General features: G+C 41.6%; 5 protein-coding genes and 1 non-coding gene across 6 annotated transcripts in view; 3 read left to right on the plus strand and 3 right to left on the minus strand.

The window, feature by feature from the left end:
* Window positions 1-62,612: 62,612 nt before the first annotated feature.
* TRNAA-CGC (transfer RNA alanine (anticodon CGC)) lies at window positions 62,613-62,684 on the minus strand. The gene has a single exon. It is a non-coding gene; the product is annotated as a tRNA-Ala (tRNA).
* Window positions 62,685-81,100: 18,416 nt separating this feature from the next.
* On the plus strand, window positions 81,101-104,883 carry LAP3 (leucine aminopeptidase 3). The gene is made up of 13 exons (XM_068975208.1): window positions 81,101-81,204; window positions 83,595-83,710; window positions 85,000-85,054; window positions 85,515-85,620; window positions 86,775-86,934; window positions 88,316-88,480; window positions 90,998-91,156; window positions 95,574-95,698; window positions 96,850-96,938; window positions 97,785-97,887; window positions 101,935-102,014; window positions 103,774-103,883; window positions 104,329-104,883. Exons 1-13 carry the CDS (start codon window positions 81,103-81,105, stop codon window positions 104,516-104,518), a joined length of 1,560 nt encoding a protein of 519 aa, XP_068831309.1. The 5' UTR covers window positions 81,101-81,102; the 3' UTR covers window positions 104,519-104,883.
* A 3,101-nt stretch (window positions 104,884-107,984) lies between these two features.
* On the plus strand, window positions 107,985-120,049 carry MED28 (mediator complex subunit 28). The gene is made up of 4 exons (XM_068974896.1): window positions 107,985-108,143; window positions 111,454-111,520; window positions 112,247-112,359; window positions 113,642-120,049. Exons 1-4 carry the CDS (start codon window positions 107,985-107,987, stop codon window positions 113,837-113,839), a joined length of 537 nt encoding a protein of 178 aa, XP_068830997.1. The 3' UTR covers window positions 113,840-120,049.
* On the minus strand, window positions 119,195-239,788 carry FAM184B (family with sequence similarity 184 member B). Its single transcript, XM_068974895.1, has 18 exons — window positions 239,642-239,788; window positions 176,837-177,592; window positions 175,734-175,869; window positions 174,327-174,466; window positions 173,570-173,776; window positions 161,918-162,028; window positions 160,012-160,119; window positions 152,740-152,846; window positions 140,779-140,908; window positions 139,768-139,980; window positions 135,284-135,437; window positions 132,094-132,257; window positions 129,100-129,278; window positions 127,253-127,399; window positions 125,030-125,147; window positions 123,298-123,402; window positions 122,323-122,522; window positions 119,195-120,328 (listed from the first exon to the last, which is right to left on the minus strand). Exons 1-18 carry the CDS (start codon window positions 239,786-239,788, stop codon window positions 120,235-120,237), a joined length of 3,216 nt encoding a protein of 1,071 aa, XP_068830996.1. The 3' UTR covers window positions 119,195-120,234.
* A 20,749-nt stretch (window positions 239,789-260,537) lies between these two features.
* On the minus strand, window positions 260,538-261,291 carry DCAF16 (DDB1 and CUL4 associated factor 16). Its single transcript, XM_068974782.1, has one exon. It carries the CDS (start codon window positions 261,289-261,291, stop codon window positions 260,641-260,643), a length of 651 nt encoding a protein of 216 aa, XP_068830883.1. The 3' UTR covers window positions 260,538-260,640.
* A 9,794-nt stretch (window positions 261,292-271,085) lies between these two features.
* Window positions 271,086-288,358, plus strand: part of NCAPG (non-SMC condensin I complex subunit G) — a 44,990-nt gene continuing 27,717 nt past the window's right edge. Inside the window, exons 1-11 of the mRNA XM_068975371.1 lie at window positions 271,086-271,196; window positions 272,322-272,525; window positions 272,942-273,170; window positions 275,103-275,248; window positions 275,531-275,615; window positions 276,598-276,790; window positions 277,270-277,419; window positions 282,281-282,421; window positions 282,978-283,101; window positions 285,078-285,167; window positions 285,474-285,653. Coding sequence (XP_068831472.1) covers window positions 271,086-271,196; window positions 272,322-272,525; window positions 272,942-273,170; window positions 275,103-275,248; window positions 275,531-275,615; window positions 276,598-276,790; window positions 277,270-277,419; window positions 282,281-282,421; window positions 282,978-283,101; window positions 285,078-285,167; window positions 285,474-285,653 — 1,653 coding nt within the window. The remainder of the gene's footprint in view (window positions 271,197-272,321; window positions 272,526-272,941; window positions 273,171-275,102; window positions 275,249-275,530; window positions 275,616-276,597; window positions 276,791-277,269; window positions 277,420-282,280; window positions 282,422-282,977; window positions 283,102-285,077; window positions 285,168-285,473; window positions 285,654-288,358) is intronic.

The raw sequence follows: 288,358 nt of genomic DNA on the forward strand, positions 1-288,358 counted from the left end.
CTACTTCTAAATTGGTAGTACAATAATTTTGACTAAGAAAGTAACTAACTGTTCAGTTCTCAATGGAAAAAAGTTAATTTTGTAACTTGTTATGATGATAGATAGTAACTAGACTAATTATGTTGATCATTTTGCAATGTATACAGATGTTGAATCATTGTGTTGTAGCCCTGTAATTAACATGATTTTATATATTAATTGAATTTCAATAAAAAACTCTATAACATGTGAAAACAGTGATGCCACACAATTAGATATAAACTACCTTCTTTTAAGTAATTACACAGAAAAGTCAAATGTTCAAAGATTAAATTGCAGGAAAAAAAATCAAAACTACAACACATTGGAGAGCTAGGAGAAGATGGTGGAATTGGAAAACCCAGAACTCACCTCTTCTCATAGGCAAACAAAAAGTACGAATATTTGCAGAATAATCATGACAAAGACCTGGAACCTATCAGAAAAGGCCTTCTAAAACTAAAGATATAAAGAAGGATTGATGAGATGTGTGGTAAGGATGGAGTTGTGATATAGTCAGGTCCATACCGCTACACTGACAACTCCCAAATGGGCAAAAAATTAAAATTGCAGAGGTTCTCTCAACGGACGGCGAGAGATTCAAGCCCCACGGTGGGCTCCCCAGCCTTGAGGTTCTGCACTGGGAAAACAAGCCCTCAGAGAATTTGGCTTTGAAGGCCAGTGAGACTCTATTTCAGGAGTCCCAAAGGGGAGGGGGAAAGAGAGACTTCACTCTTGATGGGCACACACAAAAGTCTTACATACTCTGGGACAGGGAAGAAGTAGTATATGATGGGAGCCTGGGTCAGACCTACCTGATGACCTTGGAGAGTCTCCTAGAAAGGCAGGAGGCAACTGCAGCTCACCCTGGGGACTTAGACACTGGTGGCAGCCATTTTTAGATGTTCTTTCTAACACAGTGCTGGCAAATGCTATTTTGGAATCCTCCTTCCAGCTTATACACCCAATACCCAGCCTTACCCAGAACAAACGGCCTACAAGTGCCAGTGCTGGGACACTTCTGGACAAGCTAACTCAACAAGGACACAGCTCATCCACTGGCAGAAAGACTGCCTTAAGACCCTGGGAACCCATAACCACAGGGCAATGCAAGTGACCACCAATCAACCAAGGCATAAAGGGAGGTGAAATATATCAGAATATACAAACAGAATACACTCATTTTTCAAGTGCACATGGAAATTTCTCCAGGATAGATCACATGAGAGGTTTCAAAAGAGTCCTCAGTGAATTTAAGAAAATTGAAATCATATCGAGTATTTGTTTTCCAAACACAATGCTCTGAGACTACAAATTGACTATAAGAATATAACTGCAAAAAACACAAACATGAGGAGTCTAAACATGTTACTAAACAACCAAAGGATCACTGAAGAAATCAAAGAGGAAATAGATACCTAGAGACAAATGAAAATAAAAATTCAAACCTCTGAGAGAGAGCAAAACTGGTTCTAAAAGGGAAGTTTACAGTGTGATACATGCTTACCAGAGCAAGCAAGAAATATTTCAAATGTGCAACCTAACCTTATACTCAAAGGAGCAAGAATAAGAACAAAATTCAAAGTTAGTAAAATTTTTAAAAACCAAAGAGATTAGAGCAGAAATAAGAGTGAAAATCAATAGAAAAGATTAATGACATTGAGAGCTGGTTCTTTGAAAAGTTAAACAAAATTTAGCCAGACTGATTAAGAAAAAAAAGAAAAAGACCAGGCCGAAATCAACCAAATCAGATATGAAAAAGGGGATGGTACAACTGACACAACAGAAATACTAACAAGCACGAGACTACTATGAAGAATCATGTGCTAATGAATTGGACAATCAATCTAGAAGAAACGGACAATTCCTAGAAACGTACAATCACCCAAGACTGAACGAGGAAGAAAAAGGAAATATTATTAAATGAATCACCTGTAATAAAATTGAATCACTTATTTAAAAAAAAACTTCCAGCAAACAAAAGTCTGGGAGAAGATGCCTTCACAAGTGAATTCTACCAAACATTTAAAGAAGAGTTAACACCTATTCTTCTCAACCTGCTTCAAAAAACTGCAGAGTCAGGAATTATGGGGTTGGGGAAAAGAGTACAAGATCATGAAGATACTAAGGACACTTGATAATTGATGACTGAATATTTGAGAGCATTAAACATAACAGGAAATGAGCAATGGGCTGAAGTCATTAGAATGAGAGGAGGATAGAGAGCAGGGAGAAGGAGGATATGAAGTGTCAAAGGTTTGGAAGCAGAAGGGGAGGAGGGCTGGGTTGAGAGCTCTGGAATCCGGGGCTAGAGGGTCCATGGGGATGGATGTCTAACATGCACAGGATGGAAGTGGGAGAGCAGTAAAGGAGCCAGGAAGGGAGGAATTAGTTCTGGAGATATCCCGAGGTCACAGGGGCAGATTATTGAGGTCACAAAGAGCAATAGAGAACGATGGCGTAGGGGGATGGAGGAGGGGTGATGGCAGATGCAGCGGGTGGACTGAGGGTCACTACTTGTTGCTTCTCCTCACTAATCCCACGACTTGCATTCAAATCATAGTCTAACTGTGAAAAGCTTCTAGTTTGAGACCTTGAAGTAATATCCTCACTTATATAAAATACTTGTGATGATCCCTTCAACCGAATACACAGTAAACAATTAGAGAAATGAATGAATAAGCCATAACTCATATTTCTTCTCTCCTTTAGGGACACCCAATGCCAAGGGAGGGTTCACATGGAAACAAACCACAGGAATGAAATGGATTCTGCCTAGTACCTGAATGGTCCTGTAAGTCGATTTCCCCTCCCATTGTGGTCTTAAAGGATCACATGTTTGGCTGCGACTTTAAAGTTTACAGAGGCTAATAAAGGTTGTAGCATCTGAGTTAAGTCTCTTTGGAAAATGACAAGTATATAGTCGTTAGTGCAATGACTGCTGAGCGTCCACCATGTGTCTATAAGTAGGTTACAGCACACTGTTTTGCAAACCTCACAGCTGTTCAGTTCAGTTGCTCAGTCGTGTCTGAGTCTGCGACCTCATGAACCGAAGTTAATATTCATAACACCCTGGGATTTTGGCACTAGGAGTTTCATAATAACCAAAAGAATGCAGATACTGGGACCTACCTTTCCCTCTCTTCTTCTGTTTCCCTGTCCTTGATTTTTAAAGAAATGTTTGTATATGATAGGAACTAACTATACATGTAGTGTGGAAGAACACAGAAAGCAAGGGTATCTTAGAAGTTCAGATACATTCAGAGAGTTTTCAGTGTTTATGTATACTTAAGAAGTCAGATGACAGATATTGTAAGTAGCTTGAATGTGCTTTATTGTTCCACATTATGCATACTTATTTACATTTTTGGAAGTTGAACAAATACTGGACCTGTGGGGATGGTAAGCAGGGTACTGGAGGGGATGGCTCGTGAAGCACAAGATTTAATGAGACTCCAAGCAGAACAGGACACTGTAAACTCAATTATATTCCATAAAAAGGGCTCCAAAATATATAGGTCTTTGTTCCCACACGTTTGCTTTAGGTTCAGCCAACTGTGAGCACAAGCCACTGAGACGTGGGAGGAACAGCCAACGAAGCGCTGTAACCTGTGCAGCGAGCGGAGGGTCCGGGGGCGGGGGGGGGGGGGGGGACAGGCCTGCACACAGCCCAGTGGGGGGCTCTGGGCAGGGCTGGGAAGGAGCTGCTCTGCACGGCTCTGCCCGTCTGCGGGGCACTTCCCTCACTGCCTCTCCGGAGCCTGCCCAACAGTTCCTGTTATTTTATTCAGTCACTTTCCTGACTAGTTTATAAAATAAAAGTGCTATAACATAAGCACAACTTTCTGGGACAATTATACTAGAAACTGTTTTATTCTTTAAAATTTCAAAGAAATGCAAGTCACTGTCATCATCAATATCATCATAACCACCCCAGCCACTTGATGACCCTTCACGGGGTGACACCAGCAGTCTCACAACAGACAAAGGGAACTGGCCCAGATGGAGCCAAGGTCCTCGACAAGGCGCTCCTCTGTGCACCGACCGACAATCCTCAACTCAAACGTCTAACTGTTTGCAATGTTCTTTGGGTCAGGCTCTGTGAAAGGGTTCAGGTAACTTCAGCCACTCACAGAAATCTTCTCACGTGTCTGCCTGTGCTACACAGAACATGTGTTTCCTTACAGGGGCCATGTGCTATGGCCAGTGATATGCAGAGAGAAGGGCAAGTGAGGATAACACACCCCAGATGAAGAAGGAGGGGCTTCAAGTCAAAACCGCCAAGTCCGGTCAGACTCACACATCCTCCTTGCTGCATGGCACATGGTTTATGCTCGACAGTGGGATGCCCATACTGAAACTACGAGAGGATAAAAACATGTGCGCAGTGACTGCATGTGACAAAGCCAGAGAGAAGAAGTCAAAGAAGAAAGAACTTTATAGTCTTCATAACCATTTTATCAGCCTGAGCATCCTCCTAGTCGCTGTGCAAACAGCAGCAAACACACACCTGCTTTTCCATGCAGATGCTTTAGCCACTCTTAGTACAGCCGAAAACAAACTACCAGCTATAGAAAATGACATCGTCTCTCGTTCATACCAATGTTAAATGTGAGCATAACCCGCTACCCAATTCCATGGCATCAGTTACCACCACCGAAACAAAACCCTCCTTCCACCCGTCAAGATGGATAAAAAGACAACACGGGCTTGTGAAAAAGTGAGAACTTCTAGCCTAGAAACAAAATAAACTGTTTAAAAAACAAATGCTCACTGCCTCTGACAGGTGGACTTCTCACACAACTAAGTGACGCATGCTCTGGAACCCAGAACTTTGACAAGAGCATCACTCTTTTAAGAGGATGTGAGGAAGGTCCCTGCCACAGGTGGGTCAACTTTCCTGGAAGGTCGCTCATTTACAGGCGGTATTTTAAAAAAACTATTTATTTATACAGGCTGCACTGGGTCTGGCGGGATCTAGATCCCTGATGAGGGACTGAACTTGGGCGCCCCCACCCCCCACCCCACCCCCACCCCACCCCCGCCGCACTGGGCACAGAGGCTTACCTGCTGGACCACCAGTGAGGTCCCTAAAGGATGTGTAATTTATGTTACAGCTTTATATCTAGCATCCTGTTTTCTGTGAAACCACAGCACATGCCTTGCTGACCTGCTACTATCATGTCCAAAATGCTTTTTCATCTCCAACATCTAGTTCAGCATGTGATATTTTAAAGCTATATTCACAAAGTTGGTTTCAATCAACACCAACTGTCCATCAAATTGCCACTGATCTAAGTCTGGGGAGATGTAAACATCTCTCTATATAACAGCATCAAGTCTTCAGGACTTCCCAGAAATTTGTTTACATCACAAGGGCAGACTCTAATGTCCCAGATTCTCAGAACCCCAGCACATTTGCCCAGTCTCCAATATCATCATTTGCACATCAGAATACACCACCACTAGGACCTTGGAGTGATTAAAGGGAGCTTCCTTGCAGTTTTCTCCCTCCATTTCGAAAGAACTCTCTACATTTACTTTCAACAAGTCTTCAGTTCACCTGCTCTGTCGTGTCTGATTCTGCAACCCCATGGACGGCAGCACTCCAGGCCTCCCTGTCCATCACCATCTCCCGGAGTTTACTCAGATTCATGTCCATCGAGCTGGTGATGCCATACAATCATCTCATCCTCTGTTGTCCCCTTCTCCTCCCACCTTCAATCTTTCCCAGCATCAGGGTCTTTTACAATGACTCAGCTCTTCGCATCATGTGGCCAAAGTACTGGAGTTTCAGCTTCAACATCAGTCCTTCCAATGAATATTCAGGACTGATTTCCTTTAGTATGGACTGGTTGGATGTCCTTGCAGTCCAAGGGACTCTCAAGAGTCTTCTCCAACACCTCAGTTCAAAAGCATCAATTCTTTGGGGCTCAGCTTTCTTTATAGTCCAACTCTCACATCCATAAATGACTACTTGGAAAACCATGAAAGGCAAAATGGTTGTCTGAGGAGACTTACAAATAGCTATGATAAAGCTAGACAGCATATTAAAAAGCAGAGATATTATTTTACTGACAAAGGTCCATACAGTCAAAGCTAAAGTTTTTCCAGTAGTCATCTTTGGATATGAGAGTTGTTCCATAAAGAAGGCTGAGCACTGAAGAACTCATGCTGTTGAATGTAGTGTTGGAGAAGACGCTTGAGAGTCCCTTGGAGTGCAAGGAGATCAAACCAGTCAATCCTAAAGGAGATCAGTCCTGAATATTCACTGGAAAGACTGATGCTGAAGCTAAAGCTCCAATACTTTGACCATCTGATGTGAAGAACTGACTCATTGGAAGAGACCCTAATTGAAGGCAGGAGGAGAAGGGGACGACAGAGGATGAGATGGTTGGATGGCATCACTGACTCAATGGACATAAGTTTGAGTAAACTCATGTGAAGAAGGCTGAGGGCCAAAGAATTGATGCTTTTGAACTGTGGTGCTGGACAGACTCTTGAGAGTCCCTTGGACTGCAAGGAGATCCAACCAGTCCATTCTGAAGGAGATCAGCCCTGGGATTTCTTTGGAAGGAATGATGCTGAAGCTGAAACTCCAGTACTTTGGCCACCTCATGTGAAGAGTTGACTTATTGGAAAAGACTCTGATGCTGGGATGTCCAACTCTCACATCCATACATGACCACAGGAAAAATCATAGCCCTGACTAGACAGACCTTAGTCGGCAAAGTAACGTCTTTGCTTTTGAATATGCTATCTAGGTTGGTCATAACTTTTCTTCCAAGGAGTAAGCGTCTTTTAATTTCATGGCTGCAGTCACCATCTGTGGTGATTTTGGAGCCCCCACCAAAAGAAAGTCTGACACAGTTTCCACTGTTTCCCCATCTATTTCCCATGAAGTGATGGGACCAGATGCCATGATCTTCGTTTTCTGAATGTTGAGCTTTAAGCCAACTTTACCACTCTCCACTTTCACTTTCATCAAGAGGGTTTTTAGTTCCTCTTCACTTTCTGCCATAAGGGTGGTGTCATCTGCATATCTGAGGCTATTGATATTTCTCCTGGCAATCTTGACTCCAGCTTGTGCTTCTTCCAGTCCAGCATTTCTCATGATGTACTCTGCATAGAAGGTAAATAAGCTGGGTGACAATATACAGACTTGACGTACTCCTTTTCCTGTTTGGAACCAGTCTGTTGTTCCATGTCCAGTTCTAACTGTTGCTTCCTGACCTGCATACAGATTTCTCAAGAGGCAGGTCAGGTGGTCTGGTATTCCCATCTCTTTCAGAATTTTCCACAGTTGATTGTGATCCACACAGTCAAAGGCTTTGGCATAGTCAATAAAGCAGAAATAGATGTTTTTCTGGACCTCTCTTGCTTTTTCCATGATCCAGCAGATGTTGGCAATTTGATCTCTGGTTCCTCTGACTATTCTAAATCCATCTTGAACATAAGGAAGTTCAGGGTTCACTTATTGCTGAAGCCTGGCTTGGAGAATTTTGAGCATTACTTTACTGGCATGTGAGATGAGTGCAATTGTGTGATAGTTTGAGCATTCTTTGGCATTGCCTTTCTTTGAGACTAGAATGAAAACTGACCTTTTCTAGTCCTGTGGGCACTGATGAGTTTTCCAAATTTGCTGGCATATTGAGTGCAGCACTTTCACAGCATCATCTTTCAGGATTTGAAATAGCTCAACTGGAATGCCATCACCTCCACTAGCTTTGTTCATAGTGATGCTTTCTAAGGCCCACTTTACTTCATATTCCAGGATGTCTGGCTCTAGATGACTGATCACACCATCGTGATTATCTGGGTCATGAAGATCTTTTTTGTACAATTCTTCTGTGTATTCTTGCCATGTCTTCTTAATATCTTCTGCTTCTGTTAGGTCCATACCATTTCTGTCCTTTATTAAGCCCATCTTTGCATGAAATGTTCCCTTGGTATCTCTAATTTTCTTGAAGAGATCTCTAGTCTATCCTATTCTGTTCTTTTCCTCTATTTCTTTGCATTGATTGCTGAGGAAGTCTTTCTTATCTCTTCTTGCTATTCTTTGGAACTCTGCATTCAGATGCTTGTATCTTTCCTTTTCTCCTTTGCTTTTCACCTCTCTTCTTTTCACAGCTATTTGTAAGGCCTCCCCAGACAGCCATTTTGCTTTTTTGCATTTCTTTTCCATGGGGATGGGCTTGATCCCTGTCTCCTGTACAATGTCACGAACTTCATTCCATAGTTCATCAGGCACTCTATCAGATCTAGGCCCTTAAATCTATTTCTCAGTTCCACTGTATAATCATAAGGGATTTGATTTAGGTCATACCTGAATTGTCTAGCGGTTTTCCCTACTTTCTTCAATTTCAGTCTGAATTTGGCAATAAGGAGCTCATGATCTGAGCCACAGTCAGCTCCTGGTCTTGTTTTTGTTGACTGTATAGAGCTTCTACATCTTTGGCTGCATAGAATATAATCAATCTGATTTCGGTGTTGACCATCTGGTGATGTCCATGTGTAGAGTCTTCTCTTGTGTTGTTGGAAGAGGGTGTTTGCTATGACCAGTGCATTTTCTTGGCAAAACTCTATTAGTCTTTGCCCTGCTTCATTCCACATTCCAAGGCCAAATTTGCCTGTTTCTTGACTTCCTACTTTTGCATTCCAGTCCCCTATAATGAAAAGGACATCTTTTTTGGGTGTTAGTTCTAAAAGGTCTTGTAGGTCTTCATAGAACCGTTCAACTTCAGCTTCTTCAGCGTTACTGGTTGGGGCATAGACTTGGATTACTGTGATATTGAATGGTTTGCCTCGGAGACGAACAGAGATCATTCTGTCGTTTTTGGGATTGCACCCAAGTACTGCATTTCAGACTCTTTTGTTGACCATGATGGCTACTCCATTTCTTCTGAGGGATTCCTGCCCGCAGTAGTAGATATAATGGTCATCTGAGTTAAATTCACCCATTCCAGTCCATTTTAGTTCACTGATTCCTAGAATGTCGACGTTCACCCTTGCCATCTCTTGTTTGACCACTTCCAGTATGCCTTGATTCATGGACCTGGCATTTCAGGTTCCTATGCAATACTGCTCTTTACAGCATCAGACCTTGCTTCTATCACCAGTCACATCCACAGCTGGGTATTGTTTTTGCTTTGGCTCCATCCTTTCGTTCTTTCTGGAGTTATTTCTCCACTGATCTCCAGTAGCATATTGGGCACCTACTGACCTGGGGAGTTCCTCTTTCAGTATCCTATTATTTTGCCTTTTCATACTGTTCATGGGGTTCTCAAGGCAAGAATACTGAAGTGGTTTGCCATTCCCTTCTCCAGTGGACCAGGCTTTGTCAGACCTCTCCACCACGACCCGCCCGTCTTGGGTTGCCCTGTGGGCATGGCTTAGTTTCATTGAGTTAGACAAGGCTGTGGTCCTAGTGTGATTAGACTGACTAGTTTTCTGTGAGTATGGTTTCAGTGTGTCTGCCCTCTGATGCTCTCTTGCAACACCTACCATCTTACTTGGGTTTCTCTTACCTTGGGCATGGGGTATCTCTTCACGGCTGCTCCAGCAAAGCGCAGCCACTGCTCCTTACCTTAGACGAGGGGTGTCTCCTCGCTGCTGCCCTTCCTGACCTCCTCATATTTCAAAAGCACTAAAATCCTTCATGGTGACGATTGTTTCTTGAGACTAGCAGAAATTTGACAAGACCAGCAGAAACTTTCTACAGAAAATAGTGCTTGATTGCTTGCATTCCCCACCGCCCGTTTACCAAAACCATATACATACCATCCTTCCCCCTTACTTCTTCGAACAGTTTCTCGAAGCTATCTGAACTGTTGTCTCCTGGTCTGCAGTTCTCATATTGCCCCAAATAAAACTTAACAGCTTGTGAATTTTTTTTCAGTCAACATCTTTGTGCATAACGAAGTCAAAGTAAGAAAATGGCTGGGATTCATAGGTAGCAGATATGACAATGAGGTCACATAGAAGAGCTGGAAATAGTTAGGAAATGAAACAAGTAGATTTTTCTCCTAAATTCAGTGTGTCAGTTTGCAACCAGAAAACAGGTATTCTCTCAGGCAGAATTTCTGCATCCAAAGCCAGTGGATGTTTACATGTCAGACAATGAAGCTGGACCCTCACATAACACCACATACAAATTTTAACTCAAAAGGGATAGACGATTTTATAGACAAACCTATAAATGCAAACCTCCTGGAAGAGAAGACAGGAAGGAACTTTGATGACATTTCATGTAACAATGACTTCTTGGATATGAAACCAAAAGCTCAGTCAACAAAAGCAAATGAAGTCAAATAGGATTATATCATATGTAAAAGAAAAAGTGTCACCTTAGAGGAAACAATGAGGTGAAAAGGCTACCTGTGGGATGAGAGGAAATTTTTGCAAAGCACGCATCTGATAGGGAGCTAAGGTCCAGGGTAAATAAAGAGCTCAGACAACAGAACAACATCATAAAACACTAGCACAGTGCATGAGCAAAGGAACTCACGGACATTAGTCCATGTAAGGCGTACAAATGGACGAAAAATGGGGAAGGCGCTCAAAATCAGTAACGATGAAAAACCAGTGAGGGATCACTTCACAACCATTCAGATGGCCACGAGAGAGAGATCTCAAATATCCATTCAGATGGCCACGAGAGAGAGAGATCTCAAATATCCATTCAGATGGCCACGAGAGAGAGATCTCAAATGTCCATTCAGATGGCCACGAGAGAGAGATCTCAAATGTCCATTCAGATGGCCACGAGAGAGAGAGAGATCTCAAATATCCATTCAGATGGCCACGAGAGAGAGAGAGATCTCAAATGATGGTAAGGCTGTAGAGAAGTTGGAATCTTTATGTGGTGTTAAAGGAAATATACAGTGGTGCAACCACTATGGAGGTTTCTCAAAAATTAAAAGTAAAATTATGATACTGTTGCAGTGAAAAGGAAGAAAGAGGAATGAGTTTTTCTTTCCCTTTACTGAGAACAAAGAAGATAAAGAGAAGAGTGTGCAGGTCTGATCATTCCTAGATTTTACTTTGACTTTTCCTAATCTGAAGTCTGTAATTAAGATTGCTTTTCTCAAAACTAACCAGACACCATGTAATTTAAATCCTGTAATATTGCCCTCTAACTCTGCATAAGCTATATTCTGCACCTTAAACTCTATGCTAATTACATCCTGTACCAGGTGCTTGCCTTTACTGCAGACCACCCCTTGTAGTTTTCTTTCCTTTTGCATTTCAGAAAGAAGTTCAGTTAAGTCACTCCGTTGTGTCTGACTTTTTGTGACCCCATGGACTGCAGCACACCAGGCTGCCCTGTCCATCACCAACTTGTGGACTTTACTCAAACTCATGTCCATTGAGTCAGTGATGCTATCCAACCGTCTCATCCTCTGTCATCCTCTTCTCCTCCTGCCTTCAATCTTTCCCAGTATCAGGGTCTTTTCAAATGAGTCACTTCTTTGCATTAGGTAGCCAAAGTATTGGAGTTTCAGCTTCAGCATCAGTCCTTCCAATGAATATTCAGGGTTGATTTCCCTTAAGATGTACTGGTTGGATTCCATATTTCAGAAAAAAGGCTGCATTACAATAAACCAGGAGAGACAAACAGACTCAAATGCCTGTATACTTGACTCCAGCTATGACTTTTGAAACAAAGCAACAAGAAGATGCAAGACCTTCATTAATACAAAATTATGTAGCGTTCGCAGCCCAGACTCTTTCTGTATATCTTTTTGTATACAAAAGGTCTCAGGTGATTTACATTATCTTCTGGCCAAGAGGCTTGTTAACACTTTTTGGCTATCTTCCTTAATGAATGTTAATTTCGTTTCCCCTGAAGTGTTTTCCTTTAATCTGCATCTCCTTAAAGCGCTCAAGTTACATCTCTATAAAACAAAGGCGCAGTGGGTTATAACAAAGAAGGTACTTAACTCAAAGATCTAATGTTGCTAATACCAGGTCTACTACTTGTTTTTCTATGTACCAACTATATCTAAAAATAAAGGATATGAAAATTTGGCAGCAAGTATTGGCTCAACAAATGAAACTTTTAATCAGTCCTATTCTAAAGATTTTGACTCTTCGGAAGCCCCTACATTCCTAGGATGTTTTAAGCTTCCTGTGCATCCAGCGGTCAGGAGGCCTCAAACAATCACATACGCAGCTGTACGAGTCCTGCAGGCAGGCTAGAAAGCCATCAGAGGGGTTTTTGGATTGAAACACTCTTTCAAATGCAGAAGACTAAAGCCCTGAATTGACTTTTTTCCAGAGAATGTCAGAAGAGTGGAAAAGCAGGCAGATTCTTCTTTTTTGAGGGGGTGGATGCTCAGGAAATTCCAGGGGGAAAACCTGAGGTCTGATTAGCCTTGCCATCAGAGCTCTTGCCACATGACCTTGTCACGGGTGGAATTCCTCACGCTGGCTCCCGGCAAAGGGCAATGCCAAAGAACGTTCAAATTAGGGCACAATTGTGCTCATTTCACATGCGAGCAAGGCAGTGCTCAAAATCCTTCAGGCCAGGCTTCAACAGTACATGAACTGATAACTTCCAGATGTTCAAGCTGGATTTAGGAAAGGCAGAGGAATCAGAGATCACACTGCCAACGTCTGTTGGATCATAGAACAAACAAGGGAATTCCAGGAAAACATCTACTTCTATTTCATTGACTGTGTTAAAACCTTTGACTGTGTGGATCACAACAAAGTGTGGAAAATTCTTAAAGAGATGGGAATACCTGACCACCTTACCTGCCTCCTGAGAAACCCATTTGCAGGTCAAGAAGCAACAGTTAGAACTGGACACGGATCAACAGACTGGTTCCAAAGTGGGAAAGGAGTATGTCAAAGTTGTAACCCTGAGTATTTAACTTCCATGCAGAGTACATCATGCAAAATGCAGGGTTGAATGACTCATAATCTGGAATCAAGATTTCTGGGAGAAATATCAACAACCTAAGATATGCTGATGATACCACTCTAATAGCAGAAAGTGACCAGGAACTAAAGGGCCTCTGGGTGAAGGTGAAAGAAGAGAGTGAAAAAACTGGCCCTAAAACCCAACATTCAAAAACTAAGATCATGACACCCAATCCCATCACTTCATGGCAAACAGATGGGAAAATGTTGTAACAGTGACAGACTATTTTCTTGGGCTCCAAAATCTCTGTGGATGGTAACTGCAACCACACAATTAAAAGATGCTTGCTCCCTGGAAGAAAAGCTATGACAAACCTAGATAGTGTATTAAAAAGCAGAAACATCATATGTAGACAAAGACCCTGATGCTGGGAAAGACTGAAGGCAGGAGGAGAGGGCGCAACAGAGGATGAGATGGTTGGATGGCATCACCGACTCAGTGGACATGAGTTTGAGCAAACTCAGGGCGATAGTGAAGGACAGGGAAGCCTGCTGTGCTGCGGCCCACGGGCTCGCAAAGAGTCAGTCATGACTCAGCAATTGAACAAGAACAAAGGCATAAAGAAAATGTAGTATATACACATGAGGGATTATTATTCAGCTTTGAAAATGCTGAATCTTGTCACATGGCACAAAACGAATAAACCGTGAAAACATCATGTTACGGAATACATGCGCCCTTAGTCGCTTCAGTCGTGCCTGACTCTGTGCGACCCTATGGACTGTAACCTGCCAGGATCCTCCATCCATGGGACTCTCCAGGCAAGAATACTGGAGTGGGTTGCCGTGCACTCCTCCAGGGGATACTCCCAGCCCAGGGATCGAACCCGTGTGTCTTTTGTCTCCTGCATTGGCAGATGCGTTCTTTACCACTGGCGCCACCTGGGAAGCCCCAGTAGAATACAAGAATCACCAAGTAAAAGGCGTTATATTGTAACTGAGCGGGAGCTTATGGGCTCTTCCCCCATATTCTCTGCTTCAGCTGCTCTCTGAAGTACCTAGATAACAGTATCTGAAGCACATTCCTGAGTTGTTTTCCAGATGTGAAGACCCCTCACCAAGTGGGAGATGTTAACTACTTGATGACCATGAGCACACAGCCCCCAGGCCTCCTGGAGCCTAAGGACTATAATGTTAACCCCTAAAGGTCACCACCGAGATCAACACCTAATGTTGTTCTCATCCCGTGCCTAGGGTCCTACTGATGATAAATTTGCTATCAAGATGGCCCAGGGCCATGGGAGCAACCCATGCAGAAAAGATTGAAAATAGTAGGTCTCAGACTGCGATCCTTAGAAAGGCTGCTTGCTAGGTTGGTCTCTGGTTGTCATCTGGGAACCTGGAATTCAGGAGGATTCCCACAACTCTAAGTGATAAGAGTGCTTAAACTGTGTGTACAAACATAGTTTATGCCAAATACCTGCTTTCCTTCCAGGAGTCTGGAATGTTGGTCTGTTCCAGGCAGAGGGGACACTTTATGAGCAGCCCCCAAGGAAAACATCCTCCTGACGGGTGATGTTTCCCATGCATTGTCACAGCTAAGGGCTGGAGGAGTTGAGCACCTCCTGCGTGACTCCCCTGGAAGAGGCCCTTGGAGCTGGCGCCTGATTTCCCAGGGACTCCACTCCGTGTGCTTTCCCCTTGGCTGACTTTTCTTTGCATCCTTTCATCACAGTAAATCGCAGCCATGAGAACAAGCACATGCCCTCTGGTGTCCCTGTAGCCACCCAAGGCTGCCACCACCAGTGCCAGCAGGCCCTCCTGGACACTCATCTCACAGTTCCACTCACGGGAGCTGGAGCCTCAGCAGAACACATACTGGTTGGTAAGGGTTTTGGACAGCACCCATCCTATAGAGATCCAGCACCGCATCACACCGAGAAAGTAAAATAAACTGTTGTCCTGGGACTTCCCTAGTGGTCCAGGGGCTTAGATTCCATTCTCCTACTGTATGAGGCCTGGGTTCGATCCCTGGTCAGGGAACTAGATCCCATGTGCTTCAATTTCAAAAAAGATCCATATGCCACAACTAAGACTGGGTGCAGCCCAATAAATAATTATTTTAAAAAATAAACAATTGTCCATTACTCATAACAAGTTTTGGGCACAAGTGCCAATCCTCTTTGAAGAGGTTCACTCTCAGCCAAGGTTTTATAGGATTCCCATGTGTGTCGGTTGCTCAGCCGTGTCTGACTCTTGTGATCCCATGGACTGTAACAAACCAGGCTCCTCCGTCCATGGAATTCTCCAGGCAAGAATACTGGATCAGGTAGCCATTCCCTTCTCCAGGGGATCTTCCCAACCCAGGGATTGAACCCAGGTCTCCTGCACTGCAGGCAGATTCTTTACCACCTGAGCCACCAGGGAGCTCGAGCTAACAGGCCAAAATTTTAAAACATGAGAAAACACTGCACTATTTCAGCAGAAACTATAAGTAGTCTCCAAGAAATCAGACAATACAATACACAGACTGTAAAATAATATATTGACTATAATATATAATATATAGGCTGTCAACTGAAAAAATTCACAGCCTGAAAGTTGAGAATTATGTTTTATTCAGGGCATTCTTGAGGACTATAGTCCAGGAACCAGCCTCTCAGGCAGCTCTGAGGAACTGCTCCTAAGAGGTAAGGGAGGAGCCAGGATATATGGGACTTTTTGCTGGAAAACAACAACAAACAGCAACCGCCAGCACCATGTGGTTGAACAACAACAGATGATTGCTAATCATATAAACAAGCCTCTCAAGTTAATAACTCAGTGCTCTTCTATGTATAGGACTATAGAAGAGTCTGGCCTTACTGAAATTATTCCGTTGATATACACCTTAACCACCTAGGGTCAACCACTTGTTCTTCTTCAGCCTGAATTCCCCTCAGGGTGCACCATGAGAGGGAAGGCCACAGAGGCTGACGGTTTGATGGCCACAACATCCTTGGTTTACTGCTATGAGAGGCTACATTCTTTGTCCCCAAGACCATGAAATAACCAAGTCAGTTATTTGACTTGTAACATAAAAGACTAGTAACATAAGAGAAGAAATAGAACAGATGGAAAAGGAATAAAAAAGTGTTAAGATAGATAGGTTTTAAATAACTACAGAAATAAAATATGGGTCTTGAAATTCAAGAAACTCAATGAACAGGTTAAGTAGAATACGCACATAATTGAAAGAGAATTAGTGAAGATTGGAAGCAAATAATGATAATGTAGTCTAGAGAAATAGGAAATTAAATATGAAAGAGCAGTTGAGAGATATGGAGGCTGGGATGAGAAAGTCCAAAATACACAGGATAAGAGTTCAATAAATGGAATTCACTGATGGTCCAGTGGTTAAGACTCCACCTTGCAAGGGACAGAGGTTTAGCCCCCTGTTGGGGAACTAAGATCCCACACGCTGTGGAGCAACTAAGCCCGTGCATTCCAGAACCCCTGTGTCACAGCTAGATAGCCTGCATGCCACAGCTAATGACGTCTGCGTGTTCTGCAGCTGGTGCGCTGCAACTACGGAGCCCAGGCAGCACCACTGGAGAGTCCACACACCGTAATGAATGATCCCGTGTGATCACGCAACGAAGATCCCACGCGCCACAGCTGAAACCGGATGCAGTCAAATAAAGAAACAAGAGTTCTATAAGGAGTGGCTTAAGGATGGGGGAGCAGCTGCAAAGTGGTAATGACAGAATTTCCTGACTAGAATCCAACACTGAACCTTATTTTAGGAACCATAAAGAATTCCAAACAGGACAGAAAGTGAGAAATGCCCACTGCAAAAGAAAAATATCTGTCCCTTCCCAGACCTCCAGATCCTGTCTCCGTAAGCAAGCGCTATGAAGTGTCTATGTTTCCAGTTTTCTCTGCCATAAAAAAATACTTGTTTACTCAAGTGTGAGCTTTCTCAACATACCTTACTGTATCTTACTTTTTTTTTTCCTCTCTCTCTAAAATCTATCTTGGAATTTATTTCCTAACCACCTTAGTAAATCTCATTCTTTTTGGTAGCTACTATTGCCTCTGGGTGGACATTTAGATGGTTTCAACTTTTCATGTATGCTATAATTTCCTTGGAATGTGTCACACTTACATGTGACAATATTTCTAACAAATCTTCCAAAGTGGAATCCTGTGTCCTGAGACATGCACATTTTTAATTTCAGTAAATGTTGCCAAAGAGCCTTCCAGAGATTCCATCAGTGACACTCCCATAAAAAGATGGGAAGATGCCTTAAAAAACCCTAATGTTTCCTACTAAACCTTTTAATCTTGGCCAATTTTAAGGGTGAAAAAAAAAAAAAAGAAATCTCATTGCTGTTTCAATTTATTAATAGTTTCATGACTACCCTCATTACTAGTCAGGTTGAGTACCTTTTCATATGATACTTTGAAGTATCTAATATTTTTTCTTTGAAATGCTGGTCATTTAACTTTTGAAATGTTGGTCATTTTAAAAATGGATCTATAAGAGCTCTTTTTACACTACAGAATAGCTTTCGCTCACTGCAAGTACTGACAGTACTTTTCACAGCTGCATTACCTTCTGACTGACTCTGTGAGCTATGCCACATGTACGTTTCAGCTTCTATGTTGTTGTCCAGTTGCTCAGTCATGTCCTACACGTTGTGACCCCATGGACTATGGCATGCCAGGCTTCCTTGTCCTTTATCATCATCTGGAGGTTGCTCAACTCATGTCCATTGAGTTGGTGATGCCATTCCCTTCTCCCCTCGCCTTCAATCTTCTATGTAGTCAGTTTTATTTATCTCTTCCTTTCTTTTTCTACATTTGCTATTCCCTGTGAAACATCCTTACTCCAAGATAATTTTTCATATTACCTTCATTTTCTACTTCTTTTACTGCCTCATTTTTTACATTTCTGGAATTTACTGTGGTGTAAGGCACAAGGTTATGACCAACCTAGATAGCATATTCAAAAGCAGAGACATTACTTTGCCAACAAAGGTCCGTCTAGTCAAGGCTATGATTTTTCCTGTGGTCATGTATGGATATGAGAGTTGGACTGTGAAGAAGGCTGAGTGCTGAAGAATTGATGCTTTTGAACTGTGGCATTGGAGAAGACTCTTGAGAGTCCCTTGGACTGCAAGGAGATCCAACCAGTCCATTCTGAAGGAGATCAGCCCTGGGATTTCTTTGGAAGGAATGATGCTAAAGCTGAAACTCCAGTACTTTGGCCACCTCATGTGAAGAGTTGACTCATTGGAAAAGACTCTGATGCTGGGAGGGATTGGGGGCAGGAGGAGAAGGGGACGACAGAGGATGAGATGGCTGGATGGCATCATGGACTCAACGGACGTGAGTTTGAGTGAACTCCAGGAGATGGTGATGGACAGGGAGGCCTGGCATGCTGCAATTCATGGGGTCACAAAGAGTCGGACACGACTGAGCGACTGAACTGAAGGCACAAGGTTGCAATCGAGCTTTATTTTTTCTCTAAATACTAGCCAATTGTCCTAACATCATGAACTGTACAATCTCTCTTTTGTGAGATGCAACTAAACAACAAGAAACCTTTATCCCTGACCAACCACCATTTATCTTCTAGGTCCCTGGAATGTCCTGACCTCCCAGAGCTCTTAGAAGAACAAATCAAATGTTCTTCATGAAAACACTGTAAGTATCAGAACCCACAGCCTCTGCATGGAGAACTGTAATCACTACATGTGAAAGACCAGCAGAAAGGATGTCTCAAGAAGCATCAGACCCTTCCACCAACACCCCAACACTGAGGTACAGGCTACTGTCTTTCATCATTTTGACTTTGAGTGTAAAGTCCAAGTATACCCGGTGAGAGGGGGAATGCGAGGCAGCTTTAAGTGAACCCAGGTCTGCCACTCACAGCTGGGTCTTCAGGCAAGTCCTCCACCCTCCTTGAAAAGCAAGTTCCCCCTGACAGTGACCATATGCCCAGGGAATACCACTGTTCTTTCAAGGAGTCCTCAGCAATCTACGAAGCACTTTCACAGATTTGATGTTTTACATCTAAACCAAGTTGAGTGCACCCAAAGGATGGTGGATACTCTGGGCTACAAAAGCTTTGAAAAGTTGCCTGGTCTCCAAACCTCCTAGTGGTGGGTTCCTACCTCCGGCCTCCTTTCTTTACGTTGCCTCAGCTACAGAATACAGCATCCTCAGCCCAACAGTTTTGCAGATACAGGCATTTGTCGAGACAGGGGGAGGAGGTGATGGGTAAGGAGGAAGAAATAATGACAAAAGAAGTCCTTGGGTGCTTGTTCTGAGACATTCAACTCCAATTTATAAACCAGCAACACCACCATTGACGAAGGGAGGCTCTAGTTGCCAGAGTAACCGGATTGGGGCATGAGGAAAACCTGCCACCTTGTGGCCATTTCCTGGAAGAACAACTTTAAAACCCGTTGGAGTCCAGTCCCCGCAGTCGAACCAGGCCTGGATCCCAAGGCTGAAGTAAGGTGGGATTTAGGGAGGAGAGGAGGTGGTTCTTGGAGAAAGCAATGGCACCCCACTCCAGTACTCTGGCTTGGAAAATCCCATGGACGGAGGAGCCTGGTAGGCTGCAGTCCATGGGGTCACTAGGAGTCAGACACGACCGAGTTTCACTTTAATGCACTGGAGAAGGAAATGGCAACCCACTCCAGTGTTCTTGCCTGGAGAATCCCAGGGATGGGGAGCCTGGTGGGCTGCCATCTATGGGGTCGCACAGAGTCGGACATGACTGAAGCGACTTAGCAGCAGCAGCAGAAATGGTTCCAGCATTTGAGCCCTCTTTCGGGCCTGTATTTCTTGTTCCCTTCTGGGTCAGTTCAGTTCAGTCACTCAGTCGTGTCCAACTCTTTGCAACCCCATGAATTGCAGCACGCCAACACATTTTCCTATGCAGATGGGCCAGCCAGGAGCCAACCCAATTTTAGTGGACCCACGTCATGGTGGTGGCCCCCCCGGTGGCCAGAGGTTAAAGCGTCTGCCTGCAATGCGGGAGACGTGGGTTCGATCCCTGGGTCGGAACGATCCCCTGGAGAAAGAAATGGCAACCCACTCCAGTATTCTTGCCTGGATAATCCCATGGATGGAGGAGCCTGGTGGGCTACAGTCAACGGGGTCGCAAAAGGTCGGACACGACTGAGCAACCTCACTTTCACTTTCATGTCATGGTGGTACCCGTGGACCCAAGAACTTGGAAAACCCAGCTGCTGTCCAGGTCTGCAGGTGATGCCTATCCTTTACTCCAACTTCTTGTGTCAAAGGCCTACCCTAGGAAGGACGACACTAAAAAAAAATCAAGATATCAGAGGATCGGGCAATTCTATGCCTGGATAGGCAGAGCCAATCTTAATCCCCAAAGAGGCAAGCACTGCAACCTTAACTGCAGTGCTCAGTATTCAAGCACACAAGTCAAGGAAGCGGGGAACAGATCCAGGGAGAGAGAAAACTATGGGAAAAACGTGTCCAGAGAGAGAATGCAATCTTATTAGGCTATACGGAAGAATAAACTAATAGCCACCTCAGTAACAGGGATTGACCCATATATGAAACTATGAAATAAAATAAATGAGACCAAGACAGATATCCTGTGTTACTGCTTTGTAGTCAAATGGAAAACTCAGCTAAATGAACCAGAGTACAAAAGAGAAATTGACTTATTTAAGTTAACTTACAGCTCAACAAAGAGAAAAGGTAGGGGAAAAGTTAGAAATTTGAAGGTGTGAATAATCTACACACACTAATGCACATGAAAAAGACAACATCAACTAAATGTAATTGAGAGTAAAAGGAAGGCTGGGCATAATGCCCTCAGAACCTGCATCAGAGCGAGAGCTCCAAAAACATGGCGTGTGTAGAGGTATCGATGAATTGCCTGTCTGCACACACACAACAAACAACACACTGTACATCAATGATATTTTTACAACTTTTAAAATGGAACAGAGAAGAAACAAAAAAAAAAAAAGAGAGAGAGAGAACTGCACTCTCTACTGCTCTTTAAAGGCCTTTAGCCTGGATGCCCGTCACGTCCCTGTGGCCTCAGCAGGCTGGGATCCTAAGGCTGAAATATGGTGGGATTCAGGGAGGAAGAGAGGGTATGCCAGCATTTGAGCCCCTTTCAGACCCATATTCCTTGCTTCTCTCTGCATGGGAACACAAATTTCCCGATGCAGATAGACCAGCCAGGACCCAACCCAATCTGAGTGCACCCAAATACTGATGGAGCCCTTGGGCAGAAGGAGTTTGGAAAACCCAGCTGCTCGCCTCCTCTCCAGGTGATAGAGATCCTTAAAGCAGCTTCCTTGTTTCAAGGGCCTCCCCTAGGCAGGACCACACCCTCCAGGGAAACTTGGAGCAGGCCTTCAGACTTGTTCCTGCAGTGAGGGCTGAGAAGGAAGCCCTAGGAAGACAGACGCCCTCAGGTGTACTCACAATGCCAATCCTGGAAGCCCAGATACGCTAGGGTTCGGCTTTCCCCAGCAACCGGTTGGGCATGAAAAAGTGCTGCCACCTTGTGGATGTTTTTTAAACTGCTACTGTCAGTCTCCAGCTCCTGGGGTCTGAATATTCACAAGCCTGCTTGGTGGAAAAGTCACTGGCTCTCAAGAGATATTCAATGGGTAACATTCATGGGAAAAATAATGCAAATCAGGACAGCTTTCCTGAAGCCAATCTCAACATATAAATATAACTCACACTATTTAAAAGTAACAAGTTTAAAGAAGCATAGAAAGACTTGAATAAAATTATCTCCTTCAATAAAAGTTAAGAAGTAATTGAACAGTGCAACAGGATATCATTTCCTTCCAGTCAGAGTAATCATCATTTTAACGTTTATAAACAACAAATGCTTGAAAAATTGCTGGGGAACAGTACTCCTACACTCTCAGATAAAATCCAAAGTGTATAGAGCTGAAACAGGAACACTATGGATGTTCCTTAGGAGACTAGAAATATAGCTGTCAGTTGATCAGGTATTTCTAAACTTGGAATACAGCTGGAGAAAACTTTCATTCCAAAAGATGTAGGTACGCCAACGTTCAACAAAGCACTCACTATTTACAATAGCCAAGGCATCGAAGTTATCAAAATGTCCTTGGGAAGATGAAAGGAATAGTAGGAAGTGGTACAGGGAGAAATGAAACTTGTTCAACCCTAAAGAGAAATGAAATATTGTTCTCCTCAGCAACATCAATTTTCCTAGAGATGACCATACTAACTAAAATAAATTAGACAAAGACAAATATCACTGATATCATTTAGAGGTGCGATCAAAACACTCACAGCAATGAGCTACTTTAGCAAAGAGATTCAGAAACTTAAAACAGAAACTTACACTTACCAAAGGGAAACAGAGGAAAAAGTAAATTTGCAGGTGGGAGGAAACTTATACTCACTAATATATACATAAAATGAATCATCAACAAAATCCTAATCTGTAACGATGAATTCTTCTCAACATGCTTTAATAACCTGTATGGGTCAGAAGCTCTGAAAAATTCCATGTGTAGATGTATCAATGAATCCCTTTACTGTAGACCTAAAACAAATAAAACATGAATCAAGGATACTACTATAAAAGATTAAAAGTAACAGAAAAGATAACTGCACTCTCTACTCCTCTCTAACCTTGCTTTTCCTCACTGGTGCCATGTTCCTTCAGCCTGAGCAGGTTTGGAGCCCAAGGCTGCAATGTCCTGGGCTTCAGGGAGGAGAGGAGGATGTGCCAGCACATGAAACCCCTTTCAGGCCTGTATGCTTTTTCCCCTCTGTGTGGGAACAATTTCAGATGCAATTGGGCCTTCCAAGAGACAAACCAAGCTTATGCATCCAAAGCCTGGTGGAGCCCCTGGGCTCTAAGAGCTTTGAAAAGCTAGCTGTTCTCCAGGTCTCCCGGAGGTGTAGATCCCTACTACAGATTCCTTCTTTTAAAAGCCTCTTCGATTTAGGACAGTGGGCTTCCCAGGTGGCTCAGTGGAAAAGAATCCACCGGCCAAACAAGATGCAGTTTCGATCCCTGGGTTGGGAAGATGCCCTAGAGAAGGGAATGGCTACCCACTCTAGATTTTGCCTGGGAAATCTCATGCATAGAGGATCCTGGTGGGCTACAGCCCATGCAGTCGCAACAAGCCTGATGCAACCTAGCAGCTAAACCACTACCACCCTTTAAGACAACAATCTCAAGCCAGCAGTTTTCCAGGTGTTCAGATTTGTCCCAGAGGTAAAGGGTTAGGGGGAAGAAATTAAAAGACAAAAGCCCTTGAGCCTTTTTCTGGCAAAAGACATTCCAAATGAAAACCCAGGAAGCACAGTTTCACTAAGTCTCTGGTTGTCCTGTTGGCCAAAGTTGGGCATGAAAAAGTGCTGCCTCCTTGTCGATGCTTCCCATAATAGCAACTCTAAAACCATTGCTTCTGGGTCCTGAATAGTCAGGAGTCCTACATGGCTGTAAATGACATTGTCCTTCATGAAATATCCTGGGTGAGGTATGGAAAAAGAATTCATCAGGACAACATTCCAGAGGTTAATTTCAAAGGGTAAATTTAACTAACAGGGTTGAGATTTTAAAAACCACTGCGAAAGATGCTCAACACCGCTAATTATTAGAGATAGGCAAATCAAAAGTACAAGCAAGTATTCTAACTCAGTTAGAATAACCATGACTAAAAAGTATACAAACAGTAAATGCTGGAGAAGGCAAAGATAAAAGAGAACCCTCCTTTTCTGTTGCTGTGAGTGTAAACTGGTAACAACCACCTTGGTTTACTGTGGTGAGCCATATAGAGGTTTCTAAAGAAACCAAAACTAGATCTACCAAATCATCTAGCAATCCCACCTTTGGTCTACGGCTGGTGAAAGCCAGAATTTGAAAATGCATACACATTCAACATTCGGTGCAGTTCTACTTACAATATCTAAATCATGGAGACAGCAAAAATATCCATCAACAGATGAAGGGATGAAGAAGTTGTACATACAGACAATGGAATAAAAATATGAAATAATGCCTTTTGCAGGAACATGGATGGAATTGGAGATGATTATACTTAATGGAGAAAGATAAAGACACATATATGATATCGCTTACAATCTAAACATTGATACCCCTGAACTCATGTGTATGGGACAAACAGACTCAAATACTAAGAAATTAACTGATAGTTACTGAGGGGGAAAAGTAAGGGGAAAAAAAGATGTGGGTATTTATAGATACACACTGCTGCTGCTGCTGCTGCTAAGTCACTTCAGTCTTGTCCGACTCTGTGCGATCCCATAAATGGCAGCCCACAAGGCTGCCCATCAGGCTCCAGGCAAGAACACTGGAGGTGCCGGGGTCCAGCCCCGGTGGATCCAGGGAAATTCGAAGCGGGGACAGCGTTGGCGAGGAGAACTTATTTATTAGTGTAGAAATATAAGATTAGATTATGAAGAAATAGTGTAGTAGGAAAATTAAGTGGAGAAAGAAGGCTGAATAACTTGGTTTACATGGGAAGCCAATAAAGTTCCAGACAAGGAGCTTGCACCATCTACATTAGGCCACCGGTGTCCTCTTAAATATCGGGGGGTGCCCCGCCTTGGGCTCCCCCTCACGTGATCTTAAAAGCTGGGACAAGTAAGTATACATGGTGAGCCTCCACGCCCCAGATGGGAATTCAGCCAGAAATTAGAGAGGAGACATGGGGAAAACCAGTCCAGCGACTGGCCCCGGCCTCTATTGTCTAGAAAGGCCTTCTATACCTTTTTGATTGTACATAGAGATCAATGGGTAATACAGAATTATGCAGTGTTAGCAGCCCAGACTCTTATCAAAACCAAGCTTTTCTCTCTGCATACCTAGTTGTATACACAAGTCTTAGGTGATTTACATCATCTTCTGGCCAAAAAGGGCCAATTAACATTTTACAGCCTTTTTTCTGATAAGGGTTTGTTAACTAGAAGACTTATTTGTGTTGATCTTCCCAAAGTCTGGTGCCCCTCTCAGAAAGCACTAAATAAAGTTACATTCTTACATAGCAAGGACACAAGAGGAGTACAGTGATATATAACAAAGAGAAAAGTAATTAACTCAAAAGTCTAGAGTTGCTAACATCAAAACTATTATATATCTTTTTCCATATCCCATTTACAATGATTAACATCCTCCCAGGTGCCTAAAAGATAAAGAATATGGAGGTCTGGCAGCAATCATTGAGTCAACAGTGAAATCCTGTCACCAATATGATTTTTAGCTCTTTAGAAAAGGCTCTGTATCTTTAAGATGCTTCTAAGCTTCGTGCCTCTTGCAGAGAGCTATCAGAGGGGTTTTAACTGAAACATCCCTTTCAAATGCAGAAGACTAAAGCCCTGATTTGACTTTTTCCAGAGAATATTAGAAGAGTGCAAAAGCAGGCAGATTCTTGTTTTGGGGGGGCGGGGGTGGATGCTCAGGAAATTCCAGCGGGAAAACCTGAGGTCTGATTAGCCTTGCCATCAGAGCTCTGCCGCATGACCTTGTCACGGGTGGAATTCCTTACGCTGGCTCCCGGCAGAGTGGGTTGCCATTTCCTTCTCCAGTGCATGAAAGTGAAAAGTGAAAGTGAAGTTGCTCAGTTGTGTCCAACTCTTAGCGACCCCATGGACTGCAGCCCACCAGGCTCCTCCATCCATGGGATTTTCCAGGCAAGAGTACTGGAGAGGGGATACACACTAGCACATATAAAATACGTAATCAACGAGGACCTACTATTTAGCACAGGAAGCTCTACTCAGCACTCTGTAATAACCTATATGAGAACAAAATCTGAAATAGAATACATATATGTTCCTGAAGCAGCTTCTGTATACCTACAACAAAATTAACTGTAAATCAAATTTACTACAATAAGAGAGATGTATGGAGAGAGTAACATAGACATTTACAATACCATATGTAAAATAGATAGCCAATGGGAATTTGCTGTATGACTCAGGGAACTCAAACAGGGGTGCTGTGACAAGCTGAAAGGTGGGATGGGGAGGGAGATGGGAGGGAGGTCCAGGAGGGAGGGGACATGGGTGTACCTATGGCTGATTCTTGTTGATGTGTGACAGAAAACCACAAAATTGTGTAAAGCAATTATCCTTCAATTAAAATTGTTTTTTAATTTGCTACAATAAAAACTAAAAATTAAACTGAAAAGAAAGCAAAATGTTATGAGACACACATTGTCCTCTAATTTAAACCCAGGGATGCGATTTCCACTATAGCTGTGTTTTTCCAGTAAGCACAGGTAGGGATGAAGAAATCCCGCTGCCCTGTAAACCCTGCTGTTTATGAAGCTGCAGATTTAAAATCAGTTCTTTTGGGCTCTTCATATGCACAAGGCCCACAAGGCTGTAAATGACACCTACCCTCAAGTAATATCCTGGGGTTGGTAATTTGAAAAAAAGTTCAAAACAGAGAAGATTTTCAAAAAGCCAGCTTCAAGAGGTAAATTTTATTTACAGTGTATAAAACAAAAAACCATCTGAAAAGATGCTCAACGTTGCTAATTATTAGAGACATGCAAATCACAACTAAAACAAGGTATCACCTCACACCGGATAGAATAGTACAGTTAAAATGTCTATAAACAATAAATGCTGGAGAAGGTGAAGAAAAAAGGGAATCCTGCTATGCTCTTGGTGGAAATATAAACTGGTATCAGCCACTATGGTAAGCCATGGTGAACAATATGGAAATCTTAAAAAAAACTAAAACTAGAGCCACCATATGATCTGGCAGTCCCACTCCTGGGCCTGTATCCAGTGAAATCTAGAATTGGAAAAGACACGTGCAGTTCTATTTCCAATAGCCAAAACATGGAAACAAAATGTCCATTGACAGATGAATGGTTAAAGAAGTCATACATATGAAAAATGGAATATTACTCAGCCACAAAAATATGAAAGAATGCCTTCTGCAGCAACATGGATGGAACTATAAGTTGATTGTGCTTAATGAAGATAAAGACTCATATCATATGATATCACTTATAGTTCGAATTTATAAATTGATACCCCTGAACTAATGTACAAAAGGGAAACATACTCACAGACTTAGAAGACAAACCACGGGTGACCAAGGGGGAAAAGTGAAGGGGAATGATAAAACAAGAGGTGGGGATTAACAGATACACACTAGCACATTTAAAATAGATAATCCAGAAGGACCTTCTGTATAGCACATGGAACTCCACTCAACACTCTGATAATCTATATGGGAACAGAATCTGAAAAAGAATACATATATGTATAAGCACAACTGAACAAGTTCCGGTACACCTACAACAAAGCACTGTAAATCAACTTCACACCAATAAATACTAAAAATTAACTCAAATAAAAAATAAACAAGTCATAAGACACAAGCTTTTGCCTATTTGTTCTGGCACATTCCGCTGTATAACCCAGAACACGGCTTCCACTCTGGCTCTTGTGGCCCAAGCATCCAGAGTTGGGCAGGAAGAAATCCTGCTGCCTTCTCACAGTTTCTGTAACACCAAGTTTAACACCCGTGCTTTGGGGCATTTACTAGTCACAAGGACTTCAGAGCTGGAAATAATACCTACCATCCAGAAATATCCTGCAATAGGTAATAGCAAGAGAAGTCCAAACAGGGGAGACTTTCAATAAGCCAGTTACAAGAGGCAAATGTTACTCATTCTGTGAAAACACACACACACACAAAATGTTGATCAACATCGCTAATTATTAGAGACATTCAAATCAAGACTACAATGAGGTATCACCTTGCCACAGTCAGAATGGTCATCATTAAAAAACCTACAAACAATTAATGCTGGAGAGGGCATGGAGAAAAGGGAATCTTCCTTTATTGTTCGTGGGAATGTAAACTGATAGCAACCACTAGGGAGAACAGTATGGAAGTTCTTTAAGAAGCTAAAATTAGAGCTATTAAATGATTCAAGAGTCCCATTCCTGGTTGTGTGTCTGGAGAAAATCATATTTAAAAAAAAAAAAAAACCAACTTTCACTGCAGTTCTATTTACAATAGCCAAGACATGGAAGCAATCAAAATGTTCATCAACAGATGAACAGATAAAGAAATGGTATATAGAGAGAATGAAATTTTACTCAGCCATAAAAAAGAATGAAATAATGCCATTTGCAGCAATGTGGGTGAACCTAGAGATGATCATGCTTAGAGAAGTAAGCCAGATAAAGAAAGACCAATATCATATGGTATCACTTACATGTGGAATCTAAAGATTTATACCCCGGAACTGTACAGAGTGAAACATGCTCACATACTGAGAAAACAAACTTATAGCTACCACAGCAGAAAGGTGGGTGGAAAGGATGAATTAAGAAGTTGGGATTAACAGGTACACACTAGGACTTATAAAATATATAGTCCACAAGGACCTATGATACAGCATAGGGAACCCTACCCAACACTGTGATAACCTATATGAGGACAGAATCTAAGAAGCACTTCCCTGGTGGCTCAGATGGTAAAGAATCTGCCTGCAATGTGGGAGACCTGGGTTCAGTCCTTGAGTCAGGAAGATCCCCTGGAGAAGTGAATGACAGCCCACTCTAGTATTCTTGCCTTGGGAATTCCATGAACAAAGGGGCCTGGCAGGCTACAGGGGACTTGTCTCTAACGCATGCATGTCTCTAATAATCAGCAATGTTTTGCATCTTTTCAAGTACTCTTTTTTTTTTAAGCTGTGTGAGTAAAATTTACCTCTTGAAACTGGCATCTTGAAAGTCTGCCCTGTTTTGAATTCTTCGATTATCTACCCCAGGGCATTTCTTGAGGGCAAATGTCGTTTACAGTCTTGCAAGCTTGTGAATATTAAGTGCTTATAAGAGACATGCAAGGGGTTTCTCCAATGGCTCAGATGGTAAAGAATCTGCCTGCAACACCAGGCAGACTGAATTGAATTGAAGACCCAGGTTCAATCCTTGGGTTAGGAAGATCCCCTGGCGAAGGGAATGGCTATTTGATCCATATTCTTGCCTGGAGAATTCCATGGGCAGAGGAGCCCCGAGGGCTACAGTCCATGGGGTTGCAAAGAGTTGGATGTGCCTGAGCAACTAATGTACATATAGAGACAAGCAAATCAAAACTACAATGAGGTATCGCCTTGCACCTGTCAGAATGGTTGTTATTAAAGTCTGCCAACAATAAATGCTAGAGAGGATGAGGAGAAAAGGGAGGCCTGCTATGCCATTGGTGGGATGTAAACTGTTAACAGCTACTATAGAAAACAGTATGGAAGGGTCCATCAACAGATCAATGTATGAAGAAGATGTAGTGTGTAGACTATTACTCAGTCATTGCCAATTCTGCCACTTGCAACATGACTGGGCCTAGAGTGTATTATACCTGCTGAAATAAGCTAGTGAAAGCTCTATGTTCTCAATTATACGTGAAATCTAAAAAAATGCAAGAAAGGAATGTATATATTAATAACAAAATACTAGTAGAGTTACAGAGAAAAAATTAGTGGTTACTGGTCGGAACTGTGAAGCAGGGGGGTAAGACAGTCTTTTCTCTTAATTCAATGTAGAAAATAAAGAGGGATATATATTGTACAAAACAGGGAAATAGAGCCATCATTTTGTAATAACTTTAAGTAGAGCATAATCTATATATGTTGTACTGCCGAGACTAATGTAAAATTGCAAATCAACTATACTTCAATTTTAAAAATCCATAGTGTGACTGAATGGATTTAAAAAAATTTATATTGTATACAAGAGACCGTGAATCTTAAGGCCATATATAGTGATAAAGTTGAATAATTGGGGAAAAAAAAGATATTTCACGCAAATGATATTTACCTGACTTGTCTACTATCAGGCAAAAAATATTTTAAGTCAAACCTCTCAAAGAAACAAAGGCTATATAATGATATAGGGATTAATTCATCAAGAAATTATGACAATTATAAATATGTATGCATTCAGCACTGGAGTCACTAAACATATTATATAAAGAAAATGTTAACAGCCATGAAGGGGAAATATGCAGAAATAAAATAATGGTAAGAAATATCAATATGCAGCTGTCACCACTGTATAGATCATCCAGAGAGAATATCAAAAAGGAAACATTGGATTTGAATGCACATTTGATAGCAAGAGAACCAGGCAGGCATATACGTACATTCCACTCAACAGCACCAAAATTTCTATTCTTTTGAAGTATACATATTAATAGAACATTTCCTAGCATAGAGCAAATGCCTAGCCACAAAACAAATCTTCAGAAACCCAAGAAAACTGAAATCATATCAAATATCTTTTCCAACAACAATGGTATGAAAATGAAATTCAGTATTAAGAGGAATAATGGAAAATTCAAGAACACATAGAAATTGAACAACAAGCTCCTGAACAACCAATGCATACAAAATAAATCAAAAGGGAAATTTTAAAAATCTTGAAAAAAACTGGAAACCTGAAGTACCTAAACTTATGGAATACTACAAAAACAATTCAATTTGAAGAGTTATGTTTACAGTGATAAATGCGTATATTTTTTAAAAAGTTCGTAGAGGGGATCAAGATGATAGAGCTCACCTCCTCCCATGGACACACACAAGTTACAACTTACAGAGAAATTATCTCTGAGAATGACCTGAAGATTAGCAGAGAAAATTTTCCACAACTAAAGATATGAAGGAGAAACCCCAAGGTGAGTAGGAGGGCTGGAAACAGTCTAGTTAGAACCTGCAGCTCCAGAACAGTGACTCACAGCTGGAAGATATCACAATTGCATAGGTCCTCCACAGGGAGGGCTTTGAAAACCCACCGGGCTTACTTTTAGGAGATCTGGAGGCTGCAAGAAATAGACCCTGCCCTCCTAGGACACACACAAAATCTCTCATGTTCTCAGTCCCTGTGCAGAGTCAGTGGTTTGAAAGACACCTGGGTCAGACCTACTTGTGCATCTCAGAGAGCTTCTTAGAAAAGCAAGAGGCAGCTGGGACTCCAGCTAGGGATGGACACTGGCAGGCCACACTTAGAGTCTTCCCTGTAGCTGATGAGTGTCAAGGGCCTGCCCCACCATGCCTCCAGCACTCCTGCACCACAAGGCCCCCCAACCAGACACACTGGGGGCCTACCCTGCCCGCCTGTGCCCCTGGAGCGCCACACAGCCACCCATCATGGAGAGCTACCTTGCCTCCAGCACACCCATCACAGTCACATAATGCAGGGCCTCACATCAATTTAGACCAGCATCCAACACAGCCTTCTAACTAGTCTACAGCTGTTGGCCCTGTTATGGCAGAAAGGGGCTTGCAGCCCACAGAGGGGACACCCCTGGAGCATCTGGCTCTGCTGGCCAGAGGGGAGGTGTGCTGGGCCCTATGGGCCATCTCCTATATAAAGCCATGTGTGTAAGGCCAGGAAATGTAATGAACTGAACCTAGTGAATAGAAATGCACAGAGAAATAGGAAACATAAGGAAACAGATGAATATGTTACAAATGAAGTAACAAGACACATCAGAAAAAAACTAGATAAAACAGAAATAAGCATTGTACCTGGGAAAAAAAGCGTTCAAAGTAATGATGATAAGGATGCTCACCCATGTCAGGAGAACAGACAAACATGAGAACTTCAACAAAGAGGAAAAAATATGTTAAAAAATAAATAAATAAAAGAGCCAAACAGCTGAAAAATACAGTATACAATAACTGAGATTAAAAAGAGGGCCCGGGACTTCCCAAGTGGTCCAGTGGGTAAGGCTCTGTGCTCCCAGTGAAGGGGGCAGAGGCTCGATCCCGGATTTGGGAACTAAGATCCCACACGGCCTGATGAAAAAAATGAAAAAGAAGAAGTAAAAAGAGAGAGCCCAAATATATCAGAAATGAAAGAGATGGAATTAGACACCACAGAAATACAAAGTATCGTAAGAGTTCACTATTTATACAATTAATTATATACCAACAAATTAGATTATCTAAAAGTAGATACATTTCTAGAAATATAAATCTTCCAAGATTGAATTAGGAATAAATTTAAAAATCTAAACAGATTACTAGAAATAAAATTGAATCAGTAATAATAAAAAAAAAATTCCCAATAAACAAAAGTCCAGGGACAGGTGGCTTCAATGATAAGTTCTACCAGACATTTAGAGGAAAGTTATTAATGACATCTATCCTTTCCAAACTACAACTAAAAAATTGAAGAAAGACTGTTTGCAAACATTCTGAGGCCAGCATCACCCATATATGAAAACCAGGTAAAGACATTAGCAAAAAAGGTAAATTACAGGCCTATATTTGTGATGTGAAGAGCTGACTCATTTGAAAAGACCCTGATGCTGGGAAAGATTGAAGGAAGGAGGAGAAGGGGACGACCGAGGATGAGATGGTTGGATGGCAACACCGACTCAATGGACATGAGTTTGGGCAAACTCCAGGAGTTGGTGATGGACAGGGAGACCTGGTGTGCTGCAGTTCACAGGGTCACAAAGAGTCGGACACAACTGAGCAACTGAACTGAACTGGACAGGCCAATATTTCTGATGCAAAAATCCTCAGCCAGATGTTACTAAACTGAATTCAATGATACATTAAAAGAATCATATACCATGATCAAATGGGATTTATCTCAGCAATACAGGAATGATTCCATATATGCAAATCAATTAAATGACATACCAGATTAGCACAACAAAGGAAAAAATCATATGATCATTTTCATACCTCAAGCAAAACATTTGGCAAAATTCAACAAAATTCTAAATTTGATTTATTACAAAAACTCTCAACAAAATTAATATAGAGACAACATACCTTTTTTTCATAATAAAGGGAATGAACTCCCCAGATGGTTAAGTGGTTGGGAAACTGTGATTCCCCTGCAGGCGGTGTTGTTTCAATCCCTGCTCTGAGAACTAGGATCCTGCATACTGTGCAGTGAGGCAATAAATAGATAAATAAATAAAAGGGCATATATAACAAAATCAGAGTTAACATCATACTTAATGGTGAAAAGCTGAAAGCATTTCCTCTAAGAGCAGGAGCAAGGATTCCTACTGTCACCACTTTTATTCAACACAGTATTAATTATTTTAGCTACCGCAAAAAGATAAGAGCAGAAGTAAAAAATGGGATTTGTGAAGGAAGTAAAACTGTCACCATTTGCAAATGACATAATATATAGAAAAAACCCTAAAGATTTCACCAACAAATTATCATAAATTCAATAAACTTGAAGTATACACAATATACAGAAATTTGTTATTTTTCTCTGCACAAATAATAAACTATCAGAGAAATTAAGAAATAAAACATTTAGGATTATACCAAAATTAATAAAATGCCTAGGAATAAGTTTAACCACAGAGGTGAAAGATTTAAAGCAATCCCTGTCAAAATACCCATAACATTTTTCACAGAACTAGAGCAAACAATTCTAAAATAAACATAGAACCACAGAACACTCACATTGCAAAGCAATTCTAAGAAAAATAGACCAAAGCTGGAGATAGCATGCTCCGTGACTATAAAGCTATAATAATCACAAAAGCAGACATATAGATCAATGGAATATAGACCCCAAAAAGGAATGCACATAGTTATGGTAAATAAATCTACTACAAAGGAGGCAAGAATATACAAAGGAGAAAAGACACGTAAAATAATGAAATGAGAGCATTTCCTTACACCATGCTGCTGCTGCTGCTGCTGCTAAGTCGCTTCAGTCATGTCCAACTCTGTGCGACCCCATAGACGGCAGCCCACAAGGCTGCCCACCAGGCCTCTGTCCCTGGGATTCTCCAGGCAAGAACACTGAAGTGGGTTGCCATTTCCTTCTCCAATGCATGAAAGTGAAAAGTGAAAGTGAAGTCACTCAGTCATATCCAACTCCTAGCGACCCATGGACTGCAGCCTTCCAGGCTCCACCATCCATGGGATTTTCCAGGCAAGAGTACTGGAGTGGGTTGCCATTGCCTTCTCCATCCTCACACCATACACAAGTATAAATTCAACATGGTTTAAGGACTTAAATGTCGCACACCAAACCATAAAGTTCCTAGAAGGGAACATAGGCAGAAAACTCTGACATAAATTGTAGCAATTTTGTTTTGATCTGGTCTCTAAGGCAAAAGAAATAAAAACAAAAATAAATAAATGGGACCTAAATAAACTTAAGAACTTTTTCACAGCAATAAAAACCATCAACAAAAAAATTCAAAATGCAAAATGGAAGAACATATTTGCAAATGACATGACTGATAAAGGGTTAATATCCAAGATATATAAGCAGCTCATACAAGTCAATGTCACACACACACAAAAAGAACAAACAACACAGTCAATAATGGTCAGGAGACATGAGTAGACATTTTTCTAATATAGACATACAGATGGCTAAAACACTCATGAAAAGTTGCTCAACATCACTAGTTATTAGAGAAGTTCAATTCAAAACAATGATATGTCAACCTCACACTTGTCAAAATAATCATCATCAAAATGTCTACCTATAACAAATTTTAGAGAGGATGTGGAGAAAAGCAAAACCCTGTACACTGTTGGTAGGATTGAAAATTATTGCAGGCACTACGGGAAATAGGATGAAAGTGCCTCAAAAAACTAAAAATAGAACTACCATATGATCCATCAATAATTCTCCTGGGTACACATCCAGGAAAAAAGAAAAACATTAATTCAAAAAGTTGCATAAACCTCAATATTCCTAGCAGCACTATTGAAAATGGCCAAGATATAAAAGCAATCCAAATGCCCATGAACTGACAAATGGCCAAAGAAGATATGGCATGTATGTCCAGTGGAATATTATACAGCCACAGAAAGAGTAACATTCTCCCATTTGCAGAAATGTGGATGGGCCTCGAGAATCTTATTCTTAATGAAGTCAGAGAAAGACAAAAACAGTGTGACATCATTTATATATGGAATCTAAAAATAATACAAATGTATATGCAAAGAGAAACAGACTCACATATAGATAAACAAACTAGTGGTGCTCAACAGGGGCAGGTAAGTGGGGAAGGGTAAGTTAGGGGTATAGGATTAAGAGGTACAAACTACTATCTATAAAATATTAATAGATAAGCAACAAAGAAATACTGTATAGAACAGGGAATTACAGCCATTATCTTATAATAACTTTTAATCATCAAGTGTAACCTGTAAAAATTACTGGATCACTATGCTGTATATATGAAACTAATATTGTAAATAGACTAATTTTTAAGAAATAAATAATAATTGGGTAGAGGAGTCCAATAAACATTTTGCCAAAAAAAAAAAATACACATGGCTAAAAGGACCATGGAAACATGCTCAACATCAATAATCATCAAAGAAGTGTAAATGAAAAAACGACACAAAGATATCACCTTACAGTTGTCAGAATGGCTATCATCAAAATGACAACACTTAAAAAGGGTTGCCTAGGATGTAGAGAAGAGAGAACTCACCTGTGCTGTTGCTAAGAACATAATTCAGTGCAGCCACTATTGAAAACATTACAGAGTGTTCTGAAAACATAAAAAAATAAAAACATATGATTTAACAATTCCAGTTTGGTTATTTATCCAAAGAGATATATGCACACCCCTTATGTTCATTGCAACATAACTTACAATACTCAACACATGGTCGGAAGCTAAATGTTCACAATAGATAAATGGATAAAAACTGATTTTATATATATATATACACACACATATATATACAAAAACACATATGAAAATACACATAAACACATTATACATACATATACACATATAGATACACACATAAATACATATATACCATAGATACATATACATGCAAATAGATACATAAATATATAGAGGTCTGTTTATACATATAATTATAAATATTACTCAGCCATAAAATGATGAACTCTTGTCATTTTTGATGACTTGGATGGACCTAGAGTATGATGCTAAGTGAAGTCATAGAAAAAGATAAATACTACATGATCTCACTTATATGTGTAATCTAAAAACAAACTAAATACAACAAAAACAGTCTTCAGACACAGTGATCAAATTGGTGATTGCAAGAGGGGAGGTGAGTGGGTACTGAACAAGATAGTTGAAGGGACATAAGAATGACAAAATTCTAGTTATAAAATAAAAATTGACAAGAACTTAATATAAAGAATATGGTTCATGATATTGAAATAACTGTGGATGGGAACAAATGGTTACTAGATTTATGGTGATCATTTTGTAATATCTATGTGTGTGCTAAGTCGCTTCAGTTGTGCCTGATTCTTTGAGACCCTGTGGACCATAGCCCACCAGGCTCCTCTGTCCATGGGATTCTCCAGGTGAAAATACTGGAGTGGGTTGCCATTTGCTCCTCCAGGGGATCTTCCTGAATGCTGAATGATTATGTTGTACATCTGAAACTAACATAATACTGTATGTCAACTATTCTTCAATTTAAAAAAAAAGAATGCCTGCCCTGACAGCATTTCACCTGAGCCGTTTCTTAGGGGTATGTCTCTAATGAACAGCCTTGAGAAATGAGGTAATGTCTCTCCCTCAAACAGGAAGCTTGCTAACCTCTCATTTTAAAGGTAGTGGGGTCCTCAAACCCAGTGTTCCTCCACATAACATAACTGAGTACATGCATAGCATCCAACTGGATCCCTCTGCGTCATCCCAGTGGGAACTAATGGGAAGGGAATATCAGTACAATACTATGCTCATGCTTGTTGTGCTATAAGCAATAAAAATCTTTTATCTCTGAAAAAAAAAACCCGAATTAAAGAACCTAATTTCACAATTAAAGGAGCTAGAAAAAGAGCAGACTTAGCCCAATGTTTGCAGAATGAAATAAATAACAAGGTTAGAGCAGTTATAAAATAGAAGGACCTGCGCTAAAGCACAGGGAACTCTACTCAATAGTCTGTAACGACCTATACGGGAAAACAGTCTAAAACACAGTGGCTATATGCATAACAGACTCACTTTGCTGTACACATGAAACAACATTATACATCAACTATACACCATAAAAGTAAAGTAATAAAGATTATAAAAATAGTAGAAAGAGAAATAATATTGAGGAGTTTGGCTTGAAAAAAACAAAATCAACAAACTGTTAACTAGTATAACTAAGAAAAAGAGAACATGTATATATGTACATATATGTATGTGTGCATATATATACACATACACACATACATATAAAGGCATTACAATGATACAAATTACAAAAATACAGAGGAAATCAGAGATTATTAATAATCAGATGCAAACAAGTTGGATTATTTAAACAGACAAATTCCTAGAAACATACAAACTACCAAACCTAAATAGTTAATAGAATACCTGAACAGACCAGTAGCGGGTAGAGAGAATGAAACAGTATTGAAAAATCTCTCAATAAATAACATTTCAATAAATAAAATTCAAACGGTTTTACTGGTGAATTATAACAAATGTTTGAAGAGAAATTAAAGCCAAGAATTCCAAAAAGAGGAATGAACACTTTCAAACCACCTTCTGAGGCATTCATCACCCCACTATCAAAATCAGATGAGGGCACTGTGAGAAAAGTACAGATCAGTCTCCCTAAAAACATAGATGACACACACCCAAAATACTGGCAAACCAAACTCGACAGCACATTAAAGAGATCAGTCACCACGATCAAGTGGGATTTATGCCTGGATGCAAGGATGGCTCAACATATGCAAATCAATAAATGTGACGCATTACACTGAGAATAAAGTGGAAACATGATCTACTAATCATTAATCTACTAATAGTAGATTAGTAATGATCTACTAATCATTACTAATAGAGACAGAAAAATCTGACAAAATTTGACATCTTTCAATTTCCTTTCATGATAAAGACTCAAGAAAGTTATAGAAGGAATACACCTCAACACATTAAAAGTCATACAACAAGCCCAAAGCTAACAGCATATTGAATCATGAATCCACAAAACATTTCTTCTGAGGTTTGGACCAAGACAAGCTTACCTCTTCTTGCCTCTTTGATACAACAGAGTACTGAAACTCCTAACCAGAGCAAGTAAGCAAGAAAAATAAATCCAAATCATAAAGATAAAGCTAGATTTTCTCTGCAGATGACATTTTTCTATATCTAACAAAACCCTAAACATATCACCTCTCAAACACTATTCAACCTAATAAATTGAGTAAGCTGCAGGATACGAAACCAGCATATAAAAATCATTCGCGATTTTACACTCTAACGACAGAAATGATCAGAAAAGGTTTAAAAGGTCCTATTTACAATAGCACCAAAAAGAAAATACAGTTAACAAGAATATGAAAGACTGAACCTAAGACTTGATACCATAAAAGTTTTAAAAGAAAATGTAAGAAACTCCTCCACATTGGTTTTGATGGTTATTTTTCTGGATACAAGACTAAAAGCAAAAAAAACAAAAGCAAAAATTAACAACCAAAATTAAATCAAACTTAAGCTTTTCTACAACAAAATGAAAAGTCAACATACCAAATGGGGAAAAAATGCAAACATACAATCAATAGAGGGTATACAATCAAAATACATTTTTTAAAAACTCATAAAATGCCACAAGAAACCAAACAATCCAGTATGGATAGGTAAGTGAGTGAGTGAGTGAGAGTCGCTCAGTTGTGTCCAACTCTTTGCAATCCCATGGACTATAGCCCACCAGGCTCCTCTGTCCATGGAATTCTCCAGGCAAGAATACTGGAGTGGGTTACCATGCCTTTCTCCAATGGAGAGGTAAAGAAAATAGATTTTTTTCCCCCAAAACACATACAGGTGGTCAATAGGCATATGAAAATGTGCTTGACATGACTCATCATCAGTGCCATCCAAATCAAAACCACAATCAGATACTATCTCACACCTCTTAGAATGGCTATCATCAAAAAGAGGATATTTTCAACTCACTGTCTTCTTGAGGACGTAGATGAAAGGGAATATGTGAACTGTTAGTGGGGATACAAATTTTGCAGCTGCTATGGAAAACAATACTCAAAAAATAAAAATAGGTCCATTGTATGATTCATCATTTCCACTTTTGAGTATTTATCCAAAGAAAATAAAAGCACTAACTTGAAAAGATATATGTACCCCTATAGTTACTGCAGCACTATCCACAACAACCCAGATATGGATGCAAACTAAGTTCTTTTCAACAAACAAATGGGTAAGAAAGATATGACATCTGCATCTATATTGATATATACCCCCTTCAAGGATCACTGCCTTATCATGGCAAAGGGGCTTGTGTAACTCAATGAAGCTATGAACAACGCCATGCAGGGCCACCCAAGACAGACAGTCATAGTAGAGAGTTCTGACAAAATGTGATCCACTGGAGGAGGGAATGGCAAACCACCCAGGATCCTTGCCATGAGAACCTCATGAACTGCACAAAAGGCCAAAAAGATATGACACCAAAAGATGAGTCCTCCAGGTCTGAAGGGTTCAATATGTTTCTTGGGAAGAGCAGAGGAGAATTACCAACAGACCCAGAATGAATGAAGCAGCTAGGCCAAAGCAGATACAACGCTCAGTTATGGATGTGTCTGGTGATGAAAGTAAAATCCGATGCTGCAAAGAACAGTATTGTATAGGAACCTGGAATGTTAGGTCCATGAATCAAAGAAAATTGGATGTGGTCAAGCAGGAGATGGTAAGAATAAACACTGACATCTTGGGAATCAATGAACTAAAATGGACGGGAACGAGCAAATTTAATTCAGAAAACCATTATATCTACTACTGTGGGCAAGAATCTCATAGAGGAAATGGAGTGGGCCTCAAAATCAACAAAAGAGTCCAAAATACAGTACTTGGGTACAACCTCAAAAATGACAGAATGATCTCAGTTCATCTCCAAGGAAGGACATTTAAGACCATAGAATCCAAGTGTATGCCCCTACCACCAATGCTGAAGAAGGTGAAGTTGATCAGTTCCAGAAAGATCTAGAAGGCCTCCTGGAACTAACACCTAAAAAAGATGTTCTATTCATTATCTGGGACTTACATTTTATAAATACACTTGGGGAGACATGCACACAATTATATAAAATAAATTAGAGCTATTGGTTCTGAATCTTTGATGTATTTGAAAGTGTTTATCATTTGAGTTGAGCTATATTTCAGAAACTTAACTAAGCATACATTAATAATATGATTCTTGTAAACTTTTTTTTTTTGAAACTACAAAGAAATGATCAAGGAGAGTATGTCCATTGCATGAAGTCTGGAGTATGATGGAAAGTTACAAGAGCAAGCCTTAACTGATTACAATCTCCATTTTAAAAGCTAGTATCTTTAATAAACAAAGGTGACCATGTTCATTTTCCAAAGCAACTACAAGCAAAGGAAAACTAAGATTGGAGTTTCCGGATTTACCATAATGGTTTATGCACATTTCTCAGCTAATCACACCAAAATCTTACTAAAGATAAACTATACAAACTTCATAGCAGAGGAATCTTGCAGAAAGCACCAGAACCAGTAAACCTTAGGTGTAACAGAACAATTGATAATCACAGGACTGAAAGACACAAGACACATAATCACTGATGTAGTATTCTGGGTCGAAATACATAAGATAATCATAGTCTGAAACTACCATGAAAAAAATGTCATTTAATGCAAATTTCAGTCCCATGTTCTCTGACTTGAATACTGTATTTAAATAGTCTTTCTTATCAATATACAGATCGAAACCCTCCTAATTACTTTTCTTCCCCAGAACTTTTATTTAAATGGACCACTAATGCCATCCCAATTAAAAACGTGTTTTCTTAATCCTGTTGTGATAAGTTGATGTTACATTCAGGTGCAGAGTAACCATTCCACTTTCCCCTTCACTAGTATCTCAACATCTGAAATTATCGCATAGGGAATTTCGGATATTAATGCCTTCCCATGTTGCTCTTTCACAGAAGGGATAATTTTAATAACTGCAGGTCATTAATTCATGCTGAGAGTCTTCCATGTTTTGTGGGGAGCCTGGATGCAGACAATGGGCAAAGACTCTGGAACACGGGAGAAGCAAAGAGCTGACTTTGACTATCTACCAAGAAAGAAAAAGAAGTGGAAAACAGCCTCACTAGACAGGAACATCAGAAGTAGAAAATGAAAGGCTTACAGGTTCTCAATCCATGACATTTCAGGAGGAAAGAAGACACAGCCTCTGACCCAGGACAGGACATTTACCTGAGAAGCTGCCATTTTCTCCTTTTCTTCCCGCTCTGTGTTGTTTTCTCATCAATGTCATGCTGAGAACCACATCAGTATCTTGAGAATGACTTCAAGGGCATCCGCACAGCTCCTGCATCTGTTCCTACCGCACCCATAGGCAAAAGAACCCAGAAACACTGACCTTTTGAAAAAGAGAGATTCAGAACAACGAGCTCCTGCATGGAGCCCATTTCTGGAGGTTTTTTCTCACAGGAAAAAACTGTGAGGTTTTTCTTTCCTGTCTCCATGTGCTCTCCCCTCACACAGATGCCCCCAGACTCTGCTACAGCATAGAGTAAGTGGGCTACACCGCCCAGCCCGTCTCATCCCATGTAGAGCAAACATCAATGCCTCCCTAAACGGAAAAGGACTGAAGACTGGAACAATTCTCACCCATGTACCCCGCAGGCCTCGTACTTAAACCGGGCCTAACGTAGAATCACCTGGTGTTGAAACAACGCAGATGCTCCCACCACGATCAATAGACTCTGTGGGGAGGGCACAGGTGTTATTGCTAAACCCTCATCATGGAATACTAACGTGAAACTGCGTGGGAACCACACAGCAAACATTTCTTCCCAAGTTTTAAAGTGCACACAAATTTGGGGGGAATGAGGGTCCCAGTCTAACTATGATTCTCCTGTGGGGTTCATGAAATGGCATCTTTAACAAGCTTTTTGTCGGTGCTGATGTGATGCCCTCAGACCTGTATTCAGTAGCACTGAGCCAGAGCTGTCAGGCATGGCCCACCTGGGACCAGTGAGTAGCTTGAAGGTTTGGGCTAAGAACTTCCAGAAGTGCAGGTTCTCTGAGCCTGATTCCTAGGGGCTGAGCCCCTCCTGGAATACATGTGGCCTTGTTGTTGCCCAGGGGGGATGCTGCCAGGTTGGTGGAAATCACATGGTGGGTTTAGGGTATGTGAGGGGTTGCCCATAGAAATCTACTCCAAAGTACCCTTAGTCCTTACATTCTTCAGCCCCCTGTCCTCTCAGGGCCCACTTGACCCAAAGGACTACTGGAAATTGAGGCATGACCACATGTCCTCGGGTGAGCTGAGACTCCATAACCCCAAAGATCCAGGGCATGAGTTGTTTGCATCACAGATTTATTTGAAAATAAACCAAAAGCATTAATGGAGAATTAACATTTTGTGCTGGGAATGGTCAGAAGTCTTTGAAAATGATGCCATGAATGCATATTTGATGATTCACAAAGGAAATTGTGATCCATGTTAATAAAGCACATTACAACTGAACCAACAGGTCAGAACTTTTTGTTTATTGTGTGTCTATGTGTTTGTGTTATAAATTGTGGTGCCACAGTTTGTTCTCCCTAACCCCCTTAAGTATTTATACTTCCTCACATCTTTAAAGTGCATTCATTAAGGTAAAAATTAGAGAAAAGCATATCCACTTTTTCAAATATTCTTTGAGAATCTAGCATCTTCTATATATTTCAATTTTTAATGCAATTTTAAAGGTTACTTTCCATTTACAATTATCATAAAATATTGGCTATTTTCCTCATGTTGTACAATATATCCTTGAGCCTATATGACACTCAGTGGTTTGTGCCTCCCACTCCCCAGCCCCTATATTGCCTCTCCCACCTCCCCACTGGTAACACTAATTTGTTCCCTGTATCTGTCAGTTTGTTTCTTTTTTGTTATATTCACTCATTTCTTATATTTTTTAGATTCTACATATAAGTGATATCATACAGTATTTGCCTTTCTCTGTGTGACATTTCATTGTGCATAATGCCTTCCAAATATATCCATGTTGGTGCAAATAGCAAATTTGCAAGTGGTAGTATATATGCATTGCATATATGTACTACATCTTCCTGATCCATTTATCTGTGGATGGACATTTAGGTTGCTCCTGTATTTTGACAATTGTAAACAATGCTGCTATGAACATTAGGGTGCATGTATCATTTTGAATCTTTTAGTATATCCCAATAAGTGTTTCATGCTCCACATACTAGTGTATTTAAAATTTTAAGTGATTTTTTAAAACAGTATTTTTTGTTTGTTTTGCTGAGAAGCTTGTAGGATTTTAGTTCCCCACAACCAGAGATTGAACCCAGGTCATGGCAGTGAAAGCACCGAATCCTAACCACTGGACTGCCAGGGAACTCCCAGACAAATTAGACTTTAAAATAAGGACTGTTAAAAGAGAAAAAGAAGGCCAATACACCATGATCAAGGGATTACACCAAGAAGAACTAACAAACGTAAGTATCTATGCACCCAACAAGGAGCACCTAAATACATAAAGCAAATATAACTGACTTAAAGGGAGAAATTGACAGTAACAGTAAAAGCAAGGAAATTTAAAGCCCCACTTAAGACAATGAACATGTCATCCAGACAGAAAATCAATAAGGAAACACTGACCTTAAATGACACATTAAACCAGATGGATACATATACAAATATATATACACATACATAGTACATCCATCCAAAAGCAACAGAATACACTTCCTTTTCAGGTGCATATGGAACTTTCTCCAGGATAGGTCACTTGCAGGGCCTCAAAATGACAATCAGTAAATTTAAAATTGAAATTACATAAAGCATTTTTTCCCAAACACAATGATATGAAATGCACAATGAAAGAAAATAACTGCAAAAAACACAAACACGTGGAGGTTAAACAATATGCTACTAAACAGCCAATGGATCACTGAAGAAATCAAAGAGGAAAAAAACAAACCAACCTAGAAACAAATGAAAACAAAAAACCAGTCCAAATCTATGGGACACAGCAAAAGCGATTCTAAAAGCAAAGTTTACAGTAATATCTTCCCGATTCTGGGATTGAACCTGCACTGCCTGCATCTCCTGCATTACAAGCAGATTCTTTATCCACTGAGCCACCTGGGAAGCCCAAGCTTATAGAACACAAGAAATATCTTAAATGTACAACCAAACCTTACACCCAAAGGAATGAGGAGTCATTGGAATGAGAGGAGGACAAAAGGACAGGGAGAATGAGGATATGAATGATCAAAGGTTTGGAAGCAGTAGAAGGGGAGGAGGGCTGGGTTGAGAGCTCTGGAATCCAGGAGCTAGAGGGCCCATAGGGATGGACATCTAAAATGCACAGGATGGAAGTGGGAAGTGGGAGAGCAATAAAGTCTAGAAGGGCAAGAATTAGTTCTGGAGATATCCAGAGGTCACAGGGGCAGAGATATTGAGGTCAGAGATATGGAGAATGATGGAGTAGAGGGATGGAGGAGGGGTGATGCTAGATGCAGCGGGTAGATTGAGGGTCACTAACTTTTCCTCTACTCACTAATTCCATGACTTGCATTCAAATCATAAGCTAATTGTCAATAGTTTCTGATTTGAGACCTTGAGGCAATAACCTCACTTACATAAAATACTTGTGATGATCCCTTCAACTGAACACACAGTAAAGGTTTAGAGAAGCAAATGAGTAAACAATGACACAATCATTCTTCTCTCCTTTAGGGTCACTGGGTGCAAGGTGTGATCATGGAAACCACCAGAATGAAATGGAGTCTGCCTAGCACCTGAATAGTCCTAAAGCAGATTCTCCCAGGGAAGCAGCAAATAAGAACCTATGCCTCATGACACCCTGATTTCTGACCTTGTAAGACCCTAACCAGAAAACCCGGCCAAGGCCACTGGCTTTCTAACTTATGAACTGTAGAATGTTTTTTAAACTGCTAAATGTGAGGTCATACATTATGGCAGTGAAAAAAAAAAAAAAAACAACTATGAAGTATAGGAACAAATTTAATTGTAAAATATGAGATTATAAAATATTTAAACAATAAATCCAAGTAAAGGGAATTCCTTGCTGGTTAAGTGGTTAGGACTCTGCCGTCTCAATGCCAAGGGCCTGAGTTTGATTCCTGATCAGGTAACTAAGATCCAGCAAGCTGCATGAGCAAAAGAGAAAGTATAATATCTCACCTATGGCATTTCCAATGTTGAAGTAATTAAACAAAGAGACCATTAGGCTGAGGTGACTCTCATTCTTAAGCAAACAAAACTTAATGCAATCAGGACATTTTAAATCTGAGAAGATAAATTAAAAATAACCAATCACACACAGCCAACTAGGTTTTCCAAGACCAAGGTGACTGGTTAAGATACAGTCAAATATTATCCTTGCTTTGATTTGGTATCTTCTCTACAAAAACCTTTCCCTAGTTCTGCAGATAAAGCGCTCCTAATCATCTTTGCTTTGAGGCTGTTAGAAAGGAATACAGGTAGGCCCAAATTAGCTCTTTAAAATTTTAATATGCATAAATTAATATTTTAACACACAGTGCCATATTTCATTTTGAACACTCTCCTCGTCTAGTCCCTAAAGACCCCATTCAGCTGCGGCCTCGCCCCACATCTCCCTGCCCCTGTTCACTCATGCCAACAATACACCAGCAAAGCTACATCCTCAGCTGACCAGACATCACCCTTGATGGCAACACCATACTGCCCTCACTATCAGAGTCTCCCACTACATGCTGAGCAGTGCACAGAGGAATTCTAGAACACACCAGCCCCTCCCAGGGCCCAAACATCCAGTCATATGCTCCTCCATTCACCATCCTGGCACTCAAGATCGCCAGTCTTGAATCCCATTTTAATGAAGCCCACACACCTGAATTCACAGTTCAAGCAAGTTGGTACCACAATCTGTAGCACAGACCAGTTTCCTTCTCACCTGTGTTGTTATTCCTAGGGGTTTTGACAATTTCTCCATTTTTTCCCTTTTCTTTAGCCCAGAGCTTCACACAGGCACACACAAAGATTATGGGTGAAACTCCTGAGGACTTGAATCTAGTACCACTAACAATGCACGCAATGCATACCACCAACAATGCATACAACACATACCACCAACAATGCACATGGACCTAACAGAAGCAGAAGATATGAAGACGAGGTGGCAAGAATATACAGAAGAACTCTACAAAAAAGATCTTCATGACCCAGATAATCACGATGGTGTGATCACCAACCTAGAGCCAGACATCCTCGAATATGAAGTCAAGTGGGCCTTAGGAAGCATCCCTATGAACAAAGCTAGTGGAGGTGATGGAATTCCAGCTGAGCTTTTTCAAATCCTGAAAGATGATGCTCTGAAAGTGCTGCACTCAATATGCCGGCAAATTTGGAAAACTCATCAGTGGCCACAGGACTGGAAAATGTCAGTTTTCATTCCAATCCCAAATAAAGGCAATGCCAAAGAATGCTCAAACTACCACACAATTGCACTCATCTCACACACTAGTAAAAGTAATGCTCAAAATTCTCCAAACCAGGCTTCAGCAATACATGAACCATGAATTTCCAGATGTTCAAGCTGGATTTCGCAAAAGCAGAGGAACCAGAGATCAAATGGCCAACATCCGCTGGATCATTGAAAAAGAAAGAGAATTCCAGAAAAACATCTATTTCTGCTTTATTGACTATGCTAAAGCCTTTGACTGTGTGGATCACAATAACTGTGGAAAATTCTGAGAGAGATGGGAATACCAGACCACCTGACCTGCCTCTTGAGAAATCTGTATGCAGGTCAGGAAGCAGCAGTTAGAACTGGACATGGAACAACAGACTGGTTCCCAATAGGAAAAGGAGTACGTCAAGGCTGTATATTGTCACCCTGCTTATTTAACTTCTATGCAGAGTACATCATGAGAAACGCTGGGCTGGAAGAAGCACAAGCTGAAATCAAGATTGCTGGGAGAAATATCAATAACCTCAGACATGTAGATAACACCACCCTTATGGTAGAAAGTGAAGAACTAAAGAGCCTCTTGGTGAAAGTGAAAGTGGAGAGTGGTAAAGTTGGCTTAAAACTCAACATTCAGAAAACGAAGATCATGGCATCTGGTCCCATCACTTCATGGGAAATAGTTGGGGAAACAGTGGAAACAGTAGCTGACTTTATTTTTGGGGGCTCCAAAATCACTGCAGATGGTAACTGCAGCCATGAAATTAAAAGATGCTTACTCCTTGGAAGGAAAGTTATGACCAACCTAGACAGTGTATTAAAAAGCAGTGACATTATTTTGTCAATAAAGGTCCATCTAGTCAATGCTATGGTTTTTCCAGTGGTCATGTACGGATGTGAGAGTTGGACTATAAAGAAAGCTGAGCACTGAAGAATTGATGCTTTTGAACTTTGGTGTTGGAGAAGACTCTTGAGAGTCCCTTGGATTGCAAGGAGATCCAACCAGTCCATCCTAAAGGAGATCATTCCTAGGTGTTCATTGGAAGGACTGATGTTGAAGCTGAAATTCCAATACTTTGGCCACCTCATGCGAAGATCTGACTCACTGGAAAAGACCCTGATGCTGGGAAAGACTGAGGGCAGGAGAGGGGGATGACAGAGGATGAGATGGTTGGGTGGCATCACTGACTCAATGGACATGGGTTTGGGTGAACTCCGGGAGTTGATGATGGACAGGAAGCCCTGGCGTGCTGCGGTTCACAGGGTCACAAAGAGTCGGACACAAATGAGCGACTGACCTGAACAATGCATACAAGTCAAGAACAGACTGGAATCAGGACTAGCCATCCAGATTCACCCTGAATAATATAAATGCATAAGACACTGGTCAATCCCACCTCTAGTGCAGTCCATCAGATGCCACAGATTTCTGTTTCATACTTTAGGATTAACATTGCAGGAGCAGCTCTGTTGCTCTAGAATTTCCACCCAGAATATAGTCCCTCTTCCAAAATCAGACTTGCAGAGTCTAATTGGGAATGTCAGTTCAGATTATTTTTTGAATGACCACTTACACAACCAAAAAAAGAAGTCTTACCATGGCTCTGCTCCCATTTCTCAGTCATTGTTCTCAGAGTAGCTCAGAGACCAGAGTTCCTGCAAACGCTGCCACCTTTGTGAATGGATATGGCATTCACAATTTCTGATGCTCTGACTCGGGAAAAGGAGAGCAAAGGATATGAAATTTGTGGGTGGATTTTATCTTTACCATCAGTGATAAGCAAAGAGAAGGGACAAAGATAATCTCTACTCCCAGGAAGGTAAGCCAGACATCTAAATCCCCCTGGGAAAGATAAACATAAAAACACCTAATTCCCAACATAGAATACCCAGCAGATTAGGACAATCACCTCTGAGGATCTTAGCACAGTGTCTTGCACGCAGTGCGTCCTCACCTACCTGTGAGAATGTAGTAGATCCTAATGAAACATCCTTTCATGAATGATTAAATGTTTCCCCATAATGGTCTTGCTCAGACCTCACTGCTTTCTCTAGTCCTCACTCAATTCAAAAGTGAAGAGCCAAGAATGCCATCTTTTCAGAAGTTGCTAGTGATCTTCCCTGGGAACAAGCAGTAGTTGTGTTCAGATAGGGTGGTTGTGTGTGAGGCACTCAGACAAGGTTCTTGATTTCCCTAGATTAATGCTGCAGGAAATGAGGTCTGGGGGGAGCAACTTCAGTGGCTGCTCAAAGTGTAAATTAAAGATCTTCATTCCAGACTTGGAGAGTCATAACACCTGAGTGTGAGAACCCCCCTATCAGTTTTTAACGGGATTCATAAGTGATTTGTACAGACATGAAATTCTGGTGGGCCAAGTTCACAAAGTCATTTTCAGCCTTGACTCCCCATTGGGAACGTTTGTGTGTTTTTTGGAACTACCACACCCTGTGTCCCTCCCCTACATACTCTGTCAGCTAGTCTTTGGCAGGGCCCAGGATCAATGATATCTTAACAAAGTGGCCCAGGGTATTCTGAGGCCAGGGTTCCCAGGCTTCCCAGGTTCATTTCTGGACCTAATACAGAGTCTGCTCCATAGGGAAGCCTGCTTTACATAGGCTTGAATGGGGAACATTCTGTCTCACGTTCTAGTGTTATAATAGCATGTAGGTGCCTCTAGGAGACAAATGCCTCCAAAGATAATGGAGGAGAAACCTAACATAAAGATCATAGAAGAACTTTGTATATACACGGAGTTTTTCAGGCCCCGAAAAGCAATAGAAAAAAGAGTCAAAAAAAAAAGAAAAAGAGTCAGAACATGCAGGCCCACATGAGCCACGGGAAGCCTTCGGCTCTCATTCTGATTGCCATAGGTGATCACTGGAGCAAAAGGAAAATTTCCCTTAGATAATTTAGGACTGTGATGTGAGTGGAGCAGAGAATGTACCTCTGTGACAGCAACAGACATAAACCTAGGCTTAATATAATTTCCACTGAATCAGAACTTCCCTAACATTTTATACCCTAGCTCTTCTTCACCTTCAGACGTCACCCCTGTGCTATCTTCTTTATTCATTCCCACCTATCTTAATGAATGACTGTTGTCTCCCTTTCTTCACCTCCAAGGGCTCTTTCCTTTGCCTAAAGAAAAGGTGACCGGGTTCAGCTTAGAGAAAGCAAAATCTGCTTCTTAAAAACAAAAAGGAACATGTTACTTATCCTAGGGAAACAACACTAGCTTTTCAGTTGAATCTGGCAGAACCCTTGAATCAGGTGAACAAAATTAACACTAGCTGTAATGGGACAGATTGATATCTGCTTGACCAATGTGCACATCATCATTGCTGGGATAGTTTTGCAAAAAAAAAAAAAAAAAAAGCCAACCGAAAAATATTCATCTAATCATGAGAACAGGGTTAAACACATTTAAACCACATAAAACTATCATGTCCTGTAGTCTTGTGTATTTTAAATAGGAAGTCTTCCCTTGATGCGATTGGGAGCTCTCTTTTCTTTTTCAGAACTTTGGGTTATTCTATCCATATAGCAATCAGCTCTAGGAGAAGGCAATGGCAACCCACTCCAGTACTCTTGCTGGAAAATCCCATGGACGGAGGAGCCTGGTAGGCTGCAGTCCATGGAGTCGCTAAGAGTCGGGGACGACTGAGCGACTTCACTTTGACTCTTCACTTTCATGCATTGGAGAAGGAAATGGCAACCCACTCCAGTGTTCTTGCCTGGAGAATCCCAGGGACATCAGAGCCTGGTGGGCTGCCGTCTATGGGGTCGCACAGAGTCGGACACGACTAAAGTGACTTAGCAGCAGCAGCAGCAATCAGCTCCATTGCTTCATTTTCATTATCCTTGTCTATGTAGACTGATACTGCACCCAGACAAGACCTAAATATTGCATATTCTCTTTCTTCACTGCTATCCCAAGACCCGACCTCACATTCAGTGGGAATCTTGTGTTATCAACATATCCCAAAATCAATAAGACAAAAAGGGAACATTTTCAACATTTGCACATCAGTAATTCATGGTGGGAATTCTTTATGCTGTAAAGCAGTGGTCCTCAACCTTTTTGGTTACAGGGACCAGTTTCATGGAAAAATTTTTTCACGGACCAAGTCAGAGGGGAATGGTTTTGGGATAATTCAAGCCTATCACATTTATTATGCACTTTATTTCTAGTATTATTACCTCAGCTCCACCTCAGATCATCAGGTACTAGATCCTGGAGGTTGGGGACCCCTGCTGAAAAGGAAGCCTGGATGGAGAAATTGGAGAGAAAGCAATGGGATGTAAAAGAGGGACATCCTAAAGATCTAACTCTGGCTGCCACTAGGAGAGAAGGAAACGTGTTAAAACCAAATGCGTTAGGGAGGCCCGCCAGAAGGAAAAGTGAGTAAGTGCTACATAGATGGGATTTCAGCAAGAAAAAAGGACACAGCCCCTGATCCAGATGACAGATTTTACCTGAGAACCTGCCATTTCTTCCTCTTCTTCCTCCATTTCAGGTGATAGTATGAAGAGAAATCACACCTGTACATCTTTGAAGGCATCAGCATAGAACTTTCACCTGCTACCTGCACGCTTAGGGGCAGGAGGCCCTTAAAATGCAGAAAAGTCCACACTCCCCTACCCTTTGTCACCTGACAGATTCAGGAGAAAATAAGCTCCCACCTGGAGGCCAAAACATGATATTCTCCTTCTCCGGTTTCATCTACCCTTCTGTCTCCGTTAGCCACTAATGCAGTGATGGCGATGGGGCATGTGGTTTGCACTGACTTGACCCACCCATGCAGACTCTATTACCTTTCTTCGAACCAAAAGCTGGACTCAAGTCTCACACCACAAAAATATCTGTGAGGCCTCTTGCATAACCCTGTATTCACTTTGGAATTGCCAAAAGAACGTAATTAAAACAAATTTATTTGTAATCTCTACAAATCATGTTGTTTTCCTGAAACTATGTTACACTTGAATCAAATACAATACTGTGTGTCAACTATACTTCATTTTTTTAAAAGTATTTTAAAATACTGCATTTTTTTTTGCACTCTCCCAGACCAACAGAATCTGTAAAGGAGGTCACAGGTGATAGCAGTAATTAAAACTTACCATGCCATCTTTATTGCAAGCCTAGAGTGAAAAGCATCTTGCCTCTCAAACTTTAATAGGCATACAAAGCATTCCAGTACCCAGGGAAGAAACTGTGATTCTGCAGGCTGGAATGGGATCCACAAATTGGCATCTTTATCAAGTTTCTTCTGGTATCTATACTGCTCCCCAGACCCCCTTTTTTTTTTTTTGCAGCACTAGAGAAAGAAGTCACACCTCACCTCAGCCCCTTACACCTTATCTCAAAACAACTGCTTTGGTTCCACTAAAGACCACCATTGCGGTCTTGAAGATCACATGTTTGGCTGGCAATTTAAAGTTTACAGAAGGCTAGTAAAGGCTGTAACATCTGAGTAAGTCTCTTTGGGAAACAACATACTGGATAAGACTCTTCAGAGTCCCTTGGACTGCAAGAAGATCCAACCAGTCAATCCTAAAGAAAATCAACCCCAAATATTGATTTGGAAGGACTGATGCTGAAGCTGAAGCTCCAAACTTTGGTCATCTGATGCAAAAAGCCAACTTGTTGGAAAAGACTCTGATGCTGGGAAAGATTGAATGCAGGAGGAGAAGGGGACAACAGAGGATGAGATGGTTGGATGCCATCACTGACTCAATGAACATGAATTTGAGCAAGTTCTGGGAGTTGGTGATGGACAGGGAAGCCTGGTGTGCTGCAATCCATGGGGTTGCAAAGAGTCAGACACAACTGAATGATGGAACAATAGTATATTATATTACAATGTTATAATTCTATTATTTATATAATATTATATATATAATTATATGATATATAATTGTATAATTTAATGTTGTAATATATATATTAATATAATACAGTCATTAGTGCAATGACTACTTACATCTACTACGTGATTACAAGTGTTTACAAATAAGTTACAGTGCATTGTTTTGGAAACTTCACAGCTGTTATTGAAGTTAATCTTCACAATGCCCTGGGATTTGGGCACTGCTGCTGCTGCTGCTAAGTCACCTCAGTCGTGTCCGACTCTGTGCGACCCCATAGATGGCAGCCCACCGGGCTCCCCCATCCCTGGAATTCTCTAGGCAAGAACACTGGAGCGGCTTGCCATTTCCTTCTCCAATACATGAAAGTGAAAAGTGAAAGTGAAGTCGCTCAGTCGTGTCCAACTCCTAGCGATCCCATGGATTGCAGCCTACCAGGCTCCTCCATCCATGGGATTTTCCAGCAAGAGTACTGGAGTGGGTTGCCATTGCCTTCTCCAATAGGGCACTAGGACTTTCATAATAACCAAGAGGATGTAGATACTGGCACTCACCGTTCTCTTCTGTTTCTCTATCATTGATTTTTGTTTTTTACTGTTTGCATACAAGAGGAGCTACCCATAGACAGCTGGAGGAATATGGAAAGTAAAAGACCATCCTAGTTCAGAGAGTTGTTTCTAGAAGTCAATTGCTCTGTGTTTACTTTTACTTTTTCTAATAGGGCGCATAAAGATTTGGTGCTTCCCAGTGGCTCGGTTGGTCAAGAATCTGCCTGCAATGCAGGAGGTCCGAGTTCAGTCCCTGAGTGAGGAAGATACCCTGGGAAAGGGAATGGCAACCCACTCCAGTATTCTCGCCTGGGAAATCTTACGGACAGAGGAGCCTGACAGGCTGCAGTCCACAGGATCGCAAAGAGTCAGACATGACTTAGCGAGTAAACAACAACATAAAGATTTAAGTTTATAAGTAAAAGCCAATCCGTTTCCTTAACTGGATATATTTTCTTATATTCCCATAAGCTATACAGGGTAATTTTTATTCCTCTCCATTGTCACTAAAATTTGATGTTATCAATTTTTGTTTTACTTCCTATTTAAGCATCTAGAAATTTGAGGTGCCATCCTATTATGGTTTCCCTGGTGTCTGCTGCTGCTGCTGCTGCTAAGTTGCTTCAGTCGTGTCCGACTCTGTGCGATCCCAGAGACGGCAGCCCACCAGGCTCCCCCGTCCCTCAGATTCTCCAGGCAAGAACACTGGAGTGGGTTGCCATTTCCTTCTCCAATGCATGAAAGTGAAAAGTGAAAGTAAAGTCGCTCAGTCGTGCCCAACTCATAGCGACCCCATGGATTGCAGCCTACCAGGCTCCTCTGCCCATGGGATTTTCCAGGCAAGAGTACTGGAGTGGGGTGCCATTGCCTTCTCCGGTGTCTAGCATAAATAAATAAATGTGATATATATGAATAAATATTCTTCAGCCTTAAAAAAAAAAGGAGTGGGAGGAGAGAGGGAGGTTCAAGAGAAAGGGAACATATGTTTACTTATGACTGATGTATGTTGATGTATGGCAAAAATCAACAATATTGTAAAGCAATCGTCCTTCAAGTAAAAATAAATAATTTTTTTTTAAAGAAAAAGAAAAAACAACAAAAAAAGGACATTCTTCCATTTGGGACAACATGAGTGAACTGGAAAGGCATACTAACTGGAAAAAGTCAACACCAAAAGGAAAATAGTATATTATCTCAATTATGTGTAAAAAGTGAAATTCGCTCAGTTGTGTCCAGCTCTTTTGTGACCCCAGGGAATTCCCCAGGCTAGAATACTAGAGTGGGTAGCCTTAATCTTTCTCCAGGGGATCTTCCCAACCCTAGGATTGAACCCAGGTCTCCTGCATTGCGGGTAGACTCTTTACCAGCTGAGTCACCAGGGAAGTCCAAGAATACTGGAGTGGGTAGCCCATCCCTTCTCCAGGGGATCGTCGTGACCCAGGAATTAAACCTGGGTCTCCTTCATTGCAGGCAGATTCTTTACCAGCTGAGCTACCAGGGAAGCTCACACAATTATATGTGGAATCTACTAAAGTCCAACTCACAAAACACAAGAAAGTATTCATAGATAGGAACTTGCCTGGGAAATGGGAGATGCTGGACACGAGTAACAAAAATTAGGTTATGCAGAATGAATGAACTCTGGAGATCTAAGTACAACCTGCTGAAACAGTAAATTATACAAGTATTGTATTTGAGTGTTGCTAAGATCCACGAGGCAGGGGTATGGGGACAGGAGGAAGAGGCTCAGATGGAAATGGAAGAAAGAAGTTTGGGGAGAACTGTCCAGAGAAAGAAAGGGAAAGAGAAGCACAGCCCGCCTGCCTGAATACCAAGGCTTTTACAAGCTCCACATTGACAAATCCCAGCCCGTTTGTTTTTCAGACACCAACACTCACTTAGGCAAGCCAGAGTCAAGCCAGGTATTTGTGGCTCCCGAATCTGCCTCTAGCGAAACAAAAGGCATCAGTCCGCAGTCCGCCAGCCTCTCAGGCAACTGGGCAACCCGATTAAGCTGGAAGTGTCCCCATCAAATGCCGAAGGCAGATTTCTTCCCGCTCTGTGAGGCGAGGCAATTTGAGCCAGAGTTAGAGGCTCCGAATAACCAACCCTCCTCTTTAGGCCCTTCCTTGGGTTTTGCCAACCCCATCTCAGAGCCTGGAGGTGTAAAAGGGAGCCTCGGGTAAGCTCCGCCTGTGCTCTGCCGCCCTCTAGCGGCTTCCGGCTCTAACGTCGTCTCTCATCCCTTCCTCCGCCCTCCCTCCCTTTCCCCAGCCTGGCAGCTGCGCTGGTCCATCCTCAATACACCTTGGTTTTTTTTTTTAATTCAGGAATATTGGACTTGACCAAAGGCCACTTGACAAAGACTATTTCTAATCATAGACAGAAAAAGTAAATGACAAGAAGGAAAATGTTCTTTTATTGTGGTTGAAGAGATGAAAGTGTTAGTCACTCAGTTGTGTCGACTTTTAGTGACCTCATGGACTGTATCTGCCAGGCCGCTCTGTCCAGTGGGATTCTTCAGGCAAGAATAATAGAGTGTATAGCCATTCCCTTTTCCAGGAGATCTTCCTGACCCAGGGATAGAACCCAGGTCTCCTGCATTACAGGCAGATGCTTTACCATCTGAGCCACCAGCTCTTGAACATGGGCTGGGCATAATTACTCCTGGGGTTGGTTCTACCCTCACTTTGGTGGCAAGGCACCTGTCTACCTGTTCACACTTTCTTAGTGTGTCAAAAAGAAAGATTTATAATAGGATACGTTTGCATTTGAATTCCAGCTTTCCCTCTTCTGGCTGTTGTGATCTTCAGGGAGTTTATTCTCCTCTTAAGCACTGTTTTGGCTAAATGGAGATAATAAAATCCACTTTGCATAACTTTTAGAGGAAGCTCTCCTGGAGGAGGGCTTGGCAACCCACTCCAGTATGCACATTATTTTTAGGCTCCTCCCGTGATCTCTTTAAGTCATCTTATGAAGACTTTACAGCTGTTCATATCCTTACCCGAGTACGTGGGAAGATTGCGTTTTCCCCTCCCCTAAATGTACTTCGGGGCTTCAGTGGAAAGAATACATCTGTTAATGCAAGAGATATGAGTTTGAACCCGGGATCAGGAGGATCCCCTAGAGAAGGAATGGCAACCCACTCCAGAGGGCCCTGGTGAGCTACAGTCCATGGGGTCTAAAAAGAGTCCGACACAACTTAGCAACTAAACAACAACCAAGTCATTCCACATGTTAGCAACCATAGATCCTGTTTATTCTACCATCTAAACTTAAAAAAAAAAAAATCCAACAATTTTCCTTTCAATTCCCAGTGAACCTTCCTAGTCAACCAGTCTCATCTGCACCCCTGTGACATTGTGCCAGGTGGTCTCTTTATACAAACTCAGCCCTTCCCAGATTCTATTTTCTGCAGCACAGCCATAATTCCCCCACTTAGAACCATTCCCCATTGCCCTTCCAGTGAAATCCTTAACATCACGCAGGACCCCGGGCTAATCTGTCTGCTCTCCTCTCTCTCACCCTCATGTTCTCTGCTGCAGCCCCCTGACTTTTCTTATTTCCTTCAGAATATAGTACTTCTTTTGTGTCCCTTCTTCCCACTAGCTCTTTAGTGGCAGGACACGTATGTGATTTACTCTCATGTGTTCATGGCCTAGAACAGCACTTGGAATACAGCATGTTGTTGATGAATGAAAGCTCCTGTGTTCAGGACCTCTTACTATGTAAATGAATGAACACACACTTAGCACAGAAGAATTATCATCCTACCAGAAAGAAACCCAGAAAGAAAATGATGATGGTTTTAAGAAGCTCACTGCATCTTACATGTATTTTTATGTTGCTGTTTTAAAAAGGCCTTGCAGTTTACAAGATTTAAAAAATATTGGTAATATTGCAAGTATAGTACCAGGATTGTATCATTTCAATTATCACTTTGATGATTCCACCTGTAAAGACTTACTAAATGTTTATTTTTTGAAGCTCAATCAATTGTAGAGAGTTATCTGGTGGAATACTTATACTTCAAATAAGTATTTCAGAGAAATTATTGATAATGAGACCAATAGAGGTTTTTTGGAAACTAAATGAAGAAAGGGTTAAGGTACACTCTTAGCACGATATCATGAACTTCTGCACACTGCTAGGCCCTATTGCATTAATAAGAATTTAAGATTCATCAGTAAACAAAATTAATTTACAAATTTCTCTGATATGTGGAAGTTTATAGTCTTTGAGGAAGGTTGGAGAAGGAGGAAGACAATAGAAAAATGAAAATAACAAGCAAGTCAATTATACTAAGTACAATTATATACTATGTATATACTTATATACATAAGGCCATATATATGAGCTATAGGTATAGACAAAGTAAGGGACAGAATGAGTCGTAAGTTTAAATAAGATAGACTTGGCAGACCTCAGTGAGAATGTGCCATTTGAATTAAGACGAAATGGAGGAGAGAGAGTTAGCCTTGAGACCATCCAGGCCATGCAAAGGCCTTAAAGCGTGAGCACCTGGCATGTTCAAAGCACAGGTAGGTCCGTGTGGTGGAGTAAACATCCAAAGTAATTTTTTTAAACAAGTCTGTGCAATATGTTTTAAGGTGTTTTTATTGTCTTTTTGTTTGTTTGTTTGTTTTGTAAACACCACCTCAAAGATGATCCCCTTAGAAAGACCTTATGTTACTTGGAACCTACAGGAAATTGGATGGTGTTGCACTGAATCAATGCTACATGCTTTAAAAGGAGTTTTCTTAGAACAAATGATGCCTCTACTAGCACTAGAGTTGAGCATCTCAGAGCCACTTCATCTGTAAACCTATCTTTGCTCCAGTCTATAGTTGTGTGTCTGTTTCCCAGACAGACAGCAAGCTCCTTGAGGGCAAGGACTCCTTTCTTTCTTCTCTAGGTCCCCAGTGCCCAGCACAGGGCCTTGTTCTGGTGGTGGTGGTGCTGCTGCGAAGTCGCTTCAGTCGTGTCCGACTCTGTGCGACCCCATAGACAGCAGCCCACCAGGCCTCTGTCCCTGGGATTCTCCAGGCAAGAATACTGGAGTGGGTTGCCATTTCCTTCTCCAGTGCGTGAAAATGAAAAGGGAAAGTGAAGTCGCTCAGTTGTATCCAACTCTTCGTGACCCTATGGACTGCAGCCTACCAGGCTCCTCCATCCATGGGATTTCCAGGCAAGAGTGCTGGAGTGGGGTGTCATTGCCTTCTCCGCTTGTTCTGGTGATGATGGTTGAATTGATATTATCTTTGGACACTACTGGGAAGTCATTTCTATCTCCTGGACAAAAGTTCCTGTGTGCATACCTGTCACCTGCTAGCAATCTTGTTAAAATGAAGATTCTGATTTAGGTCTTGAGCTGGATTGAGGTCCTGCATTTCTAACAGGCTCCCAGACAGTGCTAATGATGCCAGTGAGGTGGAGGGGTGGAGGGGTGAGGAACCACACTGAGTAGCAAGATTGTAACTGACCATTCCCCTCAGGGCACTCACACTCCTTGCAACATACTTGCCTCCCTAACTGGGCTCCATTGGGCAGATGCCTCCCTCATTTCCTCTTTGTTCCTGCCACAGTGCCCAATATCACCAGCTTATGGCCTTGCTACAAATTTTGAGTGAACAGACTATGATTTGACTACAAAAGATAAATAAAATTTTAAAACTTACTAACAGCATCATGGTGTAAACTAGAGCACTCTGAACTGGGAGTGCTGGAGCAGAAGGAAGACCTCATCCTGCGTTTATTTAAAAAGCAATGAAAGCAAAGCTCAAAGATGGCTTATGGGCAAAAAATGACCTACTGAGTTCTGGGAGACCCATTCAAATTCTCCCTCACTATTAGGGGGTAAAGTCACAAATTTAAGAGGTTTTGGGGTCAAGGAGGAATTTAACTATGAGAACCATCCCCCCCTCACCCCCTTGTGAAACAGGAGAGTTGGGTGTGGTCTCTGAAGACCTAGGGAGTGAATGTCTAAAGTCTTCTCTCCAACCTTATCTCAGTCTGTTCCTCTCTCTCCTCTTTTCACTCTGTGTCCATTTATTTCTCTATCCAGTTAAACAAATGAGCACATGTATATGCTGGGCTATTCTGAAGGAGATCAGCCCTGGGATTTCTTTGGAAGGAATGATGCTAAAGCTGAAACTCCAGTACTTTGGCCACCTCGTGGGAAGAGTTGACTCATTGGAAAAGACTGATGCTGGGAGGGATTGGGGGCAGGAGGAGAAGGGGACGACAGAGGATGAGATGGCTGGATGGCATCACTGACTCGATGGACGTGAATCTGAGTGAACTCCAGAAGTTGGTGATGGACAGGGAGGCCTGGCATGCTGCGATTCACGGGGTCGCAAAGAGTCGGACACAACTGAGCTGAACTGCACTGAACTGATACGCTGGGCTAAGACTGTTCCAGGCAGCAGAGTTGCCAGAACGCCTAAGATCCACGCACCCCTTCGGTTTTCAAGTTTTGCAAGACATTCGGTTCTAACTCCCTATCCTGAACTGGCTTAAGTCTTTATCTCCTTTTCCCTTCCATGAGTGATATTATGGCTGAATCATCCCCTCTAAAAAGATATATTGGGAATTCCCTGGCAGTCCAGTGGTTAGGACTCTGCGCTGTCACAGTTGAGGCTGCGGGTTCAGTCCTTGGTGTGGGAACTAAGACCTACAAACCATGCAGCAGGACCAAGTAATTAATTAATTAATTTGAAAAGATATATTGAAGTCCTACTTCCCGGTACCTGTGAATACGAACTTATTTGTAAATTGTCAATTGCAGATGTAATGAAATTAAGATGAAGTCATTAGAACAGGCCCAAATCTGATTAGTATCCTTAGAAGAAGAGCCAGAGACATGGGAGAATGCCCAAGGGGAGGCCTGGGCACCCACCTGTGGTACTTAGTTGCACATGCATTGTACATGCACATAATATTATGTGTCCACAGATGTGTATACACACTGTGTACCCAAAGTTTCTTTGTGGACACTATATACACTGTTGTATATATGACTGAGTACCCAAAGTACTTCTGTGGGCACATATTACATATACAATTGTTATTATGTGCACAGGAACTTTGGGTACCCGTATTCTATACACAGCTGCATACGCACTTGCTGTCCTTGTTTCGGGGGAGGTGCTGGCACTGATTCAATCAGTACCTTGGGTAATGTGACTCCTATTGTTAAATCAGTCCCTATAAATCAGGTGATTCCCAGTAATTCAATCAGCACATTTTATCACAAGGGGTACAGCCAGGGAGGGAGGGGTACCATACTCCTTAGAGATATGTGTGTCCATTGTGTGCGAGCATAAATTTTTGCTCAGTCAACTGAGAGTGTGTTGCAGACATCTTACCTCTTTACCTCTTTAAACAAAATGTTAAGGCATTCTCTTGTGGTTGTGTCTGACTAAGTTGTGTCCAACCCTTGTGACCCCATGGACTATATATAGCCTGCCATGCTCCCCTGTCCGTGGGATTTTCCAGGCCAGAATACTGGAGTGGGCTGCCATTCCCTTCTCCAGGGGATCTTCCTGACCCAGGGATCAAACCCGTGTCTTCTGAATTGCAAGCAGGTTATTTACCGACCGAGCCACCAGTCTTTCCCTTATATAACTACAATTCAATGATCAAATCAAGAAATTGACACCATTCTATCATCTAAACGACAACGGAACAGCAATTACAATAATGACTGGGCTGTCGTGGTGATCTGGGGAGAATGACAGTGCCTATTTGGGATGAGGGACTGATCCCGCACCCTGGAGGACTGGCTAGCTTAAGAACTCTACTTGTCAACCTCTTCTCTGATGAAGCAACAGAGGAAAAGAAGGTGGCAGCAGACCGTGAGGCATCTGCTAGAAAACCAGGCACACCCCATACCGTGAGGTGCTTAACTGTAAAGCACTTAATGAAAAACTGAGCTTAATTTCAAGAGTCTTCAGTTTGGGAGTATCAGAAACACATTCTCTGGGATTTCTAGTAAAAATGTGTTATCATTGGTGAATGTGATATATCCTTGCTGGATTTTAACTTTCAGTCACAATTCATTGTGTATTGTCTCTGGAAAGGATGATGCAAGTACATGATGACACAGTAAGGCGATTTTTAAAAATTCTCTTATCCCCAAACCCCAACAGTTCTTCACAGCTTTATTGAGGATTATTTACACACCATTAACTTCAGTCATTTAAAGGGTATGACTCAATGGTTTTTAGTGAATTTACAGAATTGTGCAAATATCACCACAATTTTAGAACAAGTTCATTACCCCGAAAGGAAACCTTGTACCTGTTAGCAGTCTCTTCCCAGCCTAACTCTAGACAACCATTAATCTACTTTCTGTCTTATGGATTCACCTATTCTGCACATTTTACATAAATGGAACTATACTATTTGTGGGTTTTGTGACTGGCTTCTTTCACATATCCCATACTTTCTATGTTCATCGATGTTGTAGTACAATGTCCAACCTTGTAATTTTGGGATGCCATCTGCATGTACCAAGTAGTATACATCATTTACTGATTTTCATCCCCCTCTCTTCACATAAAATACCAAGTCCATTCTTTTATTTCTATCTCACTGTCTTCTTTGTAACTTCTAATGAATATACCAGTGTTGAATCTCATGGCATCCCCCTGCAATGGTAAATTCCAGTCCTGACATTTCAGACAATCCCACCAGTTCCTATAATCCTCCACTCACACCATCATTAAAAATGAAGCTGCTTACAAAACCTGAGCCAATAACAACAATCACTTTATTACTCAACCCTTCCCTCCTACAACCAAATGAAGGTTTTATTCTCAGGAAACAGTGACACCACCTCAAGGGCTCACTAGCCACACCAGTGATGTCCTCATCTGGGCTTCTCCCAGGAGAGATGGTAGTCACTGCCTTGTCCCTCAACTAAGGGCCATTATGACAAATCCAAAAAAGAAAAATGCTGTCTTTCTTGTGCTTATTTATAAACAAATGGGTCTTTTTTTTTTTTTAGGGAAAATTTTAAATATATTCAAAAGCAGAGAGAGACTACTATAATGCAGTCCCATTGCCTAGTTTCAGTGATGATCAACCCCTGGCTAATCTTGTTCCATCTGACCTTCATCTCCAGTTCATGCCTCCTTTACCAGAGGCTTCTCCCTAAAACTCTTTCCAAATATTTACTTGGACACTCCTCTCCTGTTGTCCTATAGAGCTGGTTATTTTAACTTTATTTGCAGTAGACGTTTGGGGAGCACAGAGCACATTACTCTGTGTCCAGTACTGGGTCCTGAGGACACAAAGATGAATAGGACATTGTCTGGGCAGTTTACACACCAGGAACATGAAACACAAATATTCCATTTGATTATAATAGGAGGCTGGGGGATGGACAAAGTTGGTTCCTGACACAGCTTCACACGGGCGACAGTGGGGTTTGTAAATAAAATCATTACTAGCAATCACATGCCAGAGTGGTGATAACATTTCCAATAAAGATGCTGGCATGGAAATGCTTACATGGTATTATTTTAAAAAGGTTAGAGGGGGTTAAATGAGTTGCTACAATAAGGTGGGAGTTGGTTAAAATGTGAAAGCAGAGCCATTTCTCTCATTGATCAGGCATATTGGGCATGATTTGCAGCCTGGAAAAACCGGACAGCAAAGCCACCATGATAGATCCCTGGTGTTCCACATTGTCCCAATCCCCCACTGAAGCCTCAAGATGTGGAGTCTGAGATCAGCTGGAACGCGCAAAGAGAAAGGGTTGGGGAAAAGGAAATATAAATTAGGAGACCCAGGTCTCCTGCCATCTGAGCCACCAGGGAGGCCCAAACAGAACCACGTGGAGATGCCGGGGATTGAACCCGGGGCCTCATACATGCGAAGCATGTGCTCTACCACTGAGCTACATCCCCTAGTGATATAAGTTGACATCTCCACAAATGAGTACCAACCTCACAGGTATGAGTCTAAGTTAAAATGTATGTAAAATAGAAATACCTATGTAACCAACCGTAAATGGGAAGAACCTGGGGTGTCTGTGTAAAACCATGAAGAAGCTTCACTTGCCCAGGGGCTAATACAAGCCACCTGGTCCAAGGCCGCTGTGTCAGGGAGAGCTCTTTGGAGAGGCAAGTTTCAGGCGTCAGACCTGAATCATCATTTTCTGAACAAACTGTCCCCACAGTGAATGATATGGATCTTCCCCTACTCAGTTGCTCATAAAGCACCAAGATGTGCCCATGCCTGCAGGTCACTCGGAGGGCCAGAGCTTTGATCAGCCGGCAGGAACCAGGAGAGGCTCCCATTTTCTGTACATTTTGAAGAATGAGGAAGAGGCAGGCAGATGAAGAAAAAGGTCTTGGGTGAGGGCACAAATATAAGCCAAGGCATCGAGACATGAAGCAACATGGCCTGGTCATGAAGCATTTTAGCATCAGTGGAGGGTGAGGGCCAGACAAGAGGTGTGGAGAGAAGAGGCAGGTGAGAAAGGCAGGGCCGGGTCTTCCCTTGTCTTGTCAAAGAATAGGGGCTCAGGTGAAGGATTAGAAGCAAAGGAACTTAGACAATCAGACTTGTATTGGACTGATCTCTGAGGAAGGTGAACTGGAGCAGAGCATCCAGGTGGGAAAGTGTTGTACAGTGTAGGGCTGAAGGGAGGCATCCCTCAGCCAGTTCAGAACAGTAACGGGGTTGTTAGGGGCTGAATTGTGCCCCCTCCCAAATTTCTTAGGTTGAAGTCCTGACCCTCAGGATCTTAGAATGTGATTGCACATGGAAATGGGTCTTGAAGGAGGAGATTAAGTTAAAATGAAGTCATTAGGGTGGCCCCTAATCTTCATTGGGCTTCCCAGGTGCCTGCAATGCAGGAGACACGGGTTTGATCCCTGGGTCGGGAAGATACCCTGGAGGAGGGCCTGGCATTCCAGTATTCTTGCCTGGAGAATCCCATGGCCAGAGGAGCCTGGCAGGCTACAGTCCATAGAGTCACACAGAGTCTGACATGGCTGAAGTGACTTACTTAGCACACACACATTCACTAATGCAATATACCTGATGTCCTTAAAAGAAGAGATTAGAGGGAAGACACAGACAGACAGAGGGAAGACCAAGTGGAGAAACAGAAAGAAGATAGTGGGCCACAAGCCAAGGAGAAGAAACTAACCCTGCTGACACATTGCTCTCAGACTTCTAGCCTCTAGAACTGTGAGAAATAGATTTCTGGTGTCTAAGCCAAGCAGTCTGTGGAGCTTTGCTATGGCAACTCTAAGACAGTAATACAAAGGGGTAATAGGAGGTGGACGATGGTCCGAAAACTCAGCAAGACTTGTTGATGACAAGTGGGGACAGAGAAGGAAGAAGGCTAGAAGGCCTGCTAGATTTCTCATTTGATGAGATTCGTGGGGACAGCTCAGTTCAGTCACTCAGTCGTGTCCGACTCTGCGACCCCAGGAACTGCAGCATGCCAGGCTTCCCTGTCCATCACCAACTCCTGAACCTACTCAAACTCATGTCCATCACGTTGGTGATGCCATCCAACCATCTCATCCTCTTTCATCCCCTTTAGTGGGGGCTTAGTCACTAAGTCGCGTCCAACTCTTGTGATCCCATGGACTATAGCCTGCCCGGCTCCTCTGTCCATGGGATTCTCCAGGCAAGAATACTGGATTGGGTTGCCATTTCCTTCTCCAGGGGTTCTTCCCGACCCAGGAATCGAACCCGGGTCTCCTACACTGCAGACAGATTCTTTACCAACTGAGCTATGAGGGAAGCCCCTTAGTGGGGGCAAGGGCTCTCAAATGTGACAGAGATCCTGAAGAAGGAGGCATTCAGGCTGAGTTATATCTGAGAGCCCATGAGTGGAAAATGCACAGTTGAACATTGAATATTGAGTCTGAAACATTTCACAGAGTGTGAACCAGGATTCTTGACCCATGTCTGAGACTGATGTCTTGTGTGCTCTCAGAGCTTATTTCCTCAACCTTTAAAGAAAAAAAATAAAGAAAAGATGGGATAATAATGCTTTCCCTTTTACCTCGGAAAGTTGTTGAGTTCAAATGAAAGGAACATCAAAGGATGACTTAGAAACTTTACTGAGTTCACTTAGTAAAGTTTACTGAGTTTCCTAAGAGCAATTTGCCTCAAAATGACAAAATTTTGTAGGTGTGAATTATTTATCAAATCCTGGATCTGGTGGTAAACTGTCCAAATCCGTCTTTTGTTGTGTTCTGTTTATCACCAAAGGCTATAACCACATGATGGCAATTTGTGTTTCTAAAAACTTAATCATACTGATATATAATGCTATCTAGTGATAAGGGCTGATGTAACAATTACATGCATTTCTGCAAGATTTTAATAATAGAAGTATTATAAATCAGAAATAAGTTGTTTCATTTGAAACATTTAGTGAGTCAGGAAGAAATCAGAGAAGTAACGAGCTAAAACTTCTTAGATGTTATTGCTTTGATTGTTAAAATCATGAGCTAATGGTTTTGGCATCAATATTATGTGATATTATCACAAAAGCATAGATTATAACAATCATAATCAAAGCAAACCACGGTGTGAAATAATTTGTAAACTATTGGAGACTAAGAACCTAAACACTAAAAATGAAGTGGTATGACTACTTTTCACCATTAGAGGGAAGCAATCCACTGCAACAAATAAATTTCACTCTTGGGCTTCTGGGGTGCCTCAGCTGGTGAAGAATCTGCCTGCAATTCTGGAGACCTGGGTTCGATCCCTGGTTGGGAAGATCCCCTGAAGGAGGAAATTGCCTGGAGAATTCCATGGACAGGGGAGCATGGCGGGGGGCTACAGTCCATGGGGTTGCAAAGAGTTGGACATTACTAAGTAACTAACATACTTGGGGTGTTACTGCTGATTGGGCAGGGAGCCTTAAATGATTCTTCTAACACAGATTCTAACATGCTAGATTACAATTTCAAATTCCAATCAAAGAAGGAAAGCCCTTTTTATGCTTTATATAACGTTGTTGGCTATAAAGATAATATGCATTATTCCTCCAGAGGCTGTTGCAGAACCCCAAAAAACAGAAACTGATAGAATTTCAGAGGTCTTCCATCTTACCAGGAATCTATAAAGTAATAGGTGTGAAAGGTTTCCTTTCTAGTCCTCTGGGAGAACAGACAGTCCTAAAAATAAAAATACTTGGTTAACTGATAACTCACTAAGTATGAAATAGTACATAAGTAGGGCAACCCTCATAAGTAACTTCATCAAATTTTTTAATCCATAAAAAATTCAGTCTTTTTAACAATTATAATTATACTAATACATGCCAAGAAAATTTGGAAAACATAAAACTATGAGAAAGAAGATAAAGATTAACTATTACATTATTGATCTTTTTATCTGTTTTCTTAAACGGTTACTTTCCTAAGTGACTATATTTAATTAAGACAGTACCTTAAATCTTTTTTAGAGTAAGGAAAGGAGGATAATGGACAGATAAGTTAGGTATATAGATGGACAAGAAACTGTCTCAATAGTTTCCAAAGCTGGCTGATAGTCAAAATTACCAAATCGGAATTTATTGATGGAGAAAGAGAAGAAGAATATGGATTCCTGAGTGTGTGTGTGTATATGTGTGTGTGTGTGTGTGTGTGTGTGTGTGTGCGCGCGCGCACATGTGAATGTTTGTTCTCAGTTTCCTAGCTGATAGTTTAGAATCAACTTGTGGAGGCCATAGATAACATAGTGTCTGAATGGTAAAGAACTTTCATTAATCCAAATTGTGGAAACCAAATTGGAATTAAACTGCTTTTCAAAAAAATCATTTTGCAATTGGGAAAATTGTGAAAGGTATACAGTTGACCCATTGACAACTTTAATAATACACTTAGGTCTGTGATATTTTATTAGAGAAAAAAGTTTATTTGAAACTACTTGACTACTGAGAACAATTCGTCTCTGGAAGTATATAACGATGAACAGACTGTTGAACAAAGAAATGAAGAGTTCTTATTCACTAAAGACCCGCACCAAAAAAAAAAAAAAAATGCACGTCACAGCATTTCTCAGGCCTGTCACTTATATTACAAAGGAAGATTATTCTCCAAGAAGATAAAATTGAAACTTTAAAAACATTTTTTTAAAAAGAGCAGTGAATCTAAGAATTGGCTCTTTGAAAAGACTGACAAAACTAACAAACCTTTAGCCAGACTCACTGAGGAAAGAGAAGGGCCACTATGATATTGTCTGTCAATTATAAATTTGTAACAAAATGGAAAATAAAGAAAAGCAACTACTGTGGGTTTCAGACACCACTGAGCTATTGAAGATTTAAAAGATGTTTAAAGGTAGTCATGGTTGTTATCAACAGTTCAGGAGATGTATGGGGGCAGACAGGCCAGAATTCCAAATTTATTCTCCCAGAGAAAGAACTGTCTGGTTGGAGAGATTCATAGTTGAGACCTGGATTAAGTATGAAAGTGAAGTCGCTCAGCTGTGCCTGACTCTTTACGAGTCCATGGATAGCAGCCTGCACCAAGTTCCTCTGTCCATGGGATTTTCAAGGCAAGAGTACTGGAGTGGGTTGCCATTTCCTTCTCTAGGGAATCTTCCCAACCCAGGGATCAAACCCAGGTCTCTCAAATTGTAGACAGACGCTTTACCGTCTGAGCCACCAGGGAAATATGAAAGGGAGAGGATCTTTATCATTCACAAGCAGCCAACACAGCATTCATGTCAGGAACTTCTAAGAACAGAGTCCAATACTGCATTGCCAGTATGGAATCTTCACCTGCCTCTACCAGTAGTACAGGTCAGATATATCCAGGGACCGAAGAGTCTAGAAAACTCTTTCTGGAGGCCAAAAAGAAATCAGAGCTTCTTAAACAAGCAATGCGGTTATCAATGTTATCCGTGGACCAGCATCATTAGCATCACTAAGAACATGTTCAGTTCAGTTCAGTCGCTCAGTCATGTCCGACTCTTTGCGACCCCATGAATCGCAGCATGCCGGGCCTCCCTGTCCATCACCAACTTCCGGAGTTCACTCAGACTCACGTCCATGGAGTCGGTGATGCCATCCAGCCATCTCATCCTCTGTCGTCCCCTTCTCCGCCTGCCCCCAATCCCTCCCAGCATCAGTCTTTCCCAATGAGTCAACTCTTCACATGAGGTGGCCAAAGTACTGCAGTTTCAACTTTAGCATCATTCCTTCTAAAGAAATCCCAGGGCTGATCTCCTTTAGGATGGACTGGTTGGATCTCCTTGCAGTCCAAGGGACTCTCAAGAGTCTTCTCCAACACCACAGTTCAAAAACATCAATTCTTCGGTGCTCAGCTTTCTTCACAAATGCAGAATTTTGGGTCTCACCCAAGAACCATTGAATTACATACCGCATTTTACATTTATGTTCCCAGCCCCAGTAATTCTATGTATTTGAAGTTAGGTCTTCTAGAGCACCTAACCCATAGTTAGATGAGTGAGTGGTGAGTGAATGGCAAAAAGCATAACCAAGGTGAGGTGAAGTGAAAGTCGTTCAATCATGTCTGACTCTTTGCGACCCCATGGACTATACAGTCCATGGAATTCTCCAGGCCAGAATACTGGAGTGGGTAGCCTTTCCCTTCTCCAGGGGATCTTCCCAACCCAAGATCGAATCCAGGGGTCCCTCATTGCAGGCAGATTGTTTACTAATTGAGGTATCAGAGAAGCCCATGACCAAGATAAACTTGTTAACTAATAAGCTTAGAAGGACCTTCAGCCTGGGGCTTCAGATGTAAGCACAGAGTTACCTGAATCTATAGATTTCAAACATTGCCAAAAGATAAGAGTACTCAGATCTTAAATAGTGCTTGAGATAGAGAAACAGTTATATTTTTATTCTTTGTTTCAATTGATAAAAAATAAATAACTCTTTTTTTTTTTTTTTTTTAGTAACTCACTTCTCAGAAAAAAAGATAAAATACTCAGCTCCAAGAAAATCATGACTACAAGTGCAGGGCTCACAGTGTTCTGGAAATTCCTCCACCCTCTTCACACATCCTTTCTTCCTTGAATTTAATCCTTACCTGCATTCAACCAGCCTCCATTTTCATAACTTGTATTTTGCTGTATCTTACTCAAGCTGTTGGGCATTAATTTTCTAATTTTAGAACCAGATCCTATGGGACTCGGTGGAATATATTTTGATAGTTCTCAAATTTTAGACTCACTTAGAAAGCTTTTTTAAAAAAACGTAAACTTTTGATTGATATTCCCAGAGGCTCTGATTCTGAGGGTCTGGGATGGGACTTGGAGATCTATGTTTTTAACAAGTACCTCAGGTGAATTTTCCAAACATGAACCACAATCATACTTTGAGAATGGTGGGCCTGGTTGTTAATGATCACTTCATATTCATACACAGACTGAGACAGACTGGGGCCTGGGACCCTTGGCTGCGATGCTTGCCCCTGGACAAATCCCTCCTCCAGCAACAAAATACAAAGAAACTATAAGGACTAAAATAATTGTGTCCCTAAACAGTTGGGGCAAATTATGGACAGAAAGATACAATACCCAACCACCACTTCTGAAGAGCCAGGAGCAAAATCAGGGTACTGTACATGCCCCCTGCACACAACACCATCTAACGGGTGGCAAACCACTTAAGCCATCCCTCCGGCCCAACTCCTGGACATACCCCTACCCTCACCCCATATAAAGAACAAGCTCGCCCCCATCATGGCCCCCAGGGAATGAGCATGTCCCTTGTTCCTTCTTTTTGCTCCCTCCTGGGGCAGCAGGGCCCCCCTTAAAGCCTTGACTGAATTTCTTTTCTGGCCTCTAGTCAATTTTTTTTATTGAAGTGAAAGTGTTACTCAGTCGTATCTGACTCTGTGTGACCCCATGGACTGTAGCCCGCCAGGCTCCTCTGTCCATGGCATTCTATTGATTGGGGAAGGCCAAGAACCCTGGTCAGTATCAAGACCACCCTCCAAGGAGTGATGATGGGTTAATTAGAACAGTTCCAGAGATGTGCTGGCTGTATAAGCGCTTCTGATGCCAATGAAACCCAGGTGAGCTAGGGCACAACTCTGAGAAAATTGCCTAGTGAATCAGAGCCAACAAAGATGTTTCTTTGGCAGGAGGTGTCTTGAAATTGACTCCCTACCACCCAGAGAGACCAGTGACTCACAGTACTACCCATTTGGAAATGATAAAATTGAAAGCATTTTCTTTAAGACAGAGAAACATCTATATAAATGTAAACTCTTAACAAGGTAAGGTTAGGCCTGAAATATAAGACATTTTATATTCTCCAGTAATTATGTATGAATATGTAAGGAAACTGTCCAAACGTAATACTGGTAGAAGCAGTGAGTTGCACAATTATGCAGTTAATGCTGTGATTTTATTTAGGGATATTATAAAGCTGTGACAGTTATTAGGTGAAGGAGAACACAACCAAGTTCATCTCAGGTGCTTGGTGGTTAAGCCAGAATGCCTCCCACTGACTATGGAAGGGCTGGGTGACATTTAATGGCATTACACCTCACTTGTGTGCACATGCACACACACACTGCTGCTGTGTAATAAGAAATGTGATGGCTCAGCATGTCAGGTACATCAATGACACTCACTCTAATAATGAAAGCACATTAAATTCTAAATTCTCTGCACCTTTATTTGAAAACAGAGGACACCTGATAATCGCTAACCTCAGTTGGGTTCTTTTAATGTGCAAAACTTTTCTCAAAGTGCTTTATCTATATTGATTAATTTAACTCTCAAAACAACGGTAGATGGGTATACTCTTAACCCCAGTTAGTGAGGAAATGGAAGGCAGAAAAGCATTGAATGACATGTCTGAAGTCACATGAGGAAGTAGCTACAGGCAGTCTGGTTCTAGAGTCGTTTTTATTTTGCACAGTCTACAACTGGTTTATAAAACAGTATTTATTCTAGATACAAATCCTTTGCTGATTACATGGATAGGAAATGCCTTTTCCTATACTACGGTTTGCCTTTTCATTCTCTTAATGTTCTTTTGTTTAACAGGATTTCTTAATTTTACTGTAATTGAATTCATCAACCATTTCCTTTATTGTTAGAGCTCTTTGTACTCTAAGAAATCTTTGCCTACCATCAAATTCATGAAATAGTCTCCTATGTTATCTCCTACAAGCTCTATTGTTTAACCTTTCAAATTTACTTAGAAATGATTTCTGTGTTTGACATAAGGTATATGTCAAAACTTTTTCCCATACAGATATCAAGTTTATTAAAATCAAAAGACTTTGTTTATTAAAAAGACTATACTGTCTCCATTGTTTCACAGTTCTACTTTTATAATAAATCAAGTGTTCATCTAAGAATGTTAACTCATTTTAAAATATCAGATTGGCATAATTAGTGCATAAAAATTATACTAGAATACTGTTTACACATTAGAAGACTTTACTAAAACTCTGATCATGATATTCTGATCCCACAAATATTTAAATTTGGATGTATCCCTCTAGTGGAGAGGGTGAAACTCCATGTATTGTGCAACGCAATTGTGCATTGCTCCATGCAATGTCCCATCGTAGCTATATTCTATTCCAGACTTTTCCAAATTGATGTGAAAAGAGTTGTTCTTTGGGGGTCAGGTTGGGCAAAATTAGAGGAGGGTTTAGAAACATATGTGGAAAGAAAATCAATCCTTTACCACATAAATTCATATGTTCATGCCACAGAGTGTGACTGGTCTCTTTTCTACCCTAGGTTTTTTTTAAACTTTCTATGTGCTAATAACTAGGGTGCGACACATTAATAAGCATTTCCCAAATTTGTGTGACCACATAGCCCTTTGATGTCAAAGCACTTCACTCTCAGCCCAGCCTTCATTCACTGTTTAGTCAAGAGAAATCATTAAGTTCCAGCCATCAGACCCATAAAGCCACCTGCATCCGACCTCACACCTTCTTCTTCAGGTAACTGGGTCACACCCTCCAGTGGAAGGAGCATCTCTTTACCTTGCTCCATTTTCACTTGCTTCCTCTGGACTTGGCTCTGTCCTCTGCATCCTTCCCCTTCCTGGTGGCTGGTTCCTCCCCAGGAAAACCTAAACAGACTTTACATTGCCCCACCGTTTGAGATAAGACGTGAGGAATTTAAAACAGTACAGCTTCTCTGGAAAATACCTTGACATTTCTTTAAAAACAAAATATACATGTATCGTTGTTGTTAATCACTAAGTCGTGTCTCTTTGTGACTCCATGGACAGCAGCACATCAGGCATCCTGCCCCTCACTATCTCCCAGAGTTTGTTCAGACTCATGTCCATTGAGTCATTGATGTCTTCCAACCATTTCATCCCCCTTCTCCTCCTGCCCTCAGTCTTTCCCAGGATCAGGGTCTTTTCTAATGAGTTGGCTCATCCCTTCAGGTGGCCAAAGTATTGGAGCTTCAGCTTCAGCATTAGTCCTTCCAATGAATATTCAGGGTTGATTTCCTTTAGGATCGACTGGTTTGACCTTGCAGTCCACAGGACTCCCAAGAGTCTTCTCCAGCACAACAGTTCAAAAGCATCAGTTCTTTGGCACTCAGCCTTCTTTATGGTCCAACTCTCACACCGATACACGACTGCTAGAAAAACCATAGCTTTGACTACATGGACCTTTGTTAACAAAGTGATGTCTCTGCTTTTTAATACACTGTCTAGGTTTGTCATAGCTTTTCTTTCAAGGAGAAAGCATCTTTTAATTTCATGTATCATATAATGTGTCAAAAACCCAGCAATCATACTCCTGGGCATTTATTCCAGAGAAATGAAACTTAAGTTTACATAAAAACCCATACACGAATGTTCATAGCAGTTTTATTTAGAACAAACAAAAACTGGAGACAATGAAAATATCCTTCAACAGGTGAATGGCTAAAAACTCCCATGGTATGTCCATACCATGGAGTACTATTCAGTAACAAAAAGGAGTGAACTATTGGTAAGCAAATTGTGGATGAATCTCAATAGAATAGGATAAGTGAGAGAAAACAATTTTAAAAAGTCAAGTATTAATACTATATGATTTCATCTATATGATGTTCTAGAAATGACAAAATTTCACAGATGGAGAACAAAGTCATGCTTGTCAAGAGCTAGGGATGTGGGATGGGTGGCATGAGGGAAATCTTTGTGGTTCTGAAATAGTTCTGTATCTTGAGTGCAGTAGTGGTTACACAAATATGCATATGATCCAGTACTCTTGCCTAGAAAATCCCATGGATGGAGGAGCCTGGTAGGCTGTAGTCCATGGGGTCACTAAGAGTCGGACATGACTAAGTGACTTCCCTTTCACTTTTCACTTTTATGCCTTGGAGAAGGAAATGGCAACCCACTCCAGTGTTCTTGCCCGGAGAATCCCAGGGACGGGGGAGCCTGGTGGGCTTCCGTCTAGAGGGTCGCACAGAGTCGGACACGACTGAAGCAGCTTAGCAGCAGCAGCAAAGTAGCATAGACTTATATGCACAATATACCAACGTCATCTCCCTTGTTTCGATATTGTACTATAGTTACCTAGCTGGGGAAGTAAAACCATTGGTGAAACTGGGTGAAGAGGTAAATGGAACCTCTCAGTACTTTCCTTCCAATCTTCCATGAATCAGTATTTTTTCCAAAGAAAAAAATCAGTGTAAACAAATAAAAAACATATGAGCTTCCCTAAATCCCATGTTCCCCTTCAAGTACAACAATATCTTTCTCCACTTCTTTACAGCCAAATTTATTGAAGATATTTTCTTTAACTTATATTCTCCATATCTACCTTTTTTTTGCACCATTACTCGATTCACTAATTTATGCATCAAATATTTAAGTGCGTATTATGTTGTATGTGCTGTTCTAAGTTCTTGGGACATGTGAATGAAAAAAATCTCTTCCCTCCTCTAGCTTATGTTTGAGGGAAGGTGGGGGAGACAGACACTAAATAAAGTGAGTAAAACAGTACCTTCAATAGGGATAAATGTTATGAAGAAAAACAAAGTTGGGAAGAGGGACAGTGCTTGAGTGGAAACAAATGTAATTTAAATAGAGTGTTGAGTAAGGCCTCAAAAAAGGCAAAATTTGAGCAAAGACCTGAAGGAAGCAAGGGAGTGAGTTTGGAAGAAGTCTGGGAGAATCATTCCTGGAAAAGCAAACAACTAATGCAAAGGTCTATCCTGAACAGCAAAAGTGATCCTGGATTTATCAAGAATGAGCAGGGAGGCAAGTCTGATAGAGTAGAGAAAGTTGAAGGAGATGAGGCCCAGGAGAAAACTGGCTGGAAGTGGAGAGACCAACCACTTGTCCAACACTGTTGTCTGCAAGGTAAGAGATCGTGAAGACCTTGGTGAGTTTTGAACAGTCTGATATGATCTAACCTAGACTTTCACAGGAATTGCTGAGGATAGAAGAATTTTGCAACTGTTCTGGCCAGGGTAAATCATCACCTCCACTTTGCATGATCCACTGGGCTCTTCTCAGTCCTTATTCTTACCGAGTGACCTTTTAGCAGCATTTGACCTGCTGACCACTCTCATCATCTAATCAGTATCTTTATCTCGTTCCTCTCAGGCTACTCCTTCTCGGTCTCTTTTCCTCTACCTGTCTCATAAGCACTGGATTTTCTCAAGATTGTATATATGGCCTGAGGAGTAATAAATATTATTCAGTCTGCGATACAGTTACATCGAGAACCATCCTCTTAATTCTTAATTGACAGAGCAACCATAAGACCACATTACACAGAAATGAAGAGAATGTAATATGAAGTCTTAAATAATATCTCAATAGATTTTTACATATCATCCTCCTCCACATAAATGCATATTCTCCAACTGAGCAGAAAACTGGATTTTCCCCACTCCTGGGCGTATATCCAGAGAAAAACATGATCCAAAAGGATATGTGCACACTAATGTTCATTGCAGCACTGTTTACAACAGCCAAGACATGAAGCAACCTAAATCTCCATGGACAGATGGATGGCGGTAAATATATACAATGGAATATTATTCAACCATTAAAAAGAATGAAATAATGCCATTTGTAGCAACATGGATAGACCTAGAGAGTGTTATATTGAGTGAAATAAGTCAGACAGAGGAGGAGAAATAGTCCTATGACATCCCTTATATGTGGAATCTAAAAGGAAATGATACAAATGAGCTCACTTGTAAAACAGAAAAATACTCACAGACTTTGAGAACTACATTATGATTGCTGGGGGAAGGGACAGTTGGGGAGTTTGGGATGGACATATACACACTGCTATATTTAAAATGGATAATCAACAAGGACCTACTGTACAGCACATGGAACTTTGCTCAATGTTATGTGGCAGCCCGGATGGGAACAGGGTTTGGGGGAGAATGGATCCATGTATATACATGGCTGAGTCCCTTCACTGTTTACATGAAATTATCACAACATTGTTAATCGACTATATCCCAATACAAGATCAAAAGTTAAAAAAAAAAAAAAGAAAACTGGATTTTCTCTTTAAAGGGGTTGAGTCAGAGATGCTCCAGATTTGGGGCTCACAAGTCCAACTGGGGGAAGAAGGCATCTAAATAAAAATAAACACAGCCAAAATCTGTGAATTGAATTTTATTTGTCAAGACATTCCTCCTTTGACTTGCTTCCAAAAAACTAGCAGTCAGGCTATTGAAGGACAGACAATGCAACTGCATTGATTTCAACAGCATTAACAAGTATATAAGCTCTCAGCCCTAACTACTTCTTTGGTTCTTCATTTTTCTTGTGAAGGCTTCTATTACATGTAAAACTTGAAGAATCCTTTTTGGGGAGAAAAGATCCAAGGGGAAAGGCTTACAGATTTTGACACTTGCTGCTACTGCTAAGTCACTTCAGTCGTGTCCGACTCTGTGCGACCCTAGAGACGGCAGCCCACCAGGCTCCCCCATCCCTGGGATTCTCCAGGCAAGAACACTGGAGTGGGGATGTCACAATGAGATGACAGGGTGCTACCTAATCACCCTAAAGTGATGGCTGCAACTTGCCAAGGTCTTCCCATGAAGTTGCATTTAGACTTTCAGCATTGTTTCAAATATTATTAGATAGCCAAAGATCACCATGCTCTTGAGGAAGTGCACCAACATTAAGTCAAAGACCAAAACAAAGAAGAAATAGGAACTCAGAGGAAATAGAGACCATTCAGAGAGCGGAAGCAAACGACTGAACCCAGGTCTCCGACACTGCAGGCAGATTCTTTACCAGCTGAGCCACAGGGAAGCCCAAGAATACTGGAGTGAGTAGCCTATGCCTTCTCCAGGGGATCTTCCTGACTCAGGAATTGAATCAGGGTCTACTGCATTGTAGGCAGATTCTTTACCAACTGAGCTATCAGGGAAGCCCTCAGATAAAGTGTAGTTAATGTTTAAAGAAAATATTAGTAAATACTGCAAGAGTGAGAAATGATAGAGCTCTTGAATATTTAAAATCAAATACTAAAATATTTGAGAGAAGAAATTCATAGAACAAAAAGACAAAGAGATGGGAAATAAGATCAGTGTTAAAAAAAAAAACCTATATTAAGCATAGATTCAGCCTCTCTGCTCATAGGAGATTCTTAATATGTAGTAGCTATTATCATCTTATTCAGAAAATAATTTTGTCAATGATCTTTCCCTGTGAGATTCCTTCCAACCAAAATGTGTCTTATAGGACTATTAAAACATAAATTTCACATATATGATTTTAGGGCACTTAACTTAGATTTGTACATGACAATGAATTTACTCAACACATATAATACACAATGCAATTGCACTGACTTCAACAACATAAACAAGTATATAAGCTCTCAGCCCTACTTCTTTGGGTCTTCATTTTTCTTGTGACGGTTCCATCACATGTACATAAAGACAAAATAAAATTTGTATGCTTTCCTCCTGTTAGTCATGTTAGCTTGTTTTAGGTCTAGCCAGAGACCCTAAGGGTTTCCCCTGTGGTGTAGTGGTAAAGAATCTGCCTGCCTTGCAGGGTGTGTGGGTTCAATCCCTGGTCTAGGAAGATCCTCTAAACAAGGAAATGGCAACCGACTCCAGGATTCTCGCCTGAAGAACCCTATGGAGACTGGTGTGCCACAGTCCATGGGGTCCCAAAGAGTTGGACATGACTTAGTGACCGAACAGCAGAACATAGATCCTTAAAAAATAGAGGAAAAAATTTATCTTCTCTAGTGTTAAAGAGCATAGACCAAGGGAACCTGATCCAAGTAGAGGCATCAAGAAAGACTGTCTTTTGGGACTTGGCTGATGGTCCAGTGGTTAGGACTCCAGGCTTCCACTGCAGGGGGCATGGATTCCATTCCTGGTCAGGGAACTAAGATCTTATCTGCCTCATTGCAAAAAAAAAAAAAAGAAAGTCTTCTTGAGAAACGAAAGTCTGAACTGGGATCTGAGGGATAGCAATTACTATGTGGGCAGATGTATGTAAACAATGTCCAGGCTCCCTTTCTTTGTTAGTTTTAGAACTCAGATCTTATCCTAGGTAGCAGCCCTTCTTATAGATACCAATGGCCATTGGAATTAAGCAAAACTTGTTGGGTGGAGCTTCCCAAGCATTCTTTAAACAGAATGACTCAGCTGGAAGTGGGTGGTTTGCCCTTTGTCTTTACCTTTCCTCTTAACTGGAAGGGAGAGATGATAGCTGACATTTCAGCAGCAGATGACCCCGAGGATGAAAACTCTGCACTAAATGTTGCAAAATGTAATCTTGGACATGCAGTTTTTCCAAGCTTCACCACATAAGAATGGGCCACGCGCTTAGAACACTTCTCTAGAGAGACAAAGATTCCACATGGGCTTGTGCTTAACTTATTACCATACGTGGAAATATTTTTCTGTCTCAGGCTCAGCAAGTGCTCCTTTGTTTTGCTGAAGCATGTGTATCAATGGTCCTCAGGCATGTTTCCTGCTTCCAGTATTTCAGACTCCACTCTGGAAGGGGAGGTGCTGAATGACTGTTACTCATGAATTCTGATATGGTGAATCTCTTCTTGCCTCTCCCTAAACACTTCCCACTTTTTCCTCTGTCTAGGGTTTAATGGCACCCCACTCCAGTACTCTTGCCTGGAAACTCCCATGGACGGAGGAGCCTGGTAGGCTGCAGTCCATGGGGTCTGAGGGTTGGACAGGACTGAGCGACTTCACTTTCACTTTTCATTTTCATGCACTGGATAAGGAAATGGCAACCCACTCCAGTGTTCTTGCCTGGAGAATCCCAGGGACGGAGGAGCCTGGTGGGCTGTCGTCTATGGGGTCACACAGAGTCGGACACGACTGAAGTGACTTAGCAGCAGCAGGGTTCTTGCAGCTCCTGATGGATGGTGTCTTCCACAGGCTCTGTCCTTTCCCTCTGCTTGTTTCCCTCTGTGATGGCTTCTTTAGGGAAACCTCCAGACTCCTGCTGTTCAGCTGTGGGAGTCTGCATTGTCATCTCAAGATCCCACTGGACTTTCTTCCATCTACTTTCTTCTCCAGTGACCCACTGTTATTTGAGAGTCAGCATTTATAATTAAACTCCCCATCACTTTCACAGCCTCTTTCTTCCTAAGCAAGTGGGAAGTGTGAGGGCCCCAAACAGGCTAGTGGTGTATATTCTGCCACTTTCACAAGCTGTATCTAGCTGATTCTGTGATCCATTTCCAAATGGAGTTATCTGGCAAGTTCCGTCAAAAATTCATGCCTCTGGCCAATTTACCTGCTGTTAAAAGATAATTTTCAAAAATAGTTAAAATGAATACATGTTAAAGATTTTCTTTAATTTATGGAGGAAACAATTGGCATAACTGGTTCAAGTGAAAATTTCAAGGACAGACACATTTATGGATCAGGAATATTGAAATGAATGTGCAAATGAAGACAAGACTGGTTTCCACACCACCCCTCCTTACTAGACAAGACATAATCTCCATATCTACAGACCAGGCTCATATTGCAATGCATAACAGTTTAGAGCTGTGCAAGAATTTTGCAGACTCTTAATCAGATAATCCACAGGAATCTTCTCAAACCTCACTGGACAGTACATAGTTTTTCACCAAAGCACAATTTCTACACTGCTTGGTCTTTCTCCACTCTTGACTCTAATCTCTATCAACTGTACTAATTCATAGCTTCCCCTGCCCCAGCTTCTGCAAAGAACATTGCTGAGTCCATGCTGACTCCCACAACAATAATAAACTCTTCTAGCCTTTCAAGATCCTCTTTAATCCAGCATCACTCTCTTTTATAATCTTTTATTCTAGGCAAGCTTGATCCCTACACCCTAAGCCAAGCCAATGACCTCCCACACACTTCTTCATATCCTAATGTCCTCCTCAATCATCTATATCCTTCTCATTCTACTGGCTCCTTTCAAGTATTTTCTGTTTTTGCATTTATTACTTGAAGGCCATAAATGGGACTTGTTCTGTTCTTTAATAAACAATGCTGCACGCAGTAGACCTTGATCACACATTCACTCAAACATTTTATGAACCCCTTATATACATGGCAAGCACAGTCTGAATTCTAGATCTAGGCACTTGAAGGTCACAGATGATAGCCATGGCTCCCAAGATGCCTAGGGGAAACAGACGAGAATACAGGTGATCAATACTCTGAGACAGGCTGTTTTGGAAGCAAAGGGAGAGCACATAACCCAAGTGTGGAACGTCCGCGAAGGTTTCCTGGAAGTCAGGGCACCAAACCAAAGTCTTGGTCAAGCAAAGAGGACAGAAGGAAGAATATATGCTTATAAACTGCATGGAACAGTGTCTATGTGTATCTCTTTACAGTCATGATATCTCTTGCCTCTTTCTAGGTAATAAAGTCTTTCAGGCTAGGGACTCTTACATTCTGTTGTACCCCATGGTTTCTAAAAGAAAAACATAGTAAACACCTTGTGAACTTAGGGTTTGATGGATGACTAAATCTTGCATCCCAAAGTGGCCAATAATACTATTCAGTAACGACAAAAATTATTTGAGGCCTGTGACATTTGTTCTCCCTTATTCTATCAGGCATGTGAAAATGCAAACAGTATGGTAAGGACCAAGCAAAGAGGAAAGTAAGTGAGGCTATGCCAGGAAACAAATCCTCTCTGGTAGGAACAGCAAACAAGGGGAAAGGGGATAGGCACAAATGTAACTTACGGCTCTGCAGCAACCATCACCTGTGAAGCTCACAGAGCCTTCCTCTCCACTCACACAGTAGGCTGAGGAGCAAGTTTTAGCAAATTTCTGGCTGTGGAAACTGCAGCTTGAGTTCAATGGAACAAGAAAACAGCTATAAGGTGAATACAAAATTTCTCTTTTAGATGAACATAGGTGAATTTTGCTGAGTTTACCGAGTTTGCGATGCAACTCTTTAACTATCTAAAGGAAGTGAAACTGAAAGAGGACCTACTATGCCCAATTTGTCCAACCTTTTCAAAAACAGACAGTCAAATCTCTGTTGTGTCCGGCCCTTGAACAGTGAAATAGACATTCTCTCCTTCCTGGCACGGAGGCCAGGACTTTACTCACTTCTAGTTCGTGGACCCCGCCCACCTTGCGCCAGAGGTAAAAAGATCCAGCTAAAATTGGGTTCAGACACTGGTGTAACAGTAAGGATATTTTTTGTATCCCCTCTTTGAGCTTCGTCGTGTTCTCCTAGTTTCATTCAACCATATCTTATTCATACAATAAAAAATCTAAGACTTCTTTTAAAAATATATATTAAAATACTGAGCGCTTTTCGCAAAGCGTCTTTTTTCAAAAAAACAGTGTTTGGGCTAAATGCCTTACAATGTTGAACCCTTGGACCAGATGGAAGTTTTAAAAAAAAATTCAAAAAAAAGCAAAACAGTAAAAACAGTAGGAATGCCCTCACTACGCACTTTCAGTTCTGCTCTAGAGCAACGTGTAAACCTTTCTCCTCGGTGCCCCGCCTCCACCCCCGCCCCTTGGTGTACAGCACAACCGCGACTCCGCCCCTCTCGCGCGCTCCCCCAAGAGCCCCGCCTCTTCGCCTCAGTCCGCAAGGGCTGGCCCCCCGCGCCCGCTACCTTCTCGCTTCTATCTCAGCACGACCCAGTCGACCTGGCCCGCCCCGCCCCGCCCCTTAGGCGCACGCATACTCTTCCGGGTCCGAGTCCGTCCGCTAGCGCGTTTGCCCTCACCCGACAGCCCCGCCCACTGACGCCCTCCCGCCGCGCCCATGGCGTACGCATGCCACGCCCCTTGGCACCTGCCCCACCCCTAGACGCTCGCAGGCCGTCCCCCAAAGCCCGGCTTCTAGGCGCGCGCCCGCCTTCCCGGCGCCACGTGCTCGGTTGAGGGCGGTACGGGGGGCAGAGCCGAAAAGATGTTCTTGCTGCCTCTTCCGGCTGCCGCGCGAGTAGCCGTCCGACATCTGAGCGTGAAGCGTTTGTGGGCACCCGGTTCAGCCGCTGCAGACATGACGAAGGTGAGAGGCCGTGGCTTGCCCCGGGGCCGCCGCGAGAGTCCTGCCTACGGGCGACAGGGACTTCGGGGCGGGGCGAGGCCGCGCTGTCCCGGGCTTCGGAGCCAAGTCGCAGACATCGACTAAAGAGACAATACCTTGATTTTGCCGAGCTCGGCTTTGGCAGCCGACTGCGCGGGCTGCAGACCCCCCAGTATTCTACTAGGCTAGTGCGGAGGATGCGCTCTTCCTTCTCTTGCTTGAAAGTGCTAGGATCCGAACTCAGCACTAGAGATTGATAGCCATAGATAGATAGCTACCGTTAGCTGAGCTCCAACTCTGTACCGTGCCCCTATTTTGCTGTTTGTTCAATCCTCCCAGTAACCCGGGGAATGACCGCGCCAGGATTGTTTCCACCTTAGCTAGGAGGATGCCCAAGTATTGGTGAGGTGAAATGCCCTAGAGTCGGATAGTCACTGGCCCCGGGTTCCGTACCAGGACCTCCCTCCTCTGCTGAAGCAGAAGGCCAGGAATACACAGATTATCCGGGAGTAAACTACCTGGAAGGGCTTCTAGAGAAAAATAACGTCTCTCTAGGGAAAAGGGCTTTGCAGGGAGATCCGTCTGTTCGTGAGATTAAAAGAAGTGTCCCGCAGAAGAAACCCCTCTTCCACCTAATTGAGCTCCAAAACATTGTGAAGGTCACTAAAATTTGGTCGTGGGGGGATGTGGAAAGGGGAAACGGCTCGGTGGGAGGAGCACACGCGAGGGAGTCAGGCTTGAGGGCCAGCAGGACTGTCCCTGGCTAGTAGTATTCTGCATGGGGCTTGAGCTCAGGGTGGCCGAGGGACCAGAGGTCTGTCCCCTGTTCTTTACAGTAATATGGAAATACATCCTGCTCAGGTAACATGTGTGTTCTGTCTGATCAGTTCCCTACTTGGTTCTCTGGAACCAAGGCTGCAGTTGGCAGCCTTAGAAAAGTTAGAAGCTGGGAAGGTTACCAACGCAGAGGAAGCCTTTTTTTTTTTTTTAAATAGAAAAGACAAGGATGATTTTGTCTAAGTTACCAGTGTGATTTTGTAGAAAGCACAGAGGACAGTGTCGGAAGGCATCTGGATTCTTGACCAGTTCTGTTGCCCCCAGGCTAGTATGTCAGACCTGGTTTCGGTTTCCTTATCTGTCAAGTGGGAAGACTACCTGTTTTTTCCACCTTACAGAGGTGCCCTAAGTCAGAGCACATTTTTAAAGTCATAAATTGCTGTGCAGAGGTAAGCAGTGATTCCTAGGTTTACTTCCTTGTTTCAGGTGTTTGGAGTCTGGGGCTCAAGGAGATGAAAGGATAAGCCACTAAGTGCTGATGGAATGTTGTGTGTCCCTGTCCCTCCCAGTGAAGGTGCATCCTTTTCCTCTCTTCCAGCCTATGAGTTGGCCAGAGAACTTGTTAGTATCTGCAAGTGCAGCCCTTGGCTTTATCGAGATAGTATCCCAGAATATTGCACATTTTTGCATTTGAAGGTTGTAAGGGAGGGAAAACTTACTTCTACTCACCTAGATTCTAGGCTGAGCCTAAGAATGAAATGGACCTAAAACAGATTATATTAACGAGAGAAAGGCATACAAGTTTTACTTCATATTTTTATGTGTCCAGTCTTCAAAAGGGAGAAAACCCGAAGAAGCCTATAGGCCCCAAAGCTTATATACCTTTTTAAACAGAGAATGAGAAATTGTGGGAATGTGATTAGGCAAAGGAGCCTAGGGGCAGTCAATTGAGAGACAGGGACTAGGAAAATATGTGGGGGAAACTAAGGGAGGCTGAGGGTTCTTTTAGTAGGTTTGTTTGTACAGGTCCATTTTGGTATTGACTCCCAAATCCGATGATAAGAATGTTCTCTTGCTGGTGCAAGGAAAGAAACTTTCTCATAGGAAATTTTATGACCAGCTTTTGGATAGAAAGGGGGAGAGATCAGAGAGCCATTTCTGCATCTGCTGTTTCTTAGCTGCCTGCACCTCAAAGTAATCAATATGCCAGACTGGCATATTTTAGGGTGGCATGTTCTGAATCCCTTCAGTTCAGACTTGGTTACAAAAGGGAATTGTTTTCTTAAAATACCTTTCTACTCTTCTTTATTTGAAAGTGAAGGAAAAGCCCTCTGTGTTGTGAAAGCTCTTGAGAGGGACCATTAAGACCAGGACAGGTAGTAATTTGGCTCTTGTATTAGGAGTTTGAAGCACATAGGCAGGCTATGAGTATAGTTGACTGCTCAGCACCTGCTGCCTTTTTTGGCCTTGTTCTTTTGTCCTTGAGGGGGACACGGTTTGGTTGAAATGATTAGCTTTTTCTGGAATTAGGGATCCCTTGAGTCCCTCTCTGGGATCTACTCTACTTATATACACCTTTTTTCTCTTTTTCTCAGGGCCTTGTTTTAGGAATCTATAGCAAAGAAAAAGAAGAAGATGCACCTCAGTTTACAAGTGCAGGAGAGAATTTTAATAAATTGGTGTCTGGAAAGCTGAGAGAAATTTTGAACATGTACGTATTCATCTTTGGATTTCAGTTTTTTAAATGCCTGAAAGTGAAAGAGAATGCCTTTTCTATGCTGGTGGAGGAAAATGCACAGAAATACACTGGCCAGGATGTTCTTGGTGAAAGTGAAAGTGTCTGTGGACTGCATATCGGTACTTTGTGGTTCACAGTTCTGGGAAATCAGGCTACTTCAACCAAATCACCAGGGTATTGCGAGAGGCTGACCCAAAAGGATCTGGAAAGTACCAGATTTCCTCAGTCTACCCTCCTGGCTTCAGTTCATCTCTCCCCACCCTACCTCCCACCTGCTTCCTACCAATGTCTCTACCTCTTTAACTCCTCTTCACTTTGGGGCAACAGCCTGTTCTGGGCTAGATCAGATAGCCTCAGGAGGCTGCTTTGTAAGCTTTGAATTTCAAGGGCTTCTCAGATCTTAAAGTACTCGTGAATTGCCTGGGGGTGTAGTTAGAATGCACATTCCAGTTCAGTAAATCTGGTGGGGGCCTGAGAGTCTAACCACTCTTGAAATGGGGAAGGTAGGAAAAGGTTTGCATTTGAACTCCTTCTCAGCTGCGGGCCGAAATTTAACAGAAACAGTTGTCAACATAAGCCATTGCAACTGCATATTATTTGAATTACAGATAACCTATTAGTATCTGATAAATGTAGCCTAATAATTAGAATAATTGTCTAACTATTGGATGACAGAATTTGCATCCCCTGTCAATTACCAATCCTTTACCCTTCGACAGCTCCCTGAAGTGCTTTGATTAATTCATTAATTCCAAAGCTAACCTGTACAGAACAGCCTGGCCTTCCTGACTGCATGGTACCAGTGCATCCAGTTCTCAGGCTGTAATTGTGTATTGCCAGCTGCTTTGTTTGGAAATTGCCTGGTATCCCATCTGTAGCTAAATCACAAAAATCCTCCAAGCTAAATACAGTGCAGCCAAGTCAGCCACTTAGGTTGGTGCCTTGCATCTTTTATTAGATTTAAGATTGAGGTCAGCCTCCATCCAGTGGTCAACCTTCTCTGCATTACCCACCCATGGCACTGCTTTCTATCATTGTTTTAAAATAAGTGCATTAAATCTAATCTGGAAGTTTTTGAGCTAGAATTAGAAGTGCTGCATCTGAGAATCTGAGATATTTCTGAAAGAGTTCTGCTTTTGATAACATAAGTAGCAAATTTGCAGAAGCATCAGACCACTGTAATAATACAGTTGGTTTCTGTCACTTCACAAGAGGACAGAGCAAACTATAATTTTTAACACAATTATTTCTTTTTGTTTCAGATCTGGACCACCCCTGAAAGCAGGCAAAACTCGAACCTTTTACGGTTTACATGAGGTATGAGATGAAGATAAGGTTTATTTGGCAAACCCTCAGTGAACACCTATATGTGCCTAGTACTTTGGCTGTACCATTATACAGAAAATTGTGTGTGGGATTATGAATTAGTTTTATCCTAGTATTAAGCCACAAGCATTAGTTAAATTGTAAAGAGGCAAACTGCTGTCGAAAAGTATTGCATCTCATATTCCTCAGTCTATAGGCTTTCTCGGTTCAGTAGCCCTGTCTTACAGAAGCAGACATTTGCAGGATTGTCGTCACTCAGCCTTTCCAACATGCAGTTGTAAAACTTTACCAAGATGTCAGGGCTTAAAAAAATTAAAACAACCAAATTTCTTGGTGAGTGTTGTCCTGTGCAGAGATTAAGGTGGTTGTGTGGGAGGTCATATACCATTTCGTGCTAGAAATGGATGCTTTAAAGATTAAAGTGGCTGACTTTTTGTATTTTTTGGAACAGGACTTCCCCAGTGTGGTGGTGGTTGGCCTTGGCAAAAAGACGGCTGGAATTGATGAACAGGAGAACTGGCATGAAGGCAAAGAAAACATCAGAGCCGCTGTTGCAGGTTCTTTAACTCTTAAGTTTACTGTTGATAAAGATTCCTAAGGGTCACTCTGTAAGATTATCAATCTCAGCTCTTTTTGTCCTCTTACCATCATTATCCTTCCCACATTCATACAAATAACTCTCAACAAATACTCAGTTTTCCTTACCCAGCATGCTTGGCCTTACTTTAGATATAGAAGGTTAGGTTATGGAATTTCATTTTTATATTTCTTTAGCTTGTGTCTCAGGTTTCAGTACCATTTGTTCCCTCTTGCAGTATTTGCCTTAGAACTCTTTTTTGCCAGAAAGTCCTGGGGGGTAGATTGTTTTTTTTCTTTTTTTGTAATGTATCCATGCTGTTGCCCCACTTTTAAATCACATGGAGTCATAACTATTTACAAGTCAGAGAAAATGGATGCAAAGTACAAGGTGCTTATTTATCACTAGTTACAGAGGTGTGTACCTGTCCCAGCTTGTCACATGGACAGTTTGAAGAGTTGGAGTAGGTGCCTTTGGGTCCTGTCAGAGCTGAGTGGCAGGATGAGGCCTTCATCGAGGAGACTGTGGTTAAAGAAGCTTTGAACACCGCTGAGGCGGGGATCATTAGCTGGATTGTGCTGTGACCCCACATATATCATGTGTGCTTGTTAAATTTACTTTCAAAGTTCATGTTGGGTGATTATTTCATAACTTTAATTTGGGGAATTTTGCTGACCTGATCTTAATAAACGCTGTGTTAATAATGGACTTTGCTCAGTTCCTTAGATATAATTTCAGTATCATCACTGCTCTCTCATTTTTAATCTGGCAAGCTTCTAGTGACTGGGACACTTCCTCAGGGAACCCTAGTGTTTCAGAAGTGGTGCTGGTAATAGCGGTCACTTCCTTGTGAGTGAGACCAATCATTTAATCCATCATTCTTTCCTCCCACTACCATGTGAGGTAGACCAATCATTTTATCCATCATTCTGTCCTCCCACTACTATGTGAGGTGTGTGCGTGTCCTCACTGTATGGAAAGGGAAGAAGTGAAAGCTCAGAAAGATCAATGTCAGGGCCAGGATTTGAACCCCAATCTTCATGTTTTCTCAGGACCCCACCCTAAGTCTCTGCCTTCTGTCCTCTGAGGGGTCCCTGACTGACTCTGGTTTTCTGGTTCCTCTGCTCTGTGAAGCGGGGTGCAGACAGATTCAGGACCTGGAGATCCCGTCCGTGGAGGTGGACCCCTGCGGAGATGCCCAGGCGGCTGCGGAAGGAGCGGTGCTCGGGCTCTATGAGTATGATGACCTGAAGCAGAAGAGGAAGGTGGTGGTGTCAGCCAAGCTCCATGGAAGGTGACGGCTCGAAACGAGGACCAGGTCCCTTCGGGTGCTGACGGCACAGCCTCTTGGACGTGGCTGCCTGCCTTTCGGCATCCGGCACTGCCTCGTGGCTTGTCTGTGGCTCTCTCAGGGCCCTAGTTAGTTAGGAGTATGATGACTCTGCCTCTTTTCTGCTCCTGACTGTTCCTGGGTGTGTTTCCCTCCGACTCTCTACATCCCTTTTCCGTGCTTGCTGGCTCCTAGGGAACTATTCCTGGTTGGCCCCCTGAGGAGGGATAGAACAAGATGACGGAAGGGTCCCAGAAGGTTTTAATGCAGATCGTTTCCATCTACCTAGCACCTGTGGGCTCTGTGCTAAAGGCCAGAAATAAGCAGATGCTGGGATCCGGTCCCTGCCCTCCTAGTCTAGTGGGGAGACTCAACTTTGGGCACATTTTTTGAGCCCCACTTATACTCCAGCCCTGTTCTGGGTTCGGGAGCACACAGTGTGAGACCCTCAGGAGACGTGGCGGGGGACAACGGGGGTCTTGTTGGCACCTGTGATATAGTGAGTGAAAATGAGGGCCCTGCGACCCGTCAGCCTGGCTTTGAAGCTGGCTCTCACTTTGAGGTTGGGTGACCTCAATGAAGTGACAGAAATCATTTTCCTCTTTGGTTGAGTAGAGTTGTGAATCAGATCTCATGGGACTTTTATGATCAAAAGGCAAAACCCATCAAGTGTGCACATGGTAACAATGCGTGTTGTTTTGTCCGTCCCCACACCACGTGTGTTAATTCCTGTGGTGTGCAAGAAGAGCCAGGGTCCTGGAAAGTTGGCCCACGTCCTTTGTTTTCAGGTTGAAGCTGACCCTGATTTCCGGCAGGTCAGAGTTCAGGGTCCTGAGCCAGGCAGGGAGAAGGCAGGAAGCTGGCAGTTCTCCAGCAGGACTGAGCAGGGGGAGCTCATCTGCAGTCATTCAGGCCTTTCTGCGAACACTTCTGCTGTCAGATTGGGGGGCAGGTTTAGGGCTTCAGTGGTCCATCAGGCCAACCCCTTTTTCATACAGAAGAGGATTCTAGGTCTTCTCTCACTCAGCTCAGTAGGGGTCGTGTTTTCTGGTGTTTGTTTTTGGCCATGCCATGAAGCATGCCTGGCCTTAGTTCCCTGACCAGGGATCAAACCTGCGCCCCATGCAGTGGAGACTCATGGTCTCAACCCCTGGACCCACCAGGGAAGTCTCTCCAGCTCTTTATAAACCGTAACAGCTGCCTGCCTGGTTCAGATTACAAAGAATAAATTTGGGCCCCTCTATCCATCACTTTTCGTTTGTCTTCAGTAAGAGCCCTCCTCGTGGGCTGTGGTCAGTGTTCTGGAGAGGCTGTCTGACGGTGACCTTGTGCTTTCTTCTGCCAGCAAGGACCAGGAGGCCTGGCAGAGAGGCGTCCTCTTTGCTTCTGGGCAGAACCTGGCACGCCGCTTGATGGAGACTCCTGCCAACGAGATGACGCCAACCAAGTTTGCTGAAGTTGTTGAGGGGAATCTCAAAAGTGCTAGTAGTAAAACAGACGTCTTCATCAGGTAATTCAGGATTATACCATAGAGTCATATGATGTCAGAGCCAGATGGAGCTTCAGAGATCCTAAACTCCAGCTCTCTCACCATTCAGAGAATTAACTTGAGACCAGAGAGATAAAGTGACCCTCTGGCAGCCACACACAAGTAGGGGTAAGGGTTCTTCAGTTTGAGATTTATTTCTGTCATATCTCGCCTGCTTTTGACAGTGTTGTGACTTCACACTACATTTTGTATGTGTTTTGTAGCAGCTTCATTGGAATATAATTCATATAACATGTAATTCACTCATGGAAAATACACAATTCAGTAATTTCTAGTCTATTTACAGAGTTGTGCTGCCATCATTACAGTCAATTTTAGAACATTTTCATTTCCCTGGAAAAGGAATCTTGTGCCCACTCCTCATTTCCCTTTTCCCCAGCCATCAGTTCATAGACATTTGGGGTGTTTATACATTTTGGATGGACTTCCCTGGTGGCCCTGATGATAAAAGAATCTGCCTGCAATGCAGGAGACCTGGGTTTGATCCCTGGGTTGGGAAGATCCCCTGGGGAAGGGCCTGGCAACCCACTCTAGTATCTTCGCCTAGAGAATCCCCATGGACAGAGGAGCCTGGCAGGCTACAGTCCATGGGGTTGCAAAAGAGTTGAGTGACTAAGCACAGCACATACTTCTTGGACTGCAAATAATGCTGCTGTGAGCATTTGTGTACAGGGTTTTGTGTGGACATGTGTTTTCATATCTGTTGGGCATGTACCTAGGAATTGAATTATTGGATCTCATTGTAACTCTATTACCTTTTTGAGGAGCATACATATTGTGTTTAGTTTTGGTGAATTCTTTCTGTCTTTTCTCTTTTTTTGACATAAGTGAATAACATGTACCCTCTTGGCATGGAATGAGAATCTGCCTGGTAGATTCCCTTAGCTAGATCAGATACCCGAGCTGGTGTTCCCTGGCTGTCCTGAGGTTTGTTGTCTGCAGCCTTGCTGTTGAAGCTAAAAGCCTGCACCTCTGGGCTTTCTGCCCTCCTTGGGAACTCCCCCTAATCTTAACCAAGTCTGAGTATTTGGGGATTAATAATGAAAGTAACTCGATAGATATTTGCTTCACCTAAAGAATCCTTTACTATCAAAGTTGCTAATCAAGGGTGCTTCCATTTAAAAGGATTCTTCACTATTTAACTGTGATTAGAATTCACATGTTTTTCAGGGAAACTCCTGTGATCTAGATAAAGAAAATGTGCCGTCTGTAGAAAATGCAGTGTTGGAGCTTGATACAATTTCTAGGATGGTTGCTGTGTATTCTGTGGCAATGTTTAGTCTCTAAAAAGGTGTCTTAGTGAAGACTGTTCTTTGTTTTATTTAAGGAGACACCAGAGCTACGTTTTGTCAGCAGATCGTGGCCATGTGGCCACAGTAGCAGCACCTCCTGTACGCCTGGAACTTGGCATACAAAGATGGGTGGTAGTGGTTCTTGTCCTCAGACAACTCAGGGCTTTGCAGGAAGGAATAGGAAGGGAAGTGGTATAGGGGGTGCTGCAAGAGCAGAGAGCTGGGGAGAGTTATGGAAGAATTGAAAAGATTTGGCAACAAAAATGGTGCCTAAGCAGTCAGGGAGGTGACGAGAGAGCAGGGCAGAAACACCTATGCAGTGGCCTTGGGAAACCACAGGGCTTAAGGTGGAGCAAAGGGAACTCAGCCAGAGATGGGGCAGGTCAGGTGGGCAGAATGTAACCTATTAAATTGAGGCAGCTGCATCCAGCTCACTCTAGTGTTAGGTGGGTGTAAATCAAAGAAGTACAGACTGTGCTTCCAGAAGGGCGGGACTTTAATAAAACATCAGGTACTAGGTTTGTGATTAAAAATGCCTAGATTATACAGCCTCGCTTCTTTTGAAGTGAGTTTCTTTTAATTGTCATACCTTCCATTTTTATATTCTTTTCCCTCTGAAGCTGGGTGGCCATCTCTCTATGATGAAGTTCTAGTTGAATAGTTTCAACAAATTTCATTCACCTGCTTAGCTCCTCTGGCTAGGCAGGTGCCAGAGGAGCATTCCCTGAATGACGTTGTTTCTGGTCTGTCTGTAGGAGGGTAGAAGTCTTCCCTTGGCCTAATTATTGTGGCCAGAAATCAATACAAAGCTCTTTTGTGCCCCTAGCCTTTGACTATGCACTGTTACCTGACATCATTTTACATACCATACTTGAATTCTTCTATAATTCTACAAGTAATCTTTTGATGGAGATGTCTTTCTACAGCTAATCTTTTGAAGGAGGTGTCATTAATCTTATTTTGTAGATGAGGAAACAGATTCAGAATCAAGTGACTGGCCCAGGAATATATAGAAAGCAGATAGGAGGTGATAATGGAAGCATTAACATGTATATATTTTCAGAACTTAACATGTATATATTTTAAGAGCTTGTATGTTATACTGTTTTTTACACGCAGATGAGTTTATTCTAAGTTATTGAAATAGAGTGATGTGTATTTACATTTTTCATTTCCTGCCTTGTAGACCCAAGTCTTGGATTGAGGAACAGGAAATGGGATCATTTCTAAGTGTGGCTAAAGGGTCCGAAGAGCCTCCAGTCTTCCTGGAAATTCACTACAAAGGCAGTCCCAATGCAAGTGAACCTCCGTTGGTGTTTGTTGGGAAGGGGATTACCTTTGACAGGTACTTATTGTATCCATGCTTTGTATTTTGGTGAATGCTTTGTATGTAGTTGTATTATTTGGTGTGTGATTTGCTTCAGAAGTATGGTGTTCGGTCAGATTTTATGTGTTACTTTAAATGTATTAGGTCACCACTTATAAAATGCACACTGTGTGTCAGAGGCTGTATTAGGGCATTTTACATATATTAGCCCTGATCTTACCGCAGGAGCTAGGCATTGTGGATGTTCTGCAGGTGAGGCAATCATGACTCAGAGAGGTTAAATGATTTTTTGAAAGCTCAATAACTAATAAGAGTCAGAAATCAAACTTAGCAATGTGTTTAAAATGCCTTCAAATACTTCTACCATACATTTTGATTCTCCTATGGGGATGTTAAAATTTCCAGCTGGATAAGGTGAGGCAGCTGTGTGGATCATACTGTCTTCCCTTTGCTTACTTCAGCTCACATTTTTTGCTGGCCAGTCTAGCTTTCATTAATCTCCTTAAACCAGTGGTCCCCAACCTTTTTGGCACCAGGGACCGATTGCATGGAAGACACGGACTGGGGGGCTGGAGGGGTGGAGGATGGTTTGGGGATGATTCAAGAGCATTACATTTATTGAGTATTTTATTATTACATCAGCTCCACCTCAGCTTATGAAGCATTAGATCCCTGAGGGTGGGGGATCCCTGCCTTAAACCATAAGTGTTCCTTAGAAATGGAAGCTCACTCTGGCTATTTCAACCAGGGAGAAACTGAGTTGGAAAAGATGGTGAGTCAGTATTTCCCATGGAAAGCATTTGCTACAGAATACTGGTTTCTGGGATGCTAATTAAATGTGAGACTTGAAAAAGATTACTTGATTAAAAGTCTAGGTTAGATAAAACGAATAAGTTTTTTGTTTTGTTTCAACTATAGTACTTCTTGGGGGTATAGAACACAACATTTTCTAAATCTTTTTTGTTTTTAATTGAAATATAATTAACATCTAAATTTCCTTTTGAAGAGAACTTGTATCTCAGGAAATCATGGTCCATAGAAACTGCTTTGGAAAATGCTGCTAAAGATCTATAAAATTTTGATGTCCCCTAGTACGTTTTTGTATCCATTCAAGAACTCCCATCTGAAATGTGAATGAATCCTGCCCTTACAAGAGAGCTTCTAGGTACTGTGATGCCTCTGTCCTGGGCAGATCTGACCGCCAGACTGGTCTTCTTTATACTAGCAGACTGCAGTGCCTCCTGTGTTTTCCTTTTAGTCGTTCACTTTCTCTCTTTTAAAGCATTGGTCTCCAGATGATCATTATGTGGCCCATCAGTAAAAGATTGGAGCTCATACCAGTGAAAAATATGCATATATGTTTATATCATATGCATATACTGTTGTATTAAAGTGTGTTTTATAAAACACTACAGCAGAGAATTCCTTGGTGGTCCAATGGTTAGAACTCAGTGCTTTCACTGCTGGGACCCAGGTTCAGCCCCTGGTCAGGGAACTAAGATCCCACAAGCCCCATGTCACAGCTAAAAATAAAATAAAAATAAATGAAACATTACAGCAAATAAAAATTAGAGAATGAAAGTTGTTCTTAAATGTCTTGCTAATTGTGACAGTTTTATACTATCATTGGGGTAATGTCAATGCAAAACTTTTATGCTCAGGGTGAAGTTGTTTGTTGATTTAAATCTGTATTTCAACTTTTTGTTATGGGGATATTTAACAGGATGCTCAACCTAGTCTTTTTGGTTTAGAGAAGCTTCCTAGAAGAAGTGACATTTTTAGCTTAAGATGTGAAGGATAAGGGAGTTAGTTCTGTGGGGAGTAGGTCAGGGAAAGAGCCAGGTGTAGGCCGTGGATGGGAGGAAAGAGGGGAAATTCCTAGTGCTGAAAAAAGCCAGGGCGGCCAAAACACCACGTGACTGGGGCAGGGGTCGAGGCACAGCTGGAGAGGCTGGCAGAAACTGGGTTGTTCTGGATCTGGTTAGATTTTGGACTTCGAACAGTTGAAAGTAACTGAAGGGTGTCTAGCAGAGGGAAAGAATGACATTATAAATAAATATATTTACAGTAAAGTTCACCCATTGAGTGTTCAGTTTTCAGCCATTAAATGTTCAGTATAGTGAGCTTAACAAATGTGTGCACCCCTGCAACAACCAACTCTATCATGAAAGTAAAACATTTCTCCAAGGCCCCAAAAACTCCCTTGGGAATTTTCGAGAGTGCTCTTATGCACCCATCCCCTTTCTCACCCCCACCTCAGATGACTGGTCATCTATCTGCTATTGTAGGTTACTTTTGCCTCTTCCAGAAATTCATTTACATGGACTCTTTTAATAAAAGACCAGCCTGTTTCTCAGCATATTACCTTTGAGATTTAACCATGTTGTTGGTCATACTCCATTGTAGGGAAATACCAGCGTTTGTTTATCCAATCGTTGTTGAGGGAAATTTGGGTTGTCCCAGTTTTGAGTTATTAATTATAAAAGCCAGCATCATCTGTAAGCCTCTGTGTAGATATGTTTGTCTTCCTCTGAGTTAAGTACCTAGGAGAGGAGGGCTGAGTTGTATAATAACTACATGTTTACTTTACAAGAAACGACCAAGCCTTTCCAGGGTGGTTATGCCATGTTGCATTCCCTCCACCGGTGTACCAGGTTCTAGTCGTTCCCTGTCCTCTGCGGCACTTGATGGTGTCTGTCTTTCTAGTTCTAGTCACTCAGGGAGTATTGCCTGGAGAATCCCATGGGCAGAGGAGCCTGGTAGGCTATAGCCCATGGGGTCGTGAAGAGTCGGACACGACCGCAAGGGCACATTCTTTTGTTCTTTTGCGTTTCTCCAACTAATGATGTTTAGCATTTTAAAAATGTGCTTATTAGCCATTGGTGCATCTTCTTTAGTGAAGTATCTCTTCAAGTCTTTTGCCCTTGGTAAAACACATATAGGAGTGTTTGTCTTACCGAGTTATATGTTTTTTAAAATATATATTCCAGATATATATCCTTTAAAGTGGTGTCTTTTGAAGAGTAGTTTTTATTTGCAGTGAGATATAGTTAGCAATTTTAAATTTTATAGTTTATACTTTTTTCTGCCGTGTTTAAGATATTATTATCTATGCCAAGTATTTGTGTTCTTCAGTAAGTCTTAAGGTTTTAGGCTTTAAGGCTGTGATCTATTTTGAATTTTTATATATACTTCTAAAAAGCTTTTGAGGTTCTTCTGCTTATCTTTTTTTTTTTCATCTACTTGTAAACATTTCTTAGTTTTATGGGTAATAAAGTGAAGGGGTAAGACTGCTGTAGGACACTTGGATGTATAGGAGCTAGGCAAGCATCTGAATCATCAATGGTGGGTGCCTCAATGAAGATGGATGTAGGAGAAAAAAAATGGATGGATTGGAGGGGAATCTGAAAAGTAAGCACAGATAACTGGTGGTTATTTGGAATGATAGTCCTCTATAAGAGTGGATCCCCCTGAGTGGAAGTAGCCTAAAAATAGATAGAAGGACCAGTGTGCTCCCCTTGCCCCCATGGGGTTATCTCTGGACTTCTTGGACCAGGAATGTACTTTCGTTATTCTGAGCCAATGGATAATCTTTAATTCTAGGTGTGTAAATGACAACCATCTAACTATCAAGTGCTTTGGAGGTGAGTGAGAATTAGGGCTTGATTTCTAAGGTGAGCAGATGTCAGAGCAAGGAGTTGAGACTCTCTCACCAGGGCAGGTCAGCAGCAGAATCCAATTAGAGCTCAAAGTCAGAGCCCCTGCCTCCTTGCCCAGCCTGTGAAGCAAGTCGCCCTGGCTTCCTATAAACCAGAAGCAGAGAAGTCACTTGGTTCCAGAAGTCTGTTGGGCAGTGGCCTGGGTTTCTTGTGGATTGAAACCTTTCTCTGCCCCTGTGTGTAGGCACTGTCTCAAGGCTTTGGGCTAGTGTCTTCCTCGTGCCTGTGGGTTGTGTTTTGCTATCTGCAAGATCTGGTGTACCTTGGGTCTGTCAGTCTTCCTAGGAGTTGAAAGGGGATTCTCCCAGTCTTCTGTGAATTTGTCTGTTTTCCCTAACAGCTTGTGACCTTCAGGTTCAATAAGTTGATCACTTCATAAAATTTGCTGTAAAGACAAATCTACGTGAGTCTCCAGAGCTCAGATGGGATTTAAGCAGTGTTGACTGTATGATGTAGTAATGTTTCCAGTGGCAATGCTAACATTTCATTCAGATAGAAATAAAATGAACCAAGATACCCTAACTCCCCTTATTTCTGGAATTACTTTGTGTCTTTTATAAAAACCACAACATTATCTTTTTAAATGGTGAAATCATTCACATTCTCAATTAGGAAATTTCTTTGTGCTTGTATGAGCTAGTTCACTCCATACTTTTTAAGAGTGCTTCTAGCCCCCTCGTTTGCTCTTAACATGGCACATTGTCCTTTTACCCCAGTGGTGGCATCTCCATCAAGGCTGCTGCAAACATGGACCTCATGAGGGCCGACATGGGAGGAGCTGCCACTATCTGTTCAGCCATCGTGTCTGCTGCCAAGCTCGACCTGCCCATCAACATCGTAGGTGCGTGGACGGCTGTCTTGGAGAGCTTCTAGAATCCAGTCAGGTGGTAGAATGGAGACAACAAACATGGTTTCCTTTAATCTGAAAAGATGAAGAAATGGTTTTTAAATGGTTTTCATCAGGCAGAAGCTCTTTGTTTAGCTAAGTGTTGTCTTAACTGACAGAGTTAAATGTATTCTGCATTATAGGCAGTAACTAGAATTGATTGTTTTACTTCTGCAAAATGTGGTTAGCAGTCAGGGGCACATAATGTCAAGTTTGCAGTTTACTCCAACCGAAAATGCCCGATAAGTAGGGTAGTGATTATCTCATAGGGTTGCAGCCGATTAAACACCTTGACATGCAGAAAAAGTGCTTGGGACGGAAAAAATCCTCCGTTTGCAGCAGCGATTTTTGTAGTTCAGAATGCCAGACACAATGCTGGAGGTTTGTCATGGGTCAGAGAGGGATCTGGAGGTTGGGACTTAGATTGAATTGGCTTGCCCAGTGTCACCTCCATTGCACAAGAAAGTTGGACTATGGTCCAGGTCTGTCTCACAGGTGAGTCACAGACATCATGATAAGTCACCCCTGCATGCTTGTGCTTGTATTTCCTGAGAACAGAGACATTCTGTGTAATGATAATACCATTATCATTCCCAGGGATTGATACAGTAACCAAATTCACACTGCCCAGTTGTCCAGAAAATGTTAGTTTTATGTGTGTGTTATATACACAAGCATTTCTTTCTTTCTATTTGGTTTTGAAATCTTGGAGCCACTCAAGGATCACCCCTTGCATGTAGTCATCGTGTCCCTTTAATTTTCTTTACTCCAGAACGTATTCCCGCCCCCTGTCCTTTTTTGCCCCTTTCTTGGAAGTTTTTAAAGGTTCAAGCTTATCTTGTGATGTTCTACAATTCGGATTTGTTTGGTTATTTCTTTATGATAGAATTAGACTTCTTTGGAAAGAGTGATGTGTGCTTCCTGTCACTGGTGCACATAATGCCACCTGAGTCATTGGTGATGCTAAACTCAAATATTTAGTCAAGGTAATGTCTGTGACTGGCATCTGTTGAGGGTCCACTGTGACCTCAGTCCCATGGGTGGCATATTTGGCCATAGCACACTCCATGTTCCTTCATGTATTCTTTTTTTTTCTTTAAAAACAGGTTTGGCTCCTCTTTGTGAAAATATGCCCAGTGGGAAGGCCAACAAGCCTGGGGATGTTGTTAGAGCCAAGAACGGGAAGACCATACAGGTTTGTAGGTGGAAGACACAGCCTCTGAGTTTTGCCATTCCTTGCCTTGAATGGGTGCAGAGTGCGGGCCCCATTTAGGGAAGGGCAGTACCTTTATTATGAGTAGCTTTTCTTGCAGTCAAAGCTATTTCTTTATGGGAATTTTAAGATTGTTTCCCCTACCTTACTGTTCCCCTACTTTATGTATGCTGTACACACAGCTTATGAATTTGCAACCAGCCCTGCACAGCAGGGCAAAGCGGGAAAAGTACAAGCTGTTTTCCGGATACGCCTTTGATGTGGTAACTTTTTCCATTTAGTGAAGTGTTTGAGAAGAAAACAGGTCCTGCACCGTGGGCACTGCATCTGGGGAGGTGGCGGCAGGTCCTTCGCTGGGCCCATGCACGCATGCACTACACATAACGACTAAGCCTATTTAAAAGAAGAAATATATCTAATATAGCTGCAGTTGCTGCAGTTGCAAGAGTTTCCTGGTCTGGAGATCCAGGCTGCTGCTTTAGTGTATCTTTCTTCAACTCCTTCACCTTTTTGTTTTTGAAAATCTTGATATTTTCCCCCTCCTGTTATAAACGTAATGGTAATGTGAACTAGACACTTCTCTTTATTTCAGCCTCCAAAGTCATCAGCATTTGGTCATCAGCTCTGATACAGGGATTATTAAATTATATTTGCTCTTCAGAGTAAATATATTCCTATTTTAATGGTAGTGTATTTTTTATAATTTATGACAAACATCACAGCAGCATTTTTATACTTCTAAATTGAACACTGCTCTGAGTGTCTAGATTTTGTATTCATTGTTTGTATCATCTTATCCTTTTAGTCTTCTGACCTTCCTCTTTGCAGGTGGATAACACCGATGCTGAGGGGAGACTCATCCTGGCCGATGCGCTCTGCTACGCTCACACTTTTAACCCAAAGGTCATCATTAATGCCGCCACCCTGACAGGTCAGACAGTGTGCTTTTCCTGCTTTTGTTTGAAGAAAGTCTCATTTGTTGCCTTCGAGTGCACACATTGTACTCAGGGCATTCATTATTTTGCTGAAATCTGGCAAGCTCCATTTGTATTCAAAGATCTTTCACCAAAAGAATTATTCTGCAATTGTAAACTGCTTTGAATCTTAGGTTTGTGGTTTCGAAACATCCCAGGCTATACTTTAAAAAAAAGAACAAGTGGATCAGATCAGCCCATCCACAGTGACAGCTAAAAATGATACAAAGCAATGTTTTCTGTTACGGTTGCCATTTGATACAGCTCAGAAAAGATTAGTGATAAATTCCCAAATCAGTAGTTGCTTTTATTAATCATGATGAGCTACCCAAGTAGCTCAGTGGTAAAGAATCGTCTGCCAAAGCAGGAGACTCAGGTTATATCCCTGGGTCAGGAAGATTCCCTGGAGAAGGAAATGGTAACCCACTCCAGTATCCTTGCCTGGGAAATGCCATGGACCAAGGAACCTGGCAGGCCACAGTCCATGAGGTGCAAAAGAGTATTTGGCCCCGGAGTGTTTTCTGAACTTTCGTATTTGAGTTTATACAGAAATGAAAACACTGGGGTGAGGGGTGGGAATGGCAGGGTCATGTATCAGAGACAGGGCTATGTAATGTGTTTGTTGTGTGAAGCATGTTGACTTTAAGGCCAACACGGGGATGACTCCCAGATGTGCTACTTCCTAGGCCACCAGCCTTGGGCTGGTTCCCTGACACCCTCAAACATCAATACATGGGGACAAGTCTGTTTACCTCTCAGAGTTTTGAAGATTGGAAGGAGTTTCTGAAAAGCCTCCAACAGTTTACTTTAGGGATTCATTGTGTCTCTAGCTCTTTTAAGATTAAAATTTAGATCATTTTCATCTTTGATTTTAATTCTCCTGGTAATGGGAGCCTTTAACAGGAAATCAGTTCATGTTTCTTTTTCATGTGATTCTAACAATAGTCCATATATTGATCTGCTAAAGAATCCTTTTTTTTTAAGCTGGTGTTATAGTATTTTTATGGTCTTCTGTCTCTCTTCAGTTTAGTAAACACTTAAAGCTGGACAACGGGGGTTCTAGGGCTGGTGTTTGACGTGCAGTGCTGAGGTGGGTGGTAATACTCCCTTTCTGTAAGTGAGGAGTCACAGTGCCTCCCCGCCCCTTCCCCATCCTTTTTTTTCCCCAAGCTTGGGGGTATGAGAGGGTGTGAAAGTTGGATCTAGATTACTAAGGGCAGCCTGATAGGTGAGCCTTCAGGTCACCCCAGCCGTTGTCCTCGCTGAAGGCTCTCGATGATTCGCTTTAGTTCCCCAAATACTGATTGAGCACCTTTTGAGTTCCAGGATCTGGGATTCAAAGGGGAGGGTGAGAACGTTTCCAACCGGAGTTCCTAGAAGGAGAAAGAACATAAGTTTTTAGAGAGAAAAGACCTCATTTTAAAATTTGTGCTGCCTCTTAAGAGCACGTGACTTTGATAGTGTCTAAGTGGTCTCATCTGTAAAAGTGGTATAATAGCACTTCATTGGCAGGGGCAGTGGGAGGTGGGGGGCGCGGTGTGGTTGCCTGTGAAAATTAAATGAGATGATACAGGTGGTTGCGCCTGGCTTGGCGCACACTGGACTGATGTTATTGACCTTTAAAGAGCAGGCCTGTAGCAGACTGTAGGAGCAGTGGCTGCTCAGTGGGTGCCATTCAGTCATGGTACCTCTCATTTTCTTAATGCCTGTGCTTAGGATGGAATGAGAGTAGTAACTTCAGCACCTTCCTTGGAGCTTTGATGTTTCTTCCACACTCTGAGAAATTCTGGTAGCATAGATGAGTTAGTGTTTAATACAGCTTTAAAAGTGCCTTGTAGAAGAAAATGGGAAGAATGCCCCCAATAACGGTACTTCTGAAATTGGTGGTGGTACTAGTTCTGTGATTGGGTAGAAAATAATTGTTTTCTGAGATATGTAATGAAATCATCTCTAGTGCCTGTTGGATCACAGTAAATATTTGTGTCTCCCATTTTCTCTTCCTTTAAGAGAGGATATCAGATCACATTCTTGTTTGTGGCCAGTGCGTATCTTCTTTCTGAGAAATTCAAACACTGATGGAAGGTTCTTGTGGAGTTGATAGGAATGTTTTAAGGACAAGTGAATAAATACAGAAAAGGTCACTAACTTGAAAAGTAAAGCATTCATGAGTGTGTATGTGTAACTGAAATGTATCCCACCCAGTCATATAGACAGACCACAGGCAGTGAGTAACCAGCACCCACCATAGTATCTGGGATGTGGTAGGTGTCATGAATAGTTATTGACTCAGTTGGCCCCTATTTAATTCCTTTGAGTGGCTGGGAATATGGAGGTGGGACATACAGAGGTGGGGCCCACATTCTTTGGGCAGTGGCAGTCAGCAGATCATCACACTGACCAGCATAGCGGAGCCAAGTTAAAAGGAGTTTGCGAGAGCCTGTGTATCTGGGAATTTGACTGGTATGGGAAGTCAGGCACTGTGAGAAGTGCTGCTTGAGCTGGAGTCTGAAGGAGGAGGCATCACTGGGTGGAGAAGGAAGAGCATCCCACAGAAGGCACCCCTCAAGGTTGGGGTGTGGGGATGGTGATAAACAGGACAGAGAGGAACAGAGTGTGGCGGGGTCAAGACACTTGGGACCCACATCCTGGTAGGCACCAGTGCCCTGCTGGCCTTGGCGTGTTGTGGGATTTAGTCTGCAGCCAAGTGCAGCAGGAAGCTATGAGTGGGGATGGTGAGATAGTTTGCTCTGCGAAAAGGTCCTTGGCCAACAGTGTGCCAACCACAAGGGAGAGGGACCAGGGAGAGGTTGGCAGGCCAGGTGGGCTGGTGAGCAGTGTGTGGTTATTGACTCTAGATGTGTAAGTGTGTGTGTTAAGTGTGAGTGTGTTTGACTTCAGGATTATCTGTTGCATCTAGAAGTGCAGGTGAAACAAGTTTGCCCATGGCTTGATAATCATTGATGATGGTTAATGGGTACTTGTATGTCCATTATATTATTCTCCTTGCTTTATGTATATTTGAAGTTTTTGACAGTACATTTTTTTTAAAACTATCACCATAGTCCAGTGGTAGATGATGGTGGTAGCCATGGTGATGGGAAATGGATAGGTTTGAGAGATAATCGGGAGGTAGAGTAACAAAAGCCCAAGGAACAAATGACCCGAACAGAGTTGCCCAAATGTCATGCAGAGTCACGGGCTTTTACAAATGGGTCACTGTTATGGTTGCAGTAGCATAATGGCTAAAGATACAATGTACATATCTTAATTCAAAAATACTATATTGCTGAAAAGTGCTAATTAACCATCTTTTAAACCTTCTGTGCGTCGCAGTGGTAACGTCAAAGAACACTGATCATAGATCACAGTAACAAATAAGTGAAGAAGTTCCAAATATTGCAGGAATTACCAAAATGTGACAGAGACACAAAGTGAACAAATGCTTTAGGAAAATGGCTCTGATAGGCTTACTTGACATAGGATTGCCACAAACCTTCAGTGTGTGAAAAATGCAGTATCTTCAAATTGCAGTAAAATGGAGTGTAATAAAATGAGGTAGGCCATTACCTCTACACAATGGACATATAAAATAATTAAGAATACTTCTAATGAATTTGTTTATAAAAGAAGACTAAACATTTAAAGCATAAGAGTAGGAACATGTACTTGGACATGTACAGTGTGGTCTTAGTTATGGGTTTTTGTTTTTAGTTTAGAAGAAATTTGGAAAGAAATATTAAAAATCTGTAATGGTTATCCCTGGGATGAGATAATTGGTGATATCTGATGTTTGCTTTTTCCTTAATAATTGAAGGTGAATTCTAACTTGAGAAACTAAAAAGCTATTAAATATATACAGTAAGAATTTGCCAACATCATCTTTTTTGAAAATGAGGGAGACATTAAAATAGGGTTAAAGGCTAAAGTTTTGGCCTGCACAGCAGTAGAGAAATCCATCTCGCCAGAAGAGGCCGGATGCTGAGCTGAAGGGCTGTGTCTTGCAGGTGCCATGGACATAGCTTTGGGATCTGGTGCCACTGGGGTCTTTACCAACTCTTCTTGGCTGTGGAACAAACTATTTGAGGTAAGAATAACACAGAAACACCTAAATTACGGAGGTGATTTCATTCCTTTAGCCTTAGAATGCTGTATTTCTTCAACCCTGAGTTACAGGGATTTTTATGCTGTAGAATTGTCTTTGAAATGATTCCATAAACTCGATTCAATGTGCTTTTCTATAAATACTTAAAAATGATAAATATGATGCCACATTCCTTCTCAGAATGAAGTGAAAATGACTTAAAAATATCCCTGATGTAGAAAAGGATATGAGGACAGCTTTGTAAAAGAAGGAATGGCCTTTTAATGAACACGTCATGAGTCAAATAGTAGTATGTAAATAGGGCTTGCTCGGGTTCCTTACTGGACAGTGAGGAGGACAATTTCTACTGCTGTGCTCTGCACCTCCTCCCAGCCCTTTCACAGCAGCCTCTTCCAAACAGCAGTTTCCCATCACCACTCCTAGACTCTTCACTGCCATCAGCTTTCCCCAGTGACACCGCTCTGTTAGCCTCCCTTAGCTTATCCAGAGGCAGCGTGTACCTCTGGCCTCTTGGTGACACCCTGCTCTTGGCTTCCACAGTGATCTTCTCTTCTGGTTTCCTTTCTTGATGACTTCTGTTTCAGCCTCCTCAGCCAGCTTTTTCCTTTGTCTGGCCCTTTGGTTGACTTCAGTCCTGGACCTCACGCTCTTACTCTGCACAGTGTTCACCGGGAATCCCATCTATTCCCATGGCTTCAGCTGGCACCTCTCTGGCTGCTGTCCATTCTGAGCCCCAGGCCCTGTGCATTCTCTTGGCTATGAAACAACTCCATCTGGCACCTCATTCTTTCAACAAGTAATTAATGGGAGCTTACTGTGTACCAGCAGGGACAAATACAAAAGGTTCCTGAATACATTGTTTCTTGATGTGGTTTAAGGTCCTAAACTTCTCTTCCACTCTAAACTGATTCCCTTTCACTTCTGTCATCTTGCCATTGTGAAGCCCCTCTCTATCATCTCCAGGCTCTGGGAGAAGCTCAGCCCTGTTACCTCCTTCCAGGTAGTATGTGGGGCCTCTCCCCTCCTCTGTACCAGGCACACACTGTCCCTCTCTATCATAAACAATGAAATAACAGTCAGCAGTTTATACAGCCTATATACCCTCTCTTCCTGGAGGTAGTCACTTTCAACCCTTGATGGATTCTTCTGTTAGTTATTCTTCTGGAGTCTCAAAACAACAGCTTACATTGCTGCTTCCTGACTTTTCACTTTTGGCTCTTTCCATTGACCATGGTGTATCAAAACAACCTTTACCCATTTCTCCTACTAGCCTTTAGGCCCTTTGATGACTCAGATATTAAGTATCTTTAGATCCCCAAACCCTGTTGGTGTTTAGCAGTTCAATAGATGATGGATGGATGAATGAATGTGTAAATGACATGAATTAATGAGGTCACCTTATCTTAGTATCTGGCCTTTAGTAGTGCAGTTCTAGGCACACCAAGGCCACAAACATCATGAAGACTAGTTCACCCTAATCAAACCAGCAAAGCCTGTCTGCACTACAGGATACCAGCTTATTCATTTAAACTGAGACCCATAATATTAGTTTGATAATTTCAGCAAATGCCCTACAGATATGTAGGACTGTTCTATAGCATTCCTGGCTTCTTCTGTAATTCTTAAGCTTTTTAATTAATTAAAATAATTCTAGAATTTGTTGTATTTATCATGTTTTAGAGTAACAGGTCAGAACCTGCTTCATCTATTCTGCCAACTATCATACCTATTTGTTCTCTAGGCCAGCATTGAAACAGGAGACCGTGTCTGGAGGATGCCTCTCTTTGAACATTACACAAGACAGGTTATAGATTGCCAACTTGCTGATGTTAATAACATTGGAAAATATAGGTATGTAAAATAAGCTATAAAAGTACATTTTTACAATCATCATTTGCCAAAATGAGCATTTTCAGTTTTAATCTCCTTTCACAAAGGTTTAGGTATCCAGTTTCTTTTCAATGTAGTGCTCATAAGCACTAGTTTCTCTTATTTTCAAGATGTTTCCCAACTGGTTCTCAGTTTTTGCATTTTCAAATCTAAAGGTCATTTTAAGCAAATGATAAGGGAAGGAGATGGACCATATGGTTATTACACAGGAAAAAGAATCTATCCTTTATGCTTAAAGCTGTGTCTAAAGATAGGCATTGATTTCTGAGTTAACTTCTTTAAAGGTCTCATTGGCTTGACTTTGCTCTCTAGTCATAGAAGCCACTTAGCAAGAATGGAGGATCTTAATAGAACATTCAGTGTACATTTAGTGGGGTTAGATGTTGATTTTTGTCTTTCTCTGCAGATCTGCAGGAGCATGTACAGCTGCAGCATTCCTGAAAGAATTTGTGACTCATCCTAAGTGGGCACATTTAGACATAGCAGGTGTGATGACCAACAAAGATGAGGTTCCTTATCTTCGCAAAGGCATGGCGGGGAGGCCCACGAGGACCCTGATTGAATTCCTGTTTCGGTTCAGTCAAGACAGTGCTTAGTTCAGATGCTCTAAAGTGCCTTCATTCTGTCTTAAATGCACAGTGGAACTTCAGAATACTTTTGAATGAACAGATAAAAATCTTTTAAGGGAAACAAAAGATGGTATTTAAAAACAGAACGAAATGAAATTTGTATGCCTTGATTTTTCATTTTATGCAGAGATTTATAAAGGTAAAGCTAGTATCTTACTTGGCAAAGATTTTTAAGATAGTCTATAAACTGATGATTTTTTAAAAGCTATCTAATCACTTTTCACAGTATATGTTTTTAATTGAGAGGCAAAATTGTATTTCAGATTTGTGATGCTGAGAATATGAACAAACTGAAAGTTGCTGTGCAATTGTCAGAAACAATAAATCCAACTTTTGGTGCTCTCTGGTGTGGCTCTCATATTCACTTTTACTACTATAAAACCCAGTGATGCTATTCATATAATTTGTCTCTTCTGGCTGTGTTACATAAACGAATTAAATTGGGATGTGGTGAAAAATGTATTTTCTCAATGTTAATAACTTTGGGGTACTTAGTGATAAATTTGTGAGTCAGGTACCATTACCCCCACATTACAGATGAGGAAAACGAGACACAAGAGAGGGTTAGTAACGTGCCAGTGATGTCACCAAGCTAAGAAGTGGGACAGCAGAAATTTAAGCCCAGTCTGCTTCCAGAGCTGGCATTCTTGTTTCACTGTAATGCTTGCTTTCACTCCCGGGACTTGAATGGATGTGGAATTTATTTGAAATAACTGAAATAAGAAGGCCATAAAAGGGACTGTGAAAGGGTAAACTACTTCCACCACCTGGAACTTCAACCAATCAAAATTCCATTTGTGCAGATTTAGAAGAAAGCTCTCTTTTCTACATTTGTACTGAGTGAATCAACTTATCCAAAAATAGTATCTTTTTTTGACTTTGAAAATGTTTGAGTTTTTTTTTTTTAATTAGAGTCATTTTGAGAATCTTGAGAGTCCCTTGGACTGCAAGGAGATCCAACCAGTGCATTCTAAAGGACATCAGTCCTGGGTGTTCACTGGAAGGACTGATGCTGAAGCTGAAACTCCAGTACTTTGGCCACCTCATGCAAAGAGTTGACTCATTAGAAAAGACTCTAATGATGGGAGGGATTGGGGACAGGAGGAGAAGGGGATGACAGAGGATGAGATGGCTGGATGGCATCACTGACTCGATGGACATGAGCTTGAGTGAACTCCAGGAGTTGGTGATGGACAGGGAGGCCTGGCGTGCTGCGATTCATAGGGTCACAAAGAGACACGACTGAGCGACTGAACTGAACTGAGTATTTTAAAAACTTGATATGTAAATGGATGGTGGTTGTTATTCAGTCAGAATTTGCTCAAATTCATGCCTGTTTAGTCAGTGATGCCATCCAACCATCTCATCCTGTTACCCCTCTTGTGCCCTCAATCTTCTCCAGCATCAGGGTCTTTTCTAATGAGTTGGCTTGTTGCCTCAGGTGGCCAAGTACTGGAGCTTTGGCATCAGACCTGCCAGTGAATATTCAGGGTTAATTTCCTTTAGGATTAACTGGTTTGATCTTGCTGTCCAAGGGAGCAACCACAGTTCAAACGCATCAATTCTTGAGTGCTCTGCCTTCTTTATATTATTAAATGGGAATACTGTGTCTAAACTGGCTTATAGAAAGGGATATGCATATCCATGTTAATAAATAACATGAATTTAAATTTGATTAAAATTAGGAATAGTGTGTAAACAGGTTTCTCTGGGCAACCATGTCCAGAAGCTACTTCAGCAGGAAAGATGGAAATGATGATGGGGAACTTCTGGCTTGTGAAAGGAAAAACATTTAGATTTCTTCTATATGATTCGGAAGACCAAGTCAGGATTTGATAGAAGCCTATCAAAGGCTTTTTATAAATAAAAGAATATAAATTTAAAAATAGAATTTTTGTTAGTAAAACTTTTTATAAATTAAAAAAAAATAGAACTCTTGTGTTTACTAGTGTGTGGGATACAAACAGAATGACTGCATTCCTGTGCTTACCTAATATTGCTGATGAAAATTAGTTCTCATTGCTGGTGCACCTGGCTACCAAGTATTCAGAAAACCTTGGCAGATCCTTAAAACTTCCATTGACAGGTGGTGTAATCTGCATCTGAATCACTAAAGACAAGGCATGGCTTCAGACAGCAGCAAATCCAAGAGTAGTGGTTTAGAACACAATAGTGTTAAAAGATCGCTGAAGTTAAGAAATCTAGACTTCAAGTAGCCCTATGGCCATTGGAAACCCAAGAGTAAAATGCAAAATGTTTCCATTCTATTTTTTGTTTTATAAAATGGTTACATTTTTAATTAGAACATGTTATCATATAATAGGCTTATTTTTTATATTTTTAAAGTCTCAGTTTTAATGCTTACCTTTTTAATAGGTAAATATTGCCCAACAGACCTCATGTAAACAAAAACATTTGGAGTCCTCAAAAATGTTTTAGTATTGTGCCTTGCCATGCCAAGCTGTTTCAGTCGTGTCCAACTCTTTGTCACCCCATGGACTGTAGCCCACCAGGCGTGTCTATCCTTGGGGATTCTCCAGGCAAGAATACTGGAGTGGATTGCCATGCCTCCTCCAGGGAGTCATCCCCTTACTGGGCTTTAGTTTCCTTCTTGACAATTATCTCTACATGATATTACTCTATATATGTACATGCTTCTCCGTCCCTCTCCCACAAAGCAACGGTAAACTCTCCGAAAGCAGAAAGTTGGGGTGATTACTGTAACCCCCAGATCATTAAATAGAACCTGGTTCACAGATGACTCAACAAATGAACTGGATAACTATAAAGTTAAATATAGTGAAAAAGTATTTAGCTTCTGAAAAGATGAATAAGCAAATATTTTTAAAAAACTAGCATAGTGACTTTAATGTAACCATAAATATCTAAAGCAAATAGCGCCCAGCACCTAGACAGGGGGCCTCAACAATGTTGTCGTTTTGTTATCTGTATCTCCCCAGAAGGAATTCAGGGGACATTTTTCCAGTTTATTCCCGCTACATCCCCAGTGACTGGTTTAGTAAGCGGCACACAGTGAAACTCAATAAATGTCTGCGGGATGAATGCGCACCTCCCTTCTACCACTGGGTGAAACTGAGCCCAGAGAAAGCGCCAGGGCCAAAGCAATTTCAGGAGTTGAGAGCGAAGGCGGGACTGGTACAGGAATACCTGACTCCGCAGGAGGACGCGCTTCGCTGTACTTATTGATTCTCCTCTCCACACAACTGTGTTAAATCCTAGCCTTCAATTCTCAAGGTTAAAAAAAAACAAACAGTAAAAGCCAAGTTGTCTGTAAGGCTGGAAACAAAGCAAAGCACCAAACAAACGCTTTCCCGGGCATCCAACAGACGCGAACACGCCCGGGACACTGTCATATGACCAGCTACGTCACGTGACCATCGGACCGCAACTCCAGGCACCCGCCATTTTTAAAATGGCGGCTTCATTGGGAGGCATGTTCTCTGGACAGCCACCCGGACCCCCGCAACCTCCGCCGGGGCTCCTGGGCCAGGCTTCGCTTCTTCAGGCCACGCCAGGCGTTCCGAGAACTTCTAACAGTACCTTGGTGGACGAGTTGGAGTCATCTTTCGAGGTAAGATGAGACGTGGGCGTTTGTGTTCCCAGCCTCCCTCCCCCCGCCCCGCAAAAGGCATGCTGCGCGTGCGCAGGTTTTCCCTTTCAGCGGTATCTCCACCCGCTTACAAATAGGAAACAGGGTTCAGAGAGCGTAAGTCACTTGCTTTAGTCTCCACATCGAGTCGTGGCCGGAATTCTCCTCTAGTAGGCTGCCTGGAGAATCCCATGGACAGAGGAACCTGGCAGACTACGAGTCCATAGGGTCGCAGAGTCGGACAATACTGAAGCGACTTAGCACGCAAGCACAGGCTGGCGAATATGCGTCATCTTGACGTTTCTGGAGGCACGCAGACTGGAAGTTTGTCTGTACACAATCGGGGGACCCTTCTTGGTTCTCAGCAGGTTCTTCCTGTCTCACTCCATCCTTGGTCCCATCCTTGAGTATCCTTTACTGCGTTTCTGCGTGTTACGTGCTCATCCTCTCTAGACTGCAGTGTCCATTATTATGTCCTGCGTCCTTTCCACTGGGCTCCACCCTTAAAGGGTCCTGACGTAGTGGGTCTCTTGGAGCTGATATGGAGTTATTTAAAAGTTACAGTAGGGGAGGTTGGTACTAAGGACTGAGGGAGGAGGAGGAAAGCTGGGGAGTAAAGAGAGAGAGGCAGAGGTGACCCAGACTTTGAGTTTTGCTGAAACTCATTTTCACTTTGGTTGCATATGACACGTTTTAAGTCAATACTAATAGATGGTGTGTCATCCAAATATTGCCCCAAATGGTAATTATATAAATATGTAATGTATCCTCCCTCCCACATCCATATACAACTACAACTTGGATATAGTTGGGGTCGTCAGTGCCTCACCAGTCTGGGAGATTTTTCTCTTTTTTTTTTTTAATTGAAGTATAATCGACATATACTAGTTGCAGATGTACAACACAATTTGATATTTGTATATATTGCAGTGATCACCACAGTAAGTCTAGTTAATATCTGTCACCATACATAGTTACAAAAAAATTTTTAAATTACTCTGTACGTCCCATACCCATGACTTGTTTGCTGCTGCTGCTAAGTCGCTTCAGTCGTGTCCGACTCTGTGTGACCCCATAGATGGCAGCCCACCAGACTCCCCCGCCCCTGGGATTCTCCAGGCAAGAACACTGGAGTGGGTTGCCATTTCCTTCTCCAATGCATGAAAGTGAAACGTCAAAGTGAAGTCGCTCAGTCATGTCCGACTCCTAGCGACCCCATGGACTGCAGCCCACCAGGCTTCTTCATCCATGGGATTTTCCAGGCAAGAGTACTGGAGTGGGGTGCCATCGCCTTCTCCGTATGACTTGTTTATCTATTTTTAAAGATTTCGTTGTTTGTTTATGACTTCACAGGGTCTCCTCAGGTCTTCATTGCTTTGCACGGCCTTTTCCAGTTGTGGGGAGCAGGGGCTGCTCTCTAGTTGGGGTGTGCAAGCTTCTCATTGCAGTGGTTTCTCCTACTGTGGAGCACGGGTTCTAGGCCTGTGGGCTTGAGTAGTTGGGGTGCATGGGCTCAGTAGTTGTGGCGCACAGGCTTAGGTGTCCCATGACACGTGGGACCTTGCCAGACCAGAGCTCAGACCCATGTCCCCCAGATGGGCCGGTGAATTCTTTACCACTGAGCCAGGAGGGAAATCCCTACGACTTATAACTGGAAGTTCCTGCCTTTTAGCTTTCACCCATTTCACTTATCTCATCACCTGTCTCTGGCAACCCCCAATCTGTTCTGTATATCTACGAGCTTGGTTTTATTGGTGGTGGTGGTGTTTTTAAGGTCCATATATAAGTGAGATCATATAGTATTTGTTTTTCTCTGGCTGACTTACACCCTCCAGGTCCATCCATGTCACAAATGGCAAGATTGTGTCCTTTTCTATGACTGAATGATATTTCAGTGTGTATGCCATAACTTCTTTACTCATTCATCCATTGATGGACACTTAGGTCGTTTCTATATATCTCGGCTATTGTGAATAAATACTGCAATGAGCATGGGGTACAGATACCTTTTTAAGTTAGTGTTTTTGTTTTCATCAGCTAAATATTTGTATGTGTATTATGTTTTATTTATCTATTTATTTATATTTTTTTAAGGGGACAGAGGAAGCTAAAATTCCTGAGATGAGTTTTCTTCCCATCCTCTCTGGTGACTCCACTGACTCTGAAGGAGCAGCCCCAGCTTTCTTTGCCAGCTTGTGACTGGCTGGCTTCCTGGATGAGATGTTTTCCCGTAGCCACAGGTTTCACAAAGCAGGTGCACGCCTGCTACATCCCAAATCCAGCAAGGGTCACCTTTCAAAGTAATACACAGAATCGGCAGTCTGTTTTTCCAATTTCTTGATTGTTATAGGATTTTCCCTGGAGAAATCCTTTGATTTTTCTGAAGGGTAACTGCAGGCAGCAGAAAGGCTCTCACATTTGGTTGATGGCTTAAATTTGAACCTAGACTTGCCTGCCTCACACCTACACCTAGTGTAATATGGTTACTAGCAAACTAGGTCCGTGCTTTCCTGAGGTTTGAGATTTCTCTTCCTCACACCCCATCCCCACCCCAGGTCCCATCTGGTTCTCTTTTTGGCTTTTCTGTTCTGCGATGGCCCTTCTTCGTCCATTTCCTGAGAGTTACCCTTGCACAGAACTCCTGTGTGCGTAGGTCCATGTTCCTTATTGGGAGTTGTTTGTTCATATAACACCACTTTCTCTTAGGCTGTCCAATCAGTCAGTAACATGTATTTATTGAGCATCCACATGGTGCCAAACAGTAAGTCAGGCAAAATTCCCAGCTGCTAGTAAGGCACAGCTAATAATGAACTGAGAGAATGGCACAATATCAGTTAACCAGGTCAAAAACAATAAAGCAGGGCTTGAGGTTGGCGCATGAGCAGGAGGGACACCATTTTGAAAGAGTAGACAGGGATAGCCTCTGAGGAGGTGACAGTTGACCTGATTCCTGAATGTGTGATAATACGTGTCATGTAAGCATCAGGGGGAGGGGCTACAGATGGGATTGGAATAGGGATCGAGGCCCTTGTGTGGAATGAGATAGCTGGGAAAGGAGCAGCAGTGGGAGAGAGACCAGACCGGGGAGCCTGCAAATACCGGCTTCCTCTGTGGGCCTAATGGGCTCAGTTTACCAAGTTTCTTCATTGACACAATGTCTTGTCACTTGGTATGCAAACCCAGAAGCTGTCAACTAACTGAATGACGTCAGGAGAAGTTATTTCTTACTCTAAAGTAACATTCTTGATGTGTGAATGACATTTTTTTCTTTTGTGATATTTTGATCACACAGGCTTGCTTTGCTTCTCTGGTGAGTCAAGATTATGTCAATGGTACAGATCAGGAAGAAATTCGAACTGGTAAGAATTCCTCATTGCTGATTTTACATTTGATATGTTTCAAGCCTGCTGTATCTCGAGAGAACTTTTCCAGGAATAAGATTTGTGTAGTAAATCTATATACTGCTGGTTTTTGTTCATGTCACTCATAATGAACCACTTAAAATGAATGAGCTTTTCATGTTGATACCAAGACAGAAGGCCAATAGTGTGTACTGCTTTTAAAGAACTAAGTTTTGTGCTTCCCCCTCCTCGTCCAAGTTCCCAACTTCTGTCCCCAGAGAGGTACTTTTTATTTCTTTGTACTGTGTTTTAAATGTTTAATTTCAACTGGAAATCGTGATGTTAACACATTACTGACCAGGGGGGTTTTCATAGAAATGAATGCGTGTTGCTGGTGTTTTGTTATGTAAGTGAAGACTGAAACATCTGTGGTCAATAACGTTTGGGTAACGAAAGACATTTATATGTCCCTGGTCAGTGGGTTGTTAATTGCTGGATCTCTGCATTGTCTTTCTTTGGGAGAACTTTGTACTGTTGGTAGGTTTCTTATTCACTTGATAAATGCACAGATTATCTGCTATTTAATGTTGGTTAATACATAGGAGGTCGGTGGTCAATATTATTGCTGTGAGCAGGATTAGAACCCCTGATCCCATCTGATACCTGACTGTTCATTTATGAGAGAGATATGTGTGTCTAGTGTTTTTCTTAATTTAATATTTTGGTCTTTTTTTTTTTTTTAAGGTGTTGACCAGTGTATCCAGAAATTCCTGGATATTGCAAGACAGACAGAATGTTTTTTCCTACAAAAAAGATTGCAGTTATCTGTCCAGAAACCAGATCAAGTTATCAAAGAGGTACAAGCTCAGCTTTCTTCCCAAGTTTAAGGAAGAACAAATGTTGTCCAAATTCCATTTACACTTTAACGGAGGTGCTCCATTTGCCAACTAGTTACAGTGGGGCTTCATAGCTTGAGTGTAAAATGTTGGTTGTCAGTGTTCATGACAACCTGGACCTTAGGGGTAGGGGTGGAAAGCAGGGCTTCAAACAGAACAGCCTTTACTTGTTTCTTACGTTAGTTTCTGTGGAAGATTTTTCTTTTAAAAAAAAAAGTTCTGCTGCTTGAAAATGTTGAAAAGCCATTAACGTAGATGATAAGCTCATTTTGGACAGAAACTAGTCTGTGTGACCCTGGTGCCTTACACACAGGAAGGATTCTGGGCAGTTTCGTTCAGGGAATCAAAAAGTCAGTGTTCTGTTCCAGGCTCCTTGAAACTCAAGATTTCATTTTTCTCAGTTGTTTGAAACCAGAGTCTTGGAAATATATTGAGGTTGTCATTAATGGCATTTTGTGGGTTGGCCCAGGGTCTGCTCCCTGCAGTGTGGAAGAGAAGGATCTTCCTGCCCCAAACACAGCAATTCCTTCAATGGAAAAAACTAAATTAGAATCATTATTTTCCAATAATTTTTAAAGTAACTTCTCCCACAAGCTGAGCAATTAGTCAAAATGTTTTTATTCTTTGATACCAGCTATTAAGAAGGTGAATGGTAAGAAGATGATATTCCTATAATTCACCATATGAAATCATTTCCTGATTTGAATACCTGAGTGATAGTCTAGGTATGTTTAAGGTCAGGTCTTAATACAGAATTTTAATACTATTATTTGTTAAAAAAAATTCTTAAAAATGAGGGTTTACTACTTCATAATCTGAAAGGATAGAATGGTAGCTGTGGATTCTTTTAAAACAGTTCATATGTGTTTCAGATCCTCAAGTGTTTAGATTCTTCTCACAGTAGGCTTTGGATATAGAAATGCTGGGTGCCCAGAGGCCAGGATAAAAAAGAGACTGATTTTTTTATTTTGGCTGCCCTTTGGTACTTTGGAATTTTGTGACTTGTTGTATTACTTATTAAAAGAGCATGAATTAGAAGTAACTCAGTGTTAAGCAGGCATCTTTCATGGAAAGAGTTGCTTTAGTTTATTCAAATTATGCAGCTAAGCAGAATAATCGGCCTAGTATGGCTTAGTTGATTCTGTTTTGAATTTACTGCTTAGTGCTCTTAACTAATCAGGAATTATGTTCATTTTTCATGAGTTTGCTCTGACTTCATTGCTTCGATTGCTTTCATTTGTAGGATGTCTCAGAACTGAGGAATGAATTACAGCGAAAGGATGCTCTGGTCCAGAAGCACTTGACAAAACTAAGACATTGGCAGCAGGTGCTGGAGGACATCAACATGCAGCACAAGAAGCCAGCCGACATCCCTCAGGGCTCCCTGGCCTACCTCGAGCAGGCGTCTGCAAATATCCCTGCACCGATGAAGCAAACCTGAGGAAAGGCCACCTGCACACTAGCTGGTGCCTGAGTCAGCCCAAACACTGTTTTGCTAAACATCTCTTCTTGTAGACTTGACATTTTGGGAGAACTCTTTGCCAGAGAATGAGATGATTTTCGTTTTGTGCTCTCACCTAAAATTTTCCCCTTATTTTTGTAAGTGTTATTTCTTGAGTACTTTATAAAATGCTTATTGCTGTGGTAAACCAAGTATATTGTCATTAGCAAAAGTTTAAGACTGTTAGTGTGATGCTATTTACAGATTTCTTTTATGTTGTTTTTTTTTATGCTTGCTTTTATGTTGTTTTTATTTTTGTATGACTCAATTTCTCTGTATTTCCAGTTTTAGATTAGTTTGTATGATATGATCTGAGCTGCATATCAGAGGATGAGGATTTTGGTTGTAGGCTTCCATGATAATTTACTGTTCAATGGCAGTATATAAAAATATGCAACTTTTCTGTTTTTCAAGAGTTTGAACTACCTGAAGAAGAGGAGTCTAATGCACAGTGTAAAACTTCCAGAGCCTCACAGTGAGAATATTTTATAGATAGATCAGAAGAGGAAGAGGATTATAATATCATAGGTTAGTATAGTGACTGTTACTGTACTGCAGTAACCTAGTGCTTTAGAAATCCAGTAGTATCCTTGAATTAATGTTGACTTTTATTTGGGATAAGTTTATCTTTTGTGTAGTGTTTATTTACTTTTGGGGTGCAGTGGTGGGAGCAGTGATAATGCTAGTGGTGAGATAAGCAATACTGATTATTGCTTCTGCAATAATGAATCAGTTTAACACAGTGGACCCTGCTCTCAACAGAGGCATTGGTGGAATATGAACTTGCTGTGATCATCTCTTGAGTTTTAAGTTTTGTGTGTTCCGTTCTTTTGGAGCAGATTTTTCTGTTAACAAAGGTTCTTGCTAATGGTGTTGATTCCAAGGGACTGGGACCTTGAAGTGGGAGGTGGGCTGTAGGGTGCATAGGAGACTCGGTGTTGGGAAGATATCTAAGCCTCTGTTGGCCACAAAGGCCATCTCAGTTTCTCTGTTGAACTGTTGTTGAGAAATACAAACCGGCATTGTGCCCTATCTCCTTAGATAAGGCTTTCCTTTCTCTGTTGTTTACAGTCCCTCATTAGATTACACCCCCCCACCCTCAACCAGTGCAGTACTGTCTTCTGAACAGGCAGTACTTCTGAGACTCAGTGTCTTGGCTGACTTTTTTTTCTCTGGTCTTGAAGGCCCGCCCCACCCACCTTGACATCCACTCAAGTTTCCGTCTGGCCTGGATGCCACCTGGTCTCCACAGCCTCTGAAGGCCCTCCATCACATCCCCAGGACACAGGACCTCTTGTTTCTTCTGCCAGCGTTACTTGGTTCTCCCTCTGGGGTTAGTGATCTGTGTCTTTGTTCTCATGAAAAGTAGGCATTATTCCCCTCTGAATACAGAGGAACCATGTGTTATTTTTTTATACATAGTACTTGTTTTCCTGTGCTTTTGTGTATGGTACATAGCCTGAGGCCGACGAATTCCTTCAGTCAGAGTGTATAGGTAAAGCTTTTAAAAGTTGTTTTTAATCACATTATCTGATGTCAAGGTTGTTAACCTGGTCACCTTATGCCAGTCAGAAACTGGCAACTTTAGATTTCTTGACTAAACACCTAACCGATAACATTTTAGACATTCTTTCAGTAATGAAGAGGTTCTTAGTGAAAAGTTCAGAAACTTCTATTTGGTGCTTACTAAAAATATTTTGAACTAATGTGTGTACCAGTTATTACGATTTCTTTACAAATTCAAAAGTTTTCTGTCAAATAACATTTCACTAAATATCTTTTTCATTTTTGGTGATGTATTTTGCTGGTCAACAAACACAGAATACCCTCTAGGATGCCGCCTCCTTCGAGGAGAAAATAATGAGGTATCAGCTGGGATTTCTCTCACCTCTCAAGGGATGACAGACCCACCCACATTTTGAGGGCATCTTTATTCCCTTCCTGTTCCATCTGCTGAAGCGTTTACACTGTGTTAAGACAAGCCTTGCCTCAAGTGATGTGAGGCCCGGCCAGTTGCCTTCTGCTGGGTTTGACCTTCGGGGGCTCTCGTCTGCAGGTCACTCCCTGCAGCTCAGCGTTCTTGGTCTCCCGTCTTCAGCATTCCCTTCATGATAACCTGAGCGCCATCCCATTGCCCGGCCCCTCATTCAGTCTCCAACTCCTCCACATACTCTCACCTGCTTCACTTTGACACTTGATCATCTATTTTTGAACTCATTCTCTTTAACACATCTTTTCTCTTTCCTCTTCTGCCCAACCTATAAATGTTGACATCCCTAAGGGTTTGGTCATGGGCCTCTGGAGGCCACGAAGGAGCCCTGCTCAGTTTTCTCAAAGGCCGTGCTCTCACGGTGGGGATAGTGGAACCATGTTATTTCTGCCCAACACGGACTTCTTTAATGGGCAGTCAGTCCTTGCTCTGAAGCTCCTCAGCCTGACCAAGGCTTTTTCTCCTAACTCTGCTGCTATCTAAGCTTCTTGCCTCTCTCTACAGGCTTCTTGCCTCTAGGCTTCTTGCCTTTATCTTCCTTGGCTCTCTCTACAGGTGTCAACTCTGTATCAAAATATGAAGGCTTTTCCTGCCTCCTGCCTCCTCCCCTTGATTCAACACGTGTTTCTCCTGAGAAAAGGGAGACTTGCCCCTGACTTGCCCCTGCATCAGCAGTGCTGGGCTGTGTTATTCTCCTATGAGACAGAAGCAGTCTAAGGTACCAGCCTCCTAAACAAAGCTGCTCTGAGACCATGATAGAGCAGAACAAACCACTTCACAACTCTGTATAAGCGCAGGAAAAAATAAAGGTCACACTGCCACCCTTTAAATACCAAACATTGTCCTGGCTTAAAAAATAAGTGACTGCACCTTTTTTTTAAAACCATTTGCAGCTTTATCTCTAGTCGGCCCTCACTGTTGTTCAGTGGCTAAGTCATGTCCAACTGTTGGTGACCCCATGGACTAGCATACCAGGCTTGCCTGTCCTTCACTATCTCCTGGAGTTTGCTCAAACTCCTGTCCATTGAGTTGGTGATGCCATCCAACCATCTCATCCTCTGTCATCCCTTTCTTGTCCTGCCTTCAATCTTTCCCAGCATCAGGGTCTTTTCCAATGAGTCAGCTCTTCACATCAGGTAGCCAAAGTATTGGAATTTCAACTTCAGCATCAGTCCTTCCAATTAATATTCAGGGTTGATTTCCTTTAGGATTGATTGGTTTGCTGTTGAGGACACTCTCTGAAGTCTTCTCCAGCACCGAAATTTGAAAGCATCAATTCTTTGGCACTCAGCCTTCTTTATGGTCCAGCTCTCACATCTGTATATGACTACTGGAGTAAGATAAGATCCAGTCATAGAGTTTCCTCTGCTTTCTGACAGCATCCAATTTGGAATGAAGCCCTGCTCTTTTAGAATCTCCTTGAAATTATCCAGTGCCAAAATCTTACAATAGGGTCTTTCTAAAACACTTTCTGAGAAGCTCCATGATTCTTCATGATGGACATTCTACCTCTGTTCCAACAAATATTAAACCCAACTCATTCAACTATAGCTAGGTTTCTGGTGGTCTTTGCTCCTCCAGCTGTCTCAGTGTATGCCTCCTGGAGGGCCTGACTGACATGCTGCTGTGAGCACGGTCTGAGAATCGACAGGAGGGTGAGGTTGGAAACTGACTCACTCACTGTCCAAATGGCAGGAAGATCCATGCTGAGTGGGATGTGAGGGCCAGTTACCAGCACAAGAGGGCGGCCTCGTTATTGAGGATTTTACCAGTGCTTCCCTGGGCAAGTTTCCCAGTGGAAGGGAACTTTTGTCAATGCACAGATTCAATGTTGCATATAAGAACGGTGGAATTGGCTGGTTAACACTCCACTGTCTCGACTGAGCAAAGGGACAGTGACAGAATAACTCTTTAATGCTCAAAGGCCTCTATGAGTTTCTGGAGCATCTTTGGTTATCCCCTGCAGGGGGAGAACAGACAGCTGAGGAGCTAGTAGGAGGCAGCAGATCAAAACCAATGTTGCACCTTGGGGATGATGGTGGAGATTAGTGCTCCTCTTAGAAACCTGAAGGATGCTAGGAAACTGGTCCCAGTCATAGCTCTGTTTACTTTTCCAGACTTGCCCTTACGGAATCCAGGTAGAGGCTGGAGACCGAGCATGTAGCAGGTAGCCTCACTTGCACCTGCTGCTGCACTGATACTGGAGCAGTACTAAGGGCTCAGGTATGCAGTGTGCAACTACTGATGGACAACCTCATTCTTTTCTCCCCCAGTTAAGAAACAGTTGGCAACTGGGAAATGTTCCTTTCCAGGTTTGTTCCAGGCATACATTAATTTCTTCTCTCTGTTATAATATAGCCTAAAGAGATACCCTGTTTTTCCTCCTAAATCAATTCTGAATCAGTTCATTTGTCTTCATGTCTGCTGTTAACCTCCAAGCCATCCCCATCGTCTCTAGACCACTCTGCTCTTGAGAGATGAATGGAACCAGATTATGCAAAAGAAAACAAGAATGTTTTCTCTCTCAAATTTCCTTATCAATATTATCTAGGGTACAGAGAGGTAGAATTTCATTCACTGCTGGTGAAGGTGTAAATTGCTAGAAACTTTTTGGTGATTTGGTAGTATTACACAAAAAGCCTAGGCATATCCTTTGATGCTTTATTTCAATACTCAAGGAATACGTCCTAAAGAAAAAATGATAGATGCATGCCAAGATGTACTTAGCAAAGATAATTATTTGTGTATAATCTTAAAATTTAGCATGATCTTTAGTCACATGCAACAAGGAGTTAAAACTGATATAGCATCACAATAAAATTCTATCTCTGTAGCATGTGTTATGCTGAATTAAATAGCCTCCTTTGTTAGTCATCAGGAGTTGCACACTGGTGGGAAAATATTTCAACAAAAATAGAACTACCTGTATGTACTCTTTTTAAAACACAGAACACTATCCTATAATGTTCACTTCAAGCAGGAAATAAAACTAAAAAATACCTGATACTGAAAAGTAACAGGGCATGTTACACAGACGGAAACAAGTATTTACATTTAAAAAAAGTATGTTATTGGGCTATATGTTTTAATTAGGTAGTAAATTTACTTTCAGATTATGAGTCTGAGTTGTAATTGCATTTCTCTCAAAATGACCCAAGTGCATGAGCAGCTACATTTTATTGGAGATGATCTGACTGAGGTTAATGTGAACTCCCTGTTTCTAAGTTCAGCCTTTGTATACTTTCACCTCTGAAAAATCAGTACAAGTCACAACCATTTTTTTTTGCCCAGTTGTTTAAAGTTTTATTCAAAGAGTGAAGATCTGACAGTGCATGGAATAGACAACTGTTTATAGGCCACCTGCTGGGCCAGCACCAAAGGATTGAGGATGTATTTTTCCCACTGAAAGTTGTATTGAGTTTGTTAAATTGCAATGCTCCATCAGAGGATCAGACAACTCAGCATGGACTGACAGCAAGGTCAGCACTGAACAGCCATTATCAGTTCCCTTTAATCCACTGAGCATCCATGCGATGGGGAAGCAACGCACCACGAGGCAAGACTAGAGGTTCAGTAGGTCTTTGACTTCAAAGAACAGATAATCTAGAAACCGTCACAAACAATCGAGCCGATGCTACAGTCATTGAGGTTGAGATGTATGACAGGGTCAGGCTCCGTTATTCACAGAGAAATCCTGGCAAAGCTTAACTACAATTCATGATTAGAATTATTACCCATATTTTGTTTAAACCTCAAAAAGCCCCTTTGAGGTAGGTGTTACACCCTCCGTAATCTTCATATCCTGGACCTAGGAAGTCAAAATATTTGATCCAACTATGCCAAAGTCTGCTACAGTCCATTCCTAGTAGTTGGGTTTGGTTTTTAGAAACTGGCTTTCCTGGTTATTCTGAGCTTTGTTTTATTCCCCTTCCTATTGAGGTTGCGTGTGCATTTTGGAGTTATTTACATAGAAACACTTTAAAGTGAAGATGATCAGCATCCTAGGAAAAATGAAACCACTTTCAAAGTAGACCATGGAAATCACAAAGTCTGATATTCCATAAGGTGGTGTGCAGTCTTATGGACACTAGAAATAATCATGTATAGGTCATCAGTAACAATAATATTTCCCTGTGGGTGCTTTCTGACAACACTGGCTTGTTTCATCTTATCATCACAATGAAACAGTATGAAATGTTAATGTAAGAATTTGTTTTAGCTATATATGTAAATCATATTACAAGCAAGTTATTTGGTTGGTTGGCTTTTTAGTTCATTCCTTCAGTCAGGTGTTTCAAAAGAAATGTTTTTCAAATATCCTCTTTATGCTATCCCAAGGATCAGTTTAGAAAGAAAAATATTTGGTAAACCATTCTTGGTGTGCTGAACCTTGCTTCTGTTGCACTTCTTTGGGTTGGGCTGTATCATCATCTTGTGTCCTAAAAACAAACAAGTTTTCTTAGATGGTTTCGAAAATTATTCAGTAAACAACTTAATATGCCATCATCTTTTCAGGGAAAGATAACTACTACTTTACTCTTAAAAAGATACTAGAATGTGATGGGTCGATATTGGTAGCTAGAAACAAGTTGTGAAGGATGAAGATGAGGAGAGAGCATCTAATTCCGTTGTGGAAACAATGCTGTCCATTATTTCACTGAAAATGAAAGAGGCATATTTTGCAACATTTACTATTTAAAAGAAGAAAAAAATATATATATATGTATAGGCTGAGCTGGGTCTTGGTTGCTGCATGGGGGCCTTCTTTAGTTGTGGCAAGCAAGGGCCACTCTCTAGTTGCAGCGTGTGGGCTTATTGCAGTGGCTTCTCTTGTGGTGCACGGCCTTAGTTGCCCCATGGCATGTGGAATCTTCCCAGACCAGGAACTGAACCCATGTCTCCTGCACTGGCAGGTGGACTCAACCTCTGGCTCCCAGAGAAGTCTGCAACATTTACTATTTATTTCAGGCACAAATTAAACAATAAACCCCTTTCAAAAAACAGTAAAAGAAGAAATGGTTAATGAATACAAAATTACACTTCTGGCCTCTTCAAAAGTTACCTAATGTGCTCTGGCCTTTCAGTGAGGCTGTGAAATTAGTCTAATAAACTGAAAAAGAGAAATGATAAGTAAGTACAGTGTATACCTATCTGAAAAGTCTCTATCTGTACTTGTGAAGCTTCTTATAAAACAATGGGAACACAGCTTTAAAAAGGTGTGTGATAATGAGATGAACAGTGGCCAGGGTCAGGCCAGCTCTGGCTCTGGCAGTTAATAGACCATATGCTTGGGATTCTAGGCCTCAGTGTCCTCAGCTTCGAAACAAAGGGCTGGACTTGCTCAGTGACTGGCAGGGGGTCCTTCCAGCTCCACATTCATTTTTGTCCAAAGAGCCTTGGGCAGGCAGGGCCTTTGGAAAAGGAACATTTCAGAAGAGGCCTCTTCTGAAAAGCAAACTCAAAGTCAATTAAAGATTTAGCTCTGAACAAAAATTGGGGAAGAAGGAAAATCAATAACAGGGGAAATCACACATTTCTGGAAGAGAAGCATGCTGCAGGGGTTTCTGGAAAACAAAGCAGTATTAGAGAGCACCATATGTGATCAACCAAACCCACAGATTAAGATTAAATATATAATGAATCTTGAGAAATAACCTTTTAATAATAGTGGGAAATTGCTGAATAGTTCTACACCAGGTCTTGTGCTGAGCATGTCCTATGGATTAACTCCTTTAGTTTCACATGAGTCTGAAGAGGTAGGTGGTATATTATCTTCATTTTAGAGGTGAGGAAACAGAGATGTCAAGTGAGCTTCCCAAAGCCACACAAGCTAAGAATGAGGAGGACCAGAACTTGAATCCAGACTCAAGGCCAGATGATGACAGCCCATCGTTTGTGTGAACCACTCTGAAGTGATTAGCTAAGTGATTCAGTGTCCCCTGTCTACTCATCCATGGAAAAGGAAAAAAAAAAGAGACTTTCTGGGATTTGTTATCAGGGAATAGTATCTCTTCTAAAGAATGACCTATTTCCCTTCTCATAGATAATCTTTCTTTTTGGCTGAGTTGCAGTTTGTCCAAGGCAAGGCTTGTTTTGTTATTCTTTGTATCGGCCCAAATGCTGGGTATTTAACAGGTGCCAGAAAGGAATTCTAATTTCCCTCCTGTCAACAGAAAAATGGAATCATAGCTTTGGCCCTCTGCGTGCATGCTGAGTCACTTCAGTAGTGTCTGACTCTTTGCAACCCCATGTATCATAGTCTGCCAGCCTCCTCTGTCCATGGGATTCTCCAGGCAAGAATGCTGGAGTGGGTTGCCATGCCCTTCTCCAGGAGATCTTCCCCAACCCAGGGATCAACCTCGCTTCTCTTACGTCTCCTGCATTGGCAGGAAGGTTCTTTGCCTTCCTGAGAAGCCCAGCTCTGGCCCCCTACCTTGTGGCAGTTTGCACATCTAGAGATGGCGTGGGTTTGTAGGGCCGGCTACAGCTGGGACCTGGGTCCAAGCTGGGTGACTTAGTTATTGGAGGGGCATTGATCCTGGAGCTCAGGTCACCACTCAGAAAGTTCTTAGCATAGGAAGCGAGGTTTGGCACACTGACCACTCGGCTGGGCACTTCCTCCATCTTCTTTTTCTGTTGATATTAAAAGAAAGGCCTGTTAGTGCCACCTAACAGAAGCATTATTATAAAAGTAGATAAGCCTGCCATGCTAGAATTATGTGAGCAAGAGACAGTACTTTTATTTATATATTGCATGCTCTTTTTTAAAGCGTTTAGTTGTACTTTAAAAAAGGCTCACAATCTCTATCCAAAACTTCTGGCAGCAAATGTATGTTTTAATTTAAAGTTTTTAGATTTTAAAAGGCACCCTCAGCAGAAGCTGGTCCACACTGTCCTCAAATACATTAATATTTCTGGAGTGAAACTTACATTTTGTCACATGAAGAGGGAAATATAAAAATTATAAATGAGCTCATATGAATTCAACTGGAGGTAATAAATTACTAAAAAATAGAAACTAGTGCTTTAGGATTTTGTGATAGCAGATGAGAAATCTGGATGTGACTATTTTCACTGTAATACATTGCAAAAATATAAAAGGAAAAAAAAGGTGAAGTGAAGGATTCTTGCCCTTCTCCTTTCTATCACCAAGATATAGCCACTATTAGTAGTGACACATATATAAAAAGTTTGGAAAATTTTAAAAACTCATAAAAAATATACGTAATCTGCCTTGTCAGATATAAATAGTTTGCTAGTAATTTGTACTATCTCCTGGGTGTCTTATTTTCAAAGAATATTTCTCTAAATGAATGTGAGACTGTTGATAAATAAGCTGCCATTATCTTTGGGAAAAATGAAGCCAACAGAATTATGTAATGCATTAAAACCAGTAGGACCAATTTACCTTCATGGAAGGGGTCAAATACCCTGGGTGAGGATTGAAAGAGAAGGATCGATTCCGATGGGACATTGCGCTGGGGAACGCAGCATAGTGAAATCTTCTCTCCTCCTGGAGAAACAATACAACTGAGTCTAAATGAGCCTAATTACTCAGCACACTGAGTTTGATTTGAAGGAAGATGGCTGTGAGGGCAGATTACAGAAAGGAAGAAAGACCAGGGGAAAGAGGGGAAGTCATTGGGAATCAAATTACAGTCCACTGAGGCTTTGAGGAAGCACCTTTATTTCTGGGGCCTTGGTGTCCCCAGCCCCTCTTGTAAAGGAAAGGGCAAGCTTATTTGGAATGCCTTAGGGAAATCAGAGATCCAGGTACTCTTAGCATCTAAGAAAAGTCTACTGCAGAAAGTTACTAGCTAAGGCAAAATAAAAAAACACCCAGTCAGGAAGATCTCAGAAGGAAATGCAAGCGACTCCATTATTCTTGCCTGGGAAATTCCATGGACAGAGGAGCCTGGTGGGCTACAGTCCATGGGGTTAGACAGTCTAAAAGAGTTGGACATGACTTTGACTAAACAATTCACAGTCGCTATATGGTCAATCTTTTATCAGTGTCATTTCCCACTGTTTTTCTTTCCAGATGTCTTGTTTTTAAAATAAGTTCCAGTTGTCAAATTTCATCTGTAAAAACATTGGTAAGTATTTCTAAGAGATAAGGACTTGTTACAAAACATAACCATGATACTTTTGTCACACTTAACAAACAATTCCTTATTGTGTGTTAGTCGCTTAGTCAAGTCTGACTCTTTGTGACCCATGGACTGTAGCCTGCCAGGCTCTATTGTCCCTGGAATTCTCCAGGCAAGAATACTGGAATGGGCTGCCATTTCCTTCTCCAATTCCTTGTTAGTATCATCTGATTTTCCATCAGTGGTTAAGTTTTCCTCATCATCTTGACAAGAAGCAGTGTGCCTGGGGAGCAGGAGGGTGCAAGGATGGGTGTGAGTTACAAGTGTGTGTGTGTGTGTTGTGGGAGGATGTGTAGCCACTATAAGACCATTGATTTTACTCTGAGAAGGACAGGGAGCCATAGGTAGTACTGATCAGAGCTGTGCTGTGATGTGTCTTACATTTAATAAGGTTACCCTGGTTGCTGTGAGGTCAGCAGAGTAGGGTGAGGCTGGAGTGAGTGGGGAGACCAAAGGACTCTCCACCATTTTTAAGAGGCAGTGGGGCCTGGACCAAGGTGGTGAAGGGAGAGACACAGGGAAATGGCTAGACTTCACATGTGGCTAACTAGTTGACCCATATGGGCCACGCCAATAGAAGCAAGTATATCAGCCAAAGTCCCCAGAGCTGAATGTAAACCACTGGGAGCTGGCTTACAGAGAACTTTCAACCAAAACGTGGAGCACAGGAAGGCTGGACAAATCCTAAAGCAATGGTCAGAGTGAGGAGACACGGATGTGAGGTCCAAGTCATTCTAGATTTTCCCAAATTCTATAGGTTAGCAAAACACAAACCAATACCAACATCAGGCAGATGGTGTAGGACTTGGGAGCAGGGTAATTATTTTTTGCCTTCTACTTTCCTGTGTTTTTTCTAGTGAGCATGTATTATTTTATATAATGGAAACAATAACCAAGGACCTTTTGTAAGGTGGTTTTCAGGTTATCAGGAATACAGTTTTAGGCACCCAGGGAAGTGCCAGGCTAAAGCGAACGCCCCTGAAGCCTCACCGTCAGCTGCTTGATGATCTCCTCCCTCTCCTTCAAGCGGGTCTGCAGACGGCCTATGAGCTGAACGTCCTCCGGCCTGGATGCCCCCTTCCCTGGCTTCTCTCCGGAATCTTTCAGTCTGTTTCAAGCAGGCATGCAATTAGCCCCCGCGCCACAATGACTCAGGAGGGAGATGTGGACATGATGGGGATGCTGCCATGTGCTTGGCCTGGCTGGCTACTCTGTTCACCAAAGGGGAAACTGAGGCCCAGGGTCAGCCAGTGAGTTGCTTGCAGAGCTCCAGGTGGATGGAGCCCAGGACCCCAACTCCCAGTCTGACATGTGTACAGCCCAGGAATCAAAGATCTGTGTACATAGATGCCACATTCACCAGGGCTTCAAGAACCAGGGAAGTTTGGGGAAAGTGGCTTTGGCTGGCAAATGTCCCCACTGCTACCGAGGACAGCAGGTTGTGCTAATTACAGATGTGGTTCCATCGCCATCTCCTGGTGGCCAGAGAGCACGGCCTGAGCTGGTTCTGCAAAATAGGGGGGTAGCAGGTACCCACAGCCCTTTCAGTGTGAAGCTGGAGAGAAATAACCTCCGGATGGTGGTGGAGGGAGGGGGGCTGCAGGTGATCCATTGACTAGTTGATAAGAGGCCAGGGCTTTGGAGTGAGAGGACCCGGGCTCTTAACCCAGCTTTGCTTTTTTCTAGCTATGTAATGGATATTTTGCCCATAAACCTCAGTTCCTTCTTTAAAATGGGCATGAAACTGGGTGGTTGTGAGGATTCAAGGAGATAATGTATGCCTGGCACATGGTAAGAGCCCATTAGATGGTAGGTGGTAAAACCTACTCCAGATTTTAGATGATCTGCTTTATATTGGAGACAGTTGGGGACAGTTTTTAAAAGCACAAGTTAAGGGTAAGACAGGTGACATGTAAAGTTACTTAGTGCTGCTTGACCTGGTCACCTTGTCACTAACCCTGACCCCCCAAGTCTCTTCTCTTCTCAGCACTCAGAAATGACCCTGTTAAAAGGTGAATATGCACTCCACACAAATACACCCAAACCTGTTCTCACTCAGTGGAGCATCTTCTCTATCCCTCCCAGCTATTCTGCCAACCTTAGTTCCTACCATCACTCTCTCATTCATTCCACTTAAGCCTTCTGGCTGTTTGGTTTTGGGAGGCAGGCCCCAGGGCCTTTGCACTTGTTCTTCTGTCTGATTGGAAAGCTCTTTGTCCAAATGTCGCTCTCATTTCCACGCCTCCTAATGCTTAAATGTCACCTCCTTACCCACCCTTGGCATTCCAGATACTGATCCTGTTTTCCTTATAGCATTTTTACTATCTGTTATGAAGTTTAATATTTGTTTGGTTACTCTTTGTCAGAATCTCCATCTAGAATCTGTGAGTGCTATGAGAGCACAGTTTTTGTTTTATTCCCACTGTAACCCCAGAACCTAAAACAGTGCAAGGCACACAGAAGGCCCTTAACAAATATTTGTTGAATGAATAAATGAATGCTTGCAAGAAGGGCTCTTGGTTTCTTAATCTGTCCATGGGAATAAGCTTCTACCTTTAATAACTGCTGTGAGAGCAAAAGAGACACAGATCTAAAGACTTTGGACTCTGTGGGAGAAAGCAAGGGTAGGATGATTTGAGAGAATAGCATTGAAACATGTATATTACCATGTGTGAAATAGATCACTAGCCCAGGTTTGATGCATGAGACAGGGTGCTCAGGCTGGTGCACTGGGATGATCCTGAGGGATGGGACTGGGAAGGGGTGTTCAGGATGGGGAATACATGTACACCCATGGCTGATTCATGTCAGTGTATGGCAAAAACCACTATAATATTGTAAAATAATTAGCCTCCAATTAAATTAATTTTTTAAAAGAACTGCTGTGAGGATTAAATGAAATGATGCATATTAGAGGGGGAGATACTCATAAAAAGAGCAGCCTTGATCCTTCTGATTTCTTCCAAGTGTGAGGGTTAAACCGTGCTCATTCCTCACAGATTAATAGTGCCCTGCATGAGACAGGAATGTTGTCTCTCATAAAAGGATGGGTGACCAACCTTCCCAGTTTGCCTGGAACTGAGGCGCTTGTGGAACTCAGGACTTCTAGTTTTAAAACTAAGAGAGTGACAGGGACAATGGGATGAGTTGGTCCCCCCAACAAAATGGTACGTCTACAAGTCCTTCCCAGCCTGGGGCCAAAGCCTCACTTACTCGGTTTCCAGGGCAGCCAGCCGGGCCTGGAGCCGGGCTTGAGCACTGCTGAAATCAGCCACCATGGCCTGCATCTCCTTCCGGTGTTCCTGGCGCAGCATCTCCACCTCCCGGGCCCGCTGGGCTTGCTGATCCTCCTGCAGCAGCCTGGAGGGGTGGGGGTGGGGGGTGGGAGGAGAAGCACAGCTGGGCTTGCCCAGGCGTCTAGCAACTGAACTTCTAGGGGACTGGAGTTTTTCTCCCCACTCTGCCAGGTGGCCTGCAGAATCTGAGGTCAGGACATGGTGGGAAGGAGACCTGGGTTCTCTGAGTTGTGGGGACCAGGATAAACCCATCTTGCGGGACACCGTCTCAGCACCTTCCACCCCAGCATTCCATGAGGGACCTGAGCACAAAGGGGAAGGGTGGGAGGATAGCTCAAGAAAGGAGTCCCAGAAAATACTCCTTTCACTTGGAGCAGGTGAGGAGGCCTGGAGGCTGAGATTCTTCATCAGAATTGATGACTGTTGGGGCTCTGAGAGCTGAGAGACCTGCAGTCCAGTCTGGAAAGGCAGGGTGTGAGAGGGGCTAAGAGAACAGCATTTAGGCTTCCAGTGTCCATCCCTGACCTCCCCCATCACTTCCTAGTTGTGTGACCTTGGGCAAGCTAGGCTTGGCTCAGTTTCTCCATGTGACTGACAATAGGGGCTACCTTATAGGGTTATTGCAAGGATGAACCATGTTAATCCATGTCTAGGACAGTCCATGGCACAAAGTATATGTTCGACCATCAGCTATTAATATCACTTTTCTTAACCTTGGGGTGGGGCACTAAGGGATCCACAGACCAGCCTAAGGGGCCTGACACCCTCCAAAAGTACATGCATATTTTTATGTGAGGATACCCTTCTCCAGGAGAGGGTCTGTTGCTTTCCTCATTTGGAGGAAGCTGTACCTGGAAATGATTAGGAACCCCTACTCTGGTCCAGTGTCCTTACTCCAGTGTTACATGGTGAGTCTCTACCTGAATTTAAGGTGCTCCACCTTGGCCAGGTGGGTTCATGGCTATTCCTAAGATGAGCTCAGGCCTACTTTCACTTGAGCTTTATGCTGGAAACTGGGACATTCAAACATTGGGATGAAATGGATAAGTGCCTTCAAAGGTACAAATTACCAAAGCTTGCTCAGGAAGAAACAGATAACCTGAAAAGTCCTATATCCATTAACAAAATTAAAGTCGTAGTTATAAACTTTCCATCGAGGTGAAAAAAGTCTGTGAATTCAGGATGGAAAAAGGGCTATCCAACCTAGATAAGAAGATCATAGTTATCACTACAATTTACCAAGTACCAGGGTCAGTCCGTGGTAAGCATCTTCCTATATGTTTCACTGCATCTACAATAGCCCCAAGAGAGGTAGTGTTTCCTACAGTTTACAGGTAGGAGAGGTTAGCAGACTTGCCCAAGGTCACACAGCTATTAACAGGAGCACACAGCTATTAACAGGAGCACACAGAACTGTTTTTTAAGCTATGCCACTGCACTGTCTCCCTAAGGCTGGTTTTAAGGATACTTCTGGTATTATTAAGTTTGATTCCATAAATTTCCTAATCTGTAGGGAAATAGGGTAAACCCAGCATCGACCCCTCCCTCTACTTCAGGGCTTATTCTCTGCAGTTTGAGATCTAGAATTCCTAGACCACTGATACCTTACATGGGTCAGAGTAACACCAGTGAAGTCCTGGCATACTAGGGAGTCTTTTCCTTGGGAAGATGCCGAAGGTGTAACCTAATCCTAAACCCCAGAGGCTCACTAAGGGGCAGAGTTGGGAGAGAGGGAGGGAAGGAAGTTGGGAGCCTCAGACCGACCTGTGCTGGTCGCGGAGCTGCAGCGCCTCCTGCTGGTGCTGTTCCACCTCGGCCTGCAGCCGCCTCACTGCCTCCTTGAGCTGCGAGTTCTCCTCCTGGAGGCAGCATCCCTCGCTGGGCTGCAGCTCCACTGCACTCTTGCCTTTGGGAGAGCCCGCCTGGCCCAGGCCACCCTCCTCCTGGGGAGAAAGCAGCCAGAAGAACCGTTTGCAGGAGGCTCAATGGCAGACAAGGGCCACAGATGTACTGTGGCAAAGACCCAGCTTGGAGCTCAAATTCCAGACTTGATTCAGGAGCTCATGTCTAGTCTCTTGAAGTTTTCAGCTTTGAGAGTTGGCCAAATTTGGCTCTCGAAAAGTTGAATGATGCTGGTGAGCCAAGAATGTGGCTTAAAACAAGCCCAACACTCCACCTCTGTGGAGTCTATGTGTGTGTTGGGGGAGGGCGGGGGAGGATGTCTCCTGTCTCTTCTTGTAAGGACACTAATTCACTAGTTATCCCCCAAGGTTTCATTTCCAAATTCCATCATATTGGTGATTAGGGCTTCAACATGTAAATCTGGGGCAACACCACAGAGGGCAGAGGAAGGGGAGAGTGAATATTTGCTGAACAATAATGATCTGTCACACCTCCTCCCAAGATTCTGGAAGAGTGAATCTGGATAGATCTCAGCCCTGTGTCTTCTGAGAAAGCTTCCCAGGTGATTCTGGGGCCACCACAGTTACAATCTACTGCCCCACACTTGCCCTTGCCCATCTCTTTACCCAGGGTGCCCTCCACACCCAATCATTCCTGCCTTGGTGATACCTTCTCATCTCCCTGGGGGAGAGGCAACGATCGTTCTCTGAGAGCCAGATCCCATCTGTGTAGAGGTTACACAGAAGTGCACTGATTTGCTGAAGTGCTGTTTTTCTCTATCAGACCACCAGGTGGAGAAAAGGAAGGAGCCATCTCCACTTCAGTCTTCCCAGTTGTATACCACCTAGCACAGTATCTGGGATTCAGTAGGTGCCAAATGAATGCCTGCTGTGAAATGATGCTTGAAATGCTAAGGTTCAGACAGAAATATAAAGATTTATGTCCAACATTAAATGGGGGCACAGTTAATCCCCAATTGGTGAATGTAGCAGTTTTCAAGGCCATACAAACGTGCCTGAAGGTTTGTGCACCTGTTCCTTACACATGAAGACCGAACAGCATTGCAGAGGGGGCATGTGTGACCCAGGCCCCGTACTTCTTGCTTCCAGCCCTGGGGCGCACATGATGTGGGACACTCTTGGGCACCACCTGGCACTCACATCTGCGTGACCCAGAAGAGCTTGGTTAAGGTTCTGTGGGGCCATGCTTGACTGGAAGGAGAGAGAAGCTGATGGGTATGTCCATCCCTCTCTGTCCTTGGCTGGGAAAGATTTGAGAAATATTTCATGGGGCTCTCAGAAGATTCCGGTGGATGGAACACCACTTACCTGCAGTGGTATCCACCAGTGCATCCTTATATTCTGGCCCCCGCCACCGCCGCCCCTTCATTCCTGCTGCCTGGAGTTGTTCCTTCTTATGAATGAATACATTTCTTCTCTGTGTGGGAGATCACCCAGGGTCTGCTGTTTCTCCCTGAGTGTTCAGGGCTTCCCTCCAGTGAGATGTAGGTGAGGCCGGCACATTGATGACCAGGTACTGTCTCATCCACCCAGCCTGAGTCTCTATCCATAGCCCTCAGGTGAGCCTGTCACTCACTGCAGTGGGCCTATCACTGGACCCTCCAGCCACCAGCTGTCACCATCCCACACTTCCCCTGTCCCCTACCATAGGTCCAGGTGGCTCCCACCAATCTAGAACATATAATGGATCATGTTCTGTTTTTCCTCTGCTAGACTTTACCAACTGTGATATATCAGTTGTTATATCACCAACTCACTGTGATATATCAGTTGTTAATAATTCTCATTCAACACAGAAATTGTGTTCAGGTTCTCAATACCAGCAAAATCTGGAATGAATGATCCCCACGTTCCTCCGATCTTCAGCAGGGCTGGGACACCAACTAGTTATGGCCATTTGCGTACTCTGGTGGAGACTCTAGTGTGTGCAGAACTGTGTGCCAAGTGCTGGGGTTGGGGTGGACTGAGATGGACAGACATGGCTTGTAGTCCAGTCGAGGAAACAAGGATATCCATGTAGTGATGGGTCCCTAACAGGACAGGCAGTAGATGCGGGTGCGAGCTGAGCTGCAGTAACAGGAAGTGTTCCAGGCACTCAGAGGGTGGAGAGAAGTCATGGGTGTGGATGGGAGACCCCCAGCCTGGAAGGATCAGTTGGGCGCTGAAAAGGGAGGAAGGGTCCCAGGCAGGAGGCAGGGCATGTGCAAAGGCACTGAGGCAGGAGGCAGAGGCCATGTTTAGAGCAGAGAGGGAAATGCAGCCAGTGGCTGAAGGCTTTTCAACATCAGACTGGGCACTGGGAGCTTATTCTGATAGCAGCAAGGAGCCACTGAAGGCTTTTCACAGAGGTGCCTTAGATGGATACCTGAGGCCCAATGTGGTGGGCTGGGGAGAGATGTCTGGGTTGTTAGGGGGTCCCTGTGCTACCCAGCAAGGTAGGAATTATGGATGGGCAAGGAGGAAAATGATGGGCCAAGTCTGACCAGAAAGTTCAGAGCTTTGGTGACAGAAAGGCAGCCCCGACTCATGGCAACAGGGGACATCTAGGCAGAAATCTGTTTGGGGAGGTGTTCTGAGAAATTCTGTGCAGGTCCATGGAGTGACCCAGATGAGCTGTCTCTAGCACCTGTCTGTCACCAACACCCTGAGATGCTATTTCATCTGAATTTAAAATAACAGGCTGTACTTAAAACTTGTTTTTTGCTTTCCAGAGGTGGGAGCCTGCAGGCTCATGACATATCCCCCAGGCCTGTGGAAGGAGAAGGGGTGAAAGAGCACTTGGAACCTCTCCCTGATGCTGCTCCAAGAAGGGTGTGGGCAGGGCAGAGGTGCTGACCTCTGAAGTCCCAGCATGGTCCTCGCTGCCCCCTGGACACTGGGTGATGACCTGCCGTCTGCCCATGCTGTCCAGGGCCCTCAGCTCAGTCTGCAGCACCTCCAAGTCCTTCTGGTGCTCAGAGCAGGCAGCCCGCTGCTCTGCCAGCTCCTGCCTCAGGGACTCTGCAAAAGGAAGAGCAGTGGAAGGTCAGAAGCATGCTGAGGCCAAAGTCTGGGGTGGGTTAGGGTGGGGAGCAGCTGTAGGTGTTGGTTCACATTCCCCAAACTTACCTATTTCAATAGAACAGCAACAATAATACCATTTATAGAGGAGTAAATGTGTTAAGCCCTTAAAAAGTGTTTTCAGTGAAACCCTACAACCATCCTATCCAGTATTATCCCTCCCACTTTACGCTGAAGGAACTTGGCCTCAGAAAGCCTGAGCACCTCAGAGCTATACTGCTAATAAGTCATAGTGTCAGGATTCAACACCTCCCATGGTTCTTCTCCCCTCAGAATCACCTGCTTAATCATTGCTGGTTGGTTAGGATTGGGGGTGGGACAGCCTTAATCCAGAGCTGAACCCTGAGGCAACACTTGGCCTCAGCACCAAGACAGAAAATTAAGAACAGGGAATTAGCACATGACCCAGTGGCCTCTTCTTGAAGTACAGGTCTCAAATTGAAATGTTGACATATATTTATGCTAATTCTCAAGGAGACAAACAATCACAGGTTCTCCTTCTCATGGATGTAAGTTCCTAGCTGGATTGTGAACAGCAGGGAGGGGATGGCATATCATCCCAACAGAGTCATTATGAAAACCAGAATCATCCAGGGGAAATGTACATGCCCTCCTTAACTCAGGGACCAGTACAACCAGGAAGTACAATTTCTCCTCTGAGGATTGGGGGTGATTTCTGATAGTGTGACACTTCCCAGTGCGATCAAAAGGCAAATAAAATAATCATTTCAAAAAGAACATTTTCTGATGGAGTAGACAGTATTCAGTGAGTTATTAATTTTTAAAGAGAATATAATTTTCAAGTGCTAGTAAATTTGATACTTTATTTTCCATTATGGACTTTTGAGACTTTATATTTTAGGTATTGCAAATTACTTTTGAAACATTGTTCCAATAATCTCAGAGGCCATAAGGTACATAGTACAGGATTTAGTGTAGAGCAAGTGCTCAACATATATTTGTAAAATAAATAAAAGATGTTTAGAGCAAAAATTAATGATGTTATGAAAGTGTCCCAGTTGTAAAAGATTTCCCACAAGTTTACTATGCTTCCCTGAAAGGACAATAAACACATATAAAAGTTTAATTATTCTGATGCTATTATGTTGAAAAATTTATTTCATCATCTTCCTTCTCCTCTCAGATTTTAATAGAGTGATTTCTATAGCTTAAATACAACCCAATTTTTGAAATCCTTTATCACAAAAATATGTGTAATAAAACTCTTTAGCGAAGCATGAACTACCTGCCCCTCTTTTCTCATATTTTCTCACCATCCATTCATTTGCCCATCTACACCCTCATCCATCCACCTGCCCATCCACCTATTCAACCAGCATGTCTAGGTACCCACCCCAGTGTGTCAGGTAATCTGGTGGACACTTACCCTTCCTGCTCCTCACACAGTGACCTATATTGCATGTCAGGTGTGTCTCACACAGATGATGGAAGGGGAGTAACTTGGACCAGGAAGTCCTAGTATCACCCTGTGGTGGTCTGTGCTCCCACCCATCCAATGCCACCCACAAAGCCCACGATTTGTTATCATCATTACACAGTCCACAAAGCCCCTTCTTCCTGGGACTTGTGCTGAGCATGCCAGTCTGTCCCCAGGGTCTCTCTGGAATCTTTCATCCAGGTAAAGATCAGGCTGCTGTGGGGTCAGAGAGGCCAGGGACAGGGCAGCAAAGATGGTTGCTGTGGGGTGTTGGACTCATCAGGGTTGTCCAGCCTGACCTCAGTCTGGGGAGTCTGGTTCCTGAGAAGTGTGGTACAACCTGGGTATTATCTTGTATAATCTATCTTCTTAAGATGCCGAAACTTTGGCATTTCCCATGTGGCCACCTCCATTCCAGGGTAGCTGCTAACTGGGAAATCTGTGGGACTCTTTCTCTCCTTCATCTGGAAACATGAATGTGGGCTGATGTGCTGACATGCAGTGAGCAGGTCACATTGTCTAATGAAATCAAGCAGCAAGTAGATCTTATTCACTTATGGAGGTAAAGAAAATACTCTTCCAAAAATTCTCTTAAGGAGAGCACTGTCTAGGTTTGAAGAAAATTTTTAAAAGGTCTATATGGTTTTTAATGCTAGACATGAAATAAGGAGAACATTTGTCTTGCTCTTAATAGTGAGAATGAAGATGAGAGTAAAGGAGAAAATGAGGGAGAGAGATTATCTACCCAAACAGACAGAGCCTCTTAGAGTCAGCCATGCACAGGTGGAATATTCAGCAGTAATGACAGTGAACATTTACACAGCATTTACCAGGTGCTATTCTAAGCACTTGCCATGTATATACTCATGTAATTGTAACAACAGCCCAACGAAGGGGATACTATTGTTATTCCCATTTTACAGATGAGCAACTGAGTCACAGAGCAGTTAAGCAACTCGCCTGAGGTCACACAGCTAGTGCACATTGAATGGAGTCAGGCTTCAAACCCAAGCAGTTTGACTTTGGAGATCTCTACTGCCTCTGGAAACTTCCAGAATGCTTTGTGTGACAAGTTTTTGCTGTGAAAACTGAAGAGGAAGTGAGCTTCCTGCTGAGAATGTGAAGGCAGGGAAAGAAGCAGAGGCAAACCCAGAATCCTGGGGGCTTAAGTCCCCAGCTTTACAGAAATCTTTAGAAATGAGAGTTTGAGGCCACCTCATGAAATTCTCACGAAGGCTGAGATCTGGCTAATGCTCAGTAATGATGATGAAGATGATGATGATAATATCATCTGCACTAGCGGGGCTCATTTATATGCTAAGCATTTTATATCTCATCAAATCCGTACAAAACTTCTATGATGGAGAGACAAGCGCAACTCAACTTCCTAGAAAATGAAAACGAGGCTGTGTGTGACCTGATGCACATCTCGCAGCTGGTTGGTGGCAGAGCCAGGAGGGTCACGCTGGTCCTTACCACCCCCCACCCCACTGCCCCAACCCCTGATGGGTGCACGGCTGATGCATACCTAACAGCAGTGCCTGCTGAGCCTGCATCCTCTCCAACTCCCTTTGGAGCTCTTGCCGGGCCTTTTCCTCCAAGGCCTGCAGCTCCAGCCGGTGCGCCTGGTGCTGGATCTGGAGGCTGTGGCTGGATTCCTTCTTCAAGCGTTCTTCTGTGGCCTGTGGGCACAAGTGGGAGGAAGAAGGCATGAAAGTGGGCACAGAGGGGGAGACCTGTCCCCTTTGCCTAATTTTTCCTCATTGTCGGGGGCTTCCTTGAGCACTTGCCACTCCCCAGTGGAGGGCTTATCAGGCTACAGTGACTGTTCCCCTACTCATCTGGACCTGGCCACAGCAGCCATTTTGTGCTGTGTAATCTAACTGGCTCACAGCTGACTGGACCAGAGTGGATAACTGTTCAAAATTGGAACAATCATTGGGAATTTGGTGTTAGGAGGTGGGGGAAAGAGACAGACACTAACTAGGAAAAGCAAGAAAGCAGGTTCTTCTCTAGGGCCTTTAGAAAGGACACAGCCCTGTCAACACCTTGGTTTTAGGACTTCTGACTTCCAGCACTGTCAGATAATAAATCTATGTTGTGCTCAGCCACCAAGTTTGTGGTAATTTTGCTACAGCAGCAACAAGAAACTAATAGTTTCTATTACTTTTGCAACAAAGAGTTCCAATTAACACATCCCACTTTTCAGGTGAGGAAACTGAGGCTGAGAGAGATGAATTAGCTTTCCCAAGGTCACACAGAAAAGATACAGGATTAAGAGGAAACAAACTCAGAAAAGTAAAGTGCCCTAACCGAAAACCAGTAATGGTGGGTGCAGGATTGTAACCCATGGGTGATGGTATCCAGGGCCCAAGCCCTTCCCACTCCCTCAAGCAACCTCCAGGAACAATGAGAAATGGGACTGCATCAAATGCATGAGGCTCCCGTTAGGGAAAAGCAGACGAGGCAGCTACTAGAGGGCAGCAGCATCTTTGCTTTGCTGCTCCCCAGCAAATGGGGAGAAACAGTCTTATTCCTATCATGGGAAACTCAGTCATCCCCTGGTGAGTTTATCTAGACAGAAAAGTCTTGTACTTTTCAAACTCTCTGATACTTTCTCCTTCTTGCACTTGCTGCAAGGCTCAGAGCACTCCAACTGGTGACATTTTAATCCCAAGGAAATGTGAATGGAGAGATTGAAGCAAAGATCTTGCAAAAGATGGAGCCAATCTCTTTTTAGGTCAGCCTTGCCTGCCTTCTGGCTCAGAAGTCCTTGGCAGTGAGGATCATGCAAGTTTTAGTGGCCAGATTTTATATCAAGCCAGACATTCATCCCTGGCAAACTGCCCCAGCTTTTTGTTTGCCCTGGGGCTTCTCTGGTGGTTCAGACAGTAAAGAATCTGCCTGCAATGCAGGGGACCCAGGTTCAATCCCTGTGTCAGGAAGATCCTCTGGAGAAGGGAATGGCTACCCATTCCAGTATTCTTGCCTGGAGAATCCCACAGACAGAGGAGCCTGGTGGGCTACAGTCTATGGGGTTGCTGTTAGTCATGTATTGCTTTAAGCACTTCTGGTGAATTCTCTTTAGATGTTCTCAGTGGTTCTGTACGGTACATGTTACTAGCCTCACTTTATGAATAGGGAACATGAGGCAGAAGGAAGCCTAAGCTCCCTTTCCTTGTAGGTAGCAGACCCAGGATTTGAACCCAGGCATCTCACTCTCAATCACTATCATGTATTAGGAATGATCATATGTCTACCATCTCCAGTGAGAATTTCAAACACTTTGGTCTCATTCTGGAACCACCCCAAGTAGACTGGAGCCAGTAATGAAGACCCCATGAATCTGGTTCCATGGCTGCTAGGGACTGGGGCTTAGAACTGTGGGTTATCCCAATGGACAGAGCACACTCCCCTCTCTCCCACCACAGACCTCTACGCTTCCTCTGCCTCCTGCAAGGGATTGAGGCCTTTGGCCTGGAGGAGTAAAGCTCAAGCCAACACAAAGGCCAGCATGACCCAGCATGACCCAGCAGTGAATAACATGGGGAACTTGTCAGCCTTAGCTCTTGCAGACTGAAAGCAAAGCTGGAGAAAGATTTAAGAGAATAAAAGAAGAGAAGGAATTCACAAATTCTGAACACCTACTAAGTATCAAGCAGTCCATATGCATTATCTCATTTCTTTTCTCTCTCATTTTTCTAAAAGCTTCTTTTTTATTTTTATCTGGGCAATGCATGAACACAGTATAAAGAGCCAAATACCGCTTTTTAAAAATGAAAACTAGCACCTCCCAGCCCTCTTTCTTCTTCTGTGTGCATCCTGTCTACTGGAGGTAGCCATTGGAACTCTTAGTTCTTTCTTCTGATATTTACCACCAATAACAAGACAGTATCTCCATCCTGCTTTAACTTGATTATTTTAGAAATTATGAATTGTCTTTCTATTATGGCAGATGAAGATTTTGGTCTCATACATTCTTTCTCTTCCATTCCTCAAATATTGTTATATTTCTTTTTTAAATACAGTGAACTATATTCAATAGTTCCTTCTTGTAAGTAAATGCCATTTACTACTGAGCTAAGTAAATTATAATTATTAAAATCTACCTTGGATTTCCCTGGTGGTCCAGTAGTTGGGAATCCACCTGCCAGTGCAGGGGATGTGGGCTCAATCCCTGGTCCAGGATGATTCCACATGCCTCAGGGCAACTAATCACGTGTACCCCAACTACTGAAGCCTGTGTGCTCTAGAGCCTGTGCTTGGCAACAAGAGAAGCCACCACAGTGAGGAGTCTGTGCACCAGAACTAGAGAGTAGCCCCCACTGCAACTAGAGAAGGCCCACGTGCACCAAACAAGACCCAGCACAGCCAAAAATAAAGAAATAAAAAGTCTACCTTATCCAAAGTTTTATTTTTCCTTGCGTTAATAACTACTGTATTTTATTATTATTTTTTGGATTTTTGGCCAATTCTTCCTACAACCTCTAAAAGCTTTGTAAAATACGTTCACTACAATTTTCCACATGGCCAAATCGATCAGAGAAGCCATCAAGCCTATTTTTCCATGGAGGCATCTCTTCTGGAGCCCTCCATCCTCGTGCTCCAGTCTAGACTCCAGTCTAGGCTCTGTTAGTGGCACAGCTAGGCTCCTGAAACTTTTCTCCTGTGCTAGATTCCCTGTATGCTAGATCTCTTTTATTCCCTCTTTTTTGGTGTGTTCCTTTGTTTTGGTGGGATATTCCTCAAGGAACTTCCTGAGGAAAAGTGTATGGAAGATGCAAAAAGAACTCTGAAGGGTGTTCTGAGGCTGACTGAGACCATCCAAGAAAGGGAAAGCTTCGGATGGGGAGCCCTTCCCCAGCTTGGGATCCAGACCTTGGTGGAGAAGGTTGGTGGTAGTTCACTGATGGAGATGGCTGGATTGCCCAGGCCAGAGTCAAGCAGGAGCAACCCTCCACCTGTGCAGGTGAACCAAGGTGGGCAGGTGCCCAGAGGGAATGGGGGCACCAGGGCAGGTGTGAAGGCTGCCAGAGCAGACAGTGTTTGCTTTGTGAGGGTTGCAAGAAACAAACCTCTGGGGTACAGGTGACAGCAGGCAATGGATAGGAACTCAGAGAGAGGCAGGGTCACCAAGTGTGATGATGGAGTCTGTAGTGTCCACATCACAAGGTCACAGGAAGGTCGTCACTGGGTCTGGACCAGAGCTGTGTGATTACTGTCAGGCCACTGGGGCAGTATATCATCTATGTCCTCACACACCCAGGACACTGTTCAGGTGTGCAGTGGAAGCCAGAAACAGCAAACAGGCACCTTCCAGAACCAGGGAGGGAAGCCTCCTTCCTCCTGCAAGGTGCCTCCAGCGCCCTCTACTGACAAAGTTTAGCACTGTAAGGAAGGTAAAGAGAAATGCTTAAAGAATACAGATCATTATCACAAGTAGGTACTGAAGGGTAAATTGCGAACTGAGAGGCATAAACTGATAACAAAAGGTAATTTTCCTAATATTTCATATGTCTGATATTTTTTTATTCAGTTCTCACCCTTATTAATGGTTTTAATTGAATTTCTCAGAATTGCTTCATTATCTTCTAGCTTCCCTATTGCTGCTGAGATGTTTGATGACATTTGAATTCAAGTACTTTGAGTCTGGTATCAATTTTTCCCTTTGGGAGCTCTTAGTATTTCTTTTGCAGGATATTGCCCAAGTCATGAAAGAGAAGTTGGTCTTATGATATAAAAGTCATGTGCAGATGACCAGAAGTTCAACAGACCTGAGTCTGTCTGAATCCTTATCTTGTCTCTTACTAGCTCTGTGACCCTGAGCAAGTTGCCAAACCTCTCTGAGCCTCCTTCCTCATCCAGAAAAAGGGAATATGATAATAATGACCTTGTAAGCTGAATATGGGGACTGGAGATATTGTACAACAGGCTCCCCCCAAAGTGCTGAGCAGGTGCTTGCACAGCAAGAGCTCCATAGTAGTTAGTGGGCGTCGTCATTAACACCTTTACCTTGACTTCCTGGTTTTTAGCTTTCTCAAGCATGCAGAGAGCTCGCTTGTGGGCAGCCTCAAGCTGGGCTTTCGCTGCCTGATTCTGCTGTATGGTCTCCTGGAGCTCATGCCGCAGCTGCTCCCGCTCGTGGTCAGAAAGCTGCTTGAGCTCCCGCAGGTCCTCCCTGTAGCTTGTGGCACACTGCTCCAGGGCCTGCTGCATCTGTGAGACCTGCCCACCAGGGCATCCAAGCTCAGGCTGGGACTCTCACCCTGCCTGGGGTTTTCTTTAAACATCAAAGCTTTCTGAACGTCTCCACAGCCCACATGAGCCTCCTCTACCCATGGGAATGCTGAGGCGGGTAGAAGTGGCAAGCTTGAAGGACCTGGGGACAGCTGGCCCTCCTAGGGGCTCCTCAGCTAGAGCCATGGATACCAGGGAACAGAAAAGAAGGGCTGGGATGTGTGCCATCCAAGAGAAATCAAAAGGGGACCAGAAAACACTCCAGAGGTCTATACAGCAGCCTCCCTTGCGTGCCCCACATGCCCAAATCTCCCTTTCTTATGGAAGCTTTCCCTGACAATCCTGTTTGGTATTATACCCACCCCTCATCACCAGACAGCCACTCAATCTTTATCCTGTTCAGTCTTTTCGTTTTACTTAAGCCCTTAACATCTTCTAATATTATAAGTGCTTATTTTTTATGTCTAGTGTTTATTGTTGGTGTCCACCTCCTCTGCTAAAATACAAGCCCTATAATGCAGGACTTTTGTCTGGTTTGTTCACTGATAATATACAAGCACCTCGAAGAGTTCCTGGCTCTTAGCAGGTACTCATGAGCCACAGTAGGTGTTAAATGGATAAATGAACAGAACCAAGAAACCCACCTTGCCCTGGACCTGGACTGCCCTCCCCAACTTGGACAAGAATTGGGCCCCGCATGCATTTCCAAGGTTGTCTGCAAGAATAAGGGAGAGACAGGGTCTCACTCAGCATGAGGGTGCATCCCCACCAAGGCCATCCTTCTACCTGGGCTTGCAATCTGGCCTTCTGGCTCTGCCACTCCTTCTGCAGACGCTGGATTTCTGGTGCCTTCTCCTTTGGCAAAGAGCCCAGTGGAGGCTGCAGGTCACCTCCCTCCTTGATGGGTGCTTCGATCCTTTGAAGATACGGAGGTCAAAATCACAAAAGATGCCATGGAAATGACATGGTCACCCTGCTAACATCCCAGGCACTCAGGCTGGGAGGAGGGAGCTCTGATGGCACTAACAGAATGAGAGACATCTCTCCTAGATTTGAAAAAGCTATTTGACGTACAATTCTAAGTGCTGTTGCACTTGGGAGACTGTCAATATTCAGCTGGAATCAGTGGATATCTGTTTCAGTGGGTACTTAATAAATGATCAATTATCAGAATGACTGAGAGTTTAGAGTTACTTATATGGGATTCCTGGAAGCTTCAAAAGAAGAGGTCTCTGTAGTCTAATTTCACAACTTTTCATGAATGTGGAAAATAATAACAAAAAATGATGTTCTACTTGAATACAGTACTTTACACTTTTCAAAGCACACATGGCTTTAACTGGCTTTTCCCAAGTATACACAGGAGGATTATAAATAGCCTTTCTGTGTATGTAGCAGGGACAAGACAATGCTGGTTTAAAGCTGCAGTAGTTTCTGCATTCTAGAAGAGATGCTGACAAATATTTTTGGAGGAGACTTTTCTATACCCAGTTCCGAGCTTTTAAATCAGCTGAGAAAATGTGATGGGCTGATTGTAAAGTTAAATATTTATCCTGTTTAACAGTGTAAAAGATGTCCTGCATTACAGTGTAAAAGATGCACTGTGGGCATCTCTGCAGAGAGTGCTGGGAGGTCAATGACATTTTGCTTCCTCTGGCAAACACATCAGGCCAGAGGACCACAGGTTAGGGCCCTGGCCTGTGAAGAAAGACCATAAGGACTCTGACTTGGCAGAGGCGAAAAGGCCCAGCAACATAGACAGAGGGGACCTCTGAAAGGAAGGGCAGGATGTTAAGAGCAGTGTAGCGAAGTTGTTAAGATCATGGATACTAGACCCAGATTGCCCAGATTCAAATTCTAGTGCTACTACTGGTAAATGGTTATGTTACTTTGTCTGAGCTCTTTAAACTGTTTCCTCTTCCAAAACATGGGGTTAATATTAGTACCTTTTGCATGGATTGTTATAAGGATTAATAGAGTAAATATCTTAAAAAAATGCTTAACTCTATGTCTGGCACATTGCATTAATTGTATATTAATACAAATAAAAATTAGTCAAGTATTTAATAAAGTGAAAAGGTTTCTTTCTTTGCATCCTAATTCTCTTAGGTTATCTTCAAACTTCTGGAAGCTATGCTAAATATAACTGTGTTCAGAACAGTTTGTTTATTCCTACAAACAGGGCTATTGGGATTTTACATGGGATTGAACTGAATCTATAGCTCAATTCAGAGTAAATTATGTTCTTAACAACACTGAGTATTCAATTATGATCATTCTGTCTGTAAATAAAGACATTTTTACTCTTCCTTTCTAATTTGTAGCTCTTTTTCTTGCTTTACAGGACTGCCTAGGACCTTCAGGACAATGATAGGTAGTGAGAGCAGAATTTTTGCTTTGTTCTGAGTTTTTGGAGGAACATGTCCAGCATTTTACCATTAAGCATGTTTATCATACATAATCTTTTTCAGGTTGAAGAAATTCTATTCATGGACTGAAGAGTTTTTATCATGAAAGGATGTTAACTTTTGTCTAATGCTTTTGTGCATCTATTGATATGATTATTTATTTTTCCCTTCATTTTTTAATATGATGAATTACATGATTGCCATTCAAATGTTCAATCAACCACACATTTCTGTGATAAACTGTACTTGGTCATGATGTATTATTCTTTTTATATACTGCTTTATATTTTCAAACATTTTGTTGAGGATTTTGTATTCATGAAGAATATTAGTTTGTCTATATTGACAAATGTTTTTAGTGCCTTGAAAAAAATTTATTCTGTAGTTTTTCAGCATATTGTCTACAGATATAAAATAGATTAAGTTAGTTAATAGTTTAGTTCAAATCTTCTATGTCCTTACTGATATTAGTCTAGTCATTCAATCAAATATTCAAAAAAGGATGTCAGAATCTCAGATATGATTGTACATTTCTTCCTTTAGTTCTCATAGTATTTGCTTCATCATTTAAAGCTCTGTAATTAGGTAATACACATTTAGGATTGTGATGTCTTCCAGAAGAATTGGCCACTTTACTGTTATGAAACATCCCTTTTTAATCACTGGTAATACTTCTTGTTCTGAAGTCTACATTGATATGAATATAGCCACATTAGCTTCCTTACATTTTGTATTTGCATGGTATATCTATTTTTATCCTTTTACCTTTCAACTTATCTGTGCCTGTATAAGGTGTGTCATACAAAATACCACCAACCGAAGGGCTTAACAAGCAGAAATTAATTTTCTCATAATTCTGAAAGCTAGAAGTCCATGATCACGGAGTCAGCGGGTTTGGTTTCTTCTAAGGCTTCTCTTGTGAAGCTTGCAGAAAACCAACTTCCATCACCCCATGTCCTCATGTGATTGCCCCTTTGTCTGCTTTACCAGTGCACTAATCTCTTCTTACAAGGAAATATTGGGTGAGGGCCCCCCTAATAACCGCATTTGAATCAATCATCTATTTAAAGCTTTATCTCTGAATGCATTCATACTGGGGAGTAGGGCCTTAACATATGAATTTGAGGGGGGCATGGGGCAGCACAGTTCAGCCCATAACAGTGTCTTTATACTTAAATCTCTCTCTTGCAGATAGCATATGGTAAATGCGCTGCCTTTTGATCCTCTCTGGCAATCTCTTTCTTTTAAATGATGTCTCTGTTTCATTTACATTATCAGTATTGAAATGATTGGGTTTAAATCCACATCTTACTTGTTTTTCTAATTGCCCAATTCCTTTTCTTATCGTTCTTCTGTTCTTTTGCTATCTTCCTACCTGATATTTTATGATTCCATTTTAGTTCTTTTGTTGGATTTTTTAAGCTTTTCTTTGTATTAATGTTTAATGTTGCTCTGTGGATTACAACTTGTATCCTTAACTTACCACAACCAACTTAGAGTTAACATTGTACCTCTTCATATAAAATATGAGTCCCTTACAATACTATAATTCCATTAATCCCCATTCTTTGTGCTAGCGGTCATATATTATTCAACTATATGCATTGTGAACTTCATAATATACTGCTTAATTATTAAGCAGTTATATGTCTTTTAAAGAAATTAAAGAGAAAGAAAAGCAGTAGTTTTCTATATTTACCTATACATTTACCGGAGAAGGCAATGGCACCCCACTCCAGTACTCTTGCCTGGAAAATCCCATGGATGGAGGAGCCTGGTGGGCTACAGTCCATGGGGTCGTGAAGAGTTGGACACAACTCAGCGACTTCACTTTCACTTTTCACTTTCATGCACTGGAGAGGGAAATGGCAACCCACTCCAGTGTTCTTGCCTGGAGAATCCCAGGGACAGGGGAGCCTGGTGGCTGCCGTCTCTGGGGTTGCACAGAGTCGGACACGACTGAAGTGACTTAGCAGCAGCATACATTTACCATTTCTGATGCTCTTCATTTTCTCCTGTAGATGCAACTTTAAATTTGCTGTAATTTCCTTTCAGCTTCAATAAATTCCACTGCTGTTTATCATACTACAGCTTAACCAGTGAAAAGTCCTCTTAGCTTTTATATACCTGAAAATGTTCTATTTCATTCTCATTTTTGAAGGATATTTTCACTGGATTTAAAGTTAGGATTTTACAGTGTTTTTTTTTTTTTTTTTTTTCCATTTATAACCTTAATGATACTGCTTCATTTTCTGGCTTTCATCAGAAAATGAGCCTAGAAGGTTGATGACAAGTCAGTTGTCATTAGTATTCATGAAAAGCCAACTGTCTCCTGTATGTAATTTGTCTTCTTAAAAACCTGACTGCTTGTAAGATTTGGGGGGATATATTTTGTTTTCAGCAGATTTTCTATGATGTATCTAGGTAGGCATTGTTATCTTCAGATTTATTCTGTGGGGAGTTCACCGAGCTTCTTGAATATGTAAATGGGTGTCCCACATCAAATTGGGGGAATTTTTGGTCATTTTTTCCAAATATTTTTTCCTGGTTCATCTTCTTTCCCTTTTTACATATGGGCTCTAAATACATGCATGTTAAACTATTTGATATTGTCCCACACGTCACTAAGAATCTCCTCATTTAAAAAAAATTTCCCCCCTCATTCTTTGGATAAGATGGTTTCTACTGATCTATCTTCAGGCAATAAACTTTTCTTCTGTGATTTTAATTTGCTGTTAAGTACACCTAATGAGGTTTTCATTGTGGATATTGTACATTACAGCTTTAGAATTTCCATTGCTTCAAGGTTTTCATTTCTCTGCAGATATTCCCTATTTCTTCATTCATTATAACAATCCTTTCCCTGAACATGGCTCATATAATTGCTTTCAAGTCTTTGTCTGCTAATTCCAATATCTAGGTCATTTTAGGCTATATTAGCTGATTTTTTTTCTTGATTATAAGTCATACTGTTCTGCTTCCTTGCATGTCTTATAATGTTTTCATCAAATGCTCAATACTGTGGATAATACAATACTAGGAGTCTGTATTATGAATTCCTTTCAGAAGTGTTTAGTTTTGTTACGACAGCCAATCAAATTACTCAGGGCTATTTCTGATCTTTTTATGCCTGGATTTGTCTTTTTATAGAGCATGTATGGTATTCCGGGAGTTGGTGATGGACAGGGAGGCCTGGCGTGCTGCGATTCACGGGGTCGCAAAGAGTCAGACACGACTGAGCGGCTGAACTGAACTGATAGTTCAACACTGTCCTTTGTTCTAGGGTGTGGCCCTTATCCTGCAGGGTGTGTTTCTTACTCCTAAAGTGTTGTTTCTGAGGTCTCAACTCAATGCTCACAGAGCTTTTTTCATTGTAGCTGATCTTGGAATCCAGTGTCTCCTAGCTCCCCATCTCTAGTACCTTCATTTTTCTCAGCACCATGGCAGCAGCATACTCCTAGGCCTCCTGAGTCTCACTCAAGCTCCTAGCAAGGACCTATGAAAATTTCTCATAGATTTCTGCCCCCTATACCCCCACTTAGTATCTTCTCTTCTGGTACCCTACCATACAAATTCCAGCTACTCTGGCAGCCCTGAGCCCTGATGTCTGCTTCCTCAGCTCAACTTACCTCCACTTCTCTGCACTGTGGTTGGCACTGTCCCCAGACAGAGAGGCAGGAGAAAATGTGGAGTGATTATGGGATTCAATTCATGTTTCTCTTCTAAGGAACATGGTCTTTCTCTGCATATTGTCCTGTTACTAAAAGAGTTGTCATTTATTTTGCTCACTTTTAAAGTTGTCTATAGAAAGAGGGCAAGTCTAGTACCAGTTACCCTGCCACAGCTGGAAGTGCAAGTTCAGTCATTTTACTGAGTATTAAAGGAGAGAGTGATCTTAAAAAACAGGAAAACTGTGGAACTTCATATGGCATAAGAACAGCTGCCCTAAGTTGAGATGTAGTTAAAAACATTAGTTCTGGAGCCAGAGAGGCTATCATCTGGATCCTACCATCTACTGGCAGAATAAGTAGAAAGACAAGCCACTTAACCTCTCTGTTCTTCAGTTTCCTTCATCTTTAAAATGAAGTACTTCAATAATGGTATCCACCTAATGAAAATTAAATGGGTTAATCCAGCATTCAGTAAATATTTACTGTTATTATATTTATCACATCCTCATTCCTGGGAACACCACGAATGAGAATTTCCCTCTCTCACTCTATTCTCTTGTGTCAAATTCCCTTGTACCCTAAAAAGCTGATCCTATACTATCATCTCTCACAAGCAAGCCATAGCAGACTCTTCTGACTCCCCATGCTACCACTGAAGTTGATTCTGACCTGCTGCTGCTGCTGTTTAATCACTTCAGTCATGTCCAACTTTGTGTGACCCTATGGAATGTACCCTGCCAGGCTCCTCTGTCCACGGGATTCTCTAAGCAGGAGTACTAGAGTGGGTTGCCGTGCCCTCCTCCAGGGTTTTCCTGACCCAGGGATTGAAACCAGGTCTGCTGCACTGCAGGCAGATTCTTTACCGCTGAGCCACCAGGGAAGCCCATCCAACCTGCTACCCCCACCTTAAATCAGCAGCCAGTGGAAAACCCACTGTGCCAAAAGTTCTCTGAGAAGCAACCTTCAAGGGCTTCACTACTGAATATACAACCTCACCCCTAAAGAACCAATGTGTCTGTTCTGTTCTGCAGCCTCTGACTGTAGATCTTTCTATACTTGTCAGTTCTTACACTCTAACTAAAACCCCCATGAAAGAAGCCTACAGACCCCACTGCTGCTGCTGCTGCTAAATCACTTCAGTCGTGTCCGACTCTGTGCGACCCCATAGATGGCAGCCCACCAGGCTCCCCCGTCCTTGGGATTCTCCAGGCAAGAACACTGGAGTGGGTTGCCATTTCCTTCTCCAATGCACGAAAGTGAAAAGTGAAAGGGAAGTCGCTCAGTTGTGTCTGACTCTTCGCGACCCCATGGACTGCAGCTTACCAGGCTCCTCTGTCCATGGGATTTTCCAGGCAAGAGTACTGGAGTGGGGTGCCATTGCCTTCTCCGACAGACCCCACACCTCTTCATTTTCTTCTGTAGTTGAGTAACCCCCTTACCAACAAAGCTACACTGGAGAAAAGACAAGGTTGCTATGATCACCTACTGTTGGTCTGCCCAGCATCCTCTCCTTGGGGAAGCCTTTTCTCTTTCCATAGTGATCCTGTTTAGTCTACAAAGTTCAGATGCAGCTAACTCTGCCCTCATCCTTAACTGGCCCATGGGAAGGGCATGTGACACATACCTGATCCATCAGAGCCAGACATCTCCTTGGCCAGAATGACTGGCTCAAGGATGGACAAATGACCCAAGCTGGGCCCCTTAGAGACTTCTTGAAATCCCTGCCAGTATTTTCACAGTAAAGATTATTTCTTTCCCTTTGTTAGTTTTGAACAGAATAAGATTCGTAGCTTCCAGGGGTAAGTAACAGCACCAGCATTTAGTCTGGAGGCCCGACTCCAGAGTCCGTGCTCTTTAACTGCTATGGTTACACATCTCATAGATCCCAAGACAGAATCCGGAGGGAGCTGGGCAAGTATTATTAGCTAGAGAGTTCACAGGACTATAGGGTACCTGATGCTGCCATTGATATGACTTAGGGGTGTAGGCTTTGCTTCCTCAATTCTAGCTTATAAATGTTGCTGTCCCTTCAAAATTCCTATTTTGAAACCTACTGCCCAATCTAACAGTATTAAGAAACAAGGCCTTTGGAAGGTGATTAGGTCATGAAGGTGAGACCCTCATGAGTGGGATTAATACCTTTATAAAAGAGGCCCTTGCCCGTCCACCTTGTGAAGACAGAATGAAAAGATGCCTTCTATAAGCCAGAAAATGAGTCCTCATCAGACACAGAAACTGCCATCACCTTGACCTTGGACTTTATAGCCTCCATAACTGTGAGAAATAGATTTCTATTGTTCATAAGCCACCCAGTCTATGGGATTTTGCTAAGCAGTCCAAATCAGTTCAGTTCAGTTCAGTTCAGTTCAGTCGCTCAGTCATGTCCAACTCTTTGCAACCCTATGAATCGCAGCACGCCAGGCCTCCCTGTCCATCACCAACTCCCGGAGTTCACTCAGATTCACTTTCATCGAGTCAGTGATGCCATCCAGCCATCTCATCCTCTGTCATCCCCTTCTCCTCCTGCCCCCAATCCCTCCCAGCATCAGAGTCTTTTCCAATGAGTCAACTCTTCGCATGAGGTGGCCAAAGTACTGGAGTTTCAGCTTTAGTGTCATTCCTTCCAAAGAAATCCCAGGGCTGATCTCCTTCAGAATGGACTGGTTGGATCTCCTTGCAGTCCAAGGGACTCTCAAGAGTCTTCTCCAACAGCACAGTTCAAAAGCATCAGTTCTTTGGCGCTCAGCTTTCTTCACAGTCCAACTCTCACATCCATACATGACCACTGGAAAAACCATAGCCTTGACTAGACAGACCTTAGTCGGCAAAGTAATGTCTCTGCTTTTCAATATGCTATCTAGGTTGGTCATAACTTTCCTTCCAAAGAGTAAGTGTCTTTTAATTTCATGGCTGCAGTCACCATCTGCAGTGATTTTAGAGCCGCCAAAAATAAAGTCTGACACTGTTTCCACTGTTTCCCCATCTATTTCCCATGAAGTGATGGGACCGGATGCCATGATCTTCATTTTCTGAATGTTGAGCTTTAAGCCAACTTTTTCACTCTCCTCTTTCACTTTCATCAAGAGGCTTTTTAGTTCCTCTTCACTTTCTGCCATAAGGGTGGTGTCATCTGCATATCTGAGGTTATTGATATTTCTCCCGGCAATCTTGATTCCAGCTTGTGCTTCTTCCAGTCCAGCGTTTCTCATGATGTATTCTGCATATAAGTTAAATAAGCAGGGTGACAATATACAGCCTTGACGTACTCCTTTCCCAGTTTGGAACCAGTCTGTTGTTCCATGTCCAGTTCTAACTGTTGCTTCCTGACCTGCATATAGATTTCTCAAGATACAGGTCAGATGGTCTGGTATTCCCATCTCTCTCAGAATTTTCCACAGTTTATTGTGATCCACACAGTCAAAGGCTTTGGCATAGTCAATAAAGCAGAAATAGATGTTTTTCTGGAACTCTCTTGCTTTTTCCATGATCCAGCAGATGTTGGCAATTTGATCTCTGGTTCCTCTGCCTTTTCAAAAACCAGCTTGAACATCAGGAAGTTCACGGTTCACGTATTACTGAAGCCTGGCTAGGAGAATTTTGAGCATTACTTTACTAGCATGTGAGATGAGTGCAATTGTGCAGTAATTTGAGCATTCTTTTGCATTGCCTTTCTTTGGAATTGGGATGAAAACTGACCTTTTCCAGTCTTATGGCCACTGCTGAGTTTTCCAAATTTGCTGGCATATTGAGTGCAGCACTTTCACAGCATCATCTTTCAGGATTTGAAATAGCTCAACTGGAATTCCATCACCTCCACTAGCTTTGTTCGTAGTGATGCTTTCTAAGGCCCACTTGACTTCACATTCCAGGATGTCTGGTTCTAGATGAGTGATCACACCATCATGATTATCCGGGTCATGAAGATCTTTTTTGTACAGTTCTGTGTATTCTTGCTACCTCTTCTTAATATCTTCTGCTTCTGTTAGGTCCATACCATTTCTGTCCTTTATTGAGCCCATCTTTGCATGAAATGTTCCTTTGGTATCTCTAATTTTCTTGAAGAGATCTCTAGTCTTCCCCATTCTGTTCTTTTCCTCTATTTCTTTGCATTGATCGCTGAAGAAGGCTTTCTTATCTCTTCTTGCTATTCTTTGGAACTCTGCATTCAGATGCTTTTATCTTTCCATTTCTCCTTTGCTTTTTGCTTCTCTTCTTTTCACAGCTATTTGTAAGGCCTCCCCAGACAGCCATTTTGCTTTTTTGCATTTCTTTTCCATGGGGATGGTCTTGATCCCTGTCTCCTGTACAATGTCACGAACCTTATTCCATAGTTCATCAGGCACTCTATCTATCAGACCTAGCCCTTAAATCTATTTCTCACTTCCACTGTATAATCATAAGGGACTTGATTTAGGTCATAGCTGAATGGTCTAGCGGTTTTCCCTGCTGCTGCTGCTAAGTTGCTTCAGTCGTGTCCGACTCTGTGTGACCCCATAGACGGAAGCCCACCAGGCTCCCCCATCCCTGGGATTCTCCAGGCAAGAACACTGGAGTAGGTTGCCATTTCCTTCTCCAATGCATGAAAGTGAAAAGTGAAAGTGAAGTCACTCAGTCGTGTCTGACTCTTAGCGACCCCCATGGACTGCAGCCTACCAGGCTCCTCCATCCATGGGATTTTCCAGGCAAGAGTACTGGAGTGGGTGCCATTGCCTTCTCCAAGCGGTTTTCCCTACTTTCTTCAATTTAAGTCTGAATTTGGTAATAAGGAGTTCATGATCTGAGCCACAGTCAGCTCCTAGTCTTGTTTTTGTTGACTGTATAGAGCTTCTCCATCTTTGGCTGCAAAGAATATAATCAATTTGATTTCGGTGTTGACCATCTGGTGATGTCCATGTGTAGAGTCTTCTCTTGTGTTGTTGGAAGAGGGTGTTTGCTATGACCAGTGCATTTTCTTGGCAAAACTCTATTAGTCTTTGCCCTGCTTCATTCCACATTCCAAGGCCAAATTTGCTGACCTTTTAGAACTAACACCTAAAAAAGATGTCCTTTTCATTATAGGGGACTGGAATGCAAAAGTAGGAAGTCAAGAATCACCTGGAGTAACAGGCAAATTTGGCCTTGGAATGCAGAATGAAGCAGGGCAGTCCAAATAGACTATGACAACTAATCTCCCACATGTTGAGATTAGTGTCTTTATAAGAAAAGACAAAACAGGGACCTCCTCCCACATCGTCTGCTGCTTCTCTCTTCTCCATGAGAGGACATGAGAAGATGGCCACGTGCAAACCAGGAAGAGAGCTCTCACCAGGACTATTTGAAAAGCTACCAGATGGTAGCATGGACTCCATGTCATCCGTCAGGACCCCACACAGCTGTTCATTGGTGTGGGGAAGTGAAGTATAACTGCAGTAGCCTCAGAATCACCTGGGAAGCTTTCTCAAAAGACACAGGGTTGGGATATACCCAGACCTACTGTATCAGAAACTTGTGAGGTGGTGTGACAGATTTTTATTGCTCAGCAAATACCAACTGCCTTATGTGATGCTGTGGATTGAATTGTGTCTCCCCAAATTCATATGTTGAAACTTCAATCACCAATATGATGGTACTTGGAAATGAGGCCACTGGAGGTAATTAGGTCATGAGAGAGTAGCCCTCATGATGAGATTAGTGCCTTTCTAAGAAAAGACACAAGAGAGACCTCCTCCCACACTGTCTGCTGCCTCTCTCTTCTCCATGAGAAGACACAAGAAGATGGCCATGTGCAAACCAGGAAGAGTCCTCACCAGGAACTGAACGGGCAGCACCTTGATCCCCAGCATCCAGAACTGTGAGAATAACCTTCTGTTGTATGGTGTTTTGTTATAGCAGCTGAAACTAACTAAGACCTGTGGAGAGCATATTACTTTCTGCTCAGAGTATTAGTTTTTGGTCACGTGACGTGCTTTGACCAATGGAATGTGGATAAAAATGACACAGTGCAGTTCTGAGTGTAGGCTTTAAGAGGCACTACATGTTTTCATCAGCTTTTTTGAGCTTTTTCCCTTTACCATGACAACAACATGCCTTGGATAGAGGCTAATCCATCAGTCTCAGTCCCAGAATGGGATGGCATCTGAGCAGACTTAGACTCTATCCGTGGTTTGGGGCAGAGCAATAACATCAGACTTAGTCAGGAGCCAAGGTCATATAAAACCAGAAGAGCTTGGCAGAGCCAAGAATAAAGATAGCTGACTGATGAGCTAAAATCATTGATATTTTGGGCATGTTTGTTACAGCAGCAAAAGCTAATATAGGTGATAAAGGAGGGAGAGGTCCTCTCTGTGACAAAGCTCCCTCATGTCCCTCACTTAGTAAAAGAACACTTGGAAGAATAGGAGGCAGAGGTTTGGGCCAGTCCAGGTCTGTCTGAACTTGGGGCAGTTTATTAACCTTTTTGAGTGTTAGGTTCTTAACCTATAACATGGTCTCTCTGAGTTGGTGTGACAATTAAATAATTCCGGTCAAGTCCTTAGATGTGCTGGAGGCACATAAGACATTTCTGTTCCCTCCCTAAGCTTCATGCATGGGGCAGTGATAAATATGTGAGGACAGAATGAATGAATGAGCCCTTCAAGTGTGAGTCCTCATTCACTGGAGCCCTCAGAAGCCTGCCTGTCCTCCTGTACCTTTCCTCTTCTTCGCTGCTGGTTCCTTCTTCAGCTGCTAACTTATCTTGATCTTCCTCTCCTTTGGGCAGAGTCTGAGAAGGTTCATTCGGTCTCAAGCATGGATCCTAAGGGAAAAACAGTTGTAAGATGAGACTAAAGTAAAGTTCCTGCAGCCAACCAGTGGTTTACCAAACCAGAGAGCGGAGGAGAAGGAGCCTCTAGCAATCCCCGCAGCTCTCAGGCCTGTGATGATTCAGTGCTGAGCCCACTGCCTGATTCAGGAGCAGTGTCAGCCCTGATCCCTGTATCCTGCTTTTCAGTCTAGCAAGCATGTCACGCAGCTGATGAAACTAAAGCACACAGAGAGACACTAAAGCACGTAGCTTGTCCAGGGTTTCTATCAGAGAGGAATGGAAATGAAATGGAACCCTGGGGCTGTTGTGGGGATCAGAGAACAGTGCCAGCAACAGCCACTGGTCTATAAGGGTGAGCAACTGGTATTATTATTATACTCATATTACAGGTGGCAGTCTGCTACATCCTATAATGCAGGATCAGAAAACATGGAACTTGATCAGAAGCCTTGAGAAGTGTGGTATGGTGGGAGGACAATATGGAAATCATGAGTTAATAATGAGGCTTCAGAATTTTCTATCAATAGAATTTGTTCACGTTATCATTTCCTCTTTCAGCAGAGATAGAAAAATGAAGACTTTCTTATTTTGATTCCTCTACTTGCCACTGTCCACGGAAAACAGTGTAAGACAGGCTAGGATAGATCTCTTTGTTGAGAAATCTCATTAAATAATAATAAATTGCTACCTGGGCTTTCTGCTAATTATGTGTCTCTGCCAGTCTTGTGTTTTTCTGGCCCTGAGCTTCATCAGCTGTAAAACAAAGTGGTTGGTTACATCTCTGGTTTTCAAACCATGCTCCAGGGACTGAGAGATGCCCTTGGTGATGAGAGAGGCAAAGCTGAGACTGGAAGATGGGGCCTTGGGCTCCCCTCCCTCCCTGACATAGAATGAAACTGCTCTGGTTACCTTCTATGTACTCTAATGTCTATGAAAGGTCACCAACGTCAAGGCCAGTGAGGACCTCCATATTGCCAAATCCCAATGGTCATTCCATGGGCTTCAGTTAATTGAACTTTTCTGCAAAACTGGAATATCTGTTCCTTCCCTCCTCTATGCAGCCCCCTTTCCTGGGTTTCCTCCTCTCTCTCAGCTACTCCTTCTCTATCTCCTCTGCTAAAGCCTCCTCCTTTCCTGCCCTAAACCTCAGTCCTTGGACTTCTCTTTTCTGTCTTACTCCCTAGTATCTCATCTAGTTCCATGGATACTAATGACAAACAGTTTATCTCCATTTCCAAGTTTCCCACTAAACTCTGGACTTGTATATCCAACTGCCCTCCAGACATCATTCAGATGCTTAATACGCTTCTCGAACTGTAACATGTCCAGAACTGAACTCTTAGTCTTACCGCCTCCAAACAACAAGCATGTACTTTCCTCAGGGCCTTTGTACTGGTTGTTCTTTCTGCCTGAAACGCTCTATCCTATGATATTTACATGTCTAGCCTTCTCACTTCACTCACCACAACCAAGAGACCTTCACTCATTTAAAACTTGGGCTCTGGCAGCAAATTGCCTATGTTTAAATCCCACTTCTTCTTATTTATGATGTAACAATCCTAATGGTAACAGTAATCACAATAAATAGGAATTGACTCAGTTTAACATGAATATCTCTACCCTAGTAAAAGGAATCTTTGTGACCCCATGTTCTATACAGTTGATGGAATTCTCCAGGCCAGAATACTGGAGTGGGGAGCCTTTCCCTTCTCCAGGGGATCTTCCCAACCCAGGTCTCCCACATTGCAGGCAGATTCTTTACCAGTTAAGCCACAAGGAAAGCCCAAGAATTCTGGAGTGGGTAGCCTATCCCTTCTCCAGGGGATCTTCCCAACCCAGGAATTGAACCCAGGTCTCCTGCATCCAGGCTGATTCTTTACCAACTGAGCTATCAAGGAAGCCTAGTAAAATGAATTATCACTACAAAGCTGTAATAATGAACTTGTGAACTGAGGGACCTGGCAACACAGCCTGAAAACATAAGGCAAAATGTTCAGAAATGTAGGTAGGAACAGGCAAATTTATAATGGGAGATTTTAATACACACTTCTCAGAGACTCATATATCAGGTACACAAAATAAGCTAGGAAATGGAAGATTTGAACAAGATTAATAAGCTGAAACTAGTAGCTAAAAAAGAACAGTAATCACTGTTAATGTTCATATAATGCTCAGTGTGCACCCTCAACTCTATGAGGTGAGAATCATACCATTTTAAAGGTGATGAACCTTGCCCAAGGTCATACAGTGAACACCAGAACTAGAGTTTAAATATATAAGCTTTAACCATGGGGGTCACAAAGAGTCAGACACGACTTAGTGACTGAACAACAGCAACAAACCTTTAACACCCAAACAGAATATATAATATACTTTTTGGCTATCACATAGGAAATATTTTTAAAAAACTGACTCCACAGCAGGCTACAGAGCAAATTTCAGCATAGCTAGAATGTTGACATTTTATAGACCACATTATCTAATGACAATGCAAAAAATTTAGAAACCAGTAAGAAAGTAGGTTTAAAAAGTGAGATAAACTTCAAAACTCTGGGATACAGCTAAAGACATACGCTGAGAGGGAAATTTATAGCCTTAAGTGTATTTATTATAGAACATTTAAGAAGTTAGAAAAAGGATAACAAAATAAACCCAAAGTAAGTAGAAGGAAAGAAGTATGAAAGACAAAATTAATGGCATAGAAAAAGACAGATCTGACCAGCATATCTGAAAGCCGGCTTTTTGAAAAGACATTCAAACTACTGCTAAGACTGATCAAGGGAAAAGGGAGAAGGAACTTAAAGCAACATGAATAATGGACAAAGATCTCATGACAGTTGTGAAGATGAAAAAGAGTTTCAAATGCACTCTGAGCCACTGTGAAGACTGTGAAAGAATGTGCAGGATGTAATTTCTGGGCTACCTTATCGACCACTGATTTATTTAAAAGCATCCTGGGCAGGAGGCCAGAAATAGGAGAGGATAGAAAATGCTTAAAAAGGCTGACGATGCACTCAGATGACTACACCAGCTCTCCACAGTAGCACCCATCCATTTCCATGCAGTAACTCATGGATGCCTGCAACTCAGGGAGGTGGGCAGGAAAGACAACCCTGTCCTTGTGCTGCAGAGGGGATCTATGGTCGGAAAAGTCCAGATTTCCATGTGACTGCACTGGCACTCTGTTGTGTTAGCATGATCACCAGCTGCCAGTATCAGGGCCTAACTGGGTGAGTTCAAACTGTGATATGAATGTATTACTGAAAAGTATTTGCAAATCAGACACTTAAAATCAACCTGATAGATGAAGGCTGCTTCCCAAATCAACGGGGAGATAAACTCAGTAATCTTTTCTGTTTCTGTTCACTTGCTTCCAGCTCCCTAGAAACCAAAGACAAGGATATCCTTCCCCCCAAAAGGAGATGAGTCCTCCCCCTCCCTGCAAGTAATTAAAGGACCCCAGTGTTCTTTTAAATCATCCTCTGGCCAAGGCTAATTTTTGAAGGTGTTCCTAATCCAGCTTGAAACAGTACCCTCAGCTCCATTCATTCAGTTGTCATGTCATGGATCAGTTAATATACAGCGAGGTGCAAACATCTGCCAGATGTGGGTATGTTAGGTGCTGGAAGGACAGAGATCAATAAGAGATATAATTCTTGATTTCAACAAACTAATGGTTCAGCAGAGGGGAACAACAGACCATATAAATGGCAAGCATTCACCTGCTTCACCACCCCACCTTCTGTATTTGGTATTTGGGGTCAAAGTACATCATTCCAAAGGAACTGGGGTACCATCTGAATATTTCTCAAATGAACCTGACCATGGAAATGAACAGTAGACTGAAAGAGCACTTTCAAGCTCACCAATACTCATTTCTCTGAATTTCAAATAGGGCAGACTCTCCAGCATCCCTTTTCTGGTTGTCTGCTTGGGATCCCAGTGAGTGCCTCCCAGGACCAACACTGAGCCACTCTGGGTGTATCCTGAGTTAATCGCCCCTAATTCACACTCTTGCATTCCTCATCAGGCATTTCTCAGGTTCTGTCCAGGACTCTCTCCATCAAAAGTATGCACAGAAAATAAATAGCTCTGCTTCTCCCCTAACCATCCACTGCAAAAGCCTCCTCCCAACTCCTCCCAAGCAAATGGCTGGTTATTTTAAACCCACAGTCACATTAGGTCTTCATCTTTCATCTAGGCAGTGAACCTCATCTGGGTTGTTTCTATTTTAAAGAAACACCCACGCCCAGGAAATCTTCAGGAAGGAAATATTGAAAGTCTTTCTCAAGTTCATTTGACAATTTTTCAAAGGCAGCATTATGTACATCTTAAAAATAGAACACCTAATGCAATGGGGTTTTGCTGAAATGATTACAGGGGACTGTAATAGATACTACAAAGTCACCTTACATTATAGACTCTTTTAACAGTTTTGCAAAGTGACTTCATGTGCTTTCTTCCGTTTATTACAAGTCTCTGGGGTGGAGGACAGGAATCATGTCTGCCACTTTACTAATGAAAAGCAGTACAGAACTGTAATTTGGACACTGGTGTTCCTCTTTGGGCCTCAGTTTCCCTATCTGTAAAGCGAGGATAATAACACTTGCCTCATAGGGTTGTTGTGTGGGACTGTGTACAGTACTATGTTCTTGGCACTTGATCTGTTTGCCACTAGCAACAGCGAGGAAACTGATGCCAGAGAGGTAATTATATAATATTTACTTCCTGCATTTGAAATGGAGCTCTCTGAAGACCACCCTTACTCATCCAGCCCTGGGCCTCTCTTAATGACAGCACTCAGAAATACTTGTTGAGGTGAAATGACTTGAATAATAATGACCACAAATGACTTTCCTTTTTCTTCTGGAGAAGGTGCAGGCAAGGATCTATGAAAACTTCACCCCTTCTCTGTCCCTGGCTCACTCAGACACTGGAAACTTCCACAAAAAAAGTTCCTATGAAAATTACCAAGAGTCACATGACTTTCTGGAAACTAATGAAGAACATTGTGAACCTAAGAGAATCAAGGAGGCCAGACATGAGAGGCCAGGATAAAAGGCTCAGTGGAGTCTCAGCTGTCTACCGTGAGGACAGAGCCACACCCAGGGTTGGCAGCCCTCCCTCTGTGTATTCTGGGAATGGAGTGAAAAGTCTGCTCTCAATCGGCCTTATTATTTATATCTCTCTTGACTCACTGAAATGCTCTGGCAGAACAGCTAAGAACAACCTTTGTTGTGTCCTGTGTGGGTGCAGGGTTCACTGCACTGCTCACCCTCCATCCACACAAGCCTGGACTTTGTACCTCTAGGGCCTTGGCAAAGCTTTGACTCGCTTGGTTGGCATAGATTTTGCTGGACAAAAATATCTGAACTAAATTATACATCTTCTCTGATATAGCTTGACCGAGTTCAGAAAGTTGTGTCACCCGTTGTGTCGGTAAGGCTGTGCGGAAACAGACACTTGCACGTACTGCCGTGGGGGTACACGGACAACCGTGATGGAGTGCAGTGCAGCAACTCTATCAGAGTTCAGGCTTCTCAGACCACTGGACCTAGCAAATCCTACAATGGCAAGAGTTAGCACCTACTGAGCATTTACAGGTACTGTTTCTGTCATTGTTTCACAGATGACTGTGGAATGAATGAATAACATACATGTTGAGTTGAATCAAGCAGAACTGATACTCATGAAGGTTCTTCCTTCCTTACTTCTGTCTAGAACTGAGCTCTTGGAGGGATTGTTGTCTAGACCCAGACGGGTCATATGAGAGTTTCTATCCTGGTGAATATGTGGTTAAGGTTAAATATGAGTTATCCCAGTAGGGCTGTTGTTTGCAAAACAGGACTAGAATCAACAGGGAGAACTTATAGTTTCTGAAGACATGCAGGTACAGGGAAATGGGTCGATTACCTGGAGGAGGACAAAGCAGTGAGATTCAGACTCACCTACATAGTGTTTTCCCACCTGGAGTCTGAAGTGGACTGAAAATTTGAGGCAGCAATAAAATATATGAAATTTAGGTAACGGATTTTTTATGGTGCCAGGTGTAAAGATTAAGAGGCAAGTTGAAATAGGAACCAAGAGGGTCCTTCAGGTCAGGGTACTCAAACATGAACTTCACAGGAAGTATTTAAGTTTCTGACATTATGCAAGGAATGTTAACTGAGTGCCTATATTTTAGGTTAAATTGTGCCCCTAAGAAGAGACATTGAAGTCCTAACTCTAGCACCTAGAGAAGTGACTTTACTTGCAACCTAGGCTTTTGCAGATGTAATTAGTTAAAATAAGGTCATACTGGATTAGGGTGAGCCCTAAATCCAATGACTAGTGTCCCTATAAGAAGGCCATATGAGGACCCAGAGACACACCGTGAAGGAGGCCGTGTGATGATAGAGGCAGAGACTGGAGTGATGTGGTGACAAGCAAGGAATGCCAAGGAGTGCCACCAGCCGCCAGAAGCTGGAGAGAGGCACGGAACAGACTCTACTCAGAGCCACCTGAAGGAGCCAACCCTGCTCACACTGTGATTTTGGACTTTCAGTCTTCAAAACTGTGAGACAATACATTTTCGTGGTTTAAGCCCCAAGGGTGTGGTATTTCATTATGGCAACCCTAGGGAAAGAACACAGCCTAGCATGACAGAGCCAAACAGAGACTGACAGACAAACAGAGCCTGACAGAGACAAACAGAAACTAGATTCTATCCTGAAGCACCGCCCCTTAAGAAAGGGCAGCATCACGTGGGCAGGCTACTGTGAGAGTAACAGGTATCACACACATGGACGTGGATGTGGAGGGATGCAAGGGGCCTTGTGATTACTGTTAGGATTCATGCTCCAGGCAGAACCAAAGACCCCACTCTAGTCCAGTGCCCCTTTGTCTGCCAGTCAGGCTGCTCCCAGAGAGGAAAGGAAGATTTATCTGACAAGCCTTGTTCTTTTTCAAACCATGCAGATAATTACTCAGAACTCTATTTTCTTCATGGTGGTTGCAAATTGATTTTGTAATGATTTTTTTTCCCCAGGCATTTTGGCAGCTCTGAGAGGGGAAATAAAAGGGCCCATTAATGCCAGCATGTGTCACTGGGGACACCAAAGTGCTGAAAAGGAGAAGAAAAATATCCTTAATTAAAGCAGAAAAAGCTCGAGGTTACCTGGGTCTCTAAAATGTTGCAGTGCTGGCAGTCCAATTCCTGGGGCCTTTCATTGCCTCTTGGGGGACATGCCTTATTCTGTTGGATAAATTCTTCCAGCCTTAAAACCTAAAATAGAAGAATAGAAATATTCAGCGATGAAGCAAAGTCCTACCATCTGGCTGTGGTCATTAATCTGGGAGCCTGTTCCTTTGAGTCAATCACTTCTGAGGACAGTGTCTCACTAGACAAATCCCAGACACGCTTCTTGAGGGGCCATTTCTAGTTAGCTAGTTTCTCCAGAAGTCAATGAACCTGGCATGTTTACAATATCCAACACTTCTATTTAAATTACTCATGTCCATATAACTATACCAAAGCTGTAGCATGGTTTCCACTCGTTTTCATACCATTCCTGGAAGGCCACCCTATTTCTTTTTTACAAAATTAGTTGGTAAAGAAAAGGAACAATGTTTAAGAATTATACAGATAATATGAGAGAAGGGTGGCTACAGGATGCTATTACATTGTAAGGCCTTAATTATGATGTTATTATTAACTAACTAAATGTAGAGTGTGAATTAAACAGATTGGTTTCCCAGCTCTATACTTTGAGAAGAACAAGGCTAATATCCATAAAGGAAACTCAGATGTTGCTGAAACTAATGCTCCTCAGGTACCATGCTAGGCATAAGCTGGGGAGGAGAAGAAACAGCCTGAGAGCAGGATGGTAAGGTAAAATATCGTCCCTGCCTTCAGGGAGCTGTCATCTCATGGAGCAGACAGATGTATACTTACAACAGCATTCAGTAGACATATGTAAAATATAAAAAGAGCATCATTAATGATGTGCTTGCTCTGTGTCAGACACAGACCTAAGCATTTTACAGTATTAACTCTTAATTCTCCTAACAATCACTATGAGGTAGGTACTACTGCAGAGAACTTACAGTGAAAAACTGCCCAGGAGTTCTGGCACAGTGTTAATAGCACTGAAGGATGAATAGAGTCCAGTGGCAAGTTCTTCTCCCCAGTAATACTGTTCACAGTGCTTTTAAACTTAGAACTTGGTCCCTGGGTGGTTTGGACAGATGGGCCCGAGAAGCAAACCGGATAGTTCAGCTGGCTCACATCCATTTCATATCCCACCCTTCTGGCTGGCCCCCAGCATGGAGGCCTGATGGCTAAATCCTTGGTTTCCCAGGCTAGCCGCGTGGCACAGACGTTACCAGCAGGAGTAGGAGTCAGCTAGGGGCTCCGGTACACCCTTTTGTTTCCCTAATGAAGTAGGCAGGCCTGGTCACTCCTGCCCCTACTTGTTTCCTGTTTTAAATGTGGACATGACAACTGGTCAGTGACGGTCATTCTCACAACCAAGGGGAATCTGAGCCAATTTCTCCTACATGCAGTGTCAGGGACCTATGATACATTTAGGGACCATGAAAATGTTTTCATTCAAAATTGGAAGGAAAAAATCCAGCCTTGCTGTATTCACCTTTATAGCAATGCAGTTACAAATTTAAATTCTTTTTGATGAAGAAAAGAGTCCACAAAGGCAGAAGTGTCTAATGCTCAGAAAACTGCTGGGAGGTGGGGAGATGGCAGGACCAAGAGGTTTGCAGATTTTCCAGACCTTATATTATTTAGCCACAGAATCAATGCCAGAAGCCTCCTGCCTCCTTCTTTCATGTATGACATTGAGTGTCTCTTTGTTAAGCCTCTATAAATCAGGCTCTCTGTTACTTGCAGCTGAATTTATGCCCCTGAGATCATCTTCCTGTCAGGCTAAAGTCTTTTTCTTCTTTGCAAGGAAGCTAAATGTAAGAAAGTCAGGGCAACTTCCTGAGATTCCTGGCACCTTAGTTAATCAAAAACTCCTGGAGTCCAGAACCATCACTCCCAAGCACAGTGTTTATTCAGGACTTACTTCAAGCAGTGAATTCTGGAGCTTCACATTCAAGGCCGCTTTCTCTTCCTCCAGCTGCTTTATTTCATTTTCTGATTTCTTCTTCACTTCTTCCAATTGTGCTTCTACTTCCTAAATGATAAACAGAAGAGTTAACCACACAAGCCATAAAAATATGAACAGGATACACCCTGCCTTATTCCCAAGGGGGTTCAAAGAAGCTCACAAGAGTCATAAACTCCATAAAAAATATATAAATTAGAAATATATGAGAAAGTTAAAAAAAAAAAAACAGGTGCTAAATTGATACTACAAAGACTAATATATATTGGGGGAGGGCAGGGTAAATCCCTGGCTTTAAGTTTTGTAGTGTCAAGTAAGAAAAGAGAATGCTCATTATTGACACAATTCTCACAGTTCCATGAATCAAAAAGCCAAATACATCCTCAGATGCAAGGAAATATCAGAAGCAGAATGAAATTTCCTCTTTGGTCTTCTCAACAGCAAACTTACGTTAGTCAAAACAATGGGATTCACAAAGTACTTTTTCCACAGTCCCTCCCCAGAGCCTCACAGTCTTACTGCAACGCAGATCCAGATAAAAGAACATTCTGGAGCTCATGTGAGTGGCGCAGCTGCATTTTAGCTCTGCGACCTTGAGCAAATTTCCTAACCTCTCTGTGACTCAATGCATTACTTATTAATACAAGCTTAGCATAGTTCTAGGTACATGTTAATAGTAAGAGATAAATGAATTAAAAGTAGGGCAATTCTTATAGATTCCTACCCTTTTTGATCTAGCTTAATATCTGGTAAAATTTTGCAAGTGTCTAGAGCAGTGGATGAAATATTCTTTTCCTCTTAGCTGAACTTTCAGTTCAATCAGTTCAGTCACTCAGTCATGTCTGACTCTTTGTGACCCCATGGACTGCAGCATGCCAGGCTTCCCTGTCCATCACCAACTACTGGAGCCTGCTTAAACTCGTGTCTAGTTAGTCTGTGATGCCATCCAACCATCTCATCCTCTGTCATCCCCTCTCCTCCTGCCTTCAATCTTTTCCAGCATCAGGGTCTCTTCTAATGAGTCAGCTCTTGCATCAGGTGGCCAAAGTATTGGAGTTTCAGCTTTAACATCAGTCCTTCCAATGAATATTCAGGATTGATTTCATTTAGGATTGACTGGCTTGGTCTCCTTGTAGTCCAAGGGACTCTCAAGAGTCTTATCCACCACCACAGTTCAAAAGTATCAATTCTTTGGTGCTCAGCTTTCTTTATAGACCAACTCTCACATCCATACATGATTACTGGAAAAACCATACCTTTGATTAGATGGACCTTTGTCAGCAAAGTAATGTCTCTGCTTTTTAATATACTGTCTAGGTTGGTCATAGCTTTTCTTCCAAGGAGCAAGTGTCTTTTAATTTCATGGCTACAGTCACCACCTGCAGTGATTTTGGAGCCCAAGGAAATAAAGTCTGTCACTGTTTCCATTGTTTCCCCATCTATTTGCCATGAAGTGATGGGACCGGATGCCATGATCTTAGTTTTTTGAATGTTGAGTTTTAAGTCAGCCTTTTCACTCTCCTCTTTCACTTTCATCAAGAGGCTCTTTATTTCCCCTTTGCTTTCTGCCATAGAGTGGAGTCATTTGCATAGCTGAGGCTATTGATATTTCTCCCAGCAATCTTGATTTCAAGCTTGAGCTTCATTCAGCCTGGCATTCACATGATGTACTCTGATATAAGTTAAACAAGCAGGGTGACAATATACAGCCTTGACACACTCCTTTCCCAATTTGGAGCCAGTCCATTGTTCCATGTCCAGTTCTAACTGTTGCTTCTTGACCTGCATACGGGTTTCTCAGGAGGCAGGTAAGGTGGTCTGGTATTCCCATCTCTTGAAGAACTTTCCACAGTTTGTTGTGATCCACACAGTCAAAGGCTTTGGCATAGTCAATAAGGCAGAAGTAGAACTTTTTCTGGAACTCTCTTGCTTTTTCCATGATCCAGCGGATATTGGCAATTTGATCTCTGGTTCCTCTGTCTTTTCTAAATCTAGCTTGAACATCTGGAAGTTCTTGATTCACATACTATTAAAGCCTAACTTGAACAATTTTGAGCATTACATTGCTAGTGTGTGAGATGAGTGCAACTGTGCAGTAGTTTGAACATTCTTTAGCATTGCCTTTCTTTGGGATTGGAATGAAAACTGACTTTTTCCCATCCTGTGGCCACTGCTGAGTTTTCCAAATTTGCTGGCATATTGAGTGTAGCACCTTAACAGCATCATCTTTTAGGATTTGAAATAGCTCAACTGGAATTTCATCACCTCTGCTAGCTTTGTTCACTTCCTAGGATGCTTCCTAAGGCCCACTTGATTTCACATTCCAGGATGTCTGGCTCTAGGTGAGTGATACACAGAAAAACTATACAAAAAGATCTTAATGACCCAGATAAGCATGATGATGTGATCACTTACCTAGAGCCAGACAGCTGAACCTTAGGTAGACATTAAGTCATTGATTCATTCACCAAATATTTATTGAGATGTACCATGTGTTTGGCACTATTCCTGAAGCTGGGGATAAAAATGACACTATGCCTAGTCACCAGGAGCTCACAATTGTGTGGAAAAGACAGGCAGCAAAGTCAACAGCTATAATGCAGTAGATGTCATGTTGGATAGTGACAATTGATTATAGACATTAACGCTCTAATTGTGAGTAGACGGACATATTAGCAACTGACATTTACTGAGTGTGCACCATTTTCTGAGCGCTTTTCACAGATCATCTTGTTGATCCTTATGAAATCCATATGAGCTAGGTAGTATTGTTAAAGTTCATTATACAAATAAAGCAATGAAGCTTGAAAAAGTTAAAACGATTTGCCCAGGGTCATGCAGCCAGTATATGGAAGAGTCAAGATCTGAACTCAAGAAAGGATGATTGCTTGGCTGTGCTTCTTCCCTGCCTGTGTGGGTTCAGTTATATGTGAACATTTTTCAATGGTAAATACTACAAGCACTATATAGTCTGTGGTCAGAGGATGTGGAGGAACTGGAGACATGACTAACTTGCTATAAATTATACTTGGATTAACTTTCAAATTGTTCAAGGATCAACTACAGAATGAATGGACATTATGGCTGATTGAGCATGAATAATGAGACAGAAGTCATGGATTTCTAAATTTCTGACTCCTGGATTTCTAAACTGAGCATCTAAAAAGATGCTGCTACTGATCATCTACATGACATATTTACACTTCCTATGGGACCAATCACAGGCCAGTCTAGTAGCCCTGGGGTGGCACTTAGCAGTCCTTGGGGTCAGTCATATAAGAGAGAACAAAAGAGATGTGATTAGATTGTAAGAGTTGAATGATGTGGACACTTAGCTCATGTACAGGGTCTTCAGTAAACCCATCATCTCCTTTTGCAGGAAAGTTCATTTTCTAAAGACAATAGATAAATTATCTTTTTGTTTGAAACAAGTTGAGATAACTTAAACAACCATCAGAAATAAGGCCATCCTCTCAGCAAAAATTCTGATTTTTGACTTCATTATTTAGCCCTCATCCACAGAGTCTTTTATTGAACAAAAGTTTTGTTTAATGTGTTTATTGGTGCAGACATTTGCTAACTCTGCCAAAGCATGTTTGCAGTAACAGCACAGTGAAAGCCCCTGAGAGAAAGATTCTTAGCATAAAGCAGTGGCTATTTCTAATTTTATACAGTCTAATTTTCTGGGGTACATGTAATCAATCACAGCTTTAGCTGTTGCCTTGACAAATGGACCTAAAGGGAAAAAAATTTCCCCACAGATGGAAATAACTGATATCTGCAGTAATTTTTGGCATTAGTAAGCCACAGTTTAGGTGCAGAATAGTATGTGGTTTATTGTCAGAAAACAAAGAGCTCTGAGTCACATGGAAAACACAGATTAAAAGGAAGCATGACCATGTCCAGCTCATTCCAAAGTGACCTTAAGGAGTTTAACAGGAATCATTAACAGTCTCTTCCTAACTCAAGTAAAGAGAAAATACGGCTACAAAGACAAGAACATAAGGGAAAAGGAGATAGTTGCTTTTAAACATATAAACTGTTGCATCCCACCCCAGCAAGAAGACTCCATGAGCTATTAACTCATAGGATTCACAGAGTACTTCATAAGCTCTATTCTCATTTAACTCTCAAAATACTCATGGGAAATGGCTTTATTGCATCCATTTCATGCAGAGCAGATCCAGAGGCTGATAAGAGGTGAAAGCAGGACTTCCACTGTTTTTCTGCTTTCTGGTCTAGGTTGTCCACAATTACTAGCAATTTAAGAAAAGACACATAAAGGAGCCACTGTGATGGGAACAACAAATAGGCAACCACAGAAAACCACCAAGCAGAGATTTCAGTTCGCATTTTAAAGGAAAACATGTTAACTTTTTTCAAGAAGAAAAATTACTATTTGGTATGTATTTACAGTTCAGCTGAAAGAGTAAACCAGTACAAAGCCCGAAATGTCACTCAGAGTGGGGAGGCAGAAGAGATGATCTTACAATTTCCAAACTGTATAAAAACTATAACCCGCAGGACAATATTGTAATAAACTATACTTCAATTAAAAATACGAATACAGAAGAAACTATAACCCATAGATTCAAGATTCCAATGAAACTCAAACAGAAAAACACAAAGTATATCTAATATGACATACTATAATCAAACTGTAGAAACCAATGATAGAGAAAACAAATCTTATAAGTGGTCACAAAACAAAAGACAGACTATATACTGGGGAAAACAGGTAAGAGTGGCTACTAGCTTTTCATTTGATGAAAATACAAACTAACAAACAAACAAACCCAAAATTGAACAGCATCTTTAAAGTGCTCAAAGAACGAAACTGTTAACCTAGAATTCTATATCCAGCAAAATAATCTTCAAAAATGAAGTCAGGAGAATAAGATGGTGGAGGAGTAGGTGGACGTGGAGTACATCTCTCTTCATGGCCGCATCAGGAATACACCTTCAGACACAGAAGTGCATGCAGAACACCAGCTGAGAGCTGACAGGAGTACCTGACCAGCAGAAAAGAATCTATAGAACCACACAAAACTCAGTAGGGCAAAGGAAATAGGGGGAAAAACAGGAGTGTTAGTAGGACTGGACCTGCCCTCGGTGTGTGGGGGAACTGAAGTAGGGCTCCGATCCCCACACTGGGGCAACTGTCTGAGTCAGAGGAGACCCATTTAAGGCCGAGAGTGAAACAGCTGATCTGTGGCAGCCTAAATGGAGTGAGACTCAGACAGTCCTTGCATAGCCACACATATCCAGGACAGGGACGCAGGTCCCCTGGAAGGCGCAGCGGCTTGGAGTAGGAGTTTAGGGATTGTGGAGCAATCTCAAGGTGAGGGCTGCTGTTGACTGGAGAGACAGATCAAGGGGATGTGAGGGAGGAGATTGTGGTGCGAAACGCCTGTGGAGGAAAGCCGGGCACCCATGGAAGCAAGGCGATACTGCTGAGTCATGTGTAGGGGGTGGAGCCATCACCACAGCCTCTCTCTCTCTACATGCCAGCATTTGTATCTGAACAATAGAGAGGCTGGCCCACCAAACACCTGATGCACTGAACTACAGAGTAGGACTGCTTCAAGTGTCTGCGGCACTGCACTGATCTATACAGTATGACCCCATCCAGGGGAGCCCCTCTATATGCTTGATACATGGAACAACAGAGAAGGACCCCAGGCCAGGGATTGCTCTAAGTGTCTGAATGGGTGGAGCTACGCAGAAAGACTGGCCAAAGAGGCCTTCTGATCACCAGCTACAAGATGCTCAAAAAAAGCCTCTGATAGGGCCATAACTCCAGCAGCAGAGGCAGTCTGTGTTGCTGCATACTTGGCGCCACCAGGGTCCCTGCAAGCCAAGCAACTGTGCCACCTTCACGCACAACTCTCACTGGGCAGAGCTGCCATAGGCAAAAAAAAGTCTTGGATCTATGCACACAGGGTCGCTTCAGCTGTGTCTAGACTCTTTGCAACCCTGCAGACTGTGGCCTTCTCCGTCAGCAAAGGGGGTTTTCCAGGCAGGAATACTGGAGTGTATTGGCCAATACTGGTTTCCATACCCTTCTAGAGCACTATATTTCCTGCTGCCCTAGCTGCCAACTCCCCTGTGTACCTGGTGCTGCCAGAACCCCTGCGACCTAAGCAGCTGCACCACCTCCACACCTGGCCCTCACAGGGGCAAACCCAACTCCTTGAGGGCAGCCTGAGGAGCAAACCCCAGTGTACGATCCACATGGAGAGGTGGCAATAAAACCACAATTGAAACCCAAGGGCAGTGTGGCTAAGGAAGAAGACCCAAAACCTTCCCACCAGTTGTACAAGCTTCAGATTAAATCCACATGATCAATTAGGCAGACTCTGTGTCTATGGAATATATGAGATCATTGAGAGCTCCCATGAAAGAAAGCACACTAGTTCTGATAGCTGTGGACACTGAAGGCAAGAACACACAGGAGTAGGACCAGATTAGAATCTGAGCTGCCCCCACAGCAGGTCCAGAGATTAGCAGTGTTGGAGGGCATCCTAGGGAGGTGAGGTGGACTGTGACCCCAGTGAGGGAAAAGACTGACAGCAGTGACTCAAGAAAAACATTTATTATTCTTATGTTTTGACTTCTTCTGTAAATTCTTTTGGATTTTTTTTTCCCTTTTTTCCCCCCCTCTGTTTTAGTTTTTTTTTTTTTTTTCTTTTTTTTTTTTGCACTATGCAATCTAATTAAGCTTTTGAGGTTTTTTTTTTCTCAGTCACATTATTTATTGTTGTTATAAACCATAAAGGGGATGCTGGCAGGGTGAAGACCTAAAGGCTTACTACAAAGACAGAGAGCAAAGGTTATGCCTCCTTGATTCACATCCAATTCATGTGATATTCAAGTGACTTTATTTCTCAGGTTCTTCATCTGTGAAATGGGAAAGCAACCCCTGCCTACAGAGCTGAGGTAAGGGATAAATCATGGACTGGAGAGCTGTCTTTCCTTTTAGCTGTACAGCATCTGATCCTTCTCGGAGTTTAAGAAATTCTCCATCTGATACATCAGAGCCATCCTCCCACCACAGAACCAGAAAATGTCAGACTTACCTTCCCAGACCCCCTTCCAAAGAGGACTGAGGGCATGTGACCATCAGACACACTCACCTCAAATTTCAAATCAGAAGCCATTAATATGTACAAGCTGGAGTCATTGAAACAAAAAGGATCTGGCAACTGCATTTCCCAGGGGCAGCAGGGCCAGCCATTCTATAGCAGCTCCGACTGACAGACATTTCCGGGATGATGGAAATATTAAAAAATACAGTGCAGCTTATGTGTAGAAGTCCTTCAGCACTGTGCTATCCATTCCAGGAGCCATTAGCCACATATGGCAATTAAGCACTTGGAATATGGCTAGCTCACGTGAGGAACTGAATTTAAAATATTAGTTATGATTAATTTAAATGTAACCACGAGGGGCTACCAAATTCGACAGTGCAGTTCTGTAGGCAACGTCCAGGGCCTGTTGGTGGTGGTTGTCAGCTGTGTACATGGCAGGTCTGGCCTCAGAGGTGGTGGCAGGTGTGTCCTTATCACTGACCGAGTAGCTGCCAAGCCTGGTTCCCTGGTTTTCCAGAAAGCTTCTCATTGCCCTTTACTACATTCCTTTCTTGCCTAAAGCGCCCAGAGTGGGTTTGTGATGCCTGACACCCAGAATCATAAGTGACACAAATGAGGTGTAGAATGCAGCAGTGTCTAGCACAGCTCCGCAGGGACTCAATAAACCTTTCCACGGTCTTCTAAGAATGTGTGGGCAAATGCTAATTATAGGACATATACTCTGCTCTGTCTGCGAAGATTAAGTAATAATATCCTCAACAGGGAAGGCAGATAGGCCCTCTGGGTCAACTCCAGCCCTTCTCCTGTAGCATCTTTTTCAGGTTAAGGTAGCATTCAGGATACATAACACACTTGTACTCAAGGGCCCAAAGAAACAGTGCCCTCTTAACTCTACAGGGGAAACAGGTATCTATTTTTAGTCCGTGAATACTTGATTTGGGGCCTCTTCAAGGTTTTACCTTCCTCTAGTCTGCATGGCCTAATTTATATAATTTACATCCTCAGTTTGTAGAAATGATCATAATTTAAAAAAAAAAAAAAACAGGAGGAAATGCAATTTATTTCTACATGATTCATTTCCCAAATGGATCCATGCCCCTGATTAGAGCTGAAATGGAATTTCTACACTCAGAGTCAGGCTTGGCTGACAGGTTACCAGGGCAACCTGTAGCTCCAGGAGAGTAACCGTCCCTCCCACTGACTGTGGCTCAGGATAGAAAGAGGGTTCAGCTATATGAGGGCTGGATTTGTGCAACCAGTTACTGCTCATCGGGAGAAAAGTGCTTTCAACACAGCTGCTTCCCACCCTGTGCAGGAATGGGAAATCATGGGCTCTGGAGTCAGGCTGTTGGGTTTTAATGTGGCTACACCACTTACTGTCTGTGTGAGCAGATATATAACATCTTTGAGCCTCATTTTCTCATCTCTGAAACGGCGATATGAACACTCATTTTGTAACCCTGTTGGGAGGATTAAATGTGTACATAAGAATAAGTGCTTTATAAAGTATTGCTAAATCGCTTCAGTCGTGTCTGACTCTGCGACCCCAGAGACGGCAGCCTGCCGAGGTCCAGCCCCGGTGGATCCAAGGAATTCAAAGGGTGGACGGCGTTGGCGTGGAAAGACTTGTTTATTTATTAATATAAGATTAGATTAAGAAACAATAGTATAGTAGGAAAATTAAGTGGAGGAAGAGGGCTGATTAACTTGAGTTACATGGAAAACCAATAAAGCTCCAGACAAGGAGCTTGCACCATCTACGTTAGGCCGCCGGCGCCCGTTTGAATATCGGAGAGTGCCCCGCCTTGGGCTCTCTCTCTTATGGATCTTAAAAGCCGGGGCAAGTAAGTAGACATAGTGAGCCTCCACATTCCACGGGATCAGCTTGAAATTAGAGTAAAGAGGAGACACGGGGGAAACCAGTCCAGCGACTAGCTCTCCTTCTATTGTCCTTCAAGGCCTTTTATACTTTTGATTATACATAGAGATCAATGGGTAATACAAAATTATGTAGCGTTCGCAACCCAGACTCTTTCTGTATATCATTTTGTATACAAAACGTCTCAGGTGATTTACATTATCTTTTGGCCGAGAGGCTTGTTAACTTTTTGGCTCTCTTCCTTAATGAATGTTAATTTTGTTTCCCCTGAAGTGTTTTTCTTTCATCTACATCTCCTTAAAGCGCTAAAGTTACATCTCTATAGAACAAAGGTGCAGTGGGTTATAACAAAGAAGGTACTTAACTCAAAGATTTAATGTTGCTAATACTAGGCCTACTACTTGTTTTTCTATATACCAACTATATCTAAAGATAAAGGATATGAAAACTTAGCACCAAGCATTGACTCAACAAATGAAACCTTTAATTAGTCCTATTCTAAAGATTTTGACTCCTCGGAAGCCCTACATTCCTAGGATGTTTTAAGCTTCCTGTGCCTCCTGCGGTCAGGAAGCCTCAATCACACGCACAGCTGTACGAGTCCTGCAGGCAGGCTAGAAAGCCATCAGAGGGGTTTTTGGATTGAAACACTCTTCCAAATGCAGAAGACTAAAGCCCTGAATTGACTTTTTCCAGAGAATGTCAGAAGAGTTGAAAAGCAGAGCACAAAAACCCGCAGATTTTTGTTGGGGTACATGCTTAGGAATTTCCAGGGGGCCCATGAAGTCTGAGCACGCCTTGTGTATGTCAGCTTCCTTCCTCATGACCTTGTCACGGGCGGGATTCCTCACACTGGCTCCCGGCAGCAGCCCACCAGGCTCCCCCGTCCCTGGGATTCTGCAGGAAAGAACACTGGAGTGGGTTGCTATTTCCTTCTCCAATGCATGAAAGTGAAAAGTGAAAGGAAAGTTGCTCAGTCGTGTCTGACTCCTAGCAGCCCCATGGACTGCAGCCTACCAGGTTCCTCTGTCCATGGGATTTTCCAGGCAAGAGTACTGGAGTGGGATGCCATTGCCTTCTCCTTATAAACTATAGTGGGCACTAAATATTATCACACATGACATCATCTAATGCACATGGTAGCTAATCACAACCACTGTTTACCAAACTTTGAGTACATGTTTATGCACTGAGCTAAAAGTTTATATACAAAACCATATTTAATGCACTTAACAAGCCCCCAAGGTAATTTTCTTTATTTTTAGAAAGGTTAAGTGACCAGTTCATGGTCATAAAGCCAATCAAAGAGTCAGGACTTGGACCCAATACTAGTCTTTCATGAGTCCATTTATTTTTTTTTTTTCCTTTTTTTTTTTTTATTAAATTTTAAAATCTTTAATTCTTACATGTGTTCCCAAACATGAAACCCCCTCCCACCTCCCTCCCCATAACATCTCTGTGGGTGATCCCCATGCACCAGCCCCAAGCATGCTGTATCCTGCGTCAGACATAGACTGGCGATTCAATTCTTACATGATAGTATACATTATAGAATGCCATTCTCCCAAATCATCCCGCCCTCTCCCTCTCTCTCTGAGTCCAAAAGTCCGTTATACACAGCTGTGTCTTTTTTCCTGTCTTGCATACAGGGTCATCATTGCCATCTTTCTAAATTCCATATATATGTGTTAGTATACTGTATTGGTGTTTTTCTTTCTGGCTTACTTCACTCTGTATAATCGGCTCCAGTATCCAACACATATTTATTGAGTATCTACTACTTTTCACCACCACACACTGCATTCCTCAGTGATATATGATTCTCTTTCAATGAAAACTCAGAGCTGATAAAGCAAGTTCTTAGATTAGAAAGAAGCCTTCTTATAATAATTAAAGCACCACCTATGCTTACAATAATGCTGATTTACTTCACTCTTCTCCTAAAACGTTCAAATACATGTTACTTGCTTTCCTCAGCAAACACGAAGGATGAGGCTTTGTGTTCCTTCTCAGCAGAAAGCACCTCCTTTAGTGGGAATTTGGAGCAGCACTCAGAGGCTGAGAAACTTCTCTCCCACTGCCGACCCACTGATTAATCAATTACCTGCATTCATCTAGTGCCTATTACACCCGAGGAACTATGATCTGCTTTGTTTTTTCACATGGATTACTTCATGTAATCCTTGCAGCTACTCTGTTAGGTGCTATTATCAACATCTGTTTTATAAACGAGGAGCCTGGGGCCCACAGAGATCTTCTGTGAGGGACTCAACTGTCCACACCTGGAGGGTGGCAGAGATGGGATTTGAATCCAGGCAGTCTGCCAGGTCCACGTGTTCGCTTCATTTTATTTCTCTCTGCTTTTGCAGAATAGAGGATTTGAATTTCCCTAAGTTAAACACTTATATGACACAATTCCACCCCATGCTAATGACTGTAAGCCCTACTGTCTCATGGTGCTGGGGTGCCCTGTCTCCTCCAAAAGACACTGAACTTCCTTTGGTCAGAGAACTAGCTGAGGTCTGTACACAATAGGAGTTCAATAAATGTTTGAGGAAGGAAAGAAGAAACAAACAGGAAAGCAAGGAGGTAGAGTCAAGGAAGAACAAAAGGAATGGTACCTCTGGAATGGAGTCTCACCTTCTGCAGCCTCTTCCTTTCAGCTTCCACCGATGAGCGAACTGACTTGATTTCCACCGTGTGCTTCTTCACCAAGTCTTCAAGGCGCTTCATCAGCTGGTCTTTGAGATGTTTCTTCTCCTCTTCTGTCTGATGTTTGATTTTGTGAAGGTCGTCTTCATATTTTTGCTTCATATATTCCATCTCAATGCATGCTTCTTTCTTGGTCTACGGAAAAAAAAAAGGGCTTGTAAAACTACCAGGGTGGAGAGAACAGGAAATCACCATTTCTCTTTTGTGCAACTTCTACAATGTTGATTACTGATTTTAAAGCATGTATCACAAGGTACAGTAAAATTTATAAGATGACATGTTTGATATTTATAAGAAACTTCATTTTATCCACCATCGGAAAAGGACTTTTCGGAGTAACGCATCTATTGTCATAGGATAAGATAGTGCTTTCTTAAAAAAAAAAAAAAAAGCTTTGTTTTGATTGGGAACATATAGCAGGAATCTTAAGCAAGTTTCCAGTTTCCCGGGAGCTGGTGATAAGGAGTTGGAAGAATTCCTCTACATTCTCAGTCTCCTAGTTTCAAATGACATGCAGTTGGCAGGACATTGGCTGGAACGTCACACCTACACATTCACCCCTGAAACTATGGGACCTATTGCTTCCAAGTAGACCTATCATGGTTCGAGGCTGGCCTCCCTCTGAAGCTTGTTCCAGCAGAGCCCCCTGTGACTGCAGCATCCCCAGGGCTGGGTCAGACACTACCTGTGTATCTTTGCCTCCTTTTGTGCAGGAACATTCCTTGGCAAAGTTCTGGTCCTGCTGAGGATGGAGACTGCAGGCTTCCAAATTATTCTCTTTCCTTAGGACTTCATTCTCTGAAACTCTCTCTGTCTTCATGTCACCTGTAAGCACAGGTTTCAACATCATTGGGAATGCCCTTGGCCTGGGCCTTGTGCCTGAGGCCTCTGCAGGTTACCATTCTGCTATTCAACTTCCCTATGTAATCCCTGCTCCATGACCTTCTGGCCTCAAGTATGGTCAAGATGGTGATTGTCATCTTTGCCCAAGCAGCATCTTGAGTTCACATAGTTGCCCTGCTCTCCCTTCTAAAACTAGTCATCTTTTACATAGGTTAAAAAATTGAGGATGTTCCGGAACATATGTACATTCAAAGGATTTAAACTTAAAGAGATTTCAAGTATAAGACAAAAATTAAATATTACTAGAATTGCTCAGTTTCTTCCCATATTCCCCAAGGTACTTATGCTTTACTTCTGAGACCACCATACCCTCTGGTTCCAACTCACACTTTTCAGTCCAAAGTGATTTCTTTCCCAGACATCTTGTTCCTCTGTTGCCCGGGATGCACTCATGATATGAAAGCATGCTGTGGGCTATAAAGTAGCAGTCCCATAATCTCCCTGGAGGCAGAGCCTATGTTTTGTGCCCTTGTTATATATCCCAGCATCAAACTGATCACACTATACATATTCAAGAATGTTCTGATGAGGGAGCTCAGTGGAAAGCACTTTTTTGTTGTTGTTCAGTCGCTAAGCCATGTCCAACTCTTTGTGACTCCATGGACTGCAGCACAGCAGGCTTCCCTGTCCTTCACTATCTCCCCCAGTTTGCTCAAGTTCATGTCCATTGAGTCAGTGATGTTATCTAACCTTATCTCAAAGAAAGCACTTTGGAGTCAGATAACCTATGTATCTTACTCTATCACCAGCCAGCTGGCTGGCCATAAGCTAGCCACATAACTTTTCTCTGGTTCATTTCTTCATCTGTGACATGGGATACTGACAATACCTAACTCACAAAACTATTGGGAACATCCAATATCATCACTGTGTGAAAGATGTTAGAGTATAAAGTGTTGTCTAAGGCCAGGGAAAAGCCTGAGAAGTTCAGGCACTATGGTGGACTGGATGGAGAACTATCTGGGAGCCAGAGATCCTTCTGCATCATGCCTTTTAGATATCTAACCTATGGCAGCTCTGGGTGTTGGCTTGCTTATGTCCTGCATGATGGGACTTAACACCAGGCAGGTCAGATCAAACAGCCCTGCCCTCCATTCTGTTCTCTTAACAGTCTCAAGACTGCAAGCAGTGCCAAGCCAACCTGGTGGCCAACTTTTGCTTTGTAAGGAAATCAATTGGGGCATCTCACCTGTTTTCTGTGTCACATGACACTCCTGCAACATCAGCTTATCTTTGGCAATGGCTAGCTTCTCCCCAAGTTTTTTTGCCGTGCTTTTCAACTCTGAATTCTCCTGTCGAGCCTCCTTGAGCTGCACATCCAGGTCCTAAACAAAGAGACAGGGTGTCATTTCACTAGTTCTGTGCAGACACATCCTATGTACATCAGCTCTGAAAAGTGGGTAAATGCACAGCATGTGCCATTAATCTCTGGAATTCAGCGGCTCAGTGTTCATCAAATCCTGATTCATCCTCTGATTGGCTATGTGACGTTCAGCAAGCTATTTAATCTTTCTGTGCTGTGCTAAGTCGTTCAGTCATGTCCGACTCTTTGTGACGCTATAGATTGTAGCCTGCCAGACTCTTCTGTCTTTGGGATTCTCCAGGCAAGAATACTGGAGTGGGTTGCCATGCTCTCCTCCGGGAGATCTTCTGGACCCAGGGATTGAACATGTGTCTCTTATATCTGCTACATTAGCAGGTAGGTTCTTTACCACTAGCGCCACCTGGGAAACCTCAACCTTTCTGTAGTGAGGATTAAATGAGATAAAGTGGGACAGAAAACTGCTCAGGAAATATGAAAGATACTAGCTACTGTTACTTTTAGAGATGGGCCACTGTGAGACTTGTGGGCCTCACATAACTAACTTGTCACTGGTCCAATTTTCCACAAATATAAAGCCTCAAGGACGTTAGGACAGGCAAGTTGTTATGGAGTGAGCAGGGGCTTTAGAATTAGGCTGAACTGAGTTCAAACACTTTTCAGCTGTGTGCCCAGCTATGCTCCTCCTTAAGCTTCTCAATTTCAGTTTTACCTTCTCATCTGTAAATTGTAAGTCTCTCCGCTCTCAAAGGACAGGGATCAAGTCCAGCTTACCATGTGTCTCCTGAACACAGCCCTGGCCTGGCACATAGTAGGTATTCAATAAATATTTCCTTAACGAATGTGGTTGAACTCAATGAAGGTAATAATGCTCACTTTGGCAGAAGTCACAGTGCCTGATGAGTGGTAGGTGTTCATATTACCGGCCATGGTTATTCTCACACGGGAGGCAGGAAGAGCCCGTGCTTTACCTGAATGCGGTCCTTCAGCTTTTGGGCATACTTCTTCAGGTCACTAATCTTGCGGCCTCTGTGCTCCAGATCCCCTTCCAGCTTCCGGACCTGGGCCTGCAGGGCTGCCTCCTGGGCCTGGAAGTTCTTCCGGAGGTCGGTCTCCTTCTCCTGCCACTGCCACAGGGCCTCGCTCACAGACTGCTGCATCGCCTGCCGGACTGCCTCGTTCTCCCGCTCGTACGTGGCCTGCAGCTCCTCGGCCTTCCGCGCGTAGTCCTTGCTCAGCTGCTGGTTCTCCGCTCGCAGCCGCTCCACTTCCAGCAGGACCTCCCGCATCTCGGGGCCGCAGCCCGACTCGACCTTGGGCTCGGGACCCTCCTGGGTGAGCCGTTCCCACCGGGGCGCCTCATGGCCACTCAGGTGCCGGAGCCTCTTCTCATAGCCGGCCTTGAGCTCCAGCATCTCCTTGGAGAGGGTGAGCACCCGCTCGGTGTGCTCGGCCTCCACCCTCAGCTCCCTCTCCTGGGTCTCCAGCCTGCACGAGGCCGACTGGGCCAGCGCCTCCTGTGTCAGCCGCTTCTGCAGCTCCAGGGCGCTCTCCAGGGCCTGGATGCGCTGCCGCAGGGCCTCCTCCTCGCCTGCGCGGCCCTGCGCCTGCAGGAGCCTGGCCTCCGTCTCGGCCACCGCCTGCTGCAGCTCCTCCTGGTGGGCCTCGCGCAGGGCCTCCATGCCCGCCTCGGTCTCATCCTGGCGGGTGTTCAGGGCGTAGATCACCTGCGGGAAAAGTCACAGAGCTGAGTTAGCCGGAGGGGTGTGGGTGTGTGTGAAGGGCCACAGTGACCAGAGAGGGCCTTGACCCTGGCAGTGACTCAGGCTGATCTCCAGGAGCTGCACCTGAGAACAGGATTTGACTGGAAGTGATTTATTAGAAATTATGCCCAGGAGAAACCAATACGGAGTTCCTTAGGGGCCTCTGGGAATCAAGCGAAGGGTCTGAAACACCTTGGGACACAGAAAGCACCCCTGAAAACCAAACCTAAACAAAATACAACAAAATGCTACAAAACAGAATTCATCAATGTATAAAAAGGATTAAATACTATGACCAAGTGGGATTTATCCCAGAAGTGCAAAATTGATTTAACATCTGAAAATCAGTTAATGTGAGATATCATATGAATAGCATAAAGGGTAAAACCCACAATATTGTCTGAACAGACAGAAGAAAACCATTTGACAAAATCCAATCCCTCCTCTTGACAAAAACACTGACCAAACAAGAAAGAAGGGAACTCCTTCATCCCAATAAAGGGCATCTATGAAGAACCCACAGCTAACATCGTACTCCCTGGTGAAAAACTGTTCTCTGTAACTTCAGGAACAAGACAGAAACAGGGCTAGGTGCTGAATACACATTTAGGATCTCAGAAAATCCTCATGGCAACCCTGCAAAGTTGGTATCTTTGTCCCCATCCTAAGAATGAACCATGGCGGTTCAGAGAAATTGGGCAACTTTTGCAAGGTCACAAGGGATAAGAGGATTTGACTAGCTCATGCTCACAGCACGGTACTGCACTGCATCTCACTATTCTACTTGAGCTTTCATTCATTTATGCATTTACCCAATATCTCAGATGTGCCATGTTCTGTGCTGAGTACTAGAAATACGTGCTGATCAGTAAGGCAACTGAAGTTGTGATCTCAAAAATATATTTCAGTGGGAGGGTCAGATAAGATTATGGTGGGTTTTAGTGCACTAAGTGCTATGAAAGTGGTCAGCACTAGTTACTAGTGAAGCACAGAGGAATGGTGTAGCAGAAGGCTTCCCAGAAAAGAGGAACCTTGCCTCCTCATCCTGGGGGTGACCAGTTCCCGTTGACATGTCAACCTCTGTATAGGCATGAACATCTGACTTCTTCATGTTGCCTCATGGTATGAAGTTGAGCACAGGGTAGGTTCATAATAAGTATCTATTATTGTACTGTTGCTGGTCATCAAAGATTCATGCTTTCTTTCCACAGAGTTGATGCAGAGAAACAGCCACCAAGCCAAGCTCCATTTCCTAGTCCCCATGCATCTATACGGGACCACATGACTAGTGATTACAAGTGGAATGTGGCCTGAGGTGGATGTATGTCATCTCATGGGGTTAGGGTTAAGAGGAGGGTTAAGCAGGAGGCATGTCCTTTCCACAGTCTCTTTTTCCATCTGCCAACTTATTGTGGAGTGCAAGATGGAAAGTGCCTGGGTCCTCAGTGACTGAGTAGAAGGCCACCTGCTCACCAGGAGCGCTGGTATTGATTTCTGCACTAACAAGAAATAAACTATTGTGTTGAGCCTCTAAAGCCTTGACATTTATTTGTTACTACAGCTATGATCACTGTGGAAGAACTCACAGGACTCAGCATATAGTCATATTTATGGCTATGATTAATTATAGAGAGAGGATACAAAGCAAAATCACCAAGTAGAAAACAAGCTTGGCAGTGGTGGGGGTGGTGGGGAGTCTTGAGAAAAACAATATGAAAGCTTGTAAGAATCCCTCCCAAATAGAGTCACACAGGATTTACTTAATTTCCCCAGTAAGTTGTGACAACACATGTGAAATACTGCTTACCAAGAAGCTTACTGAAGGTTTTTATTCAGGGCTAGTCAGGGCTTCTCTGGTAGCTCAGCTGGTAAAGAATCCACCGGCAATGCAGGAGACCCCAGTTTGATTACTGGGTGGGGAAGATCCACTGGAGAAGGGATAGGCTACCCACTCCAGTATTCTTGGGCTTCCCTGGTGGCTCAGATGGTAAGAATCTGCCTGCAATGCAGGAGACATGGGTTTGATCCTTGGGTTGGGGAGATCCCCTGGAGGAGGGATAGGCTACCCACTCCAGTATTCTTGTCTGAAGAATCCCCATGGACAGAGGAGACTGACGGGCTACAATCCATGGGGTTGCGGAACTGGACACGACTGAGCAACCAAGCACAGCACAATAGGTTGATAACTTCTCTTGGGCATTACCAAAATTCCAGACTCCCAGAGGGAAAGTAAGTGCTCACATAAGTCATATTGTTTGCAGACAGTTAAGGCCTGCTGAGATATTCTTATCAGTGTGGGTGGTGGAAACCCTCTGGAAATCCAAGTTCCCAGATGGCAGCCGAGAGCAACTTTGCAAACAGGCCAGCTAAGGAGAAGCAATCTCAGATGCGCTATGTTAACTTTTCTGCACACCTGACATGCCAACTGATTAAAAAAAAAAAAAAAGACTGATTTTTCTCTTCAATGGAGTCAAGCTGTGCCAGGTCAAATCTTAACATAAATTGGGTTTTCTCATGTGAAGAACAAAGCATCCTTGAAAAGGTTATTCCATGAAATTTGGCATTGGGACTACACTGAAGAATAGGATTCCAAAGACAGACTTGCAGAAGCAGATGCTTTGAATGGGAACACACATAATACAGACAAGCACAAGTAAAGACTAGGCTTTGGAGTCTGCCCTGCCTGAATGTAGATCCTATTTGCCATTGTGTGGATGCCATACGACCTATGGATCCAGAAGCTGTCTGCTTTCTGTGTGAGCTTGAGTATGCTATATAATCTTGCTGGCTTCCGTCTCCTCATTTGTACAATGAGGAGGATGAAGTTCCTGCTTTATGAGTTTCAGTCAGTTGGTCAGTTGCTCAGCCCCTCAGTCATGTCCAACTTTTTGTGACACCATGGACTGTAGCCTGCCAAGCTCCTCTGTTCATGGAATTTCCCAGGCAAGAATACTGGAGTGGGTTGCTATGTCCTGCTCTAGAGGATCTTCTCGACCCATGGATCAAACCCGTGTCTCCTGAATCTCTTGCATTGGCAGGCAGGTTCATTACCACTGTACCACCTGGGAAACCCCTTAATGAGGTTACTGAAGGATTAAATGAGGCAATGCTATACTGTACATTGCATAGTGCCTGGCTTACAAAAAGAACCTGTGGGACCTGGATGTTCCTATTACGGTTGCCAACAGGACACTTTTAGCCTGATGGGGATTTCTGGGGCAATGGCAACTTCTCTTAAGGAAGGCAGTAGAGCAGAACTGGTGGAGAAGGGGTCCTCTGGAGTGAAAGAGACCGAGATTTAACTACCTAGGAGCAGAGATTACTGGTGGATCCCTATCTGTTTTTCTCCTTCGTCTTTAGAAATAGAACCCTTACCTTTCCTGTGGGCACACTGCCACATTTCTCTGCCTCCCTCGTAACTCAGAGCAGCTAAGTGACCAAGCTTTGCCCAGTTGAATATAAGCAGAGGTGTCATTATTTCTTCTGGGGTGAACCTCCTATTATCAAGCAGTCATTTTGGATGCTGAAGGGGACACCACAGGCTAAGGTTGGCAAGACAATAAGAGGAGTCAGGGTCTCTAACACAGTGGAAAGCCATGCCAGCCCTGCAGTGATTCCACACGGATTGTGCTGGGTTTTCTGTCGTTCACAAACTAATTCTATTTGGTAGACATACTTCTCAACTCTTTTTAAAATTGCTTATGTTAGTTCACTTCTTGAAGCCTCAGTTTCTTACCTGTAAGAGAGAGAGAACCCAGACCCAATTTTTTTTTTTGAGGATCAAGTAGTATTACATCTAAATATGTGTTGGCACAAAATAGGGACTTATTAAATGTTTTTCTTCTTCTTCTTCGTTCTCACACTATGTCCTCAAAAAGAAACATCCCTTGTTTTGGAAACATAATCTGGTCCACCCTCCCACCCCACCCCACCCCACCCTCAGCATCTGAAATTGTTGAGTAGATTTTGAATATACCCACCCTTCTGCTCCTGGTGCCTCACAGGCCACTTGGCAACACTTCCTCTGCTACCTGCTCGCTTTCTTTCACTCACCACCTTCTTACTCAACTGAAACTTCAAGTAGCTGGCCCAAGTCTCATTTGTGAATCCTTCTCAGGAGGAGGTCAACTTCAGAATCCATCAAGGGACATGAATAATTCAGCAGTCAAGAGCAATACTGAGCAAGTTGCAATGTCTTCCCAAGCATTTTAGAAATCCACGGCTAATGGTTTGATTTCTGAGACAATGTCTGCAGTGGACCTGTTAAGGTCTTAAAGGTTGAAAATTCCATGGACAGAGGAGCCTGGTGGGTTACAGTTCATGAGGTCACAAAGAGTCGGACATAATTGAGCAACTGAGCATGCATGCATGCATGCACTGTAGGTTTAACCAAGCTATAATTAATGAATTCTGAGCATCAGATCCTAAGGAAAGTCTCCACCGAGTCTGGCAGCAGGAGTCAGAAATGAAATGGAAAACAGGAAATAATACTTATCAAGTGCCCTCAGAATATAACCTTCTCTGGGTCAGGTAATAGACACATTTTTGTCAATAAATTTACAGTTTTACAAAGTGGACACTCTCATACTTCTTATTTTACAGATGAGGGAACTGACATTGGGTGGGGTTCATTTAACATCTAGGGGTTATAAAGCATGGTGCTTAAAAGGAGGCTTTGGATTCTGCTGGACCTGCAGCTCTACCTCTCTCTAACTCTGTAACCTTGAGAGCATTATTGAACTTCTCTGATTCTGTCACTTCATCTAGCACAGGGGAGAGAAATGCCTATTTCATAGACTTATTTGGAGATTAAAATGACACACCGAACCTAATACCCTTAGCAGCATTCCTAGCACAAAGTAAACATCAAGAAATTCCGTCATTATTTTTACTATTATTGCGAAGTGTACTCGCTCAGTTATGTCCGACTCTTCGCAACCCCAGGAACTGTAGCTCACCAGGTGCTTCTTTCCTTGAAGTTCTCCAGGCAAGAATACTGGAGTGGATTGTCATTCCTTTCTCCAGAGGATCTTCCCAACCCAGGGATCAAACCCAGGTCTCCTACATTGCAGGCAGATTCTTTACTGTCTGAGCCACTGGGGAAGCCCATTATTATTGCCAAGACAATGCTAAAGATAAATCATAAAATAAATAAAATAATGCTTAAAAATGCAGATGCTAGGATTGAAACCCAAATCCTTTTAGATCCCCAAATTAAAAGAAGCAGAACAATAAGTTTGTTTAGAAAAAAAACCGGTGATATTCTTTCATCAAGTATTTTTACAGCATTTGCTACATGCTCAGCATGATGCTTCTCATCTGATTGGCAAGTTCTTCGTCATTTCCCATCCTTCAAATAAAAGGGCCTCAGAGCTTAGGCCTCAGACTTTCTCTTCTCTACAAACATTTTCTTGAGATCTCATTCAATCTCATGATTTTATGTACGCTCTTTTGGTTAGTGACTGTCAAATTTATATGTCTAGGCTGGACCTGTCACCTGAATGTCCGATTCATGTCCTGTTGCTTATCAATATCCTTATTATCAAATATGTACCTCAAGTTTAATTCTGGAGACTTTTCCTTCAAAACTTGCTCTTTGTACATTATTCCCCATCTTGCTCCATGGCAACCCCCTTCTTTCAGCTGCTTAGGTCAAATTTTGGAGTCTATTAATAAACACATGAAAGGAAGCTGAACATTACTAATTATTTGGAAAATACAAATCAAAACTGCAATGAAATACCACTTCATGCCCATTAGGATGATCATCATCAAAAAAACAAAAAATAAGTGATGAGGATGTGGGGAAATTGTAGCTGTATTGCTAGTGGGAACATAAAATGGTGAACTGCTATGGAAAATGGTGTGGCGATTCCTCAAAAAATTAAACACAGAATTACCATGTGATCCAGCTATTCCATTTTGGAATTTCAATTTCAAAATAATTGAAAACAGGAACTTGAATAGATACTTGTACACCCACGTTCACAGCATTATCAACACTAGCCAAAAGGTGGAAACAACCCAAGTGTCCATTGATAGGTAATTGGATAAACAAAATGTGATATATACCTATAATGATATATTACTCAGCTTTAAGAAGAAAAAGATTCTGACACATGCAACCACATGGATGAACCTTGAAGATATTAAGCTAAGTGAAATAAGCCAGTCACAAATGGACAAATATGGTATATGATTCCTCTTATATGAGGTACCTAGAGTAGTAAAATTCACAGAGATAGAAAGTAGAAGGCTGTTTGCCAGGGGCTGCAAGAAGAGGGTACTAGGGAGCTAGTGTTTAATGAGTACAGAGTTTTCATTTGGGAAGATGAAAAAGTTCTCCAGACAGATGGTGGTGATGGCTGCACAACAAGGTGAATGTATTTAACATCTCTGAACTTTACACTTAAAAATTATAAATCCTATGTTATTTATATTTTACCAGAATAAAAAAGTTTACAGCTATCTGTGTCTCAAATCTGTCTCTGACATTCCAACATCTAATCCTGAATCTTGCCATTTCTCACCATCCCATCCTACCCTTAATTTGAGTCATGAATACCTCTCACTTGAACCATTACAATGACCTCGACCCTTATTTCTACTTTGTCATTTAAGGTCTGTTAAAAGTCAGTCAAATCATGTCTCCCCACTGCTCCAAACCTTCTTATGATTAACCACGCAGGACAAGTCCGAGCCTTACAACAGCCGAAAGGAAGGTTACATGTTCTGGCTTCTCATGACCTTTCTGAGCTCACGTCATCCTCGTCTCTTTCTCACTCCCTTCACTGCAACCGCTTGGACATCCTTGCCATGCCTCAGTCATGCAGTCACACTCACTCACTGTATCTCCGCGGATACTGTTGCTTCCTCTGGGACAACCATTCTCCTTCGGGTTTCTGCTCATTTGCCACCTCATCAGTGAGACCTGCCTTGCTTACTCCCCAAATCAGTGCTCTCCCCATACCTCACCCTGCTTTATTTTTCTTCATGTCACCTTTATCTGACATATCATATATTTTACATGTTTTTTAAAATTTGCTTATTGGTCTTCCTCTTGAGAATATGTGTTATGTGCAGGTATGTTCTTTTGTCTGTTGTGTCCACTACTAGATCCCAGAATAGTGCCTGACATGTGGAAAGCCCTCTGTAACTCTTTGTTGAATGAATGAAATATTTCTTTATCCTAGCACAGAGGTATCAGATGCAGAGGATTCTTGAGTTGGGCTTGAAAATATGAGCAAGTATCAGCCAAGTGAAGAGAAAGAGGAAGAACATACAGGTGGGGGGAGTGTCAGGACCAAGAAGTAGCACAAAGACATGAAATCGGGGGGACTGGGAGGAAGTACGTAGTGGGGGTCCTCCTGGCCAGAGCCTGGTGAGGGACATTGGCAGGAAAGGGGGAACACCATGACCCAGTGCTAGACAGGTGGGCAGAGGTCAGACACTCAAGAGTCCACCATCCACGTGAAGGAGTTTGGACTTTATCCTGTTTACATAGCATGCAGCATACCTTACCCAGAGATGTGGCAGGTCTGGGGCAGGGAGAAGCCAGGACCTGCCTTTTTAACATCTGGTTGCTCAGGGCCTTGGGCTCTAAAAGCAAATGGGTGCATACTTGAAGGAACTGTGGCTTCTGTGCCATGTAGGAAGCGTTTCTTACATGATTCTGCCTTTCTGAAACTACAGGGAATAAAACTCTCTGTAATGGTTAAGTTTACATGTCAGCTTGACTGGGCTATGAGGGGATGAGATATCTGGTTAATTATTATCCTGGGTGTGTCTGTGTTTCTAGATGAGGTTAACATTTGAATCTGTCAACTGAGTAAGGCCGATTGCCCTCCCCAGTGTGGGTGGGCCTTATTCAATATCCAGTGGAGGCCTGGATAGAACAAAGCCTGGGTTAGGGAAAATTCACTCTCTGACAGCTTGAGATGGAGTGCAAGTCTTCTCTTATCCTCAGATTAGGATTTACACCATTGGCTTTCCTGGTTCTCAGGCCTTTAGATTCAGACTGGGATTTGCACCACCAGCAGGATCTCCAACTTGCAGATGGTATATTTGAGACTTTTCAGTTTCCATAATCATGTGAGACAATTTCTCATAAGAAGTCTCTTTCTCTATATATATCCTATTGGTCTTGTCCCTCTGGAGAAGCTTGACTAAGACATTTCCTATTTCATATGTTTGGGGACCACTGCCTTGGCTTCAGTTTGAAGTCCAGATGTGATTGGGGGCGAGAGAACAGGGGAATGAGTTGCGGTAAAGGCTGGAATTAGAGCAGGGGAAAGGGGTGTGGATCAAGAGCTGCCAATGAGGAACAGTGGCAGGGCCATTGACTTACTAGGTGTGGGATGGGTGAGAGGAAAAAGTCCAGAGGATTCTCCAGCTGGCATGACTGGGGGTGTGTCCACGCCATCCCACCTCAGAAGCACAGAATCCTGGGATGCCAGAACATGGATAGGGCAAGGTCATTGTTCTTGACTCATGTCCCTGCATACAAAGGAGCCCCAACTTCCCTGACACAAAGTCAGAAAGAGGACTAGCTAAATCTTAAGAAGGAAGTCCTGCATGTGGGTGCTGAAACTCCTGAGAAGAGCAGAGGTCATGTGGTTGATGATCTGTCCTTTATGGAAATGGATTAAAACAGGTCCTAACAAGGCTGGGCTCCTTCAGGCAAATGGACTTGGAATGCAATTCTAGATGGAGTCCAAAACACTGATTAAAATCTCACCATTACTGATCAGAGAGCTGTAGGCAACTCGCTGCACATGGCATTGAGCTGTGAGGCACAAGCTTCTGAATAATGGAAACTCAACTGTCTCCCAAGCCAATTTAGACCGAGACTTAGCTGAAAGGTAAGGGCAGTCTCTTCAGGATGCTCTTACTGACAGACCCTCCCTTAATGAGAGCTCCTGCTCTTACTGACAGAGGCCAACACTCACAGATATGTCTGTCTGCCTTCCAGGGAGTTTCACCACCTGCATAAGATGAGGGACCTGCATAAGAAAACAATTAAAAAAAAAAAGGGTGGATATATGTATAACCAATTCACTTTGCTGTATACTTGAAACTAATACAACACTGTGAATCAACTATACTCCAATAAAATTTTTTTAAAAGAAAAGCTCAAAATAAACAAACAAACAAAAAGATGAGGGACCTGGAAAGGGACCATCTTTTGAAGCTTGAACGACTGTTTACAGTTTCTTAGAATGCAAAGACTAGGGTTAGTGCCCTTGGTTAGTCAACCTAGTCAATAGTTATGCATATGTATTGCAATATTTCTTTTGTGAACAAAATCAATACAAAAAAAAAGTATTTAAAAATCAATACAAAGAAATCTTAATATCTCTCACATGAAATATTTTTAAGAGAGGTAATCCAAATAAGAGCATCAAAATCTATAACCACAGAAAGAAACAAAATCATGTGAACTTTTTAGCAGAAAAAGCAGCTCTTCAAGTTTGCCAGCTTTAGGTTACATATTATAAATGTAAATTTATAATAAGTTATAAATTATTACAATAATTTATAACCTCTGAAAGCAGGTTTTCTGTGCGCCATCTGTATGGACACACATATCCATTTGTTCCATACAAATGATACCACACTGAGTGCCGATGTTATTTTACACAGCACTTTACAGTTCACAAAGCATCTTCACAAGGTAAATCCCACAGAATGAAAAATAAATATATTGAATGCGCATTCTAAAGGGGATTCTTATTTTCTCCACTGTTCTCTCTGTGTGTGTGGGATAATCTCTTTAAACATTTTCCAGTCCATTTATTGTACCATCTACATAATCCTCAGACAAACAATATGTTTCAAGTGACATAGTCTTGTCCAAATACCACATCAAAACCCACAGATTGATTTATTACATGTGGGTGAGCTTTGCAAATTGTCCTTGCAGTCATGGCTGAATTTCTGTGTTCTGGCAGCACGTGGCTTTGAGTACAGCAATTGGGAGTTTTATTTTCAATTTATGGGTGATGGGTGCATGCTGCACACTTAAACTGCGCACCAGAAACAGAAGGGCCACCTTGGGTCAAGTTCCTGCTAGTTTATTTCAACAGCCTTTCACAGAGGACCCACTGTGTGCCTGCTGGTTGTCTGGTCCAGTGTTTGGCATCAAACACAAGGTTGAGTAAGTAACCAGAGCATCTTTTGTCTCTGACTGGTACTATGGAGAGTATTTATGGGAGAACAGAGCCTTTGTCAGCCTCTCATGTCAGGGACCCCCCAATTCAGGACTAGATTACTCTAAATTAAAATAAAAAGGATGTAAAAGTGAGGATGCAACGTGGTTCCAAAATCAAACACACACATCAACAAAGGAAAAGGTCAAGAATATATTAAAAACATGACCAAGGTTATCTCTGATTGGTAATAGTGAAGCGTATCCATTTTTCTGCTTTTTTAAACTCTTTGTTTTAGTGAAACAAGTAAAGTGTTTATTAGAAGGAGACAAGAGTACAGTGTGTGTGGACAGACACACAGGTAGACTCAGACAGAAAGAGTTGTGCCCTTGTGGTAGTTTGAGTGACTTTTTAAAAAACTTTATTTTATATTGGGATATAGCCGATTAATAATGTTGTGATAGTTTCAGGTTTGTGTATTCCCCAATTTTCTATATGAGTGTGCACTTCAATTATTAACATAATCAGAAAAAACTCTTTTTTTTTTTTTGGAGGATAGAGCTATACCATCAAACTGTTCCACATCAGTTAATCCACATGTGTCTAAAACTGAGACACAAGCCCTGGAAGGAATAACAAGGAAGTGGAAGTGCTGAGGCCTCCCTCCTGGGGATCTGAGTTCTGGTGGCGCTGCCTCCTCCTGGCTGGCCTATTTTGGTCTGAGCAACTCAGCTGTGGTATATGTGTTGTCTTTTCCATTAAGGACCTTGGTTCCGAGAGGGGGAAGTTTAAGGCAGTCTTGTTGCTGCTGTGGGTGTAATGAAGTGTGCCCAGTGCTGCCTGAGGCTTCTATCTAGGAGACAGGTAGCCACAGGCCACAGGCCATGGTGGGTGCAGCCACTCTCTGCTTTCAGAAATGAGCTCTTGAACTCAACCTTGAATAAACCTCTCCTGGAAATAAACACGTGACAACAATAGTAAGAGCATCTGCCTTTTGTCAAGCTGAAGGCACACCTGCTCTCCATACTGCCTAAAAATTTCTGGAATCATTTCCTCCAAATCACCTTTACGTGATTACTCTACTTTAGGGCCCCCTTTCATCCCTTACCTCACTAAAGTGTTCTTTCCCAATCCAAGAACTAACTACATTCCTGCTTAATACTTCCAAGGGGCTCCTCATCACCTACCACAGTGGCTCTCATCCTTTTCCTGCCCCACTGTAGGACATGGGCTGTGGGGGACTCTCCACTGTGGAGCCTGCTGGCTTTGTAGGGACAGAGTCGTGACTTACTCTCAACTTTGTGTCCAGATGCCAAACACTGGACCAGGCAACCAGCAGTGGGTCCTCTGTGAAATATTGTTGAAATAAACTAACAGGGACTATTATACACCACTGTATCCTTACCACCCTGCAGAATCCCTGGTCTAGAGTTCAATAGAGGATAAATGAATGAATAAGTGATGGGAAAAATGAATGAAAACGTCCATACGACAAAGAGGGTACACCATTCAGATGTGTTATGTGATACAGAAATTAAACAGTACTGTCTTAGAAGAAAGCAAGCAATTAATATTCCCATTTAACTGATAAAAAAATTGCAATTTTGTGATTTTTACTGCCCCTAAGTGATAAAGTCAGAAAATAGCAAAAGTAATACATATTTACTTAGCACCTAATATGTGTCAGACCATAAATCCAGAGTTCTTTTCACTAAGTTCAAATCCAATAGCTGTCTGTGCAGTTATACAAACTGGAGGTATCTAAGAATTTGCCAGGTTGGGTTGTGGTAATAAAATTAAATATATAATCATCTCTGTTTTCACTAATGGTGACAGTCTTCTTTCTCTTAGCTGAATTCCCTTAGCCAGTCTTATAAAGTCGGCCAGTTCTCGGGGGTAGAAAATGCATGTAACACATATTCCTGAAAACTCCTTCTTTGCTATTAAAAAGGAAAGAAAGGTTCAGGAGTTACAGAATAATCCCCTTCATATGTCTTGACTTGATGCTTCTTGTCCAGTAAAAACACATGAAATTCCCTTTAAAATCTTTATGTTTTAGCAACCAAATTCTAGAAATGTCCTGATTTACTAATAAGGACTCTTCTAGATACAAAAACAGAAACCCAGATCCATTAGACTGGGAAAAAGGCAATTTATTGTCTCAGGTACCTGAAAAACCCAGAGCTAGTGCTAGCTTCAGGGACAGATAGGTCCAGGCTCTTAAATAATGTCATCGAGGCTATCTTTTCCCATCTCACAGTTTTCCTTTTCTCTGAGTTGGCTTTATTCTTGGCAGCTTCTTTGGAAAGTAGCTACAGGTAGCATCAAGATTACATTTTGCCAGCTTAGGACACTCCCGGAAAGAGAGTCCTCTTTGTCAACAGTTCCAACAAGAGTCTCAAGTTGACTCTATTCACCTGGGCAGGGTCATGGGTCTAACACTAGTTCCTGTGGGCAAAGGAATAGAATACTCTGACTAATTTCAGGTCATATGGGATCCAAGAGAATGGTGCTTATCTGCCTTAACCACATGGATGGAGGACTGAAGTAGGGTACATGGTCAGCATCTCAAGGAAAATGGAACTATGTCACCAAAAAGAATGGATGCTATGTCACCAAGACCAGATGTCCACTACAGCTGATATTTCTGACTCTTCCAAGGAAACTCAATATGGTTCACTGAGCATCAACTTCAGAACTGGAGAAGAAGGAACAAAATATTAGGACTTGTTCCCTAATCTCACAGAGGAAACAAGAGGCAAGTACGCACACACCGGTGTATGCAAAACATCTGGATGGAAAGATGGTGTGGAACAAAGACTCTGTGGGACCTTGGAGGAAGCACAGGGCCTTCTGCCAATAGGTCTGAGTCCCAAGGCCAAGTTCTGTCCCTCTCAAGCAGTGTGACATTAGGTAAGGCCTCTAATCTCTCTGAGAAAACTGTTTCTTCTCCTAGTAAATGAAATAGACAAGCTAAACTGATATTTCCCACAGGGAATGGACAGGAACAAGGGAGTCCAAGGTTGAATAAGCTTGAAGTGTGTGCAGCTCTGGTATACGTTTAGCTGTCTTTACCCCAGCAGTTGGTCACCAAGTTTTTTAAAAATTATAATTCCAACTGATGTCCCTCATTATATATTTTGGGATATGCTGGACCAGGAGGTTTTTTTAAAAAAATATTTACTTATAAAAATAAATAAATAAATAAATTATTGGTGCGTTGAGTCTTAGTTGTGGCACTCAGAATCTTTGTTGTGGTGGGTGGTCTCAGGAGTTGCAGCACATGGGCTCAGTTGCCCTGCAGCATGTGGGATCTTCCCAGACCAGAGGTGGAACCCATATTCCCTGCACTGACAGGTAGATTCTCAACCACTGGGCTACCAATGAAGTCCCTGGGCCAGGAGTTCTTTAGATTTTGACACTGTGAGTTCAGTATCAAAAGTACAGGAGAATAAATGCTTGGAGGGCTCAGGGCTTGGAGCTCCTTGTATCTCACAGTCAGTGCACACAGGTTTTGCTGGGTAGGAGGACAGGGGATGGTGACAGTGAGGAAGAATTCTGGGGAGAGAATTTGGGCCAGATGTGGAGCCATAGGGGGCGAATACTGTCCTGGACAGCTAGGGGGAAATGTTGACTTATGACTAGAAAGCATCTCAGCATTCTAGTATAGTTATTTCTAGGTGGTAGAACCATCAGGGATTTTAATTATTAAAATCTTTGCTTATTTTAATTTCCTAATTTCCTACAAAGTTTGTATTATTTGGTTAATTAAAATGATCAAAGAAAAGGAGCACCAAAGAATTGATGCTTTTGAATTGTGGTACTGGAGAAGACTCTTGACAGCCCCTTGGAGAGCAAGGAAATCAGATCAGTCAATCCCAGGAAATCAGTCCTGAATGTTTATTGAAAGGACTGATGCTGAAGCTGAAGCTCCAATACTTTGGCCATCTGATGTGAAGAACCAACTCATTGGAAAAGAAAGATTGGGAAAGATTGAAGGTGGGAGGAGAAGGGGACAACAGAGGATGAGATGGTTGGATGGTATCACCGACTCGATGGACATGAGTTTAAGCAAGCTCTGGGAGTTGGTGATGGACAGGGAAGCCTGGCATGCTGCAGTCATGAGGTCGCAAAGAGTCAGATATGACTGAGTGACTGAACTGAACTGAAAAGGAAAATTTTAAAATATTTTTTTAAATCCCCAAACTATATGAACCAATTAACCACGTGGCTCTTCTACGTTCAATATCATATTTGATTAAGAAGAAAAGATTTTCACATGAACAGTAATGTTTAAAGCTACTTCCTTAGATCCTTGTCATTGGCATTTTTTAATAATCCAAAAAACACATGTAAGGATGACAAGAAAAAGAAACCACCCTCTACTCAGCCTCTCATTTATCTCACTTCAGGTGCTCTGACTCCTGAGAGGATGCTGAACATGCAAAACCACGGGTGCAGCAAACACCATGCTCACCCTGCAGTTGACACTACAAGCAGACTAAATGCAAAGGCAGCAGGTGTCTTTAGGACACACACTCACGCATGGTACTAAATTCATCCTGTGTCAAACAGATACACAGAGCCCTAGAGCGCTCAATTCAGGTTGGGTGACTGTTCTGACTGGGTTTCCAAAGTCTAGGATGTTCAGAGAGCCAGTTTCAAAAGCATATAAATACATGATGATGGTGATAACAGTAAGGATGATCCGGATAATACTTATAATTTTAATAGGAACAAATATTTTTTGAAGGTTTACAAGATGCTAACACTGAGGTCATGGCTTTCTATACCTTCCTCTCATCTGATCCTCACAATAATCCCAGCAGGTAAGTTTCAATGTTGCCTGACTATACATATTGTCAAATGGAAGGCATGGAATATTAGGTAACATTCTTGAGGTTCTGGGGTTGAAGAGCAACCAAACCAACATTGATTCTGTTCCATTCTTATTCTAGAGCCTATGTTCTCAACCACTGTATAAGCCATTTAAAGAAAATCATAGTGCCAACTAAGTAAAAGGGAATCATAGTTCTGTGACTGATAAGGTGTAGGCTAAGTTGCTATAAAAGACTCCGCAAAACACAGAAGATTAAATAAAGTGGAAATTTATTTTTCTCTTTTTCAAAACAGTCCCTAGGCCAGTGGTGGTTAGAATTGAGGGGAAGGTTCTGGTTTATTGCCTCTCAGCTCTGCCATCCCCAACCTGCAACAACCTGTAGCTTCCATTATCTGGGCTTAATTTTGGGCCCAGATAGACTTAAATTGAAGAAAGTAGGGAAAACCACTAGACCATTCAGGTATGACCTAAATCAAATCCCTAATGGTTATACAGTGGAAGTGAGAAATAGAGGAGATTTAAGGGACTAGATCTGATAGATAGAGTGCCTGATGAACTATGGACTGAGGTTCGTGATATTGTATAGGAGACAGGGATCAAGACCATCCCCATGGGAAAAAAATGCAAAAAAGCAAAATGGCTGTCTTGGGAGGCCTTACAAATAGCTGTGAAAAGAGGAGGAGTGAAAAGCAAAGGAGAAAAGGAAAGATATAAGCATCTGAATGCAGAGTTCCAAAGACTAGCAAGAAGAGATAAGAAAGCCTTTCTCAGCAATCAGTGCAAAGAAATAGAGGAAAACAACAGAATGGGAAAGACTAGAGATCTCTTCAAGAAAAGTTGAGAAAAGTTCTCTTCAAGGGAACATTTCATGCAAAGATGGGCTTGATAAAGGACAGAAATGGTCTGGACCTAACAGAAGCAGAAGATATTAAGAAGAGGTGGCAAGAATACACAGAAGAACTGTACAAAAAAGATCTTCACGACCCAGATAAACATGATGGTATGATCATTCACTTAGAGCCAGACATCCTGGAATGTGAAGTCAAGTGGGCCTTAGAAAGCATCATTACGAACAAAGCTAGTGGAGGTGATGGAATTCTATTTGAGCTATTTCAAATCCTGAAAGATGATGCTGTGAAAGTGCTGCACTCAATATGTCAGCAAATTTGGAAAACTCAGCAGTCGCCACAGGACTGGAAAAGATCAGTTTTCATTCCAATCCCAAAGAAAGGCAATACCAAAGAATGCTCAAACTACCACACAATTGCACTCATCTCACGTGCTAGTAAAGTAATGCTCAAAATTCTCCTAGCCAGGCTTCAGTAATACGTGAACCGTGAACTTCCTGATGTTCAAGCTGGTTTTAGAAAAGGCAGAGGAACCAGAGATCAAATTGCCAACATCTGCTGGATCATGGAAAAAGCAAGAGAGTTCCAGAAAAACATCTATTTCTGCTTTATTGACTATGCCAAAGCCTTTGACTGTGTGGATCACAATAAACTGTGGAAAAATCTGAGAGAGGTGGGCATACCAGACCATCTGACCTGCCTCTTGAAAAACCTATATGCAGGTCAGGAAGCAACAGTTAGAACTGGACATGGATCAACAGACTGGTTCCAAATAGGAAAAGGAGTACGTCAAGGCTGTATATTGTCACCCTGCTTATTTAACTTATATGCAGAGTACATCATGAGAAATGCTGGACTGGAAGAAGCACAAGCTGGAATCAAGATTGCCGGGAGAAATATCAATCACCTCAGATATGCAGATGACACCACCCTTATGGCAGAAAGTGAAGAGGAACTAAAAAGCCTCTTGATGAAAGTGAAAGAGGAGAGTGAAAAAGTTGGCCTAAAGCTCAACATTCAGAAAACGAAGATCATGGCATCTGGTCCCATCACTTCATGGGAAATAGATAGGGAAACAGTGAAAACAGTGTCAGACTTTATTTTTGGGGACTCCAAAATCACTGCAGATGGTGATTGCAGCCATGAAATTAAAAGATGCTTACTCCTTGGAAGGAAAGTTATGACCAACCTAGACAGCATATTGAAAAGCAGAGACATGACTTTGCCAACAAAGGTCTGTCTAGTCAAGGCTGTGGTTTTTCCAGTGGTCAAGTATGGATGTGAGAGTTGGACTGTGAAGAAAGCTGAGCGCCAAAGAATTGATGCTTTTGAACTGTGGTATTGGAGAAGACTTTTGAGAGTCCCATGGACTGCAAGGAGATCCAACCAGTCCATTCTGAAGGAGATCAGTCCTGGGTGTTCTTTGGAAGGAATGATGCTAAAGCTCAAACTCCAGTACTTTGGCCACCTCATGCGAAGGGTTGACTCATTGGAAAAGACTCTGATGCTGGGAGGAACTGGGGGCAGGAGGAGAAGGGGATGACAGAGGATGAGATGGCTGGATGGCATCACGCACTTGACGGACGTGAGTTTGAGTGAACTCCGGGAGTTGTTGATGGACAGGGAGGCCTGGTGTGCTGTGAGTCATGGGGTCACAAAGAGTCAGACATGACTGAGCGACTGAAATGAACTGAACTGAACTGAGAACAGGTCCAGGGTGAGCAAACTGTGCTTAGATTGGGGATAAACTGGAAGATGTATATACCACTTCTCTCAGCACCCATAGGCTTGCTCTTTATCTCAGAGCCACAAGGAAGGTGGGGAGATGAAGTCTCTGCCTGGGCTGCCATGTGCTTAGCTAAAACATAGATGGTTGTCTTACTAACAGGAAAAAGAGAGACAGGCTGTTTCCCTTGTGCCAGTACCTTAGAAATTTAAAGTCTGATCTTTCCTTTTACCAAATCTACACTGGCTGTGTTGTACATACAATTGAGGAGGCCAAGGCTCAAAGATTTTAAGCAGTTTTGCCAATATCCTTCATCCTATTAGGGCAGAATGGAAACTAGAGCTTGTGTCCTGATTTTCAGTCCAATGCTCTTTTCTCTAAATTGAGTCTTCCCTCAGTTTAAACTGAAAAGGTTACTGTTGAATTTTTAAGTGGTGCAAGATAAATACAATGACCTTTAAAAATGATACCAAATTGTGACACTACTCAAATGTTGAACAGAGATTCAAAGGAATCAATAAAATGTCAAAAAGCAAGATGAGTATATTCACAGAATTTTAAAACTGTAAACAAGATACCACCAAGACCATCTTTCTCATTTTATAAATAAGACAACATTGCCCCAGGAGTCTGCTGATTTCTACATGGTCACATAGTTTGTGTAGAAGAGTCACAAGTGGGCTTTAATCTCTTGATTTTCAGTGTTCCTTTCACCAAATCTCGAAGTCCCTCATGAGAAAGATAATGCGTCTCAGAAGACCCTAAAGTTGGAGCCCATGAGACTCCCAGGAAATGCCACTTCTGTGTCCTCAGGTGTTATCTACAGACTCTGCTACTCTTTGATCTAGCTCACACTCAGCTTCAGTTCAACAACTTCCATTTACAGAAGCCCTTCCCTTCATCAGGCATCATGAAGGAGCAGAGCAACCGTACTGAAGTCATGGTCCCTGCCCCAGGAAACTCACAATTTAGCAACAAGTACATAAAAAAACCATGAAGGGATGAAAAATGACATGATGGCAGGATATGACTACTTTACTTTTCCAGAAAAATGTAATATCCGACCTACAATCTGTGAGACACTCTCACCCCTGACCAAAAGTGGTGAGAAGGTATCCTTGATAGAACCCCATTCTTCTGACCAAGTGATTAGGACAGGCTGGTCACAGGATCCAAGCCAGGCCAAGCAGGGTCCTTCCGAGGGTTTTATTCAATTGGGGTAGGAGAGAATCTCTCTTGCCTGTTGGGTCTGAGGGTTGGAAGGATGTTAATTCAGAGTGACCTACGCCCTTGTTTTCCATCACATGGAAAAAGCCAGTTAAGTACTGGAAAAGAATGATTCAGCCACAGAGACAAATGCAGAGATATGAGTAGGAGAATGAGTTAAATGTACCCGTCTAGCAACAACAAATATCTAGGTCCTTGTATTGTAATCATCATCAACATCCTTAGAGTTAACATTTTAAGTGCTTACTTGTTGCCAGGAATGGTGCCTATATAAAATGTGGGCACTTGATAACCTCTTTGAATAATGATAATAATAGTAACATTAATAAGGCTATAAAGGCTTTATTATTCTCCTTTTACAGAAAAGTAAACTGAGAAACAAAGAGGTCAAATATTTGTCCCAGAGCTAGTGGGCCATGAACCCAAATTTGTTTGACTCAATCCTAGTTCTTTCCACAGCAACATATAGCCCTGAGCCTGAAAAGCACTGTGCTCTGAATGAAGGCAGGGAGCCTGAATTTCCCGTGCAGAACTAGTATTCAAGTACTCACACCAATTGGCCCCAGGCTGGCCTGACTCTGGGGATGGCTTCTTGACTCCTGGTGGGTCTCTCCTCAAATTGACATCCCTTCCTTGACACCTTGGGTGGAAGTCCTCCCCTCCAGACAGAGAAATCTCAAATCCTTTCCACCAGCACCCCAGGGTGAATATCAGATTCTGTCTCCACAGTCCCCACCTCTGTTCAGAGTAGAAGACCACCATTTCTGACACCAACACATTTCCACAGTGTTCATAAATCTGACAGGTTGTCCTTACTGAGATCTCATTATGTGCCAGGCACCCTTCAAGGTTCCTGGGATGTATCAGGGGACATGACATATAGAGATCGCTGCCTTCTTGGAGTTGGATTCCAGTGGCAGGGCGAGGGAGGAGGGGGCAGAGAGATCGACAATAAACAATAGATATAATAAGTGAGTTCATTATGGTTAGTTAGAAGGTTGTAAGTACAATGGAAAATGAAAAAGCAGACCAGTAAAAGGAGATGAGGAGTATGGGGAGAGAGGGTACCATTGTTTGAAAGACAGTTCAGGTTGGCCTAATTGAGAAGGTGGCGTTTGGGCAAAGACAAAAGGAGGTGGGAGCTTAGCCAGGCAGACATCTGGGTGAAGGGTTCTAGACCAAAGCAAGGGTCCTGAGGCCAGTGAGGTTGAGTGGAGTGAGCAAGAGGCAGTAACAGAAGTTAGTCTGGGGAGGCCTGGGTTGTAGAGTCAAGGACTTTGGCTTTTACCCAGGGATGAGAGCCACTGGTGGGTGTGAGCAGGAAAGAAGTGTGACTTAAAGAGGATCATTCTGGCTTCTGGGTTGTGAATAAACTATGGGGGGACCACGGTGACAGCAGGGAGACAATTAGGAGGTAATCATCTTGGGGAAGGTAATGTAGGCATCTCAACACGGTGTGTCCCACAGCAAACTCATCCCCTTCCCCTTGCTACCTCCCATCCAGACCTGCTCCTGGATGCCACAATGCAGTCCTCTTCAGTTGGGAACCCAGGAGTCTTCTTCGGCCCTTTTCTCTTCCCCCAGGACATGAAGACTGCACAGCCTGACCGCCAGGAAGTCTTCATGTCCATCCCTCCTCGTGCTGGGCCTCCTACTCTCAACCGCCAGGTCCTCATTATCCCAGCCTTGTCTCCCTGCTGCCCAGCTCCCTGCCCTCCAGGAGTCAATAAAATGAATACAGCTTCTCACACTACCCGATGGGGCTCCTCACAGCACCCTGGATAAAATGATGCTCCTCGGTGGCATGATATTCAAGGCTTGGAACAATTCAGTATCAAATCCTGCCACCACCCGTGAGGACCACAAGCTCCAGTGACAACTGGGTTATACACTGTTCCTTGCACAAGCCACACACTGGCAAAACTTTTTGGTTTTGCTCAAGCTCCTCCATCTGTCTGGCATGCCTTTCCTGCCATGCTCTCCCTGGTGAAATGCTCCTCAACACGAAGCTCTAGATCCAATGTCATCTGCCTTTCAAGAGCTCCTCCAGGGCCACCATGGGAAATTCATTCATTCAAGAAATACGTACTGAGTCCCGAGGCACTAAGCTGATGCTGTGAGTTATCCTCACCTAATAGTTCTTTTCTGGTATGAAGAGAGAAAAGAGATACGGATTTTTAAATTTACATTCGTTTCTTTTCCTTCCTTCTCTGTTCCCCCATAGGATCTGTCCATGTGGCTGGGGAGTCCCTTAGTGTCGAGCCCTTTCTTATAGAGCACAGGAGTTAAGTATGTGGACACCAGGGCCAAACTACCCAAGTTTATGGCCTGGATCCACTACCTAAGAGCTGTGTGACTTTGGGGAAGTTACTCCACCTTAGCATTCCACACTACGTTCTGTATCAGAGACCACTATTTGTACTAGGAAAGGCAGTCTCCTGCATGTAGTCTTTCAGCCACTGCTAGGCCACATAAGAATGGGCCTCTTGGCCTGGAACCCTTCTTACCTAGAGATAAAGGATCCACACAGCCTGCATGGGCTTATCAGCTTGTGCAGGAATATCTTGCCCTGTCTCAGGCTCAGCGTGTACTCCTTTGTTCTGTTGAAGCATGTAGGTCAATGGCCCTGAGGCATGTGCCCGGATTTCAGTATTTCAGACTCCTGAGGCGTGTAGGAGGGGTCCTTCTGCTATAGCACAATCGCCCTGCGTCGGCGCATGGGCATCCGCTAGCAGAGGAATGAGTATGCACCACTGGCGCTGATCTTTCTCTTTCTTCTCAATGTGAGTGAAAGGTTGATTCATTCAGTGCTTGACAATGCTGTGTTTTCCTTGGCAACTCAGACACCAAGATGCTATGGGAAGAAGTATTTGGACTTCTACTCCCTGTGGGTGGCACAGGGATGATCTTTGCTATTCCTCCATGTAGTAATAATTGGGGTCCTCCCTGAGCATTGATAACCAGTGCATGGTGTCCTGCTTGACAATTTATTGATCCCAAGAATCTCAATTTTTAGCTGATATCCTGCTCATTTACTCTGTTTTCCAGACCCTTGTGCAGTTGTTTGTAGCCACATGGCTAAGTGCTACTTAATGAAATGTTAGAAAGAGTATTATGTAGGTTTCCAGAAAGCCTCCTTAAATGTGAGGGGCTGCACATATCTTTGTCCTTCTCCTCCCAGCAGCGTGGAAAAGAATTGTCGTGGCTGGAGCTCCAGCAGTCATCTTGGACCAGAAGTTGATGTTGAGGAAGAAACTTTGCAGCTGGCAAGGCAGAGCAGAAAGATACAAAAGCCTGACTTGCGACAGTGTGACTCTTCCATCCCAACCTGTGATTTTGTACCTCTGGTTCTCTTCTATGTAAGGGAGGGAAAACTTCTCATTTGTTTGGATTTTTCTGTTATATATGTAGCTGAACCTAATCCTAACTAATTAAAAGTCTGCCTCCCACAAGCCACAACTTGAAACTGTCTGTCAGCTGCAATGAAAGATGCTTCATAAGGCAACAAGAATCCCACATGCCACAGCTAAGACCGAAGGTAGCCAAAAAATCAAATTAACTAATAAATAGCCCATTTATCTTGCTCACTTTTGTATTTCCTGTACCTTGCATTGTGTCTTGCACAAAGTCTGTGTCCATAAGAAAGGTCTGATGAATCATAAACAAATGGATTTGTATTAAATGGCTCACATCACAAACACAATAAAAAAAGAAACTATGCATACATACATAAAACATATGTAGCTATTTATAGTTCAGGGCATATTTTGGGAGTAGCTAGGGATTTTTCACTGTAGCTTTTAAGACCCAGTTGGGCTGTTGTTTATACCCCTCACTTCTTGAAATAACACAAACAATTTTGCTTTTGGGAGAGTTCTGATGCCAGATTAGCCTCATTGCTCTGGTGACAATAAACAGACAAGGAAGAGTGGCAGCTGCCCAGCTGGAAGTTGGCTGGGAGCAATGAGTGTTTTCATGATTATATTTATTTAATATTTATAAATGATGACTGTCATCAGGAGCCAGGCTCCCAGGTGCTTTGTATCATAAAGCCTCATGGGGGGTTTATGTTTTATATCATGTATTTCTTTTTCCATCACAGCGGTCTTCACTGTCTGCTCTGCATGAAAGTAAACTGCAAAGCCATATGGTCCATTGTCCTGGATTTTTGTAGCTAAAGGGAACAAATGGCCAGCTCACTATTTTTCTTAAACAATATATCCTCCACAAATGTCTTCCTATTTTTAAAACTGAAGTATAGTTGATTTATAATATTGTGTTAGTTTCAGGTATATAGGAAAATGATTTGGTTATATATCTATATTCTTTTAAAAATTATTTTCCATTACAGTTTTATTGGGCTTCCCTCATAGCTCAGTTGGTAAAGAATCTGCCTGCAATCCAGGAGACCCCGGTTCAATTTCTGGGTAGGGAAGATCCACTGGAGAAGGGATAGGCTGCTCACTCCAGTATTCTTGGGCTTCCCTTGTGGCTCAGCTGGTAAAGAATTCGCCTGCAATGAAGGAGACCTGGGTTCAGTCCCTGGGTTGGGAAGATCCCCTGGAGAAGGGAAAGGCTACCCACTACAGTATTCTGGCCTGCACAGTCCATGCGGTCACAAAGAGTCGGACACGACCGAGCAACTTTCACTTTCACAGTTTTATTACAAGATATTGAATATAACTCCTGTGCTATATAGTAAGTCCCCGTTGGTTGTTTATGGTAGTATGCATCTGTGAATCTCATACTCCCAAGTTATCCTCTTCGGTAACCATAAGTTTGTTTTCTATGTCTACGAGTCTGTTTTTGTTTTGTAAGTCCATCTATATTTTAGATTTCACATATCATATGGATATCACTTATGACCATATAAGTGATAAATCACATGGTGTGTTTTCTCTGTCTGACTTACTTCACCTTCATCTCTAGGCCATCCGTGTTGCCGCAAATGGCATTACTTCATTCTTTTTTATGGCTGGGTATATGCACCACATCTTCTTTAACCATGCCTCTGTTGATGGATATTTAGGTTCCTTCCATGTCTTGGCTACTGTAAATAGTGCTGCTATGAACACTGCATGTATCTATTCGAATTAGACTTTTTGTCTTTTCTGGATACATGTTTAGGTGTGGGATTGCTGGATCACATTATCTACCACCAATTTCTTTTAAAGAGAAAGAAATCACCCTACGAAGCAAAATATATCTCTCCTTATGCACACGTCCCCTTTTTTGGTCATGGTTTTCATTATGGGGGATATAGCATGCTCAAAGCAAATCTAAATCCTTGTATGCTTGAAGCTGACATTCAAGTAAGAGAGTCAGACAACAAAATGTGAAATAAGTGGAATAAACAATCCGGTAGGAAGTAATATGTGCAAAGAAAAAGTATACAGGACAAAAGGAATACTTGAGGGGTGGAGTTAAAATTTTACACAAAGCAGCGAAGGAAGCCTTCACTGAGGAAGTAACATTTGAGTGGAGAGCAGATGGACACAGGAGAGTAACAAACGAAGGACGCTGGGGAAGAGCACACCTGGCAGAGGTGTAGCAGCAGAGTCCCAGAGGCACAAGGATGTGGTCGGGCTGATGCAGTAGCACGGAGGCCAGTGCGGCTGGGGCAGAGCGAGCAGTGAGGGCAAAGAGTGGGCAGGAGAGGTGAAGGGCCGGGTTGTGGAGGTCCCATGGCTTCTTGAAGAACTCTGGGTTTTACCCCATGTGAGACGCGAAGCCTTGGAGAGCTCAGAGTGTGATTGGATCCACATTTTATAAAGATCTCTCTGGCTGCTGTTGAGAACGGTGGAAGCAGGGAGATTCATTAGGACACATGTCTCTTCCAGGTCCCACCAGTCTTTCCCCCCATCTTCATTCCCCCGGTAATCTTCCTCCCTAGCCCACTTCAGAACCAAGAGCCATTTTGTACTCCCTTTGTCCCTATCAAAATGTATTTTTGGATTCTTCCATCACACTAGTCAACAGCAGCTGACGTTATTGAGCAGATTCATGCCCAAGAAAAGCAGAGTGAGGAACAACAGTTTGTAGAGGGTCCACAGAGTGAAGGGGGTCTATGTTCTCCCCACTCTTCAGTTGTAAGCAAAATGAATCCAAGTGTGCTCATTTTCTCCTGTTGATAAAGAAATGACCACAAGTTGATAAAAAAATTACCACAGACAAGTATGATGTGGCTAGGTTCTTGCTCAAGGACTGAATGAAACTGAGGTGTTGTCTGCTGAGTTCTCATCTGGAGCCTCTGGGGAGAAATTTGTCTCTCATCTAATTCAGGCTGCTGGCATAATTCACCTCCTTATGGCTATACGACTGTTACCTGGGATTTCTCGCAGCTGCTAGAGGCCACCTGCATTCTTTAGTACATGGTGCCTCCATCTCCCTCACTGAGTTTTTCTCATACTTCAAATCTCTCTGCTTTCTCCAACTGTAATTTCTAGACTGGGCTTTCAGGGTTCATATGATTAGGTCAGATTCACCTATTCTGTCTATCTTAAGGTCAATTTACTTGAAACCTTAGTTACAACTGCAAAATCCCTTCCAGAGAAACCTAGATTGGTGTTTGATTGACTAAAACAAGATGTGTATATACCAGGGGTTGAGAATTTGGGGCCATGTTAGAATCTGCCTAGTATAGTCAGGTAAAAGGGAGCACACTGACTCACATGTCTGGGAAGGACCTCCCAGAATAGAGCAAAGAGGTACAGGAGCTGGGTCAGGCCTCAGTGTGCTCTTGACTCACATACATTCTCTTTCTACTCACCTCTCATCTCTGCTCACATCTGCCTGTCTCCATTCTCCAGAGTTCCTCTCCCCAAAGAACAAGAAAGAATATCATCAGTTGCCCTATTTCCTGCAATCAGAGTTTTGTTATTCCAGCAGAAAGATAATTTCTTTCTCCCAAAGTTTGAATATCAGTCCTAAGGATTACAGCCGCCTAGGTCATGTGCTCCTGGCTGGGACGGGAAGTAGAGCACCAAGACTGAGAGCCCTCTGAGAACCATGTGGAGAGTGGGAGGGGTTCTCCAAACGAGGGAAATGGAAAGCTTGCTGTATAGAAACAGACAACTGTGACCCTAGTCAGCTGTCTCACTCTTTTCCCCAAAGACCTTCAATCCCCTCTGCATACCTCCCTTTCCTTTTCTTACTTGACCAGTTTTGCCTTCTTTACCTCTCATGAGATCTAGTTCTAGAATCCACAAAATTAAGTTCAAACCTACATGGGACTTCTCTGGTGGTCCAGTGGTTAAGACTCTGGGTTTCCAATGCAGGGAGCCCAGATTCAATCCTTGCTCAGGGAACTAGATCCCACATGCCACAACTAAAGATTGAACATCCTGAGTGCCACAACTGAGATCCAGAGCAGCCAAATAAATAAATACAAATAAATAAAATAAAAAAAATTTTTTAATATCAATTCAAGCCTATAATAGTTGGGGGTGTGGGATGTGGTTAGACATTAAAGTAATAATGCTTTGCAGAATAAAAGAATCCTGGACTAAAGTTTAGTCCTTACTCTACACTAACTCAGACAGCCATTTCGCTTTTTTGCATTTGTTTTTCTTGGGGATGGTTTTGATCCTTGTCTCCTGTACAATGCCACAAACTTCCATCCATAGTTCATCAGGCACTCTGTCTATCAGATCTAGTCCCTTAAATCTATTTGTCACTTCCACTGTATAATCACAAGGAATTTGATTTCGTTCATACCTGAATCATAGGCCTTACAAATAGCTGTGAAAAGAAGAGAAGTGAAAAAGAAAGATATAGCCATCTAAATGCAGAGTTCCAAAGAATAGCAAGGAGACATCAGAAAGCCTTCCTCAGTGATCAATGCAAAGAAATAGAGGAAAACAACAGAATGGGGAAGACTAGAGATCTCTTCAAGAAAATTAGAGATACCAAGGGAACATTTCATCTAGAGATGGGCTCAATAAAGTACAGAAATGGTATGGAAACAGAAACAGAAGATATTAAGAAGAGGTGGCAAGAATACACAGAAGAACTGTACAAAAAAGATCTTCACAACCAAGATAATCACGATGGTGTGATCATTCACCTAGAGCCAGACATCCTGGAATGTGAAGTCAAGTGGGTCTTAGAAAGCATCACTACGAACAAAGCTAGTGGAGGTGATGGAATTCCAGTTGAGCTATTTCAAATCCTGAAAGATGATGCTGTGAAAGTGCTGCACCCAATATGTCAGCAAATTTGGAAAACTCAGCAGTGGCCACAGGACTGGAAAAGTCAGTTTTCATTCCTACCCCCCAAAAAGGCAATGCCAAAGAATGCTCAAACTACCACACAATTGCACTCATCTCACGTGCTAGTAAAGTAATGCTCAAAATTCTCCTAGCCAGGCTTCAGCAATGTGTGAACCATGAACTTCCAGATGTTCAAGCTGGTTTTAGAAAAGGCAGAGGAACCAGAGATCAAATTGCCAACATCTGCTGGATCATGGAAAAAGCAAGAGAGGTCCAGAAAAACATCTATTTCTGCTTTATTCATTATGCCAAAGCCTGTGACTGTGTGGATCACAATAAACTGTGGAAAATTCTGAAAGAGATGGGAATACCAGACCACCAGACCTGCCTCTTGAGAAACCTATATGCAGGTCAGGAAGCAACAGTTAGAACTGGACATAGAACAACAGATTGGTTCCAAATTGGGAAAGGAGTATGTCAAGGCTATATATTGTCACCCTGCTTATTTAACTTATATGCAGAGTATATCATGAGAAACAGGCTGGATGAAGCACAAGCTGGAATCAAGATTGCCGGGAGAAATATCAATAACCTCAGATATGCAGATGACACCAACTTTATGGCAGAAAGTGAAGAAGAACTAAAGCCTCTTGATGAAAGTGAAAGAGGAGAGTGAAAAAGTTGCCTTAAAGCTCAACATTCAGAAAACTAAGATCATGGCATGAGGTCCCATCACTTCATGCCAAATAGATGGGGAAACAGTGGAAACAGTGGCTGACTTTATTTTTCTGGGCTCTGAAATCACTGCAGATGGTGATTGCGGTCATGAAATTAAAAGATGCTTACTCCTTGGAAGGAAAGTTATGACCAACCTAGATAGCATATTCAAAAGCAGAGACATTACTTTGCCAACAAAGGTCCGTCTAGTCAAGGCTACGGTTTTTCCAGTGGTCATGTATGGATGTGAGAGTTGGACTGTGAAGAAAGCTGAGCACCAAAGAATTGATGCTTTTGAACTGTGATGTTGGAGAAGACTCTTGAGAGTTCCTTGGACTGCAAGGAGATCCAACCAGTCCGTCCTAAAGGAGGTCAGTCCTGAGTGTTCATTGGAAGGACTGATGTTGAAACTGAAATTCCAGTACTTTGACCACCTGATGTGAAGAGCTGATTCATTTGAAAAGACTCTGATGCTGGGAAAGATTGAGGGCAGGAGGAAAAGTGGACGACAGAGGATGAGATGGTTGGATGGCATCACCAACTCAATGGACATGAGTTTGGGTAAACTCCAGGAGCTGGTGATGGACCGGGAGGCCTGGAGTACTGCAGTCTGTGGGGTCGTAAAGAGTTGGACATGACTAAGTGACTGAACTGAACTGAACTATACTAACTGTGACATGGAGCACGTGGCAGGGGTCCACTGTCCAGTTCTCTCTTTCCAAGAACTTGACATGTGGAGTATAGTCAGTTGGTACCTTTAGGTTCACTGTGACAGTCCCATCAAGGCAATGTTTCCTTCCCACCCCCCAACCATCACAAAGCTGCTTCTAACCAACAACCAAGCCCAGAGGGCTTGGCTATTTCTAACCAACTGGGTTATTTCTAACCAACACAAGACTCCTCTAATGTGCCCTCTCTGCTCAGGAGCCCCTCATCAGCCTGGCCAAGACCCTTTCTTAGCTGGACTGCAGTCTGTGGATTTTTCTACCCAATTTTTCCTTCCCTCTCGCCTCTTACAGGTGTGAGACCTGCAGCACAGTCAGAAGGTGCTCCCTGTCTAGTCCTGTTCCCTCTCCCATACTTCAGACACTTCTCCCAATAAATCTCCTCTATGTCAAAATTTGTCTTGGTGTTCATTTTTTTTGGAAGATCCAATATAACATCAAGGGAATTTGACTGGATTTCTTCCAGCTCTAAAACTCAATCTGCTTAGGGAATACTACAAGCTTATACCTGTTTCATGAGAGAAGAGAAAAATGGCTGAGCATTTAGGCCTCTAATCCACAACTATTTGGAGCCTATGTTCATTGCTTCTTTTGATTTTTACCCATTCCCCCCCTCCCCCTTTTTGGTACTTATCAAGTAAATATTTCTGAGCAAAGTTTCAGATGGCTATAACGATTTCAGAGACTGGCTGAAAGCTGGCCTGAAGCACCATTTTACCTTAGCCAATGGTTCTTATACTTCAGTGTGCAGAAAAGTCCCCTGGGGGTATCTTATAAAAGGCAGCTTCCTGGACCCAACCCAGAGACAGCTTCACTCAAGAGAAAGGTAGGAGACCCTGGGAGCTGCTTTTGCATTAAACTCCTTTATGACTGATGCTGTTGGTTCACAGAGTAACTGAGAAATGAGAACTCATGATGAAGAAAATCTACATTCTTAAGTTTTACAATGATAATTTACTGAGAAGCTATAGTGTGCTGTGGGAGAAGGCAATGGCACCCCACTCCAGTACTCTTGCCTGGAAAATCCCATGGATAGAGGAGCCTGATAGGCTGCAGTCCACGAGGTCGCTAAGAGTCGGACACGAGTAAGTGACATCACTTTCACTTTTCACTTTCATGCATTGGAGAAGGAAATGGCAACCCACTCCAGTGTTCTTGTCTGGAGAATCCCAGGGACAGGAGAGCCTGGTGGGCTGCCGTCTATGGGGTCACACAGAGTCGGACACGACTGAAGTGACTTAGCAGCAGCAGGAGCATAGTGTCTCTGCATGCATGGTGGGGGCTGGGGTGGGCCAAGATGATTTCTTAAAAGTGGTGATTTCCTGCAGCGGGCCATAAAAAATTAGAAGGAATTTGTCCCCCAGCCAGTAACATGGTGAAGACGTTCTCAGTATATGTAGATCACATTAGACTGGGGAACTGAGGAGTCCTGGAGTTGATCGGCAATGGAAGCGAAGACCAAGGGAAGAAATGCGGACTTTCTAGATTATCTCAGTTACCACCTTGGACTTCACTTTTAACACCTGTGATATCAACAGAGAACATCACTACAGAAATTTAGGGAACAGCCCTCTTATCTTGAGAAAACACAAGGTTAACAGAAAGTTCAGACTCAGAAGTAGTACATGCTACTTGCTTTTTCTTTCGTGGCATAATAGGGACCTGAATTTAGAATGGCACTAGAATGGAAACTCTCTGTGATGCCTCGGGATCTCTGTTCTGGCTCCCTGAGGTGCATGCTATGTTCTTAGGCTTCTCACAGCCCCAGGAATGAGTATCTAATTGGTTTGGGAACCCCCTATTTTCTCTCAAGGTTAGCCAGATACAAAGGACCCATCTATCAGTGAGGGCATTTGAGCCCCTTGATCCCAGTTCAGAAGTGAGGATCAAGATCCTCTGGCCCACTGATAGCCCCTAACGTTGATCCATAGTTGTCCTTGAATTTGACATAGGTTTTGCCCCTTGTGCTTCAATTGCTGATTTTTTTAATGATTTTCTTTCTTGTTATCAAAACAGTATAGGACCAAGGAAAAATAAATCAAAAGAACTATTATTTTTAAAAGTCACTCCCAATTAAAAGACTCTTCAAAAAAAGAGTACATATATCTTACAATTTTAGAGGTTTAAGGGTGCTCTGAAGTACATCTATAAATTTCTTACTGCCAATGTACCTCATTCAGGAAAACTTTTGAAATGAGGAAAAAGGAAGACAGAAGGTATCAGAAAAAAAAAAAAGAACAGAAACAGATCTAAATATTGAATCGTTGTACAATCTATACATTTTGTATTTGTTGCCTTGAACAAAATAAGTTTAAATAAACATAGTTACATTACCTTAAGAAAGACAAAGAATAAAAATCACCTGTATCCTCATTGGTACAAATAGTTTGGCTAACATTTAGATATGTTTCCTGTCAGGTTGCCTTCTTAAAAAATATTTTATTTATTTGACTGTGCCAAGTCTTATTTGTAGCATGCAGGATCTTTAGTTGCAGCTGTGGGATCTAGTTCCCTGACTCGGGACTGAACACGGAGAGCATGGAGTCTAAGATACCGGACTACCAGGGAAGTCCCAAGGTTGCCTTTATATGTATGTTTTAAGATATTTATCATAACTATGATCATGGTATGCAATCAATTTAATTTCCTCAGTTTTGCATTTACCATTATGAGTGATTTTTTGTTCATATACATCATGCTTAATGTGGACATAAAATTCCACCATGTACCTCTATCATATTTTACTGCTATATACACCTATTGTTGGAAATTAAAGTCATTTTCAATGTTTCATGATAAATAATGGTGCTTAGAATACAGAATTGCATTAAAGCTTTTTTTCACACTTTGGATTTTCCCCTTAGGATGAATTCTCTGAAGTAGATTTTGAGGATGAAAGAATAAGAAGGCTTTTAAGAGTTATCAACACATTGTCAAACTGCTTTTGAGAACAAAGAGAACATTTCATGCTGTTACCAGCCTAAACAAATCACCACACCCTCACCACTGTTGCGTGTTTCCTGTTCTTTAAGCTTTACAAGTCTGTTGGCAAAAATTGCTGATTTACTTCCCATGGTTGTCTTTTAATGCCATGGCTCTTGATCCCAGAGATGCCACTAAGACATTACAAATAAGAATCACAGATGTGTAAAAAAATATGTAAAAATCATCTTAACCTTCATAAAAGCAGTTTTATTCTTTCCGTTCATCATGCTTCCTTCTCATATTTTTAATGGAAGATTTCTCATTCTCGGCACTTTGACACTGCAGCATCCCAGCTGCCAATAGCTCCTCTCTAGGGCTGTCTAGTCAAGGCTACGGTTTTTCCAGTGGTCATGTATGGATGCGAGAGTTGGACTGTGAAGAAAGCTGAGGGCCAAAGATTGATGCTTTTGAACTGTGGTGTTGGAAAAGACTCTAAGAATTGATGCTTTTGAACTGTGGTATTGGAGAAGACTCTTGAGAGCCCCTTGGACTGCAAGGAGATCCAACCAGTCCATTCTGAAGGAGATCAGCCCTGGGTGTTCTTTGGAAGGAATGATGCTAAAGCTGAAACTCCAGTACTTTGGCCACCTCATGCGAAGAGTTGACTCATTGGAAAAGACTCTGATGCTGGGAGGGATTGGGGGCAGGAGGAGAAGGGGACAACAGAGGATGAGATGGCTGGATGGCATCACCAACTCGATGGACGTGAGTTTCAGTGAACTCACAGGGAGGGCCTGTGTTGGACAGGGAGGCCTGGCGTGCTGCAATTCATGGGGTCGCAAAGAGTCGGACACGACTGAGTGACTGAACTGAACTGAACTGAACTGAAGTGAACTGAACTGAACTCTACTGTGAGAACCAAAAATGGCTTCAGACATCACCAAGTGTTCCCCCCCATCCAGCAGCCCCGAGGGATAGGGAGTAGTCTCTGAGAACCCAGAGTCCCCTGGGAAGAAAATAGCCCCTAATGAAAAACACAGAGCTATAAGTCCGAGTTTCTACAATCCCTATATGACATCCTTTTCTGCCTCCTTCCTTGTCAACAAAAATCCAATTTCATTCAGCTGTCCCCTCCCCTGGGTTCAGGGGGTGACTTATGGCAAATTATGCCTGGTCTAAGTCAGGCCTTATAGTTTTGTCTCATTTATCAATGACTCATTTTGGTTTGGGCAAGGAACTCGGTCCTGGCCAAGAGGAAGCAAGGAGACATCTGAAGGACTTCTGGAAAAGATTTCCTTACAAATAAAAAGAAGCAGAAAGGAGAAAATGTCCTTCTTCAGGAGATGTCATGTCTCTGTATATTGCCTGGAACAGCCAGTGTGGAACTCTGGGGGAGGAAAGTATTGACATGCATAAGATGAAGATGGCAAACACATTACCTGTGGTGACATCCTTGAGACACTGAATTACCAGCTACGGAGAGGCTCTACCTCCTGACTTCTTGTTATGTGAGATAACACACCTTTAGATGTTGAAGACTGTAGTGTTTTCCACAGTTGCATCCAACTGGCTTTCCGGGAGCCCCAGACACAGTCCCAAAGAGATGTAGTGAAATCAGGGAGTCTGGATAGCTGATTCAGACCCTCCAGATCCAGACAAGCAGGTCCAGAAAGGTAGAGGAATAGTGGGATAGAAGCTGTTCCTCAGGGGAGTCAGGAGCTCAGAGAAGCAGATGACTTCCAAGGCCACCATAAAAAGTAACAGAAGTTCTTAATACACAATGACTGGCTCTGTGTTCATTGGGTCAGAGTGGGCAGGACTGAGCCTGGAGGTATCCAGACCAGTAACTGCAGGGAGCTGGGAGAGGCAGGGGCTCTTGAAACTATTGCCACTGTATGCTGCTGGGAGGAGAATACTATAATACAAGAGAAAGAACAAGGTTTTGTGAACTGGAGTTTCAAAGGGATTTCAAACCCATGTCTGACATGGGTGGATGGGTGAGTAAATGGATAGGAAGGTCGGGGGGAGGGCAGTTGGGTGGAGGAGGGGCTGGTCAGAAGCTGCATGGGTGAAGAAGTAATGAAGAGGATGGGTGGGCGGTGGGGTGAGTGAGTGAATGGGACAGGTGAATGGAGGGGCAGTCGGTAACTAGATTGATGAATAAACAAATAATAACAGCTCTTTGGGGTTTTGTTTTTCTCACAGACAACCACCTTCTTAAGGTGGGAAGGAACTTCTGGGGATCTCAGGAGGACACATTCCCATTTCACTTTGTAAGTGAAAAAGTGAAAGTGTTAGTCCCTCGGTTGTGTCCGACTCTTTGTGACCCCATGAATGAACTGCAGCCTGCCAAGCTCCTCTGTCTGTGGAATTCTCCAGGCAAGAATACTGGAGTGGGTAGCCATCTTCAGGGAATCATCCTGACCCAGCGATCAAACCCGGGTCTCCTTCACTGCAGGTAGATTCTTTACCGTCTGAGCCACCAGGGAAGCCTTTTGTGGGCATCCTAAAGAGGATGCCCAGGTTATCCCAACTGTCTATTTAAAACTTGCAAATGTTATAAAAATAAAAAGAAATAAAGACATTTTCTACAAGTCAGGCATGTAAATGAGAATTACAAATGAATTTTCAGGCTGATATAGGGCTACAATCATAAATCTAATATCATTGCAAATAAGCTTTGGCCTATACTGAATCCGAGATAGCTGCACTTATTAAAATTAAAAGAACAGTGAAGATGGAAGCAATGCACGTCTTTTTCACTGGCAGGCGGTGTGACCGACTCCTGAGTTCCTCTCTTAACCTCAGCAATTTGCCCTTGAAAGGAGCAGCTAATACTAATGTGCTTGCAGGCTTTATTAATTTGCTTGTTCGTCCTTCAGTTAGCAAAACCAAAATGTCCTTTCAACGTTGGTAGCTGGGCTTTGGTGCAGTTTCTTCTCACATCTGCTTGACCCCTATCCTGATGTTTCGTTCCCCCCCCCCCTACCCAACTGAGGTCCCTCCTGTGGGTTCCACTGCACCCCTTGCAGGCCTCCAGTGCCTCCCCCATTATGCCACACTCATTAGACTCTGTTTCCTCATTGTTATCAGGGGTTCCTTCAGGAAAATAATCTGCCTGCAATGCAGGAGACCCCAATTCGATTCCTGAGTTGGAAAGATCCACTGGAGAAGGGAAAAGCTACCCACTCCAGTATTTTGGCCTGGAGAATTCCATGGACTATAAAGTCCATGGGGTCACAAAGAGTCGGATGTGGCTGACGGACTTTCACTTTCAGGTTATTCCTAACCTAGCACAAAAGTCTTAAGAATAAATGAATCAGCTTGAATTTTTTAAGACCAAGTTTTATTAAAACAGGCTTTTAAAACTGCTCTGTATGTATATTTTATTCAAATAAAATGTCTAAAATGTATTTAAATGGAACACAGCATTATTTTTTAAATAAGGCAATTTTCCTAATTACTAAAATCTGCCCTTTTGTTGTCAAATTCAGAGGTTATTAAATGCTGGGATTGGTTGCCCAAAGAGCTTTTTGGCTGTCACTCCCTGGAGGCCTTTAAAAATTGACTAGGATTAAAATATATGATTCAACAGTTTTCCCAATTATAAAAAATAACCAGCTGAGAAAGGTTAAGGAAGGAAATATTCTATTTACAATAGCAGCAAATATACACAACACACAGGGGAAAAAATTGAAGAAATGCATAGAATTTAGATCTAGAAAACTTGAAAGCTGTGAGACATAAGAGGAACTGAGAAGACCTACTGTGTTTTTGAATAGGAACACTTAATACTATAATATGTAAATTCCCTCTAAACTAATGCATGTGCAGTCCTACACAAGCAATTGTACACAAATATCAACAGGATTTTGGGTAAAGCCAGAGACGCTGATTCAAATATCCACATCAAAAATTTAAAAAGTGAAATCCAGGGACTATTTTGTAAAGTAAGTGTAGCAAGAGTAGACTAGCCCTATCAGTAGTTTTTATAATATAGCCCAAAGCTTATTATAAAATTATAATAATTAAATAGCTTGGTCCTAAATATGAAATAGATAGATGATTAGAACAGAGGAGAGTCCTGATTGCTAAGTTAATGGTAAAGATGGCATTTCAAGTCCTTGGGGAATGGCAGAATTACTCAATAAATGTATAGAGCAATTGGCTAACCATTTGGAAAGAAAGAAACTGAATCCCCACTTTATTCTTTATATCAAAACTAAATCCAGATAGAGTAACAATTTAAAATAAAAATAAAACCATAAAAAATTAGAAGAAACCATGGATTAATTTAATTATATTTATTTCATATATTATATTAATTTATAATTTTGGAGATGGGTAAAAGCCTGTCTGGGCTTCCCAGGTGGTGCTAACCATAAATAACCTGTCTGCCAATGCAGGAGACATAAGAGACATGGGTTCGCTCCCTGGGTTGGGAAGATCCCCTAGAGGAGGGCATGGCAATCCACTCCAGTATTCTTGCCTGGAGAATCCCATGGATAGAGAAGCCTGGCGGGCTACAGTCCATAGGGTCACAAAGAGCTGGACACGACTGAGTGGCTAAGCTGTTATTTACCCACTCTATTAGTTTCCTATTGTTGCTGTAATAAATTACCACAAGTTTAGTGGCTTAAAACAACACAAATTTATTATCTCACACTCTGGGACTCAGAAGACCTAAAAGCAAGGTGTCAGCAGGACTGCATTCCTTCCTTCCAGAGGCTCCAGAAAAGAATCTGTTTCTTTGTCTTTTCCAGCTTCTAGAGGCCACTATTGGAGAAGGCAATGGCAACTCACTCCAGTACTCTTGCCTGGAAAATCCCATGGACGGAGGAGCCTGGTAGGCTGTAGTCCATGGGGTCGCTAGGAGTCGGACACGACTGAGCGACTTCACTTTCACTTTTCACTTTCATGCGTTGGAGAAGGAAATGGCACCCCACTCCAGTGTTCTTGCCTGGAGAATCCCAGGGACTGGGGAGCTTGGTGGGCTGCCATCTCTGGGGTCAGTGAGTCGGACACGACTGAAGCAACTTAGCAGCAGCAGCAGAGTCAACTATGAAGTTTCCATAGTATATAGCCACTTCCTCAAGTCCCCTGAATCCCTACTTCCACAAGCACATCTCCTACTATGCCTCTGACCCTTCTGCCTCCTTTAAAGGATTTGTGAAGTTCACAGCACTTTCTATGAAGTTTTCTTACTGTTAGGTAGGTAAAGCAGGGAAAAGGAGTCCAAAATGGCGGTGGCTACAGACAAGGAAGGGAAAAGCCCACAAAAATGAAACAAAAGAAGGTCCAAGGACCGGAGTGAGGACCTCGGGTAAAACAAACAACACTCCTGGCTGGCCCAATTTACACAGGACAGGCCCAGGGAGAGAGAAACATATAAATAGAAGAGTCAAAGCCAGCTCTCGCTCTCTCCCCCACGCTGGGGCACTCTTCTCGTGTCTTTAGATCGACATGCGCTCATGCCTCGAAGATGGATTTTCCTGCTATCTTCTAAATAAAATAGAGCTGTAACACTGATTTGTCTAAGAGCTATAACATGGTCCATTCGAGACCTGAGAGCTATAACACGGTCTATCCAAGACCTGAGAGCTGTGACTCGCCGAGGGGGCTTTAATGTCCGTCACTCCAAATCTTTGTTGTGACAAGACAAAAAATCGAGGAACATACACTCGCGTGACACTTACCAAAAAAACTGAACCTGAATCTAATCAGTCTTGTAAATGGAACCACCATTTTAAAGGAAATGTAAGTGACAGAAAAACATGTAAAAAAGCATCAAGGGTGCAATTGGCAAAATTCAAACTTTTGGACTCTAGAATAACCCAGTTTTTAAGGAGGGGAATATGTTTCTGTGTGTGTGTGTGTGTGTGAAACTATTGATTAAGGGAAACCTAAAAAACTTATCAACTGAGTTGCAATACATCGTTTGAATTCTGATTTGAAAAGAAAATGCTAAGAATTTTAAGAGACAACACTATGAAACAATACAACTACTACAAGAAGGATTTACGGTTAATATTTTCAGTGTGATAATGGTATTGAATATTAAGGGTATGCTACATAAAGGGATACTTATCTTCCAAAGATATACACCTAAATTTTTATGGATGAAATACCTCTGAGATTGCTTTAAAATAATACAGAAGCAGGGAGTAGATATAGGTTCAAATGAAGCAAACAGCATTAAGTCAGTAATCATTGTTAAAGCTGGGCAACAGGGAAACTGTACGGAAATGTTGTAAATATACTTGAAACTTTCATGGTAGAAGTTATATAAAAGTGACAGTAAATGTCTTGTTGGGGAGCACATGATTGGTATCACCAGAATCACATCAAGAAATCCAGCTGTAAGGGATCCTGAGAAATATAATTCTAAGCTTTTCAGCCTCTGCAGCACTTGGCAGAATCAGGGTTGAAATATGTGGGAGTGAAATGTTCAACACTGTTCACCCTCAAATCTGTAACTCAAACCCTGACCTCTCTCCTATAGGATCATAAAAAATATCCAACTGCCTCCTTGACACCTGACTTGGATGTCTCACAGGACCTCCAACTCTATACCAAAGCCAAAGCTAAAGATTAACCCTCTCCTGCTACTTACCAGCTGCGTGGCCTCAGAGAGGCCCCTTAGCTTCCCAACTCTCCAGTGTGTGAACTGGGAAAATCAACAAAGTCATCTCCAGGTCATCAACAGCTCTGGGAATGGATGGGACTAAAACCTACCCCCTTTAGACAGTACTAATTTAACTTTATGGTATATTAAATAACAAGTCATCTTAAAAGGGACTTAGCCTATATGTTTTTAGAAGCAGCACTATCTCATGATAAATTTAGCATCAACTTAGCAATCAGTAATCATTTACTCAATATCAGTGACTGCAGTATATTTAGCTGAAATTTCAAACAGCCCATAATTGCTTTCAGTATGGGCGTATGCGTCCTAGAACCAACCCAGCCAGAAAGCTGCCTCTCTGTAGCCAAGGAGCTGTCTGTTGTTGTGAGGATAATTTTGATGGCTGGGTTTCTTTTTTTTTTTTGTATCTGTTTCAGAAATGTGACAGGTGCAATTTTTTCCAAGGCAAGAGAAAGAGATGGCTTTGACCTCTGGTGCCTGTTGAAGCATCTGCAGGAGGGTGAGTTGTCATTTTTATTGCATAAGTGAGGGTGATCCCACAGTGAAGCGAAGGGGGTAATAAATAAAATTCTTGGAGGCTTTTAAATGGCACTTAGTGGGAGGAGGCCTGAGTGACAGCTGCGAATGGTGCAGGGATCACAACAACATGCTTCTCTTCTTGTGTCTCCCTACACTACAAGCTGGTGCTGCTGCTGGACTTCATTTTCTGTCCACTGGAATGACTTGCCTGATTTAACGGAGTAAAATGTCAAGTAAGCTTAATACAAATAGAAATAAAAGATAATTTGAAAAATGTGGAGAAAAAGTGGTTCAGCCTCTTTTGGTCAGTTCAGAACTACCCCAAGGTGTAACAATAATGCATTTTAAGCTCAGCTTTGTTGTTATCGTGTAGCTAAGTAGTGTTTGACTCCTTTGTGACCCCTGTGGACTGTAGCCTGCCAAGTTTCTCTATCCATGGGATTTCCCAGGCAAGAACACTGGAGTGGGTTGCCATTTCCTTCTCCAGGGGATCTTCCTGACCCATGGATTGAACCCATATCTCCTGCATTGGCAGGTGGATTTTTTACCACTGAACCACCAGGGAAGACCTAAATTCAGTATATCTATGTTTAAAAATGAAACTCTCAATATTAAATAGTAATACAAGTTCCAGAAGAACATATCATCTATATAAAAATTAAAAAAAAACCAAATATTGTTGAAGAGAAGCAAGAAAATGACAAATAAAATCTTTTGATCAGAGGTTACCTCTGGGGAGGAGGGGAAGAAATACAATTAGGGAGGGACACACAGCTATTTATAATGTCTTGATGCTTTAGCTGAATAGTAAATACATGTGCTCATTTTATCCTTATTTTTTAAACTTTGCATATAGGGACAATGTATTTTTTTTAATGTGTGAAATATTTCATGAAACTGCCAAGGTTCCACACCAACCTCTGTTTTCAAAAATGCTGCTGTGAAACTGGTCAATGATGTTCTGTAGTATAGAGAGGAGATTTTTAGACACATTGGGAAAATGGGAAAGAATGAATGGATTTTGCTGACTTCTAGTGTCTTCTGGGGTGAACATACTTTAAATGTGCAGATGACACAAAGCTTCTGCAGCAGTACGAACTGTACATACCACAACCACCACAGATTTGGAGCTGATTTACAGAGCAAACTTCTGAAGCGGTGACCAAACTCAGTTTATTTTTCCTCAGAGGCAATATAAGCCTGGGCACTATCAGCTTGGGTATCCTATCCTATCCTTTTTTTATTGAAGTATAGTTGATTTACAATGTTATATTAGTTTCAGGTGTACAAATAGTATATTTAAATAGATTACACTCCATTTAAAGTTATTATAAGATATTGACTATATTCCCTGTGCCGTACAATATATCCTTGTAGTTTATTTATTTTATATATAGTAGTTTGTGTCTCTCAGTCTCCTATCCCTATCTTGCCCCTCCTCCCTTTCCTCTCCCCATTGGCAATACTAGCTTGTTCTCTATATCTGTGAGTCAGATTCTGTTCCGTTATATTCATTTATTTGTTTTATTTTTCACATTTCACATATGTATTAAGATAAAGCGTTTTTCTCTGTCTTATTTCACTAAGCACAATACAGTCTAGGTCCATCTATATTATTGCATATGGCAGAATTTCATTCTTTTTATAGTTGAGTAAAATTCCCATTGTGTGTGTATGTATATCTATTTATATATACACACATACACACATACCTCTTTATCCATTCATCTGTTGATAGACACTTAGGTTGCTTCCGTCCTATCCAGTCCCTGAGATTCAAAGGAAATGAGACTTGAACCTCCAGTAAACATACAGTAGGAATCCCAGCATCATCCACCATTTGGGTTTCCAGGGGGCTGGCTTCTGTTTCTCCTAGACCCCTCTAGCTCCACATCCCTGCTTCCATGGGACTCATTCCCTTAAGGGATCATCTCAAGGCCCTGATGTGCTTTCCTACCTCTGGAGACATTGCCAAGTGGTGAACAATGCCAAATCAACTTTACTTTTCCAAAGACCATCTCTACAGGGGTTGGGACAGCAGACCAGCTGCAATGTTGGGAGGGGTGTCACACTGCAGAGCATCATAGCTCAGCAAGTAGCTCAAAGACGGATACCAGGCATCCAGATTCTTAAAGTTAAGTCAAAGAAATTTTCAACCATTCACTGTTGTGTTTTATATCCATTTGCTATGTCTTTTAGTTGTCATCTTTACACAGCTGGGCTTCCCTGGTGGCTGGAACAGTGAAGAATCTGCCTGCAATGCAGGAGACCTGGGTTAGATCCCTGGGTCGGGAAGATTCCCTGGAGAAAACAATGGCTACCCACTCCAGTATTCTTGCCTGAAGAATTCCATGGGCAGAGGAGCCTGGCGGGCTGAAGTCCATCGGGTCACAAACAGTCAGACACAACTGAGTGATTAACACTTTCACTTCACTTGCCATACACCTAGGTGGTACTGCTTTCAGTATTCGTCAGGTGAGGAATCAAAGTAATTTGTTAGGTAACTTTCTAAGGCTCTAGACAGTCTGTGGTTGACCCATGATATGAATCCAGGCCTGGCTGACTGCATAGCTAGGGCTCTTTCCCTATATCACACTGTCACCTGCAAACATCTCAGAATATCATGACATGCATGGTTTATAAAGAATTCACATACAAATTCTAAGGTGTCCCTCTCCCCAAGGAGGACACATGGAGAAGGCAACCAGAAGCAGCAGGGAAGAGGCATGAAAAGCCAACATGAAAACAGACGCCCATCTAGGACCCACAGGGAAAGAGAGGGCAGAATTTGGTAATGGTAGTTATCCAGGATCCCTTTCGCAACTAAGGACACCTTGACTGTACCCCTGATGTGCCCCGGAGATACAAGGAATTGTATCTCCTTGTATTTTACTTTTTCCTTGCAGTAATCCTGAAGCAGGTACATGAGGTGGGCACTGTGCCTTTTTGATCAGGATAGGGAGTCCTGAAGAAATTTCAGGGGGTGGTCTAAGCAGTGGTGAGGATGGAACCAGAACAAAGTCTCCTGACACCGTTACGGACTGAATTAGGTTCCCTTCAAAATTCCTGTGTTGAAGCCCTAACCCCCGTGCGACTGTGTTTGGAAAGAGGGCCATTTAGGTGGTAATTATGGTTAAATTAGGTCATAAGGGTGGTATCTTAATCTGACAGGACTTGTGTCTTATACAAACAGGAAGAGACACCAGAGATGTCTTTCTTTCCATGTGTGCACAGAGGAAAGTCCATGTGCGGACAGAATAAGAGGGTGCTGTCTACAAGCTAGGAAAAGATCCCTCATAAAAATCCCACACCAACAGCACCCTGATCTTGAACTCTGAGCCTCCAGAACTGTGAGAAGATAAATTTCTGATGTTCAAGCCACAGCATCTGTGGCATTTGGTTATTTCAGCCCAAGCTGACTAATACAGAAGTCAACACATGACTGTCAGAACCCAACCCTGGCCCATCATTCTAATGACCCTCAGGCCATCAAAATAGCACTTATAATGACTTTTTTAGACCAGAACTCACCTTCTGTCTTTGCACCAACCACCAGTTAACGTTCCTATTTGAAGGCCTCTTCTCCCAGATGAAATACCACTTTCACCTGTGTCTCCTGGTACACTCAGAAGGACTTATATGGGCTAGCAATCCCTAAGGCTCTGTTTTTGACAGCACTTTCTTGCTCTGCAAATTCTCCCTGGGAAAGTTGGCAACAGACATATTTCCATGAGGATCTTGGACAGTCTCCTCCATACCAATGAATAAGTACCCAGTTTAGAATCAATCTTTACTAAATATTTGCTGAGTGAATGAGTAAATAAATAAATAAACAGACTATTCTCTAAGAGTTGATAATTTCTAAAACTGAATCTCTAGTTGAGATACCTTTTCTGAATTCCAGCCCTACAGTCTCAGTCAGGGACTGACCACAATAATGCTGCATAACAAACTACCACCCAAACTCAGTGACCAAGAAGCATTCATTCTCATGTAGGGAAAGTGTGGTCAGGTGTGGCTGAGTGCATCCACCCTGCGTTTCAGGTCCTGTATGGTCTGGGATTGGCTTGAGTTCAGAGCTGGATTAAGGTCTGCTCACTAGCACTAGGCTGTAGGGGCAGAGGCCAGTCAGTGCATGCTTTTCTCCTGGTGATCACCAAACTGCACAAACACAGTTAAAGCCTCTGCCTGTGTATACACTTTAACGTTCCATGTGTGTGTGTGTGTGTGTGTGTGTGTGTGTGTTAGTCGCTCAGTCATGTTCGACTCTTTGCGACCCCATGGGCTGTGGCCTGCCAGGCTCCTCTCTCCATGGAATTCTCCAGGAAAGAATGCTGGAGTGGGTTGCTGTTTCCTTCTGCACTAACATTTCACAGTTCAGTTCAGTTCAGTCGCTCAGGTGTGTCCGACTCTTTGCCACCCCATGAATTGCAGCACGCCAAGCCTCCCTGTCCATCACCATCTCCTGGAGTTCACTCAAACTCATGTCCATTGAGTCCGTGATGCCATCCAGCCATCTCATCTTCTGTCATCCCCTTTTCCTCCTGCCCCCATCCCTCCCAGCATCAGGGCCTTTTCCAGTGAGCCAACTCTTTGCATGAGGTGGCCAAAGTACTGGAGTTTCAGCTTTAGCATCATTCCTTCCAAAGAACACCCAGGGATAATCTCCTTTAGAATGGACTGGCTGGATCTCCTTGCAGTCCAAGGGACTCTCAAGAGTCTGTGTCTGACGCAGGATACAGCATGCTTGGGGCTGGTGCATGGGGATGACCCAGAGAGATGTTATGGGGAGGGAGGTGGGAGGGGGGTTCATGTTTGGGAATGCATGTAAGAATTAAAGATTTTAAAATTAAAAAAATAAAAAATAATAAAATAAATAAAATAAAGCCAGAGAAGAGGAAAAAAAAAAAAAGAGTCTTCTCCAACACCACAGTTCAAAAGCATCAATTCTTCAGCACTCAGCTTTCTTCACAGTCCAACTCACATCCATACATGACCACTGGAAAAACCATAGCCTTGACTAAAACGGACCTTTGTTGGCAAAGTAATGTCTCTGCTTTTCAATATACTATTTAGGTTGGTCATAACTTTTCTTCCAAGGAGTAAGCGTCTTTTAATTTCATGGCTGCAGTCACCATCTGCAGTGATTTTGGAGCCCAAAAAGATAAACTCTGACACTGTTTCTGCTGTTTCTGCACCTATTTCCCATGAAGTGATGGGACCAGATGCCATGATCTTCGTTTTCTGAATGTTGAGCTTTAGGCCAACTTTTTCACTCTCCTCTTTCACTTTCATCAAGAGGCTCTTTAGTTCCTCTTCACTTTCTGCCATAAGGGTGGTGTCATCTGCATATCTGAGGTTATTGATATTTCTCCCGGCAATCTTGATTCCAGCTTGTGCTTCTTCCAGCCCAGCATTTCTCATGATGTACTCTGCATGTAAGTTAAATAAGCAAGGTGACAATATACAGCTTTGATGAACTCCTTTTCCTATTTGGAACCAGTCTGTTGTTCCATGTTCAGTTCTAACTGTTGCTTCCTGCCCTGCATACAGGTTTCTCAATTGAAACATTCCACAGACCAAAGCAAATCTAAGAAGCACAGGACAGAATCTCTGCTCATAGGGTACAGGAGGGCATTAGGGATGAGTGAATATTTATTGAACAATAATGCAGAATCCAATCTAGCACAAATAGACATCAACTGTAGTGCAAGACCTCTCCTCCTTGAATGTCTTACAAGCTCCTTAAATTCTCTGTGTCATTTGCCAAGAATCTAGCCCTCTGCCAATTTCTTCCTTCTGGAGAATTGAGTCTTCATGTCTATCACCAACTAGCTGGGAATCCTGCTGAATTTGGGCAGCACATCCAATTCTTTCTGACAGCTCTCTTGAATTCTGAATCATTCACCTTCTGTAACCCCTTATTCCCCTGGCCCACACAGCTGACCAGCTCTCCCACTGCAGACATGTGCCTGATTCACACCTATGTTTTCTAAGCTTTTTGGACTTTGTGTCCCCAGATACTCTCAACAGGATGCTTATTTCCCAACTCCCACTTGCTCAGTGCTAGTCAACCTCAGCTACCAAGAGCCCACCCAGCCCTGTGTATCAGTTTGCCAGGAGGAGACTGGACACTGGACGGCCCTTTCAAGCACTCACCCTTACACTTTCTGAAGCAAGCTTCTTTTATCAGCTCTTCTCTGGGGACAGCACCACATGGACTTGGATAGAAGCTACCTCCTGTGGAACTGACATTAGGACCCAACAAAGGGGAAAGAGGTCAGTGAAAGAGTTACTGATTAACTTTTGGTTTCCTGGTTCATTCTGGATGCGTGCATGCGCGTGCGCACACACACACACCCTCTACTGAGTTCTAATCTCCTTGTTCATGTTTATTTAGGCTGTCACCAGACAATTTGATAAGGCTTCTTCAGGACAAACAGGCCCTGCCCCAGGGGCCTGAGGACAGGAATAGCAAGTCTGGACAGACGCACTTGGCAGCGTGAAGAGGAAAAGCTGTGCAGGATGAATGTCACAGTATTGCTGGCTCTTGCTTGCTGTATTAATTTCTCCCTTAAAAGAAAACTGACCCATTTTTTCCAGCCCACAGCCCTAATGGACTCATATTCAGAGGCCATCCTTCCCCTCACATAAAGAGCTGTATTGTACTTAATGATAAGCCTTTTAATGGAATTTGCTATTTCTGAATCTCTCTCTGGGAAATGCCCATTAATGAGCCTGCAAGTGCAGGGAAAAGCAGATGTTTGGGGGTGGGTATGCTTCAAGGGCAGACCACCCTGGAAAGAAAATGGACAAAAACTAGTAACAGGTTCTTTTTCATGTCCTTGAAACTGGTTTGATTTACCCAAAACTATGATTTAAATAAACTTTGTCTTCAAAATATAAAGCTGTCACTCCTCATGCTACCCACTCCCCATATCCCATCTGCATAAATCCTTACCCTACCCACAAATACTTCTGTAATTCTAATCATAACAAAATCATCAGCAGACCGCAAAGCTAGACCAAGACACGTGGATAACCTAGCAGGCTAACATCTGTCACTCCTTCAAACCTGTTATTGGTCAATGCCTATTTAAGAGACTGAATGCAACATGAGGAGATGGAGCAGAACTGCTGAGGGAAGATTAATCTTTCTTTTACTGTCTGGAGCAATTCAGCTCTGGCCCCAAACCTGCATATTTACTCAGCAAAACCAAAGCCTTGACATTAACCAGTGGTGCCCTCCTTCACAAAGTAGTTTATTGTTCATTCACTATTTCACAACCCCTTCCAAGTCTATACCTGCAACTGGAAACAGCCAGTGAGGACTGTGCAATACCTCCCTTAAGGGTGGGGGTGGGGGTGGGGGCATTCTACCATTTTGGCATCCATTTTGGCATTTCCTGTGATGTCCTGGCACCCAGTGATGCCTTTGCATCATTTATGGACGAAAGTTTTGCTGGCACACCCACCCTTTAATACGTCTCCTACTGGTACCCCCTCTATCTTGGCATCAATGGAGGTGCTAAAGATATATTTAAAAGGTACAAGGTGAGGTCCTTGTCATCAAGGGTTTAACAGTCAAAGTAACTCAACTCATATTATTAATATTGAGAGCAGGGCACTATGCTAGAAGCTGCTAGAAGTTCAAATGGGGGGGAAGGTAAAAGAGAGAGCCCTGAGAATCCTAAAGGCTATATCAAACTGGAGTCTGAAGCATCACCTGAACTTGGTTAAAAATGCAAATTCTTAGGCCTCAGCCATGATCATCCAAATGAGATGTGCTGTAGGTAGGCCTAGCCATTTGTGTTTAATACTAACATTTGAACAGTACTGGCCTAAAGACCTCCTAGAGAAGTAGAAGAAATAAGAATCTCTCATTCAATCTTCTGCTACCAGACAGAGCAAGTTCAGGACCAAGTAATGGACATGGACCTATTATATAGACCAAAGGCCAAGGGCCTACTGTGGTGATATCAGAGTCAGGTTAAAGTCATAGTCACCAGTGGAGTTTTCAAAATGCATAATTGCCTGAATCTCACCCAGAGGTTTTAATTCATTGGTCTAATTTTTTGTTTAAAATGCTGCCTGGTTGATTCTGACAATTATCAGAGGCAAGAACCTCATTAGGGGTCTGAGAAGGAAGAAGCCTTTGATGATGAAGAGGATATTGTGAAAGTTAGCCAGTGGCCTCACCTCCCATGGCTGCTATAACAAATTGCTACAAACTCATAGCTTAAAACAACAGAACTTTATGAATGGTGAAAAGCTTTTAGCTTTTTGCCTATGATTTTGGAACAAGACAAGGAGGCCCACTCTTGCCACTTTTATTCAACACAATATTGGTCATCAGCAATTAGGAAAATCAAAAAGGGAGAAAAACTATCATTATTTGCAGATGACATGATACTATACATAGAAAAGCCTAAAGACTCCACCAAAACCCATTAGAACTAATAAATGAATTCAGTATAGTCAGAGGATGCAAAAACAATATACAGAAATCTGTGGCCTTTCTGTACACTAATAATGAACTAACAAAAAGAGAAATAAAGAAAACAATCCCATTCACAATTGCATCAAAAAGAACAAAATACCTAAGGATAAATTTATCCATGGAGGTGAAAGATTTGTACACTGAAAACTGTAAGACACTGATGAAAGATACAGAAGAATACATAAATAAATGGAAAAATATTGCATGTTTATGTTTTGTAAGAATTAACACTGTTAAAATGTCCATAGTATCCAATAGAGTCAATACAATCCCTGTTAAAATTCCAATGGCATATTGCATGGAACTATAAAAAATAATTCTAAAAATTGTAGGAAACACAGAAGATTCCAAAGAGCAAAACAACCTTGAGAAACAAGAACACAGCTGGAGGTATCATACTGCCTGATTTCAAACTATACTACAAAGCTATGGTAATCAAAACATATGGTACTGACACAAATCAATGGAACCACAGATCAATAGAACAGAATTGAGGACCCATAAGTAAACCCGCACATAAATGGACAATTAATTCATGACAAAGGAGCAAGGAACACACTTTTATTTATTTTTAAAAATTGATTTATATGACTGCACTGTGCAGCATGCTGGATCCTAGTTTCCTGACCAAGATCAAACCTGTGCCCGCTGCATTAGGAGTGTGGTATCTTTATCACTGGAAGTGATTAAGCAAGGTCCTGACACATAGTTGAGAAATGACAGTCTCTTCAATAAATGGTGTTGGGAAAACTGGACAGCCATATGCAAAAGACTGAAATTAGACACTGTCTTATAAAAGACACAAAAATTTAGTCAAAATAGATTAAAGTCATGAATGTAGGGCCTGAAATCATAAAATTCCTAGAAGAAAACATGGGTGGTAACCTTATTGACATGGACCTTAGTGATATTTTTGTGGATGTGACTCTAAAGGCAAGGGAAACAAAAGCAAAAATAAGCAAATGGAACTACATCAAGTTAAAAAGACTCTGTATAGCAAAGGAATCATCATCAAAGTGGAAAGGCAACCTACCGAATGGGAGAAGATACTTTCAAATCATACATCCGATAAGGGATTAATATACAAAATATGTAACATCTCACACAACTCAACAACAAAAAGACCAACAATCTGATTTTAAAAATGAGCAGAGGCACTGAATAGATATTTCTCCAAAGAAGACATACAGGTGGCCAATAGGTACATAGGATGTTCCACATCACTAATTATTAGGGAAATGCAAATAAAAATCACAGTGAGATATCATCTCACACCTATTAGAATAGATATTACTAAAAAGGCAAGAAATAAATGTAGAGAAAAGGGAGCCCATCACTGTTGGTAGAACTGTAAACTGGTGTAGCTGCTGCATAAAACAGTATGAGATGCCATAAGAAATTGAGAATAGAACTACCATATGACTCAGATATTCCACTTTTGGGTTTTTATCTGAAGAATATGAAAACATTAATCTGAAAAGATATATGCATCCCTATGTTCACTGAAGCATTGTTTACAATAGCCAAGATATAGAAACAGTCTAAGTGTCCATAAATAAATGAATAAAGATGCACAGAGTGGAATACTACTTCCCAATGAGAAAGAATGAAATTCTTCCAGCTGGAACAACATAAATGGAAACTTAGCAGAGACATTACTTTGATGACAAAGGTCTGTATGGTCAAAGCTATGGGTTTTCCACTCGTCATGTATGGATATGAGATTTGGACTATAAAGAAGGCTGAGCACCAAAGAACTGATGGTTTTGAACTGTGATATTGGAGAAGACTCTTGAGAGGCCCTTGGACTGCAAGGAGATCAAGCCAGTCAGTCCTAAAGGAAATCAGTCCTGAATATTCATTGGAAGGACTGATGTTGAAGTTGAAGCTCCAATACTTTGGCCACCTCATGTGAAGAGACAACTCATTAGAAAACACCCTGATGCTGGGAAAGATTGAGGGCAGGAAGAGAAGGGGATGACAGAGGACAAGATGGTTGGATGGCATCACTGACTCAATGGACATGAGTCTGAGCAAGCTCCAGGAGATGTAAAGATGTGCAGTCCACTAGGTTGCCAAGAGTCGGACATGACTGAATGACTGAACAATAACAACAAATGGACCTTGAAGGTATTATGCTAAATGAAATAAGATGGAGAAAGGCAAATACTATACGATTTCACTCACATGTGGAATCTAAAACAAAACAAGTGAACAAAAAAGTAAAACCAAACCAAACTCATAGACACAGAGGATGGATTAGTAGTTACCAGCGGGGAAAGGGGTTGGAGAGGGTGGGTGAGATGGGTGAATGCCGTCTATCACTACACACCAAATGTATGGTGATAGACGGCAACTACACTTGTGGTGTGATCACTTGGTAGTGCACACAGATGTTGAATTATAATGCTGTACACCTGAAATCTATTAAAAAAAAAATAAGTAGAGCTTTTTCTTTCACAGTAGGTCGGAAGTAAAAATCAAGGTGACTGCAAGGCCACACTCCCTGCTGTCTCTTCTAGCTTTTGGTGGCTCAGGTGTTCCTTGGCCTGTGGCTGCACAACTACAAGTCCTTCCTTCATCTTCATGTGGCCTTCCTCTCTTCTGCATCTTCTTCTGTTCTATCTCAAACCCCGCTCTGCCTTTCTCCTCAAGGGACACTTGTCATTGGATTTAGGGCCCATCCAGATAATCTAAGATGATCTTATCTCAATACACTTAACCTGCAGAGATCCTTTTTCCAAATAAAGTATTATAGCATCACAGGTTCCAGTGCTCTGACACCTATTGGAAGGCTATTTTTGGTCTACCATGGCTTATAAAAAGAAGACAGCAACTGCCAAATGTACAATTACACAAAGCTGTAAAAGACTGAATAAGCTCTTGGACTTGCATTTTTGACAAAGCAAGAGCATGAAGTTTAAGGGGGTAAAGCTATAATATTAGCTGGTCAGGATTCAGCAGCTTTTCAGGAAATTTTTCTCTGCCACCCTCCCTCACAAGATTTGGAACAACATTATTCCTGATGAAGACATCAAAGACTCACAGGGTCTTTCTGCTTCATGTTCTGAAGCTTCCACAACTAAGAAGAGAAAGGCTTCCTGGGAGATCAAGGATAGACCAGGGAGAACTGCTGGTGTGCTTATTGGTGCTACTGGCCTGTGAGCTATGAGAGAGCGGCTTGTTTCTCTAATGCCTCGAGAAACCTGGGAGCCTTTTCCAGGTGTATCCTCTTACCCTGGAGGCTCAGAATATAGTGAGTAACTTCAAATAGGTCCATTAAAGTTATAATGTGAGCTGACAGCCTGGGCCTGTTATTACGCCACTATGGTTTGAAAGTAATTACCCCATTGTCTCTGTAACTATGAGAGTTGCTCACTTGAAACTGTTCCAGTGTTCAGATTATAGAAGACAGTTGTAGTAAATGCCTTTTTAAATGGCAAGCTTTGTAGTTAACAAGTTAGGACCTCTATATATCTTGTTTATTAGGTTGTTTTTAAATAATTGATAAATATTCTCCAGGTCTCTTTCTTCCAATTTTCCTAATATTTTTTATGGGAATCTACCTGTAACAAACATGAGTTCTGCTCATGGAAATCTATCTCAAGAAAATAATCTAGTAAAAGTGCAGGGATAGAATCTCAGGAATATCCATCACAATATTTTAACAACAAATCACATCACAATGATTTTAACAATGAGAAACCAGAATCAACCAAAATATCCATGAATCATGGTCCCTATGTACCTCAGGAAACTTTTCTTGATCCTTCAGATTATTCAGTGTTTTCATACTTCTTGCTTGGTAGAATATCAAAACCGTATTTCAATTTTTTAATAAAAACAGAAAAAGTTGTTTTAACCAGTCTCCATTCAATCAACATGTGGATAACTTAATACTCTTCATTCTTACTCTGGAAAGCCACCAGACTTCTGCTCTCACAGTCACTTGTTTATGCCAGTTGTATTTGCTATTGTAATTATGTGATTTAACACCGCACTAAGCCAGTTATATATGAATATAAAGAGTAAGTTGTTCTGATGAAAACTGGGCTGAATAATTTGAAAAGATAAAGGATTTATTGATAAAGGCGAGTTGCTAGAGGAAAAAAAATGGTATTCAATTAGGTATGATGAAGTGAAAAGTTTTAAAGGTTTTAAAGGATTCTGAACCCATATTGTTTCACAAATGTTTTAGATTCTCCTTCTCCACCTTCAGTTCAGTTCAGTTCAGTTCAGTCTCTCAGTCTTGTCCGACTCTTTGCGACCCCATGAACTGCAGCACGCCAGGCCTCCCTGTCCATCACCAACTCCCGGAGTTCACTCAAACTCATGTCCATCGAGTCGGTGATGCCATCCAGCCATCTCATTTTCTGTCGTCCCCTTCTCCACCCTGTCCCCAATCCCTCCCAGCATCAGAGTCTTTTCCAATGAGTCAACTCTTCACATGAGGTGGCCAAAGTACTGGAGTTTCAGGTTTAGCATCATTCCTTCCAAAGAAATCCCAGGGCTGATCTCCTTCAGAATGGACTGGTTGGATCTCCTTGCAGTCCAAGGAACTCTTAAAAGTCTTCTCCAACACCACAGTTCAAAAGCATCAATTCTTCGGGGCTCAGCTTTCTTCACAGTCCAACTCTCACATCCATACATGACCACAGGAAAAACCATAGCCTTGACTAGACGGACCTTTGTTTAAAGACGCCAAAATGATTAAAACAAAAACAAAACCAAAAACCAACTGATGCAGTATGGTCAGGCCAGGACAGTCCCTGTTTATAACTTTAATTTCAGTGCCCTATCTGATTTAGTGGCCTTTTCATTCTCAGAAGTGTCCCAGTTTGTATGACAAATTAAAATGTCACTCTATAGTAAACTATGGGTATAGTTTATATAAGACAAGTAAGGTGAAATGCCAGACAGCAGGCCATCCCAAAGAACTGAAACTGAGTCTCACATGACAGAATTAGTGAATGAGTATCCATCTATGTATTTTAAATTAGGGGTCCTCAAACATTTTTCTGTAAAGGACCAGGTAGTAATTATTTTAGGCTTTAGCAAGTCTCTGTCCCAGTGATTCAAATCTGCCATTTCAGCACAAAAGCTACCCTAGACCATCTCTAAATGAATGTGCATCACTATGTTCCAATAAAACTTTATTTTGGACATTAAATTTGAATTTCATATACTTTTCATGTGTCACTAAATATTGTTCTTATTTTGTATTTTTTTCAAGTTTTTAAAAATGTAAAAACTATCCTTGACTCACAAGCCATACAAAAATGGGCAGCAGGCTGATCTAGCCTACAACATAGTTTGCTGACCCCTGTTTTAAGTTTTAAAAAATGTAATGTATGTGCTAAGCTTTTCTTTTATAGTTTTCTTTTTGATTTATTCAAAATGTTCACATGACATTGAATATGAGGGCCTCTACTGTATTTGAGAGTTTCTGCTTCTTTTGCCTGTAAATTCCATGAGATAAGGGATTTTACCTGGCACTTTTAAAAACACTCAGTAAAAGTGTCTCAAATGAAAGAAGTTAAATTATATAACATTTATACAATGGGATATTTTTAACACAACCATTAAAATTATGTTGGAGAGTTCTAGATTTACTTCTAAAGAGGGAAAACCCCAGGTAACACAATAATTATGAATGATATAACTCTATTTTAAAAAAAGGCATGTCTATACATATATGGGAAATCATAGAGTAAGCTATACAAAATGGTATTAGTTATTGTATCACTGCAGTTACTATAGATTGGGGATACTTTAAAAATCTTTTCTTCTTGTTTCTCTGTAATTTTTATTTTTCTCAAATGGATATTCTATGTATGATTGGTAACTGAGGTTTCTTTTTTTATTTTGCCCCATAATTCTGGTGTCCTGAAGGAATATGGATCTGACCAAATGGAGAGCTTGGTCTGATCCTGTGTCTATGGTGAGGGGGTAGGAGTGACCAAGTCAGAACCTGACCTGGGAGGGGATGGGGAAAGTCCATTTATTTATCAGATATGCCAGTTTATTGCCTTTACGAAACTTGAAATTAGATGCTAGTACCTCCTGAGTTCTGTCCTTGAAAAAGAAACCTCCCCACTGTCCCATGAGATGGCTGTATGCAAGCTATGGTTGAAATGTGATATTTTTTCCTAAGAGCAGTGGGAGGTCCAGGAAGAATTTTGTTCATTTAGCCCACCAACAAACATTTGGTGAGCACCAATCACTAACCAGGTGCTGTTCCAGGCACTGGGGTATAGAGGAGAGAACGGGAGAGACAGACAGAAATTCCTGCCTTCAAGGGATGACTTCCTTGGCAGGGAAGAGAAGGCAATAAACAGATGCACAGATGGACGGAAAAAGTGGAAACAGTAGATGGAGCTGAGGGAATTTCATGGTATAGGTGAGCAGGGAGGCCCTCCCTTAAGAGACATATGAGCCTAGCCAGGAGCAGGCAGAAGAAGCCACAAGAACAAAGGCTCCAAGTGGCACAAGCGTCTGAAGGCTTTGAAAGAAGGCCAGTGTGATGGAGGAGATGATGCTGAGAAGTGGACAGCAGACACCTCAGGTGACCATACTGAAGAATTTACGTAGGAGAACAAACTTTATTCCAAGTGAAATGAGAAGCCATTTGTGGGTTCTAATGGAAGAATGTCATGCTCTGATTTATACTGTGTGATTATTGCTGCTGTGAGACGGGCGAGGGTAGACCATGAGGAGGCCCAGAAGGGTTGAGGGAAGGAGGTGAAGGTGGCTCAGACTAGGGTGGAGGCAAAAATGCAGAACTGATATTTTATATTTATGGGGTAAAGTCATCAGGACTTGCTTCAGAACTGGATTTAAAAGGGAGAAAATTCAGTTTGTTTTTGTTGGTTTTAATGTTCACAGCTTAATTGAGGTATAATTATTGAGAACATACAATCCACCCATTTAAACTGTATAATTCAATGGCTTTCAGCCCATGTGCAGGATTGTGTAACTATCACCACAGTCAACCTAAGAATATTCTCACTGAACCACAATGAAACCTTGCAGCCCTCAGTCACTGCCCCTGATTGTACTTTGTACCATATTTTATTCATACCATTTTCCAGTTGATAGACATTTAGTTTATTTCCGTTTTTGGCTACTACAAATAATGTTGCTCTGAATGTTATGCATAAGTTAGTTTCTCCTGGGTATATACATAGGTGTAGAATTGCTGGTTCATTATGATAAATCTCTTAATTATCTGAGGAACTGCCAGATTGTTTTCCAAAGCGGTTGCAACATTCTACAGCAATGTAGGAGGGTGTTATTCAGTTTTAGCATCACTCTGGCTGCTGTGCGGAGAAAGAATTGGAGCAAGGTTTAGGGAGGGAAGTGCAGAGATATGAATGTTATGCCAAAGTGGAGGCATCTCAAAGACATCCAATTTAAAGTGTCCTTCATCCTATTTTCTGGCAAAAAGATTTCTGTGAGATAGCTGTCTGTACACCACAAATCACTTCACTAAATTAAAAGATTCCAACAGAGGGGACTTGTTAATACAGACCTGCAGTTTTCAAATCTAGAATCCTAAAGCAAACTGGTATAGAACTGTTTAAACATCTGTCCCCACACAAGCTCCTGCAGGCAGGAGGGTATTTGGAGAGAAGCTAAGGGAGTCAGCAGTGCAATAAAACTTCCACAGCTTCAAGCCACAAAAACCCAGGGCTCAAGTGGCAACCTGTTGCTGAGGACTGGTGGGGCAGCAGGCATCACTCCTACTTCTGGAGCCACTGCCCTGGCCTCTCAGTCCAGGAAAGGGCTGGCTCTGTTTCTAGTTGCTGGTTTTGACAGCTGAGCAGTGGTCCTGTCCTTCTGCAATTCTTCTAGCTCAGGAAGGGAAGAAACCAACATCTATCAGGCTTATGATAGTTCTGCTCCCCGGATGAGATGCTCCCCTTACATTCCTTAAGTCAGTGAACCCTCACAACAAATCACCAAGGAACAAAGGACTACTTTTCTCATTTACAGATAGGTTGGTCCCTTCTCTGGAGGCCCAGGGAAAAGTCCCATAATGCCTAGGTATCTGTAGGTGGCAGGAGACATCTGTAAGGCCACCCCTTTCGCCCCCCCTCTCCCACCTCCTTCCCCTTCTTCCTCCCTCCTGGCTTCCTTTCCTCCCTTGAAATCTTTGATGTTAGTACTTGGATTCTTATATTTAAGGGCTTCCCTGGTGGTGCAGAGGTTAAAGCGTCTGCCTGCAATGTGGGAGACCTGGGTTCGATCCCTGGGTTGGGAAGATCCCCTGGAGAAGGAAATGGCAACTCACTCCAGTATTCTTGCCTGGAGAATCCCATGGACAGAGGAGCTTGGTGGGCTACAGTCCACAGGTCACAAAAAGTCCACAGGTCACAAAAAGTCCACAGGTCGCAAAAAGTCCACGGGTAGCAAAGAGTTGGACACAACTGAGTGACTTTCACTTTTGGCTCCTTTGGATGGGAAAGTCAGAAAAGGTATCTCTGAAGAGATAGCATTTCAACTGGTAACAGCCACAAAAGTTGATCATTCTAAGAGTAAACCCCAAATTGTTAGCTCTCCAGGTGTCCTAGTTTTTATTCACAGTTAATTTTTATTTATATTTATTATATAAATAAGAGTAAGAAGCACCCCTCTAGAAATAAATCCAACTTAAATTCATTTAAAAGATAACCTGGAGTAGAAATTATAATCCTTTTTCCTTAATATTTCTGACTTTTTACTCAGGGACTGTTCTCCATAACAGTATCTCCCTACCCATCCCTAACAATCCACTATTTTCCCCCAACATCCAATATGACTGTCTCTGCTCATATGTCTCCACAGACTTCTGTAAGGTTCTGGGATGTGGGGAGACACAGTTCCCTTGGTTTGGTCATGCTACTGTGCTGGGTGGGAGTGCTGACTCTGACCTCCAGACGTTCCCACAGCAGGAAGGAAGAATCTACAGATAAGAACTACACTGCCACTCAAAGGGCCCCCGCTCTCAAGTCAGGATGTTTTCTTGAATGACAGAATTCATTCTTACTACAACACTTTACCACAGTCCTCAGAACCAAACTCTTCCTAAGATCTGTGTGGCAGGTCTTTAGGAAAGCCCAATAAACAAAATCATTCTTCCCCAGTGAACTAACTAAAATATAAGACCAAGGCAAAAGGCTGTTTTGAGATCAAAATATACTGTGTGTATGCTCACTCATGTCTGACTCTTTGTGACCCCAGGGACAGTAGCTTGCCAGGCTCTTTCGTCCAGGGGATTTCCCAGGCAAGAACACTGGAGAGGGTTGCCATTGCCTCCTCCAGGGGATTTTCCTGACCCAGGGATCAAATGTGTGTCTCCTGCATCTCCTGCATTGGAAGGTGGATTCCTTACCACTGAGCCACCTGGGAAGAGTAATATTAGAGAATGTGGCTTATATCCATGGGAAAGCTGGATTCCTGATATTTACCCACCTATTCACAAGCTGGGCCAGGGCAGTTCCTCCCCCTCCCAGAACTGTACCTATTCTTGTAAATAGACGGAGACTGACCATGCTCATCTCCTTGCCATGCAGAAATGCTGTGCTCCCGGAGGATGAGTAAGCATGTCAAGGGCTTTACAAAGAATGCAAACATTAGGGAATCATAAGGAATCACTCAGAAGTTGCAGCCACTTGATTTCACCGTAGGCCCTACAGGGTCTTCTGAGACCTGGGAAGACATCATTTTGGAAGGATGACTGACAGGTTCTCTTGGGGTTATTTTACTCCTTATACTTTTAGGTTGGCAGCTTCTGGACTGCTTATTGCCTCCTGGAGACTTTTCTTCTCATAACTCCCAATGGTCTCGTGGGTGTATGGAGTTATGTGTATGGGCTGGGTTCCTAAGATTCAGCCTTCAGTTCAAGGGATGATTGATGGAGAGGGAGCATGTGCTTTCCCACTCATTTTTGTGTTCTAATACAAAAGGATCTTTGTTAAACTTGTTTTGGGGGCAAGATACTCCGTCCCACCTTGAAAGTGGGAATTGGAAAATCTCTGGGTATGAGGAATGCCAACACTTCTGGATAAGAGGATGTGGAGAAAGTTACAAACGGAAAAATCAGCTGCAGATTTTTGAGCGGGTGAAAAGCAGAGACTGGCTGAATGGACAGGGCTAGGCAAACCTGCCTGATGCTTTCAAGACCAAAGTATCCCACAGGCTATAATGGGAAATGGACGTGAAACCTCCTGTCTCCCAATTAACACCTCTGTATCTGCTCTACTATTTAAACCTTTGGCTATTCTGAACCAGTGATTCTCAACCCTGTGTGAATGTTACAGGTCTTGAGGGGCTTTAGAAAACACAATGCCTGTCACCTCTCCTTATTTTCTAAGATGGGGTCTGGGATCCTGTACGCTTTCTGTTTGTTTTAAACTTTTATTCAGAAAGAAATTCAAACTTGGAAACCTGCCAGAAAAAGAACAGTACAAAGAATGTCACACCTACCCTTTACTCAGATTCTCTTATTCTTAACCATTTGTCCCATTTGTTTTATTAGTTGCTCTCTTACTATTTTCTCTATCTTATTTATGAAATAAAGTAATGAAGATGTGTGTGTAGGAATGTAACGTTTGTAGAAGCATTATTCATAGTAGACCCAGAGTGAAAACAACCCAAATGCCTATCAATTGGTGAATATGATCATTAGTATCCATACAATGGGATATTAGTGCGTAATAAAAGGGAATGAATGAATGACATACGACGCTACACCAATTGATGAACCTCAAAACACGATGCTAAGATTTGGCATCTAAGTGAAAAAAACCAGATGGAAATACATGTTGCATTGTTTCACTGACATGAAAAGTCTGACAAAGACAAATTTATAGAGACAGAAAGGAGATTAATGGTTGCTTGGTATGGGGGTAGAACAGGGATTGACTACAGATGGATACAAAGGACAATGATAGAAATGTTCTAAAACTAAATTATGGTGCAACAACTCTGTAAGTTTACTAAAATATATTGAATTGTATGCTTAGATGAATTTTATGATATGTAAATTATACTTCAATAAAGCTATGCAAGTTAAGCAGTTACCAAAATCAGAAAGAAAGGAAGCAAGAACAGCAATCTTAGAAATGAAAATATAATTATACAACTTAATAGATGGGAAAAACTCTGGATTGGACAAACTAGTGGATTGGCAAACAAGAAAACATGATTAAGGAATTCACCAGGATTCAGAGACAAAAAAATTTTAATAACATTTCAGAATATGGAGAGGCTTCCTTAATTCACCTAATAGCAGTTCCAGAAAAGTGAAAGGAGGTAATGGCAGAAAAACAATATTTGAACAGAAAATCATTGATAATTTTCCAGAGTTAAAGAGAGCATATGAGTCTTCAATAGAAAGTACACTCAATACCAATTAGACAGTTATAATGAAATGGCTAAACATCAAAATAAACACATGCAAATGCCATCAAGAGAAAAGGCAGATTATCTACAAATAAATGAAAATTTGATGGGCAGTAGGATTTTTATCAGCAGCAATTAGTACCTATGGTAATAGAATACTACCAACACTGTGCCTTGGAAAAATAAGTGTTCAGAAGATTTTTATGGGCAAATAAACAACAGTGAGGACAAAATAAAGATATTTTCAAATGCACAAAAGATTTTATTACCCACCAGGACCCCTTCAGAAAGAACTATTAACAGACGAACTTCAGATAGAAGAAAACTGAACCAAAAAAGAAGGCCATGGATTCAAGAAAAAAAAAAAAAAAGGTAGAAGAATCAGCAAAATATCAGTAAATTTAATTAACTATAAAAATGATTTAAAAATTTAAAAGGTAAAAGAATCTAGACAACAATGACAAGACAGGAAAGGGAAGGGCTATTAAATGGGTGAAGTATGCAAAGCTCTTTTTCAGGAAGAAAGAATTACATGATAACTTTATTCAGTTCAGTTCAGTCGCTCAGTCGTGTCCGACTCTTTGCGACCCCCATGGACTGCAGCATGCCAGGCCTCCTTGTTCATCACCAACTCCCGGAGTTTACCCAAACTCATGTCCATTGAGTTGGTGATGCCATCCAACCATCTCATTCTCTGTTGTCCCCTTCTCCTCCTGCCCTCAATCTTTCTCAGCATCAGGGTCTTTTCAAATGAGTCAGATCTTCCCATCAGGTGGCCAAAGTATTGGAGTTTCAGCTGCAACATCAGTCCATCCAATGAACACTTAGGACTGATCTCCTTTATGATGGACTGGTTGGATCTCCTTGCAGCCCAAGAGACTCTCAAGAGTCTTCTCCAACAACACAGTTCAGTTCAAAAGCATCAATTCTTTTGTGCTCAGCTTTCTTTATAGTCCAACTCTCACATCCATACATGACTACTGGAAAAACCATAACCTTGACTAGACAGACCTTTGTTGGCAAAGTAATGCCTCTGCTTTTTAACATGCTATCTAGGTTGGTCATATTAGAAAAACTATAGTTAAATATGTATGTGGAAAACTAAACACAATGTTGATAAGTATAGGAATAATGCCTAAAGCCCTCAAACCAACAGTGGAAAATGAGGGAATATAAATCATTTAACTAATCCCATAGAAAGCAGAGATGGAGAAAAAGGATGGTAAATGAAAAGCACAAAATACAATGGAAGAATAAGCCCCAATATACTAGTAATCACAGTAAATGCACATGGATTAAATTCACCTATCAGCGATACAGCAAAATAAAACTTATAGAAAGATTAAATATAAAGAGATGGAAAATATGGCGTACAAACAACCAAAAGAAAGGTAGCATATCAATATCAATATTGAAAGGGTCTAATTTAAACATCTAGCATGGAAAATGATAAAGCGAGCATGACATAATAAAAATCAACTGTGATTTCTAATGCAGAATATATTTTGAGAAACACTGCCTACTATGCCATAGGATCATGGATGCTTTCTTTACAGTGCTTGGCAAATAATAATTATGCCAAAATATTAATGGGTGGAGTGACTACCGTTACCACTTTATATTCAAATGATCATTTTATACATTTGTCACACCACAAGGGCAGGGGCCCTATCTTTTTCAGTTGTATGCCATTAATATTGAACACAGTGCCTGGCACATAGCTGTTGTTGTTGCTCAGTCACTAAGTTGTGTCCAACTCTTTGGACACGTCAGACTCTATAGCACATTAGACTCCTCTGTCTTCCACCATCTCCTGGACTGTGCTCAAATTCATGTTCACTGAGTCAGTGATGCTGTCTATCTCATCCTCTGCTGCCCCCTTCTCCTTTTGCCCTCAATCTTTTCCAGCATTAGGGTCTTTTCCAGTGAGTTGGCCCTTTGCATCAGGTGGCCAGAGTATTTGAGCTTCAGCATCAGTCCTTCCAATGAATATTTAGGGTTGATTTCCTTTAATATTGACTGGTTTGATCTCCTTGCTGTCCAGGGACTCTGAAGAATCTGCTCCAGCACCACAGTTCAAAAGCACCAATTTTTCAGTGCTCAGCCTTCTTGATGGTCCAACTCAGTAGGCACTCCATACATTGAAACTGAGTTCAAGGTTCATCTCTTCCATAAAACCTCTCCTAACTGTTCTTGCTTATAATGACTTAACCTTTGTTTCTACCTCTAGAGCACTCACAACTTGAAATATCCAATTTAGCAACTGATTACAGAGTAGTGTCTTTTCGTTTTTTCTCCAAAAATATTTTAGTTTATTTGAAGACAGATAAGATGCTTTATTCTGTGTCTAACACCTCAAATCAATACTTTTCGGGTCGACGTTACTATTTGGATGACTGCAAATTAGATCAGTGGTGCCAAGCAGCATGTGCCAAGGCTTCCAAGGAGTATCTCCATTTCCCCCTTTCCACCCTTGACTCAAGAGATCACTGTTTGGATACAGGCTCATTTGCAAAAAATGTGGAGAAGTTAAGGGAAGGGCCTGAGTCGGGAGCTAGTGCCCAATTTCAGATCTCCGTGCTCTCTTCCTTCTGGCGAAATAGGGAGGAAAATGCCTGTGATGCCATAAAAAAAGTGGTGTTGGAAGCGGGAGGGAGACAGTTGGGGAAGAGAGCGTGTCCCATACACAGAACCTGGACCCAATGTTCTACTAGCAAGCATGTTATCAGGAATAATTATGATATCAAAAGGAAACTCCAAGGCAAACAACTAAATTCAGGCACTGGGGGACCTTGTATAAAAGACAGAGAGGGATGTTTTCCATCTACATGCCAGGCACAGGAGGGGTCCCTGTCACAAGCAACTCCTAACTGCGAAGCTGCAGGGGGCTAACAAAGGACAGGGTGACATCTTTTGCTGGTCTTCATAAGGAAGGCAGCACGGTCCCTAGAGGTTCAATCAGGGCCCTGGGATGAGGTAGGAGAATGGGCTGGCTGACCTCCCAAGGTCTTTTGTAATCCCGTAATTAAATGGTGAATCGTTCATTTCCCCATTTACGCTCTGCACACGTCTGCAGCCAGTTTGATAGTAAATCCCCTGGGCAGCCTTCCAGGTTTAGCACGGTGCCACGCAAGCTGCTGGCACTCAAGAAATGACTCGAATATTTGCTGAATGAAGGAATAAATGAATCAAATATTTAAATAGCCCACATGACCTCCTCCCTGCCGGTAAAGTACTGTGATGAATGAAATCACAACATTTCAGGCACGATCATTTGAGCAGAGCCTGCAAAGAAACACACATACACACCCCAGCACTGATTCAACTCGATTCACATTCCCACCCTGGGAGCACTGACCACCTGCTCGGCGAGCAAGCTGTAGGAGTTTTTTTGGCAAGGATCCTTTCTCTCAACTGCTCTAGGACAGTGCCTCCAGAAGGTCACCAAGATTTAAGGCCGCTTCCCTTCCACATGGCCTCCGAGACAAAGTTTCAGCTGGGATTTTGCCTGGGCCTCCCTTGGGTGCGTCCGCACTCCCTTCCCTGCCCCCGGCGCCCTGGGCACATATCTCCCCAGCCCGCAGCGCCTCATCTTACCTTGGTGAGCTGGGCGATCTTCTTGCACATTTTCACGTGCATCTCAGGATCACAGTCCAGTCTCCAGCCGGGGCCACCGCGGGCGTCGGCTTTGGAGCCCGGGCAATTCCCGGGAGCGTGAATTTTGCTGTTCAGGGCAGAAGCCATCGCTGAAACGCGTCCGGCACTGAAAAGGCTCTTGCTGGCTCGGGTTCTCGCAGCCCGCGATGTGCACGTGCTTGTGCGCGCGGGCGTGTGAGCTTGTGGGCTTTCTCCGGAGAGGTGGCACTGCAGTCCCGCCGCCTGCACCGCCACCTGGCTCTTCCTCCCCCTGGGTGTCCTCCTCCCCGCTACCCGCGCGTCCACCCGGTCTGCCCCCGCGTTCTCGCTCGCTCGCTGGCTCTCCGGGCACCCGCACCCTGCGGAGAGGCGCCGAGGACACGCACGTGCGGTTCGTGATTCGCGAGCAGCTCCCGGGCCGGTGCGGGTCTCACCTGCAATAAGCTTCCGAGATGAGGAGTTGGTGGCCTCTAAGAGGTTTTCGCTGGCCGGGCGCCGCGCTCTGGGACACGCGGGTGCAGCCGAGCTCCGGACTCAGCGGCAACGGCCCCCGCCCGTGGTAGGCACCCCAGGCCAAACAAGAAGAGCCGGCTTCAGCCTCGGGCACCTGGGGGCGTTTGATCTGGGGAGGGAGACCCTGGCGAAGTGCTGTGGGCGAACGGGTGGCGAGGGACGGGGCACCTTGACGAGTACCCTCAGCCAGCTACTCCGGAGCCTCCGATCACGGCGCTGAGGGCGGAGGTTGGGGGTTGTGGCGGTAGGGGATGGGGGGTGTGGTCGGGGGCAGGATGCCGAGAGAGGGACGGGGTGGGGAAAGCAAATTGCGGGGACGTGAGGAGATGGCGGGGACCGGGGCAAACGATTTGGGCCCCTGTCAAGGCTGCGGGTGGGAGCCTCCCTTCTCCCATTTTAAGGAGGAGCGAGGATGTTGCGGGAGAATTGCCGGAGATTTACTAAAGGGAAGAAGCCAAGGGGCTGCGGAGAAGCTGGTGACCGAAATCTGGGACGAGAAATCTGGGTATGTAGCGAAGGACTGTGTAGTGTAGAGGGGTAGAGGAAAAGTCAAAGACAGGGGTAGACAGGATGATAGCAGGTGTGGGAAAGGAAGCAAAGAGGAATGGAGTAGTTATTAGGTAACAGATGGAGCTGAAAGTCTAAATAAACAGTTCTCAGGGAAAGTGAAATGATTCATTCACACACGTGGCCACCCGCCTCCCGGAACCAGAATCCTGTCCTTCACTTACCATACAAGTGTGTTGTATCAGCAACCGAATATCATGAGCCACAAAGCCACTGACGATGTAATTTTCCACAGAGGTAAACAACTTTTGATAAAGTTCTGATCATTTAGATCACCCTCGCCCCAATTCAATTAGAAAACAGAATGCCTGAAAATCAGAATCTCTACCAGGAAGCTAATGTAGACTTTTAGTCCTATCTTAGATTCCAGAGTCAAAATCTCTGGAGATGAGGGTCCAGAGCCCACATTTTAAGTGACCTTCCTACCTAATTCCATATTTAGAGTATTTTCTGCAGGGGTTTAATACATACTGAAACTTACAGGAATGCAACCACTTTGTATAGACACAACTTAAGTTGTGTCTGTTTCAGACACTTAGAATATTTCTATTCTAAGTTCCTTACTCTCGCCCTATTACCTTACAGTAGGCATGGCCAACCTGGGTTTTGGTTCCTAGCTTACCATCTAGGTCCCCTGTGCAGGACAACCACCCCTTCCCCAATTCAGTTAGAAAACAGAATGCCTGAATCAGAATCTCTACCAGGAGGCTGATGTAGACTCTTAGATTACAGAGTCAGTATCTCTGAAGATGAGGCTTCAGAATCCACATTTTAAGTGAGCTTCCTACCTAATTCCATATTTAGAGTATTTTCTGTAGGGTTTTAATACCTACTAAAATTTACAGGAATTCAACCACTTTGTAAACTAGAGGAAAAATACCCATTTTGATCAGAACTTTATCAAAAGTTATTTACCTCTGTGGAAAATTACATCATCAATGGCTTTGTGGCTCATGATTGTTGGTTGTTGATACAACACACTGGTAGGGTTTCCCAGGTGGCTCAGTGGTAAAGAATCCACCTGCCAGTGCAGGACATGCAAGAGACACAGGTTCAATCCCTGGGTCAGGAAGATCCCCTGGACTAGGAAATGGCAACCCACTTCAGTATTCCTGCCTGGAGAATTCTATAGACAGAGAAGCCTGGTGGGCTACAGTCCGTGGCATCACAAAGAGTCAGACACAACTGCGCAAATGAGCATGCACACACACTTGTAATGTAACTGCCACATTCATAATGAATTAGCCAATATGTGCAAGCATCTGAGTACTACATTATGTCATAAAGTTCATCAAGCCAGAGCATTTCTATATTGAAATATATATTTAATTATCTTGCTTTCCTTTTATTATACTGATAATATTTAAAATGTGTTTACTAATTTGAAAAATTGTCTATGAATTTCAAGATAACATGAATGTTACAGAAAAGATGATACTGGGTGTGAAGAGGATTGAGAAACACTGCTCTCGATGATCTTATACAGACTACAGTTTAGTAATGCTGCTGCTAAGTCACTTCAGTCATGTCCAACTCTGTGCGACTCCATAGACGGCAGCCCACCAAGGCTCCCCCGTCCCTGGGATTCTCCAGGCAAGAACACTGGAGTGGGTTGCCATTTCCTTCTCCAATGCATGAAAGTGAAAAGTGAAAGTGAAGTCTCAGTTGTGTCTGACCCTCAGCGACCCTATGAACTGCAGCCTTCCAGGCTCCTTTGTCCATGGGATTTTCCAGGCAAGAGTACTGGAGTGGGGTGCCATTGCCTTCTCCCTCTTTTCTAATTCCAAGTTTTAATTATTTAATAATTATCTTATTAAGTCTGGGGTATACTATACTTTCAACTTTATAGTGGAAGACAGAGGGGAAAGCAGATTCCCTTATCAGGCTTTGATGGATTGCAGTTAAGGTACCATGAGCTCATCTGTCTTGGAAAGAGTCCTTTGCAGTTTGTGGAGGTTTTCTAGCACCATGACTAGTAGGTCTTTTCACACTATCAGGAATGACATAGAGGGCAGAAGAGGATTAAGTGCTTTGTCTAATACAAGGCATTTATTAGTCCACTAATGTGATCTTGGGATTGCACTATGCTCTTTGCACATGTTCTGACCCCTACTAAGGCACTTATTATCTGCATTCTACAGTCTAGAAAATTGAAGCTAAGGGAGGCTAAGTATCCAATTTTATACAGCTACTAAATGGATCTGGGCTTCCCTGGTGGCTCAGACAGTAAAGACTCTGTCTGCAATACAGGAAACCTGGGTTTGATCCCTGGGTTGGGAAGATCCTCTGGAGAAGGAAATGGCAATCCACTCCAGTATTGTGGCCTGGAAAATCTCATGGACAGAGGAGCCTGGTGGGCCCTAGTCCATGGGGTCGCAAAGAGTTGGACCACAGTGAATATTCCACCCAAGAAACACAGATAAAGAACATAGCTCTTAGCAAGGCTTTTCATACTTGCCTCTGCACATTTCTAACAGAGCAAGCACGTATTGACTCTAGGAACCCCCCATCCTGCTGAGCCCCTCTTTCAACTTCAACTGTGGTTCTCATAACTGCATGTTCAGAAGTCAAGGTTGCTGCAGCAGACAGGACAAGAGACTGCATAACCCAGGATTCAGGTGGTGTGGTCCTCCTACCTCCCTGGCACTGTATTCTAAATGTCTTAATCTTCACTAATTGACTTCTGTTTAAAAGTGGTTCAATAAATTATGGGATTTGAGCATCTTAATTTGAGTTGTAAGGATTTCCTGTCCATGACATCCAGGATAGAGTACCTGAATGGTAATTTAGTGTCTGAATAGAGTGCCAAAATGGTAATTTGGAGGTTACCATTGCATCAGGAAAACTTTCTACATGACATTATACATGGATCTTTGCACAGATGTGCAAGTAATTCCATAGGAGTAATTCCTGGGAAAACCCGACTTTAAAGAGTAAGCAACTTTTAAGTCTTGATATATTTTCTTATACTGTTCTTCAGAATAGTTATTCCAAATTACACTCATTAATAGTGCACAAAAATGTGTGTTTCCCATACCCTTACCAACACTGTTGCTAGTGATCTTGAAATATCTTCTGATTTAAAAGGTGAAGAGTGTCTCCCCTCACCATTTGTTTGATTACTTGTATTTTACTAGTAAAATCAAATTAAAATTAGGGTTGGTGAAACACATTTCTACAAATTGATTGGTTGTTGGAATTTAACATTATTATTTTTTGAATTAAACTTTTTGTGCACTTGCTTTTGCCTGGCTTTCTTCCACATGTTGAAGTAACTTTCTAGACCACGATCAAATTGCTACTGTGCAGGGTACCACATAAGCAAACCAAAACTTAGATAATTTCTGTGTCTCTGTAATGCTCTGCATGACTAGACACACAGTATATGTAACTCTGGGCACTATACTTAGTTCCTTGTTCCTTCTTATGCCAAACAAGTTTGACAGGGTGACCCCAGCCAATTGGATATTTTCTACTTTTCTCTTCTGTGTTCTTTATTCTTCATCCTTTAAAAGCTCCCTGCCTTTTACATCATTTTATTCCACTTTATAAAGTGCTAAATTGTTTTCTTTAGTCATTTTTAACACTTATTACAACATCTTTCTTTGTAGGGGCTTCTATTGCAAACATTTCCCCCAGTTAGTAGTTTGTTTTAGCTTTCTTATGCTGCTCAAGTATTTTGAATTTTTATGTAGTAAATCTGCTGATATTTTCTCTTACATTTTCTGGCTTTTGCATCATGCTTAGAAAGGCCTTCCCCATCCAAGAATAGGTTTTCCTAGCACTTTTATGGTTTCACTTTTAAAAAATGTTTACATTTTTAAATCTAACTGGGATTATGTTGATACATGGGGTGAGGTTGGAAACCAAGCTTATGTTTTTCCAGATGGCTAAGTAGTTGTCTCAACAGGTATTGAATAATTCACCTTTACCACACTGTTCATCTAAGTGCCACCTTAGGTGATTTCTTCAGTAGAAACTTACTAAGGTAATGTTTTATGCTTTGCTTTGGAATTTTCTTCTTAATCAGTTAAGCAGCATGGGTAACTCTATCATCACTATTATTACTACTCATCTAAAAATAAAATCAGGCTTTCCTGGTGCCTCAGTGGTAAAGAATCTGCCTGCCAATGAAGGATACTCGGGTTCAATCCCTGGGTCAGGAAGATCCCCTGAAGAAGGAAATGGAAACCCACTTCAGTATTCTTGCCTGGGAAATCCCATGGACAGAGAAGCCTAGCAGGCTATGGTCTGTGGGGTCCCAAAAGAGTCAGACATGACTGAACTACTGAACAACAAAAACAACAGAAAAAAAAATCACATTCTGGAATATTTCACTTAACTTCTTTACCTACAAGGCTAGTCTCATTACCCTGTCTTATTCCTACTGATCTTTCAGACTAGTTTCCATGTCCCTAAAATATGCTCTCAGAGCTGCACATTTCTGTTGTAGCCCTTATGTCATATTTTATTTTTAAAAGCTAAAGTTTGTTTTTCTTTAAAATATTCCCTCCCCCTTTTGAGAGGGGAATGCAAGAAATGAACATAGCTTAAATTAGCATTATGCTTGTATCATGACACATATTAACTAGTAGTAGGGTTTCATTCGGAGAAGGCAATGGCAACCCACTCCAGTACTCTTGCCTGGAAAATCCCATGGACGGAGGAGCCTGGTAGGCTGTAGTCCATGGGGTCGAGAAGAGTCTGACTTGACTGAGCGACTTCACTTTCACTTTTCACTTTCATGCATTGGAGAAGGAAATGGCAACACACTCCAGTATTCTTGCCTGGAGACTCCCAGGGACAGGGGAGCCTGGTGGGCTGCCGTCTATGGGGTCGCATAGAGTCAGACACGACTGAAGCGACTTAGCAGCAGCAGCAGCAGCAGCAGGGTTTCATTAAAATTAACTTTATAATATGTTTTCCATCTAATCTCCACAGGAGAGGAAAATAAAAACAACCACCCCTTATCACAAAATGGCAACATTTGCACTGAGATTACAATATAAAAAAATACTATGGAATACATTTGGAATAAAATGTTTTGTGGCAGAATTTTAGCCAGATTATGTTGGTGGCTCAGATGGTAAAGAATTTGCCTACAGTGCAGGAGACCCAGGTTTGATCCCAGGTTGGGGAAATCCCCTGGATAAGGGAATGGCTACCCAATCCAGTATTCTTGCCTGGAGAATTCCATGGACAAAGGAGCCTGGCAGGCTGTAGTCCATGGCGTTGCAAAGAGTTGGACACGATTGTGTGACTAATACACAGACATTATTAATATGATCACTCTGAGCACCACAAATTGTTTTGGAACTAGCTTACAGGCAATAGAAGTCTAGGAATTCTAGCACTGGTAGTCATTTTTTCCCATCTTCATACCTTAGTGGTAACAGAGATGTGAAACACAGGGATAGAAGAAGAGCTGAGTACATGGGCTAAGAGTAGTTAATCACACAAGTAGTCTTTCCAGTACCTGAAACATTTAACAGACATTTTGCAAAGTACATTTGACTTCACCTTAAACAGGCAGAAAGTGAATCTGACAGCTCAGTACTCTTGCCTTTCTAGTCTTTTTCTGGAGTTCAAAGGTAACTGAACAACAGAATTCTCCAATACTTGAAAAAGAAATGGAACTGATGCTTTTAAACTCTATTACTAGCAGCAGAGTGCTCTCTACTTGTGTCTGTTAGTCTCTCGGTTGTGTCTGATGCTTTGCGACCCTATGGACTGTAGCCTGCCAGGCTTCTCTGTCCATGGAGTTCTCCAGGCAAGAATAGTGGAGTGGATAGCCATTTTCTTCTCCAGGGGATTTTCCCAACCCAGGGTCTCCTGCATTGCAGGCAGATTCGTTACCATCTGAGCCACCAAAGAAGCCTTTACTCCACTTAATGGAAACAAACAAAAAAATTTTTTTAACTGAATTAATTTTTGGTAATAGGGATGACCTATGGTTGAATTTTTCAACCAAACCAAGTCATTTTTCAATTTCCCTTTCTGGAATTGACCACTGTTTTTGTTTGTCTTGTTTTTTGTTTATTCTGTAAGGTCATCTTCGGTGTCTCTGCAATACAAATCCAAGTATCACCTAGAATATGCACATGGGATTTAGAACTTTCCAAATTTTGGTGAACATAAAAGTCATCTTGATCTTGATAAAAATGAATAATTCTGACTCCCTATGTTAGAAATTTTCATTCAGGTTTGAGTAAGGCATCTTAAACAATCATTTCAGTGAAGCTGGTATGGATGATACCGGGCCCCACTTTGAGAATTGCTTTAATGTCCTAAACAAGTCTTAATAGTGCCGTCTATGTCATCTTGCTTTACAATGTCCTCCGCATCCTTTCTCCTATTCACATCCTATCAGCCTTCGAGTCTCAGCTCAGGCTGAGCTCCGAGGGAGTTCCAACCAGGTGACTCCAGTCAGAGGTGCTCTCTCAGAGCTCTCATGGCAGTCAGTACACAGCAAATGTCTCTAAAGTTTGATTCAGCAGCCTATCAGCAGAAACTTTTCCAGCATGCATTCCTAATAATGTATTTCTTAACCTATGATTCAGTATTGTTCTGTACTAATATTTTATATATGCTATTAAAATACACACAAAAGAGACTGCTAATGGATAAATTAAAGAAAATATGATAAATTATTAGACAAAAATTTTGGTATATTTTATTAATATATCATGATATAATATTACAGTATTTTAGATGAAGTAATTGAATTGAATATGCTTCAACATTTTACAAAATTTTGATTTTATTATTTTGTCTAGTTGCTAAATTGTGTTAGAATCTTTTTTGACCCCAGGGACTGTAGCCTACTAGGATCCTCTATCCATGGGATTTCCCAGGCAAGAATACTGGAGTGGGTTGCCATTTCCTTCTCCATTATCATTTTAGGCTATTGTAATTCTGATGTAATTCTAAGTTCAGTTTCAACATTGATTTTAATAGCTGCTATAACTGAAAACATATGAAACTTCACAGGTTCAAAGGAAGGATATCATTAAAGGTATTTATTAATTATGGCTATCAATTTTTCAATCCCACATGCTGATATTCATAAAGGATTTTACTGAAATTTTGTTGAAATTTAGTAAAGTTATTTATTCCCTGATCAATTATCATAAGCTAATCATAAAATTTTGCATTTGTTAAAAATGTATTTTTAAATAGGTAATATATCCATATGGTACGATATTCAAGAGTGAAAGATGAAAAGCCTTCCTTCCACCTCTGTTTCTAGTGACTAATTCCACTCCTGGAGAAGCAACAAATTCTATTCCTATATGAGCATAAAAAGCGTGTGTTTATTTGAATTCCTGATACCTTTTACACTTACTATCGTATTGAATGAGGAATTCCTACATCATATCCCTTCTACATTCCTTGGTCTTATTTTATCAGAATTTGAATAGCATTCACTTAATATAATAACTACATAAATATGGTTCATAGACTAAAGTGTGCTCAAACTTATTCCTACTTTTCTTATACAGTCATTCTTTTTTGTCTTCATATTCTTCCTTTTTTTATTCATGAACTGTTAGGGATAGGTTTAAGTTTGTGTTGGTCTCAATATTCAGCCAAATTTGCTCTTAGGCATTTGCCTTGCCCTTTGGGAGACTGAATAGCTGACAACTTCTTTCAATATGATTTTTGGCAACTCTGAAATTGTACTAGATCAATGATAATGGTTCTTTTTCCAGATGAACATCAACATATTCAGATTAATAACATCTATATTATTAATAAGGCAAGTATATTAGTTATGGTAATGTTAATTGCTAAAATAAACAAACCCCACATCTCAGTAGCTTAACCCAGTAAAGTTTATTTTTGGCTCACATGAAAGTCTGAGTTACTTGTCTTTGGACCCTCTTCCTATCTAAAGTGAATCAGAGGTTGGCTCTGTTTGTGTTCCAAGATCCTCCAGAACCCAGGACCACACAGTCATCTGCATCTAGCCAGTAAAATGCAAAAAGAACAGAGAAGGTATAGCAACTACTAAAATACTTTTGGATCCTAGAATTGACATGCCAACTCTGCTGTCATTCTATTGGCAAAAACTAATTATAGGCAAGAACTGAATAAGATATAAAGGGGGCTGGAAATACAACTTCTGGCTGGGTAGCAATTTTTCATAAGAACTCTACACTATGAAAAGTGGAACACACAACATGATGGACATAGAATCATCTATTACAAATAATTCAGACTTACTGTTAATATCTGAACATTCACTTTCTAGTACAAGTAAACATTTGGGATATAATTTGAAGTGAAAAACCACACTGGAATGCAAGCTGCGTGAAGGCAGAAATTCTTGACTGCTAAAATCTCAGTGATTAGAGTAATTCTTGGCACTCTGTAGATGCTCAAAAGATATTTGCTGAAGGACCAACTGAATGAATGTATTTTATGCATTGAAATTCTATTAATCTGCTAAGATATTAATGTGTATATATTGCAAAAGTAAAGTTATGAAAGTAATTGATTTGAAAACTATTAATTTTACGTACAGAAACAGACACTGAGAACTTTCTGGTAGTTGAATAATAGGGAAACAGATGAACATGAATATTAGACTAGATAACGTCTAGAAGTTTACCTTAAATGTATAAAACGCGTGTGTGCTCTGCTGTGCTTAGTTGCTCAGTTGTGTTCGACCCTTTGTGACCCGATGGACTGTAGCCTGCTGGACTCTCTGTCTATGGGGATTCTCCAGGCTAGAACACTGAAGTGGGTTGCCTTGCCCTCTTCCAGGGCATCCTTCCAACCCAGGGATGGAACCCAGGTCTCTTGCATAAGACACTTAAAAATATTTAAATGACAGTACATGGCAGAATGGGCTTCCTAGTGGTACAGAACCTGTCTGCTGACATAAGAGACAAGGTTTCAATCCCTGGGTGAGGAAGATCCCCAGAGGAGGGCATGCAACCCAGTCCAGTACTCTTGCCTGGAGAATCCCATGGACAGAAGAGCCTGGTGGGTGACAGTCCATAGGGTCACAAAGAGTTGGCCATGGAATAAGCAACTTAGCATCCATGTACACACAGAGTACAATAATAGACTCAATTGTTTATAATTCCAATAGCTGTAGAATTGGTATACTAAAATTCACAATTTTAAACAAAGAAGTGTTATTAGATTTTAGTGATTTATACCATTTTAGATAATTAATTTTCAAGAAAAAGTCCAGTTTTGGAATCCTTCAGTCTTTTGCTGCTGCTGCTAAGTCACTTCAGTCGTGTCCGACTCTCTGTGACCCCATAGACAGCAGCCCACCAGGCTTTGCTGTCCCTGGGATTCTCCAGGCAAGAACACTGGAGTGGGTTGCCATTTCCTTCTCCAATGCATGAAAGTGAAAAGTAAAAGTGAAGTCACTCAGTCATGTCTGACTCTTCGCGACCTCATGGATTGAAGCCTACCAGGCTCCTCTGTCCAAGGGATTTTTCAGGCAAGAGTACTGAAGTGGGTTGCCATTGCCTTCTCCACTTCAGTCTTTTGAGGATAACTGAAAAACAGAATGTCAACTCTCCTACCTCAGATTTCATGAAAAGAACAAATTCCAAAGATATATAAACTACACCTGTGATAAATGACCATAATCTGGATTTCCGCTTGCTAAGTCGCTTCAGTCATGTCTGAGTCTTTGCAACTCTATGGATTGTAGCCTGCCAGGCTCCTCTGTCCATAGGATTCTCCAGGCAAGAATACTACTGCAGTGGGTTGCCACGCCCTCCTCCAGGGGATCTTCTCAACCCAGGGATGGAACCCACTTCTTTTATGTCTCCTGCATTGCACATTGGCGAGCAGGTTCCTTACCAGTAGCGCCACCTGGGAAGTAATCTGGATTAAAAAAATATAAAGAATGTGAAAAAAGGAAGAAAGTAATACATAAGAGAAAAAGAGAAAAATAAGATACTTAAAATATTATTCCCAGTAATTAAATTTCAAAATAGTTGTAACAGGAATATTTTAATAAAGACAATTCCTTTCTACCTCAGATCATATGAAAAACTAACGAGATGGATCACAGTGAAAGCTAAAATTGTTAAGTCTTCAAAAGAAAAAAAAACAAACACAGAATAGCTTCAGAACATTCAGGTTGGCAAAGGTTTGTTAAAAGCACTCACAATAATAGAAAAACAACCTGATAAACTGGATTTTATAAAAATTTAAAATTTCCATTCATAATATACCACTAAAAAAGTAAAAAGAAACCGCATAGACTGGCAAAAGATGTCTGTAACACAAACACACATATATATATGATAGACAAACCTGTGTACCAAATATATAAAGAACATATCCTTAAGAAAAAGATAACTGCAGTATAACTTAGAAATGGGCAAAGACTTGAATACATACTTTCAAAAGAGGTATCTGAATGGCTGATAAGCATATAAAAAGGTAATACTGCAAATCATGGAAACATAAATTAAAGTCACAATGAGATACTACTATACGGAACCAGAATTGGTAAAATTAAGGGTAGACAATAACAAATGTTTGTAAGGATGTGAAGTAATTGGAACTTTCATATATTGCTAATGAGAGCATAAAATGACACAATCACTTTGGAAAGTATTTGACAGTTTTATTCTATGACACAGCAGTTTGGCTCCTAGGACCCAAGAGGAATGAGTGCATATACCCATAAAAAACACAGAAATACATTTATTTCAGCTTTATCTGCAATAGCCACAAATTGCAAAGTACTCAAATCTCACCTAACAGATAATTGCATATGAATACAATGGGACAGTCTACAACAATAAAAAAAAATGAACAGTGGATACATGCAAACACCTGGATGAACTGGTGATATTACATTGATGAAAGCATCCAAATGTAAAACAGCACATACTGGATGAATCCATTCACATTAGTTGAGAAAAAGCAAAATGAATTGATCTTTAGAAGACCTTCTGGGGCAGGTATAAACAGGGAAAAGGACACTGGGTAATCAGAAAATTTTTGGACTTTACTCTGAGTGTACACATCTTAATATGAGAGTATACACTATGTGAAAAATCAAGTACACTTCTGATTATTGCACTTCATGTCCTTCACTGTAGTTATGATTATCTCTTACTTAAAAAATAGAAAAGGCACATGAACAAATTGTCCTGGCATGGTTTACTCAATAGATTTGATGACAGAGAAAAAACACATCACCACAGATAATCATTTGCAATTAGATCAAAATTTATTCTTAGGTTATATAATGCTAATATAAACAAAGTACAGGAAAAAACCTCAATCATAATACATAGGAAAAAAATCTAAAGCATTATATGGGAATAACTATATCTTGATAGCAAAAATAGTACAGAATATGAAAAATCATATATAATTTCAAAATATTTTTAAAGAAGTAAATCATTTTTTATGCTTTTGAGTCTACAGAGGCTAAAATTTAAACAAAAAGCTTGTTGAAATTATTGCTATGTATTATGCATTATTTCTTTAAATAAAAAAATTTGAGATTTGTCTAAGCGAGAGGCATAGTTCCTTTCACAAGACAAGTTATTGAAAACAATTTTTTCTTTCTGAAAACATCTGCAGGGCACATCTTTTTGAAGGTGAGCACCTATTGCAATTGTGGAGGATGATGCCTGAAGGAGCAATCTAATCACTGACAATGCTACAATTCTCCTGTATCTTTAATGTCAAACTTCTAAAATCTGACTATCAAAATTGTAATGATTACATTTTGAGAAATAAAATTTCAATTTATTTTTGTGATACAGAAACATTTATTCAAAAATGTTTGTTTGGTGTACTTCTAATTGCCTCATTTTATCATTATTATCACTATGCTTGTGCTTATCTTTTTATATTTTCTCTTAACATCTGTTGCACTTATTTTTATACTTTCCATGTACTCAAAACACTTTGTTCCAAGTTTCCTAGGGACCTACTTCCTCAAACCCCCACCCTACTTACTTGACACAGTAGTCATCGTGGGACTTTCATTGCATTCCTTTGCCAGATCTTATATTTTCAGGATCCCATGCTTTCTTACTTAGATTACTCCTTTGTTTTGATGAAGCACATCCTCCAGTAGCCTCCTAAGAAAGGGTACATGGTAAGATACAATTTTGAGACCATGCCAGTCTAACCTTCATTTTAGCCCCATACTTGATTGGACTGTCTATAATTCTAGACAGAATATTAGACTGGAAATAATTTTTTCTCTTAGATTTGAAGACCCTGCATTTATAGTCTTCTAGCATCTTCTAGTGTTGCTACCAAAAAGTTAAAATGCCATTCTGAAAACATCTTTTTATGTAACTCTTGTTATCCCCCTGTGGAAACTTTAAGGATCTTCTTTAACAACTAGCATCCTGAATTATCATATGATTTTGCATGTGTGTGTGGGTGATTCATTGTACCATGCGCTCAGTGGATCGTTTTATTAGTAAGAGCCACATGTCCTACATGTTGGGGAGATATTCTTTTTTATTATCACCTCCTTTCTCTTTTCTCTCCTTTTCGAGATCTTAATCAGATGTTGTGCCCAATTCTAATTTTTTGGTTCTTTGCTATTTTCACCTCTGCTTTTTTGTTCTATTTTCTGAAATTTCTTCAACTTATTCCCCAACACATTTCATATTTAATTTTGGCTCTCCTATTTTTCTAATACTTTTTTCTGATTGTTCATCTTTTATAGCACTGTGTTCTTAATTTTCATGGATGCAATATATACTGTTCTGAGAATATTATAGCATCTTTGGGAACTTAATGTTTTCTGCTTTTTTTTCCAGGTACTTTTGTTTTAGTCTTTATCTTTCATTGTTGAAGTTATTTCTATATGTATAGTGATTCTTGGCTATCTGCTTAGCATTCTTTTTTTTATATTGGAAAAAATTTATTTTTCGTTGAACAACTCTCACCACATTTTCTTTTCCTGAGTATTGCTTTGTCCACTATGGTTTAGTGCCTCCACACAAAAAAAGTTCAGCATGAAATTCTTCCCCTTATTTTTGGTTTGTTTTGATTATCTTATATATTTACTGCTAAGTCTGCTAAGTTGCTTCAGTCGTGTCCGACTCTGTGCGACCCCATAGACAGCAGCCCACCAGGCTCCCCCGTCCCTGGGATTCTCCAGGCAAGAACACTGGAGTGGGTAGCCACTTCCTTCTCCAATGCATGGAAGTGAAAACTGAAAGTGAAGTTGCTCAGTCATGTCCGACTCTTGGCGACCCCATGGACTGCAGCCTACCAGGCTCCTCCGTTCATGGGATTTTCCAGCCAAGAGTACTGGAGTGGGGTGCCATCGCCTTAACCAAATATATATTAATACCAGTAGCTTAGCATTATTTCAAGGGACTGAAAGTCATGTATGAATGAGTAGGGTTGTGAACTCTGAGCTTCACTGTAACAAATAATCAAGTGCAAGCTGTTTTTAAAAATTGTTCATCTCTCCAGAAGGGCTGGGATGGGGTGTGTATAAGCCCAGCTGCCACATTCTGTAGCAAGGTGGTGAAAGGGCACTGCAGGCTTATAATGTTCAGAACACTGATCTCTCAATCATCCTGTTTTCAGTGTGATACCTCACTACGACCACCATTCTCCCCCCAGGTCCCAGCTCTAATCTGTTTGGTTTAATTTCTCCAGAGAATAAGTTTCCAGCCTTCTGCTAGAAAAAGAGAAAGCTGCTTGGCTACAATGGGAGAACAAAAATAGACTTTCAAATAATCCCCTTGTTTTCAACTTTGCTCCTCAACCTCACCTTTCAGGGCACCTAGTGACTCCAAATCCTTGACTCCCTGGGGGGTTCTGGAAGAAAAAGATAGGTGTTCCACATTTGTGTATCTTTTCTGAGATGAAGAGTGGCTGTGACAATTGTGCTACCTATCAAGTATTAAAAAAAAAAAAGAGTAGTGCACTTAATCTTTCCTTTCATGGTAAAAGAGAATGAGAAAGTAACTGTTTAAAAGTCACACAAACAAAAAGCAACAGACAACCTCTAAACTACCGATTATCTAGACATTATTTCAAAAATTTGTACATCTGGAAATGTTTTAATGGCTATGTGAGAATTTTAGCCAAAGATAATGTGTCTCCTATTCAAAACTCATATCTGCAATTAGGCTTCCTCTTTTCTCTCGCAACAATAAGCTTTGGGTCAACTATGTGTTAGCCTTCCTCTTCCCATATCAAGTATTAGCAGGTAAAAAACCAGTACGTAATGGAAAGGACCAGTGTGTTTCCTGGGAACAAATACATAACTACAATCCAAACTTAACCAGTGTTACTAACACATTTATAGGGTTGCCAGATAAAATATGGGATGCCACATAAATGTGAATTTCAGATAACTTTTTTTCTAAAATAAGTATGATCCCTATTTCTTTTTTTCTGAAATTCAAATTTATTTGGGCATCCTGTATTTTTATTTGCTAAGACTGCCAATCCAAGATATTTAAAGAAAGAATGTATCATAAGTAGAAAATGACCACCATAGAAAAGCTGGATATAAAGAAGGAAACTGGGGATCTGAACCAAAACTATTCACTGGGAAAAATCTACATTACTGGGATTTCCCTGCTGGTCCAGTGGTTAAGAATCTGCCTTGCAATGCAGGGAATGAAGGTTCGACCCCTGGTGGGGGAAGTAAGATCCCACATGCCATGGAGAAACTAAGCCTGTGCATTGGAGAAGGCAATGGCACCCCACTCCAGTACTCTTGCCTGGAAAATCCCATGGACAGAGGAGCCTGGTATGCTGCAGTCCATGGGTTCACTAAGAGTCAGACACGACTGAGCAACTTCACTTTCACTTTTCACTTTCATGCATTGGAGAAGGAAATAGCAACCCACTCCAGTGTTCTTGCCTGGAGAATCCCAGGGACGGGGGAGCCTGGTGGGCTGCCGTCTATGGGGTCGCAGAGAGTCGGACACGACTGAAGTGACTTAGCAGCAGCAGCACTGTTATTACTGAGCCTGCACGACACAAGGAAAGATCCCACATGATACACTAAATATCCTGAATGCAGCAACTAAGACCCGACGTGGGCAAATAATATTTAAAAAATCTACACTACTACCAAGCTGGTAGCCATGGGCAACCCCATACATACCCACTTTGCAATATAGACTGCCTTGGCTGTGACAAAAATTAATGCTTTCAACTACTATAGGAACTCAGATTATCTAGGTAGCATGGTTAGCCCCTTATTCGTGTCACTAGAGCTCTCCTTCTATCAAGCCAGTCTGGTTCCTCAGGGTATCATCACAAAGCCAATTAAGAGTCTTTTCTGATGGAAGATGGCCATACTCTTGGACTGTTTCAATTATTTGTGTATCTTTCCAACGAAATTCTCCCAACCAGACCACTGCCTAGATGATACGCGGCAAGACATTAGCTGATGTCCTGGAGTGTCAGGTCTCGTAAGCTGACACCACGGTGGAAAAGTAGCATGAAACATGGGTTTAGTAGTTAACCCAAATATAATAACTTCCCCCTAACTAAAATGTTATCAGCTCTTTAATTTATAAGCTGCAACTCATTTTAAGATGTCATCTGGTTTCTGTTGATACCTAATTTGATACCACACCAGCTCCGTTTCTGTGTATACTAGGAACTCAGTTAACAACCTTGTTAGGCTGACTGGGATCCTATCTCCTTGATGAATACTGGTTATGTTCCACTCTAAGAAACAGAGCATAACTTTCCAAATATTTTCAAGAATTTTCATATCATGTTTCAGGTGCATATATTTTTTCCCAAATAAGCTCCCTGAATCCCAGACAACTGACTGCTTTATGCTCCAACACTAAGCTGTTGTTAACATTTTTTTTTTTTTGAGAGTTTGAATTGTTTATTGTATAATTTTATACACACTGTGTTTTAAGTGCATTGTTAAATATTTAAACATTTTGTATGGAATTGGACAAGTCATTTCATTTTTCTCATCTTCAGATTTCTCATCTCTTGAAATTATCTCAAAGTATCTTTCCATAGGGTCATTTCAATGGGTGCTATAGGATTTAAAAAGAAGAAAATAAACATTTTATTAACAGTCAAAATCATAAAGTTATGAATTTGGTAAATATTGCCTGGCTGTTGAAGGTTACTTTCAGGTTTATGAGCTGGTGATGATGATAAGTAAGCAATGATCAACCACAGGCAGAAGCTGCAGGGGATGTGGGGAGAGGTTCTTCACAGTGGTCTATGCACAACATGTAGAAAAAAAAAGGCAAAAGCCAGTCTTTAGGTTTTAGAGGAGGTAGAGGACTGGTTTTATCAACGCCCTTCTGCCTCAGTTCTGATGCTCATTGCTGTAGCCCTGTTCGGATTCAACCTAAGCCCTGAACACAGTTGATGATATAGGGTAAGGTATCATTTTTGTATTTATGCATAATATTAAGGGGTTTTTACTTTAGTGAAGATGTGAGTAGAAAGGGAGGATTTTTATATTATGCCACAAAATAGTTCATTTTTGAATATTTTAGAATATTAACAAAATTCTCTTGGAACTAAATGGATTATTTCATATCATGTGTGGGCTGGAGAAAAGTGATTAAGTTCAGAATTGATGTTTAAAATGAAATGTTTATTTCCATTCCATCTGACAGTGGGTCTTCACTGTCGAGGTTAACATTTAAACTGACTCCACAGTTTAGAAGCAACAAATCTAGTACTGTCTGCCTGCTACACTGTTATTTTAAATTATCATTATTATTTTTTATCTTGGCCACACCCTAAAGCTTGTGAGATCTCAGTTCTCCAGGGATTGAACCTGGGTCACAGTAGTGAAAGCACCAAATCCTAACCACCAGACTACCAGGGAACTCTACTATTATTTTTAAATCAAGTCATCCTTTTCCGTATCTTATTGAAAATTCAGGGCTGGTCATAGCTCTTACAGCCAAGAAAAGCTGGGAATATCACATCACTGTGATATTCCTTAGTCTCACTTCCAAAAATTTTACAGAACATAATCCCACTGCTGCCACCAATAGAAACAGATTAGAAGACTGTATACAAGGATCAGACTCAAATATGTAGCCATTAACTAAACTTGTTTCAAAACTGGCAAAGATACACAAAGATACTTTCCTTTGATAACAGCCAAGTAGACACAATACCTGGTGGTTGGTCAGTTAGTGTAGCGCCTTTGATTTCCCTCCGTACAATGGATACTGGTCATTTGTAGACATATTAAGGCAGCAGCTTGTACAGTTGTCTCATGAAATCTGAGAGGTCCAGACTTTCTGGGCCTTTATATATACATCAGTCATATGAGCAAAACACTTCGGGTCTTGATTTTTGTGTGCCACTGCCTTGTGAATTTAGTATATACAATTTAAATCTGTGTATAAGATACCTATTTATGTATTCCCTTATCTGACTACCTCTTGTGGGGTTTAATTGTTGCGGTGTGCTCTCCATCTGAATATCCACTATGCTTGGATGGCTGTCTCATTTTCAAATAATTACCAGCCAGTGTAAGGAGTAAGCTTATTTACTGTGAGCCTGACTCTAGCTCACAGTAAATAAGCACTAATAGCCAAAAGCCTTGGGATAATTCACATTGGTTCAACACATTTTGAAACTAACTTCTTATATATCTTAATTTTGTACTCCCAGTTGAGTATCGGACTGAATATCTAACACTTTCTTCAATTATGTTTCTTTCCTAGGACAGCCAAGTCACCTCCTATGAGATCCACTGTATCTCTATGGACTCTATTTAGCACTTAGTGAATGATGAATATGCCTTAAGCAAGTAGAATCTATTTCATTTTGTTAGGAACAAATAACCATACTCTGTTCAGCATGTACAAAGCTATTGCTTTATTCAGCTGGGAAGCTGGGAAAAGGCTTCCTTTTGGAATGAACAGCAAAGATGTGTTCATGTGTTCAAGGCACTTTTATACACACACACGCATGCACACACACAGAAAAAGGAACATATTACGGTTACATAAACATCAACATATTTTAATTTTCAGATCTCCCTACTTCTTCCCACCTCCCCCTTTGAAAAAAAGAAACATGTTTTTCTAACATTAAAAAAAAACCCAACAATTTCATAGAATATCTACATAGGAGCAGTTACTGTTACATTCAGTTACACTAACATTATATGGTTTCAACTCAGTAATTTTCCATTCACAAATATTTTTTTTCTACCCACTATAATTCCCTCCTTTTCCTTAAGATGAAACAACTAAGGCTCAGTAAAAATTTCTCATTAGGTTAGAAACATTCTTCTTTCTCAAAGTTGCTATACATTTTATAGAATTTATGATTCCATTAGTGCTTCCATTTTTGGATGCCACCTTGTATACAGCACTTAATTATGGAGAACAAGAAAAAGCAAAACTAAAATAAGGAAGTATATATATATATATATATATGTACCTTTAACAATCTATTTTCTGATTCCCTTTAGATGCCCAGCCAACCAGGATCACATACAGATTTCCTCTTTATTATAGGTGTGTAAAAAGACTTACTGGCCTCATACATTTTATGTATGTTGACTTCTATGTTTTGACACAGCAAGACTCATTTGCAAGGCTGTGTATGCTTTCTATTCAACCAGAAAAAAATCTAATGTCAGACACAGAAACACTTCAGATTGTATTAGGCTGAGATTTACTGCAGTCAAGTTCTTTAAAGTTAGAAGGGTTCCTAGAAGTTTGCAATAGATTCTGAAAGTGCATGAACACTGCTCCAGGAAACAGACAGATAAAATACTTTCATCCACTAGCATAAATGCTTTTCCTTCCCATTGTTCTTTTAGAATGTGTTTTATTTGCTACCAACTAAAGTTTAGGTGCCAGGATGCAGGAAATATATTCCCTACAGAGCAAGTGTCTGTTTAAACTCTATGTATGATCTTACAAGGCTTCTCACATGACGCAGTGGTAAAGAATCTGCCTGCCAATGCAGGAGACGCAAGAGATGCAGGTTCATCTCTGGGTCAGAAAGATTCCCTGGAGGAGGAAATGGCAACCCACCCCAATATTCTTGCCTGGAAAATTCCATGGATAGAATAACCTTGCAGGCTATAGTCCATGGGGTTGCAAAGAGTCAAACAAGACTGAGCACATACACACACATGATCTTACAAGCCAGTTTATCTAGAGACAGCCTGGTGGGAACCTATAAAATGTGTATGCTGTAACTGTAGGTCCCATAATACATCTGAAGTAGTGTAGGCTGCTACTACATTGGTGGGTTACAGTCCACGGGGTTGCAAAGAATCAGACACAACTAAGTGACTACGCACTGCTGTGCTGCACTCCCTCCCCACAAATAGGAACCCCTAAAGGGTGCCCTATGCAGGACTATCAATATAAAACTGGGAGTTAAATCCATAGTCCTACCATTTTCTTTTGTCCAGTTATTCTATTTAAATCAAAAACCTCTCTGAAAATGAGTATTAGAGAAAAGTATGCTCAGAAAGGTGTTATTAGCAGTAGCTAATTTACCAGTTTCCACAATGGCTATTCTGAAGGTTGGGTAACCAGTGGGATAGTGGCCTACTTTTCCTTCCCATTGATAATTAGGTATCTAGTTAAGTCTATTAGACAAACAGAGTAAATTGTTGGGAGAACTGAGTGAGGAGAATAGTCAACATTTTTTTTGTAAAAAAGTCCCTTTTAACTAATTCTCTATTGAAGTTCTCTTCTCATCCACAGAGTCTTTCAAAGGGAATGCTTGCACTGCACATCTTCTGTAGTTGTTACAGGACTCTTAGGGTATGTATTTAGTACTGGACGGTACTTTGGCTTCTGAAGATGGGAAAGTTTGGCTGAGATGACATTTGTTTCTCAACTGTGGGCTGTGTAACTGTGTTCCTTTCTCAACTGGGAACGTGAGATGAGAATGAATGGTAGGTGGGTTTTTTATAGTGATGCAGTTAGGAGTTTGTTAACTGCCTTTTGGAAGTCAGTGTAGGAATAAGTAGTGTTGATGGGTTCAGTGCGGGTTGTTTCCTTAACTGTTTTAGTTAACCAGCCACAGCAACAACCAGAAACACAGGAATTAGGAATCTGTTTTAGGTATTCAGGTATGGGGGTGGCTCTACTCAACGTTCGACTTAACTGTTTGGTGGCAAACTGCAGCGCTCCATTTAGAGTGGCATGCTCTCTAGAAAGCCGGCTGGGACTTAGAAGGGGCTTTTGAAAAGGTGGTACTCCACAAGAAGCTAGAGGAGGCCATTCAGGAATTGGTTCCAGTTTGGGTACACAATGGGAGCAATGAGAGAGTCTCAGACCTACCTCTCGAAGTATATGGACTGGTGTGCTAGCATCCAGGAGTTTAGCATGATATAACCAGGAATTAGGATTTAAAGGTTTCCAAGTTGTAGAATATTTTAAAAGGCACTTAACCTGCCAGGCAAGACTCTCAAGAGGTGTTAGGTTGGGCACCACAGGGTCCTCTTCTTCAGAGGAATCCCACTCTTCCCCAGAACTCTCATTTAGGTAGTTAGTGTTTTCTTCTTCCTCACTTTCTGATTCTGATAAGGGATCAGGAGAGGGATTTCTAGGACCCATTAAAATAGACCAACAGTGTAGGAAAAAAGATACCAGAAAAATGTAACAATCTAAGCCAGGAAAACACTGACACTGGCAAACAAAGCAAAAGATGAGAAATTGTTTCAATAAGATTCACTTGTTTCTCAGTCTGTTATACACACATAGTATGACTCTGGCTTGCAACACTGTACAGTTCTTCAAGATTATGTTGTATATTCTTCACTTACAAAGACGACAGCTCAGTTCTCAGCACCAGTTCAGTGCGTAAAAGTTAGTCACTTACCAGTGGCACAGGTCAGAGTCTCTCCTTCAAATCCCGGCTATTGAAGAAAAGAAGAGGTCACTGTATAGACAAGCTGATTTGCTTAGCATGGTCTCAACTGGTTGCGATTTCATGAAGAGACACTTTGTGTACTCTTTTTTGTTGGCAGAGATATTGTATTTATTTGGTAATGAAAAGAAACTCAGTGATTGCCTTCTTTGTCAGCTGGTGCAGTAACTTTTGTGCAGGGGGATGGTAGGATGAGTTGCCAAGGATCTGTCTGGTGTGCAAGGATCCGATGTTTTCCATAGATGGTGCAAATGCCCTTGGAAACTGGCGACTTAGTTGCTGGACCATCTGCAAAGGTAGCCTTAACCTGTGAATGAGAAGACTTGAGACATGATATTAAAGCTTGAAAGCTCTGGGCAACATTATTATCCATCTAACTTCATAGAGTATCCAAGCACACTGATGCTAAGCAAAAAGCCTTACTGGCTTTCCCATCTTCAGCAGATAAACTTAGGCAGATTCTCCAACTGGGACTGGCTCCTACCATGACAAAATTGGGAAGGAAAGCCTGGGGCCACTTTAATCCTTTGTTGGTACATACCTGGGCTAGTTTGTTTTTTATTATGCAGTTCTATACCAGATAATTCTCTGCCAAAGCAGATCCCTTATGCTTCGAACTCCAAATAGGAAGCTGTAAAAGGTACCATTTTTATCTTTAGAGGTGCTTCTTGGCATTAGTTTTAGGAGACCTGTCCTCACTGTAGTTTCTAGATGTCAGAACTCTTGCTGGGACCCAAAGGTTGTGGTCCTATGACTAGACTCTACAGATTATGGCAGGCATAAATCTTAATATAGCAGGAATTACAATGACTATAAACAGCTTAAATTCATAATTAAAAGACAGACACTCAGAATGAATTAACAAAACAAAATAAGATTCAATAACATACTTTAAACCAAAAAGACCCAAAAAGGTCAAAACCAGAAATATGAAAAAAGATGTTATCAGGTAACTGTGGACCAGAATAATGCTCAGATAGCAATCTTAATACCCCCCCAAAAGATATCATAACCATACAAGGCAAAATTTGTGGGGCATGGCCAAACCAGTACTTAGAAGAAATTCATAGCTTTGAATACACTTGTGAGGAAATAAGGAAGTTTAAATACCCACAAGTTAGGCATTCAAGATAACAGAAAAAAAGCAACAGCAAAATAAGCAGAAAAGAAATAATAAAGGCAGAAATTAAATAGTGTATATAATGGAAAAATAGGTTGACAAAACTGAAAGACAGTTTTCTGAAAATATGAATAAGAAAAACAAAACTAGTGAGACTTATCAAGAAAGAGATTTAAAAATACTCCAAAAAAGATTAAAAGTAAAAACATAATATATGCTAACATGTGAAAACCTAGATAAGCTGGCTAAATTCTAGAAGAATATAAAATACTAAAATTCATATAGGAATAAATCGATAACTGGAATAAAACAGACCAGTATTAAAGAAAGTGAAAAGGTAATAACCGCCTATTAAAAACACCACTCTCATAAGACAGTTCCATTAAACTTCCAAGAAAATTAGTACATATTTTATATTAACTGTTCCAGAAAAAAGCAAAAAAGCATAAAACTGATTAGCTTCTTTCATGAAGATAATAAAACATTAATTAAATCTAGAGATGAAGCATATAAGAAAGATACAGACTCATTTTACTTGCAAAAATTTCAAATACTACCTAACGAAATGTAATAGTGTAATAAAGAAAAAAAGAATGTCATAATCATGTAGAACTTGAAAGCAAGAACATCTGTTTCATAAATTTATAAATATAAATCACTATAGTAATAAAACAGAAAAAATCAGATAATTTTATCCATTGTGGAAATTTAAGTCTTTTTAGTTTTTGACCAACGCCTATTTATGACTTAAAAAACCGAAACACTTTTACCAGATTGGAAGAGAAAGCTACTTTCTCATCATGGTAAAACTTATCTACCGAAAACTTTCAGCAAATATTATCCTAAATGAGAAATTTAGATATATTCTCTTTAAAAATGAATCACGTAGGGTGATCCTGATGACTGATACTGTGTAACAAAGTACCAAAGTCCTAGTCAACATTATTTTTTTAAAAAGGGTAAGAACTGTAAAGAGATAAAACTATTTTACAGATGATATAGTCATCCAAATTAAAAAAAAAAAACACCCTAAAATATAAACTATTAGAGCTACCAAAAAAGCTCAATAAGGTTCCTGAATCTTTTTTCTAATTCACAGATTAACCTATGAATATTCATTAACTTGTTTATATAGCACTTACTATTTGCCAAATACTATTCTAGGAATTGTACAAACACTACTCATTGAAATTCTAATGATCCTGTAAGTTAGGTACTTTTATTGTCCCCATTTTATACGTGAGGTTTAAGCTACTTGTCCAGGGTCTTATATCTACAAAATGATAGGATTTGGCCACAGGCACTCTTAACTTCTATACCAGCAATATGGACCATAAAATATATTACATAAACACTTTCACAATAAAGAAAAGGAAAAAAAAAAATACTCAGACTAAACCTATGACGGATTTAAGAACTAATCAATAATATTCAAGACTTCTATAAAGAAGACTGTAAAATTCTAATCAAGGACACATAATTTAAAATAAACAGACACTCCATGCTCTTGGATGGAACAAATGAATACTATAAAGTTAACGTTTTTCCAATTTATACAATCCTCATATGTTAAGAATAAAATTCCATATATAGCTACACCAACTATTTAAACAGAAGTGTAAAGGAGGTTCTTGGCCTACAGGATAGTAACACATATTAGAGAAGCTACAGAAATTAAAATAAGGTAGAGTTAGTACAAGAACAGGGCTTCTCTGGTAGAATATAAGAACAAATAGTCCAATGGAACAAAGCTCAGAAATAGAACCACATAAAATTTTAGAATGTAATATAAAGTTAGCACATAAATCAAAGGGGGATGAATCCATCTAGGACATAATATTGGTAAATCTGGCTCATATGAAGAAAAATAAAAGTTACCTATATAATGCCACATACAAAGGAGGACTCATGACAGATTAAAGATCTAAGTGAGAAGTACAAGACTATACAGTCACTAGAATATAATGCAGGAGAATATCTTTGTGATTTAGGAGCAGAGGACTTCTTAAAAAAAAAAAAAAAACCATAAAGCACAAGACCAAACTATGATGAGTTCAATCACATCAAAATTAATCCTTTTTGGAATGAAGTAAAGACATCAAGAAAGAAGTTAATTACAAATCAACAACAAAGGTAGCAATCTCAATAAAGAAATGGGCAAAGGACAATACCCAGTTTACAGAAGAAAAAATCCACAGGCCATTAACTCTACGTGAGTAAAGAGATATCACATTATTCTATTATTTTGGTAAAAATTAGGAAGATGGATAAGGCCAGGTGTTAGTGAGGGGACTAAAGGAATTCCTTTAGAAACCAGCACTATTGGTGGGATTATAGACTGGGCTAACCTTTCTGAAGAGCAATCTGGCAGCCCTACTTAGCTAGACTATCTGCACATCTCAGGATCCAGCAATTCTACTCTTGGGTTTATATAACAGAGAAAATCTCCGGAAAACCAACATGTATTCTGAAGCTTCATCTCTGATGTTAAAGAATTAGAAGCATTCAAAGTTTCCATCCCTAGAGGAATGGATAGGCAACATGTGATGAAAGCACATTAGAAGTATACATAGCAACACAGATGGACTAAAAGCATAGGTTAAATTGCAGAGTTGGCCAGGACTTAGCAACTGAACAACAACAAATGAAATAAGCAAAACCAAATTATCAACATCCCATTTATGCCATTCTGTAAGAATGATTTTCAAAATGAAAGTCTGTAACATCTCTAGGGTCAAATACATAGAGGTGATAAGGGCTGGCTTCCTGTCAGTAATGTTCATCTAAAGAACATTTCTCTGGGACTTCCTGGTAGTTCAGTGGTAAAGATGCCATGCTCCCAATGCAGGGGACACAGGTTAGATATCTGCTCTGGGAACTAAGATTCCACATGCTGTGCAGCATGGCCAAATAAAATAAGAGAATATTTCTCTGGCTTCTACTCATTTTTTTATCTAATTTAGTTCTCAGCAGTGGCACATATTAGGGGCTTAGCAAGTTTTTAAAAAAAAATTAATGAGAGAATGGTAGAGGCCTGTTATAACTACATAAGCATGTTTTACCTTTATTTTAGGGAGACAAAAATATGAAAATTTTAATATACATGTATGAGAAAGATATATAGACATATGAAATAATATTTAAAAACAGGATCAACAAAGATACTATTAAAGCCACACAAAGGGAATTGCTTGTAACTTAAACTTCATGTTTAAGAATACTTTAAAAAGTTTATATTATCTACTTCAATCTGAAAACAAAAAGAAAATTATAAATGTATTATAAGTATTTTATTGAGATAGGAGGTTTTAGCTTTTAATTCTTCTGTCCTCATAGTTTTACTATTTTCATTCAACCAGATTCCATCTGCAAGACTAATAATTGGCTATACTTTAGTTATTGTGCTATTCAAAGCATTCTTTAAAAGGGTCATTCTACTATAGCAGAAATAAGACAAAGTTTCTTTGAAGGCATCTATAAAATCTAGAGTGAACTCATCCTGTTAACCTCTTACATTCCACAGGCACTATAGTGTGTTAGTTGTCCCACTCTGCAACCGCATGAACTGTAGCCTGCCAGGCTCCTCTGTTCATGGGATTTTCCAGGCAAGAATACTGGAGAGGGCTGCCATTTCCTTCTCCAGGGGATCTTCCCAACTCAGGGATCAAACCCAGGTCTCCTGTATTGCAGGCAGATTCTTTACTGTCTCAGCCATTGCAGAAGCAGTTATAGGCATATCAAAACTGAATTACTGGGAAATCCCATGGACAGACAGCCAGGCAAGCTACACTCACAGGGTCACAGAGTTGGATACGACTTAGCAACAACATGTATATGTATATGATGATGAATTCATTGAACAAAAAACATAAAAACTGAATTAATCACTCTAGGTACTCCCATGTAAAATTTACCTTGAAAGAATGATTTTTCTGTAATTTCAGAAATAGCCTTACTATACAAATTCTTTAGTTTGCTTAGTTTAACTGCTACAATTTCTTTTCCTCAATAGCATTAAAAGTCAAGACACAGATAAATGAAAGGCAGTGAGTTTAACATAGCATCTTTTTAAAAATAAAGCCAGTTTTATTGAGGTACGATTGACAAATTGTATATATTTAACATGTACATGATATCCTGAGATATGTATTCACTGTGAAATGATTACCACAATCAAGCTAATGAAAATATCCATCACCTCACAGGTTTTTTTTTTTTTTTGCATGTGATGTGATGAGAACACTTAGGATCTACTCCCAGTAAATTTCAAGTATACATAATTAACTATCGTCACCACAACGTACATTAGGTCTCCAGAAAGTTTGTATGCTTTCAGTTCAGTTCAGTCGCTCAGTCGTATCCGACTCTGTGACTCCATGAATCGCAGCACGCCAGGCCTCCCTGTCCATCACCAATTCCAGGAGTTCTTCCTATTTCCTTTATCAGCTGCTGCTGCTGCTACTAAGTTGCTTCAGTTGTGTCCGACTCTGTGCGACCCCAGAGATGGCAGCCCACCAGGCTTCCCCATCCCTGGGATTCTCCAGCCAAGAACACTGGAGTGGGTTGCCATTTCCTTCTCCAATGCATGAAAGTGAAGTCGCTGTCGTGCCTGACTCTTAGTGACCCCATGGGCTGCAGCCTACCAGGCTCCTCCGTCGCTAGCCACTGATAACTCCCTTTCTACTCTGTTACTGTGAGTTCAACTTTTTGAGATTCCACATGTAAATAGGATCATACAGGATTTGTCTTTGTGTTTGGTTTATTTTATATGGCAGAATGTCCTCCAGGTTGACCCATGTTGCTGTAAATTGTAGAATTTCCTTTTTTTTAAAGATTGAATCATGTCTGTATATAAATGTTACACATTCTTTATCCATTTACTCATTGATGGACACTTATTTCCACACCTTGGCTACTGTGAATAATGCTGCAATAAACATGCGAGTGCAGATACATCTTTGAGATAGTAATTTTATTTCCTTTGAATATATACCAAGAAGGGGGATTCCTGGATCATATGACAGTTCTATTTTTACTTTTTTGAGGAACTTTCATATTGCTGCCCACCTCTAATGCTGGGAGGGATTGGGGGCAGGAGAAGGGGACGACAGAGGATGATGGCTGGATGGCATCACTGACTAGGATGTGAGTCTGAGTGAACTCCGGGAGTTGGTGATGGACAGGGAGGCCTGGCATGCTGCGATTCATAGGGTCACAAAGAGTCGGACACGACTGAGCGACTGAACTGAACATGTATCAGTGTTCCTTTTTCTGTACATCCTCATCAACATTTGTTATCTTCAGACTTTTTAATAGTCATTCTGACAGATGTGAAGTGATACTTTACTGTGGTTTTCATTTGAATTTCCCTGATGATTCATGATGTTGACCATCTTTTCATATACTGGTTGGCCATTTGCATGTGTTCTTTGGAAAATTTGTCTATTCAGGTCCTTTGCTCATTTTTAATTAGGTTATTATTAATTCACTATTGAATTGTATGAGTTCTTATATATTTTTTCTATTAACTCCTTATGAGATATATGGTTTGCAACTATCTTCTACCATTCCAAAACTGACACTTTTGTAATCCAGTATCTTTTTAAAAAAGTTTTCAGATTATAATGTTAAAAAAATACTGAACAAAGACATATTATTAAACCTCACCTCCACAGAGCTAATCAAGATAGTTAGGCTGACCTCTGGTGGCCGATGCCTCACCCTTCAGTAACTTACAAAATGGTAAGAATGTGTGGTGAGATAGTCCAATAAAATCAGGTAAAGGAAGTAACAGAACTGCACAGTTAAAAAAGCAACAAAGGTAGCAGACACCCAAAGCATAAGGAAGCCTGAGCAATAAAAGGCTCCAAAATAGGAAAAATGCCTCCAAATATTAGTTTGCTCAAACTTTTAGTTCACCAATTGATTTTAGATGAAAAACAAATGGTAAGTTCAGTGGTTCCCAAAGTAAGAATAGTTCTACACTAATACTGCAGCCACTAGCTCCTTAGCATTTGAAATGTGGCTAACGTAAAATAATTCTCAATTTATGTTGAATACATGTTGAGATGCTATTTTGGATATACTTGGTTAAAAAAAAAAATGCCCTTTCTACGTTTCTTTCACCACGGCTGTCTAGATACTCTACATTTTAATCTACAGTGAGATTAAAATTGTTATCAAGCATATTTCATGTACTCTTAAACCTCTATGATTTTCCTAAGCTGATTAACCTAAAGTACCCACACATCTTGCCTTTTCAGAAATTAGACATTTTGATAATTTTGAAATTATGGGAACTCCAACTGCTACCATATTTATTAACTAGCATTTGAATACCTACAATATTTCAGGAATTAGGACTACGAAGCAAGGGAATGGATGAACAAATTATGGCATACTCAAACAATAGACTATTAGAGAAACCTATCTGTACCTCAGTTTCCTCTTCTTAAAAAGAAGTAGTTTCAAGGGTTGTATCTGAGGATTAAATGTAGTAAAGTGCTTAGAACACTGTCTTGGCATAAAAGGTAATGAAATAAAGTACAATTTTATGACAAGAAAAGAAAAATTAAAATATAAAATTTTTCCTCTGGCTATTTGGGCCTCCTCCCTCCCCTTTAGTGTGTGTTGTGTAGCTGCACTAATAAGAACTCCTAGGAGATAACCTTCCTTCTTAATCCTGTATGGGGTCTCCTATGACCTACTATTCTCTTCACACCCATAGGTCTGGATTGTGTAAACTGTCAATAATGCGTTGACAGACACCCTTCGTCTCAAAAACATATATAATCGTGCTTAGACCTCTATAGGGCAGAACAGTCCTCAGAGCTTTCTGAAAGACTATCTCATGGGTTATAATCCTCAGGTTGGCCTGAGTAAAATTTTCCTTTTCCTTCCTAGATCAAACACTGATTACTTTTTCCTAGAAAAAGGGTCCATAAGGTGTTCAGTTACTGTCATGAAAGTATCAATATGAATAAACTTCATAAATAACAGTTATGGGAAAAAGCAGGTTCCATGATTATTCATATAACCTTAGAACATGAAAACAATACAGTATACTTATTCATAGATTTATTCATATGTCATTAACACATAAAAGTTACCAGTAAATTAAGAAAATTCCTCCCCCCCACCCCCCAAAAAAGAAGAAAATCTATTACTGCTGGGGAGGGAAGATAGTTTGATAGGAAAAAGGCATACATGAAGCACTGTAATTTAATTCTGTAGTTGGCTGTAAGTATGGAGATGTTGATTTCTACCTGAAATAACTCCATTAAAAAAAATTCGGAAGGCAATTTATCTTAATCTCTATACCCTTTTCCAATCTGTGTTCTCCTTTGTTAAAAACATTGCCCTTAGGTACCTTTGTGGGGCTTCCCTGGTGGCTCAGTTGTTCCCTCCAGCCAAAGCAGGAGATGCGGGTTAGATCCCAGGGTGGGGAAGATCCCGTGGAGGAGGAAATGGCAACCCACTTCAGTATTCTTGCCTGGGAAATCCCACGGACAGAGCAGCCTGGCGGGCCACAGTCTCTGGGATCGCGAAGAGTTGGACACGACTTAGCGACTAAACAACATGCACGTTTGTAAACCAGGCCTTGAAAACAACAAGCTTTATCTAAATTAACTCGTGCCTCTCTTCCCCAACTGCCTCCCACGTTTGCAGACTCTCCACCAGCAATTTCACTGTGGGGAGAGGTTTAAGTAATTAGATGTGGGCATTGACCAGAAGGACAACAACCGCTCAGAATTAAAAAGCGGCTCGCCTCAATCAGAAGACCTAGGGACATTTCCCTTCCCAGTAGAAGCCGGGGCGCTGCGCAGCACTCCCAGACGCCCCAGCCTTCCCTCCTCCACGAAATCTCCAAACGAACTCCTCTCCTAAAGGGGGAGCAGGGATTCTTCCCCTCGGCAGAGTCCCTGTTCTCACCCATGGAGGATTCTTCTTCCTCGCCTCACCCCCAGCCGCAAGACCCGACTAGGCCTAGCGCCACCAGCTCGGCTCCAACAGGCGAATCTCCACAGGGTACTCACTCCCGGCGGATATCTCTTCCGGGGGAGCCAATGACCCTTTCTCTTAGAAACGCCAAGGCCCCCTCAGAAAACGGCTTAAAAGACACTCAGCGCATGCGCCTAAACCGTGAGGTTGAAGGCGGTGGATTTGTCTCTTCCAGCTCTCGCCGCTCTACGCGCTCGCGGCAGTCTCGCGGTATTTCCTTCTCCCGCGGGAGTTGTTTGAAAGCTTTGGCGGTAACCACGCCCTCGACTGTCGGCTTCCCAGTGGAGATGAGGACCTTGGTCCGTCTGGCCAGCTGTAGGCGAACGTGAACAGGCTTCGTCTCGGCCGGGTACTGGCGCCATGGGGAAGGAGAAGAGACTGCTACCGATTAAGGAGGCCTTCCAGCTGGCGCAGCAGCCTCACCAGAACCAGGCGAAGCTGGTGGTGTCGCTGAACCGCACCTACGGCTCGGTAAGCGCGGCCGCCCGCGGTCCGGGGCCCGCCTCTCCCCTCCCCGGCCTCTCTCCCAGGGGCTTCCCGCTACCCTCCCGTCCAGTCTCACCACGACTCCAGGCTCTTCAGCCTTCCAGACCCGGTTCGAAGAGGCCTACGGCGTGGACCGTTAATTCTCTGGCGGCGAATCTAAGAGAAATGTTTGCGCGCACCGGGTCGACCTAGTGTAGGGCTGTATCTTGGGTCCTGAACGCGGTGGCTCAACGGTTGTTGTCCTTCTGGTCACCGCCCACATCTAATTACTTAAACCTCGCGCCGCAGTGAAATTGCATCAAATCACCAATTAGCAAATTAATTGTTAGCACCAGACTCTTTCTAGTCACGTAAATACTGTTTGCTTCCTTTTGAATGAAGCCTTGAGACGAATAGGACAATGGATTTCGGGAAAATAAATTATCTTGAGGTGCTAGAAAAATTATGTCAGTATAATAGGGCTTGAGGATATGAGACAGGATGTGAAAGTTGTTATCGGAAAGGAATTGCTGTGTAATACTAAGGGTAATGGGCTTCCCCGGTGGCTCAGCGGTAAAGAATCCGCTTGCAGTTCAGGAGCCTCAGGAGACTCGGGTTCAATCCCTGAGTCGGGAAGATCCCCTGGAGGAGGGCATGGCAACCCACTCCAGTATTCTTGGCCTGGAGAATTCGATGGACAGAGGAACTTGGCAGGCTACAGTCCATAGGGTCGAAAAGTCAGACGCAACTGCAGCGACTACTCGCCCACGCACATTAAAGGTAACTCGGTAAAATGCAGATGCTATTGATTTTGGATTGTTCATAAAGAAGCAGATTTTTACTAAACTGGTACCAAGGCATCATATGGAGAATTAAGGAGTGTTGAAAAAAATATCGGAGGAATTCTTTTCACTGTCAAGATTCACGTTTGTTTTCTTCCTGCGAGAAGTACATTTCTCTAGAGAGAGATTTGTGCAGATTTATTTCCTTTTTGGTGGTTTGGATAGTTGAGAGTTTACTAAATAATGATTTTAGTTTGTGGTAGGGCTGGTGTTTTCAGCGTTTTAGAGTAATGTTGAGAAAAAAGGATTTAATCCATGCAGTTTTTGAAGGGTTTCTTTTCTCTTTCAGGTGGATGACAAAACAGGTTTTCATGAGGAGTTTGTTCATTACCTTAAATATGCTATGGTGGTCTATAAACGAGAACCAGCTGTGGAAAGAGTAATAGAATTTGCCGCAAAGTTTGTTACTTCATTTCACCAATCAGATATGGAAAATGATGAAGAGGAGGAGGATGGTGGCATTTTAAATTATTTGCTTACTTTTCTATTAAAGGTATAGGAAAACTAGAATTTCAGGAGAATAGTATAGAAAATTTTGCTATTTTAAAAGGGCCATAGGAGTTTGTGCATCTTAGAGAATGAAATATCTGATAATTGAGAAAATGGAAATATTAGAACTGTCATTAAGATTAAAATGTGGACTTTTAAAAATAAATCTGCATTAAATTTTTAATGACCATTCTAAGCCAATTCTCATAAACATTTGTTTTAAGTGGGTTCTCTATTTTAGAAGTGAGAGTTCCTACAAAGAGGAATATGCTTTTGTAATTTAGTGAATATTTTGGACAATGTATATTTTGAGTCTTTGTGGTATGTAATGTGTGTTTAGTATGCCTATGGATCAAGGTTTTTTTGCAAGTTAATAATGGTATGTAACTTGGAATAAATTTTGATTTGTTTCTGTTTTAGTCTCATGAAGCAAACAGCAATGCAGTTAGATTTAGAGCGTGCCAGCTCATAAACAAGCTCTTGGGAAATATGCCAGAAAATGCCCAGATTGATGATGATTTGTTTGATAAAATTAATGAAGCCATGCTTATTAGATTGAAAGATAAAGTTCCAAATGTAAGGATACAGGCAGTTCTTGCTCTTTCACGCCTTCAGGATCCCAAAGATGATGAATGCCCAGTGGTTAATGGTATGTATAGCTCCCTAAATCCTTTTTCAGTTTCGTTGATTATGTTAAATTCTCAGCAGATGAATTTTCTTATTATGATGTTATGGAAGAGTATAGTTCATATATATGTACACATATATAATATGATTTTGAAACTTATATTAAGAAAAATCTTATACTCAAGTAGCCACCATCCAACTTAAAAAAAAAGAATATCATCAGTACCTTTGAAACCTATCTTAGGTCCCACTCCAGTTCTGTCACTCTCCCTCTGAATTAATGATTATCTTGAATTTTGGTTTAATTATTCTCTTGCCTTTTGTTTGTTTGAACAGTTAAACACGTGTGTATGTTCTCAGTCACTCAGTCGTGTCTGACTCTTTGTGACCCCATGGACTGTAGCCCACCAGGCTCCTGTCCATGGGATTTTTCAGGCAGGAATCCTGGAGTGGGTTGCCATGCCCTCCTCCAGGGGATCTCCTGATCCAGGGATCATCTCCTGTGTTGGCAGACAGATTCTTTACTACCACCTGGGAAGCCCAACCACATGTATAAACCTCTAAATAATGTTAAGTTTTGGCTATCATTTTGTATGTTTTGTGAATCATACTATATTTTTCTGTGCTCTCAACATTATTTCTAACATTCATCCATGTTGATATATTTATTTGCTGACTTATAACATTCTGCTGTATGAGTATAAGACAATTATATTGTTTCTGATATTGATGGACCTTCTAGTTGTTTGCATTTTTTTTTTCCTAGTTAAAATAGTGTTTCTATGAACTTTCTTATACATGGGTTCTGGTGCACAATCTTTTTGGGATGTATACCTAAGGGTTGACTTGTTGGTGTATGTCATGAGCTTTATTGGATAAGGTGCAGGTGTTCTTCAAAACAGTTTATCAATTTATATTTCCAATAACTGTATAAAAGTGTTCACTGAGCCCTATCCTTTCCAGTGTTTGGTATTGTCATATTTTTAAATTTCTGTTTATCTGGTTATATGTATCATATGTCATTGTTATGCATCTTTTCAAATATTTAGCAACCAATTTTATTTTTTCTGTGTACTGCCTGTTAATGTGTTCTGCTCATTTTTCTCTTGACTTATCTTATTAATTGGAGTTCTTTATATATTCTGAGGGGAAGCCATTGGGTTATATGGATTGTAGATCTTCCTACTTTAGATGGATTATTTCAGTCACTTCACTATGTCTTTTGTTGGAAAAATTCCTAATGTCAAAATTACCAATCTCTTATGGTTTGTACTTTGTTTTATTTAAGAAATCTTTCTCTACCTCTGCTTGCAAAGAGAGTCATATTCCACTTTTCTATGTATGCCTAGGCTTTTTTTGGGAACTCTTCTGATTTGTTTTTCTCTTTGTCTCTGTTACTAGCTTTATAATTTTAATAACTCGTGGTAGTTGGTATTTTTTGGTATTAAATGAAGGACATAGTAATGTGTAAAATATATATGTTTAATAGTTAACGTATACTTGATTATAAAGCAGAGGAAATAGAGGTAGTATTTAAATACAGGAAATGAAAATTTTGTTCAGCAAAACCCGAAGTTCTCTCTTTTTAGGTTCATTAAAAATTAAAATACTGACCTCTTTATAAAAGCCATATTAGTTTAAAATAAACTGCCTTCCAGCTTAGACTTTTTTCTAAATCTTGAGTAGCAAAGACATAATCTGAATGATGGATTTTCCATGATTTTTAGGATTATTTGTTTTCAATTTTAGCCTTTATGCCCAGTCCATTGACTGCTTTCTCATTCTGTCCTTTTCAAAGGATGTTGGCAGAAAAGAATCTTCAGCTAAAATTAAATGTGTAAGACTAAAATATAGCATTTTTATCATTATAAAGATTATGAAATATGGGCTATCTTATGACTATGGCTAAATAAATATTTTGTTGCTGTACTAAAATGTATTACTCTATTTTTAGCATATGCTACTTTGATTGAAAATGATTCAAATCCAGAAGTTAGGCGGGCAGTGTTATCGTGTATTGCGCCATCAGCAAAGACTTTGCCAAAAATTGTTGGGCGCACCAAGGATGTGAAAGAAACTGTCAGAAAGCTGGCTTATCAGGTAAATAAGTCCAGTGTCTTGTGTAGACCTGTTCTTAAAAAGACAAGAACCCATATTCTTAAAATACCTTTGAAAAATATTTGGCATGTAGTAATTTCTTCAATTGAGATTTTTATGGACAGAGTATAAATAATTTAGGTAGAATCCTGTTGCATTAATGTATTGCCAGGTATTAATTTTTTGGACATTGTATATAATTTTGTTAGGTGAAGGAGATATTACTAGTTGTAAAATGCATAAATTATATTGAGTTTAATGGCTATTTTTTATTATCTCTTAAAGGTTTTAGCTGAAAAGGTTCACATGAGAGCTCTGTCCATTGCTCAGAGAGTAATGCTCCTTCAGCAAGGTCTCAATGATCGATCAGGTAATTTAAACATCTTTATACAGAAAACTTTAGTAGATTTTGAGGTCAAACTAAAAGTTTTAGGAAAGAGTGTCCTATTAATAAATTAGATCAGGTAAATCTATCATTTCCACAGCCTGTCAAAGTTTATGTAGGTGTATTGTATAGAAGACATTTTTCAAGATCTTGGTACTTAGAAGTAGCACGGTTTGTTTTTTTCTGTGTTTGGTGTATGGAGAAACTAGAGTTTAAGGCTATAAAGATATCTTACATCAGCAGTAGGGCAGAATCTCTTTTTCAGCCCTCTCTCTTTAAAAAAAATGCTGTCTTATCCCTTTTGTGAATATCCTGCTATGAATGTGTTCTGTATATCTAAAACAAGTAGAAATGGTCAGTCCAGTGTAATTTCCCTGTTTCCCACCTTTTCTCTTTTATAATTGGAGAATTGACTTACAGCAATGATATGAAGAATGATACATTTTAAATTTCCAAACCCCATGAGAAGTCTCCAATGGCTTAATTTTGCCACAGCAAGAAAACCTGAGTTTGAAGGACTAATAACTAGGATGACTTTAAAAACTAAGAATAAGGTTTTTCAGTGATATTGCTTGTATAATTCACTACTGCAAATATCAGTCATATAATACATGAAGTCAGGCAACAAGTGAAATAATAGGTATTATATATAGTCTAAACTAACATCTGAAGCCCAGTGAACTCAATGAGAGAAGGCTGTGGTAGTGGTTATGTATTTGATTCTGTATTTGGTTCTGACCTTTTCCATTTTCACTTGAAAGTAAGGATCATAATAACTTGTAATATCATTGTTCTTTTAATTTTTTCTTTAATATGCTTTGTTTTGTCTTTGTGTGGTTTCATTTTTGTAGTAAATATCGACTTAATGTTAACATTGATCTGATAAAAATTAATTAAAGCACAAAAAATATAGGAGATAGAAGCTAGAGGGGGACTTTGTTCACCTATGTTTCCAATGACTTAACAGATGCTGTGAAACAAGCAATGCAGAAGCATCTTCTCCAAGGCTGGTTACGTTTTACTGAAGGAAATATATTAGAGTTTCTTCATCGATTGGATGTGGAAAATTCTTCTGAAGTAGCAGTCTCTGTTCTCAATGCCTTGTTTTCCGTGACTCCTCTTAATGAACTGACCGAAATCTGTAAAAATAGTGATGGCAGGTATATAAAGTGTTCATTATTTGAAATATGATAATTGATGAACTTCTGTGCTTAAAAGTAGTCCCTTTTACCATTACTTAAGATTGTATTGATATCTTTTACTGAGATCTCTTAGGTTTTCTTTACTCTGGTGAATGTCTTTTTTCCCTTTTTTTCCTCTTTATATAAGAGCTCACCCCTTAGACTACTTCGCATTTTTTGTTTTGTTTTATTACTTTTATGTTTGCATTAGGCCTACCATGAAAAGTCCAACAGCATGCATCCCTATTATGTTTGCTTATTTGAGTCTGTCTTTTTCCTTTTTGTCTAAATATCTTCATTTTTTTTGGGTGGATAAATTAATGACTTTGCAATTAAAGAGGTGATGGTTATAAATCAAGGCTGCTTATTCCCAGTTATCTACTTGGTTCAAATTTTTTGTGTGTTCAGATTTTTACTGGATATTAAGATATCTTTTATTCTTTGCTTTTTAAATGAAGGAAATTGATTCCAGCAGATACATTAACTCCTGAATTTGCTTTGTATTGGCGTGTCCTTTGTGAACATTTGAAATCAAAAGGAGAAGAAGGTGAAGAATTTTTAGAGCAGATTTTGCCAGAGCCTGTAGTATATGCAGAGTATTTACTGAGGTAAAATTTTTTCCTTTGGTTTGGACTGTGCTTGTGTTGTATTTGTGTTGTTGTGTGTTAACTTTCTAGCCCCCTCCCTCAGAGCCATGCTTGATTAAGAATAAGTTAAAATCCAGGTTTTTGGACAGTCAAGGAAAAATAGGTATGCACACTGAGACTTTCTAGAGAATATCCTGTGCTGCTTAATATACTAAAAGACCAAAGTCAGTATGTTTTGGGACATTTTCTTAAAATTGTTCAGACGTGATGATGAACATTTTTTGTAATGTTGATAATGGTGTGCTCCCTTTTGAAATTTGTTGGCAAACCTTTTCTAACTGCCAGGTAGTAAATATATTTAGTAAATATTTCTGTGGGCCATACTGTCTCTCTCGCAGTGACTCAGTTTGCTGTGGCTCTGCAAAAGCAGCCACAAAATACATTATGAATAGATCTGGCTGTTTTCTGATAAAACTTTCATTAACTTTTATGTACACTAAAATTTGAATTTCATGTAATTTTCACATGTACATATTTTTACTTGTGTATTTATATGTATGTCATTTAAAGATGTAAAAATCTTAGCTTTCATGCTGTACAAAAACAAGGAACAGACTGGATCTGGTGCATGGGCAAGCAATAGTTTTCCAATTGACTGGGTGGATCCCTGTGGCCGGTTTTAGTATTTATTAAAATTGTTGCTGCTTGGCTTTTTGTTAAAAAGCTTTTTCAAAATATCTTTTATTTATTTGAATTACCCTGATTTCTACTTAGATCACTTTACAATTATACAAGTAAACTTGTATAAGTAAAACATGAATGCATTGTCAAAAATTCAAATACAGAAGTACATAGAATAAATGTTTCCTCTTATCTCCTAATTCCTCAATCTCCATAGAGTTGATATCTAAACAGTTTGGGGCATACAGTTCCAAACCCTCTTTTTCTGCATTTAGAGACACACATTAAATGCATAATTTTGAAACTATAACACAGACTGTACATATCTTTGCTTTTTTTTCAACCACTGATACATGAGATCATTATATATTGGTACATACAAGTCTATCACAGTTTTAACAGCATGTCACTTCATAGTATGGTGGTAATATTTAATTTGCTCTTCTCTTGATGGTTGATGGACATTTAGGATGTTCTCAGTTTTCACTGATAAAGGTGTCTTAAACTTTCTTTACATTTTTATGTTTGTTTGGGATTTTGTAGAGTTGATTCCAAGAGGTGGAATTGCTGGGCCAAAGGTTATATATATATATTTTTATGGATATTGGTGTGTAGATTTTTTAACTTCATGATTTTGGTGCCCCTTTTTGTTTGACTGGACCTTGTGGGGATCTTAGTTCCCCAACCAGGGAGTGGACCTGTGCCCCTTCAGTGGAAGCGGAGAGTCTTAACCATTGGACCACCAGGAAGTCCTGGTTTAGATGCATTTTTTTAAAAAAGCTTTTCATACAATATGAATTATGGGCATGAATTCTTTTTTTTGGAAATATAGAATTATGCTTTTGCTTGTGAAAGTGAAAGTGTTAGTCATTCAGTCCTCTCTGACTGTTTGCAACCCCATGAACTGGAACCCACCAGGCTCCTCTGTCCATGGAATTCTCCAGGCCAGAATACTGGAGTAGGTAGCCATTCCTTTCTCCAGGGGATCTTCTAGACCCAGGGATCGAACTCAGGTCTTCCACATTGCAGGCAGATTCTTTACCATTTGAGCCACCAGGAAAGCTTTTGCTTATAGTGGCTCCACATATAAGTTAGAGAGCAAAGCTAAGAATGTGTTTGAGTTTTGTATGCAAAACATTGAACTTAAAAATATCTTAAATGTGAGCCAATATGGAGACTTAGAGCTTGAGCTCATAGTAACATGAGAAATGTGGGAATCTACTTAGAGTTTTAATGATACTACTTCAGGCTTTAATTGGAATATTCATTATAATGCAGTTTGGGCCATGTTGAAATGTTCCAAAAAGAAATGATTTTTTTTTTAAACTTTTTATTTCGTATTGGGATATGGATGGTGAAGGACAGGGCAAGCCTGGTGTGCTGCAGTCCATGGGGTGGCAAAGAGTCGGACACAACGAACAACCGAACAACAACAAATAGCTGATTAACAATGTTGTGATAGCTCAGGTGAACAGCAAAGGGCCAAAAGGAACAGGTTTTTGATGCAGTGTTTAATAACACATGTTTACACAAAAGTAATAAATGCTCATAGATTGAGAAAATACAAGAAAGTATGAGGTTATGTTAAATATTTAAATAACAAAGAGAAAACATCTCAAAAACTGCTTCACAGATTAATTCTTGTGAAGAGTTCAGTTCTTCTGACTTTGAGAGATCAGTGATTTTTATATATCCTTTGTTGCTTTGTAAGTTTTGAATTAATTTACTTGAATCAACTTGTTTTTTCACTTATGAAAAGATTTAAAGATTATATATAATTATTGAAATAATACTTAAACAGGATGATTTTCTTTTTAGAGCAATGTCATTAGATAGGAATAGTTTTCTCAGGAACAGAAGCAAAATGCAATGGAAAAATTGGTTCTTGATAATCTCAAATTTTCAGGCATTTTGTAACATTTTGTAACAGGAAGAGTCAGTGACTCTAATGGGAGTCACTAATAGGAAACAATTGCTAATAGGAAGCAATTTCCTGTTAATTGAGGTGTTCACATAAAGAGAGAAATTGGGGATGTTAAATGAGGCTTATTAAATTTGAGTAAGGAAAAGGGACACATACAGTTTCCAGAAAGCTTAAATATAAATTCTTAGAGAATTTTAATAAAGACTTTCTTGAGTGGTCTCTTCATTATAATGATTATCTGTAAAAATGGTTGAGAATAGATGATTTCATGGTAATTAAAATTGCTGGGTCTATTTTAAGTTCTATTTATGCAGTTCAGGATTTGTAATTACTAATGAAATAACTACTCTGAATTTATTTTTGACAATACCCGAAGTCTTAATGCTATGCTGAAGCTGGGATGGAAAAGTAGGGAGGGATCCAAAGTTGAGTGAAGGTTTTTTAGCTTGTCAGAAATCAGCAACTCTACTGATTTATAGATTTTGATAATTGTCAGTTTTGTAGCTTTTGCTTAGTTTCCTGCCAGATTCCAAAAGGTGGCTGATACGTTTGAAGTTCCTAATATTGCTGTAGATTGATGAGCTTTTATTTACTCTTGGCTGTCATTTTATGAGTCATTTCATTTATTCATCATATAGAATTCTGCAGTATCTATAACTTGATTTTTGTTGACAGTTTAAAATGACACATTTTTCATCTATATTATTGTTGTTCAGTTGTTTCTGACTCTTTGCGGCCCAATGAACTGCAGCCCACCAGGCTTCCTGTCCTTCACCATCTTCTGGCACTTGCTCAAACTCAGGTCCATTGAGTCTGTGATGCCATCCAACTGTATTGTCCTCTGTCGTCCCCTTCTCCTGCCTTCAGTCTTTCCCAGCATCAGGGTCTTTTCTAATGAGTCATTTCATAAATTCCAACCTAATGGCACCTAGTTGTGTAAGTTTAAACTCATAATCTATTTAAACTCTTTCTTTATTTTGCTTTTAAATAGCTTTTTTGTTCCACAGGAAAAAAAAGAACTTCTGGTAAGCTCTTGAATGTTATCTAGGTGTGGGTTGTAAATGACTAATTTAGGCAGTGATAGTAAAAAATTAAAGGGATTCCCTGGTGGCTCAGTGGTTAAGAATCTGCCTGCTAATGCAGAAGCCGCAGGAGATGCGGATTTAATCCCTGGGTCAGGAAGTCCTTGGAGGAGGAAATGGCAACCCACTCCAGTATTCTTGCTGGGATAATCCCGTGGACAGAGGAACCTGGCAGGCTACAGTCCATAGGGTCACAAAGAGTCAGAAACCACTGAGCAACTGAGCACACACACACACACACAGTAAAAGTAAAAGTGTGGTTGACAGTGCTTGCTTGGTAGCAATTATCCTAGAATAAGAACAGTATAGTGATTAATAGGACCCTAAGCAAGGACTGTAGCCCACCAGGCTCCTCTGTCCATGGAATTCTCCAGTCAAGAATACTGGAGTGGATAGCTATTTCTCTCTCTAGGGGATATTCCTGACCCAGGGATCCAACCCAGGTCTCCAGCATTATAGGCAGATTCTTTACCATCTGAACCACCAGGAAAGCCCTCAAGCAAGGTAATACAAATTCACAAAGCTATCTATTTTTTTCTAATTTTTTTAAAAGGTCATTGTTACTCTTTACAACCCCATAGACTATATAGTCCATGGAATTCTCCAGGCCAAAATTCTGGAGTGGGTAGCCTTTCCCTTCTCCAGGGGATCTTCCCAACCCAGGGATTGAACCCAGGTTTCCTGCATTGCAGGCAGATTCTTTACTGGCTGAGCCACAAGGGAAGCCCTCATGGGTAACGACGTAATTTTTATTTATACTATTATTCTTTTAAACAAAATAATGATTAAGGATGATGAGGGAAGACAGGCTCTTTCTGAATAATTGTATTTTTGGAGAATAGATTTAGAACTTTATAATTGAGAATACTAGTGACATTGAAGTAATTAGTTATATTAAGAGATATAAATATGTACCTTTTGAAAATTTCCCATAGGAAATGTGTATTTTTAATGAAAATATATTTCCAAGTTCTTTTGAATCAAGCCATTAAGTTCACGAAAGTTCATGACAATAACACAGAATTTAGTTTCTAAATCTCATTAGTATTACATGGTATGAAAAAATGGTATATATAAATGGTATATATAAATCTTGGGACTGATAAGGGCATAAAATGACCCTTTTCTCACTTAATGGGGAGCTGTTCAATGTTTTGTAACAAATTCTACATTTTATTAATTGTGCTTGTTTTAGTTATATTCAAAGCATTCCAGTTGTTAATGAAGAACAGAGAGGTGATTTTTCCTATATTGGCAATTTGATGACAAAAGAATTCATAGGTCAACAATTGATTCTAATTATCAAGTCTTTGGATACCAATGAAGAAGGAGGAAGGTACATTTAAATTAAATGTTCTAACTTGCTCTCCTAATAGTCTTTGTTAAAATACAGTCATTACCATATGATTAAATGTATTTAACCTAGGTCTCTAAAGTATTATATAAAGTTTTTTTTTCCTCTTATATATATAATACATATATGGAGTATATAAGCGAAAATACATACTGTCTCTGTTTCTCTTCTCTGTTACATGTATATGGAAATATGAGTTTCTAATTCAGTTTCATCAGAATAAACAATAAAGTTGCAGGTTTTTGCTTAAAATTTTCTGTTGGTATTATTAGTCCTCTCTATAATAAATATGGTATAAATTATTTGAATCACTTATGGTATTTTGTCATTTCATCATGTTGATTTATGAAAGATTATTAGGGTCATTTATAAATATTTTTTTTCAGAGTGTGAATTTTTGGCTTAAAGTCTGTACATATATTTTTGTACCTATAGAGATAAATATAAAAAAGAAGGAAAATTAAGTCTGCAGAATAGGTTAAAATATAATGTGTTTCTCTTTTTGTATTGAAATTAAAATAGTTCTTCTTGAATTTAGGAAACGATTGCTGAGTATCTTACAGGAGATTCTTACTCTACCTACCGTCCCAATATCCCTAATTTCTTTTCTTGTTGAGAGACTGCTCCACATCATTATAGATGATAATAAAAGAATACAAATTGTAAGTAATTTTCTTCATTGTTGATAGAAATAAAAGATTTTGGTCAATAACACTGAATGTTAATTGTCTTTTCAGTGCTTTTGGCTTTGTCTTTAATTGCTTTTGTTTTAGTTTTGTCTCTTTGTGTAGCTTTTGAACTTCTTAAAACCCGGTCCCTCTCACACACACATTTTAAAAAATATTTCTTTTCTTCTCTTACTGTGCCTATCATTGTGTTGATTCAGTTTGAAATGGAGCAGTTTAGGGAAGGCATGGCGTAGGCAGTGGTTGCTAGGTTTGAGAGCCTGCTGAATTTATACATTTGTTGTTGTTCAGTGGCCAAGTTGTTTCCGACTCTTTGTGACCCCATGGACTGCATGCAGCACACCAGGCTTCCCTGTCCCTCACCACCTCCCAGAGTTTGCCCAACTCTGGGCATCCAACCATCTCATCCTCTGTCGCCCTCTTCTTCTGTCTTCAATCTTTACCAGCATCAGGGTCTTTTCCAATGAGTCGATTCTTCCCATCAGGTGGCCAAAGTATTGGAGCTTCAGCTTCAGCATCAGTCCTTCCAATAAATATTCTGGACTGATTTCCTTTAGGATGGACTGGTTTGATCTCCTTGCTTTCCAAGGGACTCTCAAGAGTCTTTTCCAGCACCGCAGTTTGAAAGCATCAATTCTTCGGCTCGCTGCCGTCTTTATTGTCCAGCTCTTACATCCATACATGACTATTGGAAAAACCATAGCTTCAACTATGTGGACCTTTGTTGGCAAAGTGATGTCTTTGCTTTTTAACATACTGTCTAGGTTTGTCATGGCTTTCCTGCCAAGTAGTTGTCTTCTAATTTCATGGTATAGTCACCATCCCCTGTGATTTTAGAGACCAAGAAAGGGAAATCTGTCACTGCTTCCACCTTTTCCCTTTCTATTAGCCATGAAGTGATGGGACCAGATGCCATGATCTTATTTTTCTTAATGTTGAGTTTTAAGCCAGCTTTCACTCTCCTCCTTCACCCTCATTAAGAGGCTCTTAAGTTCCTCTTCACTTTGGGTTCATTTCCCATTGGACACTTTCTGAATTTGTGACTTTACCCAAATTATTTAATTTAGAATTTTTATTTGTTTGCAAAATAAGAATAACAATATTAATTTTTTATTGTTCCATGAAATAATTTTCATAAAGTGCTTGGTAAATAAGTATCTTTATTTTTGGTAAAGTGCTTGGTAAATAAGTATCTTAAAAATAAGTATCTTTATTTTTTTTAGATAAAAGATTTTTTTAAAATTATATTACTATTTTCAAGTACTGTCATTTTTCTCTAGGGTATTCTAAAAGACAGACTTGTATCATTGATTTTCGTAAAATTGTAAATCACAAGTTACTTCAAAGGTTGTCTTTTCTAGCCCTTCCTTATACAGGTAATATATAAATTCCTTCTGCAACATTGACAATTAGTGGTTATACAGGACCTGTTTAATGTACCTTCATTAGGGATGCAACTTTTTCCTGAATCTGCCAACTCCAGTGCCTAGTGTCTCTGAAAGGAAAGTGTTTAGTTTGCTGTCATTCTGCCTTGTGTGCCGAAAGGAAGAATTAAAGAATATTCTTATTTCTGTGTTCCACTCCCATTGTAGCTTGATAAGAGAGGGAGTTGAGGATTAGAGGCAGAAAATTTTAGTTTTATGGTACCTAAGATTACAGGCTTTTTTCATTTTTTTCCTGTTTCTAAGCACTGTATAAAAGAGAATTTATTTTCAGTGTCTATATGCCTATTTACCTTCCCATAATATTAAGAGTTTTTAGTCAGATGTATTGTTTGGTCACTTTTTTCTAAAATTGTCTAGGAAATAGAATGTGTACCATTTTTGCTTATATGTTTTGCTCTGTTTTTCAAAAGATTGTGGATACTGTTTGGAGTTTTGTGTAACAGGTGAATGTCATTTTCTGTTGTATAACATATATTAAAACATTTATTCTGAATTATAACTTACCAGGTTACAGAAATTATCTCAGAGATTCGGGCACCCATTGTTACTGTTGGTGTTAATAATGATCCAGCTGATGCAAGAAAGAAAGAGCTTAAGGTAACTCTCTTCTAAATTAAAGAAATGCTTGACTAGAATGTAGGTGTGCAAGTCTTTTATTTCTTGTACATTTTCAAAATTTCTCTCACAAAGTTAAATTATAGATTAACTATTAAACTATAAGAGTGTCAAAATGTTATCAGATTATGTGAGTTGAAAGATTTTCCAGTCTGTTTCAGGAAGACTACGACTTTTTCTATATGTGCCTGACTTATGGTTGAGATGTTAATAATACTGTTTAGTTTGCTACAGATTTTGTATTAATCGTTTTTGTTTGGTGTTTATACAATTTATATCTTTTCTTAGATGGCCGAAATAAAAGTTAAACTTATTGAGGCAAAAGACTCTTTGGAAAATTGCATTACCTTACAGGATTTTCATCGAGCATCAGAATTAAAAGAAGAAATAAAAGCATTAGAGGATGCCAAAATAAACCTATTGAAAGAGACAGAGCAACATGAAATGAAGGAAGTCCAGATAGAGAAGGTATAGGTAACTTTTTTACAGTAAATTTCAGCTGCTATTAATCATCATAATTAAACCTTGTTTGCCTAATTCAGTTGCCAGAATATATTCCCTTTGGAGGGATTTTTAACAGTACCATGAAATAATATGAAAATTATATTTTTCTGCCAGTTCCTTTCTGTTTTGGACTTCAGAAAGCTTTAATGAACTTTAAATATTATAGCTAGGACTTTATTTGATTTGCTCCCTTGTCATGCTAATCCCTAGGATCTAAAATGACTTCACTTTCACTTTTCACTTTCATGCATTGGGGAAGGAAATGGTAACCCACTCCAGTGTTCTTGCCTGGGGAATCCCAGGGATGGGGGAGCCTGGTGGGCTGTTGTCTGTGGGGTTGCGCAGAGTCGGACACGACTGAAATGACTTAGCAGCAGCAGCAGGATCCAGAGTCTTTCTTGCTTGCCAAGGAAAATTACCTTCCAGTGGTTTCCTTCTCTTTGTTTTTTGTTTTATTTTGTCTTAAATGATTTAGAAAAGGAAAATGCGTTTTCCTTATTTGAAAGTGGAAGACTCATGATCTTTCCACTGCTAGGAGAAGAATGTCTATAGTTACACATGTAGCTATAGAATGTCTGCTGTTACACATATGTTTTAAAGTTTAATTACTCTTTGGTTTTAGAAAAAGCTAAGTCACTTTGTTATCTTAAATGAGATACTATATAAACTAGGTAACTAATAAAAACCTGCTGTATAGCGTGGGCAACTCTTCTCAGTACTCTGTAATGGTCTCTGATTATTCTCATGAAGAGAAAGCTGGATAGAGAAGAGTTTACTGTACAGGGAGTTTTGTGAGTTAATGTGATTGAGTTCTGTAGCCATAGACTTCCCTGCTGTAACACCCCACCTTCCCAATGGATATGCCTGAATTGTATTTTCATAGTTAGTAGCTATTTCTTTTGTTTGACAAATTCAGTGGGCTTTTAAATTTGAGGAGAAAATTTAAAGCAAAAATTGAAAATGGAAACTGAAAAGATGATATAAACTGCAGATCTGAATTAGAAATTTTGACTAAGGTGATCTGTCATGATTAATATTATCTGTTTAACTTTACTTGATTTGACCGTTTATGTGTTCATTTGTCCTATCTAAGGGTTATGAGTCTGTTACAGTATAATCATAGAATAGTGTAATAAATGCTATAGCCAGGTAAGGGTAGGAGAGGCATCTAAACCACATAGTGTGGTGTTGACTTCGCTAGAAGAATAATGTTTAACTTGAGATTTGAAAAATGATTTTTAAGCTAGTAGTTACAGGATTCTTTTGTGTGTGTGTCGGAGGGGGGCAGATATTCATGAGTGTGAATTCATTTGATTCTCACTATGACCTAGTGGAATTAGTACAATTATCCTAGTTTTATAGAAGGCAAGTAACTTGCCTAAAGTTATATAGATAGTAAATGATGGAGGCAGGATTCAGACCCAGGCATGTGGCTTTTGTTGTGCTTTTACTGAACTCTGTGTCATCTTTCTGCAATGAGTTGTTAGAGAAATGTTATAGGCAGATGGAGTGACATGTGTGAAGGCCTAGAAGTTAAAGAGTGCCTGTTATGTTAAAAAAAACTTAAGGTCTGTGTGACTATAGAATTGACGGGAAGAGGTAAAAGATAAACCTGGGGGAAAAATTTTAAGGGCCAATTCATGTAAGGCCTTGTATAAGCAATCTTTTAAAAATTGTGCCTTACCCAAAGATCATGTTGTTGTTCTGTTGCTAAGTTGTATCCAACTCTTTGTAACCCCATGGATTGCAGCATGCCAGGCTTCCCTGTCCTTCACTATGTCCTAGAGTTTCCTCAAACTCAGTCCATTGAGTTGGTGATGCCATCCAACCATCTCATCCTCTCTCATCCCCTTCTCTTCCTGCCTTCAATCTTTCCCAGCATGAGTCTTTTCCAGTGAGTCGGCTTTGCACATCAGGTGGCCAAATATTGGATCTTCAGCTTCAGCATCAGTCCTTCCAAAGAAGTCCTTCCATATTCAGGGTTGATTTCCTTTATGATTGACTGGTTTGATCTCCTTGCAGTCCAAAGGACTCTCAAGAGTCTTCTCCAGCACCACAGTTTGAAAGCATCAATTCTTCAGTGCTCTGCCTTCTTTATGGTCCAACTCTCACATCCATACATAACTATTGGAAAAACCATAGCTTTGACTAGGTGGACCTTATTGATTTGGCAAAGTGACGTCTGCTTTTTAATACACTGTGTAGGTTGTTCATAGCTTTTCTTCCAAGGAGCAAGTGTCTTTTAATTTCATAACTGTAGTCACTATTTGCAGTGATTTTGGAGTCCAAGAAAATAGAAGTCTGTCACTGTTTCCATTTTCCCCCCATCTATTTGCCATGAAGCAATGAGACGGGTTGCCATGATCTTTGTTTTTTGAATATTGAGTTTTAAGCCAGCTTTTTCATTCTCTTTCACCTTCATCAAGAGGCTTTTGAGTTCCTCTTTGCTTTCTGCCATTAGGGTGGTATCATGTGTATATCTGAGGTTGTTGATATTTCTTCTGGCAGTCTTGATTCCAGCTTGTGCTTCATCTGGCCCAGTATTTCAAAATATGTACTCTGCATAGAAGTTAAATAAGCAGGGTGACAATATACAGCCTAGATGTACTCGTTCCCCAATTTTGAATCAGTTCGTTGTTCCATGTCTGGTTGTAACTATTGCTTCATGA

Source organism: Capricornis sumatraensis, chromosome 7, assembly GCF_032405125.1.
Source record: "Capricornis sumatraensis isolate serow.1 chromosome 7, serow.2, whole genome shotgun sequence".
Lineage (NCBI taxonomy): Eukaryota > Metazoa > Chordata > Mammalia > Artiodactyla > Bovidae > Capricornis > Capricornis sumatraensis.

What these genes read in the sequence shown, in the direction of transcription:
- MED28 (XM_068974896.1), top strand. Translation starts at nt 107,985, where the DNA reads ATGGCGGCTTCATTGGGAGGCATGTTCTCTGGACAGCCACCCGGACCC. An exon ending in TCAGGAAGAAATTCGAACTG is followed by an intron (nt 111,521 to 112,246) that starts GTAAGAATTCCT and finishes TTTTTTTTTAAG; the next exon opens with GTGTTGACCAGTGTATCCAG. An exon ending in CAGATCAAGTTATCAAAGAG is followed by an intron (nt 112,360 to 113,641) that starts GTACAAGCTCAG and finishes TTTCATTTGTAG; the next exon opens with GATGTCTCAGAACTGAGGAA.
- LAP3 (XM_068975208.1), top strand. Translation starts at nt 81,103, where the DNA reads ATGTTCTTGCTGCCTCTTCCGGCTGCCGCGCGAGTAGCCGTCCGACAT. An exon ending in AAAACAGACGTCTTCATCAG is followed by an intron (nt 88,481 to 90,997) that starts GTAATTCAGGAT and finishes CCTGCCTTGTAG; the next exon opens with ACCCAAGTCTTGGATTGAGG. An exon ending in TAATGCCGCCACCCTGACAG is followed by an intron (nt 97,888 to 101,934) that starts GTCAGACAGTGT and finishes TGTGTCTTGCAG; the next exon opens with GTGCCATGGACATAGCTTTG.
- DCAF16 (XM_068974782.1), bottom strand. Translation starts at nt 261,291, where the DNA reads ATGGGTCCTAGAAATCCCTCTCCTGATCCCTTATCAGAATCAGAAAGT.
- FAM184B (XM_068974895.1), bottom strand. Translation starts at nt 239,788, where the DNA reads ATGGCTTCTGCCCTGAACAGCAAAATTCACGCTCCCGGGAATTGCCCG. An exon ending in AGCTGAAGGACCGCATTCAG is followed by an intron (nt 175,870 to 176,836) that starts GTAAAGCACGGG and finishes CTCTTTGTTTAG; the next exon opens with GACCTGGATGTGCAGCTCAA. An exon ending in ATTTGACCCCTTCCATGAAG is followed by an intron (nt 122,523 to 123,297) that starts GTAAATTGGTCC and finishes TAATATCAACAG; the next exon opens with AAAAAGAAGATGGAGGAAGT.